Source organism: Falco rusticolus, chromosome Z (genome assembly GCF_015220075.1).
Source record: "Falco rusticolus isolate bFalRus1 chromosome Z, bFalRus1.pri, whole genome shotgun sequence".
NCBI classification, from domain to species: domain Eukaryota; kingdom Metazoa; phylum Chordata; class Aves; order Falconiformes; family Falconidae; genus Falco; species Falco rusticolus.
This window is the reverse complement of record NC_051210.1, coordinates 55279057-55564830: the sequence shown is the minus strand read 5'-3', so window position 1 is coordinate 55564830 and position 285774 is coordinate 55279057. Positions and strand designations below refer to the sequence as shown.

The 285774-nt window shown below is 40.3% G+C and overlaps 1 protein-coding gene and 1 long non-coding RNA gene across 6 annotated transcripts in view; one reads left to right on the top strand and one right to left on the bottom strand.

The window, feature by feature from the left end:
- The first annotated feature begins 54086 nt into the window (after positions 1-54086).
- SMARCA2 (SWI/SNF related, matrix associated, actin dependent regulator of chromatin, subfamily a, member 2) lies at positions 54087-174214 on the top strand. 4 transcript variants are annotated; one of them, XM_037372835.1, is made up of 34 exons: positions 54087-54228; positions 64177-64437; positions 75089-75212; positions 86701-87030; positions 87913-88014; positions 90308-90557; positions 97022-97148; positions 98381-98554; positions 98779-98952; positions 102911-103081; positions 107067-107120; positions 108559-108689; positions 108904-108964; positions 110472-110572; positions 110869-111016; positions 114209-114372; positions 116089-116155; positions 116697-116807; positions 118298-118540; positions 118838-118951; positions 121012-121119; positions 123498-123584; positions 124505-124551; positions 125813-125979; positions 129005-129168; positions 131669-131896; positions 135542-135619; positions 139789-140007; positions 157701-157918; positions 166853-166958; positions 167748-167849; positions 171164-171296; positions 172451-172593; positions 173262-174214. In XM_037372835.1, the coding sequence occupies exons 2-34, from the start codon at positions 64213-64215 to the stop codon at positions 173295-173297; spliced, it is 4707 nt and encodes a 1568-aa protein (XP_037228732.1). In that variant the 5' UTR covers positions 54087-54228; positions 64177-64212; the 3' UTR covers positions 173298-174214. The 4 variants fall into 4 exon arrangements, with proteins under 4 accessions (XP_037228732.1, XP_037228736.1, XP_037228735.1 ...); XM_037372838.1 differs by lacking the exon at positions 54087-54228 and adding an exon at positions 54467-54553 and having other exon boundaries at positions 107067-107118; positions 108557-108689; XM_037372837.1 differs by lacking the exon at positions 54087-54228 and adding an exon at positions 55759-55878 and having other exon boundaries at positions 107067-107118; positions 108557-108689.
- An 89319-nt stretch (positions 174215-263533) lies between these two features.
- LOC119141582 overlaps positions 263534-285774 on the bottom strand; it is a 32918-nt gene continuing 10677 nt past the window's right edge. The window contains exons 3-7 of one of the 2 annotated variants that reach the window (XR_005101979.1): positions 280846-281031; positions 275385-275546; positions 266462-266655; positions 265314-265405; positions 263534-263663 (exon numbers count right to left, since the gene is read on the bottom strand). This is a non-coding gene — a long non-coding RNA (uncharacterized LOC119141582). Of the gene's footprint in view, positions 263664-264574; positions 265406-266461; positions 266656-275384; positions 275547-280845; positions 281032-285774 lie in introns of those variants that run through there. The other variant, XR_005101978.1, reaches the window with a different exon arrangement.

Below are 285774 nucleotides of genomic sequence, written 5' to 3'. Positions count from 1 at the left end.
GGCTTCCTGAAACTAGTATATCTTAAAGGGATGGATCTGTCAAGATTTGCAGGAACTGCCTGTTGTGTGTGATGTGTAATCTGCATTTGCCGTAATGACTTTGAGGAAGCCTGTTAAGCAGCTGCTGTGTGACTGTCATGTAACAGAAGAGAAAGCAAGGAGAGAATTTTCCCCATTGCTCCCACCTCTAACCAGCCCTCTCAAATCCCCAACTGTCTAAATCAAGAAAGCATCAACCTGAGTTGCTTTCAGAGCCCAGGGGAAGCCTGCTGGAGAGATCACTTCTTTTCCCCCAGGCAGAATGTATCACTCACACTTCCCATCACAAGTGGTTTTTAAATCTCTTCTTAAGTGAAAAATACACCAATTAGCTCATTTTGTGGTTTACCCAGTCTTAATCCATGAGTGGCGACAGGTAGCTCCATGCCTGTAAAAGCTGATTTGTTACATAAAAAGCTGGATGCTGGACTCAGGGTCATGCAGAAAGTTTAGGAAACATCTCTTGTCCCTACCTCTGACATAAAAATAATCTGACATAAAAATGACATAAAAAAAAAATACTGACTCCTGAGGTGTTGTTGAGACTTGAGAAGTCAATTTCTATAAAAGTGCCTCTCTTGACCGTGAAGCTTGATGTGCTTAAACCAAACTCCTGACAACCTGAAGAAGGGTGGTGCAGCAATCACTATAAGAAGCCCAAGTGCACCATTACAACATCACATGTGCCCAGCAGGATGGCTCCCAAGAGCAGACAGGTGCTCACACCACCACAGGTGTGTGTGTCCTGAGCTAAAGCCAACCTAGCACTCCCACACCACACCAGCTGCATGCTGGCACACAGTGATAAGTCACAGTGTTGTGCTGCTGCACCAGGCATAGTGGTTGGGTCTCGCTCTGGATTTGTGCCCATAGGGCTCCCAATTCCCACTGCAAGTCCAACTGACCCAGCACTTGAGGGAGTCTGAGGGGTATATATGATGTTTTCTGTTTGTTTTTTTAATAGTCTGACCTGTCTTGATGCTGGTTTGGTGTCCTGTCTCTGGAAATTTGTCTACGGAAAGCACCAACCTGCAAGGCCCCCACTCCTCTTCAGAAGGACACTCCTGAGAATCTGAAGTTTTGCTGGGAAATTCAATCCAGACATAACTGAGATGACACCTGGTCATTCTCACACTCCAAAAAAGCCTGACAACAGACAAGTTGTAAGCCAGGTATTCTCGCTCTGGTATTTCTTGGCCCACTGCTTGTGGATGCTCACCCTCATCCTGCTCTTCCCTTTTCTCCAACACAGAGTGGCTGCCAGCCATACCAACCTGAAACTCCCTAATGCAAACTTCTCACATGGCGACTCATCTGCACAGAAACCCACTGTGCAAGTGCATGTACGCCCTATTGCTACTTCTGTACTGTTGGTCTCCAAAAAAACACAAGAGGAACAAAAGCAGTCCAGAGGATCACTGGGGGAACTGTTTAAGCTGGACTGAAAGGATTCATATAGTTTGTGTCATACATTCTTTTAGGATGGCAGACAGTTACAAGGTGGTGAAGTTTCTGCAAATATTTTGTATCATGAGGGTCATGGCTTTCATCTAGAATAAAGGAGGCCATGTTAAATTCCTTCATCTATCAAAAGGGACTTGTAAGAGGTTGGTATAGAGAGTGTAGGTGTATGCTTTAGCTAGATTGCCCTTTCAGAACAAATGTCTCCATTGAGAGAGAGAAGATGGGAAAAGGTATGAAAATCATCATGGGCTTCTGACTTAATGTCAAGGAAAACTAAATGAGGGGGTCACAGGCAGCTGATTAAAACTGAAGAACAAAGCTATGTCTACTAATATTTATGTCCATAGTTATTTTGAAGGGTGTGATCAAAAAAGGTGTTGTTATTCAGTGGTCTATTCAGCAGCATTGCTCCACCTCAGCTACTGCCCATTTGCCCATCTGCAGCAGCAGATCCAGATGTGCCATGAGAACAACCTATGCCATGTCTGTGGCAAACCACTAACCCAGAACACTCAGGGAAAACTGCAGAAGGACAGAATGAGAATGGCCGTGGGAGAATGTTTGTCATGCTATAGCTCTACACAGTGGGTCACACAGACAGGTGTGACTCGTGCAGGGCTAGCCACATGCTACCCATTGATATGGCGTCCTTCAAATGCCCTCTAGTGGCTGTGGCTCTGCCTGGAGGCCTCATCCCCATGGCATAGCTGGGGCAAATCAAGCACTTTGCATGAACATGCAAAGCATCACCTGAAAGCACGTGTGGAAAATACCCAGTGCTCAATGACAGCTCTCAGGTCCCTCACTTCTGGTGGTGCTGCACACAGAGCAGTGCCCAAGAGCGCAGCTTTCTGCTTCGCCAAGCAGAAGAGCCAGGTTGGGAGGGAACCCTGAGACAGCTCAGTCAGAGGTCAATGGGTAAATGTTCCTAACAAATACCTGTGGGATCTGCCACAGACTCAAAAGAGTCTTTGGACGGCGAGGGTCTATTGCTGAAGGTCATAAAGGGTAACTGGGAGATCCTGTGCAAAAGGTGCAACCTGGTGAAGGGATTCAAGGTGCATTGGGAGCTGCAGATTTACTTAAGAGATGGGCAAAGGAATGACCACCCCTTTTTCCCATCATCATGGAGCACAGTGCTGGTTTCTGAGGTCTCTGATATGGCTGTGCAATCTCCACTTTCAGGTAGGGGCTCTGTCTGACCTGCATCTGAAGGCTTTAAAGGGGAAGAGCATCTTGGGTTGGCTTCTGCTGCAGAAGATCACAAGAAGTCAAATTGCTGTGACACTGACAGTCAAAACAATTGACAGGGAAGCCAACCAAAAATCCCCTCACACATCCTCTCTTGATTTTTCAAGACTTTTGTCCTCTTAGTATTACAGAGCTGCTATTTTTATCTTGCAGGCCAGTACTCACCGCTTGCTCTTTGGTTCCCCCCTGCTAGGATAACATTTGGGAACAGCACAGCTCTTGCTTTCGTGAGTCTGTGAATGCTGAGTGATTTTGTAATGCTGGATTTTGTACTGCAGACCTCTCACACCTGCTGCAGACCACCATAAATGATTTTAGTCAAGTCATTTTGAAAAGTTGCACTGCCTGTGTGTGAAGTGGCAGAGCTAGAGAAATACTGTCTCTCGCCCCGGTTCTTTGCAGCTGTATCGAGTGTGTAAACTATGTGGGGTGGAGATCACCTTCTAGGGCATTTGTGCAGCACATAGCATAATGAGGTCTAGGAAACGTAATATTTTCCTGCCCAGAAAAGCAGAGAAGAAAATAAGGCACTGAATCCTTATGTGAAGACTGCCCTGATCTATGCTGTGTGTATGTGTAAATTACAACAGATGATGCACTTAGCAATTATGTTCTTTGCATACATAAGCAGGAACAACAGCTCCCAAACTGCCAATATCTCTCTCAGTTCTCACTGAACGGCTGCGTGTCACATGGTCACACAGCAAGGGGGCTCGAGGAAATGAGAGGAAGGAATGACAGAGGAGGAAGCTTCAAATGGGGAGATGCATCCCTCTCCAACAGGGAAATGAACAACTGCATCTTTTTTTAAAGACTCTGAAATTCACCTGCATTTTAAGCCCTCTCTTGTTTAGGGAGTTTGGTTTGAGCAACAGACATTTCAAACTAGTTTTGAAAGCAGAAAAGTGTCTTCAGCTAACCATGCCTCGGTGTGTGCAGCCTGAGGCTGGCTGTGCAGTGGGCTGCCTTTTGATCAGCTCTGTTTTCTGGCCTTCGCTGTGTGTCTCCTGGATCATCACATAAAAGAAAAACAAAACACCTCCCTCAAAAAAAACCCCAATGAAAACAGCACAAGCAAGAGCAACTCTTATTTTTCTTTTCTTCTGGTAGACCACCTCTGAGAATTTCTGTGCTTCATCCCCTACACTGAATTGCACATCTCCGTTTACACAAGAACCGTGCAAGACAGTAAGCACTAGTGCCAAAGATGTTACCCCTCCCATCCGTATTGGCTGTCTATCAAGCTCTTCCTACAAGCTCCCAGAAAGTTGGGGAGAGGGTACAGGAGCTTGTGTGTGGCTTAGGACTCCCATGCTGGCTTCTCCTAACAAAGGGTTACTTCAGCCCTTGAAAAGCTTTACACTGACATGCTGATGAAGGACAACTGCTGTTTCTACAAATGTGTTGATATCCAGATAATGTTTTGCATCACCTGACACACAGCCTTTCTGCAATTATGGTGTCTGCTGTCTTTTCATCTTCCCTGCAGGCTTCAGGAGAAAGAAACTCATGGCTTCATCTGCATGTGAAAATAGGTTGAGACCTCCAAATGCAGACATTTGAAAGATGACATAATTTGGCATGAGTCAGCATGATTGGCAGGTCAAAGCATAATGCTGGTTCTTGCAGCTCAAAAGCTCGTAGTAAATTGGTGGAGCTGTGAAGCTTACCGTGCCACAGCCTATGCGGTACATCTCTTGATATTTCCTCTCTACATGTACGCTGAACAGCTTTTTGATAGTTTATGTTATTCAGACCACATCAGGGCTCAGAAAGGGAGAGAGAAGACAGAAACAAAGGTGACCTGAGCATCTGACAGGTAGCCAGTGAAGCAATGACCCCAGGTGTGAAGTCACTTAGGGCAAGCTTTTGAAATGACACAGCCTGTTGGGTGGTTCTGAGCTCTGTTTAAAAACTGGGCTAGAATTATTGCAATGGAAACAGCTGGATACTGAGGGATTTAAAAAATCTGGCTCTTTTTTAGCTGCCTCCATGGGAACTGAGCTAAATTGAAAACCTGGCCTTGACTGGGCATGCTGAGCACTTTAAAATTGGTCCTTCTGCTCTTTGGAAAGTTCAACTGATGTTGTGTTCTGCCAGTATTTGAGATTTCCTTGTTTTCAACGGGAGACTTTCTCAAGTATTACTGCTCTGTTCTACATTTTTTGCTGCTGCTTTCTTTTTCAGCTGACACAAACATCAGTGCCTGTCAATTTCAGAATCTGTTCCAGGCTCTATATGCCAGTGGTTACAGCCTGTTAATTCCTTTGCTTACATACCAAAAGGCAGAAGCAGATATCTGTCACCTTGCTACTTGTTGCCTTTGAATTTTAGCCTGAATGGGTGTCTGCATCTTTCAGCCTGAGTTCAGAATAATGCTAAAATTCAGGTCTTATCTGCAGGAGGAATTCTCTCCAGCAAAAGGCCCAGCCAAATTTGGGGCCCTGTTGTACTCACTGTTGTGCAAACAAAGCCTGTGTGCTTTCTGCAGAGTAAACAGACAATATTGACATGGAGCAGCAGGAGAGACAGAAGGTATGAAGGGTTGAAGCAACTTAGATCACGATGCACAAATCATGGACAGCCAAGATGAGAACAATACTTGTATCAAATTGATATCCTTGTGTTTCACTCACAAACACAGCTGGACAAGTGTGTTTGCTGCTTTCAGCAACCAGTGAAGGGTTATTAACAATTGGCAATAAAAATAAGATGGGGGATTTCAAGCATAGGCAGAGAAGCATATGATAAAAGTCTTTTATAGGGCTGCACCCAGTTATTTAGCATGGATGGCTGCCAGTTGACAAGTGAGCTCTTCTAACAGCATGCTGTGATGCTCTTGTGGGAATGTGAGAGGTGTCAGGACAGAATACCTCTATCACTCGTGTCAGCTGCACACTGCTGGGAAATGGTGATCGGTGCTGTGTAGTACATTAGTGCATTTGGATGCTCTTGCCTCCAGCACAGGGATATGAATGTACCAGCAGTGCTGGCTAGATGATTATGATGTGACTTCAGGGCATAGTACAAATTCCATGGAAACAAGCTGTTGACTGTTTTCAGCAGTCTGAATCGAAAGGGCCAAGGCAATGCAGCAGGCAGCAAGCTAAATTTTTTTTCCCATGAAGCTCTGGTCTTTGTATGGGCAAGGAGTCTTTTACTGCTTCTCTGAAGCTGAAGAGCGCTGGTAAATAGAGACCTTATGCCAGATGGAGAGTATGCAGATGTTTGTGCTTTCATAGAAAAGGTACAAGGCTGGTTTGAACCGCTTGACTGTCTGGGTACTAACAGGCTAACTCCCTGTTGGCTTCCTGAATCAAAAACGTCTCCTACTGGGCAGTGAAGTCAAAACTAAGAGTTTGGCAAAAGCAGGAGAGATACTCCTCCTGCCCTCCCTGAATCTGTGAACCTCTTGCTGCACCACTCATGTCTGTTCAGAAGAGAGCAGCCAGCTTCTCCTTCACCCCATACCTCAACAGACTTCATTCCTGTGGTAACACCATCTTCGCATTTGCATGCAAAATATTGTTTAAGCTACACTCTATGTTATTTAGGTTGGCCATTAGTGATAAAATCATTCTGGTGGGATGGGGGGCTATGGGAGGGAAACCCCATCTTGTTTTGCTTCTTCTGAGTCCCGAATGGGTTTCTTAAAAAAAATATCTTGACAGAAAGAGGAGAGGGAAGACCAGCATTGATTGCTGCTAGGGAAAAGAGCCTTTTGTTGCATAAACTTCACCATGAATTACACACTTTTCTTCCCTTATTAAGGACCATACTGCCTTTTGATCTTGTGCCTGTGACCACAAGCTTGAGTGCAGGAGAGGATGTCTCTCTGTCCTTTGCAAAAGCTGCCTCTCATCTGCAGTCTGTTCTTTCTCCTCTCTCTGGGTGGTAGCAAGGACAGGCTGCACCCTCCACAGGGCAGATGGTGTTTGAGTGTCTTTTTGGGATCTGCACTGTACCCACTGTCAAACCTAGTACTTTAAAATTAGAGCATTTTCTGTATGAGACACTAAATTCACTGTCTTCTTGATATTATAGTCCTACTATATGTCTTGTTGGTGAGTAAATCCTAATAAAAGCCTGGCATAGATTAGAACCTGGGCTCCAATACCAGATACTGCTAGTAGCCCCTTCCTGACTGAAGATTTGCTGTGGGTCACGTGGTTCCAGTTTGAAGGAGATTTTCCCTTCTGTTTCTTCAGCACATCCAGGATGGGGGGAGGAATGTGCTCCCTGATGTGCATTCTTTCCCACTGCTATTTCTGGCTGTGCACAGTCCGCTCCTTCACAGTGACTGGACCAGGGCATTTAGTTACTGAATAGTCTGTTATGGGAGACTGAACAGATTTCCCTACAGTGAAAGAACAATAATCTTGTGATCATTCAGTGGTTGTTTGGGTTTTGGTGGTGGTGTTGGGGTTTTATTTGGTTGGTTTTTATATGTGTGTTTTGTTGTTTGGTTGTTGTTTTGTTTTTTTTTTTATCCTGAATAGTTACATGCTACTAGAGTTACATGTATCTTAAGCAAACAGAGATCCATAAATGTGCTTCTGGTTTTGTGCAAATTTTTTGTTACAGCAAGAGGTCCATTTGTGAAAAGGGAAATACAGAGATTTGCTGCATACGCTGCAGCGAAACATGAGAATGTGACATGAAACCCAGCATCCAAGCTAAGGGGGAGAAATATCTCGGGCACAAACATCAGCCTCATGCTTCATCTTCATGCCTTCCTGTATTTAGGTGGTAGCCATTAGATATTTACACATGCAACCTAACAGCTTTCATTAGGATAGATGCAAGAATGAGCCTTGGAGGTCTGAGAGATAGCAAACCTCCCCCAGAAATGACAAGAAGACATGAAACAAAGTATGGAAAAGTTAATTCCTTCATCTTGAGAAGATTTACCACTCCCACCCTTGTGGTGGCTGGCAATGGAATTTTGTTTGTCCCCCTCACTTTGCTTTTCCACCCACAGTTTTGTGCATGTGAAAAAAATGGCCATCTGAACATCCTCAGAGGCACAGCAATCTCTGCAGTGAACCCTCCCACCGACGCACTAAATAAGGCGCCTCCTGCTCCTGGGACAAGGAAGGCAGCAGGGCGTGCATGTCCCTTCAGCCTGCATGCTGCTGACAGAGCATGCTGTTGAACAACACATGAGCAGCAAGCACCAGTGTGAGGGTGGAGGCCTGTACCACAGAAGCTCCAGAGGCTTCTTTCGTGCTCCCTCCCCAAGGTGTCCTCATGCACAAACACAGTGCTGCTGTTTCACCCAAATGAAACAGGCACCAGTACTGTAAAGCCAGGCTCAAACGGTCGGTGAGGAGGATGACTCATGGATGATGGTAGGTCTGTAATTTAAAAGCATAATTAAAAAAATAGTTGTTAAAACAGTTCTTAACCAGCTGCAAAAGTATCCTCATGAGGAGTGTGGCAATTAGGAATTATCTTTGTTTGAAACAGGGAATATTTTCCAGCAATGCATAAAAACCTGGATGTAAACTAGGCAGTAGGTGGAGAGATTTATTTTAATGACCTCACCTCTCTGTTTGCTCTTCTCAGTATACAGGTGGCACCAAAGAAAATCATTAATCCATGAATCGGCCAAGTCAGTGCTATTACAGAAATTAAAATCTTCTATCCCTATGGTGCAAACAAATTAGGCGGTGAAGTGCATAATCTAGCGTCTTCACCCCACATTGTATAAGGTACATGTGACACACAAGAACAGTCACCACAGTAGATCTCTCAGATTAATAATCTTTCTGTGCCTAACTGATACGCAATATAACAGCAAGAACATAGCTTCATGGATAAATAAAATGGTAAAAAATATGTCCATGCGATGAATTAACAGGGAAAATGAGGTGTGCACATATGCAGTAAAGTAGGCATATGTTGCAAATCTATCTCTCTTCACTCTGTTACTGCCCAGAGAAGTGTACTTATATTTAATCCAGCTCTGGTGCACATGACAGGAAATCTGCAGCTGTCAGTGGTGTTATGTACTGCAAACTCCACACATCCATTGTAAAACTGTGCTCATTATAAGAAGTAAAATACAGTACCTGAATCTTAACCGAGGTATTAATAATGAAAATGGATTACATGCATCCTGTTTGCTGAGCAATTATTCCAGGGAATGAATTGATTTTAGCTTTTGCCTTACTGACTGAATGGCAGAACATGTATTTGCATGCAGTTTCTCTGATCTGGAGAAAATGTCAGAAACTTTATAAACTTTAAGGAGAAATTGAAAGGGGCTGGGTTTTTTGCTTTAGCTATGTGCAAGTAAAACATCTGTGTTATTAATCAGGGAAAGAAAGTTCATAAATATTTACTATAATATAACATTTAATCAGAAGTCTGCATAATCATAAGATTTTATACACTGGACTGTAATACATTTCCAAATGTGTATCATTGAGGCTTTGTTGACAGGGCCGTTAATAAGAACCCTGATATTGTGTAATGGACACACATTTAGGTGATGCAGTAGGTTTCATTTTACTGCAAACTTCAGTTGTAGACTACTTGAACTGCTTAAAAAAGCTTTTGGTTCCTGCTGAGCTGTTATATGTGCAGAAAATATATGAAATACTTCACTCTTACCAATGTGCCATTCTGGGCCTTCACCTGTGTCCAAGCTATTGGCTGTGCACAGGGCAAGCTCTGTGCACATCCCAGTGCAGGCAGCCTGATTCTTTCAACCTCTCCTCTGAAGAGCCCTCTTGCCTAGACAGGAATATTGAAATGGTGCATGGGAATTGGGCTCAGTCAGGACAAGGACCATCTTTGCTATACAGTTTCAAGGGGAACTTACCCTTGAAAGTTATCCCTTTGAAGGAAACTAGCCTGCTTTAAAGAGCAGGAAATACAAAAGCCTGAAACTGTCAAGACAATAGTTGATTGCAAGGATCCTCTTGCTCTCCACAAGAGCCAGAATCTACCTGAATTCACTGGTGACATTTCTTGTTGTGGAGGGTGTTCTGGATTTTTTCTAAACAACCCCAAATGTGGTTTGAAACAGAATCATTTCACCCAGGGTCAAGACTACATGTGAGAACTTGCCTTCTGTTTGCACTTTCATGGTCTGAAGCTGCAGCTGCAGAGCAGAAGCATGCTCTTTGAAAAGGACAATTTGCACCTGAAAGAGCGTTTGAACCAAAAACCTCTGAAAGCAGGATGGAGAAGCACCTTTCTAGTACTCGCTGCCTCACAAGCAAGCAGGACAGGGCCGGCAGCAGAGGGTAGGACTGTCCCTTCTATGGTCAGTGCCTCGGGATGCATCTCATCACGCCTGCAACCAGGCTGCGGTATGCATGGCAATGAGTGGTTCAGCTGCTAACTTTTCAACACATAAAAAAGGGAATTACAGTATTTCATACTTAATGTAATGACTGTCTGGTTGAACACTTATAGCCAATAAATAATAGGCTTGGGGTCAGGTATTCCTTGGCAGCTAATGGCCACCTGTGCTAAAAGCTGACGGCTGCTGCAGTAATTCATTAAGCAATGGGAAATGGCCTTTACATCAGTCATTATGGCACCAAAAGAAAAGTTTTGTTTCAAATGTAATCAGCTTTATGACAGTATTGACACTTCTAAGTGAAAATGGGAGTAGGCTAATACACAGAGAAATGTGGTGGACACACAGCCAAACTTGTGTTCTTGCAGGGAAGAGACCCAGCTTGCATGAAGTGTGTTAATGTCTTGGTGCCAAAAGCAGAAGATTGGAAGGGAGAACTAGTATTATCTTTCTAGATAGAAAGCACTACATCCTTTACAACTTACACAGAAATCAGTGGTAATTTTATCCCTAATGCCAGCAGCCTAGGATGCTACCAGTGGCCCCCACCTGCACAGCATAATATTTATCATTGGTATGCATATGTGAAAGGAAGAAGGAGGTCCAGCACAGGTGAGTCATGAAGGACCAAGAAGACAATCACATCGGCACTATTATTTGACCTCAGGCTTCTTTCTCTAATTCTATTACCTTTTTAATCATTTGAATCCATGGAAAGGCTTTCACCACTGTTGCCAAGAAAGGGATGATCATAGGAGAAAGATAAGCAGCAGAATAATGAGGTAGCCACAACGGCAAATGGAAAAGAGCAGGTAATTTGAAATTTGAAACAGGGCAAAATAAAAGATTGAACTTGCAAACAGAAGCCAATGGAATGACAGTGTAGAAAGAATTAGAGCAAAATTAAAAGACAGAGGTGGAAGGTGGTAAAATATTGCTTTCATGTCCCAGTGCAAAATGTGTATTAATGTTTCAATAAAGGACAAAGGGTGGAATCATTACATCATACCATAACCTTAAATGAATCAGGGAACTCTTGCAGCAAATTATTATATATTTTGTGTGTGTGTATATGTAAAAAATATGTGTAAATTCACCCTCACTGCAGAAACTCCTGTCCAATTTCTCCACTTCTGCAGAATTGTTTCGAAGTCTGTCTCATCTTTACTAACAATGGTTTTAGTGCTCATGGTTTCTGAGGTGAAAATGAAAAGTTGAACAGTATGTGAGTCTTTCAAAGTTTGCTGACAGCCTGAAGAAACACTGAAAAAGTATGGACTTCCTGAATTCTGATATCTGAAGTTAATAGTCTGCATCTTATTAAAAATAAAGACAATATAAAATTCTATATAATACCCCATTAATATGAGATTTACTGAATGCATAATTACTCTACTGAAGTATTTCTGTATCTTCCACAGTGTTTTGCAAATTCCAGAAGATCCTCTATGAAGACAGAATTGGCTGCAAGTGGAGTAAAACTTTGAGACCTGGCTGTTTAGCAGACAACTGTTGGCAATTTTTGTCACTGTGCAATGCAGTGCCTTGGTATATTTACACCCACTGAAAACTGTGACTTTGAGAAGACATGATCACATGCATCTGCACACTCATGCTCCTTGTCTCCTTCAAGAAGATGCACCAGATACTTTTGCAGGAAGACTTTAAAATATAGAGAAAACCTATTCAGACTGGAAATTTGTTTTTATTTCCTTAAAAAAAAAAAAGGGTACTTAAAAGGTCATCTAATGGAGGCACATGTCATCCCATCAACAAAGAAAATGACTGAAGTAAATTATAACAGTTATTACAAAAGTATGAGGTCAAGTGCCAATGTTGTGGAAATGACTTATGCGAGAGTCATTCAAAGGGAAAATTTTGACCAAAAAGGAACTATGGAAGGAACATAAAATGTCAGATTTTTGAAAATCTTATGACCTATTTGTTTTTAAGCACAGATTAGGATAAATTTTTTATAACTACAAGAAGATATACATAGTTTTCTTCTCCTGTTCAAGGGAAACCACTGAAAAATAAGGTAGAAATTGATTTTAAAGCAAGATGGTGCTCCACACAAACTCAGAATATGGAACCATACCTTTTTCTAAGTGGTTTTATCCAGCTCTGAAACAGACAAAGCTCAGGCCATGCAGAAGTCCTTCTCATGAACATCCTACAAATTAATATAGCCAAGGAGAAGAAAATGAGAGCATCTGCAAAAAGTGATTATTGCAGGTGAGGAGGCATTTGGTTTAATTCTATGTGAAGACAAGAGTGGTGGGGCCATCTGTGTTGTACTAACAATAATTAATCCTAAAGAAAATGAATCCTCCAGCACCTTTAAAAATACAAGGTTTTTTCACGTTTTGGAGACCAAAGCTGGACTCAAGCTGTATTACCTAATGGGCATTATGCACTACCTAATAGGCAAGAATACTAATAAGTCTGAGGTCCCTCCAGTCACTGTGCAGTGTTTTTAGTGGCAAGAACATCCTCCCTCTCTCATATCACTGATAGCACCAATTTCACAAAGAAAAGTAAGTAACGAGTAATTTTGAACAGCAGGTAATGACAGTACTGGTCTTTATTCTTACTTGTGCCAAAACCCCTTTTACACCAATTTGAGAGACTAGAGAGTCCTAAAAGCAGCACTTTACCACGTGTTGAGCAACCATAATGAACAGGAAAATCAAACCCATTACTTGAGAGAGGGTATGATAAAATGCCTGGCTGCCAATAACCCACACATGGGTGTCTCACTCACTGGGAGACTAAGGAAGAAACACATCAAAGTAACTAGGAAGAGAAATTATTCCATTAGCTGCAGAAGTGAGGGAAAACCACTTCCAAGTAAGGTGGCACTGTGTCTCTGGAAGGACAGAGAGCTTCTCTGCCACTCTCAAGCTGGTTTTGCAGACAGTAAAAGGTGGTGGGAATAAGAAAAAAGGAAAGAACAGGTTTTTCTAAAGCTAGAACACTGGTCATCTGAAGAATCTACTAACTCTGCAAGATAGGGCACTGTGCAGACAGACGCAGCTAAAGATGCCTGGAGAGACAGGAAAGAAAAGACAAAAGAGAAGACAAAAACTGAGAAAATATCACTAGGGGAAACTTAGAGGGGGGAAAGAGTCAAAAGCAAAAGGGAGAAAAATGAGAAGGAAAAAACCAAAACCACCAAACCTCAAACAGATGTTTCTAATAGGAGTCTGGGATGCCAATACAGTACAAGTCCGAGCCTAAGAGAAAACACAAAACAAGACATAAGAGGATAATTTTTCTTCCAATTTGTCCTTGTTTGTTACGTGTCCTGATTCCACTTCTAAAAAGGGAAACTCTCTGGCTAAGAAAAAGTCTTACCCTTTCTCTGCTGTTGCTGCTTACTTTCTCATCTGCCACCCCCATTATTGGAGTTTTTTCCACTATGACTATTGACATTTTCTCTATCAACAAGCAGCTGCATTGAGGTACAATGTGATACACCTGGGCAGAGTGGGATTTGGGGGATGACACTGGGAAGAAAAGGGTGGTAGTGACACTCAAAGCCCACAGTGGTCTCAGAGAGATATTTCCCATGAGAAAGGCATGCAGGCATCATGCACCCACATGATGGCTGCTAAAGAACAGGGTTATAAGAGGTGTTGATTTCAGTTGCAATGAAACATTTCACAGATGTGCCCTATACGCAGGGCACAGAGACATTAACCTCAGGTAACTTCAGCAATGCTTTAGTAACCTGGTGCAGCATGGCACCCCTGAAGCTCTGCTGCTCTCTGCAGCCCCTGTGGTACCAAGCCTGGCCCCAGCGCTTCAATACCCAGCTCCACCACTCTGCTCTATCCACAGAGGTCAAGGGGAGTTCAGTCTTGCAGAGTGTTCCAGGTTGCGTGTCCCCAGCCTCTGTCACCAGAAACCCTCTGAGTCTGACCTTGGAAAATGTGCAGAACTATTCTCTACAGTTTTCCTAGCTGTGGGGGTGGCCTGAGGCCGCAGTTTTCACTGTGTGAGTGATATCCCCCACACTTGTAAAAGACAAGCATTTAATGGACCATCTGTCTATAGTCTCCTCATGGTCTACCGTGTTCCTGGCAAAACGGTGTTCCTGGCAAAACGGTGACTCCCATTATGTTTTGAGCTCCCATTCCCTCAGATTCATTAAATCACTACGTGTGCGAAGGTAAAATCTTGATGCAATAGGATGGGATAGAAACGGCTGAGAATTGAAGGGGAATTATAAATAATTCTGAAATGGTAGCAGCTATTGCTTTGCATAATGCCTACCCAACCCCAAATTGATGTGGCAGATGGAGGCAGAGAAAACAGGTTACATGCCTGCAGTGTCAGTGTACTGACAGGCTTTACTCTGCCAAGTAGCTCAATGACTTGCCATGCCTCTGTTAGAGTGGTTTCTAAGAGGACATGAAATTGCAGTTTAGATTGGGATTTATGACTGCTTTTCATGTCAGAAGAGTGTGTTGAAGCACAAATTTACCTGCAAGTATCAGCCCTCGGGTTAGAAAAGAACTACTTTGTAGAAGGCAAGATGTTTATTATTTGCATATAGAGAGCAAATAGTAAGCTTCAGTCTAAATCTTCTAATAAGAAGCACCCTGAAAAATTCCATTATAATCATGTTATTTTTCACTCTGACTTTAAGACAAAGAAAATTCAAATAAAAACTGCTCACTTTTATTTGCCTCCAAATTCATGTTGCTGTTTGCTGCTTTACTACTTCATTACTTTATTACTGTTCTGTTCTGTTCACACCAGTACACACAAGACCGGGCTATCTTAATTTTGCTAACTACACACTTAAAATCAGAACTTGGAACCTAGGAAGCTAGGTGTGGAGTTCCTCTCAATACCTGCCCCGAAAGGACTGTCCTGGGAGCACTGTATCATTTGTCTGAACAGTCAGCAGTCAATGATGTTTTCAGTCCTACTATAAATACTGGGCTGTGTTTGAAGAAACACCATTTCAGAGCTGCATAGTTTGCTACCAAAGCCAGATTTTTCTATAACCTATGCATGACCCATGGATCTGTACCTATGTTTCACCACAGGCTGCACATAAAAATAATTTCTGCAGTATTTTGATGAAAAAGTATATTTCACATTAAACAGTGATAATTACTTCAGCAGACTTTAATTTCAAAGGCAGGTATGAGATAGGATAGCTGAGGGCTGAAGCAATGTGAAACAGGCTGACATTCAGCGTGTACAGAATACTGGCCTAATATATGCTGGTTTATACCTGACAGAGTCTGTAACTAAGCACATACAACTAACACAGTTTATAGGTGTGAGGGTCTGACTATCCAGGAGCCAAGCTGTTTTCAAATTGTCTTGCTAATGTATTTTCTAAAGAAAAACACACCTGCATTCAAACCTAAATAAGTCTATGTACAGCTAATTTAGGCAAGGAGGAAAAAAATGCTTTTGTACCACCTTGAATTTCTGCTTCCCAAGAATTGGTTTCTTTCCAGTGTCCTGGACACTAACCACACCTACCCGCTCCATCCCAGGGCTATGAAACCTGTAGTCGCCGACAACCGCAATGCACTATCAGGCAGGGGATGCCAGGTCGCTGTGGCAGTGTGCTCCACACCCCTCATCCTGACCTGACAATGAACAACCGTATTCAGCTCCAGCTGGAGCCGGGCGTTTGACTGGAGCAGCACGCCTGTCTCACAGAACACAAAACGGGTGCAGCCCAACAAGCAAAACAACTGAGTGACGGCCGGGCTGCGGCGGGGGCCTCTCAGCCTGGTGTTGCTTCTGTGAGGGCCAGGAAGACCCCGCACAGCTGTGACCATCAATCTGGGTCCGCACCCAATCCTCCCCGCTCCGCGCTGAACCATCGGGCCCAACCGACCTTCCGAACCGACACCTTGCTAAGGGCCAGTCGGCACACAGTGACTGACAGCCCCACCTCACCACGAGTGTAAAATCTGGCAAGTTGGAAATTTTTTCCCCCCAGGGACAAGAACTCTAACTACGGGGTGGGTGGATGGGCCTGGACCTCTCTCCTCCCCAAGCAGGGATGCCTCCTTGGCAAGGTTTGCACCTCCGACTACGGTGGATGTTACCCGGGATAATACTACTAACAGCAGCGCTGTACTTTCAATTCAAGCTCAAATTTTGCAGTAAGTGTATTTATCAATGGCAATTCTGAACTTGTTCCATTTGTTGCCTTAATGAAACATCTGGTTTTTTTTCAACTTTGCCAAACAGTTTCAGTGAGAGTCCTTAAACTGGGCTCTGACAGGCAAACGTTAACTGGTGAGTGGCTGTATGCAGTTAGACTTAAACTCGCTGACCAAGTGTGAGACTAGGATTGGATCTAGCAGCACCTAGACTCCCCTCTGAGGAGAAATTTAGAAAGGAAGGGGACCCTCTCCGAACCTAATGGCCCAACAGGATATCTGTCCTTCCTTGCCCACCCCCTGCCACAGCCGTTCATCAGACTCAATGTGACAGACCCCATCGAAGTGGTGGGACCTCAGGCACAGGGGTGCAGCTGCAGGGCCTGGGAAAACTTTTGAGACCCTAGATGCATGTCCTGGTGAGCTGTCTATCTCTTGGGGGATGCCATCATCCCATACCACCATGGTTTTCACAGAAAAGACTAAGACAAGAGAGCCTGAAAGGAAACATCTGTTCAGATGTGGTCAATAAAGGATCAGGCCTTTAAGGTTCTTTGGGGTATGTACCCAGTACCCACCATCCAGTGCAGATGTGCCCAGAGAGACTAAACACATGCTGGCTCCACACAGTGCAGACGTGTTCAGATTAGTTCCAACCCCTGCTATCATACCTGTCTGTTACGGCTCAGAACAAGGATGTGCAAGCTCCATGATGAACATGATGAGGCTCCTTGTCTGAGTTAATAAGATTTGTCCTGCTTCTGATGGTGAAAGAGGCGTAACAGGTAAAGGGGCTTCACATCCCATCCCAAGACATGCACATCAGCACGTTCACACAGGAGCTGTGGGATGGAGCAAAGAACTGAAGGTTGGTTCAACTTGTCCCCATAAGTTTCACTTGTTCTGGTGCATTTTGGATGTAGCAGAACTGCTTGTGCCTCTCTGACCTGTACCTGAAGTAATCTGCCATTCATTTAAATGGTACAGCTCTGTTGTGAGATGATTTGAACCAGCATTACAAAGAAGCCTGTGCTTGCCTGGGTCCATAAATCACTCACTAGTACTGGAATGGGTTTTCCGTAGGTGCCACTGCCTGCCTCACAGCTGTATGCCCACAACAGCCTCCCCACAACACAACGACTCAAGGACTGGGTGCTTTTCTGCCTGCTTACTATGGTCAGAAACCCACAATCACCATTTCCTTCTCCAGCGTTTCTAGATGTCTGTTGCTGCTCCACACAACTTGACAGCAAAGATGATGAACTGTCACTGTGGAATCAAGGTTCAGGCATTTCATCCAGGGTGGTAATATATCACGGCTCTCCCCAATTTCTGGTATTTCCCTCTCATTACTGTTGCCTTCACTGATCCTTTCCATGTCTGCCCTCTTATCTGTGTCACTGTCAGCCTTGAGTGACATGGTACCAGGTGCAGTCCCTCACAAAGACAGTGCACCAGCTCACTCCAATCTTTCCTGTCTTGATGTACTCTTTGTGCTTGTCAGGGACTTTAAATTCAAATTAAGTATACTTTCATCATCTTTCCCACCTTTCAGGGGATACTAGCAAGTGCTGTGGCACCAGCTTGGGGGCAGGTAGACAATTATGAGAAAGTTCATCTTAACTGATCCCTTGGAAACACTGCTTCTTTTTGCATTGTGTGTCACATTTAGCTCCTTTGTGTGTGTTTTGAAGATCTCCTCCTAAATTAAACAAATAAACCCTCTGGGATTAAAGTATCCTGTTTATGCAGACCTCCAGCTGCTTACTGCCACTGCAAAAGGGTAGGTCACACTTCTTTATTCCTACACATCAACTTAGCAGCCACAATGGAGCCAAATGAAGTTTTTTTACTCATTTGGTTTCTGTGGTCTAATACCTGCCAAGTGTTTCACCACAGATCTTTGTCTTGCATCTAACAGCCTCCATGATCCTGAGCTGGCTTGCACCCAGCTACTAGCTGAGCCTGCAACAGCTTAGCTGCTGTGGGCAGCGCAGGCAGTGTGCATTTGGTTCACTGAGGCCACAAGCACATTACATTCAGGCTGGATCTCCACCTCTCAACAGGTCTTGGAGGAAAAAGAAATCCATTTGGGGATTGGTTTGCTTTTGCAGAAATAAGTAACAGCTCTTTTTTTTCATTTCTGTTGCTTTTCCCACATAATAATGAATTAATTAGTTTAGGGACATTTATAAAAACACTGGCATACTTCAAGGTGCTTTTGGAAACTGGGAGACCTAGCAGAGATCGTTTAAAAGGCACACCAAGGCACCAAATGTATTGAACTATGAAAGAGTAAAATTTTTTAAACTGATTTTAAATAGTTTCCAAGTCAATGGAGCATACTGCAAACAAAAATATGAAAGCAACAGAGCAAGAATGGACTTTTATGTTGCAGGGTCCAGTGGTTTCTTGGCTGCATCCACATCAGCCCTTTAGTTTGGATCAGAAGTGCATAGTTCTCCATCACCCCCACTTTTGTTTACACCACAGAGCATGGATCAGACTCCTCTTTTATGAAGCCAAATTGGAAGCTGCACACCAAGATTGCGCCTAATGCACTCCTGACTCAAATGTATGTTCAGTCTGGGGGATCAGAGCAAAATAAGTCTAAAGCAAAAAAAAAATATCTACCACCCTGAAACATACATATTGTGTACGTGCCTCCTTGGCATCAGCTGTTTCACATTGTAGAATCTCTCCTAGAGCAGTAGAATCATTCCATACCACTTTGTAATGCAAACACAGCCTATCACAACCTCTTCTGTTAAACGGAAAGCTGAAAGTATATACTGAGCAGTGCAGGAGTAACCCTTAGCATCTGCTATCCATGTGGCAAGATACAGCCAGCTCACCACTGTCATTCCAGTATTACTACTACCATGTATTTAAGTAGCACCTAGAAGCCCTTGACAAGGATTAGATCACAATTATAGGCACTGCTCAGACTTAATGAAGTAGTCCCTACCCCAAACAACATGAATAGAAAAAATATACGGAGCTACAGTCTAGCTGTAAGGGGAGCAAGACAGAGAAGCTAACTGCTGCAGCTATACAGTTCTCTAGACTAGGCATAAATGGGGTCACAAGTGAAAAATTACTTTGGTCTCATCCTTACCTAGATTTGAGCTCACCACTAAAATGCAAATAATCTGGCAGAATTAGTCAGCTTGTTTCAGCTGAGGCCAGCCCTGAGAACACAGAAAAGCCAGAGATCAGCAGTGAGGTGGGATGGCCAAACTGGGCAGGGAAACCTCCTGCAGCCTCTCTTTGCCAGCTGCTGGCTCTGAAAGCCTCTGCTGAGACCTGTGCCTTCCTAAGCATGAAATCCACCCCTGACAGCAACTGAATGTCTTTGATTTGTATGAATAAATTCCAACATGTCCTATGATTACAGCTTCGTAATATTCTGGAAGCAGATGGCAGGCACAGCTGACAGTGACAGCAGTTGTAAGTGCAAATAGGAGGTGGCGGAGAGGAGGGGGGAGATATGGAGTTGTCTTAGGAAAACTGTAAGAAAAGCAGCTCTTATTTTGAAGATGCAACTAAATGATGAAAGCAGGTAGGGAGGATTCAATTGCACTGGGAGAAAAACATCCAGCTCTGCTTCTTGACCATAGTACAGCATGTGCTTAAATGTCTTACTAAATAGACAAGACAGGGACAGAAAGACATTAATATATTCAACTGCATTTGACCCTTAGGAGTGCTGCTCTGCTCTCCTAGGAAATTAACAGGGGTAGACACTTCAGAAAGTAACACTCAGCACCTGGATAAACACACACAATAAATCCCAGCTCCCCCAGGACACCTCCTTACTTCTGGACCAGGTGAAAAAGTTCACTAGTCTGAGATAAAGCTCTTTTTGAAATCATGTTAGGAAACTAAGTAGCTGGCATTTATCAGCTGATCCTACCAATGCTTTAAAAATCATTACACCCTCACTGCAACCCATGAGGTGGTACTTGCTTCATTAAGATGCAAGAGGGAATGCGAAACCATCCATGGTGCTAAATGAAGTTCTTAAGTGGCTTTTCAGAATATTTCCATTGTCACTCCAGGCAGCAAGGAGAGATTATTTCCTTCTTTCTATCATCCAAAAAGTTAAGCAATAGAGAGGAAACCGGAAGGAAGACAGTCAGTGTGTCTTTTTCCTCTTCCCTCCCCTCTGGCTTTTTCTTAAACATAGGATACATCAAAGTAAAAACTGACACGCGGTGCCCTGAAGCTCTCTGCAGCATGCTTTTAGGTTTTGGAAATTTCATTTTCTACCTTATGATGATTACATGAGAGACTATGAAATGCTTGCTTTGAGGTTCATCTTAGACAGAGATGTAATAAACATTGTGGCTTTCCAGTGCGATGGAACAAATTCTTCTGTAGATGGGAGGCAGGGGGAGTATGTGGTTAGTTTATACTTGAGCACTTGGATATGGGTGGAGATGCCATATGGGGAGTATTTGGAAGAGCTTAAAGGGGGAGAAAGAGAAGAAAAAGAGGGATTGGTGGCTTAGCCAGTGAAGTACTTGCTTTTGCTCTAAATGCAGTCCACCCTAGTTTCTCAGTCCCCACTGAAATGCAGCTGTCCATACACACAGACACATACACACAGACACACACACAAATCCCAATGCTATAATAAAGAATCCATCATATTTTATAGTCTCTCCTCAGCTAGGTTCCACGAGTGAGACACCACGAAGACTGAGTTACATTTGCCTTGTAACAAAAAGGCTGTCCCTTCAGGTACACAAGACAAGATAGAGTTCATTTTAATCATGCCATGCTGTGCTGGATTACTTGTTTGCTTTCTGTCTTTGTGGGATGCTGTTGTTCAGAAGGAACCACACTGAGGCTGATAAATTCACCTTACTTCCAGCGGCTAAGTATGAAAAAATAGCCTTGTGTTGCCCTGATGTTCTTCCATGAAGCTTATAAAAACTGCTAAGGGCATCCATACCTAAAAAAGCGAAGGCCATCTGATCAAAACCTCTGACTTAAGACATGTTTTCACACTGATCCCTGAGTGAAGAATCCTGCTCAGTTTTATGTATCAACAATGTCCAGTGCTTTGCTTCTCCTTTAAAAATGTGTTTCAAATGTCTCTGCTGTCTTGATATGTAGGTCCCCCATCAGTGCCTGAATAGCCTTCCTCTGCCCCAGAGTGGGGAGGCATTAACCCCAGAGATGCTGGGGCATAGCCTGTCTGAGAACACAGGGAGGTCTGGGACAGGGCTGGGACCAAGACACTCTTCTGGTCTGGGATAGGTCTGAGACCAGGACACTCCACTCCTGGTCAGTGTCACTCGTTACCATCCGTCACACTCCTCACTCGCTCTGACTTACCCTGTATAGCCCAGTTAACTGATAAAAAAGTTACTAGACCACTAAAAGTGCAGAAAGCAGGTATCTGAAGTACAGTTCCTTTATGCACCAAATGCGCTGAAGATCAGAGCAGATCAATCTGCTGTCAGACAGCAGCGTGCAAACTAAGGGACAGAGCAGAGTAAGGCTAGGCAGGGCAACTCTTAACACCTTGTTAGAGTTATAATGGTAATTGACAAAGTAAACAGCCTCTTCCATTCAGTTTTCTCTGTTTGCCACAGCAGCACAGCAGTATCACTATCATGCATGCCCTATACATTGTGTAAGGCGATGGTAGGCTAGCAGGAAGGAAATAATGACCAACAATTTCATGCTTCATTAGAGGACTATCTGCCTTGAATGACCAATAAAGTAGAATGGAAGCTCTTATCTGAAATCTTATCTCTGCCAGGAATAAATGAATAAGCAAAACAACTTTTGCAGAAGCACCTTCAACACCAAGAGAAACATCAGGGTGTTCACTGTACAAATATTTTACGGGGTATCAAAAATTAATCCAGAGTCTTTATTCAAAGTTATAACATATTAGGGCTCTGTGTAATATATCAGATAATGTCTTTGCTTGTCAGTGAAGTGAATCCTCCAGTGCATCCTTCTTACTCTTTACCACATTATATTCTCCTATATGCATATGTACACTCACCCATGTGTGCTTTGAACTGCCTGGTTTACATTATTTTCTTGATCTTCTGATTGTTAACAGAAGAGCCAGCTTTTTTTTTTCATGTTTTCTGGTGACACCATGTGTCTGTCTTACAATGTTCTTTCGTTGAAAGGAGTTCTTACTCACAAAACTGGGCTTATGAGTTTTTCTGCTGCCCTTCCTGTGTAGTACTCCTGTGTCTAACAGCCAGAACTTAATCATGGGCTTTTACGTCCAGATAAGAAAACCACAAAGAGCTGGGCTAAGACGAGTAAAGTCAAGTTCAACCATTTTTTCTGATTCCTACTAGACAGACTAGGCCTTAGCCTTGAGTTCTATCACCTCAGTGGCATAAGTACAGTCTGAAAAAGAGATTATTATAAGGATATATAACATATTCCCCATGCAGATGCATTATTTTTGTGTTCTGTTTCTTTGGAGCCCCACAAAGCCAAAACTACATTAAAAATATATTGGACTGAAATGATAGAAATATGAATAAATACCAGAGCCCTGGTCTATTTAAATAGAAAATCATGTTAGTTTTAAAATAGAGGGGGAATCTATCACTTAGGATATTTTGCAGTGTCACTTCCTATTTTGTCACAAGCTCTCACTGGAGTCACCAATAAAAAAGATCTCTTAAAAAGACACCTCCTACACCAAAGAAGCCATGCCAACAAACCAACAGCCTTGAAGCACAGTCCTTTCAGGAACTATCTTTGGACTGTGCAGCTGACCACAATGAGTAATACTGATCTTGTACAAAAAGGGAATGCTCTCAGCTTCCTCATTTAAAAGCAAGCCGTAGCTGTGGAAAACTGAAGGAGGAGCAGCTCATTTCAGATGTCTGTCTGTGGAGAGCAATTTAGCATCAGCACCTCAAAAACATCTGACTTAGGCCATATATAAATTGGTCCTGTAGAAAAAGTGACAGTAATAAAAAAAAAAAAAAAAAAGGTCAGGAATGTAATTTTCTTATTTCTTTCCTAATAGGAGTTTCCATGCCTTTTTATTTCAAATTCAGAAAGAAACATCTTGAGCTGTCATATTCCTCCCAAAATGATGTGGGCTCCCAGGAACAATCCACACTCCTTTGCAGAAGTTTTCAAAACATTCACCTTTAACACCTAGGCAATGTGGCCTGAGTGGCTTCCTCCATGCATTGTGCCCACAAGAAGGAAATAATCACCAATGCATTCACTGCTGAAGTGCTCTTTATGAATGAAGTCCTTATCTGTCATTGTGAGTGTGCATGCTGTTTCCAGAGATAAAAGAGACACAAGCCCTTACCCCCAACATCTTTACTACCTGACTTCAACTTACCTGCAGTGTTTCAAAATCTCGATAGCTCACTCAGGTAGTTGAGGGCACTCAGCATACCCATAGCTGTGCAAAACATACTGAACAGAGATGGCCATCACCAGTTTGGTAATTATTCCCCTATTTTGTCATTTCAATAAGCCTCTGATGTTGCATGGAAAGCTCTGCTTCTCAACTATATTTATGAGTATTCTCAGATGTTTGCAGTTATTGTGTAGCTCTGTTTAATACTTCCTCCTCTCTGACACAGAAGGAGCTGCATTCTAATACTGTCTTTATTATTTTCCATCAGATTCCACGCTTCTGCATTAAAAAAAAAAAAAGTGTAAATCAAGGAAGTAGTGTTGGAGGTCCATAAAATGTGAGACCATGAAAATGTCATCACTGTACATTTTATTTTCCTGTCTACTCTGAATCTCCCAAATGTTGTTAGTTTATTTATGGCTGCATTGTTCATTTGGGATACCTTACTCTTCAGAGCTAGTCTGGCCCAGTCCTCCAGCTCCACTTTCATGGTTTAGGTTGTATTTGGAATGGTTATTTCAGCTTCCCTCTTCATATGCAGGCTCATGTCCATCTGTCAGTCCCTGTGCTAAGCTTAAAGCACGCATTGGGTGTTGTTAATTGCATTTTCCCCAAGTCTAGCAAAATCATCTTACCTTGGTCACACTGTTTCCATGTATTTTAATTTTCTTCAATGGCCTGTTTCCTTTGACCAGAGCAGGCAGTTACAGGCTTCATAGAAGACCTTGGCAATGAAAATCACATTGTACAACTGATTTCAGTCCAGCCTTGTGTGAATGATTTGTATGACTCAGTCTGCCTTGCAAAAAGATGTAGCAGCTACCACCTGGGTCTTTATTTTCTTTTATAATAAAATTTGTATCAGTCAACAGCCAGGAATTTTAGTCTTCCCTCAACAGGAAGTTGCAGCCTACTTCTACATTGGCCTTCTCTTGAATAACAGTGCAATCAGTAGAAGCATAACTTTCGGTTCAGCCTGCAAAAAATAATGGAAGTTATATCTGTGCATTTCAGTAATGAAATAATTGCTTTTTCTCTTATTCTATGGTCCTTAGCTTAATAACAGCCTATAGGACTCATAATTTCTGGTTGTGAGTTCTTTATAGGCTGAAGGAAATAATCCAGATCAATTTCAACAGTTTTGTGATGCCTCCATGACTAAAATGCTGCTTCCAGTATCATATTAAGACAAAAAGTTTTGCATGTGTGCTACTGGGTACTTCAAGGTAGTAACTCACCTTCTTTAACAGGAGTTGCCACAGGTTTGTTAGAACTTACCTGAAGGGAGGAAAGTGTTCTTTGTCCATCAGCTGAGGAGTACTCTGTGTGTGTGTGTATGTAAAAAGTCCTTTTCTATATTTCTGTAACAACTGTTGCTGGAGGGGAGCGTGATGGGAACAATTAAATCAGACAGAAGGTAATTCCATCAGGTTGCTCTTCAAGAGGTGGACAGAGCCATTGACAAACCATTGTGAGTGACTCTTCCAAATGCATTCATTGTGATAGCCAAGACAGGTATCACAGCTTACATCTAACATCTGAAATGTGAGGCCAAATAAAATGATGGATTAGTAAGGGCATGGGCATAACAGTAGAGAGAAACTGAAATATGATAATGCCAGAGCCTATCCAGATTGCAGAAAATGAAACTGGAATGGAAATAGCAAGAAAGCTTATCACACATCCCCCAAATGGGGGAAAAAAGATTAATCCTGCTGTTTAACCTTAGTGTATTAGTGTTTCATCAGTTCTTTGTTGGTGAATGCAGGGCTTACCTACACTGTTATCTTCATACAATTTGAGCTTTCTTTTGTTACCTGTACTGTAACTTGTATTTTGGGAATAACCCATGAAACAACAAACAATGTACTATGCACCAATATAACTACAGGTAGTAATATTCAGCACACAAATATTTTCCTTTCCTGTGGTAGATACGGTAAAGTTAATCCAGTACGTTCTACATGAACTGCTGTAACACATAAAGCAAAAGTGTAATACATTCTCAAGCATAAGTATGCTGATAGAAAATCTAGCATGGCAGACAATTTATCAGAATATGTCACCTGGTGGGTGATGTAAATACAGAAGGAATTGTCACAAAGGCACTTGTCACACTGTCAGTGATGTCTGATCCAACACATTACCTCTTGAAATGTGGTGAGTGTACAGTAATGATGAGTCACCCTGTGTAATGTGTAATAAAAAAGGATATCACCAGAAAAGGTTATATTATTACCATTTAAAAAAAAAATAATATGTCTTATTCACACTGCATCTTTGAACCCTATCTTGACTATTTACAATGCATGATGCAAGAATGACGAAGGAGCAAGAAGTAGTGATTAAAACAAAAATCACAAGGCAGGGACCAGGTAATATTCAGATGCAGAGGATGGGAGGAGGATGTGCAGAGGGCGAGAATGCCCATGAGCCAGCCCCGACGCTTCACCCACCCTGGAAGGAGAAGCACAGGCTAGACAGCAGACACAAGCAGTTCTCTTTCCAGGAACAATGCTGTTACTCAGCCTGGCAAAAACTCAAGACTCCAAGGCACACTGTTGTCTGAAAGATTAAAGCTTTGTACAGCTTTAGGTGGACTGGCCTGCAGAATGAACATGTTCATTCCAGATCATGTAAAAGAAACAAGTCACTTAGGCTAATGCATGGTGCAGGCTCACACTTTTTCCTTCCAGTATTGTGGAGGTTCATCCAAATCGGCATCTTAGCTCTGCCTTACAAATGAAATGCATTTGCTAAGCATGCCTGGGCAAAAAGAATAATGAAGTCTATGCTTAATTCGTAGCATGGACATACCTTAGCCCGAAGTGCATAATGCTACTCCCTTTTCAGTGCCAGCTTTCAGTGCCTGAAGCCAATTATTCTCCAGTTACATTTGAAGCAATGATGAAAACAAGTGTATTTCATCTTGTTCTTTCAGTAGCAGCTTGCATGGAGGAGGAAGTACCTTCTTTGTGGTGGTGCCATGGTCACAAGTATGCAACATTGCTTCAAAACCCTGAAGAAATCTGACAGACATTGATCCTCTTTCCTGGTAATTCAAGTTCTTCCATTGGACTCCCTTATACTCTTACCAGACTTGCCAACAGACTAACCTTGTCCATGAACATCTACTGAAATGCCAAAAAAAAAAGGAAAACATTTCTAGTGCAATTCTCCACATCTCTTTCATGCATCCTAACAATAAATAAACAAACAAATATAAAAATAGCCTGGAAAGGCAAGTTCTCTTTTTGCATCTACAAGCACAGCAAGGGGGGAAATACCTGCTTTTTAAGATTATATCCTTGAAGTTGTTGCCATCTCAGCTTCTATCGCATCATCAGTTTAGTAGCTTTCTTGAAGGTTGTTAGAATTAGCAATAGAGGCCTCAGCTCAAACAAGCACATGCTCCAAGTCTCACTGAGTGATTGGGGATTTAAGCACATACTTAGAGTTAAACACATGCTTATGTCTTTTCACAGTGCCACATCCATCACTTCTGTAAGCAGGTATGTCTGCATTAGAAAAAAATAGATTTGCTTTCAACAGAGAGGGTTTGAAGCTGCTCTTCTGAGTTTTTATACCAGCATTGATTTCCAGCTCAAGCTGTTTTATCATGAGTGACTGGTAAAAGCATCATATGTCACAACTGAGTGGGAGGGGAGAGAAATAGTAAGCAAGTAATCAGGAAGATGTGATTTTATAGATTTACAGGCCACTGACAGGGAAATGAGACCAAGGCCGAAAACTCTTTGTCAGCATCTCCACCTCTTATGAACTGGAGCAGATTGAATATAACTTTGTCAGCTGAGCTCAGCTGACATAGGAAGGCACAGAAGAAGATGCATCTTCCAGGTGAGAGGCCATGGATCATTTTTATCTTGGTAAGTCAAGACAGAAAACTCTAACCATCACAAGTTCGTAACCAAGTTCAGTTCTGAACCCCTGATTAAAACCAGCACAAGATCTGCTGAACAACATCCACCTTGGTCTTGATTGCTTTTGCATATTCTGATCTTGACTGCAATCACAAAACCTATGCAGCATCACTGGTTTATGCTATAATTCATTTACCTGCGATTTAACTGTGCCATTGTCCCAAGATTATATCTAATACTGTCTGACAAGTAGCAGGTTTGTCCAAGTAACTCCAATTCACCATATGGAAGTAATCACTGATATTAACAGATCTGTGTCTGCCACTCCAGAGAGGTATTTCCCATGCTTACTATCCGTAGTCTTTGGTAAACTGTTTATATCCTATCTCTTCTTGATAGCATCAAAATGTTTATTTACTGACATATATATGCCAGTGTTATCTGCATTCAAATGCTAGTTTGGCAGAATGTTGGCTAGAGCACACGCTAATTCAAGCAGAATAAGGGTAAGGTGATATCTCAGCTTTCCCAAGTAGGAAATATTTACATTTAAGAATTTTCTGTGATAGGGCACCCAAGGTTAAAGTATTAGAGGCTGTGTAACACATTAATGTAAGCAGTTACTAAGAAATGCTTCTTATACAGTGCTATACTACAGCAGTATCGCAGTGTAGATATTGCTGACTTCTCTACAGAACTAGAAAAAAGCAGTTAAATTCCAGTATTTCCCTCCTAAGTTCAACTTCTAAGTTTTCTAACAAATTATAGTGAAAATCTTTTTTTGAAATCCAAGTTAGTTCTGTCCATTGTTGTTGATACATGTTTTTTCTGTCCAGGAGAAATAAAATATTACAAGTCTTTAACAATATAGATGTCTTGGTGCCTTTTAAGATATCAGTCCTTGAGACTCACAGTTGTTATCATTACAGAGACACTGGTCACACAACTCAACAACAAAGGTTTCGAATAAGACTTTTCTGGGGAGAAAAGAGTGAAATCATTACTGACAGATGGCTGAATGAAACCTGTATCAGAAATCACCTGTATAGAAATAGTTCTGTAGATACACAAGCTAAGATTTGCCAGTTGCCACAAAATTGTTTTGGCTAAATGTTGTAGGACTCCTCCATGCCATCTTCTCTCTCAGAAGGCTCAGTGCCTCTTTTCTGTTTTGGGGCCTCTTTCAATGAACACTTTTGCCATTAGTAACTTCATGTGTGTGAATGAAGATCAGCTTGTGTGTGAGTTCTGTCTGGCAGGTGTCACAGATTACTAGTATTTTAGGTAGAACATGTGTTGTGGGTTAACCCTGGTCAGCAGCTCAAGTTCCCACAGCCACTTAATCACCCCCATTACCACAGTGGGACAGGGGAGAGAATAGGAAGAACAAAAGCAAGAAAACTTAAGAGATTGAGATAAAATTAGTGTAATAAATGAAGGAAAGAGGAAGAAGTAAGAAAATGACAGACAAATCCTGCAAGCAGACTGATAACCAGCTAGCCTCCAAGCAATGGCCACTTCCAAAAAAACCCAACCAACCCTTCCATTTTTATTGCTAATCGTGATATTGTATGGCATGGGACATGTCTTTGGTCAGTTTGGGTCGGCTGTTCTGGTTATATCCTCTCTCAACTTTTTATGCTCCCTCAACCTACTTGTTGGGGAGGCAGAGCTGGGAAGATAGGAAGCCCTGACCCATTGCAAGTACTGCGCAGCAACAGCCACGATGCTGGTGTATTATCATCACCACTGCTTTAGTTACAAATAAAAAACAAGGCATCATCTACAAGAAAAGTAACTCCATCCTGCCTGACCCAGTATAGTATGTTTATCTTAGTATCTATGCTTCACATATTTAATCCTTTGCTAGCATGGGACCTGACCCCACAGTCAGATCATGCAGAGTGGACCTGCACTGGCTTCAAGGAAAGCACATCAGACAGCTTCTTCATGCAAGATCAGATCCTTGGAGAGTGAACATAATATAAACAATGTTTCCTACTTCCTTAACCAGCTTTTTATGGGCATGGCACTTCCCACTGGAAATAAACCCATCTAAAGCACTGTCCTGAAAACTAGTATTTACATGAATTACACTAAAACACTATTTTGGGTTAACCCCAGCAGGAAACTAAGCATCACACAGACACTTGCTCGCTTCCCCCCCACTAACCCCAGTGGTATGGGGAAAGATAAAAAGGAAGAGTAAACCCAAGAAAACTCATTGGTCAAGGTAAAAACAGTTAAACAGGTAAATGAGAAGAAATAAAAGAAGCAAAACGAAGCAAGTGATGCATGCTAGACCAATGCCCCACCAGTTCCTGAGCGAAAGACAGCCAGCCTACCTCAACCTTGCTCCCCTCTGTTTTGTTGCTGAACATGACACTGTATGGCATTGAAAATCTCTTTGCTAAGTTTGGGCCATCTGCCTGGTATGTCCCCTCCCACCTTCTTGTGCACACCAGCCTTTTTGCTGGGGGGCAGACTGTGCGGAGGCGGCTTTGACACGGTGCAAACGCTGTTCAGCAGGACCTAGAACACTGGTGTATTATCAGCACCAGAGGAGCTTCTACGGAGAAAATGCTCTCATCCCAGCCAGACCCAGTACAAATGCTTTAAATTGGTAGCTGACCACTGGCAGATGATCCTGACTCTGGCCTACCTGGCAAATGCGCGAGTCCTTTCAGTCTGCCCTTTGGCAGCCCCAAGCTTTTCACTGTTATGATATGTTACATTTTCAAAACAAAGACAAATGCCTCTCATCCCTCCATGTATGCAGTGGGTCTAAGACAAATTGCTTTTGCAATGAACAAATGTAAATTGCTTGAAATTAGTTTTTCTAATATGGCCTGGTCCTGCTCTCCTGGATGGGATCATCTGTTTCTATGGAAGCTCTCTATAGGGATTTACCTGTAGTGGAGACATTTCCAACTTTCGTATCTTAATAAAACACTAAAATTTGATTGATTTCCCATCTTCAGTTCACTTATCATTGCTATGACAAATAGGTTTAAATTGTCCAGTGAAGTTCCACCCAAAAGCTTCTGCAAGCAATTTGCACTTGATGGGTATTACTTTAATGACACTGAAATAGTAACTTCCATGAGGGTGACAGTGGGACAAACGCCTCTGAAGTCACTGGAGTTGCTATTGGTCACATCAGGCTTAGTGCAATCCCTAATGTTTACAGGAACTTGCAAAGCTTAAGTAGCTCTGGGCAACAGGATGGCTCAGCGTCTTGGGGTGCTATCTGTCTATTTATAAAGTAACAGCTGCCATGGTACACTGGAAAGGCAGCTTGTTGCTGCAGGCCTGCAAACAGCATCCAACCTAGCTGAGGTCTTAAAAGTATTATGTCAGGGCTGTTCAACAGCATGTATAAACTGGCCCAAAATTAAAACGAGTTAATTTGAACTTGGGTTCTCTGGAAGCAGTGATTTTGAACTTCCTGAAAATGCTGGAAACCAGGAAGCCCAGTTCCTTGTTTGCTGGGCAAATACTGTTGGGAGAAAAAAAAAAAAAAAAAAAAGTTACCTCAACTGCCAGCCATGTTTAAGAATGAAAATGACCACAGCCACTCTCTTTTGGGGTGATTTATTGACAGCAATATACATTCAGGTGTATGATGCATCCCTTTGGAGTTGTAGGAACAGCATCACTTATTGAAGAACCTCTAAACAGGCTCAGGCACGACCTGGAAAGCAGAGTGCTCAGACCTGCCAAACCAGCTGCAGCCTAGGCATGGACAGGTACCTAGAATGCCTTACAACAAAACCTCAGATGCCTATGTGCTTGGGTGGGTCTATGTACGAAATGGACATATGGGAGTCCACCATAAAGGGGGGCTACGCACAGCGGGGCTGAACAGCTGCAGAGCAGCTTGTCAGAAAAGGTGCTAGAGATCCTAGCAGACAACAAGTTGACTATGAGCGAGCAATGTGCCTTTGTGGAAAAAAAAGTCAATGGTACATTGGGTTGCACTAGGAAAAGTATTGCCAATGCGTCAAGGGACATGATCCTTCCTCTCTGGTCAGCACTGGTGAATGCACATGCAGATGCTTGGTCCAGGTCTAGGACACCATGAACATCCTGGAGTGAGTCTAATGACAGGCCACACATGTGATGAAGGGACAGGAGCACCGTTCATAGAAAGAGAAGCTGAGAGAGCTGGGACTGTTCTGACTGGACAAAAGAAGGGTGTGTGTTGTGGTGGTTATAAATATACATAAATACCCAATGGGAGAGAATAAAGAAGATGGAGTCAGGCTCTTCTCAGTAATATTCCATGAAGAGAGAAGAGGCAGTGGTCACAAACCAAAACAAAAGACATTGCATTTAACCACAAGAAAAAAAAATACTGTGAGGGTGATCAAACACTGGAACAGATTGTCCAGAGGTGATGTGTAGTCTCCATCCTTGGAGATACTCAAAACCAACCAATCACAACCCTGAGCGAACTGCTGCACCTGACTCTACTGTAAGTGCCTACCAGCCACAGTGACACTGGTTCTGTTACCCTCACGGTTTGCATGCTTTCATTTAGTTTCTAGGTGCTTAAACTTTGACATTACAAGACTTAGCCATTCTATCCTGACTGCCTACCTGCAAAACAAGGGCAATACTTGCTTATTTTAAAAAAATCACGATGAAAAGAGGAAAAAACCCTAGTTGATATCATATTTATCCCAATCTGTGAGTGAAATTTTACTATGAAACAAAAGTTAATATTAAGGTTGAACATTTTCAAAAGTTAATTAAATACCTGCCTAGCTTGCAAAACAAGGTGTAGCACACACACTATGTCATGTGATCAGAGAGACACTGTAAGTTGGATATACTTTCTATAAGGAAACTTCACAATAGAAAAAAATTGAACAGTACATGAAGCAATTTCTCACTTTTCAAAGTGGGGGGTGGGGGGGGGGTGGGGGGTGTGTGTGTGTGTGCAAAAATAATCCCAGCAGTGGTGAAGAATTTCTAGGGAAGGAGAAATGGCTTGGTTTCACCTAAATTTAGTGAACATGTTTCAATTAACCCAACCTAAAGAACCTATTGAAAGTGCCCGTTAAAACATTCTATTGCATTTTCCCTGGGTACAAGCTAATCTTCAGAGAAAGTGTAAGTCCAGCACCTGTATCACTTCTCCTTTGAAAAAACTTAGACATCTTGTGCAAATCTTTGAGATGAGCATCTGCAAGGATTGGTTTTCTCTGTTGAGGAAGCACTTCAGCATGATGAATGCCCAATTTTCAGCACTTGCAGAGTTGCCAGTGTTTTACCTTAGAGCTTGTTTATACATGCACCTTCCTCGAAGCACCACCCAATCTGCCATAAAACAATGGAACTAAGATGAAAGCCTATTTGTCTACTTCTGCACAGTTTGCCAACTCAATTTAAATCACTCTGTGGGAGGGAAACCTTAATCAGTGAAAATGGAAACATCTGAGTTCTGGTCAGCTTTGAACTTGCACCCAGAGCTTCTCAATAAACTGTGCTTCTAAGCCTAGGTACCTCCCTCATGGCTGAAGAGGTGAAATGAGCCATTTGAAAGATTTGTCAGCATCTATGAATGGATCACTTACGGAAACATTATAAATAATGTAACTGGAGCTGTAAAAATTCTGGTTAACAATGCAACTGCAAGTGAGTTTGAGTGTTATTACCACTGGTAAGTTGTGGATAGGTATCCCATGTTTAAAATTAGTTTTTGCCTCATTAGGTTGCTTCTCTGGAAATGAGAAATTTGCTTTAACTACATTGTTTTGAATTGCTGGGGGAAGAACCTGTCGGCCACAAGGTGCCCTTCTGCTGAACTCAGCCAAAAATACGTTAATAATCCAGCAGACGTTTCTGCTTTTTAGGCAACAGGGCTCCCTTTCTCCCACCACTCTCTTTTTTCAAAAGTAGACACCAAAATGACTGAATTCCAGATTCCTCCACAGCTACTGCTAAAGCAAAATCCATTGTTAGCCAGTCAGTAGTGATAAAAGTTCTGTGCACAAAGTCAGTGTTAGAGAAAAATTTGGTCTCAGTACATTTACTCCGGTGAGCACTGTTAGTGTAGCCAAGAACACTTTCCTTGTGAAAAAGATTCTAAGATTAGGCCCTGTATTTCCATGACTAATAGTTTGCACTTTTAAAAATATTGACCTTGGTTATCAGTATTAAGAATCTGGCCTAATTTATGTAGTCATTGTCTATTGTTGAGCACATGGACACTCATTCAACAACTTTCTCACAAAAGAGAATGGACCCCATTAGATTCTGAGCACAATATTTCTTCCTTTTTTCTTACTTCCAGATGTTTTTTCATGCTCTGGCCTTCAGGGTTCTGCAGTATTTAAAATATATTTTATAAACACTACTACATTTATGCTGTACTTAAGCAAGCCTTGGCACTCAAGCGTGCAGACACTTATTACCAGCATCTTAATACTGTTGTGAACCTGAAATCTTAAAACTAAATGTCTGTTCCATGCTTTTTCTAATGAGAAGGAAAAGTGATGAAAGAAAGATCTTTGTTTCCTTCTTCTTGGAGTACAGAACTTAACAGACATTCTTAAGGCAAGATGTAGTGGCCAAGGAAAGAGAGGTGTCAACATATTAATGGAAAAAATTTATCGCATCCTTCACATCCATGAAGAAGGAATCAGTGTCTGGATGTTTCAAGAAGTGCAAAACAGAAGACTTATTCCTGATGCAGTATGCATTCTGCTGTTACTTATTTAAAAAACAACAATGGCCTGGGCTCAGTAGCACATCATCATTCATTAACTGTACTACTTGGACACCAAAGTGCTCATTTTATAGTATCCCGTCAGAAGTTTGATTATCTACCATACTGATTTTCAAACCTATGATCTTTAACTAAGTAAGGTCCACTAATCTATCAGAAAAGATACTAACCCACAGAGGAATACTTCTGGTAGTTGAAACTGTGGGAGCAGTAGCCTCAGTCTTGTAAAATGACTGTTGCCTTTTTTCAGAGATTTTCGCTGAACAACTTGTATTCAGATGGTGCTCAATGTCATTAACACTCAAACTCGTGCCGATTAGCATTCTTTGCTGTAGTCATAACAGGTTACATTTCCAATCATAAAGCCTAAAAAGGAAAAAAAAACCTGTGCACAGCTATAATCCTGTGCACTGGCAGGCGTATCAGAAAAAGCTAAATGGTATAGCGGATCAAAACCTACTGTTTCAGGCATATTCAGTTCTCTCCTTCATTCATAATGCTTAGGGAAATGTTACAGGAAAAATGCTAAGAAATGACAGAGATTAGGGAAAAATAGCATAGATCACGTTCTGATTATATCTGGAAGTACAGTTATAGCTGGAAGCTGAAAAATAGTTTTTTTCTAAAGACATCTTCAAGCTTTGAGAAACACACAGCACAACATCATATAATTACTTTTAGAAGACTGCAAATCCAACTTTTGGAGAAAAAGCAATTACAGTTCCTGGACAAAATGTGAACCTGTTATGGGCTGTTACACCAGCTGTGAAGCATTATCGTTATTTACATTAAAGAACTACTTCCATGTCATTGAGGGAAAACAGCAGTAGCCTTATTGTGTCAGTACACTACCTTACACCACTTCAATGATACACAAAATATGCCGGACCACCAAAATTGTAACGCAGTCTAAAGAGGTAACTTCTGCCTGCAACCAAACCTGCCATAAGGTGAAGAAACCAGAAATACCAAAGAGTTTGTAGCTCAGCTATTAATATTTAATATATAAATCCAGTTCCTGGACAGTTTAAAAAGCTGTATGAAAACCTGTGATATATCAGAAACATCTTTGACTTCCTACTTGCATTTAAAATGTGCTTTGCTCTCTTCTCTTACTTCAAACCATGGTGAAGGCTAAAACAGGCAGATTTCAGCACTTCTTTTAAACTCCAACTGCTTCCAGTATTTGCAGCACGTTACCTAGGAATGTCTGAAATACCAGAAGTTACAGGTATGGCTAAGTGACTGGATTGAAGAACTATCAATGAATCAAATAATTTTAATGTGCAAGAAAGTATAAATTACATTTAGAATTTATTATTTTATGCTAATATTGTTATTAACATAATATCAACGCTGGCATCGGTTCCCACAACATGTTACACAAGTGCAGTTCCTAAAATTGTATAGCATCTAGGCAAGTTAAAACAATGTTGTGCTTTGATTCAAGCTATAGAGACTTCTTTTTACATCAGCCTGGTTTACAAAAGAATAAGAAACAAGCAGCCCTTCCATAACTTTAGCAAGAAATCATGGGAATTTTACCAAGCAATTTCACATCTGTTGCCTGACTGTGGTTTGTAAGCTAGCACAAAGAACATTCTTGCCTGGGGAGAGGATCATGTCTTTCCTATTACTTCTATGAACTAGAAAGATGGGTCTGAAGTATCCATTTCTTTACTCTTATTCTTAGAGAATTTGTGAGACAATACTGTACAAGCAGATGAATGAAAGAAGAATACTATGAACAACTGGACTACCCTTTTGGAGAACAGCAGGCATTGCCTGCATAAAAATACTTGTTTGGATGGTGCTAAATTCCATTTTTCTAACAAGTGAAACACAATTTTAGCCTCAGAGAAATATATATATATAGGTATACATACTTCAAGTTCATTAGATATCATCCTTCATTGCAGAATGCGGAGCAGAAACGTTTTTGTTAGGGATTTTAGAGCCTCTTCTCTTTACTACGTATGATGCAAGGAACTTATCTGCATGTATTCTGTAATGTGCACTCAATTGATCTGCTACAAATTGCAGGAGCCTCACTACTATGATGTCAGTGGTACCATGATCACTGCTCTCATTCATATCAAAGGCGTCATCTCATTTCCTAACAACCTTATATGTCCTCATTATTCCTGGCTGCAATCTGCATATCAGGAGAATCTTCTCAAATAAGCAGCATATAAAATGGATGTTAATAACAGACTGGAAAGTATTTCTCAAAGCACTTATCTGAAACCAGACCATTTGAGAGTTATGGCCCCACATCATTAACATGCATCTTCTTAAGCATTCCTTTGTATTAACAAATGCTGGCAATTTATGGGTGAAACTGTAGACTCAGCTTTGAAATATGATTATTTTTATTTGGAATCAGGTGAAGAAGAATCTGGTTTGGGCAAACCAGATTGAAGCAGAATGGGCTTCAGCTCCAGGCTAGCAGCTATGAGGACTGTAAAACAGGAGAGGATGAACTGCTGAGAGGGAAGCAAGGAGGAGGTGTGCTGCATATGATCACCCCATGATGCTTTCTTCCAGAAAAATGGAGAATGCTCTCTTGGCAATGAATAGACTTTTCATTTGAGACTTAATAAAGAAAAGCTAATCAAGCTTGAAAGGAAGGAAACTTTATAATCACATCCTGGATTTCACCTACATTCCCCAGTGAGTATACAACCGAGTATACAACAAAGAGCTGATCACTGTTCCTAGGAGGATCACTGTGGGGAGGTTCTTCACTAGTGGACCAGTAGAGAAGCTGTCTTGGTAAGAAGTTGACTGGCTGCATGTATGGCACACTGGAGTTTATACTAGCACTTGGTGCAAATTTCTGTCCCTAACGGTTGTACTCGGATGAGTTTTCAGACAGTTATACCAGAAAGACATGGAGCGCAACTCAGCTCCAGCTGCTGTAAAGGGAAAAAATACTTACTTCTACTGAAGAAACGTTAAGTACAGTAGCGGTAGTGAAAAGCAAAATGAGATTATATTTATTTTTCAAAAATAATAGCATTAAGGTATTTTGCAAATTTACTACAGCAAGACAACTCACATTCTAAAATTTCTTCAACTTTGGAACTGAGTTGCAAAACACTACAGGTGTTTCCTAGATTTATACATAAGTATTTGCTGAATAACACAACTTGGCTTCTATGACAGAGAATTGTACAACCCTGTTGACTCCCTTAGTGACTCTTCTTAATAGGCATCTATTCCCACTGAAGCTTCTTCCAATTTAAGAGAGAACGACCTCATCCAGCAGTATTAAAACATGGAATCTGTATCTTACATGGAGAGTTACATTCTACACATTCAGATGAGTTTTTGAAAAGCTCAGTCAGCTAAGTTAATTCTCTAATCACACACCTGCTTCATTTAGGCTTCAGGCTAGAAATCTGTAAATGTGATGAGTGTTTCATACTGCAAGTAATCCTAATCTGAGGCCATAAAACTGCTTCCACTTGCAAATTTGGGTGGTTAGTGCAATCTAGGATAAGAGAATTCAAACTGCAACAGAAACATCTAGAAATAAGAATTGCAAATATCTTTTAAATGGAAACTGTTGACTTTGGATGATGTTTTTGTTTCTTGGGGCCACGGTAGGTCCATGGTTTTAATATGCAGTACCTGTTTTAGTTACATCTAAGAGTGTCACTAATTGGAAGTATGATTTTCTTTGCTCTTTTTGTGGAAGGTTATTTTTCAACCTTGACAAAGTTTGTCAGCTTCAAGCCAAATACAGACTCCTTTAAATTCACACTTACAAAAAAATTCCAGCAAAAAGTACTTTCTAATGCAACAGTCAGAAAAACAATATAGCACATGCTGTTGCTAGATCAGGCCAAGTGTCTGTACAACAGGAGCAGGAAGCAATGCCTCCTTTCCCTTAGTTCAGGGGGATGTTCCAGACACAGCACTTCTGAAAATCAGACTGCTATTCAAATAATGGATGAAGACTTCCAAAGCCTTATTTTAGAGAATTATGTCCTTTTCAGTGAAAGGCAGTAACTGAAATGTATTTCTAGTATTGAATTACATTAGCTCTAGCTGTATCTAGACACATGTAACCACCTATTGGATCTGCCTTAGTTTTGTGACTGCAGGTCCACCTACCCAGAAACATTTTCCTGGGGCAAATGTTTGTAAAATGGAAGAATTTGGAATAGAGTCATTATAAGCAAATAATTCATTAAAAATATTTTTTTTAGGTTGGAGAGCATTTGGAGGTAGATGAGGCATTCGTTGTGCATACATTCTGTTCTTTATTTTGGAAGATGAAAAACTACTTTCGGAACAAATGGTCTAGTGAAATTACTAAAAAATCCTTGCACCAAACATAACATTTATTTTCATCTATTTTGACTTGCCAATAGAGTTCCAAGAGACGAGCATTTTCAAAGGAAAATATTTTAGGAAGGGTAGTTTTCTGTGGGTTTGTTTGGGACTTTTTTGAGGAGAAAGTGTTCTAAAATGTAGTTGAATTTTGAGAAATAAAAAATAAATAAATAAAGGCTTGTTGGTATTTACCTAGCTTTAGAGCACCAGCAAGTTAAGCAATCTTAGAAATATGTAGAACATTATAAGAAAGTAGCTCTTAAGTGTAAGGAAGTTTGTTACTATAGGATTTCACCTGAAGCATGAGCAGATTTAAACCTTTTCCTCTTTATTAGACCTGTGCATGTTGCTCTTCAGATGGATCTGCAGCCAAGTGTGCCACCAGTAAAAATCACTGCTGGAGCTGCTTATGACAGACAAGCCAGTCTCTTGGAAAGATTTTATTAATTTTGTGCTTTTGGCTGAGTAAGAGGCATTACAAGTGTTAAAGCAGAGCAGTCATTAAAATTACAGTTGAGACATGATTAATTATTCCCTCTCTGTCACCTCTGCTTGTCTGTCACTTTTGCTTCTGACCTGTTTCTATTCTTACTTGCCCAGCACACTGTGGACCAGATTCTCACTGGTGACATCAGTGATGCTGAGATCAGAAATTGGCTCCTTGCCTCTATTTTTCCCTTGCCTTCCCTCCAAATACTCTTTGCTGCAGCTCCCAGTGCTTTGCAGGTATCCTTGACTACAGCTTGCAATCCCCAATCTGTGGCCAGCTGGAGCAGCTCCCTGGTATGATATAATCCAGATCAAAGGCATGTGGCCAATCAGCAAATGAGCTACTGGTTGGCACAAACAAAAATGACTCAGCCACTATTTTGTCCCCTCTTTTCAGTCTTCAGTTTGACCAAAAAGTAGTTGTGGGCGGTGGATCTTGAAGACAGTGGATTGCAAGTAATGGTGAGCTGTACCAATTAAAAAGAAAAAATGTCTCTTCTAGAACTGGATGTAGTCACAGACTTACCCAATCAGGAATCCAGCTGCAAGGCAAAACCAGCACAGTCCAATACTGCAGCAGATTTGTAATGCACTTTTTGGAGACAGCACCAAAATAACTTTGTAATGCAAAAATCTGTGATTGGATGGATAGCAGAATTTCTATGGGATTGGAAAGAAAACTGGGAAGTATCTTAACAAACCTTTGAAGATGTTGGTTGATTGCATAATAATGTCACTGCAACATTGTACTACTTTGTACAGGTTTGTACTCCATTTATATATAACCCATCTGGAGTAGGTTCTAGGCACAAACAAAGCCACTGTGTGCAGAGTTTTACAAAGCCCTGCTTGTATTTGAAATCAAAGTACACCCCCCTACAAACATTTTCACCCCATGAAGTTACTCAGCAAGTTGTTACAAGGATAAGTCACTATTTATTTGCACTATCTATTCTTGGAAGGCTTGTTTTTAAAATAATTTTTCACTAAATGGAAACCAAATTTCAAACCATAAGTTTTTAAACCTACCTGTCGTAATTCTTGTTAACTGTGGCTGTTTTGCAAAATGCCTTCAAAATATCCCTTTCTTCCCATCAAGTAATTAATGCAGTCTATTGAGCTGCAAGGGGAAATTCACCATGCTAAAGATTCAGCATTTCTACCAGTTAGACCACAGGATAAAGAGTTGACCTTTGTGTGCTGTCCATATCTCTGCCACTAGTTTATTTTTTCTTTCAGGGAAATTGCATGCTGCGTTTGTGCTTTCAAAATGGGGATTTTCTAGCTTGCAAGAATTTGGGTGCTTGGCCAAATTACATTTGCAGCACAAGAATATTATTCTCCACAGTGTACTTGCAGACATAAGGAAACACTGGGGGAGAAAATTCACCACTGTGGCATGCTGAGTCATGCCAGGAATATATAGTAAGAAGGCTGGTGTTAGAGGTCTGAACAGGAGTGTTGGTACAGCTTACTCAGTTTAGCATCCAGTGCAAATTAATGTGCTTTCTTTAGCCCAAGGTACAAAAGAAATGAAAGCAGTATTTCTCAGGAAGAGAAAAATGGGGTAGCTATGCACAGTAAGGTTCCAGAATGCTTTGGCAGCAATTCATTTGCTGGTATTTAACTTAAAAATGAAGGAATTTCCAAAAAGGGACAAACCCAGATCACACATGCACATTCAGAAACAAGGGAGGAAAGGTTTCACATCTACACTAATATAATTTCCAGTTTTTGAAATCATTGCTTTGTTTTTCCGAAGGTTTTCTGTCAAAGCCTGGTCATCAGATACAAACCCAAATATAGCTGTAGATCTTCATTCCTGAGTGGGTTGTACTGGTCGCTTGCAGAGCTTGTGGTAACTATCACAGTCCTTTCAACAACAAATCCTCTGCTCATCAGTGCCTGCTAATAACCAGAATGTTTCTTAAGTAAAATTATCCAAGAATGCAAGAGAAACAACCCACCTACACATTAAATAACCCTGCCTGGGAAATGGCACTTTTGTAATGATGGAAATTTGAGACCTTCTCTGAAGGTAGACTTTCTCACTCCTCAGCTCAGCAGTAACCTCTCCACAATCACAGCAGTATTAAGGTATTTATTCCTAAAATTATTTACCACAGCCTTAACTAGAAAATAACAAAGTCTATATGAGACAAGACAGCATGTTAAGAGGAGTATTATATCTACAAAGTCTACTTTATCCCTGAGATCATCCCTAACCAACTACAATCGTAACTGCTTCCATATGAATTTGCTTAGGCAGGATGTTCCAAAAACACCTATCAGATGGAACAGTACATAGGATTTACTTTTGAAGTTATACACCAGCTACTAGCAAAAGCTGTATCAGTCATGAGGAGGCAAAAGAACTGGCTCAGTCAAATGTGCTTCCCAAATGAACTTAGAAGGACAACATCTTCTATTGGGATCCTTCATTCTTTAGAATGGCCAAAATGTTGCTTCTTTGGTGGTGAAAGACCAGGGAGCGGTGAACAGCTATGGATATATTAACAATTCCGGTAATGGAGCCGCATCTCTAGATTTGGTAGAGTAATATGGTATCACACTGTGAATGTTATTCTCTGTGGTTGCCTACCACACAGCAGTGATACCCACTGTCTGCAGTGTATTGGGGTAATTCCTCAACAGTCCATGTGTTTTGATAACAACTTTACTGTCAAGTTGCCCATGGGCTGAAATGAGATCTTGCTGCTGTTGGCCTTATGCATGCATATGGTCCAATCCCTTTCTTCCAAAATTCATAATGTGGTGACAAACACAGGTTTACAGGTCTGCTGTGCAGGCCAACTTGCCAGGCAACATGAATAGCTAAAAGTCTGTCCAGCCACAGAATTGTCAGGGTTGAAAGGGATCTCTGGATATCATCTAGTCCAACCCCTTACTAAAGCAGGTTCTCCTAGATGAAAACTCCACAGCCTCTCTGGGCAGCCTGTTGCAGCGCTCTGTCACCTTCAAAGTAAACAAGTTCTTCCTCATATTCACTTTTTGTGTTTCAGTTTGTGGCCATTGCCCCTTATCCTGTTGCTTGGCACTACTGAAAAGAGCCTGGCCCCATCCTCTGGACACTCACCCTGAAGATATTTGTAGACACTGATAAGGTCCCCTCTCAGTCTTCTCTGCTCCAGGCTAAAGAGGCCCAGCTGTCTCAGCCTTTCCTCATCAGGGAGACACTCCACTCCCCTCATCATCTTTGTAGCCTCTGCTGGACCCTCTCCAGTAGTTCCCTGTCTCTCTTGAACTGGGGAGCCCAGAACTGGCCTCACCAGGGCAGAGCAGAGAGGGAGGATAACCTCCCTGGACCCACTGGCCACACTCCTAATGCACAGGATGATAACAGTCTTGGCCACCAGGACACACTGCTGGTTCATGGGCAACTTGCTGTTCACTAGAACTCCCAGATCCTTCTCCACAGAGCTGCCTTCCTGCAGGTCAACCTCTAGCCTCTACTTGGTGCATGAGGTTGTTCCGCCCCAGGTGCAGGACCCTACACTTGCCCTTGTTGAACTTCATTAGGTTCCTCTCCACCCAGCTCCCCAGCCTGTCCCGGTCCTGCTGAATGGCAGCGCAGCCTGCTGGGTTATCAGCCACTGCTCCCAGTTTAGTATCATCAGCAAACTGGCTGAGGCTGCACTCTGTGCCTGTGTCCAGGTCACTGATGAATAAGTTGAATGGCCAATTGGTTTCAAGTGGATAATTCCCATCTAACTTCTGGGACGGTTTCAGAACTTAATATACTACCGATACCTTTAGGGTTAGCCTTCCAGTTTGGATCTGTCCTGTTTAAGGAGTTGCGCCACACCTTTGCTCTTGGGCTGTTTGGGAAAGTACCTGGTGTAGTGGCTTCAGAAGCAGCCATGGTTATGCAACATCTATTTGGATTACTCTGAATTTAGCTCTTTCCTAGGTTTTAAAATGCAGCCTGTTGAGAATCTTGCATGTGAGAAGGACTACCTTTTGGCCCAGACAAAGTAGGCAGAGACTTGGAACAGCAGACTACCTGCTAGGTCTGGGCTGACATAGCAACGACCAGTTGCTTCAGCAGCCCATACAACCTGAAGAGTCACTTTTACCTCCTACTTACATAATGTTGGCTTCTAAGGAAAAAGCTGGGTGATACAAAGCAGCAGTGGAAACAAAGATGAGCAACAAAAGTATCAAGTCCACCTTTGCCTGTCCTATGCCATGACAGAAGTAGTGAGCGTAGTCCCTTCTTAGAAACATAATAGTCAGGACAGTACCTGGCTGTAGAAGGAGGGATGTGGGAAGAGCAGCTGAAAGAAGGGTGAGAGATACACCTCTCATAATTACTTCAAATCAATTTTTCCTTTTGCAAGGATCTCAAAGAAGAGAAGGTTGTGATCACAAATCCCAATTTATTAACAATAATGTAGCACTTTTCCAAGTACAAACAAAACAGTTTTGTTCACTGTGGTGCCACATAATGAAAGCCTTACAAGAGATTTCTAGAGATTGCCACATCTTTCATATCTGTTTGAGGCCTTACACAACTGCATCTCCAATTACACTGTTGCTAGCTTGCTTTATTTTGTTAAAAGTAGGGATATATCAGCATATTGTTGGTAACATTGTATTTGTTTACTTGCTCTTGGGGCTCTCTTACACAGCAGTCCTGTACTGGTTTCCATACCTTTTAAATGTGACCTTATGCTGTTACCGTGGGCATGGTTTTCTATTATTTTTCTATCTCAGACTGTTTGCATATACCCAGTCACAAATTTGCTTTCTTCCTTGCTAATCACTCTCAATGCATCCAGTCTTAGTGGAGGTTCAGAAGTTCACCAGAAAAAAGGCAGCTTCTCTGTACTTTTTGAAAGGCTTCTGACCAAGTTTAATACAATCATGCATCTGTGCTGCTTACCAGTCCGTATACTACATATAGTTACTATGTGTAGCATACAGCTTTAAATGCTGCTAACACAGGAACTGAAACAGCAGCATACACTTATATCCAGGTGTAATTTTTCATAAACATCTTAGTAGCTTCCACAACACCCAGACTGCAAGCTTCCTCTGCTCAATGATTTGTTCACAGCACTGGGTCCAGTGAGAAGGCAGATGGCAGTCAGGGGCAAAAGGTGCCCAGCTATAGTCCCTAATGTTATTGTGAGTACATATCAGAACAGAGGAAGGCAATACTGAGGCAAGGGACTGTATCCTTGACATCCCTTGAAAAATACATTTGTCCTGCTAAATAGGAGGTAAACAAAGGGCCAATAAATAGTACAGAAAATAGTTAACATAGTTATGTTACTATTACCTTGTCAATAATGCTCATATCTACGCAGTTTCATCCTCCAAGATACTAATATCAGCCTCTTTGTAATTAAGGAACATAAGTTTATCTAGGTCATTGGCTTCCCTGGAGCGGGATCACTGTACTTTCAAAAGCTTCTAAATAGAGATAAATTTTAAAGCACCTCTTTTTATATTTACTGAAATTAGCAAGTGTACTAAAGTTAAAACCCTGTTAGACAAACGCCTCTCCAGTACAAATCCAGTCACCTGATGGTCTATTTTCCTTGATATTTGTTCAGGATTAAAGTAAGTTCTGAGCTTTTAAACTTACCTACTGTCACCCAGATACTAGCATGTAAAGATTCTGTGGCATCTATCTCCTCAACATCTTATGGTAATATTTTTTAAGTACTTTCAGGTACTCTTTATGAACCCCTAAAGAAGCAACTACCTTCGATAACAAATGGTAATTGACTTTTTCCTACATTTCTCTGCCCTGCCCCAGGGAGTGACCTGACATCTAAAAGTCTTTGTTTTATTTTGTTATTGCATGTAGCACATCATTCTATACTAGTTTTACAGAGGAAAAAGTCATCAATAGACTAATTTCACTGAAAAGTCCCAGGCATTTTTAGGAAGTGGTAAACTGTCAGAAAATAAGGAGGGTTGGTAATTAATTGCATATGTTTTACACAGTCTAGAGGAAGCGAAAGGAAGAAAATAACTTCTGTTTCCTGGCAGTTGCTAACAGTCAAGAAAAGTATTTGAAAACCATTGATATCAGGCTGTTACACAGAAATTAACTCCTCTTGACTATCTTCTTATCAGAAATGGGTTGTTTTCATATTGTTCAAGACCAGTATCCAATTCTGCTCTTTTAGACACAAAAAGCATTAAAAAAAAATATGTAACCTAACGGGGTGTTTTGTTTCGGTTTTTTTTTTTCATTAAAATTACTTCTGTTTATTCTGTCTTAAAAAAAAACCATGAGGCTACTTAAATCTGTTTGAGACAGTTACAAGCTTTCAGACTGATAAAGGCTTTTAGAAGTCCTAAAAATCAAACAGGTGGACCAGAATGCAACAGTTTGAATGTGATAATGGTCTCTCACATATATTACATTCCACCTGAGCGTTAAAGAGTGCCTGGAAAGAGATGTAGGGGGCTCTGACTGTAAGCACTGCAGCACGCGATGCAGCTGTTACAGACATTACTAACACAGAGACTGTTCTGCCTTCCACCAGTCAGGACAATGGACTGTCCCAGTCACCATGATTAAAGTCTCTTCAGTGGACTTTATTTTCAGTTCAACAAAAGAGCAGGGCGACTTCATGAAATAGGTAGTAAAAGAATCTCTGTTCTCCTTTGGGTCAGACACCACTACCCTTTAGCATTCTAAGGAACAACTTTGCCTTTTAAGCTTGCATGTGCACCGATTTTCCTTTTTTAAGCCTTTTAAAAGCATATACACCCAGTTCCATCCTACGCCTTCTCAACTGGAAAGCTATTTAACTCCGTGAAGTCAGATCCCCAACCTATCCTGAGAACAAGGTGCTCTTCCACATCTTTGCAAAAGCACTGCAACCTGTTCCACATCCCTAGATATCCACAAAGCCCCACAGCAAAAATCACTACTTTATGGTTCTGGCTCAGAAGCAGCACCATGTCCACACCTCTGCTATCACAAGTTACACTGGAACAGCACAGTCAAGCCTCTGCCAGCAGTTTATCTCCACAAATATTTAAGAACCTAGCAGACCAATTCCAGGAACATGCTCTTTTCTCCTGGCCCTACGTCAAGGGTTGGTAATGTGGCTGATGGGAGAGGAAGCCTACCCATGGGGTATTGTCCTATTAAAATATTTTCTAGGAATCTATTAGAATTTGTGTCAAAGCTGTAATAAGAGGAACACTATTTCATCTAGTGGAACCTAGCAGAACTTAGTAATTTCTCATAGGATGTCTCTAGCAAATCCAGGGAGAACAGTCTTCATTGCCAAGTCCTACTAGATTTCACCTACTGCCACTTTTTTCCTGCATTTATTCCTAATTTCTGAGATTAATAAACACTAGATTTTTTGAGGTACTAAGACAGTATGTAGCTATGGCTGTTCTGAGAACTTTCTTTGCCTGAGGCTAACTGCCCTTAGCTATTACAGCTATCTAACTTAACATTTGTTGCAGAAGATGAACTTTACAGTATCATTATCACTATCACACCCTGAAACTTTCAAGCACATCATTGTAACTGCCACAAGTACATGACTCAGGTTGATTAAAACATCTTGCATTAAAACAACATTTCATAAATGTTTTTAAGTTTAATACATACAAGTCACTGAACAAGATGGCAAAGGGTGAACAGGCTCTAATTCTCAGACAGCAGGCAAAGTCAGTGCAACAATTAACACAAAACCTTGCAAGCTAAGGTAGCAGAATTTGTATGTGATACAGTAGGAAACATGTATAAAGGCTGAACAACTCATTAGGGTTTCTGAAAGCAGCACACACATCTTTTTGACACAGAGATGTCCCTGACAACTTAGAACAAGTGAATTTAAAATTATTTAACTTAATTGTTAAACGTTTGCATGAATGAAAAATGAATTTATGGATGATGTCCTTTACTGGATTCAGCTATTTTGCCTTCACCTATCATGACATTTCTTGCAAAGAATTAAATTCTCTGTATGTTGAAAACACAGACTGTAGCACATTACTTGGGCAAAATCTGATGGGTTGGCTCACACTATTTACCTTAACCTGAATTTCTCATATTAGACAGCAGTCATGTGAACTGCTATGTCAGTAGATCACTGGAAGCAGTCAGTATTGTAAACAGCAGTCATAGACAGCTGACTACATCTTCTATTGGCATAGCTGAATATAGCTGTGTCCTGTACACTGTCTCATGGTGAATGATTTAGTCAAGATCAATTGACCAAAACTAAGCAGAAGCAAACTATTCTAATACCCTAACCAGAACGTGAACACTACACTAGAAATAGTCTGTATATTGACAAGGTCAGTATATTCTAGCCAACATGAAAACCACACCTTAAATCACATACCTTCCTTATCAAGCAGCCATATTTCATATTCATTCACCTAATTCAGTGATGAAAAAGTATAAATATAAAATAAAAGTATCTCCGGAGTCCTACTTATCTATAACTGTTAGCAACAAACTCTTAAGTAAGCATGAACAGAACAACCTTAAGGCTGTATCCTACCATTATTCTACAAGTTGAATGGCAGCAGAGATGGCCCCAACGGCCCCAGGCATTCGATAGCCTCTGGAGAAGGTTACATACCCCCGGGCTGCTATTTGCCTTTGGCCTTTCTGATCAAACTGTATAAGTGAGCAGATGGCTATCACTCAGAGAAATTGTGTTAAAGTACACATGACAAAACTGCCCTAGCACACAAAATTTATTTTAGAAAATACTGAAACAATTCTTTCTTAACTGACAATTCCCCTCCCTTTTTTAATGTTGTGTTTCTTCTTGCCATCATACCCACTGGGCTGATTTTTGAGAAAGATACATTTCTGAGATACAAAGGCTAATGAAAAGCTCTTGGACTTGTCTCAAAAGTTCCACCTTCAGGTAGGAGGTAATCTCAACATATTCTGCTACTTGATACAAAATAGGCTTTTGCTTGTTTGACTTAGAACATATTGTTAAGTTTTATAATTTCATTTGATAGCTGCTATTGTATTAGGGGGAAAAAGCGCCATGATTCATGAATTGCAAATATCTTCTACTGATGAAGGAAAAAAAGGAATTGTATTGATATAACCTGTCCTTTTCTTGTGGATTCACAACTTTTTAGTCTCAAACCTGAACACACATGAAACAGGCAACAGCACCTCAAAGTAATCCCGTGAAAACAGAAAAAAAACCATCCCACTATTTTTTCTCTCAAAGAGTGAGACTCAGAGTTACCTTTTAGTCTGTGGGTGGTTTTTTTGGTTTTGGGGTTTTTTTTCCCTGATTGCCAGAACAAAGATAACTTCATAGCACAAAAGATGGGACAAGTATGAAAAACCCCATGTATTTAGGAAGGATGAGTCCCATGATAGCAGCAATGTAGGCCAAATTCAGCCTTATTGTGATCCCACCTGGACAAAGTCAAGTCTGTATTTCAGGAATTGGAGACAGTACTCATAAATGGTTCTTACATTTTGTATTATGGTGAGCAGTAGCTTATTTAAAGGAGTATTCCTTAGGTAGTATAATTCCACCTTGTAGTCACCATGTGTAACACTGGCATAAACAACACTGATGAAGGAACAAATGAACTGGAAAAAAGCATAACAAATGAAAAAAGTAGATAACTATAAAAATGCAGAAGCTGCAAAGTGAAAAGTTAAATACTTGTGAGTAAAAAGAAAGGAGCACAGCTCAAAAACTGGACTAGGGGAAATAAAAGTGCATGGAGCAGAAAAGAGCAAGCTATGGCAAATTCCACTAATCTGAGGATCCAGGTTATTGTGATTGTGTTTTTGTGACCATCATGTTTGGAACACAGAACAGCTGTAAGATCTCCCTGGTACATAACTGTGACTTATCCAGAATTCAACCTCAAGTCACACTTTCCAAAGGCCCTGGTATTCATTGCCTAGATTTCCTCACACTGCAAGCTAGAATGGATCCTATAATATATGTAATTCTTTGAGTAGTAGCCTGGCTCTAGTTGAATGTTACCAGAAGAAGTCAAAATGGTCCTCTACACTTGTTTTTCACTTTGCCTAAATTGAATCACCATAGTTTTCATAATCATACAACAATTTTTTTCCCAGTCTAGTACATTCACAACCTTTGGTGCTTATAGGATCAAACTTCTACAGTGGTTTTCCTTATGTATTCCCCCACTGTCCTGTAATGAGCAGAAGTCTAGTACCAGGAACACTAGAATAAGCAAGTCACCATACGTTTCACTTCTGTTTCTTGTACTTATATACTCTTTAAAGTTGAGTAAATTCACATTTGCAGTAGAGGCACTATTAACCACAGGAAAACTGGCAAAAGGGACTCTTCAAGAACTACTGGCACTGGTTCAGAATTCTGGGTTTGCCCCACTGAGCAAAAGTTGTTTGACCACTTCCAATAGGCAGTTTAACAGGCCAGGAGTAGCCAAAACTATGAAAAGAATTACCTTACCAAAAACATACAAAAAGATAACTGGCTGCCAGAACAGGTTAGCACCCAAGAATGAATGCTTAATAACTGAGGAAACCTCAGAGAAATCTGTTCTGGGCATGGTTCTATTTAATATTCTTTTTATATTGCTTCAGTGATTAGTTTGTTTATAAAATGGGCAGCTGACAAAAAGCTAGTGGGATTTGGTGAGCACCTTAGAAGAAAGGATTAAAACTGAAAATATTGTTGAGAAATTGCAGAGAAGCTCAGAAACTGTTATGACAAAATTTAATAAAATCAAGGGTGAAGCAATACTCTTGCAAAAACACAAACACAAAACTGGGACCACCTAGTTAGGAAGCAAAATGACAGCCTGAAAAAAACAAGGAGACAGTGTGGTTCTCCTCTCCCTTAAAATATGACATCAAACCAAATTCTGGAATTTTGAGGACTGCAAAATAAGTAAGAACACTAACACATTGCCACTGCAAGCCAACCCGCCTTTCTCATAGACTTCATTTTGGAATGGATTCAGAAAGCTCTTTAGTCAAAAGAGATAATTACTCCCCTCCACTCAACCTTGAGAAGATCTCAACCAAATACTATCTTTTCAACATCAGTCACAAACACACCTTGAGAGCAAATGAAGCTACTTTGAAAGAGGCTGTATCTTGTAAACCTGTGAAGACAGCTAGATCAGCATGTATGACTCCATAAAAAATGCTGAGGGGAAAGTGCACAAGTACCAAGCACACTCATGAAAGTTGCATTAGAACAGAAATGTTAAATTAGAAAGCAATTACATCTTCCATAAAAGAAGGAAAAACTCTAACCAGCTCTAATAATTACTTTGTTGCCAGTCATGCCAGGCTGAGATGTACCACTTCCACAGAGTACGGCATAGTACTACACATTGCAGATCAATAGACGGGTAAAGAGTATTCCTCCCTCTAGTATTCACGTACTTCTGGAAAAGTACTGTTCTCAATATATAATGGATAGGGCATGAGAAGACTTTTGCAGAGATTACCAGCAAAACAGACAGTTTCCAGGGTTTCTTATCTCAGTGATTCACTTTATCATCACAGGGTTTGTCTTCACTGATTAAAAAGAAAAAAATAATTTTCCCCTGTGTTATTTACCCAAGATGCATGAATTATCTTGGTGTAAAGGACATACACTTCCACCTTATTGCAGCAGACTCATGGAGGCCAGTCTTCTTTCCCAGTCTGATGATGATCTCAATGAGTATAACTCACTGTAAAGCAGAAGTATCATGCCTTCACCCATTTTCACCTTTAAAGGCTTTGATTAAAGTTCAAACAAATAAGCTTTTTCTCTTGGCTTTTTTGGGGGCGAATACTATCCACCAAAGCAGTAGACACAAGCAAAAACATTACACATTTCTGTAAGACAAGTCTTAAGTTTACTTACTTATGACTTCTCTGCACACTTAAAATATTTTTATTCTGTTTTGGTATTTATATAGAAACCTGAGCACAAAGCTATTCTCATGGAATGTTCTAATTTAAACCCATTTTCACTGGCTACCTAAACTAGAGCAGCTGGACTTTGCTATGAACTGGCTGAAGCACTTAAGAAAAGAGCCATTTTTGCTGCTGTGGCTGCAACCAACCTCTGGCAGAGATTTGGTAGCCGAGATAAACCACCACAAACTCTTACAGCAGGAGTCTCCATGTGGTAATGGCGAGATTGCTGTAAACATCTGCAACTCCCTGACCGTAATGACCTTCTTATGGTGTGAGTGTCCCTGCAAGAGTTCCACTAATACACTGGGCTTCTACACAGTTTTAAATATATTGGCATCATTCCTCACATAAACAATGTTCTCAATGTTCTTTAGTTCTACAACATGACATCTAGCAAGTCAAAATGGTACCTCTTCTCACTGTGGTACTTTATCTAGTCTGAAAATTTTATGCACAATTTTACTGTTGTCAGCATCATCCAAAGCATTAATTCAGTTAAGAGTACTCATTTTTTTCTTTTTGCTAAGCTAGACAAACCAAGGGGGGGGGGGGGGGGGGGCATCCATTAGCACATGCACCATGATTGTATATTCACTATGCATGAAGCTTCAGCCACCCAAGTCTCATATAGTGAGCCCTTAATGATCCTACCAATTTCAGCACTTTCACAGCAGCTGAACATGCCTGCCTTGACAAATAACACTTCTTAGAAACTCTCAGTACAGGTTATAATGAGATTAAATGATACTTCATTAAAATACAAGAGAAAACCTCTTCTGATTGACATCAGCAACATGCCTATTCAACTGGAGTTTTTGTTGCCCCAAAATAAAATTGGCTGCTGCAGTCACTTCCCAAAATAAACATAATTAACTAAACATATGTGCATTTATCCAAAAGCCATGAACATTCTATATTTTGCCTAAAATAAAACATTCGTTTTTCTTTTTCCTTGTCTGCGTGCCTTTTACCAAAAAGAATGGCTTGACCTGGTTTAGAATGGCTGAGTCCAACAAGCAGTTGAGCTGTCTTGCAAGTAAGCTTTCCCTCCATTGCTTAAGGCTTGCTTTCTCTTCTAGAAAAAGGCAAAAAGCCCTCAGATTTACTCAGGGGAATGGAGCTGGGGGAGCAGGGGGTAAAGACTTCCTAGTGAGAGTTACAGTAGGGTATGAAGAGGGGGGGGTAAGAAAAAAAACAAACGAAGGAAGAATCCCTTTATCTTTTTAATTTCCATTAGTGTACTTTTCCAAGATTGTTAACTACTTTCTTTTATCTTTAAGACACCGGGTTAGAACTCATAGTTTAAGACACAGCTAAAACCAAAATTATAACTAACTCGTGACTCAAAAGTTTTACGTAATGATATTGGCTATTTTGTATACACAGATTTGAACATTTCCATCTCTTTGATTTTGTTCCCAAGTTAAGTGTTTTTCACAGACAATGGTGAACTGAAAACATAGACTTTTAATTTATTTATTTATTGGATATTTAGTGCTGTTCAGTTAGCAGTAATTCTTACACACCCTTCAGCATTTTGGTAGTCACTTTACATAACAAATAAGATGAAGCTAACGATTAAGTAATAACACCTTGGAAAACTACAGTAACAGTAATTAGCACTGCAGAGCCAGCATTGTAACTTGGTGATTACTGCTCCTATTCAACCAATAAAAAAAGCCCCAAGCTAAACACCACGTAAACAATAGCTGTTACTTAATGACAACAAGGTGCATTTGGTGCTCCCAGCGTTACTTCAGGTCCTTAACTACTCCACCCCGCCACAACAGAGGGACTTCACGTTAAACACTGTCACCTAAGCATCTGTAGCAGCTACCGATTTTAATAGTGAGGTTCCTCTTCACGTTTTCTTCTCCGCAGCGCAAAGTGAGATGCACAGTAAGAGTCACACTACCTTCGGAATAGCAAATACCTCCCGTATGACATGATAAAAAAAAAAATGATGATTACATATAACACCACGTAAGGGAGTTCGGCTCCTGTCTTGTCTGGGTTTTTTTTAAGGTCGACTCTACAGCTGGTGTTCAAAAAAACCTCTCAGACTGGCGGGCCCATTACTTTAACGAAGAACTTGGCCGTTCATTACACAAACAGGCACAGAGTTTCTACAAACAACGTGAGAGCTCTGCAGCGCTTGGCTGCAGATCATGTAAACGATCTACGGCACAGACAAAGAAAAAAATAAAAAAAATTACAACACCAGGCACGGAGCTGAGAAGCGTACTTCTAAGCCAACTGTGGAAAAGCTCAGAGGATAGAGGCAAGCGATACAGAACCAACATAATTGCGCTATTTACCCTTCCTGTCCCTAAGAGGCAAGGGATCCAACTCCGCTCTTCACACAGCCTTAACTGCATCTGCGACCGCTCCGGGAGCCGCCCCCAGACCCGCGGTGGGCAGCGGCTCCCAGCCCCGGCGCTGCCTCCCCGCCCGGACTCCGAGGCCCGCGCCCGCCTGACAGGCCGCTTCAGCTGGAATGTTCTCGGCAGCCTCCTCTCGTCCAGGACGGCACCCTCCGCCATCGGAAACCGGGAACAGAGGGTGCAAGTTTCGGGATGAATGACAACGCCCGTACATGCCTCCCCCTCTCCCCCCCTTTTTTTTTTTTTCAAGGCTGAGAGACACCGACACACCACACACACACACACCTCCACGCCAACCGCCAGGTAGAGGAGACCCCAACGCCCACCCGACTGTCTCCTCCCTGCCCCACACCTCTTCTCCTCTCCCCAAACTACTCCCGTGAGTGCCGCCGCCGCCGCCGCCGCCGCGCGGAGGGGCCCCCGTCCCCGTCCCCCTCCCTCCTCAGCGCAGGCGGGCTGGGGAAGGGGACGCGAAGGAACACCGGCCGGCAGCCCAGGCTGCGCGGAGGCGCACGGCAGAGCCCGCAGCGTACGCGCCCGCTCGCACACTCACACCACACTCCCGCACACCTCCTGCCCTCCCCAGCCCCTCGGCTGAGCGACAGTTAGCCGGCGCCAATAGGGCCGCCCCTTCCGCACGGGGGGGTGGGGGGGCGGGCATTCCGTCGCCAACGGACCAATGGGAATGCCGCTTCCTGAGCAGCGGCGTCGTTGAGGGGAGGCGGTGGGAGGGGGCCGGAGGCGGGGCAGGAGTTTAGGGAGAGGAGGGAATGGCTGTCATCAATGAAGTCATGTTCATAATCTAGTCCCTCGCTCCGGTTCCGGACTCGGGTGACTCACCGAGGGGGAAGAGGAGCGACATCCAGCACGGCGCTCCTCCCGGGCGGAAGGTAAATATAACTTACGGCTCGATCCGCCCCCCCCCGCCCCGCTCCCTGGCACGGCCGGTGCCTGCGCCGTCCTTTATTGTTGGTGATCGTGCCGACACGCACCGTGCCCACCTCCCCTTCCCCAGGCACGGCCCCGCCGGCCGCGGGCGCCGTCGTCCCACCTGCTTCCTCTCCCCACCTTCTACGCGCCCGGCCCTCCCAAATATTTATATCCCCCAGTGGGTGGCGAGAAGAAAGTTTTGAGCCGGTATTTCTGGAATAATCACGATGCAAATCTCCGGGGTGGGAGGGAAAGAACCCCCGAGGCGTCGCTGCTGGCTGACTTGTGAGTCACCGGCAACGGCGGGAGGGACGGCGGGGAGCCCTGCCCGCGCCGTGCGGCCGTTCGTCAGCGGCGCGGCCGGCGGGCCGGCGCGGCGGCAGCCACCAGCCCGTGGCACCCCGTGGCCGTGCCGCCGAGCAGTCGTGTCACGGGCTGCGGGTGACGCGACCGGCAGAGAAATGGATCCGGGGGAGCGACAGCCTACACGCACCCCTACCGGGGCAGCTCGGCGGGCCGGGGGCGGCCTCTCCCGCCGCCCCAGCTGGCATGGGCCGCCTGGCAGGCTGCCGGTCGGCGGCTGCCGCGGGTCGCGGGGTGAAGTTCACGGTGTCCGGCGGCGGGAGAGCGTGTTGCGGTGGGGTCGTTTCTCCGCCGTGGTGCGCGCTGGCGCAGAATGGGGCGAGGAAGGGGAAGTGGGGAGACAAGAAGAGGGAGAAAGATGGTGCGTGGGGGAGCGGTTTTGCCTGTGGGGGTAGCAGCGTTACCCGGCAGAGCTGGGGAGGCCATGATCCGGATAATCTCCTTGCCTGCCTGTCACAAGCGCTACACACACCCGGGAGGGGTGAGGAGGTGGGGGCTGAGGCTTCGCCCGACAGGCTGCGGCTCCTGTTGCTATTCAGACTCTGTTTTCAACTGTGCAGTCAGTCACTCCTGCTGTAAAGGTGTCGCGATTTACTTCCCAAAATAGCTTCTCGTCCCCCCGTCCCGTTTTCCCTGCAGAAATCATGTCTTCCCCCGCCGCCTCCCCCGCCGCCTTGCAGCAGGCGTCGAAACAGAGTAGCACAAAACATGCGCTTGCAATTTTGTAATCGCCTTCCAAGCAAAAAGCATTTTATTTCCGGTGTGCGCGGATTATTTTTTTTTTTCTGTTGGGGTGGGCGGGAGCGAGGATGCATACACACGCGGATGCTCAGGTAGACGCGGCTCGCCTGCCCCGTCGGGAGAGGGGGGCGGCGGTGGTCAGCACCTGGAAAAGTTCTCTCCCCTGCCGGAGGCGGGGGCAGGCGGCGGGCCGGTGCTGCAGCCAGCTCCGGGCGGGGCAGGAGAGCAGCGGAGCCCGTTCCCTGGGCCTCCGTGGAAGAGAGGGAGGCAAGCGCCGGTGGCGGCGGGGGGGGCGGCCTTTCCCGTTCGCTCTGCCTGTGCGAGCAGTGGCGGCGGCGGATCAGGAAGTCACCGCCGCCACACACAGGCGCACAGACATGTTTGGTCGCCGTGACATGGTGGCGGAGGGAAGGAGCGGCGGGGAGACGGGCCCAGCCCAGCCCTGAGGCATGCCCCGGCTGCTCGCCCGGCTGCCGCCGCCGAGGCTCCCCCCCGCCGCCGTCGAGGTACGGGGCCCTGCGCGGCCCGCCGCCGGGAGCGGCGCAGCCATTGCTTCGGGGGCGGGGGGGGGGAGACAGACAGCGGGGCTGGCTCTCCAGGCAGGGGCGTCTTGGAGCCTGTCGGCCGGGGCGAAAACTTTCCCGAAAGGCCGGGGGAGAGAAGAGGGCCCAGCTGGCCGAGCGCGCCCGCCCCGGCGGGACCGGCAGCGCGGCGCCGAGGCCTACGCGCCGCCCGGCCGGCCGGAAGGGTGCGCGGCGCTGCCGAGGCAGGGTGCTGCCGGGGGGCGGCCCGCGGCCGGCCCTGCGCCCCTGCCCCGCCGGCCCTGCGCCCCTGCCCTGCCGGCCCGGCCGGGCGGCCTCCCCTCCCCACCCCGCGACGGCGCTGCGATACCTCCGTGGTGCGGGGAGACGTGGAGTTTTGTGTCTTGTCCTTCCCCCACCTGTAAGTTTGTGATGGAGGAGCAACAATCTGCGCACGGCTGGAAAAGTTACAGTTCTTCTGAACTCCAGCTGAAGTTACAGTTAACTGAGGGGGGGCTCCCCCCCGAGTGTGCGTTATGGTCGAGTAAAGGGAGTGGTTAAATGTCAGCGTGACTGCATAGGTGGCACCGAAGCTGGTTTTCCTTGGTATCTGCTGCTTATGTTTGATATTCAGACTTCCCAAACTTTAGATTAACTCTGTACTTTTTAAGATGTCTTTAGATTAATATTTTAGATAGGTAAATAAATAACAAACTGAAGAACTGAAGCTATAAATTCTATTTATTTATTTACTTAAGTTACCTTTTTTTTTTTTTGGTAAAAAAAAAAATTATATGGGATCTATGACATGGCACTGTTCCGCTTGATTTTTTTTTCTTTCTCTATTGTTTCGATTTCTTCAGTGTTACTTGGTTTGTAACAAGTAACAAGACCCAGACAATAAACATTGTACAGGAATTTAATTGCTTCAGTAGTATACCAGTTACATGTTCGGGGTGGGGCACTCTCTTCTTGTGTGAGTTAGTATTGTTGTGCAAATAAAGGCACACTTTCTCTTCGGGAACCTAATTGCCTTGTGACTGTCTTTGACTTTGTTTCTTTTGTCCTTTTGTTATGCTAAGGAAAAAGTGGTGTACTAGAAGGATGGGATTGGAGGCAGATTTTTATGGCCATATATATCAGTAATACAAAGCAAAAAGATTGTGTGGATAATAAGCACTTAAAAATAAATTCCCAAGTTAGGTGTATCATATGTAGACTTGACAGAGGTGAGGGTAAAGCTTCATTAAATACAGTATTTCTCTCGTGAGTTGTGTCTCACCTTTAAGACTGGTATTTCTGTGGTGTTTCGTAGAACGTGTGCCAGAAGAGTGTGTTCAAAGCAGCCTTAGATCTTTTCCTTTGTTCAGTTCTGAAGTGGTCTGTGAGAGTTTCTTGTCAAGTTTGAAAAATGCTTTCACCAACACCTGAGGCTTGGGAATTAAGAAGAGAAAAAGTGCTCCAGCTAGCATTCTTATATTAAGTATGTTTTTGACAGAGGCCTATATGAAATTAATATCTGCAGATATATTTTCTAAATTTTTGTTGGACTTTCTAAGTTGAGGTCAGAATGTGCACTGTAGCAACTTTAAAAAATGTCTGCATTTTTACCTTCAGTTTCATGGTCCTGGTTAGTAATATTGCTGTGAACTAGTAATCCTTTTCAGAAGACTTTTCATTCTTCATATGACAGAACATTTTTGTAAATTACTTATTAAAATGCCTATTATATTTTTTGTGGTTTATGCTGCAATTGAATTTCTCTATGTATAAAGAGTGTTTCCTGTACCTTCACCTCTTTTGAACTTTATCAGTTTGATTTTTTTATTTGTTTGATCCTCTAGTGGAGTAGTAAACATAATGTTATGACATGAAGATCACTTGTCATGAAAATGGCAGCAGGGAAAAGCTTACATCTTACTTGCAAGTTAAAATAAGGAAAAAGGAAAACAAGGCTTACTCAAATGCAACTTTGGTAGTTTGCAAATATAGCAGAATAAGACAACTAACACTGAAAATTATTTTATTTGTTTCTGACACATGTAAAAGTCATCACTTAGGTGTAAACATTTTTGTTTGTCTTCACTTGGTAGAGAATATCTACTGTGTATCAGTCCAGGGTTTGATCACCAAGGTGGATCATTTAGAGCTGGGACCTTTAGGGAAAATGTAAACAATGTTTGTTGGCACAGAAACGATATCTCTTTTGTATCTTCACTGATATTTTACCATAAGTGACTTGTATTTAAAACAACCTTACCCCTTTTTCCTACTCTTTTTCCTTGTTTAAGGAAAGAGAAAGCCTGTCAGTAATATGGCAAATTCCTTCTGCATACTTGTAATTATGGCTTGCTTTATTTTATTTTTTTTCCCCCAGAATCTAATGTGAAGATGATGCTCAATAACTGATTAATACCTGTAGTAAAGGTCATGGTATGGAAACTTAATCCGTAACCTATCAGTGCTGTCATGAGTCATCTTTCTGTGCCCAAAGCATGTGGTGGAATCTATGTGGGTAGCAAACATGGACTTGATCTTGGGCATTGCCTGCTGTGGCTGTAGCTATGTGATTAAAGGCAATTAAACCTCTGGCTGCAGCTATCTGGCCTCTTCTCCTGAAGTCCATTGCCTCCTGCAGCAAAACCCTTAGAAAGGATCATATATCTATGCTGTAGCCTGTTCATTGAAAAGTCTGGCAGCATAGCTTACCCTAACTTGTGTGAACTCTTACTTGTGGTGATGCCTTTTGACTGTCTGTAGTATCTTCAACCCTCAGCTGTTAGCCAGTCATTTCTTGGTGCTGATTTTAGTTTTTTGTGAGAGGGTAGACTGTAAGTTAGAGTCGTTGAGAAGTTCCTTTATGAAAACCCATAATACCTACAGAGAAGGAATAAGGATTTCTAGAAGAATGTTTGTAAGGGTTTGAAGGTGGGGAGTATTAGGATTATCACCCTAAAGTGAGCTGTCTTTACATGTGTAAAGGAGCGTTATGCTACATGACTCCACAATGAAGTTTCTGGTGTAAGCATACCACCCATTCTGCTGGCATGCAGACAGTCTTTGGTAGAAGCTAGACAAGCAGCTAAAGCAGTGTCCAGAATTTATTGTCTCTGGCCTGAGTGTCTGGATAAGCAATTAAGGTGCAGCATTGCTGATTCTGTGTTTTTTAGTTTAAACTGCAGATTCCCTTCCAGAAGGTTGTGAAGTTACATGCATGAATATGCAAAGGCAGAACCCCTCAGCTGTTAGTGTGTTTCACTTCTCTTACGTGAACGGAATAACTGTGATTTATGTTAGTTGAAGGTTTGACTCTTACTGATTTTTTGTTACAGGTAAACCCATTTATTGATTGAATCATTGTTTGATGAAATGACAGTAGTTATATCCTGATAAATGTTAATGCAGTGTGTCCTCTGGGGTTGTACAAGACACTGATTTGCTTCTAAGTATTGTAAGTTATTTGGTTTAATTATGATGAGCTGCTGTTATTATTAATCAGTTCTTAAACTTTTGAACATCTTCATTTGATTATGGTTAGCAGATTAAGCAAATAGTACAAATCACTGACAGTATCATTTCATGTAGCGTAACTCCTTTAGCCTGTAGGGTATCACAGTTTCACAGTATATCTTTTCAAAGCCACACGTGAGTCATGACTTCAGCTGGAGATGTGTGGGGCAAAGCAGACTGTAACTATTTTTCTGTGAAGGCAAAGTTACTGTCTGCTTTGCAGTGCGTATGTGGCTGTTGTGTGGGTCCGCATTTCCTTTTCATCACATCTAAGTGGTGCAGTTTCCTTTCTTTCCTCTACCTATCCAAGGCAGGGATCTGGTCAAAACATCCTAGCTGAAGTTGAATTTAGGTTGACTCAGTCATCAAAAGGCAGAAGTTAGAGTGGATGGTGAAGGGAAACAACTGGAGGAACTATGAATACTTACTGTTCCATCTGTTCTTAGAATCATTGTGTGCCCTGTGGCAAAGCAGTCTATAATCTCTGGATCTTTTTGGGTGTCTAGGTGGTCTTGAATTCCAAAGTAATGCCTGTGGTTTGTTACCTGCTGTGTTTTACTTTTGGATCTACTAATATTGCATACTTTCTTCATGTGAAAGAAATTCATGCCTTTATTACCTTTGGGTTTGTAGCAGGTTTATACCAAAACATGTAATATGCTTGGATGCTGTGGGTCCTGAAACAGTGAGCTGATGGAGACCCTATTGTACAATGAATTAGCTACATTTACAGAACCTTCCAGGTGCATATAAAATGATAGTGCAGAAACATTTAGACTTTGGGAATATTCACTCAAATTTTTGTAATGTAGATATTCACTGTCCTAAACCATTTAATCTTGAAATAGTTAAGCAGAGATCCTAAGTCTCTTCAGTTTCAGCTCTTGGTTTTGTGACTTTTCTTGTATTTGCATCTGGCTGTTACTTTGACGATAGATATCTTTTTTTTTTTCTTGTATCAACTCTGGCTGTCCAGCAGGGGTTGGAGAGAGATCTCTGAGATTCTCTCCAGGGAGAACTGTGTGACTCACTGCAGCTAATTCAATTGCCACTAGTCCCATTTGGGACTGTTCACAAACGAGATTTGGTGATGTCAATGTAAGTAAAAGCAAAAAGTAATAAGGGATTACGATTCAAGAAGAGGTATGTCTTACCTGAAGTCATGTGAATAACACTACTCCCATGAGTGTTTTGAGGAAATTCTAAGATTAGACACTTGAGAAACAATTAGGCAGCACATAATGCATTTGAGAATCAGGGCCGGCAGCCCTATCATTTGGGACAATGAGATGGAAGTATTTCCTTTCATTTTATTGAAGTCCTTATAATGTTAGAAGCATTTACTTCTTATTTTTCACTCCCTCCCCCTCACTTTGTAATTGTAACAGGCATTACTCCTTGAAAAGCAGTCCAAACACAGGGGTCAACACTAGCTTTGGCGGGGAGTTGGCTTCATTTTGCTTATTTCATTACAGGCACCAGAATTTACCTAAAGTAATACCAATGTTATCTGGTTGGAGCCTAGCTGCTGTTGCACCTGTTGTCTTTGTAGGTTTTTGCTTTGACTTCAATGATGCTTTTATAAGGGCCTAGAGGAATTAAGTATCTAGCTTTTACTGAATTTTAATGAGGGCAGGGCGCCTTTCTATGTGGTTTTTTTTTGTACAATACTAAGCTTTTTTGAAAAATGTTAAATCTTAAGTTTTTCAGCAGTTCTGTTCTGTGAACAGATCCTTAGTTGGGAGGGCCATGTGTAATGTGTTTTGGTTTGTGGCAGTGACTTTTTTAGTTTCTGTTGACTACTGCTGCCAGAGAAAATTGCTTTGTCTCTTAATACCCATGGATGTCTTTGGACAGGATTTATTACTTGGATTCAGGTGGTATTCTCTAATACTTTTATGTTCCCCTGGTATAGATCTTTATAATTATTTTTTTTTATTATTTTTTTTTTTTTTAGCATAGAAGTGTGCTCTTTGACATACAAAAACCTCTGAATACAAATCTCTTTAAAGTAATTCACAATTATTTAAGATTGGGTGATTTATCTGCCCTTAAAGCATGATAATGAAGGGACTTGATATGGTGTAAGGGGTGCAGCATTGCCCTCTGGTAGTTACTGTTTTTCACAGGTTGGGGACTTGCTAGCCCATTTAAAAGAATGTAAAATTTTCCAAATTGGCATACAGGACATGTTTGATGTATATGTAAGTAACAGTGTAACTAGTGGAGTTGAGACTGGAGCCAGTTAATTTTTATGAGAACTGCAAGCTGAATTTGAAATAGTGTTGAATAGAGGGAGAGATTTTGACACCCATTTTAATGCATAGGTGTAGGTTGAAGCCTTTTGTGGAATAGTGTATTTTGGGATAATGTATACTGATAGTAGTTTTGTAATAGATTGTGTTGTGGTTCTGTATAAATTTTCTGGATAGTGATGGTGGTGCTAGGTTCTGCTTTGTTAAATGGACTGAACTTGATTTATAATGTGCAGAGAGAGTCAGCTATGAGAATGTCAACCTTATATTTTGCAGTGTAATGACTGGCTCACATAAACCCCCTTTGCTGTGTGGAAATGTCTGTTGTCCTTCATGCAGCCAAACTGCAGGCCTCTTACAGGAAGCTATGGCACGGTGTATGCTGCTGCAAACATTTGATAACTTGATTCCTTTTGTGGTAATGTCATGGGGTTGTAGGGGACTAATTAGTGACTGTAGTGTTTCGGTTTTAAACTGAGAAGCTTCAGAGGCATACCCCTATTTTACCTTGCAAGGAAACAGGATTCCAAGGTAGCTTATTTCAGGTAAGTGCACTTTATTTTGAACGAATTGAGCATTGTTCTAATTTGTCTTTAATCAGAAGAGAGTAGTAGCTATTGAAACATCACAAAAGGGAATTTATAAGCAAAAGCTGTTAAGCTGGTTTTGATTCTGACAGAACAGTTAGGTAGCTGGGGGTAAATAAGTGAAAACAGTGTTGATGTAATAGCATTTTATCTTCTGTGTGGGTTCTGATAAGACCTTGCTAGTAAAAGGCGGCAGGCGGTCAGTTCTGTAAGCTTTGAACTCCCTAATTGCGAGCAGTAAGCACCAATCAGCTTCTTTTACAACATGTCTTGCAGGTGGGCCTCCTTTCAGCTTTGTTGGGAATCTTGTAAGGGTACTTTGTTTTTCTTGAGTGTCTCCAGGGTGTTTGCAGTGTTACAGTGTGGCTTTATATAGATAGTGTCATAGCAGGGTTACACCACTTACTCCTGTTAGAAAGTAATTACTGCCAACTATGTATGAATAGTGGTGAGCCCAGATGTGAAAGGTGGAACACTCTTCTGTGATACATTCTGTAAGGACAGAGGCTGGGACAGGGAGTCATCTTAGGTCTTGTAATATACCAATTGCATTGAAATTACCTTGTGATGTACCAAATGATAATGTTTTTTAATAAGACTCATTTTTTGTTGTATTGGCTTTATTATTATGGGACAAGCAAGCATGGGCAGGTAAGCTTACTATAAACCTACATGTAAAGTAAATAAAGGGAACAAGCTAAGCCCATCTAGTCATCAGCTATTTCTGGAAGTGGTGATCCTACTTGCTTCTTTGCACTGGTGCTGGGACTCATTTGTCTTTTCAGGAAGTCAGGTCAGTAACCTAAATCACTAGATGGTTTGGTGGATTTGGTTTGTTGTTTTATTTTGGTGTTTGGGGTTTTTTTAAGTGTAGGGTTACTTTTCTTTTGGCTTTACTTAAATAATGAGATCACTGTGTAGTCAAACACATGCAACATCAAACACATGTTGCAACTGAGGAGTACCAAGAAACATGGCTGATTTCGTTGGCAGCAACTGACCATCAGTTTTGGAAAAATATGGCAGCAGTGTCACGGTGTTACAAAACTCTGACATTGGTAAACAAAAAGTTCCTAATATCAGACATTGATAAAAGTTCTCAGAAAACTGAAGAATGTTTCAAGCCTGTAGCCTGCACCAATTTGTTCTACTAAGAACACAGAAATAAAAATATAGTAATAGTTGGTTTTCCAGCCTATAAAAAGCCTGCCATTTGTTCTCAGGGCACTTACTGTTTTATAAGCCACTTGAGCTGCACTCTTCTGGTTTGTGACATCAGCAGAACCCCTGAAGTGAACTATAACTCTTCATTGCAAAGTAATTGTCTTTTCTGTTTTTTGGTTTGTTGGTATTTTTTCCTATTACAATTGCATAAAGAGATAACAAAAGAAGGCCAACATTAATATCTAACTTTTTTTTAAAAAGTCAGAAAATAGTCTTAATCCTTTAAATAGTTGTTTTGCTGCCTTACCCTGAATTTTGTAGGTACTAATTTCAGTGCAGTTGCCTGTGTTTAGGGAGAGGGTTTTGAACCACATGTTACAGAGGTGCTCAGCTATCTTCTCTGCCTTTAGCAGTACTGTGCTTGACCCCATGTGATATGTCTGGTGATGGCAAGTCAGTTGAACTATCGTTGTCTCTGGTAGATGTTTCTCATAGCATCAGTTGCTTTGTTCTGTGAGTAACATATAAATATCTAGAAACTGACTGAACTATCAGAATCATTATCCTAGTGGGCTTTTAGAAGGATGGTCAAACTGCTGTGCAACATTAAGGATCATTTAAACATCTGTTGCTGATGACAGCTTGCATGTGTATGTGCATGTGTGTGTAATGATTGCCAGTAGATTTTATTACATTTTTTTTCAATGCCCCTAATGTCACATAGAAATTCTGGTTTTGTTTTTGTTTTGTTCTGTTTTTGTTATTAGAGCTATTCTGCTAATTGAAAAGGAGACAGAAAATAGATGTCCACGCCTACAGAGCCTGGCGCCATGCCTCATCCTGGTCCTTCCCCTGGACCAGGACCTTCACCTGGACCGATTCTAGGACCTAGCCCAGGACCAGGGCCATCTCCTGGCTCAGTTCACAGCATGATGGGGCCAAGTCCTGGTCCGCCCAGTGTCCCGCATCCAATGCCAACAATGGGGCCTACTGATTATCCACAGGAAGGCATGCACCAAATGCATAAGGTAATAGTTTATTGCAAGTGAACCTTTTCTTCTTAGTAGTACCCTCCACTGATTAAAAGAACTACTTACACTACATTTAGGCCTGCAAAACTGCAATTACACGTCATGTATCACCTGCAAAACTGCAGCTACATTCCTACTTCTGTCCTTATTAATCAGATATATGGATCATCTTCAGTAAACAGTTTCCTGTTCTTAGTAGACTACTGTAGAAATCATCATTTGTAAACTGTATTTTTCAGAAAGACAGGCATTACTAGGGGAAAAAATAATTGAATTATAGTGTTAAAACCTTATGGTAGACCCTTCTAACCACCTTTTTTGTTCTCCGCCCCCCCCTCCCCCCCTTCCCCCCCTGTTTGAACATATCTTGTGTTTTTCTCGGATGGTTTTAAGTTTTGCATGAAATTTGTCTTCTTCTTTTTAATTAGTATTTTTAACTCTTAAAGGGCTTGTGCTTACAAATTTGTTGACTCTTCCATGTTGATGAAAAATGTGGTTTCTAAGTTATTTTATAAAGGCTCCATTTTACTAAGGAATTGAAAACTATGTAGTGTAGAACATGTGAATAATTGGACTTCAGTGGTTGTACTCATACCTTAAAATTACACGCATGCTTAGACTATCGTTAATGTATTTTGCTTTGAGAACAAAACTTGCTTGCACGGAATTTCCTCTGTGAGAACAGTCTCTCTATGTATTGTCATTTTTATTTGGTTGTGTACCAGAGATTTAGAGCTTAGGATGATTCCAATTTCACTGATGTTCTACTCTCAGGAATACACAGTCAGAACTTACAGAGCCAAGATACTGAAAACATTTTGGTAACTATGGTTGATTGCACTTGGAATTGTTATATGCACATTGAAAAAAAATTTAGTTTTAAAGTAATATAAACATATTTTAATTTTCCTCATGAATTGACCACTTCTTCATATTGCCATTTTCACATATGGATCAGTTTCATTCATTAAAACAGTGTCCAGTCAATAGGGACATGACACTACCGTCTTTCGCATGAAGAACTTTATCACTAAAACTTCTAGCAGCACAAAAACAGCTGAAGTGAAGGAGGCTATGACCCAGCTGCCCATTTCTACTGAACTGCTGGAATTTCTGAGACGTCAGTACATAGAATCATTTAGGTTTGAAAAAACTTTAAAGATCATCAAGTCTAGGACTTCCAAGTCCAGCCCCTAAACCATGTCCCTAAGCAACACATCTACATGTCTTAAATACCTCCAGGGATGGTGACTCAACCACTTCTCTGGGCAGCCTGTTCCGGTTCTGGACAACCCTTTTGGTGAAGCACTTTTTCCTCATATCCAATCTAAACCTCCCCTGACACAGCCTGAGGACATTTCCTCTCATCTTATCTCATGTTACCTGGGGAAATAGACCAACACCCACCTCTCTACAGTCTCCTTTCAGGTAGTTATAGAGATTGACAAGGTCTCCCCTGAGCCTCCTTTTCTCCAAACAGCCCCAGTTCCCTCAGCTGTTCCTCACAGGACTTGTTCTCTAGACCCTCCACCAGCATCACTGCCCTTCTCTGGACATGTTCCAGTACCTCAATGTCTTTCTTGTAGTGAGGGGCCCAAAAGTGAACGCATTCATAGTGTGGCCTCACCAGTGCCTCGTACAGGGGGACAATCACTTCTGTAGTTCTGCTGGCCACATTATTCAGTAACTAACACTTTTGCATTTGAATCTTGGAGCATGTAATTTAGCTGTTAGCCAGATTAGACACTGGCATTTCCTGATTTATGGTGTCAGTTACAGCCCAAGATTCCAGTACTCTGATGAATGCCCCAAACATCATTTTTTACATCCAGGTTTTTTACATCCTTCAGTTCTCTGTTTTCTTTCAATTTTTAAGAGATTCTGTACCTGCAGAAGAAGAGGGTGGCACCATGAATTTTGCAATAAAACAGTTGAATGCTCCATACATTATGTTTTCAACTATATATCCTGTTTCACCTTGGGTGTTCTTCAGACATTTAATGCTATCTTATCATTAGAAACAAACCAACAAATCCCACAAAGTTATTTGAGAGACTTTGGAAGTATCTAAGAAGTTCTGTGAGCCAGAGTAGAAATTATCTCATTCAGATGGCAGTGAAATGTTTTAAAGAATGCACCGCGAATGTGAAGAATCTGGAAAGCCAATTCAGAGATGACTGTAGTCATTATAGTTACAGTAAAATTGCTTTCCCGTTCCATACCTTGATTCTGATAATGGAACAAAGGCTGTAATTTCACAAGTCTTTATTTTAGTAGCAACAGCCTTGCTGTCCTCTAGGTTGGCACTTCCCAAGTTCCAGCGTTCCTTTGTGTGTGGGTCACTAAGCTGGAAAATGGGTCTGTTGAAGTGATCCAGATAAAAAAATAAAATAAAATAATATCCTTTGTTAATTTTTCAGTCTAGATCAGTTTTCTGGTCTGTTTTCCTGTGCAACGCCAGAAATCATGTATCGTGACAGCTGAGGGAAGGGTGTGTTTTAAGAAATGCTGTGAAAGGGTGCATCTAAACTGTTTTGCAAATCCTCCTTGAGTGTTGTTCCATGTAATCGAAAAACTGGTCATCCACCTGCAGTTTGACCAAGTAAACACTTTCTTTCTTCTTAGCATTATGTAAAGAAGTTTGACTTTCAAGTCATAATGTAACATAACACTTTTTTTTTCCCCTAATGAAATGCAGTCACATTGAGACATTACATAAAAAGTGTCTCAGTTGCACAACTGCTCGTGAGATACACATCCCCTGTATGCAATGGGATGTGGTTTTTACTTTTAAAATTCACAACCTTAAGTAGTGAAACAACTTAATTCTATGTTAGATGTTTGACTAGCTTACAAAGAATGATGTCATGCATAAAAAACCCTCAGAAAATCCAGTGTCCAACAATAAAGAAAACACTGATTGATGCAAATTGATATTGATAAAATGTAACTCCTAAAGTATGGTTTCTTAACAACAGTTAATATGAAAGTTAAAGACTACATATTTACTTATTAACCAGAAAACCCTTCCACAGGAAAATTTACTGTTGATTTACATAATGCAGTTTTGACAGAAACAATGAATTAGCTATCTTGCTACTTTCTTAAGTAATCTTTAGACTGTTAATCAAATCGTCAGGAAAATACAGTTCCAGATTTTACTCAAATATGTGATGGATGCAAGACAGCTACATTTAAGGAGAAACACTTGAAATTCTGTCTGGGGAGGAATGCTAAACAGACAAACTAAGAGCCTCAGAGAGTCTCATGAGGTGAAAATACTTGGCAGCTGGGAAAGCTTAAAGCAAAGCAGTTACATGGTTGCCCTAATCTTACTTTTCCCTCAGCATCCACAGATGAGCTCCTCTGAAGGCAGAACACAGGGCTGGATGCTTTTATCTGAACTGGTACAGCCTTCTGTGTGCTCTTACCAGCTGGGCCATGTGATTTTAACTGTTTAACGCTTAGTTATGACAACAGTATATCTGTGTAACTTGCATGGTTCTTACTTGAGGGACGGGAAGAGTACTGTGAGCTCTTACTTTCTCTTCCATTTAATCATAACCTGATGCATTATCACTTTGTGACTTTGCAATGGTGTGTACTGAAAATGACTACTGGCTGTGGAGGAATTATGATGTCACTGGCAATATTACTGGTTTTGGTGAGTAAGAGAAAAAGTGAAAGAAAAAATTATTTTCCTACAAAAATGGTATTTTTTACTGAATATTATTTGTTCACTCAGATGGTCCATTATAACGGAAGGCAAATGGTTTCCCATTTCAAATATTGTTGGCTAGCAGATCTGTGCATGTTAGACATTCTGAGATTCTTGAAATTCTGCCATGGCCCTGGAAGTGATGCCTTTTTATCTAGCTGTCATGTTCTGTGCATTACTTTTGTGGTCTGTGTTTACATTAATGAAAAAAAGAAGTGGTGGTGTCAACCTTGAAAAATCAGTAGACATGTCATGTAAAATGATGGTTTCGTGATGTATAAGAGATTAACAGAGTTGTTGGCCAAGTGCTTGCTGCAAGGATGACCACAGTTTGTCTGGTTGTTCGTCAGTGATGCATTGACTTATGCTGTGCAGTTACATCTGCTGGAAGTACAACACAGCAGAGAGGAAACAGTCTGGGGGGTTTCTGGAGTGAAGGTAACTACTTGACACAGCCTTGTGGGTGAGACAGCCAGGGGAGATGCCCCACTGGACCTGCTGTTTAGAAACAGGGGGGGACTGATGGGTGATGTGTTCGGAGGACATCTTGGGTATAGTAATCATGAGGTGATAGAGTTTTCAATTCCTGGAGCAGTAAGGAGGGGCGTCAACTGAATGGCTACCTTGGAATTCCAGAGGACTGACTTTGGCACGTTTAGGACCTTGGTTGACAGAGTCCCTTGGGAAGCAGTCCTGAAGGGCCAAGGAGTCTGGGAAGGCTGGACATTCTTCAGTAAGGAGATCTTAAAGGCACAGGAACAGGCTGTCCCCATGTGCTGGAAGACAAGTCAGCAGGGGAGAAGCCCAGCCTGGCTGAACAGAGAGCTTTGGCTGGAACTCAGGGGAAAAGGAGAGTTTAGCACCTTTGGAAGAAGGGGCAGGCAACTAGGTAGGACTACAAGGATGTCACAAGGTTATGCAGGGAGAAAGTTAGAAAGGCAAAATCCCAGCTAGACCTCAGGCTGGCCACTGCCATAAAAGATAACAAAAAGTGTTTTTACAGATCATTAGAAATTGTTGGGGTTTTACCCCAGCTGGTAATTACATGCCGTGCAGTTGCTCACTCACCCACCTCCTCACCCCCCCCCCCCCCCACCGCTGGGGTTTGGGAAGGAGAGTTAGAAAGGAATGTAAAACTGGAAGGTTAAGATAAGAACGGTTTAACAATTGAGATAAAAACAAAATAATAACAACAATAACAATAATAATAACAGTTATAATGAAAAGGAGTGAGAAGGGGAGGGGAATGAAATCCAAAGGGAAGGAAGATAAGAAAACCACTGACACACAATGTTACTGCTCACCACCTGCTGACTGATGCCCAGCTGCTGCGAATGAAGAGACGGGACGCAGCTTGATGCAAGCAAGATGTCAATTTATTGTACAGAAGCACGAGTTTATATACACTTTCAGAAGCTGCGCTTTTTAAACAGATTGGTTCTTGAAGCTAAGCATTGCAGGCTAGGCAATCCCTGATTGGTGGTTAACTGCCATCAATTAACAGCAAGGTGTTACCTTTCCTTGGTGCCATCCGTTCCTCATTCCCTTAGCTTCTCTCAGCATGACTCACCCTGTTGATTGTTATCTATTCACATTCCTTGTTCTCCCAGGGTTTGTGGCCTACAAGCTCGAGCACATTCCTTTCAGCTAACATGGTCCTGATTTCCAGGCCCCCTCCTGCACCCAGCCAGTCCCTGTGCAACAATCCGCAGCCCCAGCTGAACCCCCCATTTATATAATGAGCATGACATCCTGTAGTGTGGAATACTTCTGTGGCTAGTTCAGCCAGCTGACCTAGCTGTGTCCCCTCCCAACTTCTTGTGCCCCTCCAGCCTTTTTGCTGGCAGGGCCTGAGAAACCAAAAAGTCCCTGACCACACTATTCCCACACCAAGTCCAAAACACAGCACTGCACTAGCCACCAAGAAAATCAGCTCTATCCCAGCTGAAACCAGGACAGAAACAAAAGGAGGACCAAGGATAATCTGCATCCTTTATTGGATGCAGGAGGGAACATTGCCACAAAGGATGAGGACTGAGGCAAAGAAAGCATTAAGTACCTCAGCCTTTTCCTCATCATTTAATAGCAAGACCAGTTACCCTAAGAGTACTCAGCCCCCTGAGCTGGAAGACAGAGAGAAAGAGCAGAATGAAGTCCCCACAGTCCAGGAGGAAACAGTTACTGACCTGCTGCTCCACTTGGGCACACACAAGTCTATGGGGATGGATGGGACCCACCCGAGGGTACTGAAGAAGCTGCTGGAGGAGCTCACCAAGCCACTCTCCATCATTTATCAATAGTCCTGGTTAACAGAAGAGATCCCGGAAGTCTGGAAGTTAGCCAGTGTGATGCCCATCTACAGGGTCTGGAAGAAGGATCTGGGGAACTACAGGCTTGTCAGCCTGACTGTGGTGCTGACCAAGGGAAGTTTATGGAGCAGATCATCCTGGGTGCCATCCTGCAGCATGTGCAAGACAACCCAGGGATCAGGCCCAGCCAGCATGGGTTTATGAAAGGCAGGTCCTGTTTTGACAAACCTCATCTCCTTCTACAACAAGATGACCCGCCTAGTGGATGAGGGAAAAACTGTAGATGTTGTCTACTCAGACCTTAGTAAAGTCTCTGACACCATCTCCCACAGCATTCTCCTGGGGAAACTGCTCATGGCTTGGACAGGTGCACTCTACACTGGGTTAAAAGCTGGATGGCCGAGCCCAAAGTTTGGTGGTGAATGGAGTCACATCCAGCTGGTGGCTGGTCACAAGTGGTGTTCCGCAGGGCTCAGTGCTGGGCCAGTCCTGTTTAATATATTTATCAATCATGTGGATGAGGGGATCGAGTGCACTCTCAGTAAATTTGCAGACTACATCAAGTTGCGGGGAGAGGGTTGATCTGCTGCAGGGCAGGGAGGCTCTGCAGAGGGATCTGGACAGGCTGGACTGATGGGCCGAGGCCAGCTGGATGAGGTTCAAGAAGGCTCCGTGCCGGGTCCTGCACCTGGGTCACACCAGCCCCACACAGCGCTACAGGCTGGGGCAGAGCGGCTGGAAAGGGCCTGGTGGGAAAGGGCCTGGGGGTGCTGGTCGGCAGCCGGCTGGGCATGAGCCAGCAGTGTGCCCAGGTGGCCAAGGAGGCCAGCAGCACCCTGGCTTGTGTCAGGAGCAGTGTGGCCAGCAGGGCAAGGGAAGGGACTGTCCCCCTGCACTGGGCACTGGTGAGGCTGCACCTCGAACCCTGTGTTCAGGTTTGGGCCCCTCACTGCAGGAGGGACGTAGAGGGGCTTCAGCGTGTCCAGGGAAGGGCAACGGGGCTGGGGAAGGGTCTGGAGCACAAGGCTTGCGAGGAGCAGCTGAGGGAACTGGGTTTCTTTAGTCTGGAGAGGAGGAGGCTCAGGGGAGACCTTATTATGCTCTGTACAACTATGTGAAAGTAGGTTATAGTGAGAGTGGGGGTAGGTCTCTTCTCCCAGATAAGACGGGATCAGATGAAAGAAAATGGCCTTAGGTTGTGCCAGGGGAGGTTTAGATTAGATATTAAGGTAAAAGTCTTCACAGAAAGTGTGGTCAAGCACCGGAACAGGCTGCTCAGGTAAGCGGTGAAATCACCATCCCTGGAGGTGTTTAAAATATACATAGATGTGTGCTGAGGGACATGGTTTAGTGGTGGCCTTGGCAGTCCTGTGTTAACTGTTAAACTTGATGATCTCAAAGGTCTTTTCCAACCTAAACAATTTGGTGTTTCTATGTGAGAACACATTCCTGTTTGGTTTATGTAATTTTTCTTGGTATAAAGGAGGCATGGTATAGAAGAAATCTAGCTTGATACTTGATTTTAGTCTCTGATTTCAAGGCTGGTGTTTTGTTTGTTTGCTTTTTTAAGAAGGGGGAAGGAAACAAAAGGAGACACCATAATCTGACAGTTTACCTGGAAATAGGTCAAACTGTGATGCAATGCTGTCTCTGGGAAGACCTTAGTTACTAAATTCAGAGTAAAAGCAGTGTAGGCAAAATGTTCCTTATGTGTTAGGCATTGAAGTCTGTAAGTCTGCCAAGTTTGTAGGTGTGGGCTTACATACAGTTGAAGTTCAGTCCTCATTTTCTGTAAGCACTGTTTATATATCTGGCGTGTTCTGTGGTTGTTCTGACTTATGGGGACCAATGAAAATAGTAAAGTGTACTCAAAGTTGAGTATGTCTCAACCTCCTGTTTCCCTTCTGTCACATTAAAACAATAAAAAAAAAGTATCCCAACATGGTAGTGGTGCCTTGCTTATAGTGTAAGTTACATTTCTCATGTCAACAATGTCGTAGTGGAAGATAATCTTTAGTAATTTATACAGTACTGAAAAATTTACAGAAATTATATTGTGTGTGATCCGTTCTGTAGTTTTTAATCTGTTACATAGATTTTAAGTTATCATCTAACTCTGTAACTATATGATTATTCAAAGAAGTTATGAAGAATAACTGATTTTCAGTTCTTGTAGTCCTCTGCTGAATTGTCTCACTTACTTTATAGGGTTTTTCCATAGACAGTAGAGGTGCCTTTAGATTAAAAACATTCTTGGAAATACAAGTCTCTTTGCATAAATTAGCAGTACTGTGATCATTAAAACTAATTTTGTCTTGGAAGAAGTTTATGCCATCTTCACCTTTTGTAGCTTTGCTAGTAAAAAACCTGATTAATGAGTTCTACCTTTCCTAATCTGTTTCTAATGAATTTCACTTTTAGTCTTTTCACAGCATAATTTCTGCAAACACACAGAAGCAAACCCCTTTCTTGCTATATTTAGGCTCCCTTCCATTAGACTCGAAGCATTTCAGTTTGCTGCAGGTTTTGGTTTGTTCTTTTAAACACTTATCTTACAAAAACCTGTTCTTTAGATCAATTCTTTCCATAGAAGCATTCCTTCAATTGATGTATTCTTGTATGGTCGTGTCATTACTTTTCTGTTCCTGTTTGATTATTTTTTTTTATTCTCTTTTTGAAAGGCCACATACTTGTTTTCCTACTGACTGCTCTTTGTTAATGCTAGCTCATTTCCCCACCTTCTATATGCTGGTACTTCTGATGCCCAGGGTACGCATGCTGTGTCCCACCTTAGTCCCATCAGAGCTGTCTGCATTCACAGAGGTTTCACGGTTGCCACCCATCAGTGCAGTGACACCCATCCCTGCAGTCACACCACGGATGTGTACAGGTACAGTCCTCTGTTGTGGAAAACAGATCCAATTTCCTGCACAGTCTTCTCCTCCTGGTGGTAGTCCTAAAGATTTAGTCTCCGACACAAACCATGATAAAAGAGGAATGAATCTGGCTTTACAAGTGTTTCGATTTCTGTAGTAGTCGGCTTCTGCAGGCAGAACTCAGTGTTTTCTTCTGCATTGGTTGTCTTTGTAAGCAGGGGTGAAGAAAGAAGGAGGAATGTTCATGCCTCAGAAAAGGGCACTGAGATTTCTTGGTTAGCACAGTGGAACTATTTTTAATGTGTCAGTCATCTATCTCTACATTTCTGCTGCATGTCCCAAGTTCTTGTAGTCAGAAATAACTTCTGGACTAACAGGTATTTTTCTGATATAGGTTGTTTTGACAAATGTTTTTATACTGTTGTGACAACTAAATGATTTGATGAAACATGAAAAAAAATTACTTCTTTTCTGTAACTTCTCTTCTTTTAACCCATAGTTTCTGATAAAGAAAAATGAAATTAAATCCTTCAAAAATTCTAATAAAAAAAGCCACCCGTGTTTAAAGAAACTTTCAATCAAATATTATTACTGCAATGGAAAGTGGAAAATTTATATGAAGGGTTTACAAATTAAAATTTAGAACTAGGTGTTCCTTTGTACAAAGGGTGACCTGTTTAGTTCTGCTTAAGTTGATTCATGTGCAACAAATGGCTTGAGAAAAAGAAATGTGACAGCGCCTTTTTTTTTCCTGTGACTTCATGTAGCTTCTTTCACACTCTTTTTGTTAACTGTCTGTGTTTTCCACTGGAGTAAGCTTTCTTAACTTTTTTTAAAAAGAATTCTCAATAAGTACATGTGCATTTATATAAAACAGACTGTGAGGTCTCCATTCACAGTAGGCTTGCAGTGCTCTAAGTTAGGAGTTAATGAGCATAATCTCTTCCCTAGTTAGGGACCTGATGTAATTTTTGCTTTCACATAAAACTTCTTATTTTTCTTAAGCCGTCTTCCTTCTGATGTAACTTTTCCCATATTTTCACTTCCAGAGTCCTTCAGTTTCTATTATGGAGCCTTTTCCAGTGCCCTGTGTGTACTCAGCATGTTTTTCTGACACCAAGCTGTCTTCTCTTAAATCTCTGAAGAAGGCATTTGGCCCTGTTTTGTGTTTCAAGTACCACAAGAAATGTAGGTTTTGAGTAGCAAATGAGCTGACGGGAACTGTAGGGAGCACAAGTATTTGAGTAGAACTGTTTTCCCTTCCTTGAATGCCTGTCCCTGTTTTAGCTTGCAAAGAAGAGGTTACCTCCTGCAATGTCATCTCTGTTTTTGAAGAGAAACAGTGTTTAGGTCATTCCAACAGAGTAGTGGCTGAAAGGGCAAGGTTTGGGTTAAAAATAACTCTAGCCAAGCCACAAGCTATATTTTCATAAGTTGGTGTGTGTTACACTGCTTTGTAATATGAGGCCAATAGGGTTCATGTGTTGTATTTGGACAGTTTGCCTCCCTGGCATCGCCAAACAGTTCTTGAGGAGAAAAAACAGCAAAAAGGAAACAGAGGGGATGAGCAGTCTAATGGTATTCTGTGCTTCCCCAAATGTCTGATTGCAGGGGTAAAGGTTCCCATTGTATTTTAAAGTTTGTACTTTTGATGTATTTGTTTTAAAGTTTGAGTTAAAATACTTTGGATTTTCATAGTGGATTTATATACTATATCTGTATAAATCCTTATTTTGTTTTTACAGTCTATCGATGGCTTGCATGAAAAAGGAATGGTTGAAGATGTTCATTGTGGCTCCATGAAGAGTATGCGACCTCCTCACCCTGGAATGGGCCCACCTCAGAGTCCAATGGACCAGCATAGCCAAGGTTTATACATACTTTGCATGCTGTATAATTTTGGGGTCCCTTTGTTCCACAAAGAGTCATTACTTATGTGTAACAGATTTCCAGTATTTCCTTTGAGCTTTTTTTGGAAAGGCTGAACTGATATCACAGGGCAGGGTGAATAATGGAATCCCCTTGCTTTCTGGAGTGTCTATCAGTCATGTATTGGGAAAAAAGCTATGGTCCAGGTTTGCGGCTGGGGTAAGTACCATGTAAGAAATACTGTGCTATGACAGATTTGTTCGCGTCTCTTAAAAATCCCCACCTAGTTCTTGCCTATCTTTTGTAGCTATTTTAAATGTAAATGCATTAGAATATGATTTATTTTAGTCCTGTGGTGAAGGAATGATAAGAGAGAAGAACCCAAGCAAACCTGAAGAAACCTTCTTTAACATTTATAATATTTGATCAAGGGCTGGCTGATCAAAGTTCTTTCCAAAATTTTTTATGCCAGAAAATAGAAACTCTTTTTACCATATTGCTACGTGCCTTCTTTGTGTTCTTTGATTTGCAACATAAGAGGACAAGCATTCTGTAAGTAGCTCAGTATATTGGAGATTTAACTGTTAATATCTACTAGTATTAATTAGTTCAACAGATAAGGCTTTGTATGTTGCCTAGTTAATTGTATTCCACCAACACCTGAAGAATCCCAACTGGAATTAGGGTCCTGGTTTGACACACTACGTATAAATGTATTAAGAGGTGGTTGCTGTTTGATGTATTTAGCTGTTTCTTACATAGGATAAGAGAAATGCTGGAAGGAGAAAACAGGTACAGATCAGCAATATGACTCTGCCTGAACTGCTTTGTGGCTTTTCGGTGGGCTGTGACTGTAATTTGTCAGCTGAATCCCTGTCTGGGACCTTGAACATTAGAAAGTACTGTTTTTCCATTTACATCTTTTAACATCAGTTAAGTAAAATAGAACTGACTTTACAGAGACTAATGCAGAGACATCAGTTAGAGCTTTTCCACTGATTTCAATGAGATGCAAGCGTGGTCATCCGAGAGTGCAAGTTTACCTTTGCATTCAGAGACACTCTTTTGCTTGTTATGAACTTGTTCCTTGTAATGAACAGAGCATAGTCTGAAGATGAAGATGGGCCCAATTCAAACATAATGTGCTCAAAATATAAGAGCATAGGTTGCAAATGCTTCAGGTGAAAGTAGCTCTGAGTTTTCTTCTTTCCTGTGCTGGCTGAGATCAGACTTCAAGGTTGTGTTGCTCTTCGAGAAGATGATTGTATTAGTAGCAACTGTGGCAGGCTAAAGACTACAGATTCCTGCTCTCTTTTTGGTCAAAGTCGGCAACTATTGCAAGGTAAACAGAGAATACTGGAGTTCTGATGTAAGCAGGCTTTTTAAAGAAATGATTAGACACACCCTCTCTCCCCGCCCCATTCTAGTGTTTCAAATACTCTTGATATTATCAAGGAGTGTTTTAGCTTTCATTGCCTCTGTGTCTCCTTCTTTTATTATGCAATTATTTTTTTCACAAAAAATGGTGATAGCAGTTAAGGCTATTCTGATACACATTGGGCAAAGTCCCATCTGCTAACCTTGTACTGTCTCCTCATTAGTGTACAAATTCAAGATAGAAAACCAGGTTTCTTAGTAGCCTTTCAACCTATTGGATACTCACAGTCTGATTTACCATGGTATTAGAGTCGTGTAAGACAGTTGTGTTTCTGCAAGTTTTGTGGAAATAGGCAATGTGTTAAAAGACAGGGAGGTTGCCCACGCCCACACTCATAGTGAGAGGACAGTGTGAGTTCTTTAAGAATTCATGGTAAATCTTCTTATCCTGACAAAATCTTCAGTTGTGTTTAGTATACTATTAGAAACCAAGACTTATGGTAAGGTTCACTTCGTTGTAGAATCTTGGATATCTGATAGTTCAGTTTACCACAATTTTTAGCAATATGCATGTCAAATAGAAATTGCACTTCTTTAGTTCTAGGTCTATTTTTTTCATGGTTTATTGTTTGTAGGCCTCAATATACGCTAGTTAATTTTATTATTTCAGACATTAGGTGGAAAGTAGCTGAAGAAGTTCAAAACCCCAGGGAATGGATGACCCTAAACTCCTGCCATTAGTTTGAAAGCATAAGCAGATTGGTGATGTATCAGTTAAATCTTGTTTAGTGTAGCACTGATTCTAAGTAAAATCAAGGAACATTGTCTTTTAATTCTGTATGGCCTTGTCTGTTATTCAGGCCATTGAGAATAGTTTTGTGGAAAAACCATAGAATCATAGTATGGTTTGAGTGGGAGGGGACTTTCAAATATCATCTAGTTCAACTCTGCAATGAACAGACACATCTTCAACTAGATAAGATTGCTCAGAGCCCTGTCCAACCTTATCTTGAATGTTTTCAGGAATGGAGCATCTAAAACCTTTCTGGGCAACCTGTTCCAGTGTTTCATCACCCTCATTGTAAAAGATGTCATCCTTATATCTAGTCTGAATCTACCCTCTTTTAGTTTAAAACTAATACCCTTTGTCCTATCTCAGCAGGCCCTACTAAAAGTTTGTCCTTATCTTTCTTCTAAGCCCCTGTAAGTATTGAAAGGCTGCAATAAGGTGTCCCTGGAGTCTTCTCTTCTCCAGGCTGAACCAGCCCAACCCTCTCAGCCTTTCCTCATAGGACAGGTGTTCTATCCCTCTGATCATTTTTTTGGCCCCATTCTGGACCCACTGCAACAGGTCCATGTCTTTCTTGTACTGAGGAGCCCAGATCTGGAGGAGTACTCCAGGTGGGCTCTCACCAGAGCAGAGCAGAGGGACAGAATCACTTTCCTCAGCTTGTTGTCCATGCTTCTTTTGATGTAGCCCAGGGTACGGTTGGGTTTTGGGGCTGTGAGTGTGCATTGTTGGCTCATGTGAATTTTTCACCCATCTCTGTTCCCAATTGCTCTGCAGGGCTGGTCTCAACGCTTTAATCCCCCAGCCGGTATTGATGCCAGGGTTTGCCCTGACTCAGGTGCAGGACCTTGCACTAGGCCATGTTGAACCTCTCCAGGTTCATATGGAACCACTTCTTGACCCTGTCCATCTCTTTCTGAAGGTCATAAAGTCAACCTTGTCAAACAAATTTACTGTTCTTTTTGTGGAGATCATAAGCTAAATTGATTTATTAAAGTGTAGAGAGGTGTCATACAGCACTTAGTGCAGTACAGTATTTGTAGAGCTGTCAGGCAAATGGATCCCGACCCATGTATGAGGTTTCTTTATGCATTTTTGAAACCAGTGGTAGTAATGATAGACACAGCTTTACTTGATAGAGTTATACAAGGCGCTTGGCTTGTTACTGTATGACATTCTGATTTAGAAGAAAGATAGCACTAAGTAAAATCAATATATTCTATATCAAATATATTAAGCTAGTTAAATGACAGATTATAAAGCTAACTGTAAATAGAAGATAATCATCCAATTGTGGATTTTTCTAGTTAGTCTTGTAGGACACTTTTGGTTCAGTGCTGTTCAGTGTATTTTTCTAGAAAAAAGTGTAAAGTCAGCAGTGATAGAATTTGCAGATAGCACAGGGGTTTAGCAGTAAGTAACAAACAAGTTGGCAGCAAAGGCTGATGGGGACATGCCACAGAATGCTTTTATTTTGCTAGCACAGATTTTAGTACAGCCAACAGTATCGTATGTCTAGGAGCAAAATAGTTTATTGTGTAGGTGGTATGAGACTGTATCATACGAAGCAGAAAAGCTGAAAAGAGTTTGGTTGTTCGGGCAGACTTAAATGTGTATTGCCATATACAGTGTTTGCAACCATGAGATGGAATGTACTACCTGCATACAGAAGCAGCGGCACATTAATAGAAGGGTTGTGTCACCTTCTCTAATGAACTGGCTGAAGGCTGTATCATAGTATTGTATTTCATTCTAGTATCTACAGTTCAGAAAGATGTTGAGAAATGTTTAAGGTAGCATCAAATGTTTGAAGCATCTTTTGTGAGAGGAGATGCTAAGTGAGCTGAAACTGCATAGCCTGGAAGGCTCAGAAATACCTAATGGGACAGAGTGATGAAGAGGGAAGCAGACTCCTTGCAGTGATTAACAATGACAGAAGAGGAAACGACTGGCACAGAATAAACTACATGAAATTCCATTGGAACATAAGACAAGATGCTTTTATTGTGGGTGTGGCTGAACAGTACGGTAGGTTGCCCAGAGAGGTTGTCTTGTTGCCATCCATGGAGATAGTAAAAATTTGACTGGATGTGTTGCTGGGCAGCCTGCTGTAGCTGACACTTTTTGAGCAGTGGGTTGGGCTAGATGACTTTCAGAAGGCCCTTCCAACATTAATGATTCTGTGGTTCTGTAAAATTGTGCTATATTTAGAAGACAAATAAAGGAATTATTTGAAACTTGGAAGATTTTGGGGGCGGTTGTTGCTGTTTTTTGGTTTGGTTTTTTTTGTTTTGTTTTGTTTTTTTTTCTTGGAGAATGTTAAACTCCATTTTTCATTCTCTCTGAGACAGAATTAAAAGATGACTTGATCAGTCTTCATATTCCCAGGTGGCTGAAAGGCTTGTAATAGATGGATCCTTTATCTTCAAAAAAACCAACAACCAAACCACAAAAAAAATGAAAAATGCAGTGAATTTTGGTATCTGCAAATTTCAAATAGGTTAATTCAGTCTGTATTCATTAACTGCATCTTACTTAATGAAGATAATTAACCTTTGGGACAGGGATTACTTAATACATGTTGTAGGTTTTGTGTCACATGAAATTTAAGTCAACACTGGAAGTCTTTCTCATCTGTTTTGTGGACCAAAGGGAGGAGATTGTTTGGAGGTCTTTGGTTTGTTTTAGACAACTTAGGTAAAATGTTGTAGCTGTAACTGTCCCTTATTGCCAGAAATCTGTGAGCCTGTAAATAGGCTCCAAGATTCTGAGAAGAGCTAGTAAGCTGGTGGAGGAAACAATGTATTTAATTCTTTGAGATGGGAAGATGAATAGTCTTCATAAAATGATGCTGTTCTTAGAGCTCTGAGTGGAACAGTTGTGATAAATGCATAGGCAGTAGTCCTGTATGCAGTTTACAGTTGGAACTGATTACAAAAATAATTTTCATTTCAATGTCAAATGTTCCAATAGCAGTCTCTAGTAATTTTTAGAAGAAGAAGGTCTTGCAAAAGTGTGTCTCAAGTACAAAAGCAGGAATTTCATAAAATATGTGCTTATGAATGTGGGTGATAAATTAGAAATATATTGGCAAGCTGCACATGCAGTTATAGATATAATTTATGTACATCTGTCCTGGTTTCAGCTGGGATAGAGTTAATTCTCTTCTTAGTAACTGGTACAATGCTGTATGTTGGATTTAATATGAGAATAATGTTGATAACACACTGATGCCTTAGTTGTTGCTGAGCAGTGCTTACCCTAAGTCAGGGACTTTGCAGTTTCCCCAGCTCTGCCAGGGAGCAGGTACACAAGAAGCTGGGAGGGAGCATGGCCAGGAGAGCTGACCTGAACTAGCCAAAGGGATATTCCATACCATGGAACGTCATGCTCAGTATATAAACTGGGGGAGTTGGCCAGGAGGGGTTGAGCGCTGTTCAGGGACCGGCTGGGCATCGGTCAGTGGGTGGTGAGCAGTTGTATTGTGCATCACTTGTGGGTTTTTAACTCTTGGATTTTATTCTTCTCTCTCCCTCCCTCTTCATTACAATTGTTGTTGTTGTTATTATTATTACTCCTTTATTTCAATTACTAAACTGTACTTATCTCAACTCATGGGTTTTACCTTTTTTCAGTTCTCCTCCTCATCTCATGGTGGGATTGGGGTGGAGTGAGTGGCTGCATGATCCTTAGTTGCTGTCTGGAGTTAAACAACGACAAAATCAAATGTGCAGTTGTGAATGAACAATCTTGAAATAGAGACCACTGAACTTACAAAGAACAAATTAATATAGAATTTTGCAAGGTTTGATTCTTACAGTCTGTATTAAGAAATAATTAACTGGCCCTTTATGAGGTGAGGTGACTTACTTTAATGAGCAAACCAAACATTTTTAAGCTAAATCTGCAAGAACTTTGTCATTTTGCTTGTAAATGCTTATTCACTGTTTGAATGGAAGTTCAAGAGATGCTGCTCTGAGATTTTTTTACAGGTTTTTAACTAACAATAATTACTAAAATAAGGTATGCAACTTTATTATTTAGATTCTGGTGGGTTTTTTTCTTGGTGCTCAGTTGGATGCTAGCCATGGAGAAAGAATCTGTTACTAGTTTAGGCAGACTGTCACATTTTTATTGCAGTCATACTGCAATAGGATGGTTTTCAGAAGTCTGATGTCAGTGTATGCGGAAAAATATTCTGACTTGGTATCTTTCTACTCAACAGTTGCTCCTTTCCAGTCTTGCTGCCAAATTGGAGAAAGGGTAACATTCCTGAGTATTTCTGGTGACCAGTTTTCTTTTCTTGAACTTAGGCACAATGATGTCCCTGTTTATTCTTAATACCTTTCTTTTAATGCTGATGGGTTAAATGAAAGGAGAATCCGTTGCTCCAACTTTATATCTAGCTGTTTAGATAGCAATCTTACTACACTTAACTGAATTTGAATTGTGTTAGAAACTGCCTTCAGCCTCTCTGAATGAACTGTGCTGAAAAACCCAGTATTGGTATGAGAAGTATGAAAATTACTGTAAATTGTTAAACTGCTGAACAGAGTTATCCAGAAGATGAAAATTATATTTAGATTTGACTCTGTGAGAGGAATGGGGAGAAACTGCAAAGACAAGCCAAGTATTTATATAAAATTAAATATTTTTTGTTAGAAAGAATTTATAAAAACATATAAATGGACTGAAATAAAAAAAAAAATCTGTGTTTTTCTGGAATTTGGAGCAAATTAAATACAGTTACTTTGATACAGCAGTGAAATGCAGGCCAGTTTCAACACTTTGGGTGTATTTGATGGCTATTTGTAAGTGGAAACATAAGCACTGCAGGCATTTAAGGTTCTGGGACTTGATCTGTATATTTTTTTAATTATCATGCAGTATTTGTTGGACTTGTTACAAAGATACACTGATTAAGTTTAACTTACAGAATTCACCAAATTACTGCTAGTACACAAACCATGTTCATTGCCCTACTGTTGTTAAATTAGCCGCACTTACTTTTCTGATCACTTTCAGCCTTTTAAAGATGAGAAAAGATCTGTCACCTTATCCATCTGCCTGCCAGCATAAGACCTCTCAACAGTTTACTTCTGCAGGCCCATTTTTAAATTACTTTGAATTGCGGGGTCTCTCTTTCTCTTTGTGGAGTTTCACAAGAACTGGTGTTAATCCTGGTCACATTACCAACAGGGAAATGTTATATTTCACTTACCTTAAGAAAGTTTGTAGTCTCAGTCTAACATGAACATATTTTCCCCTGTGTTCCAAGACATTATGCTTTCCTACTGTGTATTGTGGCCATGTACTTGATTCCTTATTTTTCTAAAGAATTAACTTTAATTGGTGGTTGAAGTGATAGTTAACATAAATGACTTACACAACTAAATTTCTTCATTCCTACCTATATCTTTCTTATCCAAAAATTCTCTTGCAGTCACATTTTTGAGTAAAAATATACTCTTGCTATCAGTTTTAGCAGGAAGATTTGACATATATGGTTCTCAGACACTTTCATAATTTAGGTCTTCCTGATTTTTAGTGCGGAGTCCAGACCTCTGTGAATATTCCAGTTTTTGAACTAGTAAAACCTTGAAACTTTCTAATGTTAATTTCCAGGATTTAGAATTCATATGAGTTCTGCTCTCTTTTGTTATAGCATTAAAAGCTGACAAAATAATAATCTCCCAATTTTTAGCTGTCTGGATCTTCAGCTTTAAAACAAACAAGGAAGATATTCTTTTCTTCTTTTAAGTGAAATTAAAAGCAATTAAAGCAGAAACTTTTTATCCAGTCTACCCTCCAGTAATACTTGTGTTTGGTAAAGTGTTAGAATTAGGATTTCTTCCAGTGTCAATACTGTAAAGAATATATATTTTTTATGACATACTGTGATGTATTTCTGTGGAATAAGTTGATACCAAAGTGGGATGAAAATAGTGTTGCTAATTATGCAGGCAGTGCTTCTTAACTGCTGAAAATTTGAGAAAGATTTCTGATGTAGCCTTTCTGACAACCCATTGAAGGATTATGGAGAAGACAGAACCAGACTCTTCTCAGAGGTGCATAGCAAAAACAGAAGAAGTAATGATCACAAATTATGTAAGTGAAGTTCTGATGGGACTTAAGGGAAAGAATATTAATCATGAGAGTGATTAAGAGTCGCCATCATTGGAGATTTTCAGAACTTACCTACATAAGACCTGGAGAAACCTCTCATAAAGCTTTGAAGGTACCATGACTTTAAATGGTGGGTTGGGCTGTTTGGCCTCCCTTTGCTGGTGTTGGGTATCCTACTTCATGTATTTTTCAGAACTAAAGGTTATCTGTTGCCCTTTGAAAGCACATAGAACTCTCCTGTTGTGAGTGTTCTACAACTTTATTATTCACTGCTTGTGCCATCTTTCATTTTGAAGGTTAAATTAAACAGAAATGGTTTATGCAGTATAGAAAAAAAATCTGTGGAAATTCTAGAGTAAGGTGTACTCGGCAGTGCAGCAAGTAACAATGAGGTAGGTATTTAAAAACCTGCTGAATACTTACTGTGGAAAAATGCATTTGAAGTGCTTCATAGCAGATGAATGTGTGTTTGCGAAGTTCAAAAAGTGTCTGTCTTTGCCTATATAGTAAAAATTCTTGTGGACCGTGTCTTTAGGTTTTTTTTCCTTTTATGACATATGCAGGTTAAACTCAATATTTGTGATTCTTCATGTGTCCTTATTCAAAACCCATGTGTGCATGCTCACTTGTATGGAAGTATGGGTAATAAGATAGGAAAAATGCAAGTGGTATGGAGATTTTATTAGGACAGCCTTGTGACAGTGTGTATCATCAAACCACTAAATCATCTGAAAGTTTTCAAACTTAAAAAGGAAAATTTCCATATAGCATCACAAAATTTTTGTTCTATAAATGCCACATTTTAGAGCCCTTACAAGAAGTTTGGAAGGCTTTTGTTCTTTCCTGAGATATTTTATTGGAATTTTGTTTTCATTCTTACTCTTGTCAAGCCTAGTTTCCTATTATTGCCAAGAATCCTGATGCATAGGACTTTGGGAGAGAGAAAGTGTAAGTAATATTTAATCTAGAAAGCTCAATATGCCTGCTTCTAAAAACTCTCTGCAAAACATAGTCACAGACTTGCAGCTGGAACTGTCAGAATTGAAAACAAGTGCTCAATATCTTGCACCACAGTTTTAGATTTTTATAGTCCAGATGGATTTCAAGATCCTGGGTCTGACATCCGGCAGTGATTGAGGAATATATAGCTTGGACAATGTAACTTCAGGGGGGAAAGACACCTTTGAAAGACAATTTCGAAACCAATGTAATTCAAAGTAGGTGCTATTTAATGTAAATTCTGAGATTTAGAAATGTGATAGTAATGGATAAACATAAACCCCACTTTACAGCATAAAACAATAGTGCAGTTGTATATTTTGATTTTTGTTGTGACGTATTGGTTGTTCTTTTAAAGCAGTGTGCTCAGCAAGAGGGATTTGTATCTTTCACTCTTTAAAAAAAAATGAGGCAAAGGTAATTTAGTGGAAGGAGATGAATAATGGAGTGAACTTATGGTTATTTATCATAAATTTTATCACCACCAATGAATGTATAAACAACTTTTATATTGACCCGGTCAATAACTTCAGTAATTTTAACTTTTTAAGGTCTCTTTCTCCTTTTTCCTTGAACTTCTCACCTCACTTCCCTATTTTTCTCTTGAACTGTTTAATTTTTCTTATTCTTGCTAGAGTCTTCTTCCTTTCCTGTCATCATCATCTTTAGTTACAAGATTGACCTCAATGTGTTTGTTTCTGTCTTGTCTGGTCTCTTCGCATCCCAAAACCCTTTTTTCCCTGCTTTACTTCTACCTTATTTTCCTTTTATACAAGAGCTGAAATCTTCTTTTTGTCCTTTTTCTCAGGCATTTACAACCTTTACTTCATTGTAGAATATTTTCATCCCCAGATTTCAGTATTGATGGACTTTGAGTTCTTTAGCTCTCTCATCTACCCACTTGTATAAGTTCTAGTGACTTACAGGTGCTGTCATCTCAGAAGACTTGAGGCTACTTTGACGTATTGCCTATGTTGCCCTTACTGAAGGGTTGATAAGGACAATGAAGCTAAAGAGAGGGCAAAATTACTTGTTTCTGTGATCTGGATAGATGAAATTGACGTAGTTTCACTTCAAAGTGTCAGGAAGAGTGGAGGAAGAGTAGATTTGGTGGCACAGAACTGTAAACTGTGGCATGAACTTTGGAGTTTAGTGATCTGTGGCTTACTAAGAATCTGGAAGCGAGCCAGAAGATTTCTTGATTTTTGTTATGAGGGGTTTTTAGGCTTTTCAAATTGGAGTGGGCATTGTGCTCCACAATGCCAAAGTAAAGCAGGTAGATACGTTTTTCCCTCTTGGTGGACATCTTTGAAATGTAGTTGTTTGTTGTGCATTACCTGAAGGATTGCTTTTCATATTTTTTCTCTGACACAATACATATTCTTGGAAATCTCACCAAAAATCTATGCCATCTCTTTTCATGGATGCATTGTGAAGCTCAAGGAGATATATATGAAGTGTAATTGAACTTCAAACTCTGCATTCACAAGAGCTATAATGAGATACAAGCATTGTTCACTTCAGGACTGTGCTTGCTCTGTTGGAGCTTTATAGAGTAACACAGTCTTCAGCAGCTTCTTCAGAAGGTGATTTTTGTGGTTGCAGTTGATGTTCCAAGTTCTTGAGCATGCTGATGGTAAAAGATATTGAACATTCTTTGTCGGGCTCAAACCTTTATTCTGTATAAATTAAAGAGCAGTTGTACAGAAATACCATCTGTTTCTATTTCTGTATGTTGGTGAGTTTTGGCAATGAGGTTCTTTATCAGTGAATGGGTATTCCTTGATGTGTGTGTGTCAAAATAAATGTACAATATTAAGCTGCAAAATAGGCAGAATTCACTGCATATGTTCCACAAGGAAGTATTTGTCCAACATTGTAGTGAAACAGTACCACATCCTCATGCTTCTGTATTGTATTTCATGTCTTAGTTTGTCTTACTCCAAATTTGAGGGTAATTGTTATTTTTAGGAATTAATGGACTATATAATCATAGTTCTTCTCAAAGAATAGCTCATGAGGCTTTCTTGATATCCCAGGGAACTTCAGATTGTGCTTTTGATCTTGCAGAAAATACTACTGCTATCCTGAGTTCAGAGAGACATTTTTATACTCTATGTACTGTTTAAGAAATTTGATGGAATTTATATTTGACTAACCAGAGAGGTAAGTTTGTGATCCTCTTACCTGTTCTAGGTTATATGTCTCCACACCCATCTCCACTTGGAGCAGCAGAGCATGTGTCCAGTCCAATGTCTGGAGGAGGTCCAACTCCACCCCAGATGACTCCCAGCCAGCCAGGACCCATAATAGCAGGAGACCCACAAGTTATGAATCAACCTAACAGAGGGCCTTCCCCTTTTAGCCCTGTACAGCTGCATCAGTTGCGAGCTCAGATTCTAGCATACAAAATGTTAGCTAGAGGTCAGCCTTTACCAGAAAACCTCCAGCTTGCTGTTCAGGGGAAGAGAACTCTGCCTGGCATTCAACAGCAGCAGCCTCCCAGTGCCTTCAACAGACAGTCTGGTAAGTGCATTTAAGCCTTGTGTCATTGCACAGGGAATTCTCTTTTAGTTCTTTCTTGAACTTTTACTTGTGGAAAATTAAAAAATGCATGCTGTGCAGGGCTCTAACTTGGGACTGTATTCTGGCATCTAAGTGAACAGCAGCCTTTGTTTTTAAGCCTGAGCAAGTGCATAAAACACATGTATTTATTAATAGGTTATTGTTGAAACTGAAATGAGAGTGATTTCACTGTGCAATACTGCGTCCATCCTGATTTTGACATTTTTTGCATGTTAATTGTACTTTACTGATGGCAATTTTACTGTTTTCCTTGGAGTGAATTTTCGGTCTCCTGTCACTACGCAGAAAAGTAGATAAAAAATCTGCAGCAAGTTGACTGGTTATTTAGGTTGTTTAAAGTAAAACAAACCATGTATAGTGTGCTGTCAAGTGAAAAACATAAGGAAAAGAAAATGTTCTTGTTTTTTCTCCTGGTGAAAATACATATGACAGTGCAATAAGCAAGTGCATTTTGGTCCAAAGAAAACTGTTACGTTAAGCACCCTGCACCTATTAGTTTCTGAACACTTCCATTACTGAGTTTGCATTAGAAATCGAGGGTTAAGATGGCACTATTTTATTTTTAGTAGTGATTTTAATATTTTCACTAGTCACTTCATTTCGGTAGACATGGCTTTGCTGCTGAATAAGGGTTTTTTGGGAGATGATTTTAATATGCTTTATTACATACATTTTTTCACAATAAAATCTACTTAAATCCATATTTAATGAAGAAAAATACTACTTGCCTGAATACGCTAGCATGCTAGAAAGCAAAATAATTTTTGAATACTTGGAAATGCTTTGTATGTTAGTAAGTTTCTTTCCTCTGTCAAATTGCAGGCATTGGGTTACATACAATGACTGGTGCTGCAACTGGACCAGGGCCTGCTCCAGGGATGCCTGGACATACAGCTGCCATTACCCCTAAAACTTGGACTGAAGGTATAGTGGAGTATAATGCTAATGTCACATACAGAGTTATGGTTAAACGTTGTGGGTAGAGTTTGGGGAAAAGATGCAGGGGGAAAAAAGGGAAGGTAGAAAGGTGTGCAGAAAATTAGCGTAACCTTTACTGTGCCTAGGACTTGAATTGAGGAGAGTCTGACCATTTGTTCATGCATGAATGATTTGACCATGTGAAGTTACTGCAATTGCTAGGCAGCCTGAACATGAAGCACCTTTTTACAATCAGAATGAAATACTTAAGCTGCCTGAGGGACATCCATAAAATCTACTTAATAACTTATGTTCTGAGCCTGCTTAGTTGCAGCAAGCTTGTCTTTCAACCATGGTTTTTGCTACTGTATTTTCAAACCCTGGTAGAGTTAGGTTGCTCTTTTTTTTTTTCTTTTTTTTTTTTTTTTTTTTTGTATTTGGATTGCTTTGGAAGTTCAGTGTAGTCTTTGAACTCTCATGAACAGTGTAACTTTATTTCCCCCACATGATGACCAGATTTTGAACCAAATCATTCAGATTTTGGTTTACTGGCTGATTTTGTTGTTTGAAAGTAGAGTGGAAGAAGTATTGTACTGAAAAGAATTAGAAATCCCTAGTAATATATATTGTTTGAAATTTTGTGGTTATTTTTAGAGAGATTTAAAAATAAATACAGTAACACAGGATTACAAATAACAGAGGGTTCTCATACTGTAGAAATGTTATGCCATGTTGTTGTTTGTGGGTAGATCTGGGGAGTTATGACTCTGTGATAATTGAGGCCATAAAAAAATTCCCTGTCATTAGTTACAAATAACAGATTAAATACTAACATATAATCAGATGTAGAATTACTTTTCTTGGAATACTCCCAATGAATACTTAGAATTTGAGCAGGATAAGACTGAGGGGGAAAAGTGTTTCTTGAGAGGTTGTGTATATGAGTTTACCTGACACAGTGCATTCTAGCTTAAACTGCTACTAAAAATGCTGGTAGTTACACAGAATTGCTAGATGGATAGTTTTGTCTAAATAATCCAGTATGCAATAATAATATCTCTGTCCTGTTTAACTCTAAGCATCTTACAGCTTGTCTTTTTTCATTGCTTGTTTTTTTCATAAGAAAAAAATTGTCTGTCCTTACTTTATTTGTTTGGAGGTTTTATTTGATACATTTTTAAAGATTGTACTTATTTCTTTATATTTATTTTTTATTCATTACGCAGTTGTTCATGGTAGTGTTTGTTTTACAATTCAATTTGCATGATTCCCTGAAAACTGAGACTACAGAGAGCCTTTTGGTGGGCTTTGTTTTACGTATTTTTTATAAGCTGAAATGCAGTGTTGCTAAATACAGAATCTACAGCTTGTGCTCAAGTGCCTTTTCTGGACTTTGATGCAGATAGGTGAATGACATATGGTGATCTTTGAAGGAATCTTTTTATATGGATTTTAGGATATTAAGGTTTGAATTAAGGTTCAATTAAGGTTGATGACTAGATTGCAGGTGTACTTTGTAGTTGTTTTTCCTAACATTAAATTACTGTGACTCCTCAGACAATAAAGTAACATCTTTATTGTTGCAATGTTTATTGTCAGTGACAATTTGTGAACATCTGAATGTATGGGTAGCTTGTTGTCATATGGCATGCTGAAATCTATGACCCTTAGTGTCCATCAATGGCAAATACTATTTTCATGTTAACTGAGGTGTTAATTTTTAAGACTATTAGAATGCTGTAAGATAAAACAGTAATTGAATTCCTGGTATTTGAAATACTTAAATACTATTAATAGGGGATCATAGCAAAACAAAGGCTATTCATATATGATAGGTACTTCTGAGTACAGTTGTAGAAATTTTATTACAGCTATCTAGTTCTGATAGAGCTCTAGAAGCAGACCTGCTTGTTCTTGTTGTCAGGTTGTGATTATAGATGACTTTTAAGTGGTGCAAGGGTAGTGAACATGGGAATGAAGTCCTAAACTTGCACAAAATCAGTTCTAGAGCTGTTTTACTTCTAATGCTAGAATTAGAAGTCAGCAGGAATGGGAAAAAAATTACATCCATCGTTAAGTTTCAGGTGTTTTGTTTTTCTTTGCAGGACTTCCTGCAATGTGTGCTATACTTGCATTTTAGTATGTTTTTTTAAAACATGGAGTGCAGTCTGTCTCAGTGTGCTCTTACTGGTGATTTTGAATGTTTGCCTCGGCTTCACATTCTGTCTTTAGAAGCCATCTTGATTTTCTTTCTGTGTTCTGTATTTCAAGTTATGAATAAGTACTTTTTATGATTCAGGCCAAGCCCCAGATGTGAGCGTCTCCAACGCGCAGCAAAAGCTTCCCGCACCCCCCCCTAGCGGGAGGCCTTCTCCTGCCCCCACTGCTGCCCAGCCTGCTGCTGCCATGCCTGGCCCTTCTGTACCACAGCCACCACCTGGACAGCCTTCACCCATTGTTCAGCTGCAACAAAAGCAGAATCGCATCAGCCCTATCCAGAAGCCACAAGGGTTGGATCCTGTTGAAATACTCCAAGAACGTGAATATAGGTAAAAGAGAGTAGCATGAATCAAATGCTTATGCAGCCGGTTGTTTTTCACTTTCTCAGCTGAAACTCCTTGCAATCAGCTACTGCAGTGATAATAGTATAATGTTGAGTCTGCAGAGAAAGACCATATCAAAGCAAAGTACAAAATGTCAAACCAAGTAGTGATTTAGTTCTACCCCAGGTTACGAACTACTAAAATGTACAGGCAGTATCACTGAAAACCAGATAAGTTTAAAACAGGCTCAAGGGCTCTGCTGGGTTAGTGTATTACTTGGATGCTGCAAACAGTGAAAGTTAGGAAAACAAAATCGTTGTATACAGTCTACAGAGAAACCAGTTCTATGCAGGAAGTTTTCAGAATTATAAACAGAAGGGAAGCTAGAAATGGAGGTCAAAAGGCCGATGAGTTAATGGGCACAGCAAAACCAAATTTTATTAGTGATAATGGGGTTGGTTGGACTACCAAAATGTAGAGACAATATTAATGGTGTCACAGACAAGATTTAAAAAAAAGGTTAACAGGAAGAATGATCTCTAAAAGTTGCCTCCTGAGTGCCTTAATTAGGTGGTGAATTATATTCATTACAAAGTATAGAGGATGGCGTTTCTTGTGGTGTTAGAAAGAGACTTCTCCCCTCTTCCCATCAACAAGGCTGTTAAACAGTTGACCGTGAGAATCTGCAGGGCAGAAGGATCTTGACCTGCACCTAAAATATGTTCTTGATCATTATCAGTCAGAGGAAAGAAACTGCACTTAACATATTTGCTTGTTTTGGATTGATGATGCTGTCACATTATGAGTCTGATGAGTAGCTGGGGGTGGTGGGGAGACAGCTCTCCATTGAGTCACAAGGTTCGGAGAGGGTCCCCTTCCTTTCTAAATTTCTCCTCAGAGGGGAGTCTAGGTGCTGCTAGATCCAATCCTAGTCTCACACTTGGTCAGCGAGTTTAAGTCTAACTGCATACAGCCACTCACCAGTTAACGTTTGCCTGTCAGAGCCCAGTTTAAGGACTCTCACTGAAACTGTTTGGCAAAGTTGAAAAAAAACCAGATGTTTCATTAAGGCAACAAATGGAACAAGTTCAGAATTGCCATTGATAAATACACTTACTGCAAAATTTGAGCTTGAATTGAAAGTACAGCGCTGCTGTTAGTAGTATTATCCCGGGTAACATCCACCGTAGTCGGAGGTGCAAACCTTGCCAAGGAGGCATCCCTGCTTGGGGAGGAGAGAGGTCCAGGCCCATCCACCCACCCCGTAGTTAGAGTTCTTGTCCCTGGGGGGAAAAAATTTCCAACTTGCCAGATTTTACACTCGTGGTGAGGTGGGGCTGTCAGTCACTGTGTGCCGACTGGCCCTTAGCAAGGTGTCGGTTCGGAAGGTCGGTTGGGCCCGATGGTTCAGCGCGGAGCGGGGAGGATTGGGTGCGGACCCAGATTGATGGTCACAGCTGTGCGGGGTCTTCCTGGCCCTCACAGAAGCAACACCAGGCTGAGAGGCCCCCGCCGCAGCCCGGCCGTCACTCAGTTGTTTTGCTTGTTGGGCTGCACCCGTTCTGTGTTCTGTGAGACAGGCGTGCTGCTCCAGTCAAACGCCCGGCTCCAGCTGGAGCTGAATACGGTTGTTCATTGTCAGGTCAGGATGGGAGATGGTGGGGCAAGAAGGGAGCATACTGTCACAGATGCATCTTCTAGTTACTGTAACAGTAAGTTTGTAGGGAAAAGTAGCTAAAAGGGATGGTGATCTCACTGAAGACTGGTTTAATGACTTCTGCTTTATGAAAGTAAAACACCAGGAAGTGTTTTAGCATGTGGTGCTGTGTCCAGAGTCAAGGTTTTGATCCCAGAGAAGCTCTTACTTTTTGTGTAAGATAATGCTTAAGTAATGTATTATCATGTTGCTGTGGCATCCTCTCTTACCCTTTTTATCTTAGGACTGAATAGCCATTGAGCAATAACTTGTTTTCTAACCCTTTTTTCAGAAAGCTTGTAGAACCACCATTATATGGTTTTACAGTTGCTCTGAGTGAAGAATTGTAGCACTAACCTGAGCAAGAATCATGTAGCCACTTCAGTATAACCTTCCCTGCATCAGTTAACCTCTAATTGTTACTCCTCCTCTTTCCAGTCCTGCTCCATTTTACAATGTGTTCCAAACTGTTATGTCTTAGTATGCATAAGCAGAGGAAAGTGAGGAGTGACACAAAATAGCAGTGTTGCATTTACTGCTCAGGAGAACCAGTTGCAGATACAGCATGTCCATTAAATTCTAAATAACTTGATCTTGTTGGCAGAGTAAGTGAGGTGGAAGTTTGGTAGGAGTTCTGCATCAGAAGGGTTTTATTTTTTATGGTAGCATATAGATAATGATCCAGGCTTCTTTTATCTTTAACACTGCTGGATTTTGTTTTTGCTTTGTGTACCAGAATGCTTAGAAGTTCTGGAAGTCTTTTCATTATGTAGAACGGTGTAAGTAACATCAGACCAAAGCTTTGAAAAAAGCAATTTAACAGCTTTTGTGCTTTGGACAGTACTAGACTTAGCTTTAATATAGGCAAGTTTAATACAAAATTGTGATGTATTCACACTTTCTTTCATAAAAAGGGAGTAGAAAAAAACAATACAAACATTTGTATCTTGAAACCAGTGAAGTTAGCAGAAGCTTTATGAAATGGTTTTCTATTGAGATCTCTCAGTAGTTTACTTCTTTAATAGAGGGGCATTATACTTTGAAATACTTAGAAAACTGAATTACTCGTTTTTGTGAAAAGACAGAATTATCATACAGGTATTTTAGGGAGTCATATTTCAAATGTAAAGTTAGACGCAAAAGAAAATTTTTGTTATACTGCCTTACTGTGAGAAAGTGTAAGCTTTGAATACTTTAATTTAGGAGTTCTTGAAAACAACAGATTAGGTTTACTCAAGGAATGTACTAGTTTTGGCTGGGATAAAGTTGAATGCTAGGATAGGGCTATGTTTTGGATTTGTGCTGAAAATGTTGTTGATAAGACACTGATGTTTTGGTTGTTGCTGAGTCCTTCTTATGCAGCCTGAAGGCCTTTTCTTCTTCAGACCACCTGGTCAGCAAGTAGGCTGGCGATACATGGAAAGGTGGGCGTGGACACAGTTGGGACATTTGACTCTAACTTACCAAAGGGATACTCAGTACCTGAGCATACCCCTCATTTTATTGCTGAGTGCGTTGGCAGGGAACTGCTGCTTGGGGACTGGCTGCACATTGATAGTTTGATGGTGAGCAATTGTTTTCATTTGCATTGCTTAATCTTTCTTGGGTTTTATTTTCCTCTCTCTTTGTTTTTGTTTTTCTCTATATTCATTAAATTTAAAAAATAATTTCTTTTTAAACTGTTTTTGTCTCAACCCATGAGGCTTTTTTCTCACTTTTACCCTTGTGATTCATCCACCATCCTACTATGGGGGGCATGGGGAGAGAGAGCAAGTGGCTATGTGGTGCTTAGTTGCTGGCAAGGGTTAAACAGCAACAATGACCCAAACGTGGTGTTTCTGGACTAAAGGTGCAAAGTGTGCTGCTGGGGAGACAGTAATTGAGTGCTGATTCATGAGCTACATGATAAAAAGTTAATTGCTAAAGTGTTTGGCCACCTCTCTTGTATACATGCATCCGAAGTACTAATTGGCAGATTTTTGGGGAGCTTGATTTATGTATTAGAGCATGTCTTACAGAACAATATTTTAAACGTGAAATACTTTAGTTTTGCTGTTAAAACATTCCACTTTTTTTTTTTTTCCAGTCATAGCATTTTTTTTTCCTTTCTTTGTTACTAGGAAGTTAGATAGTTTGTTTCATCAAACAATTAATCAAATAGGTGCTTAGAAGTACAGTATAATGTTCTCATTCATTAACCATGTGTTAAATAGACCAGTACCGATGGAGAAGCAGTAATACATCTATTAACATATTGTGGGACCTGAAAAAGGTTTGAATCTAATGAAACATTGGCAGACTGCTTTTTCTCCCTGAAAAGCCTTCATCTGATTATAAAAAAGGCTCCAGTGTATATTAAGAAAGAGAAAGAAAATGGGGAGTTAATGTTGCTCTCAAATTCACGGGGTTGTGCTGAGAAGCTATTTGTAACATATGTTGATTTGAGATGAGTTTATATGATAATTGTTGTTAATTTCTTTATAACTAAAGGTGGATAAAAAGAAACTTAGATATGCAAAATTCTTGTCCATATAAGAAATTTAAATTATTCATGTGGAGAGCTGTTAAACTTGTGTTCCTTGAAATCTAGCTAGAATGAAAAATTCATACTGTGCTTTTATAAAACTCTTCTTAACAGTTTCTTAAAAACAAAGTGCTGCATTTGATTTCACTGAATAGATCTCTTAAAGCTACTAATGTGTGTAATTTAAAGTTGTTCTATTATGTGGAAGGGCTTTTTTCCATCTTATTGCTAATTAAAAAAAAATAGGCTTGCTAGTGTCCTACAGATAGTCGATGGTTTCTTTCTGTTACCTGCAAAGTCTTTTCTTATGTATCTTCATGGCTTACTGCATGGCATCTGTGCAGTTTTGCATGGATGTTCAAGTGTTCAAGACGTCCAGGTTTGAATGTGCAAGCGTAACCTCTGCTGTAATAAGGAAGAGGTGTGCATCACTTCTTTTGTGAAGAGGTCTCTGTGTAGATGCACTAGCTGCTTTCTGCATGGATGAAGATAAATTGCTAACTGCAAAGATTAGTTAAATATATCTTTAAAACAAATGGTGAGATTATGTCCTTCAAGTGCTTGTAAAAAGCATGTAGGAAACTTTTTTCTTTGGATTCTGTTTACCTAATAGTTATTAGTATGTTTCTATGAAGATAGCAATAGCCCAACAAACTGCAGTCATACTCTTTAAGGATTAGAGGGTGGCTGTGGTGGGAAACACCTCAAGTAGTTATTGCATTCACTTGAGTTGGGATGTCTGTAATAGAGCTTTCTCATATTAGGACATAACCCTTCTTGATTTAATTTTCAGTCTGTATGAAGAGCTTAACTAACCTAATTATGCTTCAATTTTCTGCTGTGTTAAGGACACCAAAGTTAGTCCCTCTGCAGTAATGCACCATCACCTCCTTTTTGTTGTTCCAGGAACTTCAAAAGTCTTTCAGTAATACAAAAAAAATGCATAGTTTTAGGAAGTTTAGAAGTTTTAGGAAGGAGTACTGTTACAGAAGAGATATTGTCTGCAACTGTACAAGTGATTCCATTTGCTTTTCAGGTTATACATAAATCATAATACTTACAGTTACTGTGAGATACTAATATTTTGATTTGTTCTGACTCTGTATCAGGCACAGCCATTTTACTTGATGTGTGATCTACTTTCCAGCTGTGCAGCTGATATGTTGAGTGTATGAGAGTTTATGTCACTGTGCTAATACTGTGGAGTGATGAAGGTGCAAAAGGGCAAGGTGGGAGTAATCACTATATGCAAAGAAGCCATATAGAAAGCATTTTCTTTCTCTCTTTAGGGCAGTTCCAAAGTCCTCATCACAGGAAAACAGCAGCAGACATCTTTTCCTGACACGATCTGATGTTTTGTGCTATGTGACAGTAAAGAAAAGGGAAATTTTGAGGCCTGTGCAATGTAGGAAGATGACATACCTTCCTATTCCTGGGCCTTTAAGTTTTTGATTTTGGGAGAGAGAGGACTCTGGTTTTGGGGGAGAGGGCATGTGTGTGTTTGGTTTTGATTGCATTTTGGGAATGGAGGGCACTGATTCAGTTGAACTTAGATGCAACTTTTGGATAACTTAAAATTTTGGGGTCTGTTGTTTTAATACCTTGGCAAAATTTGCAGTTCCCAGAAATACTTGTAAATAAACCACAAAAATTTGTAATGTTAGCTCTTTGATCTTGGTTTTCAATGTAAAAAATAGCAAAGAAAAAGTTCTGTCTGGCTTGTCCATTATTCTTTCTCTTTCTCTTGAATCTGCAAATGAATGCAAAATTGACTTGTAAAGGAAGAATGAAATAGAATCTGATTTATAATGTAACAGCTATGTATGTTTGAATACTTTACTAATGAACTTTTCATTTGTCAATAAAATAAGGAAGCATAATTCCAGATATTAAAGAAAGTTCTGTCTGTGTCATCACTGACTACACTGTGCATAAAATAGTACCCATGCAAGAAGCTTGAAAGCAGAATCCTGTATAGTATGAATAAAATAAAATTCCCCAAGTTTCTTTTTATATGTATAGTTTTAGTCAAAATTAAAGGAAGGGCCAAGGGGTATATTCAGTTTTTGACAATTTATTTTCAAAGTGGAAAAGGTTACCTATTGTCATCTCTGCAAAAGCCTGTTAGTTCAGAAACAAGTAGTAAAAGTGAAATAAATGCCTGAAATAAATTGCCTATTTTTACTGTATAATTTTGATAACCACTTACAGATTTCCTCTGGTGTCTTATCCTCTTTTCTGTTTACTTAGGCTTCAGGCTCGAATTGCTCACAGAATCCAGGAACTGGAGAACTTGCCTGGTTCTCTGCCCCCTGATCTGCGAACCAAAGCTACTGTGGAGTTGAAGGCACTTAGGTTGCTGAATTTCCAGCGCCAGGTAATGCCTTTTGCTTCAGGAAAATTCTCATAGAGGTCACAGCCAAATGTGTTCATGTAGCAAAGAGTAAATTGGCAAGAGATTTTGCAGTGACACTGAGCCTAAGCAGGAGACTTTGCATGAGAGCAAACTTGACTGATAAGCAAGTCACAAAATGCTCAAGTTTTATTTTGTTTTAGATACAGAATGTTCAACAGAGTTATGTTAACTTTCTGCTTTGTCTACCAGTCTAAAATGTAACATAGAACTGTGTCTTCCCTCATGAACATGGCATTGGTACAAAGACAAAACAAGAGCTGGACAGATGGCAAGATGATTTTCAACACAAATCCCAGCTATATCTTTCTGGATATAGTTCATATAGTTGTCATGTGTCCCTTTGTTTGAGGAAGAGTTGTATGTTGTGTATGCTGTTTCACTGTGATCTGTTTCCAGGATTTCCACTGTGGCACAGAGACTTTGAAAATTAAGTGTAACAAGATCAGACCTAAGATACAAGTTGGATGTTGAACGCATGTATCACCAAATGAATTTTAGAAAAGGAATCACATTGCCAGAGTAATGGGCCTCTTGCCATTGGAAGTGGCAAGAGACTTCAAGCTAGTTTGGAAGAACAAAGATGTGATTTGGCAGGTCAAACAGAAATACTTCCTGACAGAAGCCTTGGCAGTAGTTGTACCATGATGTCCAAGTCTTCCTTCCCTCTACCCTTGGCATTCCTTTGTAATGAAGTTTTGTCAGAGGTCAGATGAAAACCAGTAGGCTCTCCCTGCTGTACTGCTGGGGACTGTGGCAATACTGTTCTGAGCCCTTAACATTTGTCTCTTCCTGCTGACTCCTGTGCAGCTGACCATGAAATGAGTTGTCAGCTACATTCGGGTCCAGCTCAAGAAAATATGTCATGTATTACTTTGATGGTGTAACATCTTGGGTAGCCCCTTTTGTTGCAGCAGGACAGTCACTGGCAGCATCATTCAGGAATAAATGATTACGAGTGATTAACACTTGGCCATCATATGGAGACTTAAGATTTGTTTAAGGAGACAGATATAGCTGGTGCAACTGTATAGATGCTGGATCTTTTCAGAACCATAATGGAAAGGGAAGAACAGGCTGGTACATCTTCTGGACTGTTACTGCTTTACTCTGCCATACTAGTGTTTAAAGTTGTTCCTCTGTGTATTAAAAATTACGTATGTTTTTTTTAAGTATTTCTTTTTTCCCAATGGTAGCTAAGACAAGAGGTAGTAGCTTGTATGCGTCGTGACACAACGCTGGAGACAGCACTGAACTCCAAAGCCTACAAACGAAGCAAGCGCCAGACTTTGAGGGAGGCCCGTATGACGGAAAAGCTGGAGAAACAGCAGAAGATAGAACAGGAGAGGAAGCGTAGGCAGAAGCATCAGGTATTTTAACTTATTAGCTTTGTGCCCCATGACAGAAATGCACCTTCCTTTGCTGTGTGTCTTCTCTATTAAATATTTTATTTACCTTTGAAGTTTCTAAGATTAAAAAAACCCTAAATCATGTGATCAGTAATTGGAAAATTGTAAGATTAAAACTTACGTGTTTGTGATTTTAAGTCTTGTGCTTTGCCCAAGCATCTGCACTAACTTGTTTCTCTTCCTAGGAATACCTGAATAGCATACTGCAGCATGCTAAAGATTTTAAAGAGTACCACCGGTCAGTTGCTGGGAAAATTCAGAAACTTTCTAAAGCTGTGGCAACTTGGCATGCCAACACTGAGCGTGAGCAGAAAAAAGAAACTGAGAGAATTGAGAAAGAAAGAATGAGGAGACTAATGGTAAGGAGTAGAGGAAGGAATATGGTTATTTTAGGTAAAATTACATGCTGCTTCCTTTCAATATTTCATATGCCATCTCAGTCACACACATATTTTTTCTTTGAAGAATAAAGCCTCTATAATGCAACAAGTATAAATCTGAAACTGCTACAGCTTGATTACCTGTATTTCTGTTGATGGTAGTGAATGTGACACTTGATTTTCACTTATAGCTACTTCTTTTTTAAAGGTTTTTGATGGGAGTAATTGTTGTTTTCTACCAGCATGAAAACTTAGCACGGCCACTTCTGTATAACATCACTTAATCTCATTAACTACATATACTAACACTGTTATGTAATTGCAGGGGTATTGGTCCATTATATAAATACTGCACTGTGTTTTATTTCTAGGTTTTTAGTGTTGAAGATTCCATATGATTAACATGTTCACAGCATTACACCACATACTTTTTTTACATAAAGCTGATCTCACATGTGAAAGTACATAACCAATAGCAGTAATGAATATATCTTGAAAATTCATAGCAGCCAGTTCTACCCATTAACACTGCGGGACCATATTCCTTCCTGCAATTTCATAGTTTTCGCTTCTGTGCACCTGCACAGTACTAGTTGTATCACTCTTAGGATGGAGTAGAATGTTTTTTTGTATAACCATGTCTTTTCAGAATGGTGTGGAACCAATCAGTGGGCTGCCTACATTTCAGGAATTGAAATAGTTCTGGAATTTAAAGTGTAGGCGGTTTAATGCATATGTACAAGTATGTTAGCAAATGGGGTTGGAAAAATTTCTTCAAGATATTGGTTAGCTCTTTTTTAACATTTTATTAACACTTTACAAACACAGAATTGAATTAGAATTGCCATGCTTACTTTGAAACATGCTGGCAAAAAACAGTAAGTATCTAATGTGGGTGCAGACGTAAGACAAAACTCTAGTTCCTTTCCAGAATCTGTTCCCACCCTGAATAAGGACTGAACAATTGGGTTTTAAAAATCACAAAACAAAATGTACACATAATTAAATATGATTAAAACTTTAAGTGCATTGCATGTAAAATGTAAATGAAGGGCTTGCATAAGAGAATAACAAATGTTTAGGCCCTAGAGCATTTCTTAAAATTACATAGTAATCAGCATTATAGACTTTTTATAATTAATAATTGCCAGCAGTCTAACTAAGCTTTTAAAAATGTTAAGTATTAGAGAAAGAAAGAGCTGGTTTAAAAAAAGCTAAACTTGATATTTTAGAAATATTTTTGTTTGTTGTAATGTTGAGGTTATGTCAGCCCAGCATGTAGTGTAACAAATAATAAAGATCTCCACTGCTGAAACGTACAAAGTAGATTTGAATGTCCAGAAATGGCACAGGATACCAGTGCTTCCAGAATAGCAGTGCTTTGTCCTAAGACTCCTTCATCTAGGCTGTAGTTAGGTGCTATCATAGATACAGCACTTCATAGGCATTTTCAGTTTGGGGCTTTGTACTCAGAAGTCTTTTCCTCTGCTGCTCTATTAAATCCTTCTGCAAAAGCAAACTGTGTGTTATGTTAGTGGGGTTATTTGGCCCATTTTTAGTCCAGTTGTGATAAATTCTGAACTTGCACATATGTATTAGCGGTTTTTACAAAAATCTTTTACTCTCAGACGTTTGGTGTGGTCTAGGAAAATGTGCTGTGGCTAAAACTCTTTGAATATCTTTTCAGAATGTTGAATTCATTCCACAGAGTGTCCTTCATTGACTGCGATTAGAAATGGTGATTGTGTCACAGCTCATTAATAGTAATATATACCATATGCAGGGATGGGCATTGGGTATGATTTTAAAAGATACTGTCAAGAGAAGCTTGAATGTATAAAGGCAGTGCCTTGGCTAGATTACGATGACTGCGTATCCACTACTACTGCTACTAGTAGTAGTAGCAGTAGATTGCAATGACTATATTCAGTAGTAGTAGTAATAATAATAATACTAACAACAACTTAGGTTTTGGGTGTTGTAGTTCTGATGGTTGAGCATTACAACTGAATTTTACAAGCAGTTTTACCAGCTCAGTTTGAACATTACAGCTGTTCTTGTCAACTTTCTGCAGTTCTTATGTCTCTCCACAGAGGCACAAGGGTTTTTTAATCTCCTAGCGTGCTGTCTTCTAAAGTAATCATCTTTAAAATGTTTCTGACTCATGTTTGGTTTTTATAAGGCATCATGTACTTTATTTTTTTAGCCAAAATTGACAAAGCTGTCTCTGCTGCTTTTCTTCTGTTCTGACATGCTCAAATGCTGCATTATTATCTTCACAGCACATGAAAGTAGTATTTCCTTGTATGTCTTACCTTTAACATTTAACACAGTGCCATAAGGATGCAGAGTTGCCAGAATGACTCAGAGATATGGCTTATCTGGTGAATCCTGTCTCTGATAGTGACCTGTGTCAAAGATGAAATAACATCAGAGTGGAAAGATAATAGATGATTATCTGCCCAAAAGAAAATTCTCTTCTAACACCTAAAAGAAAAAGATTTGTATTGATATTGGAAAAATGACTAAGTGCAAGTTCACATCCAGCTCCGATGTTCTTCCTCTGGGTATGGGCTACCTGCACTACATGTTCTTGAAAAATCATCTCTGTAGGAGACATCTGTTTGATGTGACTTCCTCCTCCCTTACCTGTCGTAGCTGCTCTAGATTTTCTGATCATTAGGCTGTGAGAGTAGGAGATATTTAGAATCATAGAGTCCCTGAATCCCAGCGTCACTCAGGCTGACAGGGAGTGCTCTAGTCCAACGACCTTCCCAAAGCAGTGTCAGATCGAGTTCAAAGCAGGTTGCTCAAGGCTTTTTTCAGTCAAGTCTTGAAAACCTCTAAGGTCTGAAATGGTACAACTTCTCTGCCTGTTCAGGTCCTTCTGAAGTGTAGCCCAGCCCTTGCGCATATTGACTAGCTTCCCCTAGTTTCATGTCATCTGCAAACTTGACTAGGGTGTCCTCCATCCCTTCCTCTGGGTCACTGATCAAGATGTTAATATGCCCCAGGATTGACCCCTGTGATAATCCCTCTTCTTACTGTCTCCAGATAGTGTAACTCTCAGCCACCCTGGGGAGAAGGACTTGAGGGTATTGGTGGATGAAAAGCCGAATATGAGCCAGCAGTGTGAGCTCGCAACCCAGAAAGCCAATTTTATCCTGGGCTGCATCAAAAGAAGCATGACCAGTAGGCTGAGGGAAGTGATTCTCCCCTTCTGCTTGGCTCTTGTGAGAGCCTTGTGTGTTCAGCTCTGGAGCCCCAGCATAAGAAGCACATAGGCCTGCTTGCGCAGGTCCAGAGGCAGTCCTCGTAGATGATCAGGGGACTGGAGCACGTCTCCAAGGAGGACAGGCTAAGAGAGTTGGGGTTGTTTAGCCTGGAGAAGGGAAGGCTCTAGGAAGACTTTATAGCAGCCTTCCAGTACTTAAAGGGGGGCTACGGGAGAGATGGGGAGGGGCTCTATCAGGGAGCGTAGTGATAGGATGAGGACGTCTGTTTTACATAGAAAGAGGATAGATTTAGATGAGATATAAGGAAGACATTCTTTACTGTGGGGGTGGTGAGGCACTGGAACAGGTTGCCCAGAGAAGTTGTAGATGCCCAGTCCCTGGAGGTGTTCAAGGCCAGGTTGGATGAAGCTTTGAGCAGCCTGATCTAGTGGAAGATGTCCTTGCCAATGTAAGGGGGGTTGGAACAAGATGATCTTTAAGATCCCTTCCAACCCAAACTGTTCTGTAATTCTGAGATTCTGTGAGCTGTTAACATAAGTGTATGACCCTGTGAGCCTGATCATATGATCTTTACCCATCTAGTTGTCCCCCGATGCAGATCATAATGACCTAAGATAACACATGATTGTTGATAATGGGAGTAGGTTGGTGTTTCTTTGGAAGCATTTCTGTCATGGTTGGTGTCTATTTTGTATTGCTAGGCTGAAGATGAAGAAGGCTACCGCAAGCTGATTGACCAAAAGAAAGATAGACGCCTGGCCTACCTATTGCAGCAGACAGATGAGTATGTGGCTAACTTGACTAACCTGGTATGGGAGCATAAACAGGCACAAGCAGCCAAAGAGAAGAAGAAGAGAAGGAGAAGAAAGAAGGCAAGTAATTACAGCTGATATTTTTAGGCCATGTCTCCTTCAAGTCCAATTTTAATATTAATAAATGTAGAGATACCCAATTGACATACACATACCAAAGTATCTAAAGTCATTTACATGGCCAGATTCTTCACACTGAAGGAACTCATCTATCTCCACTGAAATATGTAAGAAATTTGCTATCATTAATTCCAAAGAAGGTGAAAAGGGGGCAGGATTAGAAAATCGTGGGCTGTTAACATTGATTCACTGATAAACTTTCTGTGCTACAGGCAAAATTGGCTGTGACATGTAAATTAGGATTGAAGTACCCAAAAAGGATCCAGTGGATCCAAAACATTGTATGCAGAAGATGGGAAAAGTCTGGTCTGTATAACTGTTTCATACAGAGTAACTTTTTTAAACCTCCACGTTCTACACTTGGCTCAGTCCATTTTGTAGGACCATTGGAAATGACTAGAGGGAAAGAACTTGCGTAGGTTTATTATAGCAAATGGGTATTCTGCCAATAGTATTATTCATAGCGCGTTCTTAACATTTAATTGAAGCTTTTCAAAATTGCCTTTCTTCATATGAAATATCTTACCTTGTGAGAGACTCTCATTGTGGAAACCGAACAGTGCTATTTTCAAAACAGCAATTGTGTGTGTGAAATAATCATTAACTAATGATATGTCATTTTTGTGACCTCTGAGTACCTTTCTTCTCTTGCAAGTTGAATAAGAGGATTTTTATAATGCTTTTCCATGCCTGATTTGCTATTAATTGTTAATGCAAATATAAACTTCATATTTACATGGTTTACAAGCAGCACTCTAAATATGCTAATAAATTCCAGCAAATGAAAAATTCTAATTTTGGAAATTAAAATATGCTCCATGTTTTCTCCTGTCCCTCTCTAAAACCTCCGTACTTTTTGTTGAGAGCATGTTCTTAACATAGGAACAATCCTTGCCTACAAAGTTAAGACATAACTTAAATGGGGTTGTTGACCTACATTACCAGTGAGAACAGACCTGATTTAATGTATGGAATTTTCAGTAGAGATAATCCTTAATGAGATAGTGTCTGAAGTAAATGCACTGCTCTAATGAAAAATACTAATTCCTTCAGCAATTTCTATGTCAGTTTAGCTGAAGTATGTATGAGGAACACAGAGTCTTTTCTGGCCATGTCAATAGAGACATAATTTTCTGTCACTGAAGTAAAGGGAAATATGCCCCACAAATATTCAGCGCTTATAAATATCCTAGTCTAAAATGTAAAGGAAGATAAGCAGAAAAAAAATCTCAGCTCTGTCTTGATCATCTGTAGATTTTTGTTTGTAATTAAGTTATTTCCACCAAGCTTTTGTTCAGCTGTCAAGGATATAGGAATGTACATAAATATTATTCTTTGTTTTAATTTATAATTCTCTGAATTAGTTGTCCGTGGCTGCAGCACTCATTGAAATTGGTGGGCACTGTGTCTTTTTCCAAGTCATACACTTCTAATACACTTTTATGATTTGCAGTCCATGTAAACACAGTTTAATCTACTAACACACATAATTAAATGTCTTGTACTTAAAAGAGATAGATAAAAGAGTTCTTAGGTTTTTCTCGTAGAAATAACAATGAGGCAGTAGGTGATGAAGAAGTACTTCTTGTCTTTGCCAGGCTCACATTATATAATATCCAAGTGAACCCTACATTCTTACAAGAACAAAATTTCAGCTTAGTCCACTTTTTCTCTGCGATACAGCTTGGAGAATTTTAATGGTAGATTTTCCCTTTTTGCTTTTTTCACATTCCTGTATTTGTGTCTTCTGTCTCCTACCTCCTGTTCAGCTAGTGTTCCACATTCTCACTGCAGTCATGGATAAATAAAAAAATACTCCAGATGAAATTTTCATCTGATAGGATAGTTTAACTTGCATGTTGCTATGCAGCCTTTCACCTTTATACATAGGAGTTTTTCCTGTCACTATACAGAGAATGAAGAAAATGTAGCTTTCTACTTCCATAAAATTGGTATTTCCTTGTCAAGGATTAAATTGTCAAGATTAAAGACGTGTTTGCATAGCCCAAAATATAAGTGCGAGATATCTGTCATTATTTACATTTATCTCCTTTGTAGCATAGGTTTGTGCTTTCCAAAATGTTTGTTAACTATAAGTCGTAAAAGTTTCTGCTCTCACAGCAAGATCTGATCTTTGCACAGTGACTAACACTGATGCTTACTGTTCATTTGTGGTGGTGTGTTTGAAACACCACGTAGATGATCAGGGGACTGGAGCACATCTCCAAGGAGGACAGGCTAAGAGAGTTGGGGTTGTTTAGCCTGGAGAAGGGAAGGCTCTAGGAAGACTTTATAGCAGCCTTCCAGTACTTAAAGGGGAGCTACGGGAAAGATGGGGAGGGGCTCTATCAGAGAGTGTAATGATAGGATGAGGACATCTGTTTTTTGTTTTGAGTTGTAAAGTCCTTTCCATTGATTGGAACAATTATTGTATGTTAGAGGGCAGTGTCATGTGCAAAAGAATGGACCCCTCTCCTTTTGTTTATCCAAGATAAAAAATACCCTCACTTGATGTAACTTGTTCAGCCAAGACCAGATATGTGGTACCGTAATTTATTCTGCCCCTCTGTTTAAACTCTTCAGTTTTGGTAAAGTTCCTTTCTTTGTCAGCAGACACATCTGCTGCCCAGGAATGCTGAAGAAAGTAGTCTGCAAGCTTATTGCATTGGGCAGGACCAATGACATTTGTGTAGCTCAGTGAAGTATTTATAAGCCTCAACTGCAGGTTATTTTTTGTATATTAAAAAACTTAATACTTCATAAATATTTTAAAAGTTTTAGACTAGAATCAAGCTTAGCCAGATTTCCATTTTTGGTAATACTAGTGAAAGGGTAGAACAAAGGTAATTAGGCATGTGTCCAGAAGTAAAAAGGCTATGCAAAACGAATAAAAATAAACTTTTTTAAAATGTAGAATTGACCCGTATCTGCTGCTGCATATTCATTTGAAGTTCATGCCTTGGGAAATGGACTTTAATGGCAAAGACAAAGGCTCAAGGCTTGATCTGAAGTGGATATTGAGGATCATCTCCATATTCGGAAGTCAGCTGTTCCTGAAGTATACTTCTTAAAAAAAGAAAAAACTGGATTATCTGAATTTATCACACACATTAATGATACTTGGTGTTGTTTATCTATAAAACACAATTTAAGAGATCTGGTCTTGTTGTTAGTCTGATCTGTTTACATTGGTAACCAAAATAAAACTGTGCCGTAGTACTACAAACCCAGCACTGTGACAGGAGCAGAAGTTGTATTCTATACTTTCTTGCTCATTGTCAGAATTGTTTAGGAAAATTCCAATTCAAAAGCAAACTATGTCTTCCATTTTCAAATACTATCCTGACATTTTTAAGTAGGGTAAATGAGGACAGACTTTGATGAAGTTACTGCTTATTTCTTGCGGGGGTGCCTGGCGAGAAAAAAAAAAGTATCTAGCTTACTCCAGTTAAGAACTCCAGCATTCTTTTCGTTTGTAATTTGAGTAATTGTGGTCTAGACTTTATTGAGATATAGTGCAAGGAACGCCCAAAATACCCATTCTCGTTAGTTGTCAGACACCCCAAAATTGTGTCCATACTCGAAAGTGCCTACACCAATATACAGTTTGTGATATATGGTAACACCTCTGAAATGGAGATTAAAGCACTTTAGAGGGGAATGAATGTAAATCACATGAAAAAATAATTACTATTTTATTTGTATTAGCACAGTCTGTAAGCAACTGAGCTTTAGGTCAGACCTACCAGGTAGTAGTTCTGACCTAGCTCTACCTATATTCACCCATGCCTTAAATTACATGCATCCCAGGCTATTCAGAAATGGAATGAAACGTATTCATGGTCCAAAATGCTTATATTATTTAAAGTGTTCTCTCTATGCTTGTAATCTGACTGTGATATTTTCACTTCTTTATTTGATGTAGAAGGCCGAAGAAAATGCAGAAGGAGTGGCATCTGGTCTTGGTCCTGATGGAGAGTATGAATTTTACAGGGTAGTTTTTTTGGTTGGTTTTTTAAAACTTTCTAGTGATTGTTCTGTATGCCATTGCTATAGCTTAAAAAAAAAAAAAATCATGACCACAAATGTTCTAAGAAGAGCTGTTTATGACCAGAAATAAAATTTATCTAGATTAACATTTATACTAGCCTGTTTCTATTCAGAAAGTTGAAGACTAAAAAAATTTTTCTATCACTGAGTATGCTGAAGAATCCCTCTTACCTTTATTAAATGCTTAAGCAGTCTGGTGTATACATAATTTACTCACTAAAATGAAGTTATAAACACTATATATTCTAGCTTTTCATTTTTGTGAAATATATTGTTGACATTGCACATAATTACCTTTCAGAGACAGGACAGACTATACTATTGTGATGGCTTAAGAGATCTGAAAGTTCTTTCTTCCTCAGAAGCAAATGGAAATAAGTAATTTTTCTGTGTCATTCTTTGAATAATTTTTTCATTCAGTACAGAGAATGTGCTGCCTCATGAAGAGCTATTTTGTCAATGTCATTTTCTGTTCCATCTTATTTTTATATAAAACTTTGAATTGTATTATTGTTTTACTTTTGGTCTTTTTTATACTTGCAAGTGATACTTCTGCTGATTAGTTCAAAATTATAGCAAAATCCTTTAATATAGTTACCGTTGCACAAGGAAAATGCAGCTAATGTTCCTGTAACTTCATTATCTATGGAAATGGAGTACATTTTATACTCTATCAGTCACTGTATTTTTAACTGTTCAGAATTATTTTTTCTTATTCACATATATGTACTAGGAAAAGATTTCAGTAGAAGCGGTAGTAGAAGGCAAAATGTTTTCAGAGAAATCTGTGATTGAACAGGGCAAAGAAATAACAGAATTAATTATGCTACTCTGGTTTTGTTAGAGCACCAGAATAAGTAAAAGTTTCTGTTATTGCAGATGCTTTATCAGCTTAATTGAAGAAGTGAGGACAGTGAATCTTTAAAATAAGCATTCTTTACTTAAAAAGTTAGCTAAATTGTAACGTCCTTGTTTCTCCATGTAAGAGAAAAAGTCATAAGGTTAGCGTATGCTTTCTTGTTACAGATGTGTATTGGTATAAATAACAGAATTAAATGCCTATAAACATACATACCTTGTGTCTTATTTCACAGAAGCCAACAGTGTATTCTTTTCCATGCTGGTCTTGTTAATTTATTTGTAGTACTGTTATGTATTTGTAGATGTCACATAGACTATGCTACATACAGAAATACTGTGACTCAGCATTTGCTTGATAGCTATGTGAGAAGGTGTGGCTTCTAATAACAAAACTACACTGCTTGTTCAGATCTGGAATTTTGAAGGTGCTATTAGTTCTTTTAATTGTATATGACCAGCGTGAAATTCAGTTGCCTTATGTTATAAAATTTCATTTTAATATTTAGCCCATAGATGAAAGCAGTCAGATGAGTGACCTTCCAGTCAAAGTGACTCACACTGAAACAGGCAAAGTTCTTCTTGGACCAGAAGCACCAAAAGCAAGTCAGCTGGATGCCTGGCTGGAAATGAACCCCGGGTAAGTAGTTAGGATACAAGTAGGCTGCTTTTTCTATTTACATTAATATTTTTCATAGGCTTCTCTTAGTTATTCTTTTTCCTTTTTTATCTCCCCTCCCTTCCTTCCCACTCCCCCCTTCATGTATTATGTGTAAACTGAATACGAGATCTAGTGAATCTAATCCCTCCTCTTGTTATCTGTAATTCATAATCTTTCTGTCATCTTTTTACAGCTATGAGGTTGCTCCCAGGTCAGATAGTGAAGATGAGAGTGGCTCTGAATATGAGGAAGAGGTATGTATCTTTAAAAAAAATAATGCGACCAGTCGCACAGTAAAAAAAAATAATTACTTATTCTATGTGATTTTCTCCTCTTTTTCGTAAGGAAGGAAGGGAAACTGGTAGCAGATGTGTAGGTGTTTTAAGAATAATACAAATAGGAAAATAAACTTAATCAAATTCTTTCCAGTTCAGAGCAGTTGCCCTTTTTATATGCCATATATGCCTAACGGGTAATCAGAGTTAGGAAAAATAAATATTTTACTCTGACTGTTAATGATCATTAACCAGAGAATATAAGCAGATTCCAGAAAAGAGTGTTTTGTGGCATTGTGCTGAATGAAGTTAACATCTCTAATGTCTATGTATTGGAGCTTTTATTGGCAATCTTGAATAACACAGTTATTTATTATGTTTATTGAAATGTTTGGGATTATGTCAGGGATTTAGGTTCAGACAGTTCAGGACAAGCTATTTGATTCAGTATTTTAATGGTGATTTAAATACTATTATTACAAAAAATCTAAAAATAATCTTAAAATTAACACACACAAAGATTCCAGCCCTGCAGGATCATAATGTTAGATAATATAAATAATCAATACTGCCACTTGCATAGCATTTTTCAGACAAGTACTTTCTAAAGGAGAGGAAAACTGAGAAATGGAGAAGGACCGTGTTCAGTCAACAGGCTGGTAGCAGACTGAGGTATAGAATTCAGATATAAGTCCAGCAGGCTTTACAATACTAGACCAGTTGACCACTGAAACTGACTGGACTGTATGATGTTAAGGTACATGCCTTTGTAGGACTAATTAGTGGTAATGTAATTCTGCAAGACTTGTAGTATTAAGATAGGAAGGGAGGGTCTGATACCTGTCAGATTCTAGAAGGAATGTTAAAAGAGGTGTGCCCACATTTTTAGCAGACTCTTCAGCAGCAGTGTTTTCTAGGGCTGGCGAGTTCATTCTTAGGAAAATACACTTGCAGAAATCACAGCAGTATTTTTTTTAGCTTCATAAGTGAGATTTTAAATTGTTGGTTATCAGTTGCAACTGTAGCCAGAGACTTAAAAGTTATTTTTAAAAAAGTGAAAAAGTGGTGTGTTTTTCAAAAATTAAGAACCTAGAACCCTAAACCAGCAGTTCTTGGCAGTTTTTTAAGCTTTATTAAATTATCACACAACGGGAATATGATATAAACATATATATGGTATTGGAATCCTCTTCATGAATGCAGTAAACCCAATAAGGCTTTTAAAAGTAAGATGTGAAAAGGGAAATTGCTTCTTATTTCAAAGTATCATGACTTCCTTTTGGTTAATGCGTGTCAAAATTTACCTTCCTGTTATGCTGCAGTGCAATTCTGTTGCAGAATAGGTGTAAATTGAACTTTGTGCTTCAGGTTTCTGTCATAAAGCATTAACCAATGAAAGCTACCAATATGTGAATGCCAGTTGAAAGTATGACTTAGGACAATGCTGCACTTCCCAGGACCTCTGTTCTTTTTCTGTATTCTGTAGGATGATGAAGAAGAATCAAGCAGGTTAGAAGCAGATGAGAAGATACTCCTGGATCCTAACAGTGAGGAAGTTTCTGAGAAAGATGCAAAGCAAATCATTGAGTGAGTGTTCTTTATATGCTGTTTTCTGTTAGGAATTGTGATTTCTTACAGTGGCATTTCTCAAGAGTAAATTGCTGTAGATTAAAGGGAGTTGTGGTAGCTTCTCTGGCATGAACACCTGCAGGAAAAGGAATATGGTCATTTGGTATTAATTGTGTCCTACTTATAAAGAGCTTGCACCCTTTGGTGTACTTGCCATGGTTGGGGATTTGCACTTTCTTTAGACATACATATGTGAGCTGTGGTCAAAAAAGCTGTTTGTGGGAATTCACTTTAGTTCTTTTTCTGCTTTCTAGGACAGCCAAACAAGATGTGGATGATGAATATAGCATGCAATATAGTGCTAGAGGGTCTCAGTCCTACTACACTGTTGCTCATGCGATCACAGAAAGGGTGGAAAAGCAGTCTTCTCTTCTTATTAATGGCACACTAAAACATTACCAGGTGAGAAATCATTAAAGCATTAAAATATTTAAAATTTAGAATTATGCTCAACATTTCAATGTGGTATTTCAAGTGGCAAACTGAAAATGTGTTAAGAAATGCAAGATCTCTAGTAGGTTAGAATTTGGGAATTACATGGACAAAGCAATGGCCATTACCTATCATAGATAATGTTTCATACACACTGCTTGAATAACAATACCAACTTTCTGTATATACCTGTAACTTTTTTTTCATTGCAGACCAATAATATTTGGTTTGCTACCATTGACTGACCTGGAATTTCAGTTCTGTTCGTTGTTTTCATTTGTGGTGTGTTAACAATATTTTTCTTCTTCCAATGTTTAAAAATTTAGCATTTTATTTTTTAAGATCCCAGTATTTCAGTGCAGTGATAGATGAAAGTTGGAAACAAAATACTTTACTATGGAAACCGATGTCTCACATTCTTTACACACATGCATGGATTTAGTAACTAGGAACTTGTGTGCTGACCTAAGCTAGATTCATATATAATTGAACATGTCCTTGGCACATGTTTTCAACATTTCTTCTATTGTACAGCTTTATAGGAAACTCCAAGAACCTGTATCTTTTCTGCAGTCAGAACATTATTTCTACATCCACATACAAGAAAGAATAATACTTACTGAGATGTCATAAAGGTGTATTGTGTATCTGTCTCTACTTCCAGAGAACTAGGAAGAAGACTGTTTCCTAAGTACAAAGCATTACGATTACAGCCCCCAGCTTCCTGTGCTCCTTAGCATTGCCATCTATTACAGTAGCTTGTTTAAATAATACAAAGTTCAAGAGTTAAGGTGGTTTGTCTTTCCAAAGCATTTTAGTATGTTTATATTGGGTTCCTAACTGTGGGACATAGTGGGATAACAAGGCAAATGAACAAATGCTGATAACAAAAATGAACAAGAGTGTTCATACTGGGTGTACAGAAGAGAACAGGGCTGCTGTAGAGCAGGGCCTTAAGAGGTTTTCATTCACTCACCATATAAAGCCTTGAGCAACCTAGTCCCAAGGCTAGACCTGCTTTGGGCGGGGTATTGGCCTAGAGACTGCCTGAGGTCTATTCCAAACTGAGTAATCCCATGATCCTACTTGTTCACAGCAAAACTCCATCTGAATTTGAATTCTGTTCTGAATCCTTAGCACTTCCAGGTGTCTCACTGTGAGCCCTCAGCAGAGAGGAATATGTCATTCAGGGGCTGATTTTGAATACAATAGGTTAACTAACTTTTCTGGCACCACTGAGGAACATCATGACTAAGACAAGATAGAATCCGACCATATAGAGATATATGCCAGATTGTCAGCTATGATGCCCTTTTTATTTCTGCTGCCTCATTGTCAATATGTTATCCCCCTTGTGCACCCAGTGAAGCAGGGAGCCAACAGACACAGTCAAGACACCACCTTTACTGCATAATCATGATTCATTGTCTGGGAAAGTTTACCTGATGTACTAAATGAATAGTGTGTAACAGTACTAATTTGGTGGTCATATTGGCTTAAAGTGCTCATGGATGGGAAATTAAGATTGTGGTAATTCCTTTACTTCCTAAATTGTAATTACTTATGGAGCACAAAAATATTCTTAAATTATGCAGATCCGTGTTTTGCAATGCAATTTCCCTGTGTGCCACAAAGCAAAATAAAATGCAGTTACACAGACACTCATACAGGGCATGCCAGTTAAAGCAGGTCCTTTGGCTACTCACTATGATATCTAGCAACTGAATAATTAGATTTGTTCTTTGTGGTGTCTGTTCTATATATAATTGCACCAGAGGTAAGAGGTAGACTTGTTTAAGGAGCTTTATGTCAGGAGCATTGAGGCTTGGCTTTGGTTCTAGCAAGAATGTTCTTAAGGAGACTGTTCTGTGACTCTCTCCTTCACTTCTTGTATTTCCCTGTCCTCTAGATTTTACATACTTCTTCCTTCTCAACTTTTTTTTCTGATTTTCCATGTTTCTTACTGTCAAGTTTGGTCAGATTGTCTCTTCCTTCATAGCGGTATATGTCAGTGGAGAAAGTTCAATGACATAGAAGAGACAGTTTTCTTATTCCCAATTCTTAAACTGCTTTGAAAGTGGGACATAAAGGTGCAGAACAAATTCAGAACAAACTCTTGGTGGCCTGAGTATTTCATAACTAAACAGAAATCAGTCAGCAATGTACATACATAGAGCTAGTAAATTGGCAACATTATTTTGGATACTCTCTTATAGGAGCAACAGGTTACTTCAAGCATATAGTGTTTTCTCTCTGAATTTTCTTAGGCTTCTTAATTTACTTCTCTCTCCACACGTGGGACACAGCAGAAGTCTGGGTCTTAGAAGCGAACACTTACTTTGCACTTGCATCAGTAATGAGATACACAGATATGTGGAAGTCTGTGTGACAAGGGAATGATCCGAGTCAGTGCTTTCTAGCAGTATTCCTTGGAATGTGAAATTCTCTTATGTAGACATTTCTTAGCTACAGTACTCTGGCTTCCTTCTGGCTCTGGGATTTTCTGCAGAAGGTGTAACTGAACAAAGGGGGCCTACTCTGACATGTGAAGGTCTGGACAGCAGACATAAATGGATGTGCTCCATGAGTTTTAGCATACCAGTGATGCAATTGGCAAGTGTGAAGCTTACATGTTTTGCCCAGACTTGATGGATTTGGTTTTGAAAGATTTTAATTGACACAGGGAAATGCCATGAAATACACACAGAAAGTATTACATGTGTTAGTACTGAAATTGAAGAACAAACTTATGATGTGAAGTGTTTATCAGCCTTACATGTGAGTGCCTGTGTTGCTTTGTATGCAGTACACAAAAACCTCCATCTATGAAATCTGACTTCATATTATGGGCTTTGCTAAACAGGAGTGATGATTTCCATATAGCTGTTACAAGAAATGTAACTTGTTTTGTTTTATTGTTTTTTCTTGTGGTTTGGTTTTGGTGGTTTTTGTTTGGGTTGGTTTTTTGGGTTTTTTTTTTTGGTTTTTTTTTTAATTTTTTGTGGCGGGAAGGTGTTAAGATAGCTGGGGATCCCTGTGCATATAGTATTATTAAAGGAAATTGAACATCTAAGTAGGCAGGGACATCAGAACTTTGGTTCTGTAGTACTGGTATTAATTAGTGTGGGTTTTAATAACTGAAACTACTGCCCTTCATTTCAGCTCCAGGGACTGGAATGGATGGTTTCGCTCTATAATAACAATCTGAATGGAATTTTAGCTGATGAAATGGGCCTGGGAAAGACAATACAGACTATTGCACTCATCACTTACCTGATGGAGCACAAAAGACTCAATGGCCCCTATCTCATCATTGTTCCCCTTTCGTAAGTAAAGGTTCCCTCTCTGTTAATCGTTCTAAGCATTGCAGATGTGTGTTCTCAATACACCAACTTGTTTTTCAAGTAATGATACTACCAGAGATGCACAGTGGCATTACACTGAGCATGTAGTCAATGTTTACTTTGACATTTCTTCTCACGTAATTGTCTGGCTTTGGAAGGGTGAACAGAAGGCTGATAAAGCGCTTGATGCCGTTAGTTTCTGTCCACTCTTTTCGCAAGCTCGTAGTGAATTTACTGTAATTCACTCTTAAGCCACAAGAGGGGGATATTTTTTTCATATTACAACCGTGCGGTTCCCCATACAACTTATAACTGATATTAAAAATCTGTTGCTTAATTCTTTAAACAACTGGCACCTTGATGATACCAAGTAGTCATGCTTTAATGAGGTTGGATGATCTTTTAAGTACTGTTTAACTAGCCCGGGACGTAGCTTTGGTGAATGATACTCACACTTTGGTCAGGTGTCCAGTTCATGATTGTTTATGGTGCTTCCACCTTTTGCTTTTCCTTAGCTTTCCAAGATGCTGCTTGTTTTATACATTTCTCTTAATGCATTTTCCTTTCTCCAAAGGTGAGGTGTGGGTTTTAGTGATTTCTAGTGCTGTGTTTAAAATAAAAACTGTCAGGCATTATAAAACTGATGTAGCATATTGAGGGGTTGTTTGCATATTTTTGTAAGTGACTTGATTGATGTGCAGAAGCTCCCTGGCCTTTTGTTAGATAATTTGTCTGCTAGTTGTGCTGAGCGTGCAAATGTGTTGTAGGACTGGGATAAATTTTATTCGTGGCCATCTCTTTTGATTTCTTTTGAGGTATCTTGTCTTCTGGCTGCGGTAGTAACTGATTGACTAACATAAATACCACAGCTATGCATAATTATATGAATACAAATTATGAGATCTAGTGTGAAAAGAAGTGATTGGGAGAAGAAGTATCTATACAAGTAATACAAAGTTAAAAATAAGGGGGAAATGTCATTCATGTTTGATTTCACATGGGCACAGTAAAAAAATGTGATTTATTTTAAGTTCTTGGTAATTATTTTTCTTATGTTCTAAAAGAAAGCAGCAGAAATTACTTTCCTGCATGTATTTTAAAAGCAGCCTTTCCCTGCCTTTTCTTAATAGCTGGCACTGTTGTCATCACAGGTCCAGTAAGAGAAATTAAAAGAAAACAAGGCAAGCAACTGAAAAAACTCAAAGTTATTTTTTGCTGCTATATCATGATAACAACTAGCCTAGCTATTAAAACCTAACTGTTGTGATCAAACAGCAGAAACACTGTGCAAAAACAGACCTGTATAGTGGCACTGGGTGGCATTATGAGTAGTTTTACTTGAGTAGAACACAGATGAACTAATCAACTTCATGAGGCTGTATCTGAAAAATTGTAACATCAGGTTTTGGATGATAGGTAGTATAAAAGAACTTAAAAATCTGATTTTTGTTCCTTTGTTATCATTTTAATATGCTCCAAAATACCAAGATGCATGCAAAATACTACTCTGAATTGCTTTCAAAGAGGCCCCTGAATGTGAGCTGAAAACACTTTTTTCTGTTTACTACCTTCTCAGAGTTGCTTGTATTTTATTACAGTATATAAAAGGCATTTTTGAAAATACACTTGGAAACATTTATAAAGTATTACCTGCCAATGCTGAGATATATTACGTTTTCTTTATTATCTCTATGATAGGACTTTATCCAATTGGACATATGAATTTGACAAATGGGCTCCTTCTGTGGTGAAGATATCTTACAAGGTTTGATTTGCTTTTTATCTGATTATAGAGTTGAAGGAATGAGAATAGAGCCAGTTTTAACACTGCCTCTGCATACATTTCTAAACTGCTAGCGAAGTTTTGTCATGTATATCAGGTACTAAGCAGTATCATAAGACTGTAATAAACTGTAATTACTTTCACATAGTGAAGTGCAGAATCAAATTGTTAATTATCACGTTGCAAGGCTTCTGATAAGAGTAATACAAATGATATCTGCTTCACATTTTATACATAGCTGAATACTTTGCTCTTTGCTCACTATAGTAGTGTTATGGCCAAGCAATTTGTAAGGAGGCTAGACTGCTAGCTACATGTTTCCAGTGCCCCATAAACAGAGCTCTACAGTCTAGTAGCTGTTTAGGGAAAGTACTCTGAAGAAGTTTGGAATGCATTGATGTATTGTTTGCAGTACTGTAGGATTACAAGTTCATGTGGTTGCTCTTTATCTGCTAATTCATAAAAATTATATACTTTCTTCATTAGAAGAAAGAATAACTATTCACTTAGCTCTCTCTTCTAGGGTACACCTGCAATGCGCCGCTCACTTGTTCCTCAGCTTCGAAGTGGAAAATTTAATGTTCTTTTAACTACTTATGAGTACATAATAAAGGACAAACATATCCTTGCCAAGGTAATAATGACTGTCATCTCTTAGCAGCAAGACCTTCAAAACATGTTGAAATAGTGCCTGGCACAAAATGCATTTTTGTTTTATAGGGAAGTCCTGAGCTGTTGTTCTGTCCTTCAACAGAAATGAAACCTTTCATTTACTTTTCTATTACTCTGTTTATGATTGGACTTCTCAGTCACAGCTCTTCTCCCTGTAAACATCAGAATTTCCTTGAATGTGGCCAGGACAGTAATTCCTTTGTGTAATTCTGTCAGTACTATATACCTGCCAGTCCTTGGAAAAACATTGCTTTTCTACCCTCTGCTTAATGGCATTTTACCTAATCTGCAGTCCTGACTTTATTTTTTTTCCCACATTGTTTCTGACTTGAAGCTCACTTTTATTAGAGCCTTTCCCGCTGTGTGGTCACTTTTACCCAAATGACTGTTACCTGTATCATCAGTCTGGTATCCAGAGTCTTTACCACACATGGCCGAGTTCCTAAAGGCTCACAAAGTGTCAACAGGTGTGCCTCAATTGTAATGAATTAATTTGAAATTTGCTGTACTGTAAGACTATGTTATGTGCACACAAAGCAGACTAAAGAGGCATTTTGACACACAGAGAAACCATACGCTCCTACTGTTTCTTTGTTCTTCATTTTCACTTTATTTCACTCTATTACATACTGCATATTTACATTACTCATGTTTCCTCTCTCATGCAAAGGCAGTGCGTTTTCTTAGCATAATTCTGAACACCTGAGAACAGTTTGAGACTGCAGAGTTTTCCTTCCCCTATCATTTTTGCCAACTCTTCCTAAAAAGATAGGAAGGACAGCACTATGCCATTCAACCTTTCCTGGGAAATGGAATTAGTTAGCACCTGTGAAAGTACAAACCAAGGCTTTCCTAGTCATATGTCAGTGTGGCACATGTGTTTACTGCCCATGTAGTTAGTACACATGATAACAGAGAGCTTGAGCAACTTCCTTTCAACATCTGCTGTGACTGAATAAACTGAGTAACTTGAGATGATTGTAATTATGCAGCTTCCTTCTTGAGTAAAAACATAGGATTAGCTGAAACAAAACAAAGTTCAGAGTTGCAGGTTTTTGTGAGAAGTTCTTTTTTCTGGAAATGGTTTTGTCTCCTGTCAAAGTTTGTGTTGGAGATAGGTCATCTGGAGTTCATGTGGTCTCTTTCTTCCCCTGTGAATCATATTCTTGAAGAGCTAGCTAATCACCCTAATCTGTCTCCCAGAAATGGGAGGAATCTGCTGTTTGCTGGAGCAATTCAAATCAGAATTCATCATCAGATCCAGCAAACCTAATGTTTTTTTCTGTTTTTGCTGCAAGGGCACTGGTACTTAGCTAATGCTTGATTTGGCTTTTCTCATAAATGAGAATGAGTGATGTCTCAGGCTTCAAGTATTATTGTTCTACGCCTGTTGGGAGGAATTTGACTAAGTCTGACCTGATCTGACTTTGCCAATTTTTCTTTTTCTTTTAGATTCGATGGAAATACATGATAGTAGATGAAGGCCATCGAATGAAGAACCATCACTGCAAGCTGACTCAGGTCTTGAATACTCACTATGTGGCCCCTAGGCGAATACTGCTGACTGGGACTCCATTGCAGAACAAATTGCCTGAACTTTGGGCTCTTCTCAATTTCCTCCTCCCAACCATTTTCAAGAGCTGTAGCACCTTTGAACAGTGGTTCAATGCTCCATTTGCCATGACTGGAGAAAGGGTACTGTAGCAGTTTTTTTTAAAACATTAGAAGCAAACTATTTTTGTAAAACAGAAAGGAGCTTATACAGAAGGATTAGTGTTTGAACTCTCCCTGGTACTTGGGAAATTAACATAACTAAAAGCCACCTTTTTTATGCCAGAAAATTTTAATATCAGTTTTCTGATATTAAAATATTATGAGTTGGTTTGCTTGTAACATGCAAGCAATTATCAGACATGCTTAACCTGTCATATAAGCAAAGATATTACCTAATATACTGAGTTACCACGTAGTGACTTCTATAAACTTTTGTAGGTGGACTTAAATGAAGAAGAAACAATTTTGATCATCCGTCGTCTCCATAAAGTGCTCCGACCCTTCTTGCTGAGGAGATTGAAGAAAGAGGTTGAGTCTCAACTGCCAGAAAAGGTTTGCAATGAGAGGAGTTGTGGAAGGGGTTTAATAGTTTTTTTAAGCATTATGTAATGTTCCTGTGGTTTGTTTATAACTCTGCAAAGAAAGTTGGCCATTGAGGAAGCCTGAATACCTGAAGTTTCTGCATTCTCAGGATTCCTCACTAGGCTTCCAGCTTTATTTCTGTTTGTAGTCATCCATATAAGGCATGCAACAATTATATTTCCCTAATATCTGGTTTCAAGTTGTGAGCCAGCCATACACTGACGATTAGATTCTGTCTTGTCCCGTCATCCCTGCATTGGGTAGAACCCTTGCTCCCTTAGCTAGTTCACTGAAATTCCTAAAGGACTACTGGACTTTATAAAGCAGGCGGAACTTGATCCTATGTTGATATTTGTGGAGTTGTGTGAAGTGTCTTGTTGAAATTGCACAGTTTTTTTGTAACTAGTGGCTTTTTAATTTGGAATATAAAATCATTTTCTGATTTGAAAGGTCCTTGTTTTTATCTCTGGCCAGCTCATCTCACCCCACCCTGTTGTCCTCTGCAATCCTGCATCACTTCTCCCATTCACCCTTCCCAGAATAACAATAGCAACTAAACAAACAAGTAAATTTGAAGGTGGTCTAGGGAAAATTTGGTGCTAAGGTCAACTTGGTTAAAACCATGCCAAAATGAAATTTTTGTAAGTTTTGTTATGAGTTGACTAACACTGGCTGCATGAAGAGCTCTGTAGAGATGCTTAATGACAGTATTCAAAGAAAGGCTTTAAAAAAATTCTTTCTCATCTTTATAATGTTGTGAACACTTCTACTGTTGTGACTTTCTGTTCCTTTGAGTGTGAGACTCTCAGTATCCTCAGAAGCATTTATTTCAGAATGAAACATACTTCTGAAAATATTACTGAAATCTTTATTTCTATTCAAATTTCTGCCAGGTAGAGGCACTGTATCTGATAAATCCATTAACAGGCATTGGAAGAGGAGGATTTAGAAGTTGCATAAACACTGGTACTCAGGGGACCATGTTTCTTTTTGTTTCCATTATCTTGTTTGTGAAAAAGGCAGTTAGTACAACCATGAGGACTGAACTTGTTGACCAAAGCCTGTTAATCAGTGTAATTTCATCTGATAAATCTTGGTAAAGAAGCCAATGAAGGAATAGTCACTTCTCTCTAATGAGTTCATCCTCCTGTCTTTCTGAGAAGAAAACCTGATAATTTTTATTTGATGTATTTATTAAACATTAGGAAGCTTATGCTTTTTCTTTTCGTCACCACTTGAAAGATTTCTAGCCACTAGTGTGGCTTTGTTATGTGACTTTTTATTTTACATAACTTATTAAAAACATAGTGGCTGTAATCTGGAAATTGAATAACAGGAAAAAATGGGTTAAATTGGGGTATGAAGTCTGTATTACTGGATTTAAAGATAGTGTGCAGTCAAAACCTGCTGTAATAAATAGAGTTTTACAAAGCTGAACAAGAAGTCAAACTGCATGTGAGGATCATACAGTACTTTGTTCCCTGAGGTTTGAGCTAATGTTGAGAAAATGGCATATTTCTATGCCAACCTAGGTAAGGATAATGCTAATTAGATACTGTAAGGGATGCTTATTTACTAGGTATACAATTTTTTTAAAATGATATTTTTATAATGGTTTGCTTGATATTTTTGTAATGCTTTACAGACATAAAGTCCACAGGTTATTAAACATAATTTTATTTTTTTAAATAACAAGTTAAAATGTAAAATAAAACAAAATTGCTTTCTAATTATTTTTTTAAATTGTTAAAATTACAGAATGAGTAAAAAATATATTTGGCAATTCTGCAGTTACGTTCTTAGAATCCAACTGTCTCATAGTGGTTATGATTCTCACAGAGAATCTTTTGAGATACTCATTGCTGTGGTTGCAGTTGGATTGCTGCTCACTGAAATCATATGTGGTGTTAGGGTACAGACGAAAGATGAGTAGTTTTTTTGGTTTCTGTTTTAGGATGACAAGAAACTGCAGTGAGATCCTACTAACATGTCAGTGTGTTTATGGTTGTTTTTTTGTTTTTTCCCACTAGGTGGAATATGTGATCAAATGTGATATGTCAGCTCTTCAGAAGATCCTGTACCGTCACATGCAAGCCAAGGGAATCCTTCTCACTGATGGTTCTGAAAAAGACAAGAAGGTACAAAAGAAAGACTAAACCATGTAGAAAACAATGTATTATGATTGAACATGTTAATATGATTTCTGTTTTATAGAATAAGTATGTAGACTTATTCTATAAGTCTATAGACAGATACTGCAGGTATCTGTCATGGGAAAAGAAATGTCTATCAGATATGCTTTTATTTTAGAAGACTGCAGCTTGTGCTTTCTGTTCAGAAGGAAAAGATGCTTTTTGTATTCACTGTAGTTACAATGGCATTCTGCAAACAGTCAATGTTTGAAAAAAGCCAGCATTTCCCTTAGCCAAGTTTGATCCAGTAATGTACCTGAATAATTGTGATTGTGGCAATGCAGACTACAGAAGGTTATTCATCTTATCTTTAAGAGCTATTAGTTCAGTGTAAATCTTGTTTTGGCCAGCTAGGGCTTTATGCTTGCATTCATATTGTAAGATCTGTTAATGACAAAGTTACTTAAGAGAACAGTAGGATTCAGAGTCTTGTAGTCAGATTTAGACTACGTGTTAGTAAATTTTGATTATACCATCATGGGACTCGATCCAGTTAATATCAACAAATTGCCATTCATCACCTTGTGTGTATATACTTTCCACATTATAATAAATGTAAAATACCTCGAATAGGCGCTGCAGAACAGTTGGTGTGTCACAGTGTGTGTTTGCACCCTGTTATGTGTTGCACTGCAATCATATACTTTCTTTCCATGATCCTTTTGCAGGTTGCATTGGTACAATGGGTTACTTTTTTATTCAGTATCTTGTTTTGTTTTGTTATGTGCAGTCAAATTGTTTCCTTTCCTGGTGCTTTTTCAAACTCCAGGCAAAGCTGATTCTTACTGTTGGATATTAATACTCATCTTCATAGTTTAAGCACTTTGTAAACATTCATTTGTGTTCCTTTGTTGTATTTTTAATGTAATTCTGTAGTTTGATGTCTTTACTTTTGTCCTACAAATCTCATTTTGTAACGGAGTCTTCTGCTTCCTTCTCTTTCTGGTCTCTTTCCTTTCTTTCACCAGCTCACAATCTTCTGTCAATTTTCCCTGACTTGATTCTCAACCCAGCTTTTTGCTTATCCAGTTCAAATTGACTTTGCTGTCTTCTGAACACCTCTTTCTCCTTTCCCTCTCCCCAATCATCTAAAATTTTTTTCTTGCTTGCTTTTTTTTCTTTTTTCTTTAACTGCTTCATCAGGCTGTCTTATCCATGCTATCTGTTTTCAGCAGAGGGGCTTGGGTTCATTGATCAAACTACTACTGTGTTACGAACAGTCTTTCTGCAGCTCTAGCCTGGCACCAGCTCAGACTAGAGAGAATTCATTAAGCTGGGAAGCTCTAGGAAGTTACCTAATCTTAGAACAAAATTGAACTGCATTCTAGGCCAAATTAGGGAGATTTTGAAAGGAAAAACCCCGAAGTTTTAGATGTGTGGGGTACCCCCTTCAAAAGTAAAGTCTCTAGATGGAAGTTATGATTTCACTGTTCTTTCCAGGAAAGAGTAGAATGTTACTAGTATATGATACGATCAAACAGTGTACTTTTCCTGTAGTTTTACTATTGGAGATTGCTAGATTGTTTTGGCTGAGATTTTTAAAATAAATCTGAAATAGTCATGCAGTACGCTTGGAATATTGTTGTCACACTGATTACATTTTCATAAAATCATAGCAAAGCAAAATGGCATCTGAAAGCAACAAGTTTTTATTGATGTTCATATGATATAATATTCTCAAACTTGTATCCACCAGTTTTTAGTCTAGCACAATTGTGTGAAGTCTGTCCTGGTTCTAAAAAACCTTCACTGTAGAGTAGGTTTTGAGAATATACTTTGTAAATACTCAAGTAACTCACAGGCTTTGGTCATCTCTAGCTTTTTAGCTGCCTGTGGCCTTGTGTTTTACTTGTCCTGGAAAGAGTAAACCCACATATCCAGTTAACAGATGGGGAGACACTGTAGAATTGAAAGGCATTCATCTAGAATTGTTTCCTGTTAGAGGGTTCAGACCTGATGGAGTTTGTGCTGTTTCATAATAAACAGTACAAATAAGCAGTGTGCAGGACAGTAGATGCTCCACTTCCCACTGTGAATACTGCAGGTAGGTACATAATGCACTTTGTGGATTTTTCAGGTCTTTCTTTTTTGTTATGGAGCATCCTTAATGATAGATGAATTTATACAGTAAGAGAACTGCACAGTAGCTTCTGAGGTTTTTTGTTGTTTTAGATTTTGTTTGGTGGGTTTTTTTTATCAGTGATGCGTGTTCAGGCTTGGGATAGAAGCATTTTTATGCCTACATGTAAAATATCTTTCAAAAGCTTCATTAATTAGCTGAGAAATTAGACATATCATTTAATTTGGATTGTTTGTACCCATAGGGAAAAGGTGGGGCAAAAACTCTGATGAACACTATCATGCAATTGAGAAAGATATGCAATCACCCATACATGTTTCAACACATTGAGGTAAGACTGACAGGTTTGATTTTGAGAGTTGTTTTTATGCAGAAGGCCAACATAATAGAAAACTGCAGCTGAAGCTTATGTGTGTGGAAGGGGACATCTCTGTCCACATCATTTTTGCTGAAAAGGACACAGTTGAAAAAGTCATTACGGTCATTGTTTTAGAAACAAATGGACCAAACGCCAATTTTTTGTTGGCAATCTGAAGTCTAGTTTTAAAGCATTTAATCTTATGGAGACATCACCTTTAAAAAATGAAGTTTTTTTTTAACTTAAGACATTCCAGAGCAACTTAATCTCTACTTAGACCTGATCTATGATGTAGAGACTCTAGTTCAAATGTCATGTGCAGGATCTTTGTAATTAGCAGGTTGCTAATCTTTTACAGTATCAGCCAGAATTGTCCTACTATATACACCTTGTTTTTTCAGCAAAAATGTACTTATCTATATAGTATCTCTCATTAGGACTCGAAGTACATAAATGTAATAATATATCTGCAAAGATAGAAAGCATCATAAATATCGGGAGTGTAACTACATTTATGAAAAGAATAATTAAGTACCTACTGTGATGTATTATCATTGTAGTTTTCACTTTTTGTTCTCTTGTGTGCTAACTAATTAAACTGAGTGATTTCCAAATGGATCTTCCAGTAATTAGTATAAATTAATTAGTTTCTACACTGTTTGTAAACTGGTAAATTGTGTGTGATGGAAGTTTCTTCTGCAAACCATGAATTTAAAAAAATAGTAGTACAGGAAAATGTTAAGCAGAGCACTGTTGCTACAAGGTAGATTCCAAAAGTGTGAACATAACGGAACTCAAGCCCCAACAGTCATATATTTAATTGATATAAAAATGCATAATTTTGGGTTACTTTGTAGTTCATAATAATCTGTTTATTTTGTATAACTCTGCAGGAGTCCTTCGCTGAACACTTAGGCTACTCAAATGGTGTCATCAATGGGTAACTTTCAGTTTTTCCTCCTGTTCATAATGTTGTATTGGAACTAATGTATCACATTACTTTTTTAGAAGGTACATGCTAAAAATTTACAGGTACACGTACAAGGCACATACCCTTGTACTGGAATAGCTCAGATAGCATCTGAAATTCTTTGGAATGACTCTTCAGAGGTATCAGTTGGGGTTTTCTTCTCTTTCTTGTAATTTTTGCTTTCTGCTTTTACCTCTTTACCATCTTTATTCCAAATTAAAGTAGCATTTCTTCCATTATTTCAAATTACATAGATTTAAATTTTGTCCTTGGCACTTCTTTGTGCAACTGTCTAGAACTTAATGCTTTCTCTAGGAAAGGTGTATATCTGCCATGTGATTCCCTTCTTGTTCAGGTGTTAATGATACTTCTTTTTTTTTTTCCTTAACTAGTGTATGAGACCACTTGTCTCCCGAATAGTTTAGTCTTTTGCTGATTACATATGTTTGCATATCAGAAAGCCATGTGTCTTGTGGACTTCAGTGTACTGTTGCTAATGATAAATCATATTTTGAGAGTACAGACTTAAGGTTGGAAAAAAAGTTGTGTGAAAATTATTTTTGTAAAGCATATTGCTGTGATGCTGATTTAGACAACCTGTTTACTTTTCTCAGTTATGAGTTCAGTTTCATTCCTAAGAGTCTTGTTTTGCATAGAAGACAGAAGAGCAGCTAATCAAAGCAACCAAACATTGTTCAGGACTACTAAGGATATATGGCTGAAGAGTAGTATATCCTCTGTCAGACTCTTCCCATTATCTCTGTACATTGGTTAAGTTTGGAATATTTCACTTTCATGTACATAGTAGTTGAGTGGAAAGGGAATTGTTTCTAACGTGCCTGATTAAATACAACTTACAGCTGCAGTAAATGCCAGTTGAAAGCAAAACTAGCAGGTGAATGTCTTAACTGATAAAATGCTTATCTAGCTGAGAAATAATGTCTGTTTAGATAAATAATGAAACAGAATTTAGTTTCATAAAGGAGGGTATTCTGTGTGGCTGAAAGTCCACACAGTTTTCATAATTGAAGAAAAATCCTTTGCAAACAGGAATTCACATAGGTGTTTATTTTTTATTTTAATCAATATAAACAGTTTAAAGAGAGAAAAGTGCTATTAGTTTTATCTTAAGTAAATTCATCTTTCTGTTATACTCTGACATGATAATGATTAAAAACTTTTCTAAATGCAAGCTTATTTTGGCATTTGCTGTGCTTTTTCTCTTCAACAGAGCTGAACTTTATCGGGCCTCAGGGAAGTTTGAGCTACTCGATCGTATTCTACCAAAGTTACGAGCTACTAACCATCGTGTGCTTCTTTTCTGTCAAATGACATCACTTATGACCATTATGGAAGACTACTTTGCCTTTCGAAATTTCCTTTACCTGCGTCTTGATGGTAAGCTAAATGAAAAAAAGGATAAATAATAAGGAGGTAGCATGCTTCAGTAATTTGGGCATGGAAGACCTGGGTTCTCTTGCTAGTGTCTTCCTAGCACAGCAGTGCTGTGATGTGACTATACAAAAGTGTACACATGTTCAAAAAATGATTTGACAGATCCATGAAGGAAGAGTCTGCAAGGGTAGTATCTTGAAGTTATGGCGGTAGACTCTTAAGCTGCAGCTTACTAGAATTTTCCCTGTTCCTACAGAGAAGGTACTGAGGAAGATGTACTTCTGCCTCTCTTGGCAGAGTTGATCTTAATTAATTCTCCATCTCCCTGGCTCTTTGACTGTTTTCTTTCATCTGTTTAACCTGCAAACCATTCAGTGGAGGGATTGTTTTGACATACACTGAGGTCTGTTCCTGGAATGCAGGTTATGTAGAGATTTGATATTTAGGGGCTGATCTCTTTTCTAACAAGGTTTAAAATCCAGGGTCCCAATGAGTTGTCACCATCTAAGTTGCCTGAAAGTATTCGCATGATGAGAGATGATAATGCCAGTGTTCTGCTGAAATTCCAGGGAATTAATTAATTTGTGCCTGTTTAAAGTTCAGCTGCTGTTCTCCACAGGACAGCTGAATTTCAGTGACAGGTAAAGTAGTACCTGTGATTTTCTTCCTGAATTTCACAGGAAGGTCAGTAGCCTCGATTACTTTATGTATAGATATGTTTTATTACCTTTGAATGAAAAAATGTTTTAGAAACATAGTGGGGTAATATTGAAAGGAAAATAACTAAAAATAGCATCTGAGGATTAAACCGGTTTGAAACAAGTTTTCATTTTGCCTTCTTTCATGTTGGTGATCTCTGCCTCATACTGACCTTCTTAAATATTCATTATTTTTACTTAATGTATTTATCTCACACATTATAGTATAACATAGGGCCAGCAGCATTTATCAAAATACAGCTTTTTAATAGAAAAGCATTGATTTAAGAAAAATATAAAGAATGGCATGAATAAAGTGAGAGTTTAAGGTTCTTGAATAAAGTGAGAGTTTAAGGTCCTTTTGGATATCCTTTTTGCAGCATTTTAAGTAGACTTTTTGCTTCATGCTTTATTTGGAAGAAAAAGTAATGATGAGAAGTGTTCTCATCCTTTACTAATATTAATGAACATAGACTTGAAACACTGTTATCCTCAATTGTAATATGGAGTAATGAATCTGAGATGCAAACAAGCTGTCTCACTGCCACAGGATGCCTTTGTCAAAACTGGCTACAGAACAATAGAACTGTGCTACCCAAACCCTCCTTGCACCTCTGGCCTGCAGATGTTTTAAAGCTTCCATTCAGGAAATATTCATTATATTGCATTTAAAATGTTTTAAATTACCTTATACCATGTATTTTAAAATTAATTCTTTTTCATGCTAGGATGTCTATGGTAATATGCAGTGTAGTAAATACTGTTTTCTTTAAGGTTTTGCAGGTAATTTCTTAAACTAGTGAGATGAACCCTTTTTTCTTCTTTTTTCAGTTTTTTATCAACAACTTTTTTCTTCTTTTTTTGTGTTTTATCAACACAAAAAAAACCAGTTTTGTGATGATATCTTCCAGGCTGGAATGTAATATGTATGTAGATACTATCCAGCTGTCTGCTTGCATAGAGTGTTTTCTACCCAAGTCATGTGCTTCTGAAGGGAATAGGTTTCTGTGGGCTAGCCATTTGGCTCTGTGACTGTACTGGGTCTGACCGGGATGAAGTTAACTTTCCTCCTGACAGCCCATGTAGTGCTGTGCTTTGCATTTCTGGCTAGGCAGGATTGATAACACTGCAGCATTTTGGCTGTTGTTGAGCCATATTTGCACAGTGTCAAGGCTTTCTCTCCAAACTACCCCTCCACCTTCAAGGCTAGTAGGCTGGGGGTGAGCTGGGACCCAGCCAGGACGGCTGACCCAAACAGACCAAAGGGACATGCTCAGCAGTAAAAGCTGAGGTGAAGGAAGAGGATGCAGGGACATTCCTCATTTCAGCATTTGTCTTCCCAAGCAATCATTACAGGTGCTGAGGCTTTGCTTTCCAGGACATGGCTGGACATCTGCCTGATGTTGGGAAGTAGTAAATTAATTCCTCTTTTTGCTTTGCTTGCATGCACAGCTTTTACTTTTATTAAACTTCCTCTATCTCAGCCTAGGAGCTTTTCCATCTTATTTTCTCTGCCTGTAGTGTTGAGGATGGGTAGGGTGGGGGGAGAGTCTGGCAGCTGGCTGGGGTCAACCTACCACAGTAACAGAAAAACATCCATCTTCTATACATCTATCAATACCTTCCTAAACCAGCAGACTTTCTTTGGCTTTCAGTTACAGACAGAAGCGTGAAAAAGGTGAGGAAAACAGTGGACCAGGCTAAGATGATGCATATACTGTTGTCGAAGTACATGAAATTCATCTCATTGTCAGAGTGCACAGGGCTTGGTTTTTACTTAGAACTTTGTCTATGGTTTCACCAGTATTTAATTCCTTGCCTGCCCTCCCTCAGCCATTGTACACTATCACCCTCAAGATTTTAAGAATTTTCAATCCCTTTCATATTAATTATGACTCTGAAGGCTAACACTCACATTTTGATAAATCTGTATTTTAAGTAACTTTTGAAATATTTAGATGCTGTTGTGTCCAGAAGGCATTAATAAAAACTGTAGCTCTCTTCTGTTTGTGTGTAGCAACTTCAGTTGACATTTATGTGAGTTATAAAAAAACAATGTTAGCCAGCATTTTAAAGTCCACTTCTGAAACGTCAGAAGAAATACTTAATAAGAGGTATTTAGAAGTCTGCCTCTTAGATGTGATAGGCAGTTGACCAAAACATTCATGGCCAGTGTTTATTTTGTATTATGGAAAATGTGGCAGATATGGCAAAGAGCAAGTGAGCTAAGATTTCCCTTCTAATACGTACCTTTAGCAGCTGACATTGTATTTACATTATTTTAGTTCACATCTTTATTGTAAGGTTGGGGTTTTTTTATATCCTTTCAGGCACAACGAAATCAGAGGATCGAGCTGCTCTGTTGAAGAAGTTCAACGAACCTGGGTCACAGTACTTTATCTTCTTGCTGAGTACAAGAGCTGGAGGGCTAGGCTTAAATCTCCAGGCTGCTGACACCGTTATAATCTTTGATAGTGACTGGAATCCTCACCAGGTATTTTTATTTACTTACCTTCATGAAATCTGCAAAGAATATCATCATGCTTTTTTGGGTTCCTTTTTAAATTGGGGATTATATCACCTGGGGTGAAAGGAGTAGATCCAGATAAGTCATAAAATGCTGCTTTGAGTGAAGAAAACTGTTACAAAATTAGTGAAGCAAACTGCTACAACCAGGAAACATTTCGGTTGTAATCAGTAATTCTGTGCTTGTATATATACTTTGTCTGAGTCTTGGAATCCTGAGAGCTAGGGGCCTTATAGGCCTGCTTAATTTGTATAATTGTACTCATTCTTTAACTCTTAGGACATAAGTAACTCCACATTTTGAGTCTTCAGCAGATAGGTTGCCCTATTTTAGTAAAGGCTGTGCAGAGCACTGCCTGTCTCAGGAAATTATTAGCCGTATGAGTGCAGCAGTCTTGGCCTGAGACACTGAACTTAAACTGTTGGTGTAGGTGGGTAGGAGTGAGTATAGATGACTAGTAAAAGAGATTATCAAACTGCTTGGCTTATTTAAAAAATCCAGAAGAGGTAACTGAAATCTTTGTCACTTAGTGCCTTTTTTTTTAATGTACTTAAATATCTCTGAAAGTACTTAGCTATCTGTATGTTTTCAGCTATTGTGCAAATATATGCAAATCACATCGTAGTCAATGGCCACATGTAAAAGTAAGGGAAGTGAGTCTAAAGAGAGTTTTATATAAAAGTTTGAAGGCATTTGAACTCCCATAGATGCCATGGTGACTCATTTAAAGCAAGGCTTAAGAAATTTTTTTTTATATAAGAAATTATATTTAGAGGTTTTGAAAGCAGCGTAGAAAACACTTCATTCTTTGTATTTTTGGTTGTCTTCAGGTCACTTTCACAGACAAGTTTAGTGCAGAGTACTGTATATTTCAACAGTTTGATAGCAATAAATCCTTGCGGTATAGTGAAAATTACAGAATATTTTCTGGAGTGTTCAATTGGCAGATTGCTTAGAATCATTTAGGTTGGAAAAAAATCCCTAAGATCATGTAGTCCAAACATAAACCTAACCCTGTCAAGTCCACCACTAAACCATGTCCCTAAGCACTATGTCTATACATCTTTTAAATACCTGCAGGGATGGTGACTCACTTCCCTGGGCAGCCTGTTCCAGTGGTTATTTTTCCTAATATCCCATCTAAGCTCCCCCTGGAACAATTTGAGGCTGTTTCCGCTTGTCCTATTGCTTGTTACTTGGGAAAAGAGAACCATCCTTGCCTAACTACAACGTCCTTTCAGGTAGCTGTAGAGAGTGATAAGGTCTCCCCTCAACCTTCTTTTCAGTGCATGCAGTTTCTCTTGTCTGGCAGATGGGACTGAGCTGTTCATTTTAATGAGCAGTGTGCTAAAAGGGGATAACTGAGGGGGAAGAGGAGGTGAGGGAGAGGTAGCACTTAAACAGCATATTTCCAGAAATACTTACATTTCCTGGCTTTACCATTTTCCTGTGCTTCTGAGAATAATTATGTAAACAAATTCATATTGTAGCTTCATCTTCACTGTTAATGCGAACTTCAAATACACCTTTAGGTTGCAGCAGCCTCATGGGATGTAGTGCTTGGGAAGGGAATTGTGGGAGGGAAGAGCTAACCGGTGGCAAAAGCAAGGTGCTGGACTGAAACAGGCACACTCATTGCCTGGTTTTTTTCCCTCTACATTAAGAAATTTCTGTGTTGTGCGGTAGCACAAAACTGTGATACATTTTGAGGTTAAATACCCTTTATTATCTGACTATGCTGAAGTAGAAACACATCATTTATAGGAGTTAATGGATTTCTCTTTTCCCCGAAAAAATAGATAAGATTTTGAATTAATAAAAGAAATTCTTTACCTATGACCTGCAGTGTACTTTTTATTTTCACCATTTCTTAAGTGCAGTCACCTGACCAAAAAATAGTTATATTGATTCACATTCTTGTATGTATGAACTTTAAATCAGGAAGATCATATTTAAGCTGTTTTAATGCAAATATTCCCAGTTAAAAGCCAATTCAACAGATCAAATAATTTTTAGTTCATGTATTTAAGAATTAGCAATGGTCTTTAATAGGTAAGTTTCTGTATGGTTTTTTTCCTAGTAATTAGTTGCTTTCTTTTCCTGCAGACAAGACATGTTTTACTTTAGGGTTCATTTTGGCTTGGAAGGCCATGAGATTTGAATGGAAGGGAAAAAATAAATACATCAGCCGTTCTCAGTCACTGCACATGCTTTCAAGAAGTTTTTGGTTTACTGCATGCACACGGTACAGAGCATGTCCATGTTTTTTCCTTTTATTTTTCCCTTTACCTTGGTCTGATGAAGTTTGATGATGAGGAATGAACCATGTGAATTGTGGTGGACTGTTGTTTGAGTACTTCCTTTGTATAACAAAAAGAATTCAGCATTATAATGTCCTTTAAGCAGAGAACAATTTCTGTAGCAGACTTACATTATAAATCATTCCTTGTATTTTTTTGCCTAATAGGACTTGCAGGCCCAAGACAGAGCTCACCGAATTGGTCAGCAGAATGAAGTTCGAGTCCTGCGACTGTGTACTGTGAACAGTGTGGAAGAGAAGATACTTGCTGCTGCAAAGTATAAGCTGAATGTAGATCAAAAAGTTATTCAGGCTGGAATGTTTGATCAGAAATCTTCAAGCCATGAAAGGAGAGCCTTCCTACAGGCTATATTGGAACATGAAGAAGAAAATGAGGTAAAGTGGTGAGAAGGAATCAGTAAGGGAATGTTCCAGGAAGTACTTTGCCATTTTTTTCCTCAGATCCAAAGTTTGTCCTGTCCTTTGAAATCAGAAATGTCATCATGTTCTTGCCGTCCAGTCAAAGAAACAACTTAATTTTTCTCTCTGGTTTTGTTTTTGGGTTTTTTTTTTTGTTTGTTTGTTTTTGGCTCACAGTAATAGGTTATAATGTAATGGTTGTGATGCAATTGTTAGAATTAAATCTTAGTGTAGAATTAGGCATTGTAACTTAAACCCTTTCTGCTGTCTCATAATTTTGGCAAAGAATTTTATTCAAAGATTTTTTCCAAAACAGATTATAAAACAGTTCCTAAATCCAGTTGAGGTGTTAAACTAAGTAACCTGATTTTCAGACATGCTGAGCAACTAGTACTACCTAGGTTCAATCTTGAAAGACTCTGCTTATTGTGCTTCTTTTGGATCCTTTGGATCCAAAGAGTTAAGATCTGCTTTGATATGCTCTAGGGTTAGGGCAAGCCAGCAAAATAACTCTCTTTCTGGTGCTGTGTCCAACCTGGACTTCTGATTACCACTTCTTCTTCAAGAAACAATTAGCTGTTAAAAAACCAGCTGTCAAGTCTTTCCTTGTAATAGTGAGAAGTGAAATTATAGAATCACTTGACTGTATGTCCCTGTCTTTTCATTGTATTCTTCTCTGAAATTGTGATTGTGGAATGGTGAGCCCCTTCTTTTGCCTGTCACTGCAGACTCTTCTTTTAATGTGAACAAAATTCAGCATTTGGATGAAAGCCATATTTGGGACAGAGTGTATAAATGTATCAATTACACTGAAGACACAAAAGAATCCCATTCTGCAGTACTTTTTCCCCACCTCAAAAATAACCTGTACTGGTTAAAGACACAGAGATTTAAAGTCTAATTTTGCCTCTGAGTGTGCCTTTTATGTCTGAACAGGGTGGACACTCAAAGGAAAGAAGATTCTATAGTCTGTTTTACAGGCATCCTTCATTATGTGGGGTAAAGTTTCAAAGACCAAGGAGTTTACTTCTTCAATAGTTAAACAATTGTCTAAACTCTTTGTCTTCTTGTGCATTAGAAAAAGCTAGTATATCATTAAGATAGAATTTTGTATTCTTGCATTTGTATTTTTCATAAGAAATGAAGAGGACTGACAAACTGTTTAGCAGTAATTTTCTCTTATTTAGGGTTTGAATGCAGAAACGGGATGTTGTATATGTACCATTTTTGATAAAGTAAAACTGTAGTTCTCAACCAGCCAATACCATCTATATGAGTAGACAGATGAACTTGAAACCAATAGAAGTTTTCCATAAGCCGATTTGTTTTTAAAATTGATGTAAATCTGTTATGTTTTCATAGCTCTAGAAAATATTTTTCTGAAATTGTTTCAGAAGTCAAGACTCTAGTTCAGGCCTACTTGACATGCCTTATTTCATAGATGATTTCAGAGCAATCTGCTTCTTGGGTGTTGTTCAAATACTCTTGGTCTACCATCCTGAAGCAAGCACAGATTTAACCAAGGTTTGCTTGCCATAACTCAGCATCAGTCTTTAAAGCAAACATTGGTGTTGCATTGGCATGGAATGGTGAGCCCCTTCTTTTGCCTGTCACTGCAGACTCTTCTTTTAATGTGAACAAAATTCAACATTTGGATGAAAGCCATATTTGGGACCCCTAACATTCAGACTGAAGCTGAAGCTTTCAAGTAAAATTTCTTTGTAAACAGAGACAATGCAAAACTTCACCCAAACACTGAAACTGCTGAGGGAGTAAGAGGGATTGAATTTGCACCATCCTGCACTGGTCAGCCATTGCTTCTTCATTGCAACATCACTGGAAACAAAATTTGAGTATCAAATGAGACAGTGACAAGAAAGTTACTCATCTCAAAACAACTTTGACTTGCACATACACACTAGAACACCTAATAAAGAGATTGTGTAGTGACCACCTAGTTAAATATTCCTATGCTAAGCATGGTTTAAACTTGCATATCAAAGTTTTTTGCACTTGTATGTAGAGCACTATATTCTTATTTGTACCTTCTCAGTAGTTTTCGTAAATTCAGTATCAAAACTCCTCTTATTTTTCTTTCTTCTTTCCTCTCCTATTTGCTCTGTTTTTTCTTTCAGCAGTACTAGATAAAGCAAAGATTTTCTGTGTATTTAGAAAGATACATTGGAATAATAGGAAAGTATGACAGGTGATTAGAAGTAATTTGTGTTCATGGAGGTATTTTTCATTGGCACTGGTGTTTATAAACTTTTCTTCTGCCAAGGCTGCCTGGTTGCAACAGGATTATTAAGACTAACCACAGATGTTGTGGGCACTGTTGTTACAGCTTCTGCAGTGGGATCCCTTACTGTTTTCAGATCACAAGCTGCTCTGTCTGAGATGATAGGAAGAATATGAAACTTTCATTAAGGGTCACATTCTTCATTGATCATAAAAGAAGGGACATATACTAGTCTGTCTGTGTGTGTAACTATGTTCCTTTTCTTGAACATTAAAGGTGCACTGACTAGAATTGAGAAGAACTAGCTCTCTGTCATTTTCCCAGCTATTTTTTTTCATGTTAAAATGTAAATTACATGTACATTAAGGTACAGAGGTGTTCAGTTTGTTGGGAATTGCATTAATAAGAACTGCATTTTTTTCTGAGATACAGAAATATTGCCAGTGGAGGGTAAATAAGATGTGTGGATAGAGATAAAGACCTTTTCTGTTTGTTTCAGGGGGAAAAAGCTACAGAACATTAGGTTTTTTTGGCTGCTATGTGCGGCATTCTATACTCCCATTTCACTAAGTACAAAACATGAGTTTTCATGAAAAATTCTAGGACTGCAGCATACTGTAATATAGGTTCAGTAAGCCCTGTGTAGGAGCCAGTATGTGGTTTTATTGTTTCGATTGACCTGTTGTCAGATTTGAAATGCCACGTGCTTTAAGAACAATTCAGGAGGGGAACTGAACATTGTGGACTCTGATTGTATTAAAATGGGTATCATAGCTGTTCAGCTTTAACATTTTTAGTTGAATTCTACTGTTCTAAATTGTTTTACCAAGGACTGTTTCTGTGTTTATGGAATAATTAATTTTGTCTGAAGTCAGAGGTTCACATCTCAATTTGTAGGCAGATAATGGTCCAGAGCAAGAGGGATTCAGCAGGGCTTTTTCCCAGTATAATGACTTTTTTCTTCTTTTTTCATTTAACCAGGACTTTTGCACTCTCCTTGCTTTGACAGCAAAGACCTCATAATGCACAATGGTATTTCTGAGGGAGTACTGTAGAAGAGCAGAACGGAAATGCATATATTTTAACTGAAGCACTAACTGTGCTTCTGACCCAGGAAAACCACAACCCCAAATTTCCTGGTTGCATATTTGCTCATTTCCTCATGCTCAGTTTATGAAGGGGGTAATAAGTCCCAGTCACCTCTCTAATGATGTCTATTTTGCATTACTACTTAATTGCTTAACACTTTAAAAGTTTCAGTTTTGAGTGCTTCACGCGTGTTGTGACGGAAGGAGGGTCAGTGCAACACTGACCTGATGGAGGCTGCTACTTCAAGTGGCATGTAGCTTCTTCCTGATACCTTTATTTATCTGTGTAACTAGGAGGAAGATGAAGTTCCTGATGATGAGACTCTGAATCAGATGATTGCCCGACGAGAGGAGGAATTTGATCTCTTTATGGTAAGAATGATATGATCGTAAATGGAGTATTTCTCCAGTGTTTTTAACAAAGGCCTTAGCCTTTTGTTGTTCAAATTTTGGAGAACTTTATTGGAGGAGTAGGCTTTATTTACTTGCATTGTTCACCTGAGCAAAGAAAGATAGTGTACTTAAATACAGAGCTCCTCACGTGACAGAAAGACTTCAGAGGTCCTTGTGGACAGTGCTGTGGGACAGTGCCGATCTGAAGAAAGGGTCTGGCACGACCTGAGAAATCTGCAGTGTTTGCACAGTTCAGCCTGCTCATTTTACAACATGCTTTTTATTTTTCAACGTTTCTTCTGACTTTTGGGCTGTGATATTGGCAAGGACAACTCCAGGAATGTGGCAAGATTAGCAGGCTGACAGTGCTGTTTCTGTGTGAGTTCACTGGGGTTTGCCGATGGTTCTGTCAGGGGCCTAGTCAGCTGCATCTCTGCTGCTACAGCTGTTGAACAGTCAGTGAAGGAGAGCTAGTGAAGCGGATCAAATGTGAGCAACTAATTTTTATTGGTACTTCCCATTTTTGCTAGTGCTGCTACAGTGCTGGTGGAGTAATTACTAAATTGTCAGCGTAGGCACGTCTCTTGCCTTTTAGTGTGTGTACAACGTGAGGATTGCTGGAGGACCTTTGGGAGCCACTGTCACAGCAACAGGAGAATACTTCAGTAGTGAAAGTAAAGCACGCTGCCCTCTAATCCTACAGCAGCTGTACTAGCAATCCATAGATTGAAAGTAGCTGATGAATTTATGCCTGTTTGCAGGAAAATTCTACAAAGTCACATTTTTGGATTAAGTTTGAAGGCTATTAACAGCCATTCAATAAAACAGTTGAGGGGCCTAGAGTGAAGACAGTTTTAGCACTGTGTGGGCTGAATTTGTGTTTTCCGCATTAATTTACATGAAGGTTGTTAAGGGATAATGAAGAGTTGATAGTAGGTAATAAAAATTTGAAGATGCAAAGCTAACATGCTTCAAAAGCCAGGAGTTTTAAAACACTTGAGATAGAAACAGTAAAGTTAAATATTAATGGCTAAGAAATAATTGTTAATAAAGAAATTGTTTTTCATTTTAGTAAACTGTTTATAAAAGAAAAGTCTAAAAAACAAGTTTGCAGTCAGGTTTTCTGATCATCTTTTTATTAATATTTTAGCTCTTGCATAGTCAGATACACAGGCATCTATTCTCCTTTCCTCAGTGATACCTATGCCACCTTATTGTCTCTTTTAAGGTTGTGCAGATATAATCAGAATGCAGTAAGCTGCAATAACCAACAAATGTGTTTTGGTTTGTTCATTCACTGGCTTAGAGGTGTAAAAGCATATATTTTGCTTATTTAAAGAGAGCAGTTCCAAAACAATAGGCAAGAGAGCACATAAGTTCCTTAAGCAGCTGTTCTGCTGTCACTTTTCAGGTTAGAAGCATTCCTTGGCATAGATCCTGAGATGTAGCTATAAAACTAACTACACTGTTCAGAAAGAGGATGTGTACAAGTAGACTTTGTTCCCCTGACTTTTAGAGGTTCCATATGTATAACAAGAGATAAAAACTCCAGATAGCCTCAGACTTCACACTGTCCTCCTTTTGTATTCATTGCAAATGATGGCACCTCATCACATAGTAAAAAAGTTTAGGAAATATTCGTAGAAAAGTCAGTGTTTCAGTGTTTTCTGTACAACTCTTGTCATTTTATAATAGTGTGCTTCAAAAAGTGTTACTCTTCCTGGGGAAAAAAAAGTTATGTTTAATGTTATATTTACTTAAATAAAAATTTCTGATGTAAAAAGAGCCTTTCAAGTGGAAAGCTAAATGTGTGCTCATACTCTAGCTGTGCAAATACAGTTTAATTCCTTGAATCCAAAATGGCAATATAGCAGCAACTAAGTATAAATTACTGGTTTTATACTGAGTAGCTTGTATGTTTTTTTTCAGAACAGCTTTAATTATGATTTAGAAAGTTTAAGATAACAGTTCATAGTTCAAAGGACAGCAATGCTCTGTGCTTTTTCTAAAATGGAAGTTTTAGGCCTTGAGTGTGCCAACACTTTTAGTTCTCCACTTATGTATAAGCATTGGTTTTTCATTTCCAGCATTTAGGCCTCATTGAGGACAGTCTAAAAACAATTAATTTATTAGTTACAATATAATATGGTATCTGGTTTAGAAGCAGATGTTTTGGCAAGACATGGGAAGATAGGACAGAGCTTTCCCAGAGATAAAAGTGGTTTGAGTACAAATGGCTGTTTGTATCGCTTACATCTCAGATTAACTTAGTGTCTTGTAATTTTCCTTCCCAGGCACATGTATTTCAGAAAACAGCTGTTAAAATATACTACCTTACTGTTCAGTCTTTGTCTTAGAGATGGAAACATGGTCATCAGCAAAACAAATGAAGCTTCTGCATTCACTTCATATACTTAATGTCATTGTAATATGACGTCCCAAACTTTACTGAAGTTCTCTGCTAAATAATAGAGAAATCTACCCTGTCTATCCCATTTGGGCCTTCCTTTAGTGCAGCTTGCTAGTTGCCAAGTTAGCAATAAAACAAGCCACATATCTGACTTCAATGAGACATTTTTTGAAATTAATTCAGACTGAATGAGATGTTCCTTGAAAGGTGAAATCATGAAGTCTGCTATAAAAAAGTAAAGACTATGCAGCCCATTCATCATTGTCTGAGGTAATGAAAGATGGAGAAAACCCACATGTATTTATAGTTGCTTCTTGGATGTAGTTGGACCCGCAGAGTGAAGACACGCATCTTAGGTTCTGCGTTTCACTGAGTTTAGAAATCAGATAGGGCACCAGGTAAGGTGATGTGCCTGAGGAATTATTTTGGAATGCTTGTATTTGAGAAGTGCCAAGATGAGAGAAGATTCCGCATATTCAACAGTGCAGTCAGTAAACCTCAGTTAGTAATCTGGCTGGATTTGAGCTGCCCCTGTAGGTAGATAATACCTCTGCATTTATGCATGTCTGCATCTTGACTAGGGATGTAAAATGCTGGCATGTCTAGTTGGCATTCTGTATAAGCACAGCATCATGGACACAAGGGAAGGGTTTGTGCATAATTGTCTTTCAAACGTTAACTGGCCAAAGCGGTAGCCTGTTTTGATGCTACAGCCAATTCTGGCGTGAGTCTATTTATGTTAGTTTTTCAAACATGAAAATTAAATGCTTTATGGCCACCTGTTTGTTTTCTTTGCTTAGCAACTGATTACTGAGTGTTTAAGTGCTATATAACTCTTCAAAAGGCCTATTTGAAAAGGCTGTTCATATTACCTGTTTTGGGCTACTTAAAAAAACCCGCACATTAGATTCACAGGACCACAGGAGCATAGGTCAGTGTAGAGTCGAGAGAGGTGGATGCTGGCGATGGGAATGACCTGAATACTCAGGAATGAATCCTAAGTATCCATATCTGTTTTCTGAGGTAATTGTTCACCACACTTGAAATGAATTTATGTGATTATTTCAATTTCAGCTGAAAGTCTTAACATTACCTTCTAATATTCTTAACACTTTACCTAATCTTATTTGGTATTTTTGTATGTGTTCTGATATTTGCATAGTACAGCATTAAGTTCATGGTTTAAGCATGTTGGCTTTCTGGCACTCTGTAGGCAAGCTTTTCTCTGAATTTCTTAATTCTCTGCCTTGATTCCTTTTTTGTCGTACCAGTTTTAAATCTTCTTCTGATATTCAGACTCACAAAACTAGTGTGTTTTTGGTTATTCTTTTTGGTAAGATAATAACAACAACTTAATAGGATGTTGTCAAGGAATGATTAGAATTTGCAGATCACAGTTATGAATACAAAGAAATTATAAAACCTGTGCAAAAAAGGACGAGAGTTTTTAATTAACACAACCGTGTTCTTGTGATCTGTGTTGTATCACTTAGCTGCTGTGTTGTCTTATTTACTTCAGTAAAAGCTAGTTCTGGAGTAGTGAGCTTGACTGAAAATAAAGTGTAGCCTCTTCTTTTTATAGTTGCATTTTAGAAATATTTAGAAGTGTTGTGGAAGGGAAGTACCTGTGAAAGACTTGTTTTAAAGTTTCAAGTATCATTAGCTAGCCACGAGTTTCCATGGTTCACTTAAAATTTGTCCTTAAAACTGTTTTATCCTTTCCCAACTGCCACTGCAGCGCATGGACATGGACCGTCGCAGGGAGGATGCCAGAAACCCCAAGCGTAAGCCCCGCTTGATGGAGGAGGATGAATTACCATCCTGGATTATTAAGGATGATGCTGAAGTTGAAAGGCTTACGTGTGAAGAAGAAGAAGAGAAAATATTTGGAAGAGGATCCCGTCAGCGCAGGGATGTGGACTACAGTGATGCTCTCACAGAGAAGCAATGGCTGCGGGTAGGTTGTCCCTTTTTTGTTTGTTTCTTGGTTGTTGGGTTTTTAACAGTTGAAAATTATTCATTTGTGGTGTTTTTTTTTTTAAAGAGTGCACAGTTGCACCAGGGAGAGCACAATATGGTAGTTAAGGCCAAATATCCCAATCCAGCTTTTGCTGCTGTGTTGAAGGCATAAATAAGTTTTAAGCTGCATTGCTGAAACTTCAATCAGTGTTATTATATGCTGAATCAGGACTGTGATAACCTTCTACTGCAACTATTCTCTTGCTGTGGACCCTGACATATTTCTTATGTCTTTGGACACTTTCTTAAGTGTCAGCTTTAGGATACATGAAGAATTCTTTTATGATGGAGAAGACCAGTTATCAGTGTATATTACAGCTTTCTGTGCTGCAGAAGCTTATTTTATTATTTTTTAAAATACCTGAATTTAACCCTTTTAAGAATTTGGAAACTTTCAAGTAAGTCTTCTTACTCTCATGCTGCTTCATTTCCAAGTCCTGAGCATTTCTTTGCTCTACTGAGATCAAAACAGTTAATAAACAGTACAAGAACTTAAGACCTGAAAGTAAAGATTCTAAACTTAATTTACAGCAAATCTATGATTTTGTTGTACTTGAGGATTCTTGATATTCTTCTGTGAAGTACACATCTAATGAACTGTAATGCATGTCCCCTTTTCAGAATGGTAGTAACAGGGGTAGTAAGGAGGTGCGGATTGGTTGTTGGTAAGTCTTTTCAAAACCAGGAAATTTGATAATTTTAAGATTTCCAAAACATATAGATAAAGTATTGTATGTACAAAACTAGTCTACATGGTTTGACAGAGCACGTTTTTACACAGTATAATTACAAACATGAATGTACAGTGTACTTTTTGTGTATAATTCGCTAAAGACAGGTGGAAAACTTACCTGCTTACGTTACAAACATCATGTTTGTGAGAGTGCATTGTGCAATACTGTGCTAAGAGCTAGTCCAGATTCTGCTGCTGGATGTAAAACTTAGGGAAGCACAGGTTTGGATTATATATCAACTGTAAATCTAAGCAAGTTTATGAAACTACAGGAGTTTGATACTTGACATTGTCAAGTAGTCAGTGGAGAAGAAAGACCTGGAAACATAAACTGCTGTCTGAATTCTCAAACATTTTCCCTTTCCTATGATGGAAGTGCTTGCAGTGCTTGTCTACTCAAGGTCATTTTAAGCTGATTATTTTAAATGAAGAAATATTCTGGCTATAGCAATGTAAAAGTTAGCTTTGGCTTGTACGTTTTGTGTCTTGAGCTGGCTCTGATATTTGTGTTAAGTGCGTTACTGTCAAAAATGGCAGCCCCAAAAAAATCATCCAATTCATCTTCCTACTCAGGGTGGAATCAGACAGCCCTGTGTCATTTATAATAGATGCTCACCTGGTGTATTCTTCAAAGTCTTCATTAGCAGTGAATTTAGAAGTCCACAGGAGAATGTATTTAACTGTTTGGCTTTCTCTTATATTTTATCTGATTTTTCTTATTGGATTTTAAACCTATTATTTCTTATTCTAATCACTCTGGCTATGCAGAACAAGCTGCTACCTTTCTTTATGCCATAGAAGAGTTGTCTCCCTGTTCAGTTCATTGTTAAGGTTAACAACCACTGCTCATTCAGTCTTTTCCCATAGTTCCTGTTTCCTGGATGTCTTGATTGTTTTCAGTGATTTCCCCGAGCTGTTCTACATGTGAGTGACATCTTTCTGCAAGTTTGGTCAAAAGCTAGACATTAAAATTCCAGGCCTTATTTGAATGATGATGAGGAGTTCTTTTGTATAACTTTTACACCTCACGATCCAGTATTTCATTTTCCTAACACTAAAGGTATTGACTCGTGTTAAATCTTTGATCCAGTATAAACCCTTAATCCTTTTCTGTGAATCTACTTCCTAGCCAGTTTTTCAGAATAAGGTTTTGTATAATCAATGTTTCCCTCCTAGTAAGAGGATTTAGCAAATATCTATGTTTTCTTTACCAAAATTATTCTGATTTTTAAGCCTGTCCTCAGGTGATCTTCTGATTGGCTTGGTGTTCTTTGAAGGGTTAGTAGACATACTTTCTTTTTAAAGACATTAAAACCACTGAAAAGCACTGAACCATTTTATAAAGAGCCATTAAGGTCGATTCTGAAAACAGTTGATTAGCAGTTCTCCATTTACTCGATAGTCATTTTTTTCATTGTTCCCTTCTGAGACTTGTGTGAGGCTAGGTCAGAAACCTTGCTAGTCAAGATGGTACATATACTACCCCTTTTTCAACATGGCTTGTTACTCTGTGGGGAAAAGTTAGTTTCCCTCCTCCTCCTTATTGACTTGTTAAACATGTTCTCATATTAACTAAATTAAAACTAAGTCAGATTGCTTTACAGTGAATTGCAGTCACTACTGTGACTCTATTGTATACATCTTTTAACTTACAGGTGAACTGGAGAGTGTGTTGAAACAAATGCAAGTGTAGGAACTACTAATATTTTTTAGACTCTTTACTCAGAGGAATTAAGTGTAACACTGCTTATGCAGGTTCAGAATACAAACTCCTCTCCATTGTGTGGCTACTGAAATCTAAGGCAAGTTTTCTGACTTTTTTCATGATCTTTTCTTCTGTGAGTGTATGTAAGAACAAGTTCTTTGTCACATCCATTGTCTTCCCACAACCATCGCTTCTGTGTATTCTTTCAGAATTTAGGTGTTTGTTTTTTCTGTAATTACTTCTTTGGAAGATTATAGAAAAAGTGATAATAATCTTGTACAAGGTTTTCAGGGGAATCTTTAACTATATAAGCATATAAAATTGTGGTAGATAGTTTATTGACTCGTGTGGCTTTGTCATTGTGACTTGTAACAGTATGGTGCATATTGTATTAAAACTGAATTAATCATTTCATGTTAACTTGGATGCAGTGAACTACTTGTATCAGTAGAACTGGAAAAAATAGAAGAACCAGTAAGTTCTGAATTAAGAATGGTACTTTAATTCATAAGACACACTTTTTCCCATGTGCTGTATCATGCCACCCTTCAAAACAGATACTTCTATTTTATTACAGTGTTAAAGAAGAGTGAGATTTATTTATCAGCAGCAACGGATGCCCCTCATTTCTTCTCTCGCTGTGGTTGGTGTTGCAGCATTATAGCTATCTTCTTATGGGGTTTTCTGGAGTAAAACTTTGCATTTCTGGCTGATAAGTTGGTTTCATAATATCAATATCTAGTCCTCAGCTGTCTCTTTTTCTTTATGTGGCTTGTGGAAGTTGACTAGATCTTTTCCAAGAAGTTTTGCCTCAATCAGCAGCCACAACTTGGACTGTGGAGATCAGCTACCTGCTCCTTTTCAGTTAGACCCTGACCCCTCTGCTGGTACACCCAACACTGAATAGTCAAGATCATAACACATCCCCCAGGATCTGTCATACACCTCACAGTCTGTATGCATGATCAAGTCAGGGTTGGAAGGGACCGCTGGAGGTCATCTAGTCCATTCAAGTATACTGACAAGTACCTGAGTTTGGAAACAGGAGACAAAATAATTACAGAAGCCAAACCTATGGACATACACATTGTTCAGTGAGATTGTGCTGCTGCCGTGATCAATCTGTAATTCAGTAACAGCCTCCCAGGGAAGCTGTGAGACATAAACGGTCTTCATCACTAGCTGTCACTGCAGCCTGCTGTTCTGTAACTGTTGGCATAACAACCATATTTCTTTATAAAAAATAAAAAAAACCCAAACAACCAAACACAAAACAGGAAGGGAGGAGTTTGCTTGCTGATCCTACAAAGCATTTATATTCTGGGAGTATTTCATGCTCTAGCAGATTCTGTCCCTGCACCACTTCTAACAGGACTGCAAATACTTTGCTGGATCCCATGGCAGATTATTTTCTAGAGGGGTCATCTGCTAAGGACTCCATTGCTTAGGGCAAACTTCAAGAATCAGAGGATTTTTTTGAGTAGTTACAAGACTCTTAAGACAGCTGCACCTGGATTCAGCTTCTCATTTGATTTAATTGCTGGCTAGGTGACTTGAATAAAGTTTTATTCCCTATTTGTTCAGTTAATTTGAAATAGTTTTGCATGTTGGGCAGAGAAACATACTTGAGCCCGAAATGAGCAGTGGTTCCTTTACTTCAACACAGACATGCAAAAGTCAACTATTGTGGACTGCTTGTTTTGCTGATCTTAAAATTGTAAGTGAAATTCAAGCATTTAGTCTGTAATTAGTCAATCTTATTTAAATTTAAAAAAAACCAATGCTGGCTTTCATATCTGGTGAATACTGTTTGACATAATCATGACATAAGTTTTATTTGCATTTATGTTTACTAAGGTAAATATGTTGTGTAATAAAACAAACTACTTAGCAGCAAAATGTTGTGCATGTTTTCAACTGTTTTCTCATTAGCTGGAACTTTACATAAGTTTTTGATTTTACACACTCTCTAATACTTTGTTAAAAGTTAGGTCTAACATCAATAGTAGTAAAGTTGGGCCAGCTTGTTACTAGAAATTGACATAAATTACCAAAAGTTTTTCAGTTAGTTTTGTGTTTTCTGAGAGAGCTTCCCTTTCATGTATACAACTTTTAGAATCAGTACTAAGAAGATCTTTTAAGATCTGGTTTCCTAAACTGTGATGGTAAAATTTGATCTTACAGTAGTCTGTTAGATACTAAAATAACTGTGTGGAAAATCAGCATTACATTCAATAAGTGTTTTAGCTTTACTTTTAATCTGCTGATTGTAATTTTTAATTGTAGTGGAGGTTTTTTATATAGTCTATATTGGAGACTGAAGTGAAGGAGGAGGAAAGAAACCACCTTTTACGTAGTGCATAGTTTATGTACATTATAACTCTCCACCCCTGGTTTTCTCTCTTCCTTACTCCTCTATACCATTTCTACTTAGAACTGCAAAGTTTCCTGACTTGCTGTTAAACCTGTTTAGTAAGTGACTGTTTGCCCAGGGCTTCTGATCTAAACTATTCTGTCTATTATTGAATTGCAGATCCAATTGAATTTCTAAAGCTGTAGGGGAAAACAAGTCACATTTAAAAGACTTGGTCACTGGAGGCTTAAAAAGTCCACTGTCCCAGGGTGTTGTTTATTTTGTGACCTGCAATCATCAGGATGCCCAAGTACTTTTTTTGATGTGCAAGATGAGATTGTTAAGTTTCATGCATGTGGAAGCTGATTTATTGAAGTATTAGGAAATGGGACATGACTTTAAGGCTTCACAAAGCCAAACGTTTTTGTGTTCTCAGTATTACTCTACCCATCATGCACTTTTCAGGAAATTCAGTTCAGAATCTATTCCAGAAAAGGAAAAAAATGCGTACTTCTAAGTTACAGTGAAATTAAAACCAATGAAGCAGTTCAGATGAAAGGGGCTTGTCTTGACTTTTGATTTATGACAAGGAATTTAAATGCACCTACCTAATAGCTTTGGTTCTTTATTTTGGCAAGATGGGTTTGTAAGTTTATAAAGAAAAGAACCTGATTTACACTCTGGGTATCTTTCTCAGAATCTGGAGGCAGGATTGAGCGTATTAGTTTTGGAAACTATCAAAGTACTTTGAAATACCTCTTCAATATTTGAGAGATATTCTCAATAAGGCATTTTTTAGTGTTGAAGAAACAGTTCCGGTGTGAGAAAGACCTCAAGTCAGGAAAGCTGAACAGCTGTTCAGAGTACCTATCAGTAAAATATTTTGCCATGTTTTTTCATGGGATTCTTTTTTTTAGTCTGTGATTTTGTCCATATAGGTTACATGTAAAGTACCATAACAAATATTAACACAATTTCAATTGGAATTGTACCTATATTGTCCCCTAGAAAATATTAGAATAGTGCTTATAAACATCTTTCTGTATTTAAAAAAAAATAAAATCTTAAGTATTGTTGTTAACATGAGGCTTAAATAAACTGCATTTTCTTTGAAATAGCTATAATTTTCTGACATACCAAGTTTATATAGCCTAGCAATCATGAGTTAAAACTCTGGGTTTCATGCTTAGTTATATTATTACTGTTTCAAGTGCAAAATTTTGCATGAAAAAATTAGGCCCTGTGGTTAAGATGCCCGAAATACTCTTCACATGGAAGTTCAAAACTCAAATCAACTTCCAAAACTGAAACCCAAATAACTATTAAATACTTTACAAAATCCACAAAAAAGGTCTGCATTAAAATTTAAAACATTACTGTTGCTAGGGTCATGTGGCAACAGAAAAAGAAGCAGCAAACATTTTAACACTTGGGTCCACTGCATTGCTCTGTTCTCTGACATGCCTTGACAGTAATGATGGTAGGTCACATGCAGTAGATGGCCTTTTGTCACTTATCTAACTTGTGACTAGAGGCAATAAATTTTCCTGTGTTGATTTGCATTTCTGATATGTGTAAATTACCCATACCTTTCCAAGTATACATTGTGGCCAAAGTATTTACTCACTCTGCAAAAAGGGAAGTATTTAATATTTTGCCTTGTTATCAGGGGCAAGGTGAGGGGCAGCAGGCATGGCAGGCAAAAGTAATCATTTTGATGGATCAGTGTATGTATGCAGAGCTCTGCTTCTGCAACTTGTATAAAACCCCACAACTTAAATGAAAGCAATTTGTCTCTTTTTGTATGTAAACATGTGTGGAAGTACTAACTTGAGAAATATGGAAGAACAGAAAAGTTTCAGACTGAACTTGTCAAAAATTGCTCAGCCTATCCTTAGGCATATCGTGAGTGGAAGGCCTTAAGCAGTTGGCTTCCTGGATCATCTTACCTTGCTTAATGAGTACATCAGTGTATTTCCTTACTCTAACAGTGGAATTTTAACTTTAAAAAAGGACATCCCACAAAAGCTTTCCAGTAATCATAACCTTATAATTTCATCCTGTACTCTGAAATTGTTGAGAATGTTACAAATTAGTTTGATGGATATCCATTATGTATTCTTTTCAGTTGCATCTCACAATGTAATAAAATATTTTTAGCTGGATTTCAAACTCAGAACCATAGGACTTTGTTGCTGCTTACAGCCTTGCTTTAGTTATTTAATAAGTGCCCTTATACTATATTATATGTTATTCTGTTGAGAAATTTAAGCCTAATGGCCTTTCCAGGAATCTTCTTTGTATTCTTCAGTTGGTCTTTACTTAGCTAATAGTTTTTTCTTGTCAGACTGATTTGCATTGCAATGTATCCCAGAAGACCCAAAAAGCCCGCTAGACAGATAGTGTTCACATTAGATTTTTACTTTTTTGCTGCGATATGCATATTAAGGGTCAAGCTGTATTGTAAGTCCTGCCAGTCTGATTAACTGCAGCTTTAGAAGCATCCTGAAAACATGGAACTCACTGCATCACTGCTAGAAGTTAGCCTCACAAAACAGTGTTTTGCTATAAAATACATAAAAGATACATAAAACTTAAGTATTCTCAGCAAGCTGTCCAAAGTTTGACTAGGTTTCATTTCATGCTATCTTCCTCCATATTCTGCAAAGTTACTGAAAAACTCTATTGGATTGTCTTAAAGGGCTAGCTCCCACTGTTTATTCTTCAAACACCATCTATCTCAATGAGTAAATTTTTTCCCTCTGTTGGCGTTGAAAGTGAATAGTCAAGTCTGATCTCTTGCCATGCGTTTTCTTATATTATACTCTCTTAGCATTGCATGGTTCCTATTCCTAACTACCTCAGAGTACCTGCATTAATAGTGATAGATCTCTATAACCAATTTCCCATGCTATTAAAAAAATCCTTAAGCTGTTTGCTGTGAATACATAGATACAAGAGATCCTGTGAACATCCCCTTGAAAAATAATGAAACTATAATGGTTTCTGAAAGCTGAGGGTTTTTTCATTTTGTTTGTTTTATGCAATATATTTTATCTGGTTTGTATTGAATTTATTTTTTCCATTTTGCTCCCATTTAGCTATCTTCCACATTTTAAACTTGGAATGAAAAAATGCCTCTTTAAGAATGTGTGGATATACTTGAATGTAAGGGAGAAGGAGGACATATGGAAGAAAGTACTTAATTGTGTGACTACTGGCAGAAGCTGTGTTTACTTTGACATGAATAAAAGTGACAGTTTAAGCTTTGTACTATAAGCTCTCATGCTATAGTATTAAGAACAGTAGTGTTTCAGGGCATGTGCAAAATTTATGCTCACCTGTTAAAAATGGAAGCCTTTTGTTAGTCTGTTGATCACAAAAAAAGAAAACACTTTTAATATTTTCTGAGCAATTAGAAGGCATCACTGGATATCTGTTCACTCGAGAGCCAAATTCACTTACTCTAAGGCTAACGATTTGGCTCAAAATGAGTGATTTCACACTGGAAATCTGCTGATCATACCTTTGTTTTACAGCCCTCAGTTCTGTTGTTTCCACAGTAGAAGAGGCAGCTTGTTCTTCATAGGAAACTTTCTACTATGATATGGTATCCAGCTGTTGGGTGTGTTGCAGAGCAAGAGTTGTTCCTGTCCACTTACCTTTGTCCAGTGCTTACTCAAATTTATGTTTATCATAGAAAAGATATTTGTCACTGCAAATGTTAGCAAGGTTCACTGAAAATAAATGTGATCTTGGAAAGAGCCAAAAATGCCATTTCTTTCTGAAGGACTGATCTTGTAAGGGTATAAACCCTTGTTGTGGTTTAACCCCAGCCAGGAACCAAGCACCACACTGCCAGTTGCTCACTCCCCCTTACTCAGAGGGATGGAGAGGAGAATTGGAAAAGTAATGTAAAAGTCAAGGGTTGAGATAACAACAATTTAATAATTTAAACAGAATAAAGAGGTAAGAACAACAATAATACTAACAATAATAGTAATAACAAAATGGAAAGGTGAGGAAAAAGGTAAAGCAAAAGCTGCACATGCAAGCAAAGCAAAAGAAGGAATTCACTCACCACTTCCCATGGGCAGGCAGGTGTTCGGTCATCCCCAGGGCAGCCGGGCTCCATCACACATAATGGTTACCTGGGAAGACAAACGCCATAATGCCAGAGGTCCCCCCCTTCCTTCTTCTTCCCCCAGCATATATACTCAGCATGAAGCCATATGGTATAGAATACCTCTTTGGCTAGCTTGGGTCACCTGTCCTGGCTGTGTCCCCTCCCAGTTTCCCGTGCCCCTCCAGCCCTCTGGCTGGCAGGTCCCAAGGAACTGAAAAGTCCTTGATTTGGTATAAACGTCACCCAGCAACAACTGAAAAGGTCAGTGTGCTGTCAGCATAGTTCTCACATCAGAGCCAAAACACAGCACTGTACTAACTACTAAGAAGAAAATTAACTCTATCACAGTGGAAACAGGACAACCCTGTATTTATACCAGGTATCTTTCTGATTTGATTAGTAGGGTCTCAGAAGAAAAGAGAGGCAATGCTCTTTGAATGAAGAGTGGCTAAGCCCTGGAAAGTTTTTTAAAATAAATTAAAAAATAAACCATTAATTCCCATTCCAAAGGAATGCCAAGGAAAATAGAATATCTTCTGTTGTAGGACACGAAAGTGTTATGTTGTTGACTAAATTCCATGCTTGTTATTTTAAAGGAATTTAGGAAAAAATGAGAAAAGTAATCTCCCCCACCTCCACCTGGCACATGTCAGAAAAGGGTAATTTTCTCATGCAATTAATTATCCTTGCCCCCTCTTGTAGGGAAGCTAATGTACTTGATCAGGAAAAAAGGGTGACTGGAGTACTGATAATGTCACAATACTGTTGTCAGTATACTGTCATCTACACAGCTGAAATAGGCTTTCCTGGATCATAACTCCAGATAAGTCAGGGAGAAAATGCTGATGAAAATAAAAAAGGAAGAAACCCTTCCCCTTCCACTCTTCCTCACTCAAAAAAGGCACTAAATGATCAAGAATCCTGTCAGTGCAACAAACATATGCATCTCCATCATACTGATCATGATAAAGAGGAAAAAATGAGGCATCTCTGTCATGATAGATTTTACTTCAAGATGGATTGCTTGTGAATCTGAAGCCAGGAAACATGTATCTTCCTTCCGTCAGCTGTTTTTCTGTGCTGGTGAGAATTGCATGTCATAGATCATTCACAAATGGAAAGACTGCAGCAGGTACCAAGGAAGACTTGTTGGCAGTCAGAGCCCTCTTTCTTAAACCTTAGGAAACATGAAGGACCTTTCTATGATTAGTGTGAAATGAAATGCTTCCTTGTTTGAGTTCCTGCTAGAGGTTTTCTTGGATTTCCTGATCATCTATTTTACTTCAATAAGGCTTTGGTACCTGCAGTCATCAAAATAACCCAGACTTTTGCTGTCCGTATCAAGCTTGTAAGAGGTTCCTATAATTCTTGATCTTTGTTTTTTGATCTGAAGCAGTTTTTGCAAGGAACACTTAAAGAAATCAGATTTCTTCTGTGTCTAGCAGAGGTGTAGCAACTCATGGCTTAATAGTGTTCTTTATAAATTTTGTAGATAAAAGCTAATGTACAAAAGTAAATTGCGATTTTTATCCATCTCAATTAAATGAAGTGAGTATTATATCCCTGTATGCACATTAAAGAATTGATCATTTTCTCCAATTTTAAAAGCAAGTATGTATAGAAAAATTGTATCATATTAACTTTAAAAAAAAACACGTCATGGCTTAATCATAGTTCCCTGTTTTGTTGTCATTTAGTTATTTGAAGTTAGAATTTCAAACTAAAATTAATTCAACTAAGTCAGTCTTGAAAGATAACTTTGGTCACCTGAAGTTTATTGCTTTACATATGTGAGTTTGTAAAGATTATTATTTTCCTCCCCCATAAATTTGACTGCAGTATTTTCATAAGCAATAGCCTTGCAGTGTCTTTCTAAAGTTAGTTAATCTTACTTATTCTGTAAATCTTACTTCTAATTATACTTCCAAAGATGCCTGTGACTATTTCCTATGCCAGTGTGTCAACAATGTTTATTCTTCAAGTCATCAATATGCTGTAAAGTTCTGAGCCATCCAAACTACAGGGGTTACCATCTAATTCAGAACTGCTATTATAATATCACTTTCAGAATATTTTTTTTTATCATCTGGCAACTTTCACGTGCTACATTTCACAAGTCCGTTATATATTGTCCTCCAGTCTTCAATGACAGCGTTTTTTCACTGTGTTTAGAAACAGGCTATTACTCCCAAGTGACAACAAGTTGTTCAGCAGGTGATCTAGCTCTCTGAAAAGAAGGGGAGAAGATTTGGGGCAAAAAACCCAAAACAACAGAAAAAAACCCATCACAACAAAACAGTTCAGTGATAAAGAGCAAGAGATTGATAGCAATAGTTTCAGATATAGAATTTGTTTGGATTTCCCTTCCCCCCGCCCCTTTCTGCTGCTCCTAAATTAGGCTGGCTTGGTGAAGAGGGTGTTCAAACTAAATCTTCTTAATAAGATATAAAGTACAGCTGTATGTCAGAGGGGAGGGGTAAATCACGCTTTACTTTTGAAATCTGCAGGAGACAGTAAGAGATAGTTCTGTATGTCTTTTAATAAAGGTGTGGCTAAGTAGCTGTAAACCATGGAGCAGTGATGATATCTGGTAGTTCCACATTCTAGTTTCTTAATATAGTAAGTATGTACTTTCTCAATGCTCTGATTAGTTACGCAAAGCATCTTTATAGTCAGCATGACACACTTGTTCCATTTTATCACCCAGTTCCTTCCACCTAATGCAGCACTCTCCTTGTGCTCTGTGAGCAGGCTGTGGGTCCTGGTGTCATTGGTAGTCATTGTGTTCTTGAGTTTTTCTGTCGCCAAAGTTCATGAAAAGGTCTTAGGTGCAAAATCAGAGTGGTTCCGTTTAAAATAATTGTTTACTTTTTAGGAGAAGGAAGAATGATACTGATTATTGGTTTGTATTTTTTTACTGGATTGAACAGAAGAAAATTTATATCCTTGCCAACATAGTTCGCTATAACTTGGAGCAAGTTTATCAGTGCTGGCTTTGCATGATGCTTCAGTTAGTGATTGCCACATTAAAGATTAAACTTAAGCATTAAGATATTTTACATTAAAACTAAATATTAGGATAGTTTATCTGAAATATTTTTCTCAGTGCAGATTAAAATTTTGATCCTATAAATATTGTAAATATAAGGTATTTTTTTAATGTTATACTCTGTTGCTTTAGTTGAGGCCATTTCTCTTTAAATTTAAGTAATTTCTTACAAGGTTCTAACAGGTCTTTTTGGCCTCAGTCTAAATAAAAATGTAAAGAAAAACTATTTTTAATTTGTATTATTGTTTTCTTAATGTCTAATTAAAAATAAGCACCTTGAGTTTCTGTGCAAATAATTAAGCAAGTAAGAGATAATTAGTTACAATGTAATGGAACTTGCTTTAAAGAACCAACAAATAAATCCAGTCTGTGGAAATTAGAAACAGTCCCAAACACCAACAGTGTCACTGTTGAGAAACTAAGGAGGAGAACTGGATTTTGAACAGATCTTTTTGAGAAAATGAAGTTCAGGTTGGAAAGTTGAAGTCCTCATCAACTGTCAGATATAATCTGAGAACAAAAATGTAAAATCAAGAGGGGCAGGATTTCAAATAGAGCAAGACAGAAGGAGGAAAGGAAGTCGAATTTCCCTTGGACTTCAGTAGAGGACTTGAAGGGTTGTGCCTCAGAGCAAGATTGGTAGGGTGAGGTAGACCAGGTGTTGGTGCTTTCCATGTTTGTTATTAGCCTCCTGTAGGGTTCTTTTACTTCTTTCTTGTCTTCCAAATTGGCAAATGGGAACATTTTGCAAAGCAGTCAACTGTTGTTTGTTACTGTGTTACTGATGTGTTTTTTTGGTTTAAAGTGCTTAACAGCCCTTTAAGCTTAGTTGCCTCGTGGCCGGTAGGCAGTACAATTCTCAGGGAAGTTATTTGTTGTTCCTGGAAAAGCTCATTCTTTTGGAAATTGCATGATTGAGTTTTTGTTCAGGGAGTAGGGAAGATGACTTTTTTTTCTCTTCATCTCTGTTTTATATGCTTTCTATGGAAACATGGAGTTTAATTAGCATGTTAGCAAATCTGTTCACATGGTGATGTTAGTCAGAAGCTGTCTTCTAACTCAAGTTCAAGTTGGAGAGACACAGGGCACTGATGCCTGAAGGGAAGGGGGCACACTATCTTAATGTTCCTTTTGTTAAGATAAAATCAGAGAGGAACAAAGGAAGAGTTCTTGCGTTATGTGTCCATTTTCGATGTAATCTGAACCTATTTTCAGCATTATTTCAGTAAGTAGACTTACTGTGCATGGCTGCCTACCACTTTTGTTTTGAGTGTACGGTTTCTTTGACTGTAAGTAGTAGCAATAGCTTTCACTATGCCTTAACTTTCTTCTAACAATACTATAGTTATCTCCAATCAAAGGAAAAATAACTGCCTTACAACGTTGTGTCATCTAAATACTAGGGCAGACCTTAGACACCAAAACTGGTTTTATGCTGAGCACCTCCATTGATTCACTGCATGACTACACTTGAGTTACATGATTCCTGTAAAATCTATTTAAAATGAATATAAGACTAACATGATTGTTGACTTGCAGAAGACAGTTGGGAGATGAAAGTCAGAGCTCTTAGTGCTTATTTGGGTCCATAATTCTTAATTGAAATGGTGTTCAATTGTGATGCTCTGTTATGATGTCAAGAAGTAGTTAAGGATACATACATCATATCCTGCTCTTGAAATGGAAAAAGAAGTTTCCATGTCATCTTTACTTTGTTTCTGTGGTGCTTGTGTAGCTATATCCATGTTCACTAAGAATGCTTCTACCTCAAAACAGCTATTTTCCATTTTGAATTATAATACATTTTTGAAATGTAATTATAAGCAGCAATAGGAAGAACAGCTGTCTGGGATGCCTTCTGAAAAATCCACTTTTAGCTTTTTTGGGGGAGGAGTGGGATGCTTCTTTTTGGAGAAAGGCAGTTTGGTTTATTTAATCCATGGTCAGTATGTTCTTTCTTAAAATTCTGGTGCCCTGAGAAGGCTGTGTACTCTTAGCTCTTTAGCAAGGAAATTGTTGTGTACATGGACCAGGATACAGCAGTATGATTCAGAAAAGCAGGATGATTTTGTCAGTACTGTGCTTAACATTGGGTCCTCACACTTCCACTGGTATCTCTGCTTTCCATGAAGTACCCAGCCCTTTGCAAAACTGACATCAAATTTTCACAGCTTTCGTTCAAAAAAATGAAGTCTTCAAACTTTATTGTACTCTTTTGTGCAGTTTCCTTAAGGGAAGAAAAGTGTTAAATTTTTATTTTTGTACTATTTTCCTTCACACCCTTGCTGTTCACCTCACTAATCTAGAGGCGTTTGAGCATGGGAGATGTGTGTGTGCTATCTTGTACTCTCACATAGCCCATCATCTGTCAGGAACTGGAGATTTGTGTCTGGGATTTGTATCATTATCGTACTGGTAAAGGTTTGGAAGGGCATTCTTTTCAGTATGGCACTTCAGCCCTAGAATAGTAAAGCTTTTTAAACAAAGAGCTCAGAAAAAATTAGTTTAATAAATATTTTGTTGCTCATATACACATGCATGGATCATATGTGTGGATGTACATACAGAGCATTAATATCTCTGATAATTGTGTGATACAGTTTTAAGCCATCTTTAGAGGTGGCATAGTTCATATAGGTTTAGTTTTAAATATTACTGTTTATATACAAAATAAAAAATTTCCATTTGAGAACTAATGTTAGCAGTCACAATAACAACATTTTTGGACTGCTGGTGTTGTCACACTGATTTTCAAGTGGTGTCACTGAAGTCTTAGATTAAGGAAAACTGTCCGAGTTTACATTAATGTGTATAAATTTTTGAAAGCGGAGTATAGTAATCAATTGATACTAGCTAAGCAGAGAGTTTAATATTTGTTTGCTATAGTATGCTAGGAATTAATGTGCTATCTGCTTGTCACTGATTTTTAGAGTGCAAGAGGCTATGTTATTTTACTTGGGTTTTTATTTTTTGTCTTTACTACAATGCTATATGTAATATATATATAAAAACCCCTTTTTACTTACCTTTTCTCTTTGTGCTGATATCCTTTTCCAAAACTTTGCCTACTCCAAGCACAAATTTTATGCAGAATTCTAAAATTAGATGTTAGTAAACTGTGATGACAACACCACTGTTATTTTTTTGGTGGTAGAAAATTTGTCAAGCAAGCAAAAATATAAATAAATTTTAGTTAAGTGAATAGCAGTTTTCTGAAGGACAACAAAATGTTACCAAAGTTAACAAGATGATAACTTGGTTTGGTTCTTTAATTTCTTGTGAATCAGAATAGATATTTTTTTTTGCCAGTTTCAATAGCCAAAACCAGATCTATTCACTGCAGAGCAATAGGAATACATTTTCTGTAATAAATGCATCTTTAAAATGCATGCAACCTATTGCAGTTTTAAAATCATACATTAAATTGTCTAATTGTGATATTATAATTAAAATGCTAACAATAAGCAGTAACTGCCCAGCTAAAAATCTCATTTGGATGCCTAGAATAATAAGGGGAGAAATATGATAAGTAGTTGTCAATATTAAAGCAGTCTGAAGGAGGAAGGCTTCAGGCCTTGTAGTAGGTAGAATGAAACAGCAGATTTGAGTATCCACAATCCTTTCAGTATTAAATTTTCAGTAAAATAAAATTACTTGTATATGAAAACATAGCCTTTCCCCAGCTCTCTTTTTTTTCCTGATCAGCTGATGAAGAGACTAGCAGCTCGCTGCTTTGCTGGCTTGTTAATTTTATCCCCACTAACTGTGATTTCCGATAGCCGGCCTGCTGATAGTGGTAAGGTAAATATCCTTTTTCATTGCCGTCTTGAAGATTCAGTAGAACGACATCACAGGCATGTGTAGGTGTGTAACACATCAGAAGTCGGTGTTCTCCGTATTTCAATGTACAACTGAGTGCTTAAGGAGAGCAATGACATTAACTGTTGACAGCCTTGCATGCTGTATTTATTATTAGCTTTTCTAGCTTCCAAGATATGCAGAGAAATTTCCTTTTCTTCGTTAGCTGCAGTGGTTTATAGTGGGTGTCCTGCTTTAGCCAAATGAATATTAATGAATTTGTGTGCAGATTATTATTTTCCTTCTCTTTTCTTCCTAACTCATCAGATCTCAAGCCTCCTTCATAGTGGTTATCTGAACGCTGTGGAAGCATGATGTAAATTGTCTTTTGATTATTAAGGCCTAGTTTCAGGCTGTCCCTCAGGATTCTGCGTTTGTGTTTGTTCTGTGGATTTGCACATCGGAGTGTGCATAGGAAACAGATTTTGAAATCCCACTGGTGTTTTTAACATGTCAGGTTGTTTTGTTGTGCATCAGGTTTTGTTCACAAAACGTTTTTCAAGAGACATTGTACACAATTGAGAAAAATTATGTCTGGGCTATGATCACTCTTTTTATATTGATGGTTATGCTCACATGATCATAAATATTAGCCATGTTTGGTGCTGTGGAGAAATGAAGGTAATTGCCTTATGATTAGAGCTCTTTCAGCTACGAGAAAGGATTGATTAGCATTTGCATGTACTTAAGGCAATATTGAGAGGCAAAAGGGACAAATATCAACATCAGTTATGTTCTGAGAAATCATTAATCAGAAAGCATAATCTTAAGATATTTTGTTGCTTTTTAAAAATTATTTTTAATTTCAGTTCTCTTATGACCCAGTATTTTTGTTTCTTTTCTTTTGTTGGCTTTCCCAAATCAAGAAAAGTTCAGCGTCTTGCTTTATCACATGGATCTGATAGTCACTATGTGAACAGGTTTCCTTTATTCCTAGTTTGGTTTTTTGTAGAGTTTTTTGTTTTGGTTTTTTTTTTTATCCCTCTGCATGGTGCTGCTGGGTCTGGTTAAAAGCATACCTCCAGGTAACTGAAACTAGTGTTCATTGTTTGTGACTGTGTGTGCGGTTTGGTGTTTTGGTGTTGGTTTTTTTGTTTGTTTGTTTGGGGACGTTTGGTTGGTGTTTTCCATTTGTGTTTGGTTGTTGGGGTTTTTTTTCATCCCATATTATGAGTGCTTTTCACAGCAAGACACTGTAGTGTCAGTGCTTCTGCCTATGGGTTACTATTCTAGAAGACAATGATACATTTTAGAGGTGGTTTTAACACTTAGGTGATTTGGAAGTTGCTTAAACTATTTGGAAGAGAAGTTGAGACATTACTGCATAAAGTATCTGTGTGTTCTTTTGTGCACAAAGAACTGTGTGGGATCTGGCTTCGGGAGCTAAGCATAGTTTGGACTGTCCTGTTTGAAAACATGTGATAATCAGAGTCTGTTTTGCATGGAACTACATAAACCAGAACTGCCGCTGATGTGAACCAATCTATGTTTGTTGTACACTTAACTGACACAGTACCAGAGGCCGTTATTGTGCGTGAAACTGTGAGCGAGAAAGGTGTGGAATTCAAGGTTCAGCTAAACATTCATTTATTTAGATGATAGTGGGATTCTTAGAACAAGTTAATATTTAGTGTCTCTCTGATTGCCAGTAACTCAGTTTCTTGTTTTACTTATAAATGAGCTGAACATTTTGAGTTGAGTTTTCTGCATCCTGTGGGGCTGTTTTTTTGTTTTTACATAGTTTGTTATTTCCCTTTGCAGTATCTCTTTTGTTTAAAACATACTTTTTTTAATCCCTGGTTGTCAGGCAATTGAAGACGGCAATTTGGAAGAAATGGAAGAGGAAGTTCGGCTTAAAAAACGGAAGAGACGCAGAAATGTGGATAAAGATTCTGGGAAGGAGGACGGAGAGAAAGGAAAGAAAAGAAGAGGCAGACCTCCTGCAGAGAAGTTGTCACCCAACCCACCCAAACTGACCAAACAAATGAATGCTATCATTGATACTGTGGTAAACTACAAGGATAGGTGAGTTGGAGACAGTCTCTCTGTGTTGCATGTGCTCTCTCCCTCTTCTGTTGATACACCTCTCTGCATTTCTCAACAGGTTTATTTTTTGGGTTTGGTTTTTAGAAGGATTTGCTAACAAAGCATTTCTGAAAAGTAATTCCATGTAGGGCCTGATCCTTTAAGTCTGACTCTTTGTGGAGGGTTTTTTAAAGTTCATCTGATAGGAAGTTACTGAAATACAAAAGTAGGCTTGGAGCTCCTGCTTAGAAATGAAATAATTCTGCTCAGGTGTACTTAAGAACATTTACCTTGAGTGGGATTTTCCTTCAGTTCAGTGGTACAGCATGTTTGAAGCTTAATCTTTTCAAATACATAGCTCCAGATTTATCAATGCGAGTTAACATTAATGGTGAGAACCCATGACCTGAAAGACTGCCCCAAAAATGTAGGGCTCATACCATGTGCCTCTGAGCTGCCACAGGGAAAACTGTAGAAATACTGAGCATAGTATGTTGTCTGCAGCTGAAATTGAAGCCTGTTTATCAAGAAATCCCTATTTTCAATGTAAGAAAATGCTCAATGCCTTAGGAAAAAATATTGCTGCTAATCTGAAATATCATTTGAAGTTTTAAGTTTTGCAGGTTTTTGAACTGAAAATCATCAATGCTTCATGAAGAACAAACAGAGCATTAGTGGCATCTTTGAATTAAACTTGTTTGAGAAAGTTGTATTTTTAAACTCAACTCTATTTACCAAAAATCAGTAAAACTTTCCTTGTACTTACCCCTTTTTTTGCTGTACATTGAATTACTTAAATCATATAAGGAGCAACCATAAGCTAAATTAATATTAAATGCATTCAGAGAAAATCAAGAAGTATTTGCATTGTGACCTGCGTAAGTGTAATGATGTAATTTTTGCATGTTAACAACTTTCAGTCTGTGACTTGAAATGGGAAGTTGCACTTCTTCCTTTATTTGCAGCTGCTGTTCTGGGTCTGCCTGTACAAGGTTAACCTGGGCAGTACCTGGTGAAGCACACAGAGCTTCGATGCCTGACTTCTTTGGCACATAACTGTTGAAATCAAGCATTCTGTGATCTGTGGGCTCTCTCTAACATCAAAGAGTGTATTGCATCAGAACAGGATTCACAGCAATGAACATGATGAGCAGAAAGCTGACTACAATTTCAGTGTATTCAGCTTGCTGTGACTCTTAACTAATAGAAAACTGAGAATAGAGAAGTGTTTAAGTTCATGTATTTCAGTCAGGGCTGCAAGGAAGCTTCTCTTCATTTTGGACCCCTGGCCTTGAGCCTTCACCTGAAGCTGAGCACTTCTGGTCAGGTTACATACTTCTCATTTTTAAAATAACAAGCAGTGTTACTTCTGCTAGCCTGCAGTACGGGATAGCTACTGATAGTTACTGGGGAAAAGATTTTTTCCTGTCACTTATGCCCCAGGAAGTTTGTATCTGTTCTCTATCAAACAAGTTAACTCTTTTGTGCTATTATGCAGTGACAAGGCATACTATTCCCTTTCCCAGGAGCCCACATCTGTGGAAGACAGAATTGGTTCCCACTTTAAAAAGTATATGGAGCTCTATTCTATTAGGAACTAAAAATGCCTGTTAAACTGAAGTCTTCAGTGCAATGAGCTATGCTGAAGAGTTCCAAATTCTTGTGTTCTGTTACGTGAGCTAGCATCAAACCACCCAGTCCTATGAAAACTGGGACAGAATGGAATTGCAAATTTAGGCATCAGGAAGCTTTAATATCTTAAAATCTTTGGGTTCTAGAGTTAGATGAACACTTTCAAGACTTGCAGCTTTATTGTTGAGTGGGTTTTAGGCATTGGAACCCCTCAGCTTTGTTGGGGCCTCATGTTTATTCAGCTGTGGGCTCCTGTGTGAGTGAACGCAACTGGGGCAAGTATAGAGAGACAGGTTAATTGGAAGAAAAGCAGGCCCTGAGCTTCATCTGGGGAAAAAAAAAAAGGTTTTTCATGTATTTAATATTTGAATGCTTGAAATCATCTTTAGCTTAAATTTTCAGTGCTAATAGGTGCTTCATCTCTACTTCATGAAAGTCCAGAGGGCTGATCTGGACCATAGATGGCTGATTGTGTCCCAAAAGGTGGTCAGGTGATACCCATCGAAAATCTTACTGACTTTGGCCTGAGTTAATTTGTCAAAAATCTTCGGTAAGTTTTGTTGCAGTTAGTAAGCCAACAGGCAAAAAAAAAAAAATAAAAAAAAAATCAAGAGAATGTGTTGCTGAACTAATGAAACTATGTGCTTTATCTCATGTTTCCCCATGCTTTTGAGAAGAGCTCCTTGTAAATACAGAACCACTTCTCTGTTTTTGTTGAAATCTTTCTTTTTGAAAAAAAAAAAAAAAAAAACCAATACATTTTTCCATAGCGCCGACAAAAATCTGGAGTACCAGTTGGCTGCTTTTGTGTGGTGATTCTGTATAATGTTGGTGCAGGGAAGGAGCCTCCAAATACTTTTCTAACTGTCCTGTATTTGGCTTCTGTTGTAGATGTTTGGGGACAAGTTCAGTCTTCTACTTCCTTATTTAAAAAGCATCTAACAAAATAGGCTGGATTGCTATATCGGCTGGAAAGCTAGAAGCTACAATAATGCAAACAAACTTTAGTAAACTGAAGTTTGAGCCACACAATTATTACATAAAGGTCAAAATAAGATTAAAGAGACTAATTAGCAACATTTGAGGTTAATGCTTAGTGTGCAACCTATGATTCTTTGAAAAGGAAATTCAGAGGTAGATAACCAGCTACTGCAAACCCCAGTTAAATAACTCCATGCAAGACAGTGGAAGCTAGCACTGAGGTAAAATTACAATTCATCATTGTCATGTCCTTAGTGCAGTTCAAGCTTTTTATTTAGATTTTCATCTTTTATTGGTTTGGTTTTTTTTTTTTTCTTTTAAGAATAAGGAATTTTTATACCAAATGTGAGCCCCAGCTGCTGATTTTGCATCAGGTACATGCAGGCTTAGCCCTCCAGACTTTTTTTTTTTCCTCTTTAGAAGGTTTTCCTTTATTTTTTATTTCAGAGGAAAATAGGCTGTAAGCTTAGCTTCCCTTTCCTGGTTGTTAAAATTAAGTGGAGAAAAAGAATTATACTTCATAACTTATAATTGTTCAGCTTCCCTACAAATCTACTATCCTCTTCTGTCTTGCATCAGTTTGATGTTTCCTGTATAGATTCCCATTTGATGCCACTGCTAGTTTGCATTAGCTTTGATTATATAGCAACAGCTGACTTTGAGAGTCCCAGGATGATGCTCTATAGAGTGATTTTCATTTGTGATCTATCTGCTCTCTGCTCTGTTTGTGAGACTTAGAGTAAGGACCTGCATTGTGTGCCAGTTAACTTCACAAAGCTTCCTTCCCATAACAGGTGGCTGTTGACCACAGTTTAATAAGAAACAGCTGCTAAGAAAGTTGGAGAGCAAAGTTGTTGTGCCCTCCCCATGCTTCCTGCTTGGCAAGAGACTTCCCATTTGTGGTGCTTAGCATTTTGATCACTGCATCATTAAAGCAAAAATGTTTAAATTTGTGTCCATAGTATTCTGATTTTGACAGGACATAGCTCAGGGAGAGAGCATTTTCAGTGTATGTGGAATTAATTTTGTTCAGATTATTTCCAGCAGTTTTCTCAAGTTGCTAGTTTTTAGCTGTTGTAAAATGGTGAGTAATGTAATTGGCCATTACTAATCTAACTAGTAATTAATTATGCCAACTGGTACACTTGAATATTCAACACACAAAGCAAATAATTCTTATTTATAGCCAAGCCAAAGTTATGGAGTATATAACCATACACCAAAACAAAGAATTACATTTTTAAGTACTTTTACCCACTTCCATTTCAGTGATGGGGACAGGTCTACCATGTATTACTGCACTTCCAGAAAGGAAGAACCATTAAATACATTTAATGAAAATGAATCCTCTCCTGCATTCTCCAGCTGGGTTACTGTTGGAAGTTGTTACATACAAAGGAACCACCTTGCTGTGCAAGCCCTTCTAACTCTCCTGGCATACACATACCTTTTTTTAGAGAACTTCCTCCTGAGTTCAGTTTGTTTAGGAGTTGTAATTTGTGCGCTGTGTTTCTGGTTGTGAGCTCTCAGACTAGGGTGAGGACTTTTCATTCCACCCACTCTAAACTGAATTTCAGTATTTGGTGAAAGTGTGAAATATGTCAGAAATATGAGAATGTCTTGCAGTTTCAGCCTCATATTGTGTCTCATTTTGATTCCAAAGGAGAAAGGGTATCAACAGAGGTAGTAGTTTTGACAGGTCAGTAGCAGCTTGCTTCTGGCCACATACCACTAGGGATGTTGTCTCAGAAACGGAGTTCTTCACCGGTCTTGCACACAGAGCCAGGATACTTGCTTATTGCACGTCTGTGCGGAGACGGCTGATAGGTGGTAAGTCCACAAAGCTAGCACACCCCTTAAAACATACTAAAACACTTTATACACTCCAGACAACTGTTTACAATTAGGTTTAGTCACACTTGAGTCTCATTGTCTCTTACAGGCCTAGTCTCCATTTAAAGGTACAGTGTTCTCTCTCTTTTTTTTTTTTTTTTTTTTTTTTTTTTTCCACCACGCATGTTTTATGGGGAGGGGGCTTTGTTAGTGGAGAGATTTCTTTGCTCGAGGGTGGATCTTTTAGTATGCTGATTAGGGTAGCTCACACATAGTTCAAGTAATTTTCTGTTTGGTCTCATTAACCATTTCTTCTCCTGGAGTTTATCTTGTTATGCCCCAGCCTGAGTATTTATGGCATCTGTACCTTCTCCCAAGGCCACGTTTTGTTAAATGTTTGTAACAGCCTCTGTTTTTCAAATACTTTCTGGGTTATTTATCAGCGCTATTTACATACTTTGTCTAAATTTCACGTCTTGATCTAATACTGAGTGGGTCCGCTACAGGGAGAATAAATAAAAAAGGAGTCTTGTACAAATGAGGCCTAATTGTTCCTGCATTTAATTTCACTGAAGAATACTGACTAAATGGGTGGAAATACATTCTCGTATGCACCTTGTAAGCCATTTGACAAAAATGAGAGAATATCAGAAACATTGAGCACAAATACTTTTTTAAGCAAAAGAAAAGAAACGGTATTTCTTGATGATTTATAACTTGCACAGCATGCAAGCTGGTTTTTTTTTTATGTGTGCACACATAAGACTAGCATGTTGAGCTGATGCGGTAGCAGTGAACTGTCACTCACAGTTCTTTTGCAGTCGGGTCTTTTAATTTATTCCAGTCCTTCTTCCCTTCAGCATGTATCCTGCTAGTTGCTAAGCAACCATAAGTGATTTTTACTGTGCATGATTTTTATGTGGTGGTAGTTATGGTTATTATTTTCTAATTACAAAAGTGGGGACAGGGATTAAAATCAGAGTTGCATTAGTAATTACTAATTTTCTCCTATTATACCCACAACACAGCCATTTGAGGTTATGTAAGAAAAGACCATTAATTACAGTATAGAAGCACTTATATAAAAGGAGCAGAAGATAATTTTTTTTTGTGAGAGGAGGTTCTATAAAAATGATAGAACAGAGTAAACTGTTATTGATCTGACTAGACACTAGTCTTATGTCTGTTGCATATTTCATGCCCTTAATGCTATTTCTTTCATGGCCTTAAGTGATTCTCAGTAATTAATTACATCAAGCAAAAGCTTAAAGGTGTTCTGTGGCATTCTTAGTCTAATAGAATGTGTGAACAAATTGTAGTTGGCTAGATTCAGATCTTGAAAATAGGATATTGCTGTTTAATAATTTACTACTGTTATATTTTTCATATAAAATACAGTATGTGGGTGGGTCTATGTAAAAGGAGGGAAAAAAATTATATAGCCATGAGATGAAAACCTCTATAATGATCACAAGCTTTTTTAATAGGACAAATATGCTAAACATGTTTTAAAATTTGATTAAAATCAATTTTTATTAGACATTTCCTTTATACTTAAATCATTCTATTTGTTGTTAGACTTTGAAGCATAGTTGAGGGAACACTAGCATCAGTAGTTAAATAATTTTTCTCAAATAGATATTTCTGTTAAAAAAAAAAAACAACAAACCACCAACACAGCTGCTAAAGTTGAAAACACAGCAATAACTCAGTCCTTCTGCATACCAAATCCAGATTCGTAGTTTTTTTGAAAGATTTGAAAGAAAAAAAGAAACCCAACTTTTTAAAGGATTAACTTACATCTCTATCCTATGTTGGTATACTGGACAGATTTATTAAAATAACTTAAGCATAGAGAAAAATAGGATATAAGACAAAAAAGGTTTGAACCTAATGTGATTCCATCAGGAAGGTACATTACAGTATGCTGTGTAATGGTGCAGCAGTGTACTGCTTTGCTTTGCTTTTCTACAGCACCAGTGCCTTGGATATACTGATCACTTAATGAATGGCTGAATACTCCCTGGGCTCCTTTGTAATGCTCATAAGAAGTCTGAATATTTTGCGGATACTGAACTTTTTTTGCAACATTTTAGTCTCATTTTACAAATGAAGAATAGAAACTTAAAATTTAAGACACCAGAGATGTGATTTCTCAGAGTATTTAGTGATGTTCTATTGATTTGGAACAAATTTCCTTGATCCCAGTTGCAGATGTGAGTGCTCAACACTTCTCTTTTTGAACAAAAAACAAATACAGTCCTCAGTTTGTGAAGTATTAGAAACACATGTTAATTTAGTTCTGTAGTGTGTACTTAGTGCATTGCTTTTTCATGTATTGCTTCCGGTTTCTCTTTGAGAGGACTGTCTGAGAGGACGACAAGTTCTGTCATGTGGCATGACATAGTCACTAACATAGATCATTAACAAGATTGTTGCCTTTAAATCCATAATATAAATACCTCCCACTTTGACGGGGGAAGTATGAAAGTAATGAATTTGTCTCTTTGGTGTGAATCAGTGCCATAGGAGATGGGAGTTGCCATGGCCTAAGTTTCACAGTTATTTGCTGGTAGGAGAGAAGTAGTAACATTTGGAATGATAATTATCTGGTCATCTTATGATTTCCTCTATTTTGGTAATAGGTTGCTTCCCAAGTAAATTAGATCTGTTGGGTGAAATTGCCAGTAACTGCCTGGATTTTGAGGAGCAGGTAGTCTGTTGGGGTATCAACCCCAATAGCTGTATGGTGTAGACAGACTTCACTCACCTTCCCTGACAGACATGCACAGTACATCACCTTGTCTCATCAGGCAGTAGCACAACCCAGAAGTGTGTCCATGCATGCGCCATAATATTGCTGTAATCTAGAAGGCAGCCTAGCAGTTGCTGCTAAGCAGGCAAGGGGAACAGCTTCTGCTGCTGCAAGTCAGACAAAAGTGTTCAGGATGAGAGAAGCTTTTAGTTTCCAGGTTTGCACTGGATGGAAGAATACTCTAGCTGCCAGCTGGCACCCAGGATATTGGCTGAACAACACTGATTAAGCAAGCTGTGATTAGAACATTTATGTTATTGTCCTCTCTGGTGTATGTAAGGATCAGCGGTGTCCCAGGACTAAACTGAGAACAATAAGAAAACTTGGATTAGGTGAGCAACAGCTACTTGGGAAATAAGGAAAATCTGTGTATTCATACTTGTTCATAGGTCTGTCAGGTCCATAAGGAAATCAGTATCTCCTCAAATTCTGATGCTATTTTAGGCTCTAAGCAATGCCTAAGATATAGTAGGCATTCATGACTTCTGTAAAGGGCAGAGCTGTTCTGTGCTTTTTATCATCCTTATCCTCTGTAGCAGAGTTGCGTCAGTTAACTTTCGATTCAGTATTAGTTTAATTGGTCAGATAAGATCCCACGCTACTGTGGAAGGTGACTGCAAGAGAGAAGCTTAGGTGGAGACCAGGACTTGGCAGACTGCTTGCCCAACTCCTGTGAAGGTTTGGTATCCCCGAGTTACCATCCAAAGATGCAAATGAGAAAACAGTGCCTTTTGGAATAGCTGTGAGAGAAGGAAGGAGGTGAATGTGGGCTGGGAAATACTTGTGAATGTTATGTGCAGTGACTTACAGTTCCTTTCAGCAGAGCTTTTTCCTGCTACTTTGTCCGTGAGAAAAATGACATGTACATGGAGCAGGGCCATCAACACATTTCCTCTCCAGGTGACTTATAACCATGTATTATTTGGGAAACCACAAATAAGAAGATTTTTAAAAACCCTCAATTTGGAAGTGTTAAAATAGCTATTAATAAAGGATGAACAATGGGAAATCTGGAAATCCTAGAAATTCTGAACGCCTGTAAGTGATAAGCAATATTCCTAGAGTATGAAAGGTTTCCACATAACCCATCACTTTATTTCAAATGACTGAAGACATACAAGTGGCAGCAGAGATTTTCCATACAGTTACAGCCATCTTCTTAAAAACCTAAGGGTTATTGGTGGTAGTTAATAATTTTTTTGGGGTCTAGTTAGTCTAATAGAAATCAGCATCTAGTATAATGGAAATCATATGAACAAATGGTTTGCTAGACAAGGAGGTATAAAGCGACATAGGAGAAGATAAAAAAGTGGCAGGAGGGACACTTGTTAAAAATTATAAAACAAAATTGAGAAAAGGATAAGACTGTACTTGGCAAACCACTACAGAATTCAGATTCAAATCCTGATTCTGCTTCCATAAAGCCTCTTACACACACATGATCCTATAATGATGGTGATATGTTAGGTCAACAGCAGAAAGGGTATGTTTTAAATTGTAAATCAATTATCTGTATCAAATTAAAAAAATCAAAGCAGGGTTCAATTTCAGATTATTTGAAAGAAAAAATTGTGGTTTTATTTTTCTTTTTTTCTTATGATTAGATTGCATATGTATGTTTTGTGAGAAAGTTGTAGTAATTCTCTGCATTATGGGTTTGTTTTTCTCAACAGTTCAGGAAGGCAGTTAAGTGAAGTTTTCATTCAGCTCCCATCTAGGAAAGAATTACCAGAGTATTATGAATTGATTAGGAAGCCAGTGGACTTCAAAAAGATAAAGGTAAGAACCTTTTTTGGAAGTGGAAATGCCTCCATTTCTTTTTGTTGAACAGAGAGGTGAGTATGAAGTTGTCATTAAAATTACAACATGAATATTGCATGTACCTGTATCTGTGGCTTAGATTTTAAACATTGTTACACACCTTATTAGGAGTTTTGTTTAGCATATATTGCAGTATATCACTGTGATTTCAAAGTCAAATAAAAATGTTAACAGTGTGACATGAATGACGCTTTCAGAGACTACATCTCACTGTCTTTTTGCAAAAGACTTAATTGTGAATCTGAAGCACATCTTTGGTAAAAACATAGTGTTTGCAGTGTTTAATGGCTCTAGGGGAGTATATTCATCCCTAAACTAGCATCACATCTTGAAGCAGCCAGGTCAGATCCAAACACAGTTTTGGCAGATGAGGTTTAGGCAGCTTGTTGCATGTCAGATGATGTCATAACCCTATGACTTTGATTCATGTCATGGCTTACTTTGTTTCTGTGGTAAAAAGAAGAAACTGGAACTCTTTTGGTAAAGAGTTCCATTTCTGTTACTTTTGTCTTTACCAGTTCACACAGCAATTGCTTAATTTTTATTCTATTATCATGGTGTACTTTTTTGAGTAATAATAATATGTTTTAAGACTTTGCTTCTTTTAAACAGGTGCTTAGGTGAAATTTTTAGAGAAAGCTTTTAAAGTGTTGAACTGAAATATTAATTCAGTGTCCTGTCTGCTGTTTTTCTTTCTGCACCACTGTCCATCCATACTTCTCTTCATTTCCTCAACAAATGCAACAGGAAAGAATTCGCAACCATAAGTATCGGAGTCTTGGAGACTTGGAGAAAGATGTCATGTTGCTGTGTCACAATGCGCAGACATTCAATTTGGAGGGATCACAGGTCTGAACCACTTTGAGTTAAACATACAGGTTTCCCCTTCCTAATGTTTTCAGTGCTTGTGGATTATTATATTATGGTATAAACCCTGTGTTTGCATTGTTACTTGGGCTAGAGAAAAATGCCTAAGTTATTAGAATCATCCAGAATTCACTGGACACAGCTGCAGTGTGTGCACACAGAGAAATTGGTTTTTACTCTGATTCTGAGATCAGGTGGTTTTTTTCTGATCTGTGTGTAGCTTAGTGCTACTGTAAGACTTTGAATCTATGGTAAAAGGGAGTGCATGTAGAGTGATACACCAGCCTGGGTTTACTACAGTGAACAACAGAAGGAGCAGATGTAACGGTACAGCTTAGGATGGGATGTTGGGAAAATACTTTGTAGTGAACTCTTTGGTTCTGCTAATGGAAGATACAAATTCAAGGTTTGTCCAGCAGTAAATCTTTCTGTATGACGTTTAATACTCTCTGAACCCTCTGGTAATTTATTTATTATTTTTTTAATGTCAAACATCAGTGTCCATTTTAAGAGACAGTAATAGTAAATCCCATATGAGTCTTAGGTTTAGAAGGCAAAATCTCTCATCTCAAACAGATGTTTTACACACATGAATGTCCTCAGTGCTGTGAATTCAGAACAGGACACCTACACAGAAGGAAAGACTACAAAAGCTGGATGACAGATAAGAAAGTTGTCTTAGAATACAGTGAAGCATAGTCATGGGTGATGATTTTTATAGATGAGGTGCAAGTGGTGTCATGCAAACACAATATCAAATTGAAACAGAAAACATGAAGGCAACTCCTGTAATGTGCAAGAGGAAAAAAAGAATGCTAGAAGAAGTAAAAGTAAGCTGAAGGCTTATGCTGCCAATAGTAATACATCCTTCAAATTCCTAAACATTACTGATGACTCTTAGTTAAACTAAGGATTTTATATTAAAATTTTAGAATTAAAAATTAAATTGAGCTGTAATCAATTATGCAGGTTTGTTGAATGCAGCTCATAAATTTGTGATTTTTTTCACTATATAGAGATATAATATGTTTTCCATACTATGTACGTGCAGTATTTTTATTGTCTGCCATTTAATGGAAACAAACTATAAATAAATGAGCTAAAAAAATATATTTTAATAAGAAAATTAATGATGGTAGGAGGTGTGGGGCAAAATTTTGTTACATGTCCAAATGTAAGTTGCCAGTTTACTGCTTAGTAACATAGCAATAAAACAGCTATAAATATCTAAGAATAAGAAATGCAACAAAAAAAAGTGAAGGAAAGCTAATACCAAAAAGTATCACTGAGACTTCAGAAAATGGTAGGAATTGGTAAAGGAGGTAAAAAGAGGCAAAGAAAAATCAGTAGCTAAATGGGAAAGATAATGAAATTATTCTCATCAAAATGACTTAAGTCGATAATGGGAAACTGGTCTCTTGTTAGCAGAGGTGGTAGAACTGACGGGAATAATCCAGTTTGGGCAGCAGTGTTCAGTACATATCGCTGCTCTGTTTGGAAATAACCCGACCTGTGTTAGACTACCACAGTGCTATTTTCTATTCCAATATACCAGCATGTTGTGGTTTAACCCCAGCTGTCAACTAAGTGCCACACAGCTGCTCGTGCGCTACCCCCTGTCCCTCAGTGGAATGGGGAGGAAAACTGGGAAAAAGGGAAAAATGGTGGGCTGAGGTAAGAACAATTTAATAATTGAAATAATAATCATAATCATAAGGAAAAGTAGAAAGAGAAAGAGAGGAATAAAACCCAAAAGAAAAACCAAAAAAACCTAAGTGATGCACAATACAATTGCTCCCCACCTACTGACCCAGCCAGTCCCCAATCACCAGTTGGCCTCTCCTGGTCAGCTCCCCCCAGCTTGTATACCGAGCATCATGCTTTATGGTATGGAATATCCCTTTGGCCAGTTTGGGTCAGCTGTCCTGGTTCTGCTGCCTCCAAATTTCTTGTGCCCCTGTTCACTGGCAGAACAGGGGAAACTTAAAGTCTTTGATTCAGTGTAAGCACTACTTAGCAACAACTAAAACATTAGTGTGTTAACCTTATTCTCATATTAAATCAAACACAGAGCATTGTACCAGCTATGAAGAAAAAGGTAAACTGTACCCCAGCTAAAATCAGGACACAACATTAATTACCAGAGTTAGTATTACTTTTTATAGCATGAAGCCCAAATAACTTGTATGTAAGAATATTTTATTTTTTTAGGTTTCTTTCTGGTAAATTTTCATGCCATTCATTTTGATTTCCAGTGAATTGTGCGGTACTTCTGCAGCAGTTCTCCGTTTTTTATTACAAAGAACAGTTCAGGTCCACCTTTGCTCTGAGGTGCCAGTTTACTTCAGTAAACTAATTATTTGTGTGTGCACCCAAAACCAAAAGGCTAATTCAGGCAGTTGTTTAAGTACACAGTGACTTGAAGTAAATTCTACATGTTTGTTCTGTTAGTATGATGCATGCTGCTTTTCCTTGGAGCAAAGCAGTTCCATCTGAGCTGGAACCTTATGAGGGGTTTTCAGGGAGAGACAGACTTTCTGTTCTGAGGCTTTTATCCTCCATGCCACCTCAGCGATTTGAAAAGTTCATGTTATGATCACAAAGGACCAGATGCTCAGCAAGACTAACAAGATTTTTACTCTGTTAGCCTGAGAAATGTGTTACAAGCCAAACGTAGTCCTCATACTCTTGGGAGTCCCCTCATGATTGAGGTTAAAGAGAAAATCAGATGTACCCAAGATACTCAGCAAGCTATGGAATGTTTGAGAACAGGTGCTGAGTTTAGAACAAGCACTGATTCCCCCTCACCTCCCAGCCCCCACACTCTTCAGTCTTTTTAGACCTGAGAGGAAGGGATAAGCTGCTTAGGATAAATTATTTTCCTTGTAACCACTTTATATTTCAGAAAAAACTAAGGATAATTAACATGAGGGTTAGGCATTTGTCATTAGCAACTGTACTGCTAGACTATAACCCATTTTTTAATTAAGGTGCTAACTGCTGAAGTTTGTTGCTTTGACAGGTTTTTTTAAGGCTGTTATGATCTAATGAAAATACACAGTAGTTCCTGTGGTAGTGAAAATAATAAGAAAAACACCCTTATATATTATGAATTGTATTTTTGTGACTTACTATTGACAAACTAGAGCATGAAAAATTCAGGCAGCAAGCGTGGTTGCTCAGTATTTGAAAAGCCTGTATACTCTGGGTTTGCACTGGAAATTAAGGTCTATGCTTGGAATTTTAGATATTGCTTGACCTTACAGTTCTGACATAGGTTTGTGTTCATACTGTAGATCTATGAGGATTCCATTGTTCTTCAGTCTGTGTTCAAAAGTGCACGACAGAAGATTGCCAAAGAAGAAGAAAGCGAGGATGAAAGCAATGATGATGAAGAGGATGATGAAGAAGAAGAATCAGAATCAGAATGTGAGTCCCCTGCTAAATACCAAAAAGAAAGTACATCTTGGGATAGAAGGGGAGGTTTTATAGTTTCTGCATGGAGACTGATTCTAAGGTTCTGGTTTACATTAGTGAAAGTAACTTCTTACTAAGTTTGCTACTTTTGGTGTTAACGTTTAGTTTAAGTCTTTTGTCTGTATGTTCTGGCTATACTTCTTCAAGTTTAGTAGACCATTTTTAAGCAAGAAACACACCACAGAGGTGCTTTGTGGAAGCAGATCTGACTGTCCACAAGTGTTTATAAGCCCTTCTAGTGCCATTCATGTTATTTGTAAATAGCGGTGCCTGGAAAGGTTGGAGATAGTGTTTATCCATGGGTGGTCAACCTGCAGGCATGGTGTGACATGTAAAACTCATGACCTGGTTAAGAACCAGAAGATGTTACAAATGTTCTTCAGTGTAAGAAGGACTAAGTGGAATTCCTGATTGTTTCAGAAGCAGGAGGTGACACTCATTCAGTCCCTGCAGAGTTGGAAACATGATACAGTGGAAGAGGAGGAATCCCTTCATTCCACTTTCTGCCACCCAGTATGTCCTTACTCTCCAGCTGCCCCATCTGCCAGGTTACAGAAACTGTAGTACTTGGCCCTAAGCTACTCTTACAAGTATGTCAGGTGGGTGTGCAAAGCATGCAACTTCAGCAGTTCATTTGGAAATGAGTGGATATTCTGGAATCAGGAGTTTAACATGTTCTTCAGAAAGATGTCAACTCAAAGTTTGCAGTCACCTCCACCTAGCATTTCTGTGGTTTAAAATAAAAGAACTCTGTTTGTACAAAAGATAAACATATCTGTGCAAGGAAGAAAGTTATTTTTAGATGTGCATCTTCTCACAGGACAGTATGCTACCTGTAGACACCTTGTTTTCCAAGAATGAGAAACAGATGCGTATGGTCAACTTAAAGTTATTCTTTATAGTTTAATACAAATTATTCTTATAACTATGAAGAAGTAGAGAAATAAAAGCAAATACCTCTGCTTCATTGTTTCACAGTCCCAATAAAGGACAGAGGGTAGTATCTTTTCAGGCTGCTACCAGGGGTGAATTTCTGTGAACAGAGACAGGATTTAAAAGTTGGTAAGTGAAAGTTATGTTCATATATGCTGTTAAAAATTTTGCAGCAAAATCAGTTAAAGTCAAAATCAAGCTAAATAAGAAGGATGAAAAAAGTCGGGAGAAAGGAAAAGGCAAGAAGAGGCAAAGCCGAGCAAAAGCCAAGCCTGTCGTGAGTGATGATGATAGTGATGAGGATCAAGATGAAAATGTAAGTTTTGTTCACTGAGACTGTGGAAGTGGTTGCAGTGATTGCGTCTCTACCCTGTCCTGCTTGCTGTCAGAATTCTCAACTATTCATGCTTCAGCATATTTTTAATCTGCATTGATCATCTTGAGAGAATTGGGAGGGGGTGTTAATTGTAACTGGGTGTGCTTATGAGATCTGGTTCCAGTGCTGAAAGACAAGAAGTCTAAGAAGTTTGGAGCTTATTTTTGGAGCTGTTCCTGATTTCATTGAACACTGAAATCTCATGGCCTGTTTGCTTTTGTCCACAGATGAAAACGTCTTAGCTTGGGGTTTTTTTGGGTGTATGTGGGGTTTTTTTGGTTTGGGGTTGTTTTGGGTGTTTTTTGGTGGATGCTTCTACTAGTGCAACAAATGAAAACAGATCTTTTCCCAGTTATGTCTGGGTAGAAGGAAGAGTCTGGTGCTTCCTGACTCCGTGTCTTTCCTTCTCTAAAGAAGTCTACAGCAATTAAGTGAATTGTCATGAAAGACAAGTATTCGATAACATAATACCTTTCTAAAGGTTATCTTCATTTTTCAGTTTGTCACCTTTCTTCCTTTTACTTTCTTTTTTTTTCCCCCTTCTTTAACAAATTCCACAGCATAGCTGGCAAAGAATTTCTGACTTGTCTTGTGTCTCTTACCTCTAGGACCAGTCGGAAGCAAGCGGAAGTGATGATGAGTGATCCGTAGGGTTTATTTTCTTGGCAGAACTGACCCCTTCCCCTTCTCTTCTCCCTTCTCCTACTTACACCCAGTGAATTCATTTTGTCAAATAGACCTTGGATTGTTTCTGTATTCTCATTCTCTATAAATTAGCTTTAGGATAGTGCCAGACAAACGTATGATATCATGGTGTAAAAAAGGAAAAAATGTAACATATTGTGACCAAACAGGCCTCAAAAGATTTAAAAACAAAACAACAGCATAAAAAAGCTTTTGATGGAAAATGTGGGTTGATAGTATATTTCTATGGCCTGGTTGTAACTCGGTAATGGTTTGATTGTGCCTGGTTTTATCATTTGACACGATATTTTTCAGTGGCATCAGAAAGGCAAAAAAACAAGTCTTTTGTAGCATTGATAACCAGGAGAAGCCATTAAAAGCCACTGGTTATTTTATTTTTCATCAGGCAGTTTTCAAAGTTTTTATTTGTTCTGTACTAGTTTTTTACACTGTGGTACATATGCAACTTTGTTTAATAGCTTATAAATGTACAGTAGTTAGCCTTCATTCACCTTGTCCCATATACAGTTTTCCACTTTACGCTTGATGATCTTCAGAAAAAATGCTTTTTGAATTGTATCAAATTTATGTCTACAGTAAACTTTGGCTTAAATTTTTTTTCCTCTATTAAAAAAGTTGGGTTAAAAAAATGCTATTGAATATTGCAATCTATATAGTGTAATGGATGGCTTCTTTCATGAGACTGATCTTCTATGTTACGAGTGTGATTATCACCTTTTCCCTAAAGTGTACTTAATCTTTGCTTTCTTTGCACAATGTCTTTGGTTGCAAATCATAAGCCTGAGGCAAATAAAATTCCAGTAATTTTGAAGAATGTGGTGTTGGTCTTTCATAATAAAGAGATAATATAGCTCAATAGATATGGCCTTGTTTTATGAGTTTCACAAAAATCTTTTCACAGTAGGGACAGAAGGGCAGGAATGGCTCCTGTAGAGAGGTCCACTGTGGTCTGTCCTGAATGTAAAATAAAAACTCATTCAAATACCACAGAAGTATCTTCAGAGATGAAGAAGATCTGAAATGTTAAAATATGTTAAAATAAGTTTAAAAAAATGTTAAAATAAGAATAATAAAAATGAAGTAGCAAAATAATACCTTGGAGTAAAAGTACAGTTCGTTACCTAATAACAATTGAAGTGATTAAGCAATAAAATAAACATTTCTCTTTCTTTCAGGAAATATGTGTCCATAGGCCTCAGTGGGCGTGAATCACATAGAATGGTCAGAGTTGCAAGGGGATCATCTAGTCCAACCTCCCTGCTAAAGCAGATTTTCCTAGAGCAGGTTGCACAGAGTTGCACCAAGGCAGGTTTTTAATGTCTCCAGAGGAGACTCCACAGCCTCTCTGGGCAGCCTGTTGCAGCGCTCTGTCACCTTCAAAGTAAACAAGTTCTTCCTCATATTCACTTTTTGTGTTTCAGTTTGTGGCCATTGCCCCTTATCCTGTTGCTTGGCACTACTGAAAAGAGCCTGGCCCCATCCTCTGGACACTCACCCTGAAGATATTTGTAGACACTGATAAGGTCCCCTCTCAGTCTTCTCTGCTCCAGGCTAAAGAGGCCCAGCTGTCTCAGCCTTTCCTCATCAGGGAGACACTCCACTCCCCTCATCATCCTTGCAGCATACCGCTGGGCCCTCTCCAGTAGTTCCCTGTCTCTCTTGAACTGGGGAGCACAGAACTGGACTCCAGATGTGGCCTCACGGGGGCAGAGCAGAGCGGGAGGATCAGCTTCCTGGACCTGCTGGCCAGACTCCTAATGCACGCCCGGGATGATAGCAGCAGCTTTCTTGCCCACAGGGACACACTGCTGATTCATGGGCAACTTGCTGTCCACCAGCACTCCCAGGCCCTTCTCCACAGAGCTGCCTTTCAGCCAGTTAACCCCCAGCCTGTGCTGATGCATGAGGTTGTTCCTCCCCAGGTGCAGGACCCTACACTTGCCCTTGTTGAACTTCATTAGGTTCCTCTCCACCCAGCTCCCCAGCCTGTCCCGGTCCTGCTGAATGGCAGCGCAGCCTGCTGGGGTATCAGCCACTGCTCCCAGTTTAGTGTCATCAGCAAACTGGCTGAGGGTGCACTCTGTGCCTGCGTCCAGGTCCCTGATGAGCGAGTTGAACAGGACTGGAGCAGCACTGACCCCGGGCACAGCGCTGGCCTCAGCCTCCAGCCAGGCTCTGCGCCGCTGATCACAGCCCCCCGGGCTCTGCCGTCCAGCCAGTTCTCAATCCACCTCTCTGTCCGCTCACCTGACCCACACTCCTGAGCTTACCTGGGAGGCTGTTGTGGGAGACAGTGTCAGAAGCCTTGCTGAGGTCAAGGTAGCTACATCCACTGCTCTCCCCTTGTCTGCCCAGCCAGTCACTCCATCACAGAAGGGTATCAGGTTGGTCAGGCATGACTTCCCCTTGGTGAATCCATGCTGACTACTCCTGATAGCCTCCTTTTCCTTCACATGCTTAGAGATGATCTCCTGGAGGATGTGTTCCATCACCTTTCCAGGGATGAAGGTGAGACTGACTGGCCTGTAGTTTCCTGGGCCCCCTTTCTGGCCCTTTTTGAAGACTGGAGTGACATTGGCTTTCCTCCAGTCCTCAGGCACCTCTCCTGTTCTTCATGGCCTTTCAAAGATGATGGAGAGTGGCTTAGCAATAACATCTGCCAGCTCCTTCAGCGCTTGGGGCTGCAACCCGTCAGGGCCCATGGATTTGTGGATGTCAGGTTTGCTTAAGTGATTTCTAACGTCATCCTTCTTGACCAAGGGAGTCTTCCTTTCTCCAGACTTCCTCTCTTGCCTCCAGGGTCTGGGAAACTGGAGGGCCGGCCTTGGTGGTGAAAGGCAGCATTCAGTAATTCAGTGTTCTCTGTGCTCTTCATCACCAGGGCACCCACCTCATCCAGCAGTGGGCCCACATTTTCCCTAGTCATCCTTCTCCTACTAATGTACTTGAAGATACCCTTCTTGTTGTCCTTGACCTCCCTTACCAGATCTAATTCCAAACAGACCTTAGACTTTCTTGTTGCCTTCCTGCATGTTCTGACAACATCGCTCTATTCCTCCCAAGTGGCCTGTCCATTTCTCCACATCCCGTAAGCTTCCTTCTTCCATTTGAGGTTTGCCAGAAGCTCCTTGCTCATCCATGCAAGTCTCCTGCCCCCTTTGCTTGATTTCTTACTCATAGGGATGCACCAATCTTGAGCTTGGAGGAAGTGATGCTTGAACATTCACCAGCTGTCTTGGACCTCCCTTACCTTCTAGGGCCAAGACCTAAGGAATTCCTCCAAGCATGTCCTTGAAGAGCTCAAAGTTAACTCTTCTGAAGTCCAGAGTTGCCGTCCTACTTGTTGCCCTGCTTCCTCCATGCAGGATCCTGAACTCCACCATCTCACAGTCACTGCAGCCAAGGCTGGTCCCAGCCATCACATCCCCAACCAGCACTTCTTTGTGAACAGAAGATCTAGGAGCACACATAGCCTCATTTGTTCCTGCACCACTTACATCAAAAGGTTATCATCAGTGCTCTGCAGGAACCTCCTAGACCGTGTGCCTGGCTGTGTTGCCTTTCCAACAGATATCAGGGTGGTTGAAGTACCCTATGAGAACCAGGGACATCACAGGCCCTGAGGCTACCTCCAGTTGTCTGTAGGCAGCTTCATCGACGACTTCTTCCTGATCAGGTGGCCTGTAATAAACACCCACAACAGTGTCCCCCATGTTGGCCTGCCCCTTAATCTTTACTCATAAGCTCTTGACCTGTTCTGCATCCACCCCTAGGGAGAACTTGATAGATTCCAGTTGCAATTCCATCTCATGTTGCTGGCCTGTCTTTCCTGAAAAGCACACAGCCATCCATGACAGCATTGCAGTCATGCGAGCTATCCCACCATGCCTCTGTAATCGCAAGGGGGTCATGGCCCTGTGACCACACACAGATCTCTCATTCTTTCTGTTTATTCCCCATGCTGCGTGCATTGGTGTACAGGCATTTCAGAGAGGTCATCAAGCACGCCTGTTGCCCAGGAGGGGTGCAAGAGGATCCACCACAGCCACACGCACCATTGAGGTGGCTGGCCACCTGGCACTCATCGTGGGAGACAGCTAAGGCACAAATATTGCTGCTGTGGTTGGGACGGCTTATTCCACAGTTGGATGTGATGGCGTGAGCATTGCCACATTGGACACCAGGTCCTTCAGTATAAAGCCCACCTCATCAAGCTGGCCAGCCTACTGCCTGAGATTCCCATACGTGTTTCTAGAGAGATTGATTCCATCCATCCCTAACATGCTATAGTCAAAGAATGTCCCACTGTCATAGAAACCAGAGCCCTCACGATAGCACTAGCCATGAAGCCAGAAGTTCATATTCATTATATGTCTATTGCTACTTGCATCCCTGGAGTTTTATAGTCTTCCTTGATTCTGCCCAGGTTCTGGCTTATGGTGTCATTTGTGCCCACGTCAAAGAGTAGCAGAGGACAGCAGTCTGTGCTCTTGACAAGTTGTGGTATGCTCTCAGCAACACCTTGGATCTAAGCTCCTAGAAGGCAGCATACCTCATGTGCTTCCTTGTCAGGCCAGTAAGTGGGTGCCTCAGTGCCCCTTAACAGAATCACCCACTACAAGCACCCAGTGTTTCTTTTTGCGGTAACTGTGGCGTGCTGCTGGTACAGGTTCTCCACACAGACCTTGCATGGAGACTATAGACCTGTCTATGGCTGCCAAAGCTTCATTCCAGTTCCTGGTTGTAATGCAGGAGAGTGGAGACTGAAGCAGAGTCGATAGTTATGCAGTCAGTCAGCCAACCTATAAGTCAATTTATTTAAGTATTGCCTTGAGGTATCAGGGTTGTGATGCACTAAGATGTGGTAGTGTAAACTTTTAAACTACATATTTACAGTTAATGTTGCTACTCTGGAAAATCAAAACTTTGATTTGAACACATTGAGTAAAAAATGTGCAAACCTAGGAGCTGATTTGTAAACAGAACATTTCTTTGTTATCTGAACGGTGTGGTTCTCAGTAAGTGTCTACATCATATCTCTTTGTACTGCCTTGGAGCATGTTAACTGCTTCAGATTTTTCTAGCTCAGTTGAAAAGCTATTTATAAAATTGTCTTGTGTCCATTTGTGTGTATTAGCTCTGCACTGAGTTAAGTCAGCTTTGCTTAGTTTTAGCAATTTCAAACATTTCTTTCCCAGTGAATGCCCCGTCTGAATGTCAGACCCTGTATTTCAGAGAGATACCACAGATCTCTGAGGGGCACATTGAAGCAGCTTTGCAGAAAGTAACCTGGTTGTCCTGATGGACACCAAGTTGAACTTGAACCAAAAATGCACCCTTGTGGCAAAGAAGGTTAACAATATCCTGGACTGCATTAGGAGGAGCATTGCCAGCAGGTCCAAGGAGGTGATCATTCCCCTCTACTCAGCACTAGCGAGATACATCTGGAGTGCTTTGTCTGGTAGAAGAGAAACAGACGTACTGGAGCATGTCCAGCAGAGGGCTGCTAAAATGGTTAAAGGACTGGAATATAAGACATACGAAAGGAGGGTGAGAGAGCTGGGACTGTTCAGCCTCAATGAGAGAAGGCTCAAAGGCACCTTATTGATGCAAATTAGCATCTGAAGAGAGAATGCAAAGAAGGCAGAGCCAGGCTTTTCTCAGTGGTGCCCAGTGACAGGACCAGAGGCAATGGGCACAAAATGAAACACAGGAGGTTCCCTCTGAGCATCAGGAAACGCTTTCACTGTAAGGGTGACTGAGCCCTGACACAGGCTGCCCAGAGAGGTTGTGGAGCCTCCTGCCTTGGAGATACTCAAAAGCCATCTGGACATGGTCCTGAGCAACTGGCTCTGGGTGGCCCTGCCTGAGCAGGGGGGTGGAGCAGATGACTTGCAGTGGTACCTGCCAGCCTCAGTCATTCTGTGATTCTGTGATACAGCATAGTTTGGTTTGCAGAAACCATTCTCTCTTTAGTGACAGTTTCACAAGTCCATATGTAAATGTTATTTTTTCACTGCAAACAAGTCTACCAACCCATTATGCCAGACAAGAAACATCTGGCAGTAGGCTTCAGTCGCTGCTGGCCTATACTGGATTTAAACAGGCAACTTAGGTGTAAAAGGCACAGTATGATGTTACCCATCCCCAGAGTGCCTCATGACTTTCCAGTGACCCAGTTTGATTTATTTTTCAAGAACTCATTATTTACAGATGAGTGTTCAGCTGGAGAAAAAGTATTAACTACAAAGACCAATGTGTCTATTAAAAATGAAAGTAACTTCTTTTTTTTTTTAATAAATAGGTATAAACCATATGAGAGTATGTTTGCATGAAGAAACACATTCGAATTCTTAGCAGCAATTTTTGTTTTATCAGGTTTAAGTAATATCAAAATACTTTCAATTTCCCCTCTGACTTTTGAGAAAAAATGCAATTATTTTTATCGTTAGATTAAAATTGATTTATGACTGTGAATTCATGCCTATGCCTCTGCTACCATTGGTCCTGTTATTCTGCTTAGGATTTGAATTAGTTTCTGCGCAGAGTAGTTTTCTAATTGTTATCTTGCTCTGTATTATTTTACCGTATTTTTCAAGATTTTTTTTGTCTGGTAATCTCAGCACATCACTATATGAAGAAAAAGGTTCTGGGTAAATTGTCACATGTAAGCTTCCAAAATCTTTACAAAAAAAGAGGAGGAAATCCTTTTTGAAGGTATGTACAAATCCATGTTAAAGGTGGAAGCACACTTTCTCTTATACAGGATTCCCTTCTAGTACAAATTGACATGCAAAGCACTTGGAATACCTTTTGGACAATACACAAAAGCGCAATGCTACAATCAATATTGAGCGAAATTAACTCATTTCCTACCTTAATTTCAGAAAATTGTCTAGTAAATTTGAAACGGTGTAGCCTGAGCACTGGGAAAGATAAGCAAAGCGAAGTAAATAGCGGCAGGTTTTCTTCTTGCATCCGCTTCTTCTGGGAAGTTGGCAGCAGTGTAAGTTGGCCAGATGAATAACATTTAACAGCATTTATGCCTTTCAGATGCTATTAATATTCCTTCTGTGCCCCTGACACACCTCCTGGAAGAAACAAAGAAAATGCAGACCCTTATATTCATTAATATAAATGGCTTCCTGCTTAAATTTGTCTGATCCTTAATGCAAAGTAGTGCGCTGGCTGTTTTCAGACCCACACGTCTTTCTATTTTCCTTGTCATGTATAATGCTTTTTGAACAGAAGTGTCAGGGTGTTTCACCGCCACCTCTCTGGCCCTGGAAGCATACTCTTCACTCACTCAGTTCATGAATAAAGCTGGCTGTTCAGTGATTGTTGAGGCAGACATGGCAGGGTGTGTCATGACAAATACTGCCACAGCTTCTGTGTACTGTAAAACAAAGGCACAGCTGATGCAGCAGTAAGCCTCAGAATAGTGTGCCCTTATGAAGTTGTTGGTACATGCTCAGTCCTGACAACCATCCAAGGAAGGCCTTAATGGCTCTATTAATAATGTACAATCTACTGTCACTTTTTCTTTAAAACCAAAAATGCTTGCACAACAGGGTTTACTGAACATATTGTCTGGTCTATAAAACAGGCCATAACATGTTAAAAACAAAATCAGAATTTTTTATAAAGGGGTATTTAGACTAGTGTCATAGTTTCCCCCCTGAAAAACCTCTGAAATATTTTAAAATTCCCACAAAAGAATCCATTTTCAGTTCTGAATAGGGACTTGAACTGTAAGCTGAAACATGACTGTAAATCAAGTTCTGTAGGTTCACAAAAGAGGCTAGCAAAAGTAGTTATGTGTGTGTGTTGACCATAAGGAAGAAGGGGAAGTAAGTTCAGGACAGGCAAAGAGGTGAATGATACACAGTTTTGACCCCTTTGCAGTAGAATTGTATGTTGTTCTAGGAGTCCCTCACCCCTAATCGTGCTGCGCTGAACAAAGGATAGAAGGTAGATGAGACAGAAAATATGCAGAGGATGTGAAAGAAGTTACCAGCCAGCATTTACTTAGTTCTGCTTTATTGAAACTGGACATCCCATTCAGTGGGAACAGAACTTTGTGCTTTGGGACTGTGCAGTTGTAAATTTTAAGTGCTTAAACATCAAGGGACATGTTTATGCTTGGGGTAACTTTGTTAATTAAAATAAAAACCAAAAATGCCATGAAGGATTATCCAGATGCAGCCCTTCTTGTTCTGTGTGGGGAAAGTCAATGATTTTATCCAACAACTATTTAAACATGACATGAAACAGAAGTTAACTGGAAGTTGCAGCACCACTCCATTATTTCCCCTTAACAGCTCACCCTCTCCTCAAATGAGAGAAGGTTGGTGCAGGCTGTATCTCCACTTCTTTCTCATATGGAGGACACCTGCTCTCCAGACACTAGTCCTCTCTCCATTTGCTTTACTTGAGAGTGTTGTGAAAGTGGCAATGTTTACCATACTTCTGACTCTACGTTCACACAGTGAAATGGGTGTGTTGAAGAACATGTTGAACTCTCTGCCTTGATCTGACTCTGAGGTAAAATAGTTTTATTCCTCTGCCTCTGTTATAAGGGGCTTGTATTCCAAGCTGCATGATATTTTACTTCTTCCTTATTTTTATGACCACAGCAGACATAGTAAAAGCAAAATTCTTCTCCAATTAGATGATGACAGCTTGTGTTTTTCTTCCCACAATATGCCAAGTTGCTTTCAAAGGCTGAATCGCAACAAATAACTGCAATATGAAGTCCTTCCTTTTTTGAAGTGACCGGAAGACTTGCATTGGAAACTGTACCTGAGACAAGGACCATTTTCATGACAACTTCCATCTTGGGCAGCTGCTTCCTGAGTTTGTGCTTTGTATTCAGTGTCATATTTTCATGCACAATCCATTGCCGTGGTGACATATACTGATGCTTCATTACATTTACCACTTCTGATGAGATTGACAGTTTTAAGCTATGTATTGTGTCATCTGCCACCTGTGAATACAACCGTTACATAAGCTATTCTCACACCGGGAGATGGAGACAAAAATACAGAGAAGACCCCAATACTGACATAAATTCACTGCAAATGAAAGAGAAATATCTATATGCCAAAAGTAATTTTCTTTCTCTGAAACAGCCATAGTTTCTGGTGAAGGTGAATTTATATCCACTTGTGTTATTTGCATTATTGTTTATATCCCATTTTACTGTAGTAGTATCTATTATGTGCATACTCCCTTTGGGCTTCCAGCATAGCTGCTCTTCTGTCCATCACCTTCCATTGAAATCAATTTTATAGGCACTTGGATGCCTTACAAACTTGAAGCAATTACTGCTTCATTGTGCAGCTTTACTTCCCAACTCCTCCGTCCTTCTAATGTGAAATGGAACAGAGAAGAAGGTGGAAAAAGGCGTTGTCTGACTATTCACTTAGGGCTTCTCATTTTCAGAGACTGGGACGCCTTGTTGCTATTAGTGCTGTTGCCTGCTGGTGCAACGCTAGGGACATGCCAGTGCTTCTGCAGTTCTTGAAGTTTCTTTGAGCAGTTCTTAAGGTCAAGGAACAAAGCAGGGAAGCTGAGTATGTCTGACATTCTGCAGATGCACAAAAGATGGTAAGTATTCAATGTCAGTGCACTTAAATTCTTAGAAGGAGTAATTAAAATAGGTATTTAAAACTTCACAATTAATTTAAACTACATAAGAGGCAATCTTACCAAAATAAGAACATTTTACTTCTGCTTTGGAAACCCTTATTAAACCAACTTCCATTGCTGCACCACTGGATGTAACTTTTTGTGCCATTTCTTCATGGGTCCTTATATTCTACTGTTTCTGTGTGACAAAATCTAAATCTCGATGTGCTTATAGGAAAATCATTTACCCTGCATCATTAATCAAATTTTTCACTACTTCTTGAGAATCTGGAAGGTACAGAGACACTGTGTAGCAGAGCCCATACCAGAATCTAGGTACATGAGGGTGATGATTTCCCTGAATGGACAGGTTAAAAAAAAAAAAGGCTTGCATGCCCTATTTCTGGCGAGTTGATTATTTCTGCTTAGGAGTAAACAAATTGAAAAGGTTATTACTGTATGTTTCTCCTATGTCACTCAAACTCACTTCAAAGCCTCCTTCTGGTTCCCAGAACATAAATGCTGGGTTCAGCCAACATGAGACACAGCCACCAAGCTGTAGGTTAAAGGAAGAAGCTTGAGTTTATTTTTCATAAGCCCTCAAGTGGCATGTTTTTTCTTAGGAGGTGCCATGCAGTTATTCTGTCATCTGCTTTTCCAGATGTGCCAGGTCCTATTGCAAGTTAGCACCTGAGAGACATGGCTGCTACAGTTCCTGAAGTGGATTCAAAGCACCTCTTCTAGGTGAACATGTTTCCCTGGATGGTGCACAGGGGTTAATAAAGGAGGCAAACTTTTGGTAGGCCCAGCTGTGTGAGTGGGCAGCTCATCACCTCTCAGAGCTCAGGTGAGCACAAGCACCTCATCCCTATCTGTGACATCGCTGCTGAATTCAGCAAGTAGCTTTGCTGCCTGTTCTGCCTGGGCCTCTGTTCCTCTGATCACAGAGAGCTGCTTTCTTCCTTCAGACTGCTTCTTTTAATGGACTAGCATCTGCCTGATAATATTTCTGACCTTGGGAAGCAATCCCATTACCTCTCTGGTAACAGGCAGTGGTGGCTGGCTTTCTCACCGCTTTCCAAGAGTTCATGGTATTCTCCCTGCAGATGTCCACATTGCTGCTTTCCTCTCCACTTGCTGCTGTAACCTCCTTTCATGTAGCTCTGTGGGATCAACCAGAGCAATATTAGATAGGTAAAGTGAATCACAGACATTAATCCTACAACGTAACAAAGGCAGCCCCCTACACTGTGTAATGGCGTGTCTTTCACCTCCAGCCACCTCACCTGCCTGATGCCCGTTGAGTGGTCTCCCTGGGGCTGCTCAGCCTATGGAGTCATTGAGCAAAAAGTGATCTCTAGTTATTTTCAAACTAAAAGAGCTTGTGCAGCAAAATGGTTTTTAACTTATCTCTGAATTATTTCTGTCCAGACACAGGATAAACAAACACAGTGCCAGACAGTGACAGCTTCATTAAAGGACCATAATTTTAAACTCCAAAATATATCTACCATACATAATTCACACGACTATCTTTTCAAAGAAAAGTATTATTCATATGAGGCAACATCACACTTTGCCATTCAAAAAGAGAACAAAAGGTCCCCTGAGAACTTGCCAGAAGACCATCTCCAACATATCATGCCTTCTAACCTCCTGTCATCCTTTCCAGCCATCAGCCCCCACCTCAATCTTACCATATACTTCAGTAATAAGCACTGAGGTGCATCAGATGACAGCCCTGTTTGAGTTAGGCTGGCCTTTATTCGTCTGTCCAGGTTGAACTGCAAGCACAGGGGGCATGCTCTTCAGTGCGCGCAAGGTCTGGCAGTACACCATATGATGTCCCTATTTGACTTGACTACAGCATTCAGTCCTGAAAAATGCTGGAAAGATAAACATGACAATTCAGTACACACTTTTTAGCTTTAGTGATATAGAGAAGTACAGAGAACATTCTTCTGTGGAGACTGCACTCACCGCAGGGGTAAACATTTTCAGTAAGATCACACATGTATTATACTTTTGCATGTCCACTGGTGAGCCTATTTTCCTCTCTAGTTTTGCCAGGAAATACTCTGTCTGACATAAATGTATCGGCTTTCTTCTGACAGGCTTTACACCCAGTAGTTGTTGGCAAGGTTTTCCGCTGGACTCAATTGCATTAAAGGCAGTAACCCACTGACTGTGTACTAAATGATCCTTCTTTGCAAAGGATTGTATTTTGCCTTTAAGATTTTAGCTAGCAAGGCCAATTTGACTTTCTTGAGGGAAAATTTTAAATGAAAATTAAACTCAGTGAGGAATTCTTAGGAAGTTTAAAAAATACCTACTTTCATGATCAATAAAGTAATTCATGAGATCTCTCAGAAGCATCTCTTGCTCTGTAACACAGAAATTAGTTTCAGGCTGATGACAGGTCTTGCAGACATGGCTACAGAGGGCTTTGAGGAACTGCTTTAGTCCATGGAGCCTCTGAAGGCCACCTCTGGCCATGCGGTGTCTCCATTCCAGCAAGGGGCTTCTTCATCGCTGCAGGGGAGCAGGGGGAGGAAAGCCCAGGGAAATTTGCCTTCTCAAGCAATGGATCTCGAACTGGCAGGTCAAGCAGCCCATGCCTGCGGGACTCCAGGCTGGGAGACAGACAGGTAGAAGGAACGCTAAATGAAATCCCCAGTCCTGTTTATATAAGTATTAATGCTTGCAGAGGTTATTACAAAATGGCAACAAAATGTTTGTTGCAGGAGATACACAGCTGAATTTTCATTTTTTGTTTGTAAATGATCAGGTACTCATGAAAATATTTCCAAGTCTAAATGGGATAAACTACTGTTACAGGCTAAAAGGATATCTTGCTCTTTGTGCCCTTCAGTCATGAGTCTTTTCAGATGTCCTGTGCATCTCAGTCACCTCCAGGTTTGCACTGAGGATACCTGTCCAAAGGGAATTTGAGTTAAGTTGTCAGTATTTCTTGTAGAACGTCAAGCAAACGACAAACGGTAGCAGTTCTTGTCTGAATAAATTCAAACTCAACTTTTATTTCCTTCAACCTGAACCAAAATCGAACTGCCAGATCTTACTATTGATCCTTTGAGCTATGTAGTAGCCTGTTTCTGGTTTTAATGAACAATACTTTCTTCTAATTTACATTTACCTGACTGCTCCTATTTTCATGTGAACAGCGATGTAGCATAAGCAGAGTCTAAATTTCCACATCACAATAGGAAATATTTTGGGGCTATCAGCAGTTACAGGATCTACCTGCAAGTGTGCAGTGAGCGGAAAGCAGACTGTTTTTAATGCTCTGGAGGAAAGAAAGAAAAGTCAAGCTCACTCAGATTTTGTCTGAAATTCATGTTCTTCTGTAAAACCCACTGTGATAGGCTTCCATTAAAGAGAATAAGCAGTATAAGGCATGAAAGGAATAGAAGTACTCCTGTATCTCTATGCATTTGTATCTCTATATGTCTGACTTGCAATTTTCTGTTAAACCGCTAAACCTGCAGATCAGGATTCACAGTGGTCATGAACAAACACTTCAGTAAAGCCATCCCTCAGCCTGGCCCTCACTGAAATGCTGATGCAGAGAGGAGCGAATTGCAGCTAACTTGAAGAGAATCTTAGGTATAACATTCTTCACTTTTGTCTTTTCTCTGCGTTGTCTGTGGGCCCATACAACAGCTTTGGAAGGCGACTGTCTACAGTGAGGTTTTAAGTTTGGTTTGGGCTTGGGACATACTCTGTCCCAAGGCAGGTGAGCGCTGTGCTTTTGCTAGTGCTCATTCTTCAGCAGAGTTCCACTGGATCCCAAAATCCCTGTCTGAAATATCCCAAGATTTGAAGTATGTCAAAGATATAGGAGAAATAGGGGGAAAGGTAGTTCGTATGAAAAATACTAGAAAAAGACAGCTTTTAGAATCTTTACGGAAAGACATGAAAAATATATGTTGCTATAATTGGAAATGACAATATTTACTGTATAAACCCCATTACAGAATCATCCTGTTCCACTCTGGATACCAAATTTACATCCATTCCTTCCATTCCCTCTGTTTATGTGTTGGCTAAATGCCATGTGATTTGATTTCCCTTCTCAGGCTGCTATGAACATTTACAGACCTCAGAATATTGACTGATCTTACTCCTTGACCTCCTTTCCTCCCAAAGCATCAGAAGGCAGTTGTAGCATGATGCTGGTTCAATATGTCAGGCTTCCCTAAGTGCCAGAAGTCCTTTCCTGCTCCAACTCCAGACTTCAGATATTCTGATACAACACAGACTTCCGCCCCCCCAAAAAACAGAAATAAAACTGTGAAACTGACTTACTCTGTAATATACATGCGGGGGGGGCGGGGGGGGGGGAGGGGAACAAACAGAAAACAAAAAACAAACAAAACCCCTAAATCCAAATCAACAAAAACCAAACAAAAACAGCAAAACAAAAGAATTATAGAATTGCCAGAAACATGAAGACAATGACCATGAGGGCATGCAAAATAAGACACAGGTGGCACCACTAGACACTAGAAAAGATACTTACCTTTTGCTTTAGAAACACTCCAATGAAATTTTAAAAAAGTAGTTTAAAAGCCTGTTTGCTCAGTTGTTACCTTCAATGTTTTGTTTATGTTTTATTGCTTTCCACTGTCGTTAGAACAGAACAGCATTGAAGAGAAAAGAGAAAAGAAGAAAAAAGAAGAAAAGAAGAAAAGAAAAAGAATAGAATAGTTGAATAGAATAGACCTACAACAATCATCTAGCCCAACTGCCTGATCACCAAAAGTTAAGGCACGTTGTTAAAGGCATTGTCCAAATGTGTCTTAAACACTGACAGGCTTGGGGCACTGACCACCTCTCTAGGAAGCCTGTTCCAGGGTTTGACCACCCCCTCGGTAAAGCAATGCATCTATTTCTTCTCCAGACTTTAGTAGACTATGGAAAAGGAAACATTTCTCCAAGAATCTCTGTACAGTTACAGTCCTAGTGTATCTCAAGCCTGACGGGAATCTTTGGGTTATATCAAAATGCAATTCTCACCAAAGAAAATTAATTTAAGCAAACAGGAAAAAAAACCCCAAACTTTGGGGATGTTAGGTATTTAGCTTTCTTGGGTTTCAGTGGGAGAATGATGCTTTGCACTAATACTTCCTTAAGCAATCCATCAGCTTCTTGATTTTATGACATAAGTGATCCTGAGTGTAAACATATATGTAGCAATGGAGTATTTTCATGCCATCTCAGCATGCTGGAAACACATCCCAGGCTTTGGTATGTTGGAAGAACTGAAATAATTCGCAAACTTAAAACAAGTTTATGTAAAACAATGAATACTGCACAAGGAACACATTTCATTAATAACCAGGTACTTCAGGCGTCTCAATTACTTTTTTCTTCTTGTAAATTAATGCAACTGTGACGTATTACAAGTAGAAATCAAGGCATAATTTGAAGCTCCCAGGACAGATGTTTCTGAGCACAGGAACAATCTGTCAGGGAGGGAAAACGAAGAGCAGGGCAAGGGCAGGAGAGCTGGGAGCTGTGGGTGGCAGCAGGACAGGTCCATGGCAATGACCAGGGCATGGCCATGTGGTCAGGGAGATGGCCAAGGTCATGCTCGGACATCAGCCTGCAGGTTACCCTAGCTCAGTGGGGCCCATGGCCAGGCAGGGCCTGCTGGTGCTACAGCTCAGGCAGGGACCAAAAGCAAGATCCTAGCTTAAAAGCATTTCCCAGGGCGGGTGAAGAGGTCCCCATCACTGAGGCTTCGACAGCTCAGGGTCTTCCAGTTTACCAAGCTTTAGGGTTGGTTGGTTTCTTTTTCCCCTTTGCAAACAGAAAAGAAGTAATTGCTCAAGTTTTTTCACCTTATCCAGAGGACCAGAAAAGATGCCAGCAGGGCTTCACTGTGTGAAAAACAAACCATGATGAGAGAGCACCAACCAGTCCCTTCTGCCCTGACAAGTGCTGCCTCGACACCATCATCACACAGGATGGAGTGGCGTGAAGGTGCATGTGATGCTCAAGCTCCTGCCTATCAAGAGGCAAGGAAGGTGGCATCACTTTCCCAGGGCTTGGAGGGAGCCTTGGCTGTGGGTGAAAGTTTGTGATTTGCTTCTAGCACCACATAGCAGAAGGGAGAAATTAAATCCAAGGTTGCCTTCTCTATCTTCACCTTCCATGCTTTGTCACTACTGAAATATTTTTCAGTATGTACCAATACTGGTACAAAACCATTCACAACATCTCATCTTGAACTCTCTCAGTCACAGCCCCACCCCCATCTGCTTAGGATGATTATAATCAGAAGCCTAATGTGAAGGAAAACAACAATGTTTAACAAATTAAACTGAAACTGGGAGAGAATAATCTAAATTTCTGAAGAGCTCTACCCTGCAAACTCATGCACTGACCATTTAATGTCAATAATTTTTACTGATGAAGCATTGAAGTGAAATGCAATTGTGCATTCTCTGAACTGACACCCTCTGGCTGGTCACACTTCGAGGTAGTACAATCTCCTTTACAGCCAGCTGAGAATAGCCTTTTTGAAACAAACCCTTCTGCGAGTAGCAGATGAGTGTACCACCAGGCTAATTGCTGCAATCCAAAATTTTACACCTCTGTGGGCAGATGGACCGTGTAGATGCGGTTTGCTGTTCAACTAGTACCTTTCTGTATAAGCAGGTACGAATTGCTGAATTCTTTTTAAATGTTAGTTTTTAGAACCTGCTTCCTTGTTTTCATTAATACAGTGTCTGTTTCCATGGAAATAAATGTTTAGCAGAAAGCAAAAGCCAGAAGTATCAAAAACCTAATCAGCAGAGAAGTGCACAAGTCTCTGAGGTCAATGTATGGCTCAAATCAAATTTAAGGCCTCTGGTTTGCAAACCTTTCAGCCTGTGTTAGTCTTGGGCTGTTCTTGGTTACTTTCTTCTCTGTTATTTGTCTTCAGATCTGGAAGGAGAAGGTTTTTCTTGTTGCAGTCTTCTTTTTAACCAGCAGGACAGCAATGGTAATCACAATGCAAAAGCCAGCCTATGAAATATATTTAATTCTTAACCAAGAAAATAATGTCAGAGAACTGTGACTTCTCATTGGAGCAGACTTCTTCCTTTTAACTGGTAGCACACAGAATGTAAACCTCAACTCCATTTCAAAGAAACTCAAAGCCACTTCACTATATCAACCTGAAGAAATGAAAAGTAATTTCTTTCCTTACTTCCAGGTCAAAACATGCTGAAATATTCCTTCCATGATAGAATTGCAGCTTGTGGTAGATCAAGGAATAGCACAGCAGAGCTGACCATCGTAACCTACAGAGCTTTTGAATCTTTTAATGGTAAAGAAATATGAAATCTCAGAAAAGAAAGCAGAAGGCAACCTTTCTAGGTTTCTGCTTTTTCTGCTTAATTTCTCTACAGAATGTAAAAAGATAAAATCCCCAAGAACATCCCTGCCCAGGACCAGCAGCCCACATGTGGGTGTGGGTCACCACCAGCCCTGGAGTCTCACCCCACATGACTTCCCATCTGACTTGGTACAGCCTGTTGAATCCTGTGATGGGATCCTGCTGCTTGAGGAAAACTTCATCCTGCCTGTGTCTTAATTAGTTGGCATAATAAAGTTGCTGACATTCAGATCTTGGAAGAGCCTGCTCAGGCTGAAAAAAGTTCCTTCCTGTCCAATTGACCTCGAGTCTGGGAAGAAGTAGATCTCCTGTTTCCTTTTTCTTTTCTGGCTTCAGCAAGTCACTGAAATGCTTTGTTTATGGCAGTGTTTTTGTCCCTTACTGCCAACTAAAGTCTTTCTGGGAGGTCCGTAAGTTTTCTTCTGTATAAAGTTGGCTTTCTTGAATATGTTTAGAGCTCTACATATAAACTAATTAAGAAAATAAACTAAGCCTATGCAAACCAGTTCTGTTAGGAGCCATAATACCGAGAAATTTTACTATGTGTTTCTGCCCCAAGTTTGGTCAGAGGGCTTGGTTTTCTTTTTTGTCAGTGTTCAGCTGAGTTGTTTAATCAAGCATTACAACAGGTGTCTTTCTCTCTCCTTTCCCTCCCCTTATGCCTTCTTTCAGCCTACCATTTCTCCTGCTCTGACCTCTTCTCCCAGTTTCCCATGAAGTGGCTTTGGGGATTAACTCATTTAGTTTGGCAACTTTGGTCAGCATCACAGCCTGGGGCCAAGCAGGCTTAGTGCTGAGTCCTTGGAGCATATGCTAAACATCACCGCCAGACTGTGACCCATTGAAAGGCATCGTTGCGTAGAGGCCCCTTGTTGGTCCTACAAGAGGGAATTGTAGCTCTAATGCAGCAAATTATCAGACAGCCTTGCTTTTGCCATATCCCTATGTTTAGACATTTTCATTTGTAGCACAGATCTTGCAGTTTTCCTTCTTTGCTGTACAGAGGAACTGACAGTGCCTGAAAAAGTGTTTTTTAGCAGCTAAAGAATGGAACGGCAGGAGTATCCAGCCCATACTTCCTTCCTGGCACTTCACCCAGCTTTTCTGTACCTATTCAATTCAGTTGAATAAAGAATCTCATTCCCACTAGAATTGTATATGATGGTTCAGTAACCTACAGCATCCTGTTGAGCTTCTGTTTTCTATGTCTGATAAGGCCTTCTTTAAGGAAGTGGCAGCTCTTTCCTGCTGATGAAGGCGTGCAAGTTAGAGGAAGGATTACTGCTAAAGAAATTCCACCTTCAAGTTAAGTAATATTTTTAGTCAGTTGAAAAAATTTAAGCTAAGATTTAACCCCTGTGTCAGAGCACCTGACTGAGTAGATGTCATGCTTTATATGCACATTCTGACAACTGGTGTATATCTTACATTACTGTTTGCACAGATCCTGACATTGTCTTCCAGACTTCAGTGCCACTACTACTCACATGGAGAAGCACTGACCAAATTCTCTTCCTGTACCTTCTGGACATCCTAAAATTTCTCCTCAGTTTTCCTGACTCTCCTGACTCATTTGTTAAAGCTATCATTCCTTTTTTTTGTTTTGTTTTGTTTTGTTTTGTAGGTGTCTCTGTACTACAGTTCAGTCCAAATGCCATATGGATGCCTTAATTCTTCTGACTACTCTGTATCTGTAATGCATTTTTGTATCAGATATATTGGTTCATCTAGTTTGCAGCCAGTCAGACTGAATTAAACCCCTGAGTTTATTATGGGATGTGCTTTCAAAAGAACCTACACTATCTCTATGGCAAAATTAAGCCAAATAAATCCTAGGGTTGTTGTTTACAACACAGATGAGAGAGGTTCAGAATTGTAGCTGCTGTGTTACAAGAGTGGCATGAAGAGATTGGCTTTTAGGGAAAATGGGTGACAGAATGTCATCCTATAGCTGATGAAGAGCTTGGATGGTGACAAATGCAGCTAACAGGGGGAGCCAACAGAAAGCAGCAGTTTGTGCAGAAGAGTGCACAAGATAGTCCAAGAGCTTTTTCCAGAACAGCATAGCTGTGTCACTACAGTGGCAGGGACACCGACATGAGTCTCACGCAGGAAGCAACAAGCTATTGTTTCCAAAAGGATTAGTTCTTTACCTACTGTGTTTTTGCAGCAACAGACTTGATGTTCAAGACATTTCCAATCCAAGAATAAACAGCTTCCCAATGCAGGTGATCAAGGAGCCAAGGAGCAGAGGTGCTCTGCTGGACCTGATACTCACAAACCAGGAGGAATATGTCAGGGATATGAGGATGTGGGGCAAGCCTGCCTGCAGGGACCATGACAGTGGAGATTAGGATCCTGAGAGGTTGGAATGGGACAAACAGCAGGACCACAACCCTGGACCTCCGGAGAGCAGAGTATGTCCTGTTTAGAGATCTGCTTGGAAGAACCCCATGGGAGACAGCTCTGGAGAGAAGAGGAGTCCAGGAGAGCTGATAGAAATTCAAAGGTCACCTCCTCCAAGCTCGAGAATGGTCCATGCCAACAAGCAGAAACCAAGCAAAGGGGCAGGAAGCCTGCATGAATGAGGAAGGAGCTCCCCACTAAACTTTGGCATAAAAAGGAGGTGGACAGGAGGTCTAAGGAAGGACAGGTGGCCCAGAAGGAATACAGAGATGGCATCTGACCATGGAGGGATGGTTCAGGAAAGTCAAAGTTCATCTGCAGTTTAATCTGGCAAGAGATGTGAACAGCAACAAGGAAGGTTTCCACTGGGACATCAGCAGCAAAAGAAAGACTAGGAAAAACATGGCCCCACTATAAACTGGGCAGGAGGCCTTGTGACAAAGGACACAGAGATGGCTGAAGTACTCAATATCTTCTTCACTTCTGTGTTTACTGGTAAGAATTGCCCTCAATCTCAGGAACCAGTGGGAAAGTCCAGGGCAAAATAGACTTACTCTCAGTGGAGGACGATCATGTTAGGGAACATATAAATAAACTGGACCTACAGACATCCATGGGCCTGATGCAATGCACCCACAAGTGCTGGGAGAGCTGTCCTGTGTCATTACAGGCTGCTTGCATCACCTTTAAAGGGTGTGGAGGAGAAGGGCATGATTGGGCAGGGATCCCGAGGACTGGAAGGAAGCAAATGTCTCCTGTCTCCAAGAAGGGGAATGAAGATCAGATGAACTACAGGCTGCTCAGCCTCATCTTGATCCCTAGGAAGCTGGTGGAGCAGCTAATCCTGGAAACCATTATCAGATATTTGCGTGACAAAAAGGATACTGCAAGTAGTCAGCATGGACTTGTGAAGGGGAAACCACGCCTGACCAACCTGATGGCCTTCCACTCATTGTGACTGGCCTAGTGTATGTTTGTACAGTTGAAAAGAAGGACTGGAAATAATCACTCAGAGCAACGACCAGAGAAAAACTAGGTTTCTGCTGTATGCAATAGATTCAAGAAACATTCATGTAGCATAAATTTGGATGCCTGTCTGTTGGGTAATTTTGATACTAGTGCTGACAGCTGCTTGCTGAAGCAGATAAAAGTACAGTGCTGCTGCCCTCTTTGTGTTTCTTTCTTATTCTGGTGCCGAGTCTCCATTAGCATTTCTGGAGGAGTAAATACGTTGATTGGGAAAAGATGGCTTTCTTTTAAATATTTGACATGGGAGCACTACTGAGACATCAAGAGGAAAATGCAAAGATAAAGGAGGTGCTGTTTTGTCAGTGTCTTAGTCTTCAAACGCCCACCACTACAAGCAAACCTGCTTTATTTTTAGGAAGAACCACAACAGAGCTGACTGCTACCAAGTGATGTCTCTTTTATGAGTGGACTGTTTTGAGCAACTGAGGTGCCTTTCTGTAAGAGCTGAGGAAATGTTCCTCACCTTTGACCACCTTCTTTTCCTCTTTGGTCCCTGTCCCTGTCTAACAAAGGCAAAACATGACTCAAAACTACTAAGCTAGCCACAAACAGCCGGAGAGGGTTGGACCTGTTCTGCTTCTGTCTCTGTTTCTGACTGAAGAGAACATGCAAGAAAACATGTTGCTAATTTCTCTGCCCAAAGGGGAAGCTTTTTATTATTTTTATCATTCTTATGGTGATGGCACAATGATTTTTTGGATTGTAATTAGTCTTCACCAGCCTCCTGTAGCACTACACCATGCTGCCAATATCTGTTATTCAGTGCTTCCATAATCATCTTAAATTATTGTTGTCACTTTTAATTTGTGGCAAAGGGTTCCATATGGACTTGTTACATGCATTAAATTGTTTCCTGGTATTGATCTGAAATGCTTTGCTTTTCAGCTTGTCCCCATTCTACTACTACAAAGACCAAATAAATAGGGAACTTTCCTCACGTTTTTCATTAATATTTAACCTTTGTGCAGATCCCTCTTGCTCATCATGGTTGAAATCCTGCCTGGGGAGAACACTACAGTGACTTCTTTGGGCCAAAACCACATAAGTTTTCCTTGGATTCTTGAGCTACTGACTTTCTTCTTGGAAAGAAACTTTGCTTAACATCCCATTGGTCTGTCACTCCTTTTGTTCTTGTATTACTGCTGTATCTGTCTTGAGCTACAGTGAGCAAAATCAGACGGTTTTTGTAGAGTGTATCATCACCATGGTTAACTTATTATTTGCCTGAAATAGAAAAAACTGAGTGTGCCTGAGTGGGAAGAAAAAAAAAGATAGACTATCAGGTGAGATATATTAGGAAGTATCTTAAAAGACTAGCACTTTCAAGTTCAGCTTTTGATTTTCAGTGGATTTCTGAGGTTTTAACTTCACATGCACTTAACAGTGCAGAGGGGAACTTTCTGTGATTACTTTCGAAAGTTTAGTCTGTGCAGAGGCCCAGCAAGGTCAGGCATTTCTGAGAAGTCTCAGTAGGTGTGGGTCTTCATTACAGGTGCCCAGGTGACCTGTGTTGTTTCTGGCTTACCGGTGAACAACACCAAAGGTGCAAATGCTGGTGGTGCTCTGAGAGCTTCTGGTGCCTCACATTTTAGAAAGTCATACCACAGCTTTTCTAGTCAGGCCACAGAAACAGAGGGATCAGTGAACCAACAGCCTTTGCCTGGAAATATGCTGTTAAAAGATGTTCTCAGGAGTCATTTTTTGTTGCTGTTGCCTTTGTGAAATGGTAAAAACATGTTCCTCATTCATACCAAACTCCCACGTGACTGGTACTGATCTTTCTCTCACCGATGTTTTCATGATTAAGGACACCTGACATGGCAAAAACATGCTAAACTGAAATGTTTTGTCTTTGTAGGTGGTTTTGATCCAATTAACAAAGTAGGTTAATTCAGATTCTGCTGAATGCATTTATCTGGCGATGCATCCAGGCAACCTAAATAGGACAAGGAAACGCTTTAGTCATTACATGCTTACCTACCGCTATCTATTCAAGCAGTAACAACATGTCTGACATTCACCGAACACCCAAAAAATACCATTTCTGGTGTGACTAACTTGAAATCTTCAAAACAGACACAGATAAAACTCACAGGATGACCTAGGGATGACTTTTTACACAGTGTGGAGGACAACCATTTTTTATGATCTGTATTTTTTTAATGCTGTGTTCCTCAGGCTACAAGCTGAAGAAACAAGAGGCTATAGGGAAGGACAGCCTGTGTACGCACTGCTTGAGTAGCCCCTGTGCTGTTTGATGTGAGTAATGCTCTGTTTGTTCTGATGATGATAATCTAATGAGGACGGAACAGGAGCACAGTGTTCTAGGATTAGAAGTTATGCATTGTAATGGGGATGTTGATGTGGGGGTAAGTGTAGAGAAAAAGATAGCAGGGCAGTAAAAGAACAACGATTAGGCAGTGCAGGTAGTTTGCCAAGTGTCTGGTAAGAACTTCTGGCTGTAATACTGTCATATAAGGAGTGGAGTAAAGGCCTGAATAAAACAAAATGAAAGCCATTGCCACATGTCCTGTGTCGATGAGCTTATGAATTTCCTTTTGCATGAAACTTCAGGCGACACCATTCCAGGGTAAATGTGTATGATCTGAAAGCATTAGGCTGTATTCACTCTTGGAATATAGCTCTGCTGAAACCCGCTGAGCAATGCTGTTAATGTAATAACCTCACAGACACACACCGCCTCATCTCTTGTCAGAACAAGGTATACCCAGAGCTTTAATTCACACTAATCCAGTTTGGCACAGCTGTGCAATAGTCCTTAGATGTTGCCCAGTCAATCAGACTGTCATTAGCTTTGTTTCTACAGCATAACCTTGTTGATTAAACTCCCAGTTTGTATTAGCACATATCCAATGTAAACATCTAGTGATTTTGCCTTTAGAAAATTGATCTGCTGATGCATCTGTACCAGTTGAAAACCAAGTCTTTCCCTTCTGATGTGTGGGGGCAAGGAGGGGGAGAAAAGGTAATAGAAATAAGATCCCTCAGAAAAATTATTAACATGTACAAAAAACAAAGGTGGAGAAATAAAGTTAAACAAAACACAGCATTATCACAGGCCTCATGTCTCGTGCACTGCAGATAAACATTACAACTTTCCTTTTGTACTAATCTAAGAATGGGGAACTTTTGTTGTGTGCCAACAGCCTGTTGTGTTAACATTCTCCCCAATTACGTCCACAAACACTCATGACAACATGCCAATCGCAGAAAAGTATTGTACGATGTTTTGACTTCATTTCAGCTGTTTAGGATTAGACTCACTTTTTAGATTAAGGCACGTAGACCAGTCCTGCTCTCATTAAGCTTAACGATAATTTAAACATTGATTGCAAAGGAAGCAGCACTGAGCTTCCATGGAACATGAAATCTAAGACAAAAAATGGTGAAGTAAGGCTCTCATTCTGTCCTGACAGTCTGTGCAGTGCATGTATGAGTAGAAGGTAGATTATAGTACATTGTCACTATGGAGAGAAAATAATGCATATCCACTTTCTGGTTTGATTTCACATACACCCTTTATAACATTGTTTTATGATGCATGAAAAGATCCCTGACCACATCCTCTGCTTTATGTAATAAGCTTAAACTCCATGACTTCCAAAGAACTGTTCTAGCACAGTATTTTCCAGGTGAGGATACAGGCTGAGAGGTGTGTTGCACTACAGACAAATAAGCATTGTTGTCCTTACAAGTAACAAGCTGTGTGCTTTTTTAATGTAGGATTAATTTTGTTGGAAGAATACAGCTTTTCACAGAGTCACAGAATGGCTGAGGCTGCAAGGGACCTCTGGAGGTCATCTGGTTCAACCCCTCTGCTCAAGCAGGACCACCTGGAGCTGGCTGCCCAGGACCTGGTTCAGGCAGATTTGCTCCCTTCAGGTATTTACACACACTGATAAGACGCCTTTAGCCGTGTGTGCTTCACTGAACAGCTGGCTGTGCAGATGATGTGTGATGCTTTTGTCGTTTTGTATTGCCTGGCAAGCCAGTGCTAACACCTACTGATACAGACTTAATAATTAAATTAGAAAAACATTAAATAAGCTGTGGGTTGTAACTTGGAACGTCCCTCACGCAGATGTTTCAAAACTGCAATCTGAGTAAAAAGACTGATTTGCAGGATGTCCTCCACAGACAAATTCTGAACTGCTACCATCCTTTGTGATGAATTCACTGTCAATTTTTGCCATCTTATTTTAAGCCCAGAATAAGCAAACTGATCCATTCCTTGCTTTTCTCACAGCAATTCTGTTTAAGCTAAATGTTCATATAAGAGCCAAGCCTTGATTTATGTGCTAATTGCTATTATGACAAAGAGAGATGCACTATCTGAGGGTCCAGTCCTACTTTCCAACATATGAATGAAACTTTTGAGTCAAGATACTGCTTTTTGGGTGCCTGTCTATGAGCAGGCTCAGAGACATTGCCCTTTCCAAGGGATTTTCCAGAAGGAAAGATGCTGCAAATGACATGGGGATTTTACAGCGGTTTTCCTAAATGCCTAAAACTGGTTCTCATATCTCCATCCTACCTCTAAGACAGCATCTCAAACAGATGCCTTGTACTTGAGTTCTGACAGCAGAGTGAACCAAGGCCAAGTGGTGTAAAATGTTCCCAGGATTCTTTCCTGGCCTCTGTCTCATCTGTCAGTCCCATTAGACTAGATTGCCTGGAAATGTTGAAGTGATGCAAGCTTGGCAAATCCCCACCACCTTGGCAAACAACCTCTCCAATTGCTGTTAGAGCTCTCAGAGGTCCCCTTTCCAGGCACAAGTATTCAGTTAATTAGTTGGAGAGATTTAAATACACGATCGGACTGCATGAAAGGGGAAAGCCCGCAGGAGAACGCAGGGGTGGGTACAGCTTGTGAATGGAGCCCAGGTAATTCAGTTCTTCAGGGCAACCACTGCTGTAGTGTAACCCCTTGCTAGTATGGATGGGCTGAGAACTGTTCCCAAAGCTTTAAAGTGCAAACAGTTAATATAAAGCAAGGCTAAAACTGGCAGAGAAACCTCCTTTTCTCGAGCTGAGCAGCTGCTCCACTGCTGCTGCACTGGGTCCAGCCTCTGGCACTTTCTGCTCCCACCATCCATCCATTGCCCACCCCGGTGTTCCCATGGGCTTTGTGGCTCTCAGTCCCAAAGAGGGCACCAAAGAACATCACATCTGGGTAGCTGTTGGGCCTGCTCACCCCAGCTGAAAACATAATTGGCATTTTATCGGAAGAGAACTGTTATGGACGGGGAAGTTCAAAGTGCAGTCACAGGTACTTGAAAAGAAGAAACAAGCTAAACCCTGAATTGCTAATGCCTGCTGAAGTCTTTCCTAAATACCAGACAGCAAGCGTGGCAAGGAGCCTTTGGGGGCCACAGGTTTTATCCCAGGAAACATTAATTATCGTAAGAAGAAATTAAGTGGGGGCAGGGGCCACATAGGCACATAGTGTGTCCACCTTTTAGATGAGAGTGAATGCCAGATCCTGGAATCACCGCTTCTAACTCATTTTCAGCACATAACAGTGTTAAGCCCCATTTGTTGTCCTGCCCTCCGCAGGATGCCATTGGATATTCTCTTTCAGTTATTGTCCAGAAACACGGTACATTTCTGTCGACTGCTTCTGTGTGTCGTTTCCTGAGGTATTGGTACTCTGTTGGAGTTATGATATAAAAATCTAATCTTTACCACAACTCTCTCATAAATCAATACTATTTTTGCTGGCTAACCAGGGTCAGTGTATGATGTAATATCCTTGGGATCGTAACACTTTTGGCTACCACAGCTGAAAGCTGCTAGGAGGTCTTATTGCATTACAAATCCTGTGGATTCTACAATAAGCATAGTGCATATTAAAATACAATAGTTTTCTTCATAAACTACTAGATACAGAGAGATTGAATGCAGGAAGTTGATGACTACCTTAGGTAATCAACTAATATTTTTTCAATAACTACTGTTTTGTGAGTTATTCTCTATGTCATTTTAGTGATCTATTTCCATTTTTATTATAAGCCCCTGTATTTGGCTCTAAGCTCTTCACTGACATTGTTGTAACAGGCAAGAAAGAAATTACAGGAATCTGTAGACATGTTTAAAATCCTGAGCACCAGCAACTGAAGGCAAAATCTAATTATTTTGGATGTGACCACAACTCTGTTATCACTAAGGTTTCTTTGGAATAATTTGCATCAAAGGTTAAAAGAACTCCTGTGTGTAGGTATAAAAACCTCTGACTGCCTATGCAGAAAAAATGCCCTTTTTTTCTTATCAAATGTCATCTAAATTCCACTTGTACTGTAGTCTACTGCAAGTCTTTCTGCATTTCACTTTAAATCAAATAAAAAATAAATGGTGTGGCTTCTAACCTGCACCAAAGAAGGAAACAGAGCTGCTTCAGTGAATATTTGATTCAATATAAGAATGGAGCCAATCTCAAGAATTTACTTATCCTGGGCCTGCTGCTAACAGCTAGGGAAGCTTTCTATTTGCTGTCACAGTCACCTGCAAACCTATTCAAAACCAAACAAGGCAGATTAGTTTTCACTGCTCTTGTTATCAAAGTTGCTCTGTTACATTGTGGAAACAAAAAGAGAGTAGTGCAACAGGAGGATGTTACTTCTTGCATTTTCTGGTGCAAAGACACCAACCGGACTGACTGTCTGAGGCATAGTGATGTGATTGTAAAACAAATTGCCACCGTTAGGTTTTGAAATCTCTACATGAAACAGTCTTAGCACCTGCCTCTAGCAGTATGTTTCTCATTGATGCCAAAGGGCCAAACCTGCAAGGCTGAGCAACAGCAATGATTTGTGTGCGGCTGCAGACTCCCAGCCAGCAATGCAGGGAGCCTGTCCCTTGTGCCTGCTGCCTTTGTGCTGGTGCAGCTCCACTGCCAGAAGCACCCTTTCCCTTCTCTGTGCCAGCAGGAGCCAGTGAACACTCAGGCCTGGCGCACCTACTGCCTCACATGTCAGGCAGAATAGTGTTCATTACATTGATCAAAGAATCCTCTTGGAGCATAAGATGATGTTTTGACATTGTGGAGATGATGCAGCTACTTAACATTCAGGCTGCCATCCCACAGTCCTTCCCTACCCACAGAAATCCTTGAGTGTGAGCTTCAGTTTGAACACATACTATGTTGCATGGACTTATGTGTTCTGCTGTGCAGACAATTAAGTTTATGTTTAAACAGGATGGGTTTGTTTGATCTCCCCTGCTTAGTCATACTAGCCTCTGAAGTCAAAGACCTGCCTATGCAAGCAATCTGCAGGGAGTGGGAAGAGGTGCAGGCAGCTCTCACAGCCCATTCAGTTTGTTGGCAATAGGCTAGTTTCTGTACCCCTTCAGATGCAGATTTTTTTATACTCCTCTCCTGAACTCTGGTATTATGATGGTCACAGTTTCCTGCTGAAAGCTACAGCACAGCAAAGGCTGATGGAGCTGTCTCTGCATCTAGACATGACTGACCTAATTATTTCAGACATTTGTGCATCTTGAAGCTCTGCCGGTCACAAGTGGTTAGTAACATAGTGTGCAAGTGAAAAAGGCTGCCCGTCCCCTCACTGTTTTTGCAGACAGCTCTTACCACAGCATCTCCACTATCTCACCCTCTTCCCTAGCACGCACCCCAGTCTGTGGCTGCCATACTCATTCTCATCCTGTATTTTGGTGCTTTCTTATTGTACGGGTACTTTTAAAATGCTTATAAACACCGAGCAACTTCCCCCTCCATCTTAGTCTTTTCACTGTCTGGTGCTCTGTTAAAATAACTGTATTGTGAAAGCCACTCTCCTGAGCTGTGGGATTTGAGGAAAGTTTTTTCAGTGAATAATGCATTTTTGCACATTGCAATACAGTTTGCATAAGGGGGTCAGACACAGGATGGTGGGCAACAGGCACATCACCAATGAAATAGTTTCTCTTATCCAGGGCTGCACTTGCCTAGGGTGTGTGAGACCGAGGTTCAGCATCTTCTTCTGATCCAGAAGATTGCTACAGAACTTCTGTGATAAAATCACTAAGATATTGGTGGAGCTGGGATGCGAACCCTCATGTTTTATCTCTGCGGCTAGTGTCCTAACCACTGGCACATTGCTGCTTCATAAGTGACTAAAGGTGCCACCCAAAATGGCAGGATTTCCAGTGGGGGTGAAGAGCCCCACTGACACTGCAAGATCCCTGCCTCAAAACCAGAAAAGTATGCAGAGGTGCACAAAAGCAGAGCACTGAACTTGGATCCCTTGACCTTAGCAGTTAGAAAGGGGACCTTGCTTCTCTGCTGTTCTGTGCACCCTTGAGCTTAGTTCTGTTTCCTCTGCTTTTGCTACAGGGGCTGCAAAATCCAACATTTTTGTTTGGCTGGAATGAAAAGTATTTTTGGTACAAAAGGGAATTTTTCAGATTTTCACTTCACTGGTAAGAATAAATGACCAAGTGAAGAATGAGATGTTGGGACTGGCTACCAAGTTAAGGGTGGCAACCGCAGTGTCCTTTCAGCAGTCTGACTCCTCACACTGACTCCTGCCTTGAACTCTGCTGCGGAACCATTCTCCAGTCAGTGGTGGCCACCTCTCCCTATTCATCTTCCCTGTTGTCCTAGCCTGTGGAAATGTGCTATTGCATCAGCTGCCATTGCACAGTCCCTCCCTCTCTCGCCCTGTGTCGGTTCTCTGTCTCTTGGTTTGCTGCACTATTAGCCTCAACTCACTTTCACATATTGTTTTTATTGCTAGAAAGGTCTGTTGCCAGACCCCCTTGAAGGTGAGCTCTGGGAGCAAAATGGGGGATATAGGACAAGTCAGCCACCTGGTTCACTCCTTTCTACCTCCATAAGAAACAAATGTAAAGCAGCTGCAGACTAAAGCTAGGAATTACCTTTTTGCTTTGTGATTTTTCTGTGATTGCTTTGTGGTCAGTATTTGCTTTGTGATTTGATTTTTTCCTTTGGTATCATTTCCTAACACCAACAGTTGCCACACCTTTTCTGCATCTGGCATGTTAAACATTCTTCTGGAAAAACACTGGGAGAATCCACATAACCATTTAACCACTTGCTTCATGGATTTCACTTTTTTAAAAAAAGTATTTTTATCATTTTATCATTCTAGCTTGTTTCTTACCCAATACACACCACTTGTGACCACCTTCCCAACATGGCAGTTGCCAGGTCTCACCACACTATGCCTTCAAGCTTTTGGGTTCTGAAAGTGGCAATACACAGAGCTAAGAAATCACAGAACTTTGGGGGTTTGTCTGTTTATTCATGCAACTACTATGTTTCTGGCACACATGCTACAGGGAAAGCACTGAAGTCCTCACCTAGGCTAAGACTCAAAACCAAAAAAACCCTAAGTTTAAAGTTACAGAAAATAGACACCTGTATTTTAAAAAAAAAAAAAAAAAACTAATGAAAAATGTGTCATTTTAGGATCTGACTTAAGTTTTGTACCAGAGTCTAGCAGTGTTATATAAACTAAGCAGATCCTTTGTTCTTCCCCATTACTATATCATCCTTTTCTTTATTTAGACATTTTGAACTGAAACTGAACTAATCTGAAGAATGTGATATGAAGAATAAGGTAAGCTTCCTAGGATATCATTAATAAATACCATGGAGTCACCATATACATCTCAAAAGTTTCTGGATTCATTCTGTCCTTTTCTTCTCTTTTCTTTGCTTGTGTCCCAGAGGCAGATAACTGCAAATTGAGATTTTCAAAGCAATGCAGAGCATTGATTTTAATGGCAGATGCATGACTAATCCCATGCAATGCTTTCTGATCTCAGCCTCCCACTTTCTCAGTAACTGGCTGGAAAAGGTCTGTGGAGTTAATCTGGGAGCTAATGCACATGTCTGCCAAGCTTTTCTTTTCAGCACAGACATCTGGGAAATGTGTACTTGTGGCCCAGGAGGGCTCCTGGGGATCTATTAGACATGACTCTTCTGCAAGTCTGGCTGCAGCATCACTGCACCCCTCTGCAAAGCGCTTTGACTGGGGCTGGGGAAAGCCCTGTCTCCAGGCTCCCCAGCTTTGAGGCTGGGATGGCACACCCCCCAAATCGATGTGTGTGCATCGGTGCAGTCATGGTCCCTGGACATAACTGTAGTTTCTGTTAAAGGAGGGTCTGTGATGGGCCTCATCAGGGTCCCAAAGCACCTGTATCAACCTGAGTCATCAGAGAGCTCCTTTTTTTCCCACCATAGAGATCTGCACTGGGCTGCTCACCCAGTACGGCTGCAGCAAGCCTCCCCAAGCAGCTTGTATTCCCCTTTGACTTGTGGCCCCTCTGCTGCCACAGTTTTGGCAGCAGCGCCTTTAAATGGCACGTGCAGGTCCCACTGCCCCTCCCCCCATCACTGTGTCTGTGACTCAGGAGCACCTGGGCTCCAATCTTCTAAAAATGAATGTTTGCTGCAATTTTCTTTGGAGGATGTTTGTGGACCGTTGGGGAGTGCTGGCATCAAGAAGAGGGCTGAGTCCTTGCTTAGCTGCATGCCCTGGCACAGTGATTTAAAGCTGCAAGGGAAAGTCACCGTTCATGGCAAAGCAGCAGGAAGGCACTCTTGCAATGAAATAGGAGTTTATGTCACCTGTGTTCAAGTATGACATTTAATTGTCACTAATAATGCCATGAATCATAATTATGTCTACCGTAGAGAGGCTTGTCTCTGATAAAGGAAAGCAACAAATGGTATTAGCCATGAGGATATTTCAGCATGCATAAATCTTGCATTTGCAGTCTGGCTGGTGCACAGGTGAAGAGGGGCACAAGGGGTGACCCGGGCTCCAGGGAGGGCACCTGAGTCCTGAGGGAAGGTTCAGGAGAGACCTGACAGAGGGAAATGGCTGGGGAAGGTCCTCGCTATTGCTGTCAGGATGACCACTCTGCCTGCTTGCCCCTCCAGTGGCTGTTCACCCCAGCTCCCAGGGTCCTTGGAGCAGGATGTTGTTGGGGCTGCTGAGATGGGGGATCTGTGGGCAGTGGGTGGGCATGCAAACCAGTCCATGGGTTAGCTTTCCCAGGGAGCTCTCAGGCTGCAAGGAGAGATGTCAGGTGAAACGAAATGCTCTCAAGGGCCACTGCAACAGTTCTTGGATCCATGTCCCCAGGGACTTCTCCTCGCTTCTTGCAGTGGACAGAAGAAGACCCTAGACGTGAATTTGTGGGCTTCCCTGTGGAGCCAGAGGAGACAGCTGCAGGGTCCTCAGGAGCAAGTCGGGGTCACCACCTGGTGACCTGCTGGGATACACAGGGCTATCAGACAGAGCACAGGCAGCAGGGGAAGGAGAAAAAAAACTGCTGTCTGTTTCCTACCCAGCTCCAAACGCTCAGTGGTCTTGTAAAAGCACCAGTGTCCTTGAGATTCCCATGTCCCCATTCAGATGTGTATGAATTCTGTCAGAAGGCTGAAAATTTACTGCAGGAGAGGGATTATTCACAGGCAGAAACAGCTGGGTCCCGCTTAGGACCCAGGCTCAAAACATGCAATCTTCAGCACCTGCACCTTTATTTCAGATTAAAGGAAGCAGCTATAAAGCTATGATGGGTAGAGCATAGCTGATTGCCTCAGTGACCTGACTCCCTATAGAAATGAAATGCCAGCCACCTCAGAGATGCCCCTAAGGCAGCCATGGAGGCTTGCCCATTTCCTTTTTGCACATTTTTTCACCAATGAGGGGCCACAAGTGGTGCAAGGACAAGCTTAGCAGCTACCACAGTTTTATCTTAGGGTTTGCAGGTTTGGTTTTTGGGTTTTTTTTCCCCTTTTTCTTAGGTTTCTTTTCCTGCAGACTTTTTTCAGCTGTATTGATTGATGACAGACTTTTCTTTTCAATCACATGCCCATCTGATGGGAGTTTTTGCACAGACGGAGCACAAGATACATAAAGGCTACAGTGAGAATTGCACAGACTGATTATCTGAGGAACAGATAACTTGCACATGGCCTTTACCCCCTTAAAATGTGTTTAAGAACAGGGAAAAGACTGTGTGAGTGATTCCCAAACTGCACAATAAAAGCCTCAGTATAATCATGGAATGTTTTTTCCTGATAGTTGTCAGATGCTAATTAGGGAGACAAACAGGCATTCACCAAAGATGTCTGTATGTATTTCAGACTTAATTATGCTAACCCAGAAACAAATGGACAATTATCCAGTGGTTACTCTTCAGCCTGTTGTTCAGCTGGCAGCAGATAACCATGCCACAGTGCATTATTTAGGATATAGGTATTCAGAACAATCAACTCAGGCTTTCTCTGTGGGTGTTTTTTTTTCTTCTTTATGGAGAGATTCTGCCTCAGAGTTTGGAGGAGGCATGTAATCGCTCACTGCGAGACAAGAAATTATTTTACAAGAACAAATGCTGGTTGCCATGGTTTCCAAGAGGCAGAGTCTCCAAGGTCATTCCCTGAAAATCCTTTACAATCTGAGCCAGCAGCCAGTGTTTTCCTTCACCTCGCCAAGAAATCCTCCCTTGCCTATAAATACGGTCCTTCTGTCTCCACTGGTATGCAGCTTCCTGTTTAAGCCACACTAACACCGAAAAGAACGTGATGTGAAAAACCTGCAATGGATCTGAATACAAATGCAGCTCAGGCCTGGATTTACAAGCCTGTGGGTTTTTCTGGTTGGCTGTTTTCTGGCTTTTCTGCACATCTGCTGGAAAACCCGACCCACCTGCTGTGTTTGCCAACCAGGGAGTTGCAGGTGCAACTGTAAAATTTTCAGCTGAAAGAAGAGCCAGAGTAGTCCTGCACAGAAGGGCTGACACATGGACAAGCAAGTGGAAAAAGCACCAAAGATGGGACCATGCAATCGCACTTTTGTTAGAAAAAAATGTCAAAAGCTACATTTCATGGGGTTTTCCTCTGGGTCTGAAGTACAAGAAGGAATATGTTTCTTCCCATGACTGAGGTGTATGGCATCATTACTACTCCTGAACACCTCAGTACTGACCTATATGCTAGTGACAGTCAAAAAGGTGTCTTCAAATACACATGCAATATCCACCTCTGTGACTCTTCAGCATCCCACCAAAATATCAGCAACCTTTACACAGCTGAAATACTAACCTGCCAACATAGTGATTTCATGAAGTCCCCCTTGTACTGGAACTACCAGGGCAAATTAACTGACAGATAATACTGTTCAGCTGTTTGTTTAAAACTGCAAAATTTCATTCTAGTATGAATTTACAGGCAAAAGTATATAAGCCTTTTGCTCACATTTGTACAAATGCACAAAACTGTGTGTACATGATGCCATAACAAACTACAGTTTACTAAACTTGGCTCATGTAAAAAGAAAATGTGTCCCTCTAAGATGTGTCTAAAGCCTTGTTCGTGTAGCAAGCATATTTCTTTGCATCATAGGGTGTGTATATGGTGTCTCCATCACCAGTGCCATAAAATCAATGACCCTTGATTACATGCTAATTTCCATTTCTGTCAATTTAAAACCAGAAAAAAAATGTATCAAAGATTAGAAGTGACCTGGGAATCAGCTACATTTAAGTGATAGAAATATTTTGCAGTGGATCACTGTCTGCATTGTGTGTGCAAAACTATAACTCTCAGTGTGCCCAGCCACCATTCCAGCAAGTGAACATCTTGTGCAGAAGGAAAAATCTTTGTTATTTGAACACTGGAGGATGTATAAGCTGCCAATGCAACAAACTCCTTTCTGATGAGATTGCTGAGCCAGATTGGCAAGAAGCCTGTGAATGGGACTAGACTTTCTGCTGCAAGCTTGCTATTCAAATCAGAAGATATCAATGCACAAGTTCATTACAAAGAAAGAGAAACACAGATCAAATTCAAGAGCTGAATTTTAGTAAGTATTTAAGGACCCAATCTCTCCTTAAGTCCTGCTTTCAGCATCTGAATTCCAACTACCTTTCTAATGCTTCAGCACAGCTTCCACCTCTGCTGTAAGCCTGTTACCTCCATGGCACTGCAGTTATGCCATAAAGCTGCCTAAATGCACAGAGCTGTGTTTCTGCATTTGTGTACTCTTGCTTCAGTGTAAACAGCTCTTTAATGCACTAACACTTAACTTCACTCGGGTATTGAGATGCCTGAGCCTGGCTTTCGGTCTTCGGAGGCTTTTTTCAGAAGTGCAAATAGAAAATCCACAACTGGTAAATAACTAGAAATGTTCATCATCTGATACTGGGAAGGGAGTCGGTGCACCCAGCAGCTGTGACCCTGGCCTGGAAATCTGAACAACACCACTCTGTGTTGGTCCACCTGTGATTCATTATCTGTCCTTGAAGGAGTCATGGTGACCTCTCCGTGCCCTGATTGTCCCAGCTTTGAAATAGCAGTGATACATTCCCACACTGAAGCTATGTGGTTGGAAAGTGCTTACAATTATTTCTCTGTGACCCCTTTGTTAAAGCCAGAGGGACCTCTTCCATGGGAGTTCAGATGCTGACCCCTCTTAATTTTCCACAAAAGTGCCTTTTGATCTGTCTTGTCTTCATTCTCAGGCTCAGGTCAAAATTGTTGAGTGAGTAAGATATATGGGTTTTGACCTGTCATATTCCTCAAAATTATTTTTGGTGACGAAATCCATTTTATATAGGTATAGGTACTTTACCTGAATGTAGGTATTCATAACATCTGTACAGGACTTACTATCTCAAAAAGGAAAAGAAAAAAAAAAAGAAAAGGAAAAGGAGAAGAAAAAGAAACACAAAAAATAAAAATAAAAATAAAAATAAGGAGAAAAAGAAAAAGAAAAAGAAAAAGAAGAAAAAGAAAAAGAAAAAAGGAAGAAAAAGAAAAAGAAAAAAGGAAGAAAAAGAAAAAGTAAAAGAAAAAGAATAGTGGAAGGGTCAACATATTCAAAAGATGTTACTGAAATAATTTTTGTTTTAATTATGTTACCTCTGTCTGTGGATGTCAAATACTTAAAAATCTTCCCCTCTATCTAAAACCAAACCAATTAATATTAAAGGTTATATTGTTCAGCAGTACCATAAGCATTCACATAATTTAGAAATTCTAAGAAAAAGAACAATCTCAGGCTGTCCAGCATATTATTATTATGATCTAAGTATACATAAACTACTATTTCAGCATAAACTTTCCTTTCCAAACTTTAAAACAAACAAGTTTTATTTCCTTAAGGAGTCTGCAGGGAGTCTGTGTTAGGCATTGCAATGGTACCTGCTATGCCAGCAGGGTGGGTAATTTCCCTCCCTCTCCTAGTACACACATCCAAGGTGAAATTTCTGCAGTTTTTCCCTTGCTACGTTTCAGATTCATATCAGTTTTCTGCTCACTAAATCATAACTTTTCCTGTGTAAGGCTGTCCCACAGTCTGACACAAGCAGAGCTGAGAAGGGGAAGGGCACATACAGTGGCCATCATCACTATGTAATGTTGCCACTTAATGTTTAAAATACCATTTAGGCTGCCTGTGTCTTTCCCTTCCACGCTGTTCCTGTCCAAGTTCTCATTTTCAAAGTCTTTATTTTCCCTTTTTCTGTATTGTTTGTCCTCTTTCCCTTTTTTGTCCTTTCAGAAAGCTCTGTTTCGCAACGTAATCTTTCCTCTTGATTCAGTCTCTCTGCTGGCATCTTCTTTGCAATAGTCTCACTTCCCTGTACGTGCGTGTGCACGTCCCATGGCACTCCCCGTACCTTTCTGTTTATCACTGTATCTCCACATTTTTCCTTCCCTTGTCCTCCAGGTGTCTCCACCATACCCTGCCTGCCCAGCAGCACTTCTTCCTCCAAATATCCACCCCTGCTGATGCTCACCCACTCCTGGGAAGAGGACTTGTGAGAAGAAGACATTGGAGAAAAAAGATGTGCCCACAAGGATCTCTTGTCTTCTCTGATTTCGGTATAACCCAGACAGCTTTCTTCCACATCTCACCTCAGCTGTAGCACAACAAACTGTTGCATAGTTTTCCATCACTAATTAATTTTGGTGGAGTTTGAACTGATAAAGAGTCGGTTTTGGTTCATTTAAAATTAAGCATGTAAGTGATTTACTTTATCTAACTTAACTAACTGATAATAGTCCAAACCCAATACTCATCTGGTACCCGGTTTGAGAATGTAACTGATTTTTGTCTGAGGATGGGAAGAGCATTGATACAAAAAAGTAAAAAAAAAACAAACCCCAACAAACCAAAAAAAAATCTTTCAAAAAAAAAAAAATCCAGTCCATGTAAGGGTTTATGTTTGTATATAATACCAAAAATATATGCATGTATACATACAAATAAGTGAATTTTGCAAAGAACTATATATGTATATACTTCTAGTATTTTCCATCTTACCTCTGCCCAAGCATCATTTAGTTACCATCTATACACACTAATTTTCCTGTACAGATTACAGCTGTTTGCTGAAATTATTCTACTACTCAGCAAAAGAAAATGTCGTCCATAGTTTTATAGTAAAAATAACAGACTGCATCTCCTAGCACAGATTACAGGCAAGAAACAAGATTCTCTCTCTCCAGCCACCTCTCAACATGCACTACAAAAACAAATGTGTTTTACCCGTCCCACTAATTTACTCTTGCTCTCTGTGATGGAATAAAAAAAGACTTCTCCAGACGTAAATATCTTAAGCTTAATTTCAGGAGGGATAAAACCTTCATTTGCAAACTGTCATTTGCACCCTTTAGGCTATGAGATTTTAGTAAGTTAGATGCCAATGTAGTTCATGCCTTCTCTGACCCTGCTTTCCTCCCGTGGTCATGGCTTTGTGGAGATGTTTGCACATACATGTCTCAATGTGCATGTGGGGAAGATGGTTTTGTGATTTTATTTATGTTGCATCTGAGAATAAAATCAAAGGTCATGAGGATCCAGCTGGGCCTGCCAATACTATTGTACTGATCATTCACCTATTTTTATGGGGGAAGGCTAGAAAATTGCCATGAAACAGCCTTGTACTAATAAATATATTCTGATGTGGGAAAACACAGGGAAATGTGTTTTCAGTTCCTGCTTCCTACATCAGGAAGACACATCATATGGACCAATCAAATTATATATAAAAACAAGGGAAGAGGAAAGAGCCAAGTCTATCTGCTTTATGTCATCTCATAACAAAGGAGAAAATCCTATTTCTGATCAATAAAAATTAACTCAGATGAGTATATCATATTAATAAAATCATAAATCCCCATAGTTATTAGTTTAATCTTTTAATCTTTGTTTTCCAGCTACAGTTTTGTTCAACCCAACTTCAGACAGTTTTGGAGCCAAAACCCTTTTCGGCTTCATACAGAAGCATTTCTGGAGTACTTGTAAGGTAGTTGGTGGAGCTACCTGGATGTAAAGCAAGAGCAAAAGGGGAACCCACATGTAGTTATCTCCTGTCATGTCTCATGTGAAGCTTATCCTGGTAAAGAAGCGTTGCTTCTGTGATTCAGGCTCTGAGCACTCCCGTAGAGGAATGGAAGCATCTTCTTTTGATTTGACTTGATGACCTTATGTCAGACCTCAAAGCTTATCCCGTATGGTGAATTTCTGGGATGTTGACAGGATTCACTCTTCTACAGGTGTTTCAGCCAGCCACTGTTGCTTCCTCTAGCAGGTGGGCTTTTAAAAATTATCCTTCCTGCCCTGTTGGCTATGAATACGCATGATTCTGAGGCCAGAATCCAGGAGGATAGCAGTTGTGTGGGAAGGAGCGAGTCTAAATCTCTGCTGTAATATTCCAGCTGCCTGGGCAGGTCTCAGAGGATGTGAATCTCTGAGGAGGAACCTGGGCATGCCCACCAGTGTAGAATTAATTACTGCCTGTGAGGTGTAAAGAGCAGCTGTAAAAGGCTGGAGCGTCCAGATGCTGTTGGAGAGCATTGACAGGAGCAACAGCAGGAAGCTGTGGAGTGGTTAGGAGCCTTTGGAAGATAAGGAAGCATGAGGAAAAGACAGTGTTTAAAACCTGTATGCCTATGAGTATGTGAGGCCTTCTGCTGGCTATGCAGGTCTGCAGAGCCCAGAGAGTTCCCAGGTTTTCCCAAGCAGGAGTGTGGGACCCCATTGTGGATGGTGGATGCCCTGCCATCAGCAGCAGGAGAAAGGAAGGGGCAAGAGGCAGCACAGGAGCTATTTGGAAGAGGCTCAGGTGATGCTAGGGTTTGGATTACAGGGCTCCAGTGGTCTACAGATACAAGAGGTGAAGGTAGTTACCTAGTCATCTCCCCAGCATGGGCATTGTGAGCAGCGGTGTGGTCCCTGAGGGTATCTGGGCTGTGAGCTGTTTCTCTGAGCTGGGCAGCTGCGGGCAGCAGGGTCTCTGGAAAAGCCAGGTGAAGAGGTCTACTGTCTGTTTCACTTCTTTCCAGACGTGTCCTTTATACTGAACACACAAAGAAAGGCTGCTAAGAGCAGCACTGCCCTCCGGGTGCCTCCTGGGAATCCCACTCCACTGCCACATTTCGCTGCCCTGTGGCCTATTGCCTGTGGGTACAAAGCAGAGCTCATGGCCCAAACAATCTCCTCTTGTCTTGCCCTTCTACAGGCAGCTGTTCTCCTCTTGGCTTGCAGAACACTTAAGCTGGCATTTATCCTCCATAACAAAACAAGAAATGTGTCCACCTTGGCCTCTGTCCAGCATTTTGTCTAGTAGGAGTGAAGGGATATGTGGTACATATGGCTAGAGGTCAAGCAGTGATGATGGGGAGAAGGGCCATTTTTAAAACACAAATTATACTGTATGCAGCTCCCTCAGGGCCCCTGTCTTTCATGCCTGTATTTCTGAAAAGCCATAACCATCTTATTGTTTCCTTCTCTACAGCAATTCCATTCTTTCTTTTGCTCTTTCTTTAGCACTTAACTGATCCACAAGTGAGAAGCTATTTGGCCTTTAGTGCTCCCTTGAAAGTGTTATTTTGTTAATGCTTCATTAGAATTAGAGACACTGTGTTTGATTTTATACAGTTTGGGTTTTTTTCTCTGTCTTGCCTGCTTTCTTCTGGATCATAGCCTCAACCTGAAATGCCACAACTGAAAGGACAAAAAGACCTGGTGCAAATGGAGGTAGTATGAGGCTGATGAAGTTGAAACAAACCAAACACTGATCACGGTTGTCTTGGTGGTCACCCTTCCTTCTTCCTGCAAATAATAAATTTGCCCACTGTAACTTTTCTGCTTTTCTGCTGTCTTTACTTTTGCCAGTTCAAAAGACAGTTACCTGTCATTGGGGGGAAACCATGTTTTTACACAAATGCTGGATATGTACCCCTTGCTGCCTTTATATTAAACTTCTTGTCTCAGACAGAAATCAGAGGGTAGGCTTGTATCCCATCTACCTCACACCTACCTTTTTGCTGTGTGTACTTTCTCTGCTTTCTGCCTGCAGCCTGCCATGGCCAGGCAGGTCTCTTTGCCAGCTTAACCTCACAGCCACAGAAAGATGCTTCAAAATACGGATATGGCTGTCTAAAGTTCTATACTAGACTGGTTTATGCTGAGCTGACTAAATGACTGTTCGTCATCTCTCTCCCCTCAGGCAACTAAGATTTGAAATTACAGGATGTTTTGTGAAGAAGATGCAGGATTACTCGAGATACTCCATCCTGGCATGAAACAAAAAACAAAGGGAGTTGAATAACTAATGTTGACCTGTGGATCCATGTGAGATTAGAGAGACAAGGGCGAGTATGGAAAATCACATCACACTGTATAAACATTAGCAGCTCTGTCATATCTGTTGGAACAAGTTCACTGAGGTCATGGCTTGACTTTCAAGGTTTTCCTATTCTGTAATGAATTTTTATTTAACAAGACTCTGTTATGCGTATGGGTTTCCAGGCCAAAAAATGTGCAATCTCCAGGTTAAGAAATTAGAAACTCAGGAAATGAGAGCCTTTGTTCCTGGACCTTTCTTATAGCATCAGACAGGTGATTCCTTCTACTCTAACTTGCCAGAACTTCTACAATGTTGACTCATCTACAGTGCAGTGCTTGGTCTACAAAACTGTCTCACAGCTGTCTAGAAAATAAGCCATTTTTTTCAGGAAAATTCTGTATAATATCACAAACATCATTGGGCAAATGATCAGAAACTGAGGCTTCCTGAGCCGAGTGTTGCTCTGAGGCTGAGTGCAAATGCCAAACACTCCTGTGCATTATTAATGGCTCATGTAAACAAGGTTAGTACTTGCACCCATATTGCTGTTCCAGGTAAGCTTTCAGTTAATACAGGTGCCCTTTTACATTAAAATCCCAAAGATAACTCTCCAGCAAAGGTCTGTTCCTACATTCAGGCTCTCTCCTAGTTGCTGTAATGACTCTGAATTAAGACCTTATGAATTGGAAATGTCAGCGACGTTGTCATGCAGCCAGTTTGGGATACACTAGTGAATTTGGGTATGAATAAAACTGTTTAACCACATGCTGGGAAGATGGGGGAAGCAAACTGCAAATCTGCCATGGAATAAATCCATTCCACTGTGTTACTGTAGAAAGAGAACTGGGTGCATGTTTATCAGTTTCCCTCGAAGTATTAGGTCCATTTAACTGAGTATTTTTCTATGGCCTAATCTCTTTCAGAAGCTACCATTTAGTTCTGTTTTATTACTATTGATGAAATATGACTGTTGCAGCAGTCTGGAACAAGGCGTGAAGCTAGCAATGTGCTTGGAGGACGGGGACATGGTACTAGTGGCTGGAATGATCAGTTCCTACAGAGAACTGGCAAAATAGGAGCTCTGTTGCAGCTCTGTAAGGTAGACTGGAGAGACTGTCGTTCAAAAGGGCCCTATCACAAAGTGTCTGGTAAATTGATACTGGCTTGTGACCCTTCCGCTACAACTGCAACACCGAGGTGAAGCATGACGAAATGCCTCGACAGAGTGCTGGAGTGACTCTGCTGCCCCTGGGATAGTGACTCAATACACAGTTGAAGTGCAGCTCGGTTTCCCACAACAAAACGCCTTTGCTGTAGCACCACCGTGAAGCTGCCTCTGGGAAGGGAAGAGAATACTTTTTAATGTATTGATCTCATAAGCCTTCATGCTGAGCTTGTCTCACCACTCTAAAAATTGAGGTTTATTCAGAAAAAATATACTCTGAAAATACAACTAACCTGTAATGAGCCATGTGTGCTGTTCTTGCGTCCCTTGCAGTTTGAAGGAAGTGAGAAGTTTTGTGATGCATAAGTTACAATTTAACCATTACTTCAACAAAGCTCAAGTGTGTATTTACTTTGTATGCAAAATACATGTTTTTCTGTCACCTTTTTTCTCTTTATAATAAAGGCCAAAGAGGAAGTTCTGAGTTAGGCTCTTAGAAATGGTCACTCAGACTTCAGCAACAAGTTCAGCATTGACAGAAGCACATCACTCCATGGTCTTAGGGTGCTTCTGGTTTGTTGTGTAGTTTGGCATGTGTCCGGTTCCAGATATAGAAGCCCCAACAGTCCCAGTATTGGGGCTGTTGGTGGAAGCTGACTTGGTACTAGTGAGGGTGAGCAATTTTTGTACAAGTCTTGCTAGACTCATGCCTGGGAACAGTTTTATCTGCATTATGAGAAGAAGGGGAAAACACAGCCAGCCAATTTGTTGCAGCTGTGTTGTGCAGGAGTCTGGTTTGCCTTTGTGCAGATGAATTATACAGCCGAGGAATTTCCAGCTCTTGGCACAGGCTGCTAAAGCGTGGATAAGCTTACTATTTCTTTACTTCCAGCAAGAATCAAGGGACCGCTGTCCCATCTTCAGAAAGGCTAACTCACAGATTGGAACTGGTTCTCCCTGAAAAAAGGACAGAAACCATTTTAACACCAGGCAGTCAGCACTCCTCCAGGGATGGTGCCCATTGCAGTTGAGTAGTCTTTAATGCCTTGGGCAGGAGATCTGAAGTCTGCTTCACACTGGTTCATCTAGTTCACCTGTGACTTGAACTAACACAAGTTGTTGTACACACCTTCAGTAAACTTGTGTTTTGCTAAATATTTAAGGGCAATGACCATCTCAATGAAGAAGCTTTGTCAAAATCTACCTGTCAAAGCCAAGGTATTTTGTCTGTAGTCAGTGTTTCCCTGAGAATATATTGGCTGTGTCTCCAATGAGCAGTGTGTCTTGCACCTTCAGTCTGTCATACAGTGGAGTGAAAAGGAAGCTCAGCCTTGCTTGTCAGGATGTGTTCTGCTTAGTCTGCACCATGCTTTGGACAAAGGAAACACTACACTGTCACCTAAAACCTTAAGGGTTGTGGGAAAAAAAACCTGGAAAAACCCAGAAGAATTCAACCAGTCTTGGAATTTATTATCCTCCATTTGAGCTGTTATATCTGCTTCATAGATTTGAGGACTGTGCGTAAGGTTAAAGTATGTGGCACCTGTGCTAACCTTTAGATTGCAAAGGAAAAATTAATTGCAGCACACTCACAAAGAAGAAAACCTCTCTGGCTCATTGATATCATGCTGGTTCTAGCTACAGAGATGTTTTTTGACTTTTTAAAATCTGTTAGAGGGGCCCCATGCTGAATAGCATCTCCTGCTGATGATGCAGATAATGAAAAGCATCTTGTGTCTTAACACCAAGCCTGAATTCCCAGGAAGCTATTTAGATCTTGGATGACTAGGATGTTTTGTTGAAAATGTCACACTAAAACACTAACGTACTCTAACAATCCAATGAGTTCATAAAGTTTGAAAAAGCACTAACAAAGGGCAGATGATGCAAGACAGGAAAAATAGGAGTAATTTGTTTTTCTCAATATAGTTGATTGAAGCTTGGAAATTAAACATGACATACTTATGATACAAGCTCTTTAAGAAAGACAGGCAGGGAAAAAAGGAGGGAGTGTCACCTTCTATGGCAGCAGCCAGCCAGAGTGCATGGAGCACCACCTGAGGATGGATGAGGAGCCAGCCAAGAGATTATGGGTCAGATTAAAGGCGTGGCGGGGCAGGGACAGGTGACATTATAGTGGGGTCCTGTTACAGACCACCCAGCCAGGAAGATCGAGCAGATGAGGCCCTCTATAGACAGATAGGAGCAGCCTCATGTTCAAAAGCCCTGGTCCTCATGGAGGACTTCAAACACCCTAATATCTGTTGAAGGAACTGTTGGAAGAAGGGTTCGCCGGAGTCAAGAAGACGCTCAATATGAGTTATGCATCTTGCTCAACTTTATTAGTTTCTAACACTGCTTACATAGAGCCGATACACATGCATATTCGTAAAGCAGAGATATAATTGGTTAGTAGTCTCTAAACGCGCGCCGTTCTCACACCCCTAATTATCATGACTAAAATGAGCATTCTATCCATGTAGCTAATTGTGTTGCTGTGCTGCAGCCTTGTAGTTTGTTACTCCCTATTTTCCCATACCGGTCCCTATCTTTCTTGGCCCTGCACCTGCTTTGCCAGCAGCTGTAGCTTGTTACAGCCACGGCGTGTTGGCACAACATAATTACTTGGTCTCAGGATTCACGAATAGCTCAAGGCTACCTTTCTTGTTAACTTCAGCACAGCAACTTCAGTACAGTTCTGATTACAGGCCTATTCTAATACCAGGCCTGGATTGTGCAGATCTTCAGAGATTCTAAGGCCATGCTTCTGCAGCCATTCTTCTACAAGGAACAATATAGCAGGGCATAAGAAATCCAGGAGGTTTGTGGAATGCCTTGGTGACAACTTCTTTATCCAAGTGATAGAGGAGCCAACAAGGAGAGGTGCCATGCTGGACCTTGTTCTCACCAACAAGGTCATGAATTTGAAACTTAAGGCCAGCCTTGGCTGCAGTGACCATGAAATGGTGGAATTCAGGATCCTTAGGGCAGCAAGGAGGGCACACAGAAAGTTTGCTACTCCGGACATCAGGAGAGCAGACTTTGGCCTCTTCAGGGATCTCCTTGGGAGAGTACCATGGGATAGAGCCCTGGAGGGAAGACATGCCCAAGAAAGCTAGTTAATATTCAAGGACCACTTCCTCCAAGCTCAGTAGTGATGCATCCCAACAAAGAAGAAGCTGGGCAAAAAATCCAGGAGGCCTGCATGGATGAATAAGGAGCTCCTGGACAAACACAGAAAGGAAGCCTGCAGAGGATGGAAGCAAATACAGGTAGCCTGGGAGAATACAGAGAAATTGTCTGAACAGCCAGGGTTCAGGTTAGGAAAGCTAAAGCCCTGATAGAATTAAATCTGGCCAGGGACATACAAGGCAACAAAAAAAAAATATTTTATAGGTAAGTCAGTGATAAAAGGTAGGCGAGTGAATATGCGGGCCCACTCTGGAAGGAAATGGGAGAGCTTGTTACCCAGGACATGGAGAAGGCTGAGGTACTCAATGAGTTTTTCACCTCCATCTTCACCAGCAAGTGCTCCAGCCACATGGTCCAAGGCACAGAACACAAAGGCAACAACAGGTAGAATGAAGAACAGCCCACTGTAAATCAAGCAGATCTATAGTAGAGAAGATCAGGGTTTGACACCATCTAAGGAACCTGAAGGTGCACAGGTCCATGGAATCTGATGAGATGCATCTGCAGGCCCTGAGGGAAATGGTGGGTGAAAGGAGCTAAGGCACTATCCATCACATTTGAGAAGTCTGGTGAAGTTCTCATGGACTGGAAAAGGGGAAACATAACGCCCATTTTTAAAAAGGGATATAGGGAAGACCCAGGAAACTACAAGCCCATCAGTCTCACCTTGGTGCCTGGCAAGATCATGGAGCAGAGCTTCCTGGAAACTGTGCTAAGGTACATGGAAAATAAGGGCATGATTGATGACAGCCAACATGGCTTCACTAAGGGAAAACCATGCCTCACAAATTTGGTGGTCTTCTATGACAGGGCACTGATGGGTGAGAGAGAAGGAACTGTTGTCATCTACCTGGACTTATGCAAAGCTTTTGACACTGTCCTATATAACATCCTTGTCTCTAAACTGGCGAGACATGGATTTGATGGATGGGCCACTGGGTGGATAAGGAGTGAGCTGAGTGGTCACACTCAAAGAGTTGTGGTCAACAGCTCAATCTCCAAGCGGAGACTGGTGATGAGTGGCATTCCTCAGGGGTTTATACTGAGACTGGTGCTGTTCAACATCTTTGTCAGCAACACGAGTAGTGGAACTGAGTGCACTCTCAGTAAATTTGCTGATGACACCAAGCTGTGTAGTGTGGTCAACACACTAGAAGGAAGGCATGCCATCTAAAGGGACCTTGGCAGGCTTGAGAGGTGGGCCCATGCAAATCTCAACAAGGCCGAGTGCAAGGTCCTGCACCTGGGTCAGGGCAACCCCCAGTATCAATACAGGCTGGGTGGAAAATTATTGGGAGCAGCCCTGAGGAGAAGGGCTTGGGGGTGCTGGTGGACGAAAAGCTCAACATGACCCAGCAGTGTGTGTCTGCAGCCCAGAAAGCCAACCAAATCCTGGGCTGCATCAAAAGAAGTGTTACAAGGAGGCTGAGGAAAGTGATTATCTCCCTCTGCTCCACTGTGGTGAGGCTTCACCTGGAGTGCTGCATTCACTTGTGGAGCCCCCAACATAAGAAGGACATGGACCTGTTGGAGTGAGTCCAGAGGAGGGCCACAAAGATGACCACAGGGCTGGAGCACCTCTCCTATGAAAAAAGACTGAGAGAGTTGGGATTGTCCAGCCTGGAGAAGAGACAGCCTGGGGAGACCTTATAGCAGCATTTCAGTACCCAGAGGGGGTCTACAAGAATGATGGAGAGGAACTTCTTACAAGGCATGTAGTGATAGGACAAGGGGAATAGTTTTAAACTGAAAGAGGGTAGATTTAGATTAGATATCAGGAAGAAATTCATTATGAGGGTGGTGAGAGACTGGAACAGGTTGCCCACACAAGTTGTGGATTCCTCATTCCTGGAAGAAGGCCAGGTTGGATGGAGCCCTGAGCAACCTGGTCTAGTGGAAGATGTCCCTGCCCATGGCAGGGGGGCTGGAATTAAGTGATCTTTAAGGCCCCTTCCAAACCAAGCAAAACCATTCTATATTTCCGCGATTCTATGATACTTGCAGGAAGCCAAAATCTTCCATTGTTCTGCTGACCTCTCCCTCTGTTTGTTTTCTCTTCCTTATTATAAATGAAACATAGGAGGAATTAGTATACTTGACAACTTACTGTTGTGTTATCCTTCTACTGAAATCCTACAAGAGTTTCAAGTTCCTTTTTTTGCCTACTTAGGATGAAGCCATGACATTTATGTGGAAGGGGGGGCACAAGAGAGGCAATAAAACATGTACCCATCAGCATCACTCAGTGAGCACAGAGGAGATGCCCAAGCCCTCTTTCACACAAGCCTACTGAAGCCTTCCAGAACCCTTACGGAAAGGAAGAAGTTGACACCAGGGGATACTGGCTTCACACTACTTTGCTTTAGTATATGCTAGGATGAAAATGAATTTAGCAATAGTGCTTGGGACAGCTGATTGGCTTCTAGATGCCTCCTCCCACCCACTCTACTTGTTAAAGCTGCAACTGTTTCCCTTTTGAAGGCTAAGTTGGTAGCAAGTCAACAGGTGGAGTTGGCCAAGCAAATTCCCTCTTCTAACAGAAGTGTTGATTGTGTCAAAATTGTGGGTTTCCTTTTCTGTTTTGCCTTTTTTCCCCCCAAGAAATAAGGAAGGGTTCAAATTAAACAGATTCAGCTTGATGATTTTGTTAAATAGATGGAAATAATGACTAAGTCAGAAATATTAACCTAGAGCAACTCTGTTAGTTTTATTCAAAAAATCTCACTACTAGCTGCATTGTGAAATAGAAAGAGTTGTCTCAGTCCACCTGAAGAAATGAAACACGTATATACTTAAGACTAGTCCAGGGCTTCAACTAGTTCTGAAAATGACTAGGAAAAACCCAGCATAATTTAAAACTCCTAACAAACACAAATGTCCTAAGCAGCATGTCTATGTTGTGTGGTTTTAAGTATTGCTTCATGACTCTGTACTGGTAAATAGAAGTCTGCCTTGCTCTGCCTATAGCCTTTATACTTGATACCTTAGTGCAAAACCTCCTAATCAGTTGCATGCTTCAGAGGCAGGACCCACAGGAGTTCACGGCTGCCTAATTGCAGGGCAGCATCATAGGAGACATCTCCCTGCAGGTGACCTTCCATGGTGTAATCTCTGTAACTACTTGCTGGTCTACATTCCAGTCTCTTAGGCAGCTGGCATACTGGGACCAAACCTCTGTTTATTCCTTGCTTTTTCATTTTCTTCCTGACGATTAAAATCATACACAAGACACTCAGCAGTTAAGAGTTAAACTAGGCACCTAGTTGATCTGCAGTCCAATTCCATCTGCCCTGCAGGAGGCTTCCAGTTCATCTGGGTGAGATCAGGGAAAGAGCTAACAGTCTTGCATCTCAGTCCTGTGGCTGCACAATACAGTTCTTCCTTTCTTCTGTCTATAACTCCTTTGTTACCCCCTTGAATCTAAGAGCTGTGACTTAAACATGCTAATTTTTTAGCAAAGGAGCACTCTGGAATAATGTTTTAATAGCTGCTGACTAAAACTTGGCAGCAGACTTTACAACACAGTATACAAATGAATGAATCAAGGTCTTTGAACCCCTTATTCTATGCATGAGTCCTCCCATATGTCCCCTTTCCCCCCTTTGTAGGATTAATTCTTTGTATTAATTCAAGTTGTTACTTGCTGGTGGGTTATAAATCCCCACTGAGTTTCTTTGCTTACACATATGAATACAGATGTTGATGTATTAAGGCAGCAGATGTTAAACCTTTTTTAAAAACTTCATGACTCTCTGGCTTGAAATGCAATGCAAAACATTCAGGGCAACAAAATTTATGCCTGCTGTGCAGAGCAAAACCTGATAAAATCAGTCTGGAAGGAACCGCTCTTCTCCTGATGCTGTTTTATTCTGCTGATTTATTCAGCTATGCACCTCAGGACAGGACTAGATTATCTATTTTAATGCTGAACAGTAACATGGAAGATGATTTGCCTTCTCACAGGAGGGACCGTTCCTCACAATTACCAAAAATAATGATAAAATAAGACAGTACTGTACCTATGGCTCTAGTCATTAAGTCAGTGATAAAGGACATCCATTGTACATTTTACTTAAATGGATGCCCAGATCACAGTGTTGTATAGGAAAGGTTAGAGTACATGGAGGAAGAGTTTACTGAACTTAGTGAGGTTAGAGCAGGGTGGCTAAATTTGGTCTCTAGAGCTGGAAACTATGGCAATAAGGAATGGCTCTATCTTTAGCAGAGAGTAACATGCGATGTAAATCTCATACATGCTACCAAGTCAAATATTTAGGGTTCATGCATGAAGAGGACCAGGATACTGTGTTTTCTCTTTTTCCAGCAGAAAGCATTCAGTCCACGCTAAACAACATCTGTGCTGGTGAAATAAGCACCAGCATTTCACATAAAGCTATGTCTAAGTTCCCAGTCTTGTTCACTTAAGTAGTGAGGGTATTCAAGAGTACAGAGAAGCACAGTTAAAAGGTCAGTCTCTGCAGAAACTGCTGTAAGGGCTGAACCTGTCAAGGTCTGTGCACACAGCCACAGTGCCTTTGGAGGGGCAGCTTTCATCAGAAAGGTCTCTCAAGCCCTTTGGTTGACCTTTCTGGTTTCTGTGGCTTTGCTTCTAAATATTACTTAGAGGAAATATGTTTTAATGGCTTATAAAGCCACTGTTCTGCTGGTTCTTAGACATGGTGTGGAAATATGTTTTCTGCTATTAGTGAATACCAAATACTTAAAGTCATATAATACTTATAAAATTCATCAGGTGTAAGTTGTCTATAATGTACAGCAGTTTACCACCTTTGGCTGATTACATGGTTTACCACTCTAAGCATTTACTCATATCTTCTGAAAGCCTCCTAAGATACCTATCTTTCAGTAATAAGATCAAGATCTATGGCCGTGTTTAGAGGTTGTACATTCTCCTTGGAGAGCTAAAGACGTCTTGAAAATGGGACTCAGACCCATGTAAATAGGTATGTGTGGCTGGCAGTGCTAAGAATCACCAAAACACTTTTTTTAAAGCTGGACTTGCTGCTTGTTTCTATCTAAGAATTTCACTAGACCATGTTTTTCCCATGCTAGTCTGGTTCTTTATTCTCAGGATTTTTTTCACAGAGCAGAAAAACAATCTCTATAAATTTTATTGTGAGGATGAACACAACTTTATTTAAAATGCCAAGACTGGACCTTTTTGTGGAACAAAACTGAAAAGCTCAGAAGTGTAAATATGGATTAGGATTAAATTAAACTGGGTTTAAGTATTTTTGAAACATTAAATAACTCTGTAAGTTAATGTCATATTTCAATGTAGTTAGGGGGCCCTAGAAAGAAGTCCAGGGCCTCTGATTTCTATACAGAAAGGAGGTTGCTGGGGTAGATAATCCTCTTGTTACATTGCCAAAGTTATTTCAGGGATTGTTCTGCTGAAAAAATTGACCTTGGTTTACCTATGTGAGAAGTCTTCCATTGTTGTCCAGCTCTATCCAGTTGCAGATAACAAGATATCAAAGATGGAGAAAAGAATATAGTCTTGCATGAATTTGCTGCTAAACATCAATCAGCCATTCATTTTGCAAGCTAATGCTAACATAGACTGAATATAAAGTAACTTCGTCATTACCTCCAGAAAGGTTAGTGTACAACATACTCTGTAGAAACATTTAATAGGGAAGGAAAATATTCCAGGATATGTTAAACAATGAATCATAATCAACATGAACCTGATAACTTTCAAAGAAGTTGCAGCACATAGGTTTTCTGATAGTGGGACATCACTAAGACATCTGGGAAATATTTCAGGGCTTAGCCATAGCAACCACAAGATATCTATCAAATAAATAAAGTGTGTGGTCACTTAAAGTAAGGCTACAGTGAGTAGGACATTGGAGACTGTCTCCTACGTTTACCAAATTATGTTACAAGGGGACACACTGCTGCTAGGCAACAAGAATTTTGCCTTAAGGACTCTTTAAATAAAAGCTAACTTAGAACTAATGCTTAGTTTGCTCTCCACACTTCTATTCCTATAAGTTAGTTGCTCTAAAGAAAACCTCCATCTTTTGGTACTGTTGACGATTTTTCTTTTAAAATTAAGTTGATAGAACTTATTACCTGCTGTCCTCCGAGTCCCAGTATTACGATATGTAAGTCAAGGCACTCTAGTCTCACCTACTCTACATGATCTTTGTTGCATTAGTACTGGTCTGAAAGGCGTTCTTCTCCATTTCCACACATGCTATACAACTGTCACAGATTGCTTCTTTCTCTGTAGTCTCAACCATTCATTTTTAAGGGTTGTCTGAACTTGTTTTGCAGAACACACCTTTTTCTGCACATGTGTCTCTTTGTCTTTTTTTTTCTCTCTGCAGTGGTTCTGCAGTTCTGTGGAGTATTGCAGACAACAAGATAATTATACAGAATGTCTTACTTTAATCCTTATTTGTCATCTTCTGTTTCATGCAGTTCCTGTTACAGTGGTTTGCTCAGGTTCTTTCTGAATAGCCTATTAATCTTTTTGTCTATGTCTTCATGATCACAATGAACATAACTATCTTCATCTTTTGAGGCACAACATGCTTAAGCATGTCTCCAACATACTGCAGCTATCTGCTAGTTCTGCTCCAGGGGGCAATTTCACAGCACAAGGCCAGAGCAGTCAGTCAGCCATTTTGATATCATGCAATAAGAAACCTAAACAATAAGCACTGTCTGTTCTGAGAAGCAATAACTAACAAACAGAAAATCTCCATCCACAGACACTGTGTTCTGTGTCTATGTACCTCGGAGGTAGTACATAGAAATGTGTCTGGAGGTCACTCAGTCCAACCTTCCTGTTGAAGCACCAGTCAGGTCAGTTGTGGATGTGTTTGGCTGTCCCAAAAACATCTTAGTGTGGAGGATGGCAAAGGGATCATTTGCAGAAACTTGGCACAACCTATTGGACTGGCATCCAAGAGTGATGAGAGAAGTGGCAAGTGGCATTGCAAGGGCACTTGGTACCATCTTTAATAGGTTTCTGAGCTCTAGGCTTCTGTTTCGCAAATGATGAGTTTAAAGTTGAGTTTCACAGCTTAAGGTGAGCTTGCTAGCAAGTCAAACACAAAAATGCAGTACACAAGATGCCAGATCAAAGTATAGTAAAACATATTTTAAGGTAATCATTCTGATGGCTTCATCCATGATAGTTTTATCCTGAAAGCTGACACAGCACACACAGCTGTTGGGGTGTGACAGGGGACACCATCTGTTAGTAGTGATTGAAAAGGATGGTTCGAGCTGCAGGAATACAGACAGTAGTAAATATACCAGCAGCACTCCTGCCTTGATTCTGCCTCTGCTGCACGACACAGCTGCCTAGTCTTAAGGTGAGTGGGTACAGTGCAAAAACTTGAAGGTTTCCTGGGGTAGTTTCAAACTGCCTTTCAAAATGAAAGCATGGGACTTGTTCACTCTGACTTCAACATATGTGTGTTGGGGAAAAGGATCATGTCCAAAAGCCAAAAGGAAAGAAGAACATACCCATGAAATGTAAAGAGAAATGAACAAGACATTTCAGACTGGACTAAGTGTTCTGGTTAATTTCATATTACAGGCATCAGGCATACTGGATACATAGGCAGTAGGTCAATATGCTAAATAATACAATGGCCGACCAACTAAACGGTGTGTTGTGATCACTTTTGTGCTAAAGTAAGCAGTAGCAAGCTTCATGCAACTGGTGGATACACTACAACATAAATGCAGATAAGCAAGTTGCTGGTTTTAGTAGTGCTAAAGTAGTGCATTCAGTACTTACACACTGATCTAAGCAGTATGAAAATGGAGATGAGCATGTCTAATGGGAGGATTTAAACCCACACCAGAACTCTATCAGTGCAAATGCTGGGTTGCCCCATCCTCTCTTCAAGGGGTCATAACAGAGCAACGTATTGATAATTTGGCTTTATGATTGAGGAGTTCTGAATCAATTTCAAGAATAAGAATGTTAAAGTTGATTTTCTGACCATGTCTCTTAATTTGGAATTATATGGATTTAGTCTTCTCTTTTGTACATTAAAATGGCTGGCAGGAGATGTGAAGTCCCACCACTTGTGTGGGTCTATGGTTCTTCAGAATACAATGACACACAAACACTGCCATTTCAGTTCAGCGTTTACTTCACAGATATATTTGATAATGATAAAGTGTGACTGCTCTGTTGTCCTTAATACTTCAGCTACACCTAAAGTAAAACAGTATTTTTATCCTGAAGTTTTCTAAGCCTCATAGAAAATGTAGGAAAAAGTCAGCATGCCCCAGTTTGGTGTGCACATCCAAACTAAAACATTACAAGTGCTGCTCTATTTGGACTATCTAGAACACAGAAAAGAAGAAGACTTAAATGGACTTTAAAATGTTGAAAATTATTTGGAGGAATAATGATTGACAGGGCAAGGTCTGGATAAGCTTTGTTAAAATCTAGATAAATTTTTAAAATGGGCTGGTAATGTGAAGCTATATCATATGTGCTTGTGATCAGACAAGCAATGTTAGAGATATACCCTAAGTCCTATCTTTTATTTTATATTGAAAATGTTTAATCTACCTTTCATTACTACACGTGAAAACACTAGTAAGTACCAAAAGGATTAAAGAATCTCATGCTTCATTGGGAGTAAAAATGTGAATGTCAAAAAATGCAAGCAGGACTATCAGATCAAGAACACTTCAGTACTATGACCACATACACTATGTCCATATTTTTTGCCTTTTGTATTATCGGTTGATGGAAACTTTGATGAAAAGAACCTGAAACATAACTGTGCTCTCTCTCTCTCTCTCTCTCTCTCTCTCTTCTTAAAGATGGGATAACCGTACCTTTGTTCCCTGAAACAGTGACACAATTGAGGCCATAATTCAAGACTAACCAGCAGAAATGGTCCATTTAAGTTGGCTTACACAACCCACCCAGCTAACCTTGGCAGAATGTGTAGAGATCCTCTGCACTCATGGAAGATAACACAAGATATACAATGTGGCCAGACAAGCAAGGTCAGAAATTTTTAATCCACAAAGCATCTTCATTTGACTATATTTCCTACAAACATCTGTATTTCACAAAAGTGCTTTGGTAAAGGCACAAATAAGGTCATCTTTTCAAGTTGATGTACTCCCAGCTGAAACCCCCCAGCTTTGTAATAAGAGTCTCAAACATCCCACGCATTATCTGCATGTAAAGTTCAAGCTAAGAGATATAAAACTTTAATTCCTTTTCAATTCAGTCATCTGGTCTGGACAATGCAAAGCCAAATGCAAATTCTTGCGTGCTGTCTTCCAGCTCCACTTCATTTCAAGAAGAAAATCCACGTTCTAAGGAAAATATTTTCCAAAGGTTTGGATCAGAAGTCCTCTAGAAACAAGCACAGAGAAACAAGGAAAGCAGTTCTGCAAAAAAATCTCTGCACTGGTTTTGATTTCCTGAATGCAATTGTTCTGCAATTAAATCTTCCCTTAGTTTGAATTTAGAATCATAGATTCATAGAATACCTCAAGTAAAGGACCCATAAAGATCATAGAGTCCAACCTGGGTCAAGTCCATTAAATTCAACTCCACTTTCCATGACCTAGTGTAATCTGGCATCAAATGAACTTTATCTGTTAGGTCTCTAACAGCTTTTAGGCAGTTCCGCCTGCTGTTTAAATTGGATGCAGTGCAATTAAGTACCAAAACTCCTGAAATATTTCCATTTGATTTTGGTAGAGGAATAAGATGCTTGTCCAGGTGCACAACTTGTACCAGGACCATGTTAGGACTCCTTGTTTTTAAAAACTCTTAGCTATTAAACTTCATTTCTGTCTATAAATATCTTCTAGAATCTGATAGACCTGTCCTTATTCACAGAAGGGCTAATTATGCACTACTTCTGTTACAAATTGCCTGATACCTTTTTTTACTGATGTAAAGGTGCTCTCATCTGCTTGCTCAACCATGCTTGCTGCTTTCCCTGACCTTTAAACTCTTCTTGCAGAAATGAGTACAGCATGAAGGTCATATTAAATGTCAATAGGCAGGGGTACTTGCACTGAAGCATTTAAGTTATCCATCTCCCAGAGAAAGAGATGAAATGCATTTTATTGGAAACCCTGTCATGCTCCATGACAGTGAGCCTTGTTGCTGTGGAAGAGATACCAGTTAGGAGAGCTGGAGGACAGAGCTCCTGTCAGAGTATGGGGAGGTATGCAGGATAGTGACTGCAGCTGCCTCTCTGTTTTCAGTTCTGTTCTTCACTATAGAAGTTAATATGTCAGAAAAGAGGGCTAAGTCTGGATAGATCTTAAAGAACTTGAATAAATTGTTAAGAACTGTATGTATGAAATACACGTTTTTCTCAGTTCTGTCATCACTGATAAAGCTATGGCTCTGTGAAACAGTCATGCGGGACTCTACTAGCTTTGTCATGGGGTAATTCTATCCTGGAGAGAAAAGACAACACAGATTTGATTCTTTACACAATCAACACCTAGCCAGGAGCAAGCAGTATTAGTTTCTTGAATATATATATCATAACCTGTAGCTGGTTTTAATTTCCAGAACTCCAGAAAAAATCATTCTATGCTGTGATTTCTACGTGCTTCCCATCTCCATATGAATTCTGTAAAGCATGCTGAGAGTTGACTGAAACACAGTAAAGAGAGACAGAACGGACCCACTTCAGCATGGTGGTGGCTGAACTATATTCCCATGAGATCTTACACGTACAATCAACTTCTGAAGCATTTCCTATGGCTGACAGCTTCAGTCTCAACACTGCAGCAGGCAACTAGTTAGCACAGATAAACAAGCCACTCCTCACTGTCCCAGGTTTTTCCAGGAACAACATAATTTTGTTTTATTCCCGTACCCGCCTTAAATAGTAAAGACTTAACATAGAGGTCACCCTTACCTTACATCTGTTCTTTTTTTCACTGCCTTCCACGTACCTTCTTCTGCATGAAAACGCTACAGCATCTCTTTAAATATGCAAGTAAAGACACTAATTCTAGAATTTTTAACTTATTAACCAAATAATTTATCAATAAAATAAAATGTATTGGTAAAATATAAGTTGTCAAGGTATCTGTCACACAAGTCGAATGGGTGTATCAGTTCATACACTTTGCTCCAAGTTTGAATACACTGGACTTAACTGGAGCTGAGAAAATGGAAATTGTGTTTAACTTTCCTATGCTAAAAAACTTACTTGCTTGGAAAAGGGTTTAGATGTTGGACTCTTTTGTTGTGCATGTGCAGTAATAAAGAAGCATTTTACAGTTATAGAGCTCTTTAAACTTAGCAAGTGTCACCTTCTGTCTAAGAACAGGCACAGAACTGATTTACTTTATAGCAGAAGTTGGCAACATGCCAAAGGAGCAAGACTGGGAAATCTGGTAGAAAATGGAGAACAAAATACTTCTTGAAGGCTTGCTGGGCAGCAAAAGCTGCATTGTTCACTGCAGCCCTCATGATTCAAGGCATTTCTGCCAACAGGATGAAAGATTTTTTTGTGAGAAGACAATACTAGCAGGGACTGTTCCCCAAGCAGCTGTCACTTGTGTCATAAGGCTGGATCTATCACAGCATTAAGACCACTCTCCAAGCCTACAGCAGTAGTACTGTACATGTTGATTTCTTGATGACTTGTGGGATGCACTACAGCATTCCTGTCTCCCCTCTTCTGCACTCATGTTCCTTTCTTTTCCTCCTCCAACCAGAACTTTTCAGTAAGTCAAGACAGCAGAGCTAATGATGGTAAAAGGGTAATGCCCCATCCCACATGGTGGTTCTGCATTAACTGAAATAAAAAAGACCTCACCCCATATCCCAGGTAAACTTGCTTATTAAATACAGCCTGGCAGACAAAATTATTTTAGAATCCCTCCATTTTGGTTTATATACAAAAGTCACATAATCCCCCCTGCCTGTCCCCAAAAGCCCCAAACCAAAACAAAGAAAATCTCTTCAACTATTAATGTAAGTTAAAAATTAAGTAGGAAGTAAGGGGCAAGAATTAGTTCCATTTCAGAGACCATCCCTGAAAGATGTTATGAAAAATAATAACATCTTTCATGGATACACTACGAAAGTCTTCCTCACAGCAGTTACTAGTGGAAAAAGCAAAAAAACCAAGTGTAAACAGCAAATTAGATGTAGTAAAATAAGATGGCAAATTAACACAGTACAAATGTAAGTTTAAGGTCCATGTCATTGGATACAGATTCACAAATCTATGCACTAAACATGTTTCAAAAATGCAAAGCTGTATTTACCTTTTTCTGTAATTCACAGTCCAGTAGAATATACGTCTTGTTCCTAAAACAGACAACATGCTGACAAACTGAACTGTCATTCCACTGCTTGATGGAGTGGAAGGACTGACATCTGTGCCAATTTTGTTTGAGGAATAAGTCACTGTAATCCTCAACCCTGTATCCAAGCCTGATTTGTGCAGCAAGAAAAAACTACAGATGTGTATTTTAGGTTGAGTCCAGCATTTATCCAATTAGCAGACACTTACATCGATGAAACTACAAGCTATTATCTCCAAAGTGAAGTGTTCTTTACTTACAATTTTTGAGCAATAGACCTGAAATTCAAGACATTTCCAGTGCAAGATTAAACAACTTCCTGTCAGAGGTGATCAAAGAACTAAGAAAAGAGGTGCTTAGTTGGACCTCATGCTTACAAACAAGGAGGAACTAGCTGGGGATATGAGGATTCGTGGCTGCCTTGGCTGCAGTGAGCATGAGATGGTAGAGGTCAGGATCCTGAGAAAGACTAACACAGCAAACAGGAGGACTGTAGCCCTGGACTTCTGGACAGCAGACTGTAACCCCTCCAGAGATCTGCTTGGAAGAAGGAAGAACCCCATGGGAAACAGCCCTGGACAGAAAAGGAGTCCAGGAAAGCAGCTTGATTTTCAGGGATCACCTCCTCCAAGCTCAAGAATGGTCCACGCCAACAAGCAGAAACCAAGCAAAGGGGGCAGGAGGCCAACGTGGATGAGCAAGGAGCTCCCAGTTAGACTTGGGCATAAAAAGGAGGTGGACAGGAGATGGAAGTAGGGTCAGGGGACCTAGGAAAGATAGATGCTGTCTGAACATGGAAGCATGTGTTCAGGAATGCCAAAGCTCACCTGGTGTTGAATCTGGAAAGACATGTGAAGTGCAACAAGAAAGGTTTCTACAGGAATAGCAGCAGCAAAAGGCAGACTAGGGAAATCATGGCCCCACTGCTGAATAGGGCAGGGCCCTTGGTGGAGAAAGATGTGGAGAGGGCTGAAGTTCTTAATACCCTCCTCCTCTCTCTCTTTACCAATACAACACCCTCAGGTATTCCAGGCTCCTAAGGCAGTCCACACTCAGTGGAGGACAGTCAGGTTAGGAACCATTTTTAAGAATTGGACCTACACTTTGTCCGTGATGCAATGGGGCAAGTAATCCCAGAAGCCATTTACAGATAAGGTGACCAGGAGTGCTTGGCATGGATTTATGGAGGGGAAATCATGCCTGACCAACCTGATGGTTTTCTACAATGAAGTGACTTGCTCAATGGACATGAGAAGAGGAGTGCATACTGTTGTTCTGGACTTGGCTAGATGTCTGATGCTGTATCATATAACATCCTTATAGACAAACTGGTGAAGTGTGGGTTAGATAAGTAAATGGTGAGGTGTTTTGAATGAGCAGACCTAAAGGGCTGTCCTAAGTGGCATTAAGCCCAGCTGGAGGCCAGTCACAAGGGTTGCCCTCCATGGCAATAATGGTTCCAATCCTGTTTACCATCTTCTTTAATGACAAGAAAGATGGGACAGAATGATCCTCAGCATGTCTGCAGAAGACACAAAAATGTGAGGAGTGGCTGATGCACCAGGTGGATGTGCTTTCTTTTTGTTTCAGAGAAAGGTGTCAATAACAACATTTTAAGAAACCTAGTGGAGAATAGTGGGTTGGGACAGATGTCCCAAACTCAGAGGCTTCTCATTTTTCAGCTCCCAATGAATTTGATGAAATATTTCAAAGACTCATTTGAGTACTTAATGAAAAGCCATGTAAGCAGCTGCTGTTAATCATGGTGGATAAAGTAAAAAAATTAAGTCTTGCAGGATCAGGGCTATGCAATATTACTTGGGCCTGTAATAGAGCTAGTTGTCTGCTTGCAAGCTGGAAATAATTTCTGACCTGGCAAGGATAGCCTGTACTCTGCGAAGGAACGACCCAATGTGACTGTAAAGCAATGCTATGCCCTGGCATGTTTCCTGGGGTTTTTTTCAGAAGTCATATGGATGAGAAGTCAACAGAATTTCATTATTTCACCTTATTTTTTCTAGTCCTTAGATTAGAAATGCCTGTCTGACTTCTCTTTGACATGTGTGACCCAGAAGACAAAGCATTTGCTGGTCAAGGCACACATAGTCTTCACTTAATTTTAGTTATCAGCCTGCTCTATGGCTTTGGGCAAGTTATTTCATTTTCTGAATTGCCTTTGTAAAATGGGGACAGTAACACTAGCATCCTTTCGAAAGGGCTTTCAAATGTACTCCATGCAGGACACAGCAAGTAAGAACTGAACACACTGTGCTTTTGTCCCAAAGATGCAGTTTCTCTGTGCCTGGGGAGATCAGCAACTCTCTGATGCATGAATCAATTCCAGTAGATATAAGAACATATTAACGTCATTATACAAGGCATTGGCAACATTTCCTCAGCACACTATGCAAATTTCTTGTTGCCCATGCTTAAGAAAGGTTTACCTGAACTGAAAAAGGTATAGGACAGGATTTGCAAAATTATTAGGAAGAGGAGACATAAACAACATTGACTTGTTTATTATAGTAAACCCCTTGTTTTGTTTGAGCTTATGACTTCTTTAGAGAAATACACAGGAAAGAAGGAGGAGAGCTGAACAAAAAAAGAGGGAGAAGAAATCAATTAACCGGTGTTGGCATGGGAACAAATGTGCCTGCAGAGCTAAACCAGAAAGGAAAGGTTTCTACCTTCTAGACAAGTGAGGTTATTTGTGCTTAGGTTAATCACATAATGAGATCACAGGGAAGTGCCTGGCTGTTTTATAGACAGTACTGCATGATGTGGTTACCAGTGATACCCTGGACACATATCAGTGACAGAAAAAAAATTGTTGTGGAGCTGTATCTTCTGTCCCTCTGCTTCTCCTGTTTGCTGTTCCTTCTTATTCTCCACATTTACACCAACCTCCTAACTTCACCTGGTGGCACTAATGGCATTGACCTGAGCAAAGGTAAAATGGGGGCATCCAGACCAGTGCCATATTAAAGACCACTGTGTGGTAACATCTTTTAGTAACCTGCTCCAAAAATTATTCAGGCAAGGGAGGCACAAAACCACTTGGATGAAGCTTATAAGCACTATAATGACTTGGAATAAATGGTGAAAGCTTGTAACTGTAATTAAATACATTCAAAATGTAATTTTTAAATGTTTCATCCAGAAGGTAAAACATTTATGTGTATGTTTTTTCAGTGCCAAATTATTTGCACTAATCCTTATAAAACTGTCTTGTGTGATGACTAGGATTTTACTTTCCCAGTTGATAAAATAAAAAGCAGATGGGATAAATGTAGCTGCCACAGATGTGGCTGCTATTTCTTCATAATCTGCCTGCCTTTGAGCAAACTGTAACATAGATGGCGAGATGCTGGATCCTGTCCAATAATGAAAAACTTTCCTCAAAGCTACAGTATGCTTTCAAGCTGCAAATGTAGTCTGGGCTCTGAAAAACCTGCTTTCACAATCTTGTTTAACTCTGTCGTTGCTGGCTTTAGAATACTCAAGGTCTGTGACTTGTATGGAAAGAAATATGCATTTCCCTCTGCCTTCACTCCAAATAGCCGGGGCATTGGCTGTCATGACAGTTGTGTAAGGCAGTGTCTGAGGAGCCTGCTTGTGTAACCCATATGCTGTGGGAGACCTAGAAGCTCACAATTCCACCCCTTCCCAAAAAGACAAGGTGAGGAGAAGATGAGACCTTGGAGAGTAAGGGAATAGAGCAACAGAAGCATGCTGGACATATTTGCATAAATTCAACAATGAAGTGGGAGGAACAGTGGATGAAAAGGAGAGCATTTTCCTTTCCAACTTAATGTACATATTAGAAAACATAGGAAAACTTCTTAAACACTTTCAAATTTGGAACAAGCTCAATTTACACGATTTTTTTTCCAGATGACACTTAAGGGCTTGCCTCTAGGATAGTCAGTCTTTAAACCTAGATTAAAACTAATAAAGGTAATTTGGTATTTCCTGCGCTTCATAAATTAGCAGTATCTCAGCATCCTTTCCCTGGCTGAGTGCCAGCACCTAGTTGTGGGGTGCTTCAAAGGAAAGTGCAGAAGCCCCAGTAATTGGTAATTATGGAGAAAACAGCCCAGTGGGGAGGTTTCTTCCTCACTCCTGTCATTTAATAGTTGGGTTACACTCCTAAGCACAAATGCTTATATAAAAAGATCTTGATGTATCTCTGCTTCCATGGCCTGTGCCAGAAATTCAGGGAATTTGTTTTCTTAACCTTGTTGAATGCTCTTCATTATCTTCTTTAGGAGACCTCCCTGGCTGCATGATAGAAATGGAATGGAAGAAGACTAGCTCAGCAGCCCTGCCTGAGAGAAACATGCTCCCTCCCATTAAGCCGGCTGTGGCAGGGCTGGAGCTCTGAGAAGCTGGAGCACTGTTTACTCTGCCTCTACAGGACCACAGAATGGTTGGAGATGGAATGGACCTTGTCTAGAGGACACCTAGTCCACCTTCCCTGCTCAAAGCAGGGTCAGGTCAAGCAGGTTGCTGAAAGCTATGTTCAGCTGGATTTTGCATTCCTCCACTGGCGGAGACTCCACAATCAATGACATCAGACAGCTCCCTCAGCACTCAGTGCAACCCGTCAGATCCCGTGTATTTGTGTAAGTCCAGTTTGTTTAATGCTCCTAACTTGATTGTCCTCAAGGAAAGGCAAGTCCACATGGTCCTGGACTTTCCCCTTGGACTCAGGGACCTGGGGTTCCTGAAGGATGATGCAAACACAGCACAGAGCAACTTGGCCTTTTCTGTATTCTTTGCCATCAAATCTGGGCTCCATGTGGTCACATTTTGTCTAGGATGCCCTTTATTCCTGATGACCCTGTAGAACTCTTCCTTTTTTACCATCATATCCCCTGCTAGATTAAACTTCAAGTGAGCTTGGCTTTCCTGAACACATGCTTCCATGTTCAGACAGCATCTCTTTACTCTTTCTAGGTCCTGACCCTGTCTTCCATCTCCTGTCCACCTCCTTTTTATGCCCAAGTCTAACTGGGAGCTCCTTGCTCATCCACGTTGGCCTCCTGCCCCCTTTGCTTGGTTTCTGCTTGTTGGCGTGGACCATTCTTGAGCTTGGAGGAGGTGATCCCTGAAATTCAAGTTGCTTTCTTGGACTCCTTTTCTGTCCAGGGCTGTTTCCCATGGGGTTCTTCCTTCTTCCAAGCAGATCTCTGGAGGGGTTACAGTCTGCTGTCCAGAAGTCCAGGGCTACAGTCCTCCTGTTTGCTGTGTTAGTCTTTCTCAGGATCCTGACCTCTACCATCTCATGCTCACTGCAGCCAAGGCTGCCCCAGTCTTCACATCTCTGACTAGTTCTTCCTTGTTTGCAAATGTGAGGTCCAGCAAAGCATCTTTCCTGCTTGGTTTCCCAACCACATGTGTTGTCATCACACTTCAGAAACTTTTTTGGACTGCTTGTGCCCTGCTATGCTGCCACTCCAGATACCAGGGTAGTTCAGTGTCTCAGGTCCTCTGAATATAAGGCTTCTTCCAGTTTAAGATGTCCCTCCTCTAGTTATTCCTCCTGAGCAGGTTGTCTTTGTAGCGGACACCCGTTGCAGTATCACCCCCACTGGTCTGTCCTCTAACCCATAAGCTCCCAGGTAGCTTTCCTGTGCCCAGGCAGAGCTCCACATGTATCCACTGCTCACTCACACGGGCAGAATGCAACACTGCGTAAAGGCTGAAAAACACAGTTTTGATACACAATGTTGCTTTTAAACTTGCAGATGAGCACAATGTAGGCTATAATGTCTATGCAGTTCTGTTTATGGGTTCTCTGTATTTGGCAAGACGACACCTGTATTTTGACCTTTGCAGAGGGCAAACATTCCACTTTTCACTACCCAAATCTTAAATGAAATCCTGCTGCAGATATACATTTAAGCTCACGTCCATGGTTCTGTATAAAGAAAATGTGTGGTTAACCTGGATATTTTTACTACTGCTAGACAGCATTAGAAAACAATATGAAGTCTAAACAAGGAAAAGAAAAAGCAATACCAACATTATCTGAATATTTAAGTTTTTTTTTAATGTGATTAAAGCAGCCAAAAAATCCTGAAAGGGGTCTTCGATTTTAATATCTCCCAGAGGATATGCGATAAGAGGTATCAAGATGGCAGTTTAAGATTATGTTATAAACTACACAATGAGGACTTTTGAGTGACTGTGAAACTAAAGTGGCTCTTAAACATGCATCTGCACAGCATGAAGCACCGAATGAATGAGTTCTGGCTGCAGCAGTACTATTGGTGCCCCCGTTACTGTCTCCTGCAGGCAAATGCAGCAAAGCTCCAGTTCCTTTGCTTGCTGCATTCAGACTGCTGATTGTTGCTTTGCACAGACATTTCTAAGCCACACACCAAGACCTTCTCATCTGCAAATTGCTGCCGAGGGTTACAACAGCGTGCAAAGTGAAAGCACCTGCCTCACCTGTGATTCCCCACACCCCTTTGCTGAAGGGAAGGGGACACACACTCATTGCAAGAGCCTTTGGCCTCTGGTACCTGCCCCTTTTACTGGGCTAATATCTGAAAGGCTCAGCCCTGGAATGAGTGCATGTCTGTCCATCTTCTGGCAACAAGCTGTGTCATCACGTGCCTTTGCAACTGGTCAGGTGAGATCGGAGAAGATGTATAGCTACAAAAAACATACAATTCATCCTGCTGCACTAATCTGTTTCTCTGTCCGCCCGTGATGTGGATTAACAGCCATAGCAATCAAAATGCCTTGGGAAAATCTTCTGCACAGCAGACTTTAAAAAGTCACTTGAATTTTCGTGCTTTTGAAGGATAACAGGGCATGAAGGAGTCTTCCCTACTACATCAGCTGCTAGCACTCTCCATAGTAATTTCAGTGACTTTTTGCATGTTATCATGCCCTCCTTCAAATGTGTGTTGGCAGTTAACATTCTGGATGTAAAAAGGGAATTGCTGTTTCCAGTCTCAGCTACATTTTTGGGTGCCACTATCTACCTGTCACTGACTTTGTATGCTTCATTTGGACTACATCTTGTCAGCCCTGGGAGCTGGCAGCCTTCCTATTCTCACAGTCAGGATGCACAGTCAAGTACCAGCAGCTAGGAGCTGGTTTAGTTCTGACTGCTGCCCTGCAACAGCACCAGTGATAAACTTTCTGGTTGGCAGTATTTCAGGCTGTTCTAGACAAGTGTGTTTGTGTGTCACCAGCACTTATTCACCCTACCATAGTTCAACAGCAGAAATAACCTGAAGATAGACCTTTCTAATTTTTTCACTGATTTTTTAAACTTTTATCCTAAAATTCTTGATTTCCTCTGGAAGTCTCCAAGTCCCTGTAGATCTATGCAGAAACTAGCTGAGGATAAAAATGATGGAGCCAAATTCACAAAAACTTGGGGTTTTTTTCCCCAAAGACAGTACTATTGAGTCACTGCCAAAGTCAAAGGAATGTCACCTTTGCATTCACACCCAAATGAGGCTACCGAGATAATAAAAGCACAAATGAACCTTTTGGGATGGATGGATTACAAGGTCAGACACTGGTGAAAAACAACTTTTCTGGATAATGGTTGCTATTCAATGCTACCCAGTGGCTTTCAAAAAAATAAAACATTGTGGCTTCAAAGAGTTTAAGAGTCTGCTGTAGGCATAATAATCTCTCTACTAACATGTACATCTTTAGGAACAAACAGAAAGAAGGACAGCTTTGACAGCTTTTTCTTGTTAAGGAGTTATACTGAAAGGTTAGTGTTTAAAAATACGCTTTATCAGCAGTTGCCCAGCAGTAGCTGGAAGACCAGGATGTTTGACTCCTCTGTGCCTTGTAGTCACTGTTCTGTGCTGTGTATTTCTGGTCACACACAGGAATTAGTGCTGTTGATTTACAGGTAGCACTGGTGGTAATAAATGGGCTCTGCAACAGCCAGCATGTGGTCGGCACCAGACTGCTGTCTCTTGGAAAGCCAGAGGCCCACCCCAAGCTCTGTTGCTGTTTGGTGGAAGTCGTTCCAATGAAAGCAGCCAGAACCACTAGCCTGAATCGTTTTTTTGAATTAAAGTATTTATTGGTCTGCTGGGGATGCTAATACAAGAGACAGCCAGACCCAGTACTCAAATTAATCCCAGACAAGCTTGGTTTAACATGCCAGAGAAGTGACGGAAGCAAGGAGTTTTCTCTCCATGCAGTCCACACTAAAACATCATCTGCTGGATTATGAGTCCAGCCCTCTTTGCTCAGAAACAAAGATGAGGAGGTGTTTGTGTTTGTATGATGCTAAAGCACTGTGTGTATTTAAATAGCTGAGCTCTTTCTGAATCTGCTGGTCCAGGGATGGGGAGAGTGGCAGATATGTCGATTTCATCTGGTTTTGCTCAGTGCTACTCACAGCACTCCAAGACAGACTGGGTGAGAAAATGAATGTGAGGAGGCTTATTACTGCTTGTCTTTTCTTGGAGACAGCTTTTAATCAGCATATATTAACATGCCTACACCCTTAAAGCCACACAGGGTGGCTGAGTAAGGCCAAAATGAAATACTGCTTCTTCTGGAAATTTGGGATAGATTTAATCTTTTTAATGAAATCATATACTTTCAAAGTATTTCTACCATACAAGAACTGGTTGATTCCCAGAAATTTATGACCCATCTCCTTCCATTCATGTAGGAGTTATATCCTCTCCCAAGTTTATGAAAGAAGGATGCTTCTTTATGGGAGCTTGCTGTGCACTTTGAACCTGTTTTGCCTGCTGCACACTCCTTTACAGTAGATTCAGCTCTGCAGGTACTGAAGTCATCATCTGTTCCGCTGCTGGCTTCGCTAGAAGCAGGGTTAAAGTCAGTGTCCTGTAAAAGCTTCCACAGAGTCGCTGTCCCACCTGAGCTGGGAGGATGTGTGGGGCTGTATCCAAGTACATACAAGGCCTCACTAACTGTTCTGCAAAGCAGGGGTGGTCTGCCCTTCTCCATGGTGGTGCGGTTCCCCCAGCACTACCAGTGTGGGGTGGTGTGGGGCTGCCTAAACCTCCCCAGAAGCAGGTGACATCCAGGTGCAACTGGGTGGGACATGGTGCTGCAGCCACTGGTGGGAAGCTGAACACAGAGGAAAACAAAGCTGTGGGACACAGCATGTCAGTGGCAAATCCAAAGCCACTAAGATGTATGACCAGAGCCAAGCTGAAGCAATTGGCAAAAGTGACCCAGATTTCTGCGGAACAGAGCCCTGCTGGGGGTGATGCTCTTCGCTGGGGGTGGTGGTGACCAAGGCACTCCTTACAGCTGGGGCTGTGGGGAGGTGCTGAGCTGAGGGAGGGGGTCCAGCTGCAGTGAGGCTCTGGCTTTCAGCCTACAGCATGTGGGAAGGGTGCAGACACCGGGGCTCACCATCACACATCAGTGTGGCCTGCCAGAAATGATTAGAAAAAAAAATTCTGTAGAGGTCACAGGAGTGGCATTTCCCTACCTCCTCCCCTAGCCTCTTTATGAAACACTGACCATAGCATTCAGACATGACCCTTATTGCAGGAGACGTTATTTGCTGTAAGTTGCTCCCAGGAACATGCTGACCTGTTCTGGTATAGGGGCATTTTCTAGGACTTCACAGTTTCAGAGCAAGATGCAATTGTCCTTTTACTGAACTATCAGGCCACCCCATTCTAAACAAGATTTTCTTCAGGGAAGAATAAATTCAGCATTATGAACTGTATATATAAAGTTGTAAATAGCTCATGGAGCAGAAAGCAGAGAGCGTCCTGAATGTTTGAGAATTACAATACCACAGATTCTTTTATATAAAGCACAGTATATTTGTGCCTTTCAAATTTTCTTACTAAGAATTTTACAACAGGAAGTAGAGCAGATGGAAAGCCCTAAAGATTCAAGTCAGAATGCATCTTGTAAGCTTTTTTCTGGACAGCCAGTGGTACTTTGTCACTTCTGGTGTTAGCAGTGTTTTGGGGGAGTTTATTTAACAGGACTGAAAAAGGCTTAGATGAACATATAATACATAATGCAAATATAGTGCACCAGCAGAACATAAATGTATTCAGCTGTGCTAGGTAATTTAAAATGAGAGTAGCATCTCAGTATTTGTGTTCTAAAAAAAGAAAGGAAAATGTGTACAACTCCTTTCCCACTTTTTCCTCCGTTCTCCGGTGATATATTTGAAAGAACCTGCAATGGCTAACAGGAAACTTCAAAAACAAAGGAAAAAACAACCTTCTCTGGACTTCAATGATATGTTTGAATGTTTTTACCATATCTTCTATTTTCTGCCCACATTTGGTAATAACGATTGCTACGTAGCTAATATTTAATACCTAATACCTGATTTCAGGCATGGGGGAGGAGTGGGTGGGTTTGCTTGGCCTCAGGGTAAGTGACGTCTCTCTTCATGTCTTACTCCCAACAGAAGGATGGTAAACATTCATTAAAAAACCTGGAAGTTGCTGTCTGCAGTTTCAGTCACAGTATTCTACTTCATTTGTGATCCAAATGGAAAGCTGACATTAAAGAATGCAGCTAAAATTGCATCAGGCACGCATCTGCCCAGCAGTATCATGAAGGGGGAGACAGGTCAGCATGCATGCCAGCCACAATATCCTGCTGGGGACATACCACTACTTGGAGGAGCGGTAGCCCTAACCTGTGCTTTCATGAGGCTTGTCTGATTTACAGGTCTTGTGAGTATAGTGTCTTGTCTTGATGAGTACTGAAAATTTTACAAACTTCTATGTACTAAATATTCATGTATCCTTAATACTTGCAGATATTTTGTGGTTGTGTAGATGAGCTATCCTGGACAAGTACTTGAGGACAGAGTTAATACCTTCAGCTGTACCCTGTTTGCTGTCTTGTCATGCTACCCATGGGGATCATACAGAATCACATCCTTCACAGTGGATGATGTTTTAAAGCTGAAAATGTGTGCACTAAATCCACTTTATTTTGCTATTTCTCTGGGTGGTGTGCTAGGAGGACTGACTTTCCGGAACAGCTTCCTTCTGACCATAAATGATTGCAGACTACAAGTATAAACAATCATAAGTTCCCACAGAGGCTGTGCCTCCTGCAAACTACCCACTGGGAGTGATAGCTCTTTCCCCAGATTTCCAGAAATGTGTATAAACCTGGGTACAGTGAGTGTTCTTCTGTGTTGTCTTAACTATTGCAAAATGAACAATGGCACCACAGTATCAATAAACCTTGTTTTAGCAAGATTTTCAATTTCTTGATTTTGATCTGCTCTTTTCCAATGCAACTGATTTCATGGCAGGTAGTAACAAATTCATCTTCAAATTCCACCCTAAAATCAGGAGATTCTTCCTGTTTCACAGTAGAGAACTATGGCAGAAGATTGAGTGATTTCTTAGAAGTCAGTCAGAAAAGCAATGTGAAAAAAAAAAAAAAGAGCCCAGACCTCTAAAGTCCAAAATGTAAAATCCAGATAATTAATCACAGACTCATCCTGTTTCCTCTCACAATAGACAATTGGTGTCATCCTCTGAACTATCATTGCATGGCTTTATTGTTCAGAGAAAGAAAAAACCTCTAAAGAAAGTGATGGATGTATGTAGCAGGGTCTTTACTTTGAAAGAAACTTAGATACCAACTGTTGTGTCATCTGAAATTATTTTAAGGACTCAGTAAATTGAGTATTAACAAATTAGGTACTCGGTCTACCTTCATACTTCCCCTGGTGCCACTGGGCACTGCATTTAAAACCTATTGATGTGCATTTTCTGTACCAAACGTAAACTCCCTGCAACTTGTAGATGTGGAAGTGGTGCGTCTTCCTATATTTTGCCAATAGCGGGAGCTATACCAGGCAGTCATTCCACGAGACAAAGCTGTGCCAGCCTTATGTTTGATAGGATACAAAGACAGCTCAATCTGAAATGGCTATACCGCATGTCGTGATCTGCTGGAGAAATAGACCACTCAGCACAGCTGACAGTACAAAACCAGACTATGCACAACCATGCAAACTGCAGCTGCACCTTTAACTATAGCATGCACGGACTTCAGTGCTAATAGACTGAAGAGTGCAACCAATTTAAGGTTTGCTGTATCAGCAGCCCCTTCCAGCTAGCAAACTTGTTCACTAGAATGATTTATCAAAAAGGTAAACAAAGAGAAAGAAAATACTGTTGACAACGATCCATTTAAAATGTGAATAAATACTGCAGAACATTTTGCTGCTGTGTTTACCCTGTGCTGAGCAGCACCATCAAATTAATTTTTAAGATTAAATGTTCTGGAAAGCTTTGCCAATCAGGCATAATCCTCAGTATAGCTGCAGGGAACAGGCCAGTTTCAGTGTTCTCCAGCTCTTCTGAGAAATGCATACTTAGGTTTCATGGTCTGCCTAAGCCAATTCTGACAGCAAAACGCCAGCTTTAAGGCTCTGATTAAAAAGCTGCTGAAAATGAATGGGAATCTCTCCATTGACCTCAACAGGTTTTGGATCACAGCGTGAATTGTTTCAACGCAATTCAATCTGGACTGAAGCACCCAAGGCTCCATGCTTTTCCAGACACCTGTGTTACTCTAGGATGATAAAGTGCAACAGTATAGATCCTAAGGTACTTCTTGCTCTAGACTGGTCACATTCTCCATGAAATGTTTTGTAGAGATTGGCATACCATCTAAGAAAGCTGTTTGATTTCCATCTTTATGAGAAATCTTAAAACGTTCAATTGCTTTCCAACTGAATACCAAGGCTAAGCACATCTTAAAACCAGATCGCTAAGGTATGTTCCCTAAAGCTGATGATAAATTGATAATGCAAGGATATTAATTTTTTTTTAAAGATACCTAAATGGGACATTTATGATTACTGCTTGATTTGTCCTCAGCCATTGTTAAGGATTTGTTGTCTTGCCAACATAGAGGATCATGGTGACTAATAAAACTCATCTATAGACTTAAACTAAGGTTTATGTATGTGTACTTCTCTCTTTTTTCCAAAGATATCCAGGGAACTTTGTAATTACATTTTTCTCCTCTATAAACTTTATTTCTAGTCTTTCTAATTGCTGTATTGTACAATGCTTATTATGTATATACCAGTTTGACAATATACCTTTGAGAAAAGATGTATAGCTATAGATCTTTGAAAACTGCTAGACCCTTGACTGGAAAGTATTACCCTTATCTTAATATCTTTGAATGAATAAGGATTCAGTGCCTCTACAGTGCAAATTACCTTTATCTTATTACTTCAGCTTTGGTTTCTGTGGCGGGAAGATCCCTTCACCTTACATGGCTGTAACAAAACTGCCACTTTCTACTCACCTCGCAGCACATCAAATGCCATTTGAGGAAGTCATGTTTATTCCAGGACCAAAGTAAAAGCTATGTTGTATTATGCAGCAAGAGCAAGGAAACAGGCTGATACAGGAGAAATCAGTTGTAAATACAAGATCACGTCCTTTTACTGGATCATCCTGTCTCATCACCTGGTGAGCATGCTTATACCACCACTTTGTAAAGCAGAATGTTATTGCTGTGGTCTGTCTTAAATTCTTAGCAGCTTGGATATAGTTTTAGTTACAAAATTATAAATAATCACAATTATTCAAATAAAACATCAAGGCACTTTAGAATATAAGCTATTGACACATGATAATGCTTGAAAGAAAATTGAATCATGTGATCTAAAGGGTTTCCTTAGAGACTAGCAATGGCAAATACATACATAAACAACAGCACTGGTTGGACTGCAGATCTTTGGATCATAAATCCAAAGCAATGGAAAGATCTGGGAGAAGACAAAAAGGAGATCACCTTGTGGACTGAGGAAAAGCCAAATGAAGTTTTGAACTGAATGCTAGCTGAAAGACATTCATGGTTGCAAGCAAGAAAATGGTCCCCCATAATTTCATGACTTATGCTCCAAAACTGTAAATGGCATACATTTTTCACTTAGGTAAGTAGGGTATCAGATGTACTTGATCACTCAGCATCAATTCCTCCTCTCTCTCTAGGAAAAGACATGGGGAGCTCTGAACTTTTAACTCACCAAATCAAAAACAGTACAGAGAAAAAGAAATAGGTGTCCTTCTGGAATTCTACAAAAATAGACTCCATGTCTTCCCATTTTCCAGACCTGGAAATCAGCACTGGCATACTTTTAGAGTCTGGAAGTCTCATTCAAACCATATACGGACCACCTTTAAAACTGATTTCAATAGTCCACAAAGCATGGTGGGCTTTGGTTTATAGTATCTAATAAAAATTCAAGAATAGTTTTTGCATGCTATTTCATAAATCCCCAGAAATGCTGACATTCTAAGATAAGCAAGATTCTAATGTGCTCTGTTTTTAAAAGGATCAACACCTTAGCTGCATGGTGGAGCTATTTTTCAGGTAAGAAACAGGGAAAATGAAGTAATTAAATATTCAAAGCTAGGAAAAAACCTTAGAGGTAACATACATTTTGATGGCATCCTTTTAAGTAATTTTTGTGGCTTTCCTTGAACTACTTCATCAGTTATTTATAAGCCATATCACGGAAATCATAAACCATATGAAGGAGCGATTTACAAGCAACGAAATCTGTATTAACATCTGAAAAAATATGTTTTCTAAAACATCAAGATGAAAAAATGTGCAGTGCATTCTTCTCAGATTTCCTGCTTCTCCCTCTCCCTCCCTACTGCCTTCCTTGAAGTAAGGGAAGAAACATTCATGGAAAATTTTCACTACAAGCCCAGTTCTTCAAAGTGGTGATTGTCCTCTGATTTTGAGATTGACTTTCTATACAGTACCTCTTACTACACACACAAGCAGATGTTCTTTATGCATTCAAAGAGATTTAGGAAGCAGTTTTCTGTGCTTTTGCCAATGTGTATTTCTTAGCTTTAAGGGGCAAAGTCCTTGGGACTTCAGTGCCTGCAATCTCTTGCACCTGCTGGAGTCAATGCAGCCTGACAGCAGTGCATAATTCTGTCTGCAGGATCAGGTAGAAATTCATCTGCATTAAAAGAGACATGCAACAACAACTATTAATCCTCCTCAAAATTAATCACTGATAAGACGGAGTGATTGCCTTTTGAGCTTGGAGGATATTTTGTGGTCCCTAACTACTCCCTCACTAGCACTCTTGTTGTTATTGGAAATAGAAAAGATAGTACTGGGTCTCAACCTGTACTGACACCTCGCTCAAAGGTGAGGGGATTTTTTGCCTTTTTTATTGCTTATTTTGCTTTTTTTATTGCTTATTTTGCCTTTTTTATTGCTTATTTTGCAATAATTGCAAAATTATTGCTTCATTTTTTTAATATCAATGAACCAAAGTATTAGATGTTAATTTTTTTAGTCCTTCAACCTTAGTAAGGAAGTTTTCTGAGAAATATTTCACTGAGCCAACACTGGTCATACAGTAGGTCTATACTAAAATGGAATTTGCTTCTTTTGTCTTTATTCCCTATTGTTTAGAAACAAAACCAAACCAAACCAAACCAAACCAAACAAAACAAAACAAAACAAAACAGATGAGAGGAAGGCCCTAGATACTCAACTTCCATTGAGAATGGCACTTGCAAAACCATCAGTTTTGTTTGTGTGAGCTGGACAGAATTATATGCCAGAAGACTGGTGCACAGCTCTGTTGTAAGCCTGTAAATCTTATGATCAAGCACAAAGCTGACAACACGAGTCAGAGGATAAAGTCTACTGCTTGGCTGGTGGAAGAAAATGCTTGAAGCAGCGCAGTGCCTTGTAGCAGAGCATTACCTTGGCAGGCTGTAAGGCACGTAGAGACTACTCCTCCCTGCCACACAGCTAACAAAGTACCAAAAGCTGTAAGGAACAAGGTCTGTGGTTTAGAAATACAAATTTTTCACCATTGTGCTCTCTGCTGAGCTGCTGCCAATAGCAAGCTTGTAAGAAAATGTTGGTTTATGCGTGAAGAGATTCACTGATGGATCCCCCCTACCCTCATATTTTTGGAGCACAAAATAGTTAGATGGATTGTCACATGCAGAGAACATTGATTGTATTGCAGCATATGGCTATCTGGTTTGAAGACATGAAACAGAAATGGCCTTCATCCTTCTGGATTGCAGTGAGTAATATTTTTCCATTAGATGCTGAAGAATTTCTGTCACCTCCCTAATTATCCAAGGCATAATTCAATCTGACAAAATGAAGATTTCTTTTTCTGAACTTTTTCTCCTTGATTGTGATAGGGGTACTGTATGATGAGGAACATCTGATAGGCTGAGAGCTACTTCAGCTCTGATGACCAGTACCAACACTGTGACGTAGAGGGGAAGCAAAGCACTCAGTCTACCGCACTCTCCAAGAATACTGGTATTCATTTAAGGGTGCAAGTAAACCTTGAAATACTGTATTACATCACAGTGAATTGCTTTGGCTCTGTATATCGAGCTAGAGTGATTGTCTTGGCTGATTAATATTTCACTAAACTGAATTCACCTGAATCTAGACACACAATTCTATGGGGCCAGATGGGATCCATCCAAGGGTACTGAGGGAGCTGGCAGAAGAGCTCACTGAGCTACTTTCCGTCATTTATCGACAGTTCTGGCAAACCAGGGAGGTCCCAGAAGACTGGAGGTTAGCCAGTGTGATGCCCATCTACAAGAAGGGCAGGAAGGAGGATCTGGGGAACTACAGGCCTGTCAGCCTGACCGTGGTGCTGGGGAAGGATATGGAGCAGATCATCCTGGGTGCCATCACAGGCACATGCAGGACAACCCAGGGATCAGGCCCAGCCAGCATGGGTTTATGAAAGGCAGGTCCTGCTTGACAAACCTGATCTCCTTCTACAGCAAGATGACCTGGCTAGCGCATGAGGGAAAGGCTGTGGATGTTCTCTGCCTGGACCTTAGTAAAGCTTCTGACACCGTCTCCCACTGCACTCTCCTGGAGAAACTGCTCATGGCTTGGACAGGTGTACTGTACACTGGGTTAAAAACTGGCTTCATGGCTGAGCCCAAGGAGTGGTGGTGAATGGAGTCACATCCAGCTGGTGGCTGGTCACAAGTGGTGCTCCCCAGGACTCAGCACTGTTTAATATCTCTATCAATGATCTGGAGACCGAGTGCACCCTCAGTAAGTTTGCAGATGCCACCAAGTTGGGCAGGAGTTTTGATCTGCTGGAGAGTATGTGGTGAAAATTTATTAAATTGATTACTGCTAATGAAAAAGTCTTTGTCTTTAATTAGGAATCATTCAACTTGGACAGTGAGCTCAGGGAGCTCAAGGACAACTTCAATGAGCAAGTGGTGTTTATCTTAGCCCCCTGAACAAGCAAGATATGAGCAGGACCATCCAGAATAATGTTGTGTGCAGCTGTGTCATGATGGTAACTCCACCATGTTCGGGCACCTGGCCAGTGTCCCTGGCATGTGTGAGCCTTACGAATTATGAGATAGTGCATGCCTGCAATTAACCTAAACTTAAAAGTTTACATATGCTATACATGTAAACTATTTTTGGTTTTCACAAAGTATAAAGGCAGGCAAACCTGGGACTGGGCCAGAAGCCTCACCTATGGGTGGATGCACCGTGTAGGAACTTCCCAGTTACTGAGATACTCCTGACACCACTACAACCGGGTTTCCCAGCTGAAGTGTGGGCCTGGATGATGTTAAGGTGGTAATTGGTGATGTATCCTTTTCTTAGTCTCTGAAATGATTTAATGCTTCACTCCTATTGTTCTTTCATCATACTGTGCATAATAACTAGTACTGTTTCCTTTTATCATATTGCATGCTATTTTCCTTTATTATATTGTAATACAACAAACTGCATTTATTCTTATATTTGATTTGGAATCCATTTCTGCATGGTATCCAGTCAATCAGCAAAACAGGGCAGGGAGGCTCTGCAGAGGGGTCTGGACATGCCGGACCGATGGGCCGAGGCCAGCTGGATGAGGTTCAAGAAGGCTCCGTGCCGGGTCCTGCACCTGGGTCACACCAGCCCCACACAGCGCTACAGGCTGGGGCAGAGCAGCTGGAAAGGGCCTGGTGGGAAAGGGCCTGGGGGTGCTGGTCGGCAGCCGGCTGGGCATGAGCCAGCAGTGTGCCCAGGTGGCCAAGGAGGCCAGCAGCACCCTGGCTTGTGTCAGGAGCAGTGTGGCCAGCAGGGCAAGGGAAGGGACTGTCCCCCTGCACTGGGCACTGGTGAGGCTGCACCTCGAACCCTGGGTTCAGGTTTGGGCCCCTCACTGCAGGAGGGACGGAGAGGGGCTGCAGCGTGTCCAGGGAAGGGCAGCGGGGCTGGGGAAGGGTCTGGAGCACAAGGCTTGTGAGGAGCAGCTGAGGGAACTGGGGCTTTCTGTCTGGAGAGGAGGAGGCTCAGGAGTGACCTCACTGCTCTCTACCCAAAAGGAGGCTGTAGGCAGGTGGGGATCGGTCTCTTCCCACAGATAACAAGTGACAGGACGGAGGAAATGGCCTCAGGTTGTGCCAGGGGAGGTTTAGATTGGATATTAGGAAAAATTTCATCACTGAAAGGGTGGTCAAGCATTGGAACAGGCTGCCCAGAGAGGTGGTAGAATCACCATCTCTGGAGGTCTTTAAAAACCTGTAGATGTGGCACTTAGGGACATGGTTTAGTGATGGACTGAACAGTTGGACTTGATGGTTTTAAAGGTCTTTTCCAGCCTAAATGATTCCATGATTCTGTGATTCTATCTCTTAAAATACGGAAGACAAAGCTAGAAAAAGGGAAAAGTGGTTTGAAATTAGTACTAGGCTCCTAGGAAGGCCAAAAGGCAAAGTTAGATCAACACTGGCAAAACCTTAAACTTTTTTTTCCTGTGTCCATTAATTTTGCATGAGTTGATCTATGAGATGTCCCATGTTGAACAACCCATGTTGTATAAAAAAGATATTTTCAATTATGTATCTTCCTGATGGGTGTGGAAAGAACATCTGACATCATAATCTAAAGCATCAGCCTTGAGGCTATGATGCTACAAAAAATGTGTACTTGCAACCAGTGAAATTATTTCACTAGCCTGTTATATTCCAGTCAGATGTATTTAAAAGATGAATTCTCTGCTTGGCTGAGTATAGCAATATGCTCTCAAAACTCTTTCATTATATCTCAAATCTAACGTGTATGGAAGCACAGCTGTAATGCAGCAATTCTTCCTGTGGAACTATTCATGGCCTTCTTGAATTCATGTAGCTTTAATATGATGGCTTAGTTGCCATTAGGCAAAACATTGGATAGGAGTGGAATGGCAGCTTTATCCTTCATAGACACCTTGAGGCTGAGCAGTTGAGCACTACAGAAGCATTTCCAGTTCAGAGATCTGACAGACTAGCCCTTGACAGCTTAAAATATTTCGGGGAATATCTTCTCCAGAATTAGAAGTCATCTGACCTCATTTTACTCTGTCACTTTAATGAATGGCAGGAAAGGGAGTATGATCCTACAAAAATTTGTTTCTACTTTGGTGTAACCCACATCTAACGTAGAGTCCTATAACGCAAGACCAGAAGAGTAGTACCTGCAAGGCACACATGTTACATCCACACTAACAAGAGCATTTTCTTCTGCAAGGCCATGGCTGTACCTTGCCCCTTTCATATTCCTTTCACTTTTCTATTTGTCTCGAATTTAGAAATTGTGCTTCAAAGTACATCAGGAGTACATACCAGCTGCTGTAAATACCTGCTTCTTACCATGGCACTATATGTTACAACCACCTTTCTCCTTTCACACAGCACAGCAAATCTCAGTAACAAGTCAGATGAGTTAGTTGCAAGTGTAATAGTAAGCTTCAGTGCATCTTTGGGGTACTGAAACTAAACTTAACTGATGTTAAGTGTCATGGAAAAATAAAAAATGCTACTATTTCAAGCAGCTGTTTAAGAAAGAAGGAAAAGCTTATGACCTCATCTTCTTTGAACATGTCTTCAAAAAGACTTGTTTTTCTGCAGTGTTTGGTCTTAAGATAGTGTTGTAAGGGAACCAGCCACATGGGAATGATGTAGCAAACTCAACCATAATTACTGCAATTCAGGAGGGAGTCAGCCAGATTCTATTAGCAACCATTAGATAGCTTAAAGGAAAAGCAATAGTTCTCTCCCCTGTCCCAAATCTTCCAGAAAAGCCAAGTTCATTTAGGGGCTCCAGGCAAACAGGAAGAAAGTATGTGAAGCTAATATTCTAGATTATATCTCTCTCTCTCTGAAACCTCAGTGTTCTGGGAAGTATCCTCTTCCCTAGTAGCAATAGATCCTTCTACTAAAATAAACCATATGGTTATAAAATTGATCATCCAAGCAGGACTTACCAGGAGTGCTAGCAGGTTGCTGCTGGCCTATGTCAACAAAAGGTTGTGCCATTTTTTTTTATCTTTTGCCCACACCAGTAAGTCTTGAATACAGGAGAATATAAAATCACTGCTCCAAATGTCAGAGTTGATATATAGGCAGAAATTCTCCTGTGCTTCAGTGGAGAAACCAAAGTACTTCAACTGACTGTAAAATGGGCATTTGATTGTAGGCTTTTAGTCCAGGAAAAGTTAATATCAAATTCCATCTTTGTTCATGAAATTCAAGGAGTTTAACTGAAGGAAGGGGAACAACAATTCATCACCATCTTTCCACACCAAGTGTCAGTTAGGATCCACCAACCGGCATGACCAAAAGCCCTTCCAGCACACCATACCCCAGAGAACAAAAAGAAAGGCCTTCTGAATCCATGTTGCTATAAGGATATGTCCTCTACTTCCATTTAAGCTGATGGCAGGACTTCCACTCTGATTATTGTGAGGAGGTTTAGATACCACCTGGGAAAATCTCCCTGACCGGTGGGAGTCACCAGTGGGTGCTGAGCAGCTCCTATTCCCCACGTGAGGACTGCACTGCACACCACATCATAAACCAAGAGTTGAAAACAACTCAGTGGCTCATGCAGTTTCCAAATACAGAACTATTTTAAATCTGGCTTGTACATCTGCCAGAAGTTCAATTCACTAGTTCACACCACGCTGTCTTTCAGAGTGCTAGCAATGTCTGGTAGTTATGTGGTTGAAATCAGTGAAAACCACAAAGGACCTATGCCAAATGCATGACTTGATACCACTGCTTGTCAGACAAGGGCATCCAAAAGGAGAAATTCTGTACCAAAGCCACCTCACATAGATTCCTAGCTTCTGTCACAGGCTGTAGTTTAACATAGTCTGAAATCAGGAATGCTGGCACACAGCTTTTCTTTAGTCAGTATTCTGTGATACCTGACATTGGATCATCCTACACCTCTGCCCAGTGTTGTCTGGACCCATCAGAATGTGTACAGACAGACTGACACTGACGGACAGGGCACTTAATCTCTAAGCATTCAAGTCTCATTTATATGCCAGAGTCTTTCAGCCTAATTTCACTTTTCAGTGTGGTCTGTTTCTGTTGAAGGTTTAAATATAAGGAAGTTCTAGAGTACCTTCCCTCCGTCTAACAGGCATTAGCAAGAAGCATGGCACATTACAGGGTGTCTGTCCATGTAGTACAACTGATTTGCCTCATTCTGTCATGAGACTGCTCCTGACATTTACACAAAAAAAGTCTTTTGCTCACTGCTCAACAGTGCAAGTGCCATAGATGTAAATGAGATTTTGCTGAGACAGTGTATTGATGGTTTATCCAGTCCTGTGGCTTTATAATATATGGATTTAATCCAGAAACCTTGTTTCTAGGCTTAAGTTTCATTATCATAACAGATATTCCAGGCAGTTCAAAGTTTCAGCTCTTGTTCACTAGTTCCTGGTACAAGCTCAATCCATCTCAACAAGAAATTTGTTATTCTTCATATATAATCTGGGGAAAAAAAGATGTTTGAACTTCTCAGCTTTTAACACCTTTTTTAGAAAGAGCGTGTTTAGCTATTTAAAGACTGTTAGTAAACGTAGCTTGATTGCTAGGAAACCACTTATTGCATTAAAATGCTAAACAACATCCACAGGCTGCTTTTAGTGTCTAATCTACAATTTCTGTTATTTAATGTCTGCGTTAGCATACCCATCAGGCACTGATCTCATCCATTGTCAAAAACAGTGAAGCTTAGCTTGTTCTTGGATGAGTTATTCTCCAGGAGAACAAAATACAGGACTTTACAAAACTTCAGTCTCTCAGGAGATGGCATTCTATTATGAAAGACTATTTTATTATTAAATGTAGTAAATCTATGACTAATGAACCTCTTGGCATGAGCAAATATGAAATGGTCTTGTTTATGAACAAGATAACACACTGATAATTAAATACATGCTTAGAAAACATTCCACCACCTATATGAGCAAGTACTGTCTGAGGCCCATCGAATGAAAACTGATATGGTCCTGATAGGTGGGGAGTTAATATTTAGGGAAGAAATCCTCACGGTTTGAGCTATGCAGTAATAATGCTTCCCAGGAGGTTGGTGGCAAGCACATAGAAAGCAGTATTCTGCTGATCAGAGTTTCCTCTGCTTCGTTATCACCCTCTTATTTCATGTTAGCTGAACTGTAGCTTATCTAAGCCAATCTTTGTCAGACTGACACATTCAAGAGAAAACATCTTAACCAGGTTAGAGACTGAACAGAAAAAAACCACCCTGCTGCTTCTCTTGCTCTGTTTTTAGGTGTCATGCCACAACCTTAGATCCAATCATTACTTGCTTTAGCTTGCTCTGAAACCAGGTCATTGGTGTATGCCACAATAAAATGAAGCCTAGATGGATAGGACATGTAGACATACTTACGTTGGTTGTTTATATTTTGTATGTTAGAAAAGATTGGTCTTTTAATATGGGAATTCACTCTTCATGGAGAATAGTAAAAGTCCTAGTAAAGAAGTTTTGACAAGGAAGAGTCACAGTATTTAGGTATGATCAGGATTATTATCAACACTTCTGAACAGAGGTAAAGTTCAAAGTTCCTTATGAAGTTAAGTCCTAATCTCCTGCTTTCTTAACTGTCTCAGGCTTTCTTACCTCTTTTGCTTTAAACAGCTGTCTTCAAAGCAGTTGCTGATTGGATATGAGTCTTGCTTGCATAGCATTTGCAGGTGCATCCTTCTGGGTTTAATACACTACAAAAATTATCTCTGCAAACCCAAAGCAAGAAACAGCAGAGCACTGATTCAATTCTGTGTGCAGTTTCTCAGCAGTGCTCAGTGTCTGTGTCACGTATTTTCTTTTCAATATGACTTTCAATATGTTTTCAAAGTTTTAAGAAAGCAGTTACACTTTTAGTCCACAAAAGTTAGCTTTGTTCCAGGCACTGGCACTTTAAAAACATCATGCAACAGCCTAGGTGGAAGACAGAAGTTTTCAAAACTAAGCATGCGTTATGTGGCATGAATATTAAAATTGATTTCGTGGCTGTACCTTAATATATTTATACAAAATGGCAGCATGTCCTTGAGATATTTTAGGAACGTAAGATAAGGGCTTCATTGCCCACATTACTCTTCAAGCGCAGAAATATTACACATTTTGGATTTGATATGTAATGCTAGGTTTTCTGCGGTAAGAAGATGACAGTAGGGCTAGAAGCCATATGCAGAGGTCAGCCCACTGTTCCTGTCACTACAGTACAGTTTCTAGCAAGCAGCGTAACATGGAAGTGGAGGGAGTGACAAGTAGGTCCTGCATTCTGTGTGCAAGGCAGAGACACAATGGTTTGTCAAAACTCACAGTCAGATAGTGCCAAAGCTGACCCCACACTCAAGCAGTCATAGCCCAGTACATAGCCACAAGACTCTTTCTTCCCATGAAAGGAAGAGCCACTAGGAAAACACTTCCTTTTGGATCAGGGTGCATGCTAGCACAGTCTTCAGAGAAACATGGTTGTGCATTTATAGGCAGTATGCTTCAAAGGCAATCCAACTAAAACTAGAAAATTAGAAAGGCAATTTACCCACCTGACTTAAAATACCTATTTTGTTCACTGCTGTCATTTAAACGCTTACATCCTTCTTGTCACTAACCACCTCCACAGCTATTATTTGGACAGCAGTAAACTTGAATTGCTCATCTGCCCCGTGCTCTTGTAGTGAAGGTCATTCTGCAGCTCAGAGTACTGTGCAAGGAAGGGCTAACAATATGCTCATCCTTCTCCTTCCCTCTCTGTAGGAAAGTTTATGGAGACAAAACCTAGTCATCTAAGACACCAGTTGTTTACGGTAGGGCAAAGCGAAAGCAGTCTTCCTGATTCAGTGTTAAAAAAAAAAATAAAAATGTGGCTATCAAAGTCTATCAGAACTAACCTGATCTGACTCCCAACTGCAAATCACTGCATGAGAATGCCACATTTCAAAATTGGTGATTAAATCAAAGCCAGACTCCTGCCATATCCCATACTTTGTTAATTGAAGACTTTGCAGTATGCCTGCTCTTCAGTCTGGCACCCTGAGAGTCATCTTTGCTCTGGCTGTAAAAGGTACAGCGTGCTAAATCTTGACGCTAGCAATTGTCTGTACATTTAATGTTGCATGAGCTGCCAAGCAGCACAGATGAGTTTAGACCACGGAGGACTGAGTCCTGATACAATTATTTTAGTGGCAGTAGAATGGTGGGTTAAGTGTTTAAGGAGAAAGAGATAAGCTGGTGAATTATTCAGCATGTGCCTCCTCAAAGGTACCCTAAGATTATGGGTTGCTGACATATGTAATGGGTAGGAATGCATATAACACAAAACTAAATTGTTATGAACTTGGATGTTTGTGTAACCACTATGGTCTGCTCTGCTGGCAGGTAACAAGTACACCTGCCATGATTTTCAACATGTTAAAAAAAACACATTGCTCTGGACCATCAGAGTTCCTTGCAAGAGACACATTTACAAAGCAGGTGATTAACTGAGGTGTGCAGCCTGTAACATTTAAATTGCAGTTAAAGCAATTAGCTTTCCTAGATCAAGTACATTACAAGTCTCAGTTTATTTCCAGTCCTGATCTCACAAGTGATCTCTTGAAATTGCTTGGTTACATTTAAGAATAGTGTGTAGGTACCATGTAAAGGTAAATAGCCTATTCTGTTCCTGCTGAGCAGCTAGATGTGGATATACCAGATATCACTGGATATTTTTCTTTGATGCATAGGAACTGGTTTTAGGGCTCACTATAGTTCCATAAAAGATTTGCAATTTTTGCAGAGTTTTTGCACATGTCACCTTCCAGTTTTCCCTTCCCATTACCTTTCTCCTTCCAGGCCTGTACACTATTGCATTTATTGTTATACAGCTGACGATACATACGTCAAGGAGAATGCAGGACCTTATAAGATCCCCACCAGTGCAGCAGGGTTGGGGTGGGGGTGGGTGGGGCGAAGCTTTAAGCTTACAATCTTTCACTACATCTATGTTGAGTCCAATCAAAAAGAAAAAAGCCCTTATAATCTCTGCAGACTTTTGCCTTTCTTTTTTTTTTCCCATCAAACTAATGACCATGAACTGTCCTTTGACTCTTGCCATAGGAGGCTAGCCAGAGGACAGGTCTGTAAGAGCAATCCTTGGTTCTGCCTAGAGCAGGGGGGTTTAGAATTCAGAACCCAAGATGCTATTTTAAAAACAAAATAAGTGCTGGAGGACAAACAAGGCATTTGTATGCGGTATAGCATCTTCCTTTTATCTTAAAAAACCTAAGTATGCAAGCTTCTGTCTTATTGTGTACATGTATAATCCTACAAGCAGATCTGAAAATCTTTGGCTAAACTGATTTAATATGACAAGCTATAATGAGAAGAAGGGGGGAAGACCCATGGCAAGCAATTCCAGTGAATTTCAGCATGGTTTCTGAGCAAATGGAATACACTAACAATACTGGCTGGTTATGACAGATAGTGGTTTATATATCTAGAAATAAAGCCCGTTTGGATGACAGGGGGTTATTTTGGGTACCAGAATAAAGTACTGAAGTCTATCTTCTACAAAAAACCCCAAGAATTTCCTCACCTAAAACAACCTATAAAGCAGTGTGTGCACAACCCTAGAAATTACCCCTGAGCACAGCACTGTCCTGATGTTTATAAAGACAGGCAGGAGAGAGGATTGGCTTTTCTCCTGGCAGCAGTCTTTCCAGGCCAGGGCCATATAAGCACCACAGTTTTTCATAACAAGGTTAGACAAATTGCACCGTGACAGAAGTGCATGCTATGGACTAGAGGGTAAGGACACAGATCCTGTTACATCTGCACAGAGGCTTTCAAAGGGCCAGATTAAGCAGAAAAGCCCTGTACACTGTGTAACACTTCAGCTGAAGCGGAGGCAATACCTGTTTTCTGAAGTAGGAGTCATCACCAGGAGATTAAATAACCAAGAGATGAGAGTGTATCAGGGACAGGATCTAACGATAAATCCCTTGTTCTAAGTCAAGGGCCTAGACCATGGTCTCTCCCCTTACCTACTGACCTCTGAACCAGCAAGGGCTGCCCACGTTTGGCTTTTCAGTTGGGGTGCACCAGAATTTGGATCAGGCAGCCGTGCAGGACAGACCTTGAAGCTGCCCAGGCAGTATTTCCTGCAGTTACAAAATGGTATGTAGACCTCCCTCCCACTTCCAAAATGGAAACACATAAATTGGTGAGGGGGGACCAAAATCTGCCACAGGCTTTCAAAGCTGGAGCTGAAGCTACACCCTTTCACTCTCACAACAGCAGCTTGTTTCAACCTGGGAAAAGCATGTGGGTACCTGCTTTTCCACAGACTTTCTGCTTTACTGCATAAATGACATGGGTCAGTGAACGTGCAGGTCAGCTCAGCATGTTCATACAGCTCCGCGCCCACCCAAGGGCCTTTGTCAGAGCTGAAATAACAAGGCTGAACATAAAAAGATGCAATATAAATGCAAAGTATGTGTGTCAGGAGTGGGTGGTAAAGATGGCAACAAAAGACATTTATCTAGAAATCCTTTTACAGACAAGATGCTGTTTCTTGGAATAACTAGTTTTTAATACAGCTTACCTACCACAGCAGATTCCCAAGAACACCCCTGGGGTAATATCTGCAGGCATAACATTCTATACATTACTATTATTACCTTGGCAAAGATTATTATAGCAAAGATTGCTCCTGGCCCAACTGCAGAGAAATTTCATTCTTTCCCCTGCAAAAAGTGCAGCATTTGGCTTGTTTTAGGACAAGGCAGCAAGAGCACTTCCACCTGCTAGAAGCCTAGTTTTAGCTTTGGAGAGCTGACCAGCTCTTAGAACACAGTATTTCCCCACACAAAATTAATAAAAGAAGCCATCCTGAACAATCAGCTGCCTTGAAACTAGGGAGCAAAATATTCTGATGAGAAGCTGTTTTGTCTTTAAAGTACTATCCAGGGAGATGAAGACAGGAATTCATTCCAGCCCTGTATGTAACGAAAATTTTCAAATTAATAGTCAATTGCTTTGGAATAAACCTGCCAAACTAGACAAAGTGCTTTTGTGGCAAAGATTACCCCAAGATTTACCTCCAAGAATTCCAGGGCTGCCCAGGCATGACAGGATTTCAAATGCTTCACACTCAGAAATGGCATGTGGCTTTCTAGGGTTACTGGAAAACATAGGGAGCAGAGTCTTGCATTCATCTAACTGATTCATGGCCAGGAAGGCTGGTTTTCACTGCTGTCCTCTGGCAATAGCAAAGTCTTTGCAAGGTTACATGCAGACTTACATATAGAACAGGCAAAATCAAGATCTTGCATGCAAGAAATGGTGTTATACTGCAGCAGTCAAGTAGAAAATCTCAACATGAGACCTTAAAGAGGGCAATGGTGAGGTTTTTTAGAATAAAACTGAAGCATAAGTGATTTTACTCTCATATCCATTTACAGCAAAAAAAATGCAGCACAGTGACTTGCCCAGCAGCCAGACACTGAAGTGCTTGTATCCCAGTGTCTGCAAATTACTCCTTAAAATGACATGGAGGGTGGGGGGTGGCCAGTATAGAGTCCTCCTCCTCCGTCCTGGATTTCCCTGAGTTTGGAAACCATGTGACAGTGTTTGGTCTGCTCTTCTGTACCCATTACAAGCTGATTGTCTCTCCCACCTGTTCCATGTCTGTGAATCATTAGGATTTGCTTACCATTCTTCATATTTACCTGTTTTTTTATGGTTCCTCCTCTGTTTTCTGCCTTTTGATATGATCTTTAAATGGCTTGAGTCTTTATTCTAGCCCAGAAGTAGGGTCTTCCTTCTTTTAGGCTGTCCTTTCCCACACTGTGTGCCCTGAGAAGGTGCACCTACTGCTGCTGGTGTGCCAATGACATGCTAATCTAGGTGCCATCAACCAACATATGCCATCAGTATAGCCCATTTCCTGCTGTTTGTTCCTGCTGTGTCCATTCCTGGGCCCATTCATGCCAGTCTTAAAATTTCTATTACAATACTCACACAGATTTGTCTCAATAGTGCTACCAACCTTAGGTCTTCTGGTTGTATGAGAGGGAAGAAAAAGATTTTTTTGCTTATTTAAGCATTTTCAGCACCTGATTTTGGCATCCTCCAAAAAAAATTTTAAGCCTGACTGAAATTTGTGTCTTAATTCCCTGCTGTGTAGATGATGATCTGTTTATCTTCTATCTCTAGTCACTGTAAATGCTTCAGGACATAAATTGCCTGGGTAGCATGTGATCGGGTGCTGGGCACAAGGTGGCACTGATTTTAGCAGGTATGTCTCAGTGTTACAGACATAATGAACTCTTGAAGGTTGGCAAGGACACCTTTGGGGTGGGGATACACAAACCACACAGACCCAACAATTCTGTTTCAAAGGACTATTTCTACCATAGATGTTTAAGTATGTAAATATCTGCAAACCATGATTACAAACACAGCTTGCTATCCCAGTATTTTTTCTTAAGTACAGAAGTAGCAATTACCAGCTTATGCAGTTCATTGCTTTTTTCGTGCCATTTCTCACTGTACGTGCAAGCTAGACTATTTGAAGCAGGGGGGAGGGGTTTCCCTTGCCCTTTTAGTTGAATGTATTGTCTATAAGGAATGTTTGAAACAAGAGACAGGTCGTCTATATTCTCCTCACTGTACATTTCATTCCTGACCTAAATGAGCAGCCTTCAAAGCACCAGTGCAGTTTTCTGTTCTCCATTCTCAAGCCTTGAAGTCTGCCTATGGGTTAATCTCCACGATGGTGGTTTTACTCACAAGCCATTTAGTCACAAGGAATAGGCTAACAGTACTTGATAATTTCTCTCTGGCTACTGAAAAGCCATCAGCAGGAATGACTTTCTACCACTGTCAATAGAGGCTGGAGATGAACTGTTAGAAGTTGAGGCTGTCAGGTTCAATCCCTTCAGTCACTAGGTTCCATTAAACACAAGTTAGAGGCACCAGCACTCTGCTCACCAGAGATAGCTGACTGTCTGCTCCTTGCTGGTTTTCACCCACAGTTTAAGTGTAGAGGAGAGGAAGGGCACAGAGAAAGGAGCAGCAAAGTAATGAAAAAGCTTGGGTTTTCTGTAGGATGCCTAAGATATTAAAACTTCCAATATTTCTCTGTATTCCTTAATTCTTACTGCATTTGACCATTTTTCTCCACTTGAAGCATTTCAGAGCTATTGCCCATTCCCTCTGCAATGCTCGGCTCTAATTTGAAAGTCTAGATATATGAACTGACATCATTTTATCTATGTATATAAATGGATGTGGATACAGTAGGCGTGAACCATTCCAACATATTAGCGTGAGGGCCTGCAAAAGCCATTCTGAGTGCCACACCTGCAACATTGATTCAGACCATTACTCCAGGATAAGTGTCTAATGCGCTGAGTCAAAGTGCCCAGAGAAGATCTTAATACACAAAGTCAATGTCATAAAATTGTATTTGTTTATGCTGTCAAAATATCACTGTAGAAAAATTCAGAAGTGTTAGAATCAGAGTCCTTAAGGTGCAGAGGATAACTAGGCACTTGAACAGGGAACTGAAATACTTGCTGACTCACCATGCTGTTGAACTTCTCTACCTTAATTTGAATTAAATTTATAGCTCCATATCAGGTATTTACTACAATGCACCAACACAGGAGCACTGCTTTTATGCAGCTAGAAGTAAACACTGAGAATCTTACTCTTGTTTTGTTCTACTTAAAATTTTTCACAGAAGCTGAGACTTTGATTAGCATTTGCATGCAGGAGACTCTGTAGCTGTACTGAAGTTCTACAGCTTAGCATGCTCTTATTGAATCTTTCAGGAAGACACTCTAGCTCGTATCTGTATGAGTAAGTAGATAAAAAATACAAATGCCAGGAAACAGTGATGAAGAGTGCACAAAAGCATCAACATGGATTGCTTATCTTCTTTTTGATACCTGGAGTCATATCCAGCCTGAGGTTATGATAATTAACTATTGGAAGATCTGAAAGCAAGCTATCTGAGTGACTTTATGCACATATAGCATATTCGAAGTGTCAGTATAAGGTATGGAGATTCTGTGTAGTATTTATAGTTATTCTAAATCATAGGATTTTCTTAACAGACTTGTAGAGGTGCATGCATTCATCTTAACATGAGAATTAAATTTCTTTGCAAAGCTATCATGCAAAGCTAGTTTCACATGTAAAGTTGACTTGGTATATAACCCCATGTTCAGAGGTATCCCAATTCCTGTCTTGTTTATCTAATTGCAGTCATAATGTTGATATGTTGACAATATTTGCATAGAAGAATGTGCAAAAATCACAGTTTTTGAAGAAAACTCAGCCATGCTGTCCTATATTCAGAACAATTTCCATGCTGTTATTGCCATAGAAATTTGTTTCATTTTCTCTATGTTTCATTGAATCCACATTATCTTAGGGAAAATTCAGCTGGTCCAGTTAGGGTTTGCTCATTTTAATTTGCAAGAACTATTACTTTTTTCAAGTGAAACTGTTCTGTAGAGCCATCAGTGGTCTGTTTATTTAAGATGTATAGAAGCAATATGTAATACAATTGTTCTAAAGAAAAACAATTTTATGTTTTCTCAGGTATTCCAGGATTGATTACCCATGAATACTAAGGTGCCCTTACACTGCCTGAAACAATTCAAGAATCCTGCAAAGACATTGGGAATTAGATCCATGTATATTTTGGTTTTTTCCAGCCATACCAGCACAGAATTATGGATTGTCAGTTTAGTATATTTGAGTGTTTCTCTCTGTGATGAAGTGACCCAGCAGTGCAGCTGAAACAGAGCAGGTTCTTCTAAGCATTTGCTACATATTGACAAGCCTATTGGAAAAAAAAAAAAAAAAAGTTGCTTTTGAGTGATTTTTATCATCATTGCTTACTCTACCAATATATTTGGATACCTGTTACCAGGGAGAACAAGATTCAGCCCATTTTGCAGAGATCATCTACAGTATCTGACAGGGTGCTTGCCCAGTGGCAGTTGCTGGTCATGCATTTTTCAGTACTTGTTCCATTTGATCAAATTCATCTCAACCTCTCTTTACGTGAATCAGTTGAGTTGATCTTTCTTGATAAATATGCACAGGAGTACAGTATGCTTTTGCTAGCTCAGTTCAACCTTCTAAATTGTGTCAGAAATGCATCCATCTCCTGTACCACCATTTTTACAGATCAAAAATCAGAGAAATTGAATGTTAAACACTTGAATCAATGCTATTATTATCTCCCAAGCTGCTCAGAGGTAACATGGCTTTAATAGCAAAAGTTCTCTCAGCATGGTTTCAAATGAAAAAAATTACATCCTATGCTGTTCAGTGCTAGGATGTCTCAACATCTACTACCTACACACTTGAGTTCAGTAGTTTAACTGTATTTTGATGAGGCACTGTACTTACACCTGCCCCCAGGTGTACACAGGAAAGGAACATCACACAGCATACGCACAATACATATAAATTGTTCCTATTCCTTCTTTATCTCAAGTTTTCACCCTGGGCCATTTTCAAGGTCCTATTTTTCTCTCTTTAATGCTTTTGTTACTGTTAATGAGGACAACTTCTTTTAAAGGAGGATTATAGAAAGGGGTAAGTCTTAATGTATTTTATAGTCAAAAGTGTGCTTATCAGATCCAGTTTTCTGTTTCATGGGAAATCTGCTCTGGAATGCCTTACAGAATCTTTCAGCAGAGACAGTAAAAGGCACCAGATATAAAAATCTAATGCCATTTTATAATCCAATATTTTTGGCACTGACTTGTATAATCTACTTTACGGCTATTTTAGAGTTAAGTGTAAAAAAAAAAACCCTGAATCTCCTTGTTATACTTTGCCTTCCTGAAGATGATTTAATAAGCCTACCCTTTCTATTAATTTACAGGAACATAAGTGACATTTATCAGCTTGATACTTAACCTGCATCATTGTAAAATTTGGTGGTTGTATTAATTCCACAAGATGTTAAGTGTTCTTGTCTTGCTACAGAGATGATCTCATTAGTAAGCAAAGGCCTGGCCAAAGGGGTGATCTCTGCACAAGTCATCACTGGCAGCTCCAGCTTCCTGGCAACTGTGATTGCTCAGATCAGAAGACAGAACACACCTAAGTGCCAAAACGCAGCTTTAACACTCATGCTTCACTCCAGCACAAGTTATGCCTTAAGGCTAAAAAATATACCTGTGTGCAAAGACCCAGCACAAGGTTCATAAGCCACTTACATCTTCAAAGCGACTTAAGAAGATCCCTGGCCTTGTGGAGTCTCTTTCTGCAGGCAGAAGTATGGTAAGCACTGCACAGTGTAGCAAAATGATAGTCTGCAAGTTACTTTGATTTTCCTTCTGTCTTCCATCTTCATGAAATTCACAGCATTTTCCTTTAAAATCTGTCTCCCTCTAGCAAACTGTTTGGGGATCACTAAAAATTGTGTTGTCACAATTGGATGCATATTCTATTGAACAATGTGTGTAAAGAACTCACATTTCTTTATCATATTAGTGGGGTGTAGTGGAGAACATAACACTTCTTGGTAGAACAGTACTTCCTGTTAACTCCCCAGCAGCAGATTTGGTGCTCCTAAACTTTAAGAACTCCTGTCATTTGACAGTGCAAATGCATCAGCACATACATTCCTCTATTCCCCACCATGCCAAAACTCACTCTTCCCAAACCACCTCCTTCCAACACTAGGATTCGTTTTTCCTTGAGCTTTCTAGCTTCTCCTAACTCACTCCTTTCCCATTCAGTCTTCTATCCCCAAGCTAATGCCTAATAGACATTTAGCTCACTATCTCCTTTCCTTGTCTCATCTCTCTAGTTTACGTGTTATTCTCCCTACACAAGTTCCAGTCTCACTGCTAATCTCTCCTTCCATTATCACATCAGCTTGTTTCACACCCTTCACTTCCACAACCACCTCCCAGCGTGTGGTCCCCAGACCAAGGAACCCACTCACCATTTACACCTGTCACCCTCAGGTTTCCTTTGCCCTTCTGTAACATACTCTGAATGTGCATGCAGCACATCCACACACAAAAAAAATCACACACACAATCAAAATTGGCCTCATTCATAGGGGAGATATATTATAAAAGATAGAACAAGGTATGGGGAACATTGACTGTTTCAGAAATCTTCCTACTGGGATCCAGCAGGTACCTCCAGTTAAACCTGTAGAGAGACTCAAGAGCAGGTTTTAATCAATGTATATATAAGAAACTCTGTGCAACGGTGTTGTAAGTGTGATAGACGCAATTAAAACAGGAAAAGAAATAATCTTACTAAACATACAGTTTCAGGTTTCTTTTGGTTGGTATTCCATTACATCAAAAGCCATCAAATCAATGGGATCATGCTGTATAACATCTTTATCAACAATCTGGATGAGGGCATCAAGTGCACCCTCAGTAAGTTTGCAGAGGACACCAAGCTCAGCAGGAGTGTTGATCTGCGGGAGGGCAGGAGGCTCTGCAGAGGGATCTGGACATGCTGGACCGATGGGCCGAGGCCAGCTGGATGAGGTTCAAGAAGGCTCTGTGCCGGGTCCTGCACCTGGGTCACACCAGCCCCACACAGCACTACAGGCTGGGGCAGAGCAGCTGGAAAGGGCCTGGTGGGAAAGGGCCTGGGGGTGCTGGTCGGCAGCCGGCTGGGCATGAGCCAGCAGTGTGCCCAGGTGGCCAAGGAGGCCAGCAGCACCCTGGCTTGTGTCAGAAGCAGTGTGGCCAGCAGGGCAAGGGAAGGGACTGTCCCCCTACACTGGGCACTGGTGAGGCTGCACCTCGAACCCTGTGTTCAGGTTTGGGCCCCTCACTGCAGGAGGGACGGAGAGGGGCTGCAGCGTGTCCAGGGAAGGGCAGCGGGGCTGGGGAAGGGTCTGGAGCACAAGGCTTGTGAGGAGCAGCTGAGGGAACTGGGGCTTTCTGTCTGGAGAGGAGGAGGCTCAGGAGTGACCTCACTGCTCTCTACCCAAAAGGAGGCTGTAGGCAGGTGGGGATCGGTCTCTTCCCACAGATAACAAGTGACAGGACGGAGGAAATGGCCTCAGGTTGTGCCAGGGGAGGTTTAGATTGGATATTAGGAAAAATTTCATCACTGAAAGGGTAGTCAAGCATTGGAACAGGCTTCCCAGAGAGGTGGTAGAATCACCATCTCTGGAGGTCTTTAAAAAATTTGTAGATTCAGTACTTAGGGACACGGTTTAATGATGGACTTGGCAGTCCTGGGTTAACAGTTGGACTCGATGACCTTAAGGGTCTTTTCCAACCTAAATGTTTCTATGATTCTACAAAATCATGCTTGAGACCACTGTCATGGTCAAACACCAGCCCATAAATGCACCAGTGTAACCAACTGAACATAAAGATTTATTTGAACTTCAAAGGAGTTTGCTGACTCTCAGTCACTGATTACAATTTTTCCCACTGTAGGAAGCATAGATTACTTTTGCAGATCTCCCCAGAATGCAGGTGCCGACATTTCTGAGATGCTGATGTCTGATATATATAAAAATAACCAATGGTCCATTCACTCCTTTAATGTGGATTTCAGTGACTTCCTAGTTTCCACAGAGTCAGCCTGCAATGTCAGGTGTGAACGTGTTAGCCTAATGAAACATCTAATGCCATTAAAACCAACTACCATCCTGCACATTGCCTACCTTCTGGGATGGATTTCCTTTGGCCATAACAGATCTCATTTAGATTTTGATTCTTGCTGTGCCAGAATTTACAAAGTGCTCTACACAGAAACAGCTTTGGAAGTGAGTACTGTCAAATGGATTGAAAATTGAAAAAAGAAATGCAAACCCAAGAAAATTACCTATGTAAGTGCTTTTGTCTCATGAAGACTTACATCAGATGTATCAGGAAGCATATGAGATCCAGCACCTGGTGCAACATGTGCATCATAGGCTGGAAAAGAAACACAAGGACATGCACAGTAGATACTAGTATTCATCACATTTACCAATTCAGTGAGAGGGAAGGAAATAGATAACAACAAAAGAAAACAGAAAATAAAGCAAAACATACAATAAGATCTTGTTCAAAAACATGGCATGTTAAAAGGCACGTGTTGAATAGGAAGCAGCTTAAAATATTTCAAATTAACTCTCTGAGGCTGACCATGGTGGCTTAAGCACGGGATTGCTGCCAGAGAGAATGGAAAAAGGATATTGTGTAACTTGGCTTAGAGCACAGCTCTTGATACCAGTTCACAGCCAGATCTTCCAGCTGCCAGGAGAGAGCGCTAACAGGTTTGGTCTAGTACGAGTGAGGGAGAAGATACCCTGAACTTTTCCTGTTGTAACTAACTGCACCTGTCTGTGTTACCAAAAAAGGTATGACACTGGGAAAAGATCCTAAGACAAATGCATTGGTCCCTCATTTGCTGTGCAGTCTGTTAGGCCATCCAGTAAAGCTGGGTCCAACAGAGATGGGTAGCATTTCAAATACTCACGCATGCCATGTCCTATTTGCTGTCTCTGTACGGCTCCAAGCTGAGTACACACCACTACCCCTAAATATCCCCCACAGGGGCAGGGAGGAAGACACCTTGCTTCTGGTCCTGGACTGCAGGAGCTCAGAGCAGTGCCAGGGTTCCTGGGACCCCAGTAGAGGAGTATAGCTCTCGTTGCCTCAATGACCCAGGTGTTCAAAGCAGAAACAAAATTTAGAGAGCAAAAAAGCATGTTCAGAGCCTAGCTGACCTCCACTATCAGGGTGAGATGAAAAACCTCCATCTTTTGACCCCTTTAAGTATGACCCAGGGATAAAAACCTAACAATAAAAAGACATCAGAGGAAACAAATGGGTATAATGCTGGCTAATTTAAACTGAAAGTGGTATCCATTTTTAATCCACTAGGTAGCATGTCAGTCCAGACCTTTTATATCTGAGCAGGAGACACGCCCCTTTAGAACTAACTGAAAAAGTAGGATGTTTTTGATTTTAGAAAAGCCCACTTACATTCCTCTAAGCTTTCCTCGAGTACCTCAAGAGCCCTCAAGATCACTGCAACTGGAGGAACAAAAGTAACATTCAAGGTTTACAATAATCCCTTTCCTCAAGAGTAGGAGAAAATATCAGATGTGGCTGCAGCTTTCAATGTATTATTAATACCAACCACTTGGCAGCATTTGTTTCAGTGAGATAAATTTCATCTGTGAACACAAAAGAAAGAGAAGGAAGACAGCTGGTCAGACTGGTCACAGGAATACCTGCTAGGCCAAATCAAAAGCCAGTATTTTTGCACAGGGGTTTGTGAAGCTTGGCCATAAAACAAAGCTTAAAGAAAACATATTCGGTTACCTATCTCAAAGAACAATTGTAATACAAACTACAGCAGCAGTTCAGCAACAATGCAGATTAATTAAAGATATTAAACCATGTAAACAAACCTCTTATCAAATAAAGCAGATGCTAAAGGTGAACCAGAGGCGTTTACTGTGCCACTGGGTTTTTTGCAGGGATTTTCAATCTGTGAATGACTAAATGCTTCCCAGGGAAAGCTGGACACCTTGCACAGCAAGATTGATCCTCCTGCTAGCAGGCTTTCCTTATTTAGCTGCCTTATGTGGACCATGTGCATGTGGATGTAATTTCTAGCCTTAGAGGACCGGGATAAAAATAAAAAGGGGGGTGGTGGGGGGTGGTGGTGGTGGTGGCAGGCAGGGGCTGGGGCTGGGAGGAAAACCTCTGGGGGGGAAACCTGGGATTTGGTGGCTCAAATCACCAAAATAGAGGGCAATCACTTTGCAAAAAGGGTGCAGTTACAGGCCTTCTATCTCCACGCTGCCATAGCTCCATTAATCTGCTGCAGGCTGAACTCAAAAGAAATCTGTGACATGACACGCAACAGCAACTAGGCTCTACAGTAAAATGAACCAGATGAGAAGGTCACACAAAGCTCTTGCACTCAAAGTGTATGTTTTCATGTCAAAAGGGTCCCTGTGCCAGCTCAGGACCGTCTTTCTCCAAGACTCCTGTAGAATGATTTTATGTGGGGATAGGGACTAAAGATGAAAACTGGGATGCAATGAAGTGCCTGACGCAGGCACCCAAATCAAGCAGGTGACACTGTGGGCCTTGTTTGCCTTTTTAAAATGCATCACTATCAAAAGTAATAATCTAAAAACTCAACCAGACTTCTTTGTGGAATTTAGTGTGAGTTTGCCACACAAGGACTGTAGAAGCATATCAGTTCAGAGTATAAATTAATATAATTAATTCTTCACCTTGTGTGAGGGCTCCCATTCACTCCTGTACAGTTGCTTCTTTGATCATAGTAAATTATCCTTGCCCTGAACAGGAGAAAGCCACTGCAATATGATAATGTTCCACCTGAATGGGAGCTTCCACTGCCGTATAACATGGTTTAATTCAGTACTTTATCGTCACACCCTCAGCTGATTTGCCTTAGCTTTCCTGAAAAGGAATTACTTTAGGGAGTGAATTGGTCGATGCTGTAACCTGCTTTCCCAGATCAAATAGGTGATGCCTATATCTGTGGAGGGAAGAGAGGCAGTGACTAAGAAAAGAACTGGATCGCAGAGTCTGGAAGCAGGTGTGCAGCTTTCTTTCAGCCTCATGGAGAGAGCCCATGAAAAGATATGAATACCTTGGGCTCTGCTATCTCATGGAAGAGCACACCATCTGTCCCCAGGCAGGCTCAGGGAGCAGCACTGCTGGTGTAGTGATAGGAGATTCTGTTTGGCTCACTAGGTCAGGGTGAACTGCATGAGGGCAGCTGAGTATCTTTAAATCCTGAAGAGATCTGATGCACTTTGCGGCATGCTTTTTCAAAAAAAAGTTCTGTGACTTCACAGGGAATCAGGGAGGGAGGACATTACCCTAAAAACTCAGTACACCAGGACTCAGTCTGTATTTTCCTTTCCTTTACAGAAGCAGGGAAATCCAGGTCAGTCTGCTCTATACTGAGCACCTTTCTTGATAGCGGCAACTAAGCTTACATCACTCAGCATATACTCTTTGTTATTCAACTGCTCTTTAAGAGTAGTCATTTGTTTTATGGAGCTGACATCCTCCTTTGTTTTTCTTCTTCTCCCACCCCAGATTGCTGGGAGAAAGCATCATTCTGATACACTATCCTACTTAGACAGAACTTCTGTAAGCAACATTTACATAATCACCAAAATGACCTGTTCATCTCTGATAGTCCTAAGTCTTTCTTTAATCAAGTCTATAGTTCCTGCATCATGTCTTCCTTGTTAAGCAGGCCAGACTTATCTTGAAATGTCAAGAGCCACTGTGACTAATTAATTATTCTACCTTATCAGTCTTTTAAGAATGACTTCAAAAATCACTGAAGATTCTGCTTTGAAACCATATTGTCAACCAAGAAAGAAAAAAAACAGCACACAAAAGAACTGAAATAAGAAAACTTATTCAGTGCAGAAAGTTCACTCAGCCCAAGAAACAGCACCCAGTACCATACCATGAGCTTCACACGTTATTTGCTCCCAAAGAATATTGCTTTGTTATTTGTGGTCTGCCATGTCCTGCCTTGTCAAGCATAAATACACACATAAACATACTGCACAGAGAACAACCTTGTCAAGAACAACTGGCAGAGCTTCTTTCTCTCTGAAAGGAAGCATCCTTTTCTACATCTTTCCAAATTTTTCCCAGTCCCATATGGTTTTTTACACTTTCCCTTTCCCAGTTTAGGAAGCAGGCCACATGCCCTGATCAATAGTCATAAAATTCCTTTGTAATAGTGTTATTGAAAGCAATCAGACTCTGAATGGGATAAAACTAATCAATGCATTTGTCCACTTCTGTATTTGCAAACTAGTGTAATTCACTAACACATTGGTTACATGCAAAAGCTGCATTCATTCAACCATACTAAAGAAAGACAACCCATTCCTTGACCTGTAATGTTGAAAATGCCCATTTATGCCTGTTCTGTCTCAAGGATATTGAACAAATGCAAAGATTGTTATGAATTAGAATTTTAGCTGTGCTTACTAATGTTTATCAAAGGTTTCCAACCAGATGGTGTCTTACTAAAGAATCACTTGAAGAAAACAAACTGTCCCTTAACTGATTTCCACAGGAATCCACCCAGACCATATTGTGTTGACACATAGGTCCTTACTGAACATACTCAGCACCATTCAAGATGCTTAAAATAAATGTCATAGCCTTTAACAGATGTTAAGAGTATTTTCATTAACTTATCTGTTTCTCAGTTATCCATACAACAAGTTCTTTTGTATCAACTATCTTCTGTTGACTGGGAGGAGTACTGCTGTGTTAAATATTATGGAGAATTAAAAGCAACTCGTGTCTTCTACAAAATAAAGCAAGTGGAACTAAAGGAAGAATGTAAAAAATGTAATTTGTCGTATGTACCATCTCTCATTCCAATTGTTTTATGTTGACATTATTTTCCTTTGCATAAGCAGTAACTCTTATGGTGCATGCATTACTTCTATACAGAGAGATCCCATATAGTTTTTGTGGAACTTATCCGGAAAGATACTTCCTAAAGTATACATTTGCACCTGACTATAGCATCAAAGGGAAAACTGCCTAATTTCCTCCTCTTCTCTTCCCATTACTTTTAAGGTGAGAATTGACCCTTGTTATTTTTTCCATATTTGCCAAATAGCAAAAGCCTGGTTTTAGAACCCCAAGAGATTTTCCTGTTGGATAATCACACTGCACATTTAGGATGTTTCTGCTGCCTGCTATAGGAAACACCTGTATGCAGAATAAAACCATGCCCCTTTTCCAAGCATACTGGAATTGTCCAAATCAATACACTGTGTTAAAACCATCAGATCTGTTTCACTGTCTCATTCACTGTCTGCAGCTAGAAGATGAACAGATGATGTGCTTTCAGCAAAAGGAATATGCAGTGTTTCTTCAAAATACACTGATTGCTATGTTAAATGTTTGAGAAAGGATTTAGTGTATTTAATTGAAAAGGCATTCCCCTTACTATACTGGTTTGCTGCATGAGGTTATGAGAATTTTTTTGTGTAAAGCTTTAGAAACCAAATTTTGTTACAGAAATATCTTAATTTCTATGGTTAAGTCTGTGTGTATCACCCTTTTCTTTGTCCAGGGTTGGCTAATAAAGCTATTATTGCTCAGAAATGAGGCAAACCACCTCTAGCTCTATGCTCCCAAACCCTCAATGGGAAAAGTGGAAATGGTACATGGCAGAACTGCTGTTTTCATTCCCAGAGCTTTGATTAAGGACAGAAAATGGTGCTTCTTGGAGAAGAGAAAATGGCTGTCCAGTAAATACATGCCGAAAAAAACCATACTGTGATAGAGGCCGATAGCAATGAACATGATACACCTTGCAATGGTAGCAGCATAACAGTGGTCTGGATATACACAGGACTCCTCCTGAACCTCCACAGGCTGACCAAGGAGAGCAGCTATTGGGGGACTAGGAGGTGAGTGGTGAGTGGCAAGCACTTATGGAAGAAGATACTTTAGAGGAGTTGGGAGAGTCCACACACCCTTGACAGCATGGAAAATTATCTTACAGTCTGTAATGCTGGATTTACTAGTGGTTTTCCACAAGCTGTGTCAGGGTAGTAATAGAGATGCTCAGCCCCTGGAGCAGCTGCAACAAGAGTGAGTTAGGCGTTAATAGCCTTAGTTCTCCTCCGTTCCTCTGGGGAACATCAATTTGCTGCTGGCTGTGACTGTCTTCTCAGCTCCGTGCAGATGACCAACAGCTTGCCTGAGAACATAACCCAGATTTCAAGCAGTGTAACTGTCATGTAGGCAGATACTGTCCTCCTGTGCAACGACCAAAAGACAGGTCCCAGAGAGAGCACATCCAGGGCTGCTTCAGGCCTTTCAATAATGGAATTCAACAGGATCCATGGCTACTGCCAGCAAACACTGAAAGTCTGTTCACCACCAGTGATCTCCTTCAGGGCATCAGCATGCCTCCAAGGTGGATCTCAAGAGAAGCCAGTATGGCTGAGTTAGTGCTGATTAGGGAGTAAAAATCCTTTGAAGAATTAGCTGAATAACTGGCCTTATCCTCCACGCTGCATCTCTCAAAAGTGCATCAAGTTAAGCCCTCAGGATATTTGTACTAAGCCTGGAAGAAGGCCTTTTATCACCTCCAGCTGAGCAGGAGTCATCCCTTCTCCCCAGATAAGCAATGGTCACAATGACCCAGGCATCATCATTTCTGAGCTGGATTACTCTAATTCACTGTACCGAAGGCTGGATGCAGGTTGTGGCAAGCTTCCCCATTTCTCAGGCTGCGATGAGTAAATTAAGGCCCTGCTCATTTTACCCACTGAACCCCAGTCATTTTCAGAAGACAGGTTACAGTTCTGCTCCTCGTACTTCACACAGCTCATGTGTGGACTAAACAGTCTGCGAACAGCCATACGCCTAAGAAACCAGTTTCCAGCCCACCATTTGGATAGAGACTTCCCTGAGGCAACGGGGCTCCATTCAGGCACATGACAGCCAAAACCAAAAAAATGCTCACATGAGAGGACTCAGGTCTAGCACAAGGCACTACAAAACAACAGTTAAATACAGAGTCACACAGTTTTTAGGAAATGTTTAGAAATTCAGACAAAACTTCTCTGCTTTGGTGGTGCTGGGGATATTTTGTCTAAATTAACAGCACCTTATCCTCAGAGATTTTGTAACCTTTTCCAAAGTGTGTGTGGATTTGCCCACACAGTGGCAGACACCTCTGAACTTGGAAAGGAATTATTTTGGACTAGCGACACAAGAATAATTTTTTTAAAGAAAAAACACCTCACTTTTTGAAACTCCACAGCAGATTTTCACAAGTACGAATGCAGCAGTCTGAAGCAGAGCCACAGCTCTTCTCTCATATAAACCAGTGTCAGTTGATGGGTGCTGTGATCTGCAAAGCAAGGGCACTCAGCATCTAGGAGGACATGCCCATGACTACTCCTGAGCCATTGGCCCCATGCAATAGATTTGCTGGTTTATTTGGAATGGGCTCTAGGTTCTCCATTAGCTGTGAAGTTTATAACAGAGTCAGATGTTTATACATGAAAATCATCTCTCTTGGCTACTGTGCCTGGAGGACATCCTCTTGTTTGCAAGTATCAAACACTGCACTATGCACCCATGAGGCAGAGTAATACAAGAGCAGAGCACATCATCTTTAAAGGTGTTGTGGATGGTTCCAAGCAGATAACCAATCTCTGTCCAAGTGTTACAAGAAGGTAATTGCATCACTGTGCTGCAACAAGAAAGCAAAGTGTGAAATGTACTGGAAATACTACTTCCTCTACCACATCCTTTGGAGTTTACTGTCAATAATTAATATAAAACATTTAATCCTTCAGTTTAATTAAAGACCAAGTGGACTTTCAACTACATCTCCTCCTGTACAGTCATGAATACATGACAAACAACAGCTAATTTTGAGAAATTGTCTGCATAACAAATGAATTTATCTGAAGTAGAAGCAAAGCAGATCCTGTTAGATGTAGCTGAGTTGTAGTCCCTCCACAAGGCCAAATCTCAGATATGTTGTTATTCATTCCCAAAGGAAATTAAGAACATTTACAGCTAACCTGTGCTATTATTTAAGCAGTTAGCAGGCAACTTAATGGGCTATAGCTTGAACAGAATTAACAGCCTGGTTCCCTGAACAGCTTACGATCAAGTTGCTAGCACACAGGACAGTGCATGCCACTGGGTCTGCTTTGCTTTTTTTATCTGTGCTATCTTAAAATACCTGGTACAGATAAACCAGCACAACACTGTAACAGCACCTTATTTAGCTGCACGGAGACACCCTTCAGTGAGTGCTAAGGACCACCTCTCTTCCTTTCCAGAAGCAAAAAGCTTAATAATAGCAAAGACCACTCCTAGATTTCTGCTTATTTTGACACACTTTTTGTCTATATCCCTATCTATCACTGAAATCAGAAAGGATCTTTCCTATGGAGAATCAAACACCTCGGTACAGGCTCCAATTTTTCTTAGCAGAGTAGTTAATACTACTGTGGTCATTCCTGTTAAACAAAGATGGCTCATCCATCAGCTGCAATTTAAATCCTTGGGCTGAAGAGGTCTTGAGTGGCTGGTGGTCTCAGCAGTATAAACTAGCAGGGTGAGGATCATGGCTGCTTGAAGTGCTGGAAACACCACTTCCCTTTGCAGCATTAAAGGAAGAAAAATTAAATCTAAAGATGGAAGTATTCACTGAGTAGCATCTCCTATCAACGTGGGCCTTGACATCTGTCTCAGATCCAGAAAAACTGCTGTCTCCAAAATTCTTTGGATCCCTAACGTCTGTAGCTAAAGAATTGAACACAGAGTTCCTAAAAACACAAGGGAGACAGGAATGTTGTTCAATCACTCTCAACCACATTCTCAACTGCTTTTTGGGTATCCATTGAAGAGACCTTGCAGGAGAAGCTGTATAATGTAGACACCAAGCCATGCTCTAGTTGCTTAGAAGTGCCAGTACATGAGGCAAATGCAGATGCTATGACTTGATCAGCAGTAAAGTGAACCATATACCTGGAGAATACCCATAAGTCCATTTGTTCTGGAGAAGTACTTATTTACTGAATTAATTTTTCCTATCAGTAAGAAATATATTACAAGCTATCTATGTAGTGTAAACCTTATAAAATGGAAAATGAAGAACCATATTTTGGCTCATACTGGCAATAATCATTGGCCATGACTGCTTTAACAGGCAGGCCATCACAAAATAGATTGTATATCACAGTAAAAAAACTCCAGATAAAGATTTGAAGATACAGGGTGTCTTCTTAAAGTATTTGAATAAACTTATTTGCTGTCTGATTCTCCTTTCAAGTACACTAACCTGCAGTCAGTAGCTCAGCTGCTTATACACTTATGCAGAAAAGCCCCAGATGCAGCTGTGGTTTCCTTCACATACACGGGATGACAGCAGAGAAGCAGGATAAATTCCTTCTTCTGTTTTACTCCTTCTCTATCCAGACTTCTGGTGGAGTTGTCCTTAGCTCTTGGCAAATGTGAGAGAAGCCCTAATACTAATAATCAGCAGCTGTTAAGCAGTGACAGCAATGGTTGCTCTCCTGATCATAGTCTCCTCTCACCTCAGGTCAAGGAAGCCCAGGATCTGGTCTGAGAAGCTAGGAGTGAACAGTCTGGAGTTGCATGATGAGACTGTTATTTTATAGCTTACTACACGTAGAAACACACAGGCTATATCTTATATCACCTACTGCACAAGTCACATTTTCCTGCAGTCTAAAAGTTATGTATGCCATTAGCATGGGTGCCTTACAAGCTTACATTTGACTACTGCTTGTCAGAGAGTCTCCAGTGCCAGTCCAGTTACCTCTCCTATAAAAGACAGAGGCACCCTTTGATTTTTGTTCCTCTACCATTGGCATCCCTAGGAAGTGGTCCTCAAAAAACAGAACACTTGACATGGCAATTTGAGATAAATGAAGTCTGCAGCACACTGCACATAACATCTGTCTCAAAATCCTCAAGAAAATAGCCATAAATAGCAGATCTACATGTTGGAGTTTTGTTTACCAGTAATGATGCTGATTGATGATCGTGGCAGTAATAATAATAGCAATAACAACAACGTTTGCTGTGTGATAGGCAAGGTTTAAGCCCAGAGAAATACCTCCCAAAAGTTCTGCCCTGGAAAGAGAAGCTGTGAAGTCAACTCATCTCTGTTTTTTAGCTGTGACTGGCAGTATTAGACATTTATTTTAATGATTAATGTCTTGAGACTATGGGTTAAATAACTTTAAATCTTGGCTTCTGCTTCCCTTTGACATATTAGAGGCTGTTAAAGTACATTACAATCACTTGCCAAATTTTATAATCTGTCAGAACAGGTTTCTGGAATTGCATGAGACAATACCCTTACCAGTGGATGGATGGATGAAGAGTGTGCTCACCAGTGTCCTCTGTTTTGGACAAGACCTCCTCCACAAAAAAACGTGAAGAAAACTCCTTCAGGAAGTATGCATATAGTTGGCTAATTAGTCCAGTCTGATGGTCCCAAGACATCCTGTTCTCTGTGGGTTGTCTATAAGGGAAAACAAGATTTCAGCTACCTGAGATCAGAATTTGATCCCCAGAATCCTAAGGAAAAATAAGAATGGAGGCAACCTGTAATATGGATCGCAATTTGTTACTGTAAACAAAATAATTTTATAACATCTAAGATTTTATTTGGTAACTTTAGCCAAAAGTGACTGTTTGAATCTAAGGCATGTTCTTACACAAAAGATTGAGACTGTAGCTGTAAAGTTTGTCAAAACACTTTGCAGGGAAGGGGATTCAGACCCTGCAATCACTCTGGCTACAGTCTCATCAGGGACCTGCATTAAAGGTGTATTACCAGCCAGCAAAAGACTCCTCCAGGTAAGGAGCACACCCTTTTCCCCCACAGAGCAGTTAGAAGTCCATCCCATCATTCCTGCCTCCAGGATCTCCAGTTCCCTTGCCCAAGAAAGGAAGATCCTTGTGGCATTACTTCATTCAGTCCTTGTGCCCAAGGACCCAGCTTCTCCAGCTCTGTTGCCCCCTGAAGCTGCTCCTTAGCTCCTGGACTGTCTCCAGCCTTCCTTGCGAAGCTGAGATTTTGACTCCAACACAGGCTTTACATGGACTGGGGAAGAACTTCTGCCCATGAGACATCTGGGGACAGGATGTCCCCAGGGGACAGAACCTTGCAGAAAGGGGCAACAGGTAATCTTGAAACAATAGCTCGAGCCAAAGAATGTAAAAATTGTTGACCATCTGGGATGAAGAGCTCTGCAGCAGCACACTCAAAAAACTGCCATGTGTATACAAATTGCATTTTGCATGTAGTGAACCATTTGGTGTACACCAGTGGGAGGGGTCTTTGATAGCTCAGTCCATGGATATTTGATCCAGAACATACCCAGCTTGGCATGCCCTGGGCATTTCTTTCTGTAAAAAAAAATTACTGCAGACACTTCACAATTCATTCAAAACAGGACAGTGGCCATGTCTGAGCTTATGTAAAAACAGAACAAAATCAGGCTTATTTTGAGACACATGATGTTTTCTAGCTTTTAATCCTCTCTGTACAAGAAAGAGGAGCCTAATGAAAAATACAAATAACCTCAACATTAAATAAATATATCAAGGTACTAGAAACAACATCCAGAATCTTATTGCTATATTAATTACAGTGAAGGATGTAAGCTCTCTGCTTTCTTTTTACTGCCACCATGCATACAGTCTAGTCATCCATCTGCAAAACCCAGTATGTCAAAGATTTTGAAGTTCAGTATTACGCAGCACCAGAAACTCTTTACCAGGGTATGCCGGCTGATAAAAGCAAATGGTGGAGTTCTTTCATCCCTCAAAAAGCCGCTGTGCTGTCCTATTTTATGCAGTGGAAATGGAAGCTATAGACAGCGTAGGAATTTAAGGAGCTCAATATTAAGAAAAAGAAGAAATAGCCATTAAACAGAGGATGAACATGACAAAAAGACACTTGAGAACTGCTATCAGGAAACACACATTTCAATGGCAATTCAGTTAAGTGAGGTGGTGTTGGAAATGGAGGAGGAGGCAGAGAGTAACAGCTTGCCTTTTTAACCTAGGCGATTCATGTGCCTTTCTGACTGATTTACTTTTGGCTGGTCCATTTTATCTATGCAGAATGGAGGATGAAGGACATTGTAAATATGGGTTTACTGTACTGATAAATGCTTCTTTTTTTCACACACACACCCCCCAACTAATGGTAGGTTTCACAATCAGTATAAGCCAAAGCAATGTGGAATGCTCAATAACGTTGCAGAACATTTATCCCACAAAACCCGAAAAGCTTCATTTTCACAACACAGCCACGTAGCAGCTAATGCTAGCACAAAAGAGGCAGCAGGAATGTATGGTCTGGGAGTTCAGGCTATTGTGAACTTGCACACTGCTTATGGACAGGGCCATTGTACTGTCATTCCAGGAATACTGTGCAAACAGAGAAATGCATGACTGGCTTTTGAGAAGCCATGATTTATCATTTGCCAAATGCTGCTTTGTTCTAATATAATCTTCCTCGCTCCCCCAAGAACACATGAAAGTAAACTGTAAGAAAAGGAGATGGGGTTAATTTTTGTATCAAGCATTGTTGGTTACATAGATCTCTTCATCGGTAGGACAGGACTTGAGGGAAATTTGTATTACAGCTTTTGAGCATTTTGAGTAAGTTGCTCTGCTCTGTTCTTTTCACCTGAATGAGTAAGAAGGTACAAGCATTTGAACAACCATTATGTTAGAGGTACAAAAGTATAAAAACATTTTATTTAGTGGATAATCTATGAAAATCCTGATTTTGATGCTCCTGCTGTGTTAATGCTAGACGTTATTAAACAGGTCATATTATCAGTACAGAGGCATGCAAAAACCCTAAGTTTATGATCATTGAGATGCTGTGGAAAAGATGATGAATTTGATTAGATGCAAAAATGGACTGTTTCAGGTGCTTAACCTATTTTTACTTAGAGGTTCCAAAAGTGTGAGAAACCTTTGACAAACAAGGTTTAGGACAGAGAATCCTAAAAAAGTTATAAGCCTCACTTCATTCAGCATTTTGGTTAACTGCAGATTTTTTACGTGGAAATCATAAGCAAAGGCTGCAATGGAAGTTGTCTTATAACTTAATTAAAATACAGAAATGTGTATATATATTTATATATGTGTTTATAGTTACATATACACACCTATATACCTACATATATATACAGAGAGATAAATTAATCCCTTGCTCAAATCTGTGGTGATTACTGTAAAGTTATTCTCTTAAGCAAAGATCAGAAATGAGACAAGAAGACTAAGGATTTGAGTTAGGTCGTACTGCTAAAATACGTTTGATGAGGATGAAAATGGCTGATGAAGGCATCACGTGCCATCCATTTGTACCACATAATATAGCTGATATATAAGATGGTGCATTTCCCTAAGTCTTGTCACCTCTATGTGACAAAATGTCCTTGGATCATCGTAGCTGAAGCAACACCACAACTAAATAACTTTGGAGATCTGTCTCAGCATTCCTAGTGGAGGGTAAGCAGAAAAAAAAAGCACAGCTTCTTGGGCAGCTCTGCTCTCTGGAGGTTGTGTAGGAAGGTGCGTCCATTCACAGGTTATATTTACGCACTGCCTAACCCTAGACATAGTCACAAATAGCTCCATTTGTGAATAAGCTCTTAAACCGGAGGCGTTTGCTTAGCATGTAGGCTTTGGAGGTCTGGCTTAACGTGCAGGCTGTGTGCCACACTTAAAAATCTGAAAAACTGGTCTCTTTGAATCTTAGCATATCAGAGCAGTGTGATACTTACACCTGGATTTGGAGATGCTTACAGGCTGTGGCAGAAAGCATCTGTTAGGCCATGCTTTTAGGCGGAGTTTTCTGTTCTTTTGCATTTACAGCCTCAGGGGAAACAACTGCTAGCAACTGTTCTTGGTACTGTGTGAACTTCCAGTGCACATCACAACTGGGGAAAAATAAAACTTCTGAAACTGCATCTTAGACTTCAGTTTTCCATTTAAAAAACCCAACAACCAACAACATAAGCTCAGAAATATTTTAATCAGATCTAGAATCCAACCATTTTTTCTCAGTCTTTGACAGGAAATGTCTCATTGACTAAAAAACTGAAACAGTACCTCTTGATCTGACTTCATAAAAAGTAGCTTTGGCAGTTTTAATTTGGATTATTATTTTGGAATTTTATTTTTTGGGGGGGTTGGGGTGGGGGGAAGGGGCTTAAAGCTGTTGTGTTGTTTGCACCCTAGCTACTAATTAATTATGATAAATAGCTCACAAGAACAAGTCTGCTAGATAGAAACAAACCAGCTGTTTCCTTCTTTTCTTCTCTATTAAGGCTTTTTAAAAATAATTTTTGGCAACAGAAATAATGCTCTCATTGAAAGGAAAATCAGTCTTGTAATAAAAACAACGCCTCACTCAGTGCACCTATAAAATTTTTCATTCCTACAATGAATTCTTCTCAGGGAGCTAATTAGAAACAGAAAGTTCTTTAATTGATGAGCATCTGACCATTAGGGCATTTTCAATTTCTCACAGCATCCCAGATGACACGGTTACAGAAAGGCATAACTGAAAAAAAAAGAGAGACTAATTGGAACAATTAATTGAAACAACATACAGTTAATTTCAATTATAAGAATCCTGACTGCTTCCTCATCCCTTGTTGTGTGGCCTGCTGCACTGGGGTGATATTCTTACAGACTCCTCAGCAAAAGCTGCGTGGGGACCCCATCTGCTGATGATTATTCCTGTATTTACTATTTGTATTATCATAACACACATCAGCTCTACTCTTGCACACAGTTCCCAATGTAAGGTGCTCTATAAAAGCAGAACAGGAAGATTCGTGACTGCAGACACGAGCATGCTTGAATTACCCATTCAGTTGGGAAAAAAGTTAAGCCACTCGCTTGAATGCTTTGGTTTTTAAATGTCCCTAACACAAATTTCCTCAAGAAATGTCAAAGAATGCTTCTAAGCAAGAAGTCTAATTCCAGCTAAATACCCAGTCCTGATACTTACCAGACTCTCAGAAAAAGTTCCACAATGTGGTTTTTACAGGCAAAGTTTTCATGCTCCAGTCTGGAGACTCACAAACATTGAGCTACAAAATCTTACCACCTGTTCCTCGTAAAGCAGAGGTTGCTTGCTGTCTTTTTTACTAGAAGCAACTGCATGTCACTGTTTATGACACCCTGCAAAAGTTGATTGGGTGTGTACTCATACCTTGCAGGCTGATCTCAAAGAGATTGCACTCCCTTGCTCCACCAGCTTCTGCTAGCCATAATGATTAATAAAATTACGATCCTGTCAAATGCATGGCAAGGCTTCCACTCATTTCTGTGAGGATAGATTTCATGCTGCATCTTTTGGTCACTGCAGTAGCTTTTGTACAGGGTGATGCCATATTCAGCCACAGAAATTATCCAAGTTCTATCTTTAAATAGCATATGACTCTTGCATCTACATATAGCTGGTTTTGGCCTCAAGACTTTAGCTGTGCTACAGATTCTTATGGGAGAAACTGTTTGATTTTTTTATACTAGCATTCATTTCCTATGCCATGTCTCCTAAGTCTGCTACAGGGATCTTATATAAACAGCCTATTCAGCAAGTCTGTGCTGAGTTTGGGACATGACTAATTATAATTTAATATGGTTGAGTGAATCAGGACTGTGCTGTTCAAGAAAGGGCTGTCTGGAGAGTTGCATTTATTCATAATATCCACCAGTATTTTACCTTGCTTTCTCACACATTGTCTTCCCTGCAACAAACGAGACAAACTGTTGTTACTCACCTCACATTAATTGTTCCTTCATGTGGATTTTCACAGTATCCTACTTCCAATCCTTCACAGGAAATACTGTCTGAAGCTGAGTTTCATATTGACATAATCTCATCTGCCAGTGCAGAGTGAGCAACCCTCCTGATTATTGACTTTGTTAACAGCTCCTGGGCCTCTGAGTCACTGTGAAGACATGAACTGTGGAAAAGAAAAATGGAAAGCCTGAATCATGATACTCTCTTAAATGTATGTCAAATCCTTGATCTTTTATTTTGCAAGCTATGGATCACCATCTACTGAAAAATTTGCATTTCTTTGTAAATACATTCTACGCAGAAGGGCTTCACATTGAGATAATCCTAGTCCCGTACTGATGATCTGAATGAACAAAAGCTACCCTAATGCCCGAGTACCTACATCAGGAGAATGAGCTGAGTTTTCTACAGCTAAGTGTGTCAAATATGCTCATAGAGATTGGTCAGGCTGGTCCCATCTTAAAATACAGTCTTATGCAAGACAATTTTAGTGGGTTGACCTTGGCTGGATGCGAGACACCCACTCACTTGCTCTCTCACTCTCCATTCTCAACAGGAGGGAGGGCAAAGTTAAGATGGAAAAGATCCTAGGTTGAGATAAAGGTAGTGTAATAACAAAAGCAAAAGCTGTGCATGAAAGCAAAGCAAGAAGAGGAATTTACTTGCTACTTCCCATCAGCAGGCAGATGTCCAGCCACTTCCTGGAAAGCGTGGCCTTAGCACCCATAATGATTGCTTGGGAAGACAAATGCCGTAACAAGAAATGCTCCTGCATCCTCTTCTTTTCCCTCAGCTTTTATTGCTAAGCAAGACATCATATGGTATGGAATGCCCCTTTGTTCAGTTTGTGTCAGCTGTCCCAGCTGGGCCCAATCCCAACCTCTTGCCCACACACAACCTACTGGCCTTGGCAGAGGAGAAGTGGTTTGAAAAGAAAGCCTTGACACTGCAACCACTGGTCAGCAATAGCCAAAACACTGGAGTATTACCACTTAATGTGTTACCAACTCTGCCTAGCCACAAATGCAAAACACAGCACTATATAGGCTGCTAGGAGCTCCATCCCAGCCAGATCCAGTACAACAGTACACCAAGTTATCAGCTACTGAAGCAACAATACACGTGGAGAGTGTGGCTAGATCAATAGAAATTACATGACTGCCTTGAGAACATATCCTATATCCTACAGTACAACAAAGAATTTCACCACTTGATGACAAATGGGATCCTGGGAAGATCCTTTGTGGCTTTTGACCTTTTTACCAAGAGGGTAAAGATGTTTCCCTTCTCTGAAACACATGGGGTTTTGGAGATTGTCATCACTTTGCATCTAGCAGAGGAGTCACACCAGCCGTGGACTCTGTGAGAGCAGGCAGAAGGTTCTTCACTGACACAGTGCACAGTGAGACATCACCAAACTCTGCAGGCAAAGAGACAAGCTATGTTGCAGCAAACTCTGCAAAATTCCACCTGTCAGAATTTAGCAAAACTAAAAATCACAGAGAACTGAAATATGGGATACAGGAGATGGAAGCATTTCAGAGTTTAAGCTAAGCCATCAAATAACAGGCTACTTGCTGCTAAGCATGTAGCACACTACACCTTCAAATGCAAAGGAGAATTTCCATTCCCACGTTTCCATCTTTGCTTTTCCACATTTTTTTCCTAGTCTAATACATTTCTGTGGTTAGAGAAACCAACTGGAATGTCCAGTACAACTGGCTTATAGATGAACTTTGCTAACATATCCACAGCTCCAGGCCATTAAAAATCACTAGGAAATTGACTGCAGCAAAGAAATACATGAGAACTGTGAACTTAAAAATCTGAATGAGGAAGTATTTTATATTCTCATGTTCATGAGTGCTTACAAGGGTTGGGGAGAGGGTCAGTGTTCTGTTCACCTCTTGGCTCCTCTGTTGAATATAGCCTAATGCTCAGGAGCTGGGTGGGAGATTTCACATATTGATGAACTGAAACAGGCCCCACACATTTGTCAGGAGGTATTTCTGTTCATATCTAGATATTAAACAACAGCACTCAAGATAGGTTTGTTTACATTTCACTTATTTTTCTCCTACTAATGTGTTCCAGTCAGCACATCTCTGCTACTCAGAAGAGATAAAAGAAAACTGCAGACTTCAAATTGTTCATGCAAGCAGCAAGATAAGGATAATAAAATCTCATTTATTGTCATAAATGGATCAATCACTCATGGAAGGAATATTCTCTGCACTGTACTTCTGTTGCACAATTGGTTAGATGCAGACAGCAGCAGCTGTCTTTTAAAACTAAAATATTCATTATAACTGCTAATGATGACTGGAATCAATAACCTGATCTGGAATTCCAAGTCATATGGTTTTATATTCCCAAGGCAACACCACTTTTTAATGTCATTCATATCTTTAGGTTCACAATATTATATCCTAGGTACTAATTCAGAAATAACAATTTTTCTGTGAGGCCTTTTGGTAATCTAAAATGTTAGGTATATTTTACTTCAGTTATGGATAGCCCTTTTCTACCAAGCAATCACAGCAGTCACACCTGTAGGTGATCACCAGAACTGTGTATATTTAAAAATTCTATAGAAGTGAGAATATTTTCAGATTTCATAACAGGCTTTCATGATTTCCAATAGTTTTGATTAATCAAAACTGAACATTCTTAGTTAGTGGAGAATATAACATTGTTTCAGCCCTTAATCCATTTTATTTTGTTTGTAGGCTGTATGTACAACAAACAGAACCTGTGCTTCTGGTTGCAACACAAATGTTTATTGATGATTTATTGCTCCAGATGTAATGATAAAAAGTCACCTAAGTGAGCAGCAAAAGTGGACTCTGTGCAGAGAGTTTTGCTTTGTAACAGATGCCTCTGCTGGACTGTAGCACATGGAAAATGCTGGGAGCCTGGCTCACTGTTGGATAGACATCGCCTGGGTTTGATGTCTCAACCTAACATCTGGGTCTTTGTTTACTCAGTATCTTAGGTACTGTGGTCAGCTGCTAATCCTGTTCCTCCTCCTCCACTGATTCAGATGTAGGCACGAGTATTCCATCTCCCCATGGCCCCTCTACACTGCACCGGCAACACAAAGGACCTTGATAACGTAAAAGCTGTAAACGGAATTTGACAGAACTAAAATGCTTGCCTTCTGCCACCTTTACTGTGCTGCAGTAATGTAAGGTAACCTTGTCAGTGAGGGCTGGTTACTATGCAGCTTCTATGCTTGTGGGTAAGACACAAATAATAAGAGCTGAAAAAAGTTGCCCACAGAGACAAGCCAATATCCAGAACACAAGGCTAATCATGCCTTTTTGTTGAAACATATTACAAATACGAACACTATTAGATCAAGAGTCACTGCAGGAACTCAAATCTATGTGGAAAAAGAACAGTACAAAACCTGATGGAGAAACTGGGGCACTGAGCTGGCACTGCCATGCATAAAATTTCATTATTTTTTTCAGTTTCTATGCAGACCTATGACCCACTTCTGTTCCCACTGAAATCCATGGCAGATTTAATAGGTGCTCTATTTTTTCATTTTAATAGGCACTCTATTTATAGAAAACTGTGTAACTTAAAACTATGTGAATTCCAGTCGTTTCACCTTCTGCTCCTCAAGGGATACTTCTTACTGAAGAACTAAATGCTATTCCACAGTAGTAACTGTGAAATGTAACCATACATTTTGCCTAAAATGCCCGTCATAGTATGTTTAGCAGATTATCCTACATCGGAGAGCAGATTTTTTTGTAACTACTAAGAAACCATAGTCACAGTTTGTCATTAAGGCTGTGCCTGGTTTTGACAGACCATCCCTTGAAACAAAATCAAATTATTTTATACTTCCTCATCTTTGACTTCCACCAATCAACAGCTGTCAAAATTTAAGGCTATCAGAAAAGGCACTGATGAGGCATGAAAGCTGGAACATGTGGAGCTGCTTCACATTAATCAGTCTTCCATTCTCTTCTGCAATGTCCTATCCTAAAAGTCGAATCTTGGATACACTCCACTTTTTTACTTTTTTAAGGTGATCTGAGAAAAAACATTTCCTGCTAATACATCAGGGAAATATCAAAGTCATTTCCATTCCAAAGATTTCACTCTCTGATACCATGTTACTCAAGGTTCAGTTTCTGTGGTGGGCCTAATACATCTATCAGGACTTCAGCACAGGAAAAGCAACGTGAGGGAAAAAAACCAACCACATCTGTTTCATAAAATTAAGTGTGTGTATATATATATATATATATATATATATATATATAAAGTAGCACACAGATATTGTCAGTATAAATTGTGGTGGTACTTAAGCCTAGATTTCAGTTACTCCTATTTGTTGCAAATCCATGCCTGGTTCCAGTGTAAGCCAGGCTGGGACTCAGAAGCAGTGCCCACATCACCTGAGCTATGATGGGCCCCAGGACAGGCTTATTAGTTTGATGTTGAGCCATATAGTTAAAGGGTGGCAGGCAGTGCACGCCAACGGTTGTAGAGGCAGCATGGTGAGAACCAGTGCTGCACTGAAGGAGTGGTCTCACGCCCTTCTCCCTGCCCACAGCCAGTCACCTCTTTCTGCCAGTGCCTTCGCTCCCATGGCCACACAGTGAGCTGGATCTGGGAAGCTGCTCAGCTGAAAGCTAGCAACAGTGAGATGACTGGGATTTAGCCAGGTTGGCCCACCAGCCCAGCTCTCCATGTGGCTTTGCAAAACTCATGCCTGCAATGGGAAGCCATGGGGATGAGCAGCCAAGCGCAGCAGCAGGCATGGTTCTGTCTACCCCTTTTGGAGCAGCCTGGACTGCAGCTGACAAAGCAACTGGTGAGCAGCAAGGGGGTAAAACTGTCCTTCAGGTCAGGTGTGCCTGCCATGCTGGACAAAGCTGGCACA

Bases quoted from the DNA above. Each gene is read 5' to 3' on its own strand.
- SMARCA2 (XM_037372835.1), top strand. From the start codon at position 64,213: ATGTCCACGCCTACAGAGCCTGGCGCCATGCCTCATCCTGGTCCTTCC. The intron at 116,808-118,297 runs GTAATAATGACT...TTTTTCTTTTAG, and splicing joins ACAAACATATCCTTGCCAAG to ATTCGATGGAAATACATGAT. The intron at 140,008-157,700 runs GTAGGTTGTCCC...CCTGGTTGTCAG, and splicing joins CAGAGAAGCAATGGCTGCGG to GCAATTGAAGACGGCAATTT.